The 243793-nt window shown below is 39.4% G+C and overlaps 2 protein-coding genes and 1 long non-coding RNA gene across 4 annotated transcripts; 1 reads left to right on the forward strand and 2 right to left on the reverse strand.

Annotated features, from left to right (window-relative positions):
• The first annotated feature begins 2361 nt into the window (after positions 1-2361).
• On the forward strand, positions 2362-11621 carry CALM1 (calmodulin 1). Its single transcript, XM_014869877.2, has 6 exons — positions 2362-2466; positions 5422-5452; positions 6419-6562; positions 8589-8695; positions 10140-10275; positions 10504-11621. The coding sequence occupies exons 1-6, from the start codon at positions 2464-2466 to the stop codon at positions 10530-10532; spliced, it is 450 nt and encodes a 149-aa protein (XP_014725363.1). The 5' UTR covers positions 2362-2463; the 3' UTR covers positions 10533-11621.
• Positions 11622-62771: 51150 nt separating this feature from the next.
• Positions 62772-73160, reverse strand: LOC148223401 (uncharacterized). Its single transcript, XR_015804673.1, has 3 exons — positions 73074-73160; positions 71561-71687; positions 62772-63784 (listed from the first exon to the last, which is right to left on the reverse strand). It is a non-coding gene; the product is annotated as an uncharacterized LOC148223401 (long non-coding RNA).
• Positions 73161-120538: 47378 nt separating this feature from the next.
• On the reverse strand, positions 120539-240790 carry TTC7B (tetratricopeptide repeat domain 7B). 2 transcript variants are annotated; one of them, XM_088167467.1, is made up of 22 exons: positions 240528-240790; positions 224055-224209; positions 223080-223248; positions 209933-210063; positions 208846-208967; positions 199015-199093; positions 196813-196985; positions 194076-194139; positions 189337-189474; positions 185902-185985; positions 184602-184706; positions 183217-183334; positions 182969-183026; positions 179381-179453; positions 177956-178116; positions 165063-165179; positions 160943-161040; positions 157425-157589; positions 155662-155712; positions 150574-150714; positions 147830-148032; positions 120539-121527 (listed from the first exon to the last, which is right to left on the reverse strand). In XM_088167467.1, exons 1-22 carry the CDS (start codon positions 240646-240648, stop codon positions 121306-121308), a joined length of 2748 nt encoding a protein of 915 aa, XP_088023593.1. In that variant the 5' UTR covers positions 240649-240790; the 3' UTR covers positions 120539-121305. The 2 variants fall into 2 exon arrangements, with proteins under 2 accessions (XP_088023593.1, XP_014725364.1); XM_014869878.2 differs by lacking the exons at positions 155662-155712; positions 157425-157589.
• Positions 240791-243793: the final 3003 nt, after the last annotated feature.

Genomic DNA, 243793 nt, shown 5'->3' on the forward strand with positions numbered 1-243793 from the left:
GAATGGTATTTTAGAAAATGAGCTGTGAAATATTTTCAAATACAGAATTATGCAATTTGAATAGAAACTACTGCAGAACTCAACTGTGGCACCTTACTTGATCATCCTGATTTTTTTTTTAATAAAGCAAGATAACTATATTCCAAACTATTTTAAAAGTAACTTGATTTCCAAATTTCATTTTATATATAAATGAATTATTAATATGAACCATCAAGAGTTAGGAAAAGTAGATAAAAAAGTTAAAGAAAAAAGAAATATGAATAAATGCACAACAGTTCTTTTACTCAAAGGCCCTGTTAATCTTTGGCAACATTCATTGAATGTTACTGAGTGGCTTTCTACTTCACATTCCCAAGTTTCATCACGTATGTCCAATCGCTGGAATGCTGATATAGTTTGTAAGAGAATCTACATAAATTTTAATTACTTGTCTTATAGTCTCCTCAACAGATAAATCTAATCCCTTTACTTTTTAACAAGTGAAGGTTTGGATCAATGGAGGAACATATTACATGTGCTTAAAATTAAGGTGATTGAAATAAAGCATTCACATTCTAAACTGTCACATTTAAATGTTGATAAGATTATTCTTCTGATAATACCTTTTGTTTGCAAGATAATTGTACAAATTTACTAGCCCAATATTTATGTAGTGTTTTAACAATGAGATCTTCACCTATGTAAGACCAGCACAATAAGCTGGACAATTTGTACATGAACGTTTTTCTTCACATATCCCTGTAAGTCTCAGAGAGTTCCAAGATTCACGTATCCAAGCAAACACTCTTGCAACTTACACCAATCAAACATTGTGCCATGCTTTCCAGAAAGAAATTAATCTAGGAAAGTAAGAGCCTAAAATTGCTGGTCTGGTTTGAAAATGAAAGATCGATTATTTGCATGTTCTTCCTCAGGACAAAAAAAAAATCAGCATCACTGTTTGGTAGTTAAAAAAAAACCAAAACAAAGCAAAAAGGAGATATTAAAAATAGGAGGCTGGGCATTCCACATCTAAAATGGAAGCTGTCTATAAACCTATCATTTGCAGACTAGCCAGCTGCACACTGATTTTCTGACATAATTTCATACAGTAGTTGCTATACAAATGTCAGAATGGCTTGGGAACCAAACTATGACACATTTAAATGTGCTATTTTGTTTGCTGAGAAATCCCTCACATTGCAAACAGGTAACTGTTGTACCTGCCAACCTATCACTATGTTCCAGAAAGGCAAGCAAATAAATTGTAACTTCAGTGGCAAAGCTATTGAAACTGTTAAACAAACAGACAGATTTAGTCTTTATTTCAAACGCTGTAAAGTACGTGTGATTTCTCAAAACCAGAATAGACAAATGAATTTCAAAAGATTTAGTGCTATATTGCAAGCAGATTTATCAGAATTATGACCACACTGGAAATACTGCAAGTCTCCCAATCCAGAGAGAGGCCCAAACTAAAATCTTCAACTAAAAATATCTCAAACTACAACAAATCTCAAAATCTAAGGGAACCTGTCATGAATGGAACCAAAACCCAGATTCCAAAGTGGACCCAGGTTTGTGCTTCCGTGCCTATTAAAGGAGCTACAGTGTGAATATTTTTTTGGATTATTATCAGTGTGGACAAAATCCTCAGAGCTGACAGGGAAGAAATGAACAATGTAACACTTTGACATCAGGACATGGTTTTGCTGCCGCTCAATTGCAGGCTTCTGAAGAGGCTGAAGTGACACCTCAGTTGTAGACCATCCAATTCTGGATTGAATCTCGCCGTCGCCCGGATTTTGGTGCTTGACAAAAGTCCTATGATTCATTTAAAAGGCAGCTGTGCTCGCTTCAACATTTTAGTTTTACAGTCGCTGTCACACACGCCTTCCCACCGTAAAAAGAGTCCTTTATTAAAGTTTCCCCCGTCCCCGCGCAACCATCCTCTCTCAGGTGCCGATCCGGGCTCCCCGGGGGAGCGCAGGCCCGCCCCGCCAGCAGGGATGCTGTCTAGAAAATTAAAAAAGCACCAACTTGGCCGAGATGCCCTCGCTCCGGGGGTTCCATCCTGGAGAGCGGCGGGGACCCGGCAGCGACCCGGCGGCGAGGCAGCTCCCCGCGGGCTGCACCGGCACCAGCGCTCGGCAGAGAAGAGCCACTGCCGGAACCGGGCTGCCCTCGCCCCTCTGGGGGCGCTCGGCCGCGGGGCTGCGGGAGCGGCCCCGCCGGGGGAGGGGCCGGGCCGCCGAGGGGGCAGGGCCGCCCGCCGCAGTCACCTCGCACATACCGCGCCGGGGAGGAGGGAAAAGGGCCCCGCTCCGGCGGAGGGATACAGCCCCACGTATATAGCGGGCGGCGCAGGCTCACAGCCCCAGCACTCCGTGAGCCGCGCCGGGAGGAGGCAGCAGCAGCCGCCGCCGCCGCTCGTGGTCGCGCAGTTCGTGCAGCCGCCGCCGGGCCCGCCGCCGCCGCGCCATGGTAGGGGGCTCGTTCGCTCGACCGGCCGGGTGCGGCATGGGGTGTCCGGGCTGGCGCGGGGGCTGGTGCGCAGTGCGCTCGCTGCGGAGCTGGGGACGGTCGGGTTGGTTGAGCTGGGCTCTCCCTGGGGAGAAGCGGGGCGGGAGTGGGGGAAGCCTCGCGGGGCCTCTTCCCGCCCGGGTCTCCGCGGGGTGAGTGGGTTGGTGGCTGCGGACTCTTCTTCTCCCTACTCCCTGCCGCCTTGCGCGGGATCGCCGCGGAGCTGCGGCCCTTCCTCTTCCGCCGCTTCCTTCCCCTTTGCCCGGGCCTGCCGTGTGGGCGCCCCGGCCTCGCGCCCTCCCGCCCCGCCTCGCCTTCCCTCCCCTGCGGAAAGGGCCGGGCGCGTCTCCCCGGGGCCATGGCCCCAGCGCCGGGCAGGGCGCGCTGCGGGGCGGGGCGCGGCGCGGGTTTGCGGGCGAGGATCTCGCTCGGCTCCGGCACCAGCTGCACTGCGCAGGGAGCGGGGGGGCGGCCGGGGGAGGGCACCGCGCTGCAGCTACTGCGCCCCCCCGTCCTCCCCAGTCCCCCCCCAAAAAACGCAGCCGCGGCGGCGAAGCCCATCTCTGTCTGCATTACATCATGTCTCCTCCTCTTCCTCCCGGCCCCCGCGCACCCCCCGGCCGCGGGGACCGGGGCGCTGTGCGAGTTGCTCGGTTGGAAGCGGCCCAGCTCCTGCATGGGGGGCTCGGGGCAGGAGGGGCGCAGCCTCCCCTCTCCCCGGGGGCTGCGGAGGAAGAGCTCCTGCCCCAGCCGCCCGCTGGAGCAAAGGCGATGGGGAGGAAAGCTGGCCGCGGAGCCCGGGCGCCCTCGCGGTTGTGTGATGAGGACGTGGTGTGGCCGTCGGCTGTAGAGGGAGGGAGGGGAAACGGGGACGCACTGCAGCAGTGGGTGGCTGCTGGCCGGAAAGGGCGCCTGTTGCGCCGGCGGGCTGCGAGCCTCCCGCTTCGCCGGCCGGGCGATGCCCGCCGGAACGCATCGCATCATCTGCTGGGTGCTGTGCGGCCAGCCAGCGCTGCTTGCAAGAGAGAGCAAGGGCTGGGATTTTCCCGGTTTTTCGCTTCCTAGGAGAGCGGAGAAACAGTTGCATACTGACCTCTAATCGTTTTTTGGCAATCTGGGTGTTCCTCGACTCTGTCTCTCCATCTCCTCTTCCCGTAGAAGGCTGACATCACCAGGACAGGATTTGATTACTTGGCTGGGTGGGGTGATGGCTCCAGCCCTGGCTGGGTACCTTTGTCCTGTAGCAAGGGGATAGTGGCTATGCCTGTTGCTCGGGAAGGTGAACCCCTTGGCAGTGTAGGGTCGGGTTGTGTCCTCGGCCATCACCGGGTGTGCAAAAGTTTTAGGGGTTTTGTTTCGTGGGTTTTTTGTTTTTTTTTTTGCATTTGAAATTTAGAAACGTTCATTGAGCTCCGATTAATGGGGCAATGAGCTGGTGGTGTGGGCTGGAGGTTTTTGCCAAGGTGTGGCTCTGTTTCCTGTTCTGCAGGGCAGTGAGTCTGTTATGTAAATTCCTTAGATAATCTTTAAGTGAAACCTCGAATTTTCTGGAAAATCACAAAGAGTGCAAGAAGTCGAGCTGGATTTTGAACACAAGCTTTTCGCACTTATTAAAGAAGACTGTATTTAGCTGTTAGCATTTCTACCCTTTTCTCCCTCCTCCAACACACTGCATGCGGGGAATTGTTTAATCATTACATACAGACCTTAAAACAAACCCCATACCTAATTACAGATGAGATCTGTGTATTTACCTTAACATATAGAGCAGATTTTCAAGCCTATCCTTTTCCCATATGCAAGAGCTTAACATTGTATTGCTGATTATTTCTCCATTGCATTTGTTGCAATTAGATGTTTTTTATACTTAATAATATTTTAGGACAAGAACGGCTTGCCTACCTTCTCTGACCTACAAAATTTTGTGTTCTATTAATGAAAACGATCCAATAAAATGTATTTAAAACAAACTGGTACCTCATACTCTTCAGAATCTGTGATTAGGCATGCAAAATCCTCTTTTTTTTTTCCTTTACCAGGGAAAGGCATATTTTTCTATAAAGAACTAGTTAGCTCCTTTGAGTCCAAACAGTGGAGCTTTTTGTGATGCTCTATCCAGACATAGGGAGAGGCTTCTGGAAGGATATGGCTATCACAGTTAAGCTCTAGAAAGCCCTTTTGGTTGCCCACTGAGGTGTATAGCTTTGTGTGCAGCAGTGGCCTCTTGATGTGCAGAAGGTCATAAGCAGGCATTTTAAATCTTGCCACTTAAAGTTATTTATAAAACAACCTGCATGTCAGGATGAGGCACCTTAAACTGCTTGACTGAATGGAAAATAATATGATGTGTGAAAACTTAGAGGTTTTTACCACCTCTGACAAAGAAAACTATGACCCTGAGATGTAATTTGTAATATCACAGCAGAGCCCCTTCTGTGGGTCTGGCAGAGGGCTGGAGGTGCTGAAGTGAGGTGGGGAGGGTGGGCAGGGCTGGAGCAGTGGGTGGCACGTCAGCCCACGCGTGTGCAGCACCCCCAGCTGTGCTGGGCCACTGCCCTCCTGGGAATGGCATGTGCTGTGAAACCCCAAACACATGGCATTAGGGTTTTTGTGCCTCTCTGACCAACTGCAAGGAAACCGCCCTGTGTCCTTCTCTGGACCAAACCAGATTGACCAAGTTGCAGGATGGTGTTCAGTTCTTCATGTGCAATTTCAAACTAAGTTAGCCTATATGCCTTAGGAAATAGCTGCGTGATGTAGGTGAGTGCAGTCTTCTGGTAGAGACAGAATTCCCGGGTTTGAAAGGGACTTCATGAAAGTAATGATAAATCACTTCTGAAATATAAATGAAGTTGCCTCATGGCTTGACAGAGCTAGAGGTAAACAGTATTCTAAAATGTTCTATTCTTCGTGTAGGCTGATCAGCTGACTGAAGAACAGATTGCTGGTAAGTGTTTTGATGATAATTTCTTTTTTTTTTTTTTTGCTAGCTCTTGTGACTAAAAGAAAATATATTATCTCGAGCATAGTGGAAAAAAAAATCTTTGACAATTTAAAATCTGCACTACCACTTTTGAAAAGCACTCACTTAAAAAAATCCCAAACTAAAAAGAAAACAGACAAAAATATTCTGGAAGATTACTGGTTCAATGCCTCTTAATTTAGGCTTCTTATTCCTTGGACTACAGATGATGATAATTTTTTTTTTAGATGTTCAGACTTGAGCCAAGTTCTCCTAGATCTCTTGCAAACAGAAATAATTGTGAGACTCAAGCGAACTACTTAGAGTCAAAGCAGACCTAGGTACTCTTAATAGAGTGAAGATAAACAACAAATGAAATGGCAACAAATAAACCTCAGATTGGTTTATTGCACATTGTTACAAGCCAGTGTCTTTTAAATAAATCTCCTAATAAACTGTCTGTAATTCATACTGGTTAGGAGACAGAGCATTATTTGACCTCTGGCGACCAGTTCCCCATTTGTGGCTGACATTAATTCTTATTGTCTGCTGACTTAAAAAGAAGTGGTAAATGACAGTGCTTTTGTTCCTGTAAGTCTGTTAATTGTAAAGGGAACCCAGTGGCTCCTTTCACTTATTTCAGGCAGATGCTGTTTGTGGAGCAACTGTGCCTCAGGCAAGATGCACATGCATGGAAATTAATTACAGAGTTGTAATGCAGATAAATAGGCACATGAAATAAGTTTGAATTTACTGTGAAAATTATGTGTTAGTATTTTAAGTAATTTTTTATTTATATTTGACAGTGTTAATTCTCTCAATACAGGGAGAAGTTAGATAAGAAGGTGTTTCTTAGAGTTGTACCAGGCTTTGTCAGTAGAGTGCATTTTTAGTCTGTGGTTTTCTCGTGCTGGTGATGTCTCTAAACACTGGGACTGTTTCTGCCTCTAGAATTCAAGGAAGCCTTTTCCCTATTTGACAAAGATGGTGATGGTACTATCACAACAAAAGAACTGGGAACTGTCATGAGGTCACTGGGTCAAAATCCAACAGAAGCAGAATTGCAGGATATGATCAACGAGGTAGATGCTGATGGTAAGTGTTGGGAAGATGCTATGATCATCTTTAATATGTATGACCTCCACACCTGGGCTTAAACTTCATAGGGAAGACTATGACACAGTGCTCTTAAAGCAGTTTCAAAATGCTGGATAGAGTCTAAACTCAGAAGGATGTCTAAGATACTAGCAGTGTCTGTGAGACTAAAAACAGGCAATGGGCAGAGCAAAGTTATGTTATTTGTCTTTAATATTTTATGGGTCACAGGCTTCCTATTGCTATCTGACTTGCCCTGACCTGCCTTTAACCTCTCTTTCCATCCAGCTTTTCTGTATGTTTTGTCAGCCCACTCTGGTTTTAATAGCTTTACCAATGTCTATGGTTTTGGCTAGGGCCAAAAATGTGTTAAGAGTGGAATAGTGTATTCAATGGAAGCTTAGTACAACTGGAAGAGACTTTATATAGTCTATCTAATCTATTAAATCCCTAATAGATAGAGAGGGGCTATTGGAGGCAAAGGCAGAAAACCCTTCCCATATCAAGGTTAACAGAATTACTTTAAATGAACACCAGAAAGCCTGTATTGAAACACATTGTGTTTCTGAACTCCATACAGGCTAACAGTTTTAAAAAGGAAAATTACCTACCCTCCTTAGGGATGTCAAGGCTTTAGTTTTATATGTTGATTGTGATAGTGATTTTTCTCTAAACTTTTTGTAAATGAAGAGTGGAAGTGTATTGGCAAGAGTATAAGTTATTGGATTATCAGGCCATATTAATTAAACTACTTTCTTAAAAAAAGTTTAAGTTGACCTTAATTGCTAAGTCTATGCAGAATCTGAAAAGCTTCAGTGTCTGCAGTAGTATATAGAGTTTGTGTATAGTAGCTTCTTTAGGCTGCACACCAAATGCTGCTCTGGTGGATTTTAAACGGAAGGAGACTTCAGATAAGTATGCCTGCCCAACTGTTTAAATTCGGGTTACAGCAGAATGCTTTATTATTCTTCTGCATATTCATTGGGGTTTGTTTTTTTTTCAAAACTGAGTATGAGACCTGTGTTCATATTTTACTGGTATGTAAAGCTGGCCAAGATGATAAATAGCCGTGTATGTCTCAGGCTGGAATCCCTAGGATGCAAGAATTTTCTTAAACTTTGGTTGTTGCACAATGAATTTGTATGCTTCTTTAATCAATGAGTAGATCTCAGTTGCACAGTGAACTGTTTAAAATTGTTTTGTGAACTGCTTAATGTGCCTTTCTGGCACATGAATCACAACTATATAAATCTAGTTTCTTCACCATACCACTTTTTTCCTAGCTTTGAGTAGCCTGAAATTTAAATCTTTGCTTTGAATGAAAAGCTTAATCTTAGGGGTGAGGCCTGGATGTCAACAGGGATTTTCAGTTTTGCAGTAAAATACCTGTAAGAACACATACAGCTAAACTTATCAGTAATAACAAATAATGTCATCTTTTCTCACGTCACTGAAATATGCAGATCGTTGTTGCCCCTTAGAATGGTTTGTTGCTTTTGTGGTGTGCTACTTGGGTTGATGAGGCAGTTGATTTTCAGGAAGAAAAAAAGTATGAACCGTTTAATGAAGCGTGATGTTCCCAAGTATTAGATAACCTGGGATTGTAATAGCAGCTTAATATGTGTTCTCCCTGGAAGACACAATTGAGAGATTATAAAGAAATTAAAAGGTTAATTTTGTGGGATTTATTTGAAGTAAAAATAAGTCTCGCTATTGGTTAACCTTGAAGGATCAGACTGACATTTTACTTGTAGCTTGGCTGGCAAATGGTGTGGCTTATCCTTGAAAGAAGGCAGTAGTTGATTTTGTGCTGAAACAGAGTGGCTGTTACAGCTGCTGCATGTTGTAATAGCAAAAAAAGGCAACGGTAGCAATTTATAGAGAAGAACCAGTTTATCTATAAGGACAGTTAACAGAGCATCTGACACTCTTGTCCCTGGCTGAGTCAAATGCCAGATTTTTTTTGTTTGTTGCTAATGAAGAAAAGCATGGAAGTTTAATTTTTGGAAGTTTCTTTTTTATTAAGGCAATGGCACTATCGACTTCCCTGAATTTTTAACCATGATGGCCAGAAAAATGAAGGACACAGACAGCGAGGAAGAAATCCGTGAGGCATTCCGAGTCTTTGACAAGGTATTACTAAAAGTACAGCTATTCTTCAAAAGCAGTAATGATGTCTATATTTTCCTTAGTGCTGTCTCTCTTCTTATCTAGAAGGAGAAAGAGTCCTCTAGTAGAAGCAGAGGAATTGGAAACATAGCAAAGATAGTTCTGAATACAGAACCAGGACTGTTGCAGCCTGGTTCTATTTGCTTTATACAGCAAGGTATAAACTTCAGGCTCACCTATGAGGAAAACTTACTTGTCCTTTCCTTTGAAACAGAGATTAGCAGAACTTAATGCTTGGTGGAGGGGGTGGGGGTTTTTTGAAATGTGTGAGTAGAGGAGTGGGGTTTTTCTCTACCTTGTGGTTTTGAGGAGAATGAGGAAACATTTGCATGAGTGCACAAGGTTTTATACTACCCTATGGCAGCTTTTGGAGTCAAGATGATGTCATTGGTATTTGGAGGGACACGAAGTATTGCATGTTCTCTTTTTAAAATGTCAACTTTGAGGTTGCTTTCTTGAAAACTTAAGGATTCAGTTCCCTTGACCTTGTTGAAGGATACCTAGGTATATATCAGTTTTCTAGAACAAGAATTCTCCTCTATGGGTTGTTTGAACATGACAGACGTTATAAGAGTTGTGTGGTGTAGTGGCTGGTGCAGCTGTAAAGGTAATGCATGCGTGAAAGAAGCCTTTACTACTACTTTTTACAGAAAAAAGTGTCAGTCACTAGTACTTCAGTGAAAATGTGGGGGTATTTCTGCAGACCAGATTAGTGTTTAAAGCCACTGAGGTAGGTAATCTACTGATGATGGCCATATCCTGTTCTAAGTTAGTGTATTCTTCCAGTGGATGGTATTTCTGAAGTGGCTCAGAGTGAGCTTTAGGCTTGGATGTTGCAAATGAGGACACTGACTTAGAAGTGTCGATTTCTCTTTTTAATTTTGCCATAAAACTTCTCTGAACTCCTTATGAGTAGAATATAAATGCTTTCTTTGATTTGTTCTGTATCGTCTTATCCAAACAACGTAACATAGCCAGCTGCAGTCTAGTTATGGAGGTAGTGTTAATACAGAAGAGAAAGTTAACTTCATTCTTGCTGATGGGGAAGCAGGTCTCTTTGGCCTTGCTTAGGCAGCAGAGACTAAACAAAAGCTTTTTTTGGTTTTGTTTCTATGTTTATTTTTGAAAGCTCTTTAGAAGCATTAAAAATACCTTATCACAACTACAAGTCCAGCATGCAGTTGTTATTACAGCACAGTAATTGTATGGAAGGATATGGTGTCATGCACGCCTCAAAAGGCAGTAGGACTAATACTTACTGCAGTTTGTACAGTGTGCCGGGTCTGTACCTCTGTCCCAAGTGCCACAAGGCTGCTTCAGAAGCAGTTACTGGAAACTTCGGTGTAGTTTCCAAGTTAGTCAATGTCAGCATTGTTGTTCATGGTCTTGTGCAACTCTTTTCTCATAGGATGGCAACGGCTATATCAGTGCAGCAGAACTACGCCATGTTATGACAAACTTAGGAGAAAAGCTAACAGATGAAGAAGTAGATGAAATGATCAGAGAAGCAGACATTGATGGGGATGGGCAAGTCAACTATGAAGGTAAAAAGATGCTTGTCTTGACTCAAAACCATTATTCAGACTGAGGAAAGCCTGTTGCATAGGGCATTAATTTTTAATACTTGGGACACTAGTTTGTTTGTCCACTTTTGTGGACAAAACCTTTGATGCAGTAAAAGATGCTTTTTTTTAATGCCAACTCTGTTTTAGACACTTTTGACTTGAAGTATGCTGGAGACAGTAAATCACAGTGACTTTTTATCTTTTCAGAATTCGTACAGATGATGACTGCAAAGTGAAGAGACCTCCTTTACACCTTTTTTCCTCTAGAAGAATCAAATTGAATCTTTTACTTACCTCTTGCAAAAAAAAAATGTTCATTTATTCATTCTGTTTCTGTATAGCAAAACTGAATGTCAAATTACCTTCTGTCCACAAACTGCATGTAATGGTTGGTGGTCCTGTCCCTAAAAGATAAAGTTAAACATCAGTTTTACAATATAAATAATTGTACTACCTTGAAAATAAAAAAAAAAGGAAGCACTTAGTGAACTCGAAAGTTCCATTTGCTAATGACTATTACACTGTTTGGGCTGGCCAGTTCTTCATGCATGCAGCTTGACAATTGAGCACAGTCAGACATGTGTATTAAAAGGAAAAAAAAACCTAAAGGATCCACTCTCTTGTTCAACAGTGGATTCTAGTTCAATTTGTAGTATAAATTGTCATAGCTGGTTTACTTTACAATTGGTTTATACCTCAGGATGGTATGCAGCAAAATGGTTGAAGGATGCAAAACTTAAGGAAAATGCCCTAAAGGTTGAATGGTTCTCCTGTACGTAGCAGTGTGCTCCAAAAATAGGATGATCTTAACTCTGGATGGCATGTCTGTGTTAAAATACTGGTTTAACATTGTCTGCATTGCACTATAGTGAAACGGGTGTCAGGCTGTTACCGTTCACAAAATTTTTAAAAGAAACCTTCACCAAGGGAGCATCTTTGGACTCTCATATTTTTAAAACCTTCTGTACCATGACTTGGAGCTGGCGGAGTAGCCTGTGGACTTCAGCACAACTATCAACATTGCTGTTCAAGATATTACAATTTATGTCCATTCCAAGTTGTAAATGCTAGTCTTTTTTTTCCAATAAAAGACCATTAACTTAAAGGTGGTGTTAAATGCTTTGTAAAGTTAAAATATATATATATAATTGAGATAATAAACCAAAAAAGCAGTAGGAAGGAAGTGTTTCTATGAATGACTTGCTGCTAAATTATAATGCACATGTATGCAATAAGTTATCCCCTATCTTTTCAAGATGGCAAGAACTGACCTCCTGTAACCCAAGACCTTTGCTATAAATAAATGAACTTGTGCTTGCCTTTCATATTACGACAATGTTAATTTAGTTGGTCTCAAAGTCGTGTAATGCTGACTCGTCAACTATCAGCACAGAAGTAACACCTCATTTCACTACAGTGGAGAGTTCTGAGCATGCATGTCAATACTGGGGAAACATGTATAGGTTGCTTATGTTTTTTTGACAGGTTATAAAAACTAGTTGGAGAACTTTAAACAGCATGGACTTCATAGATATCTGTGACTCTTAAACATGCCAAAAATGCATTTATCTACCCGCAGAAAGAAAACAAAAGGACATTTTACAATATCTATTTAAAAACCAAATTAAGCCTTTTTGGAGACTGGGGCTATTATGTCTTGACTTCTCAAACACTTGCATGAATTTTGTGGGGTGGAGAAGAGGACTAGGGTTAATTTAAAAACGATCTTGTTACTTCTGCTTTGCATGCACTAGCAGTGCTTAGTCATTCCAGTTCTCTGAATAAGTGTTCTCTGATCCTTCAGCTTCCCCATGAATGAGTGGCAAAGCAGTCGTGTGCACTCTTCTTTGAAAGAAGAATGCATCGTCTCTTTTCTTGTTTTTTTTTTTTTTAAGCAGAGCCTCCATATAGAAGGCTCTTATGCTTGGGAGGGAGGGACTACAACATAATTACTGACTCTAAGTTTGTTTCCAAGTGAAATGGGTTGCAAACCGTAATTGATTGATTGCATTTGGTTTTGGAGAGTATTGATACTATCTCTAGGAAGAGATGCAAGTCTCCATTCATCCTGTCTAACTGAGGTGCGTGTGTTAAGAACTTGCTTTGCTCAGTGGGGGTCTAGGGAAACCTCCAGAGGCAATTGTGAGACTACCTGCCTTCAGTGATTTTTTTATTTTTTTCTTTTCCCCTGGGGGGTGGGTGGAGTTCTGGGTGACAAGAGACCCAGACACCTTAACCAAGTGCCTAAAAGTTAGATGGGCTGAATGTAGACAATTGCTTAGGTATGTATTTGTTGCAAAGGCTGATTACCGTGGCTGTGAATGCTGTCCTAGCAAACTGGCCTCAATGATGGGAATGTCTGACTACCATTTGAAAGTAGAGTCTTGCATAACAACTGTGAACTGCTACTTTTGTAGTGCTTGAGGATGGCTGCACTGATTCTGTAGACCAGCTTTTAAAGAGAACATACTCAAGAGGTCAGGCAAAGTAGGAACAATGGTTGCAGCTCTGAACTAATTACTTCTGCCTGGGTGTGCAGAGATCTTGTCTAGTAGGCAAATGCTTCTTTACCATCTATCTGTCATTCACTCATGGTTGGTAGGGTAGTTCACCTAAGAACAGCTGCTTTTAGCTTACTCAGTGTGCTCTGTGCTTGCTAGTAGAGACCTCATCCTGCAAGAGGTTCTTGGCTTGATTAGAAATTGTCTGGCAGTGTGCAGTGTTGGTATGCCCTGTAACTGAATCTGCCTGGAGGTATCTAATTATTAACTGACTTCAGTACCACATCAACCTCGAGTAAATGTATCCTCTGTACAGGACTTAAGCTCTGTTCCCTTCTGCATAGTGAATAACTAGAAAAATGAAATGGTGTCATCAAGGTCTTTTTTAATTTTTTTTTTTTATTTTTTTTTCCTGTGAGTGTGTGTGTGTGGCTTTGGCTTTTTCCAAATGTGAAAGTGTGGGCTGGATACACTTGGTGCATGGCTTAGAAACATGGGACTGGAAAGAACTTCCTGGGTCATCAGATCCAGTCCCCTGCTATTGCAGGCAACCGTGTCATATAATCCTTTTAATAAACTGATCAAGCTTAAACACCTGCTTGTAAGTGGCTTGTTTTCATGGAAGTTCTGTAACTCATGTTGCTCTCAACTGATGCAAATAATATATGAAATATGAAGTTAATCAAAAGGTCCTCCAGCTTAGCTTTAGATTTATCATTACATTTATTTACCTGACTTTCTTGAACCTGTTATTATTTGCACAACACTCAGGAAAGTGTTGAGTCTTTACCCCCTCTTGCTATGAATAAGAGTTGGTGTGCTTGCTTGTTTTTTTTAATGGAAAAGATGGATGTCTGGCTTGTTGAAACCTGTTAGATATGTTAATTGTCAAGGCAAGAAACAATTGAGTTACTTGTATTTGATACATAAATTTAAGGCTAGAGTATACATAACCATTTTTAAAACACATCAACTTGCAGTGTAGTTTTATATTTAATACTGAAATTGTACTGCTAAACTGCTGTTAATCATATTCCTCTTCTGATCATAATGAAAAAATAAAGGGTAAGAAAATGCTTAACATAGATTATTCATTATCATGCTTATTTTATTAATAATTCAGGCATCGAAACATCTCCAGGTATGGGACATTTGTTCTGTTTGCTGGGGTGGGCTGCAGTGAGGGCTGGGGAGGGTTACTGATGCAGAACCATTTGTCACACTTTCACAGCTTCAGAAGCACAGACATTATAAAAAACTGTTCAAGAAAGGACCCTACACTTTACTGATGCCTCAGATGCACATGTGGGTGGGGGCTGATCTGTGGGCAGTGCCCAGTCCCTGTGCCCTGCCCGGGGCAGTGTGGGGTGGGGTGGGGCTGTGTCCTGGGCCCTGGATTACAGCACACGTGTGATGGGAATGCAGATTCTTGTTCCCAGATGACGACATCCTGAACTAAAACCACAGTCTTGGGGTTCAGAAATACCAGTTACACAGCTTGCTTTTCCCCTGCCATGAAACTTAACTGGAACACTTGTTTTGCTGCAATCCAGTTGGGGTTTGGGTTCTTTTTATTTCATAGTTTTGGTTTGGGTTTTTTTGGTTTGTTTGTTCATGGGGGTGGGGGGAGTTGTTTGGTTGGTTTGGGTTATGGTGTTTTATTGTTGTTTAGGTTTATTTTCAATTTACTAAGTGAAATCTGACATAGGAATGTAGTAGAACCATAACATGTTCTGATACACAGACATACAAGTGTCAAGTAAACATAGGCAGTGAAGGCTGATACCCTGGTTCTCCTGACTGACATTTAGAAAACCAAATAGTTTATTTTCAAGTAGAGTGGGTCGATCTTTAAAATCAGCAAGACAAACATATCAAGTTGTGTGGGGATTTTTTCCAACAGCATTGCAATTCCAAAATATTAATCATGTTGAGGGTTTTTTTTAAATCCAAATATAAAATTGTGAAGTAATGAATTACATGATGAATTGTGTAAAGAACTGGGGTTCCAAAGATGCTTGACATTGCTGGCTATAGAAACTTCGCATGGAGGCTCAAGTACTTAGCAGATTTTATATTTTCTAAGAACCCCTATCAGTGAGTATCCTAGTCTAGTGGTCAGAGGATATTTGAAAGAGTTGGTAATTTCTTTAATAGTAATAAATTGGGTTTTGAACTGAAGTGAACAAGTATCCCAATAAATGACAGACCTGCTGATTAGGTAGACACCAAGAAAACCTCTTACAGTCTCCTAGATGATTAGGCACAGTTGTTATCTAGCAGAAAATGAGTGTGTTGCTCTCTATCCAACTGATGACTGTGACCAGGAGCAGAGCACACTTCAGAGCATGGCACAGCCCTTTTGGCCCTCGAACTGTTAAACTCCAGGAGAAAAACCCACAAATATTTAACACAAAAAATAGTATTGTTGCACAGGGTTAAATTTCTCCCACATCCCTGTGGAGACCAGCACCATGTAGCAATGGTACAGAAACAAAGTTGAGAAGCCGGTCTCCCTGCATTACCACTAGGGAACCTGGAAAAGAGGTTGCAAGTTGTCCTTTCCAGCATCCCTGCAGGTGAAGGACAAAGCTAGGTCTGCCTGGCAGTGGGTACTACAGCCTCCTTTGTGGTGTCTTCTTGTTTCATCTTTCGTAGAAGTTTCATTGACTGGGAAATCTTGCACAGATCTCTGAAGAGCTGCTTTCGTTTCAGTTGCCTTAAAAGTCAGCATCCACAGAAATACTGAAAGAATTATTCATAGTGCAGCCTTTTCCTGACAAAAACAACTGCTAAAATAGTGAAGTACAATACGAAAACTGTTCTTATAATCTAAAAATTAATCAAAATTATTTCTGAATATTATTTATTTATAGATCTCTAAAAATTATGTATTTCAAAAACAGATTCTTCAACAAATGTCATGCTTGCCCTAAAATTTGCAGCATTTAAAATGAACACAATATTTGAATAGGAACCAACTGAATCAACTGAGAAATCGATAAAAAGGCATTAAAAAGCATTCTCCATTTTACTAGTCTGCAGTGGGAGTTGCAATCAATGTAGCAAGTATTCTGAAAAAGGATATAGTGAAAGATGTGGATGGAGGGAGAGTAAAAAGAATACCTGTGCATGGGACTGCTTTGTAGTCTTGTCCTGCCGAGTATTTGTTGTCCATAAGGCTATAAATATTAAATTGTGGGCTCCCTGGTTTTTTTGGCAGTGGTGCTGTTACTCAGTTTGTCTAGTTTTCCTGGCTCCCCATAGCTCCCCCCTGCTCCATGCTAACTTCACATTTACTTGAAAATATACAACCTGGAAAAGCTGTTAGCCTGCTGTTGTTCAGAACTTGCCAAATGTGCTCTGCTTATTCTCAGTTTTTTAAAAAAATATTTAAAAGAATAATTTCCTCCAGACATTCTGTTAGGAGACAAAATACAACCATGATTTCATAAAGGTTTTACTGACTATATTATGAATTGAAATTTTAGCCCAGAGTATTTAGCTGTCTAGGAATCTCTGTGCTATATCAACAAAATAGGTTTCTCAAGGGTTTTGACATAAAATTTGATGGATATTTCGTAATAACTAATTTGTTTCTTTAGATATTAATAAATAAAAATTCCTACACAGATATACCAGATGCCCTGATAATCAGTGTGTATGATGCTGTCCGCTTTACATAGCTGAATTAAAGACAAGTAGATTCAATCAGTAAATTAAGTCATTAAGTAAAACAGATTTTGAGTGTCAAAGATTTTTAGTGCACTATGCTACAGTTACAAAAGCATGGCTAAATTGTGAAAATAGCCTTGCTGATTTATTTTCCATCAAATTAATTTATGGAGGAAGGTAATTTCTTAAGTAGCTCAGGTTATACTTTTCTATTTTAAACATTTGCCCACATGGAAAATACTATCGGAGAAAAATGGTCTTAGGGCTACAAAACTAAGCACACAAAATTTAAAAAAACCCCAAACAATTAAGGTTATCCTTAAGACTTGAGACTGGCCTATTGCAAATGTGATTGCAAAACATCATGACACTGTCTTACCTCATTCTATACTGCCCTCAGCATCTTTCCATCAGTGTATTAAACATTTCATTGCAACTTTCCTTTTGAATGCAATATTCTGTCCATATCCCAGTCACTGCCTGCTACCCAGCTCTTGCTGCAAAGCCAGAATTACTATTTTCCTATGGCACTTAGGTGTCCGAGTGCTTCCCAAATTCTACGTTCTTTTAAGGACACAGAGTGAATTGAGGACATGTTTTATCCTCACCAAACAAAAGGAGTCGAGGTGCACTGAAGTCCAAAGCAGTATTTCTGAGAGTTCAATCTGAGACATTTTCATTTGTCAGAATGAGAATCATGCCTGATGTGTGGCACAAAGACAACCTTGTCAGTTATAGCATCTTTCAGGTCCTAAAGCCAGTCTAAGCCTCTGGGTCAGGCCATTGTTGTCCAACGTTCTTGGAAGAAGTGACTGCCTGTGGACAGCTGAGTCTGAGTGGTTGATCCCACCCCACACAGGGCTCCATGCAGAGACCAAGAGCTCTTGTTTTCCAGGGCAGTCAGAGCCTGCATTGCCTGGCAGGTCAGCTTCTTTCTTTCAGCCCCCATATCACTCGCTGTGCGTTGCCTTGTTCACGCAAAAGAAGAAAAGACATCAACTATGCAGCATTTCTTTCATTGCATCACACCCATTCGTGCCCAGAGCAGCAGGGAAGAGAACAAACTGAAGAAAATAGGGTGATTTCATGCCAGGACTACAAAATAGGGAGTTGCTGCTGGTGGTGATTGTTTGTGAAAGGAGAGTAGGGGAAGAAAAGTGGCAAATCCCCTCAATTGCAGCACTTTGTGCTTTCCTGCATAACCTTGTACTTTCATTGCTATTTCAATCCTGTAATTTATTACCACAAAAGGGAAAGCAGAACTATGCCCCCAGCACAGGAAACTCGGTTGTGTGGCATCATGGTGACACCCCAGTGAGTCATCATCTGAGCTGCTGCCGCTGGGTTCCACACAGACCTCTGTGACCTCCTGAGGTAGCAGAGGAACAGCAAGCAAAGCTCTTCTGCTTCCTCAGCCAACCCAACATGGGCAGAGAGCACCTTGCCCACAGATCTGCATAGGAGAAGTGGATTCAGGACTGTGGGAGCAGCTCAGGGCTCTGCAGAAGGCTGTGCTTTAATGGTCCTAAGCTTTTCCACCCATCCCCTGCAACCATGACCCCATATCTCCTGTTCTCTTCCTGTCTTGCCTGCTCCCTTCCTCTCCATTTTATTCTCTACCCATCAGGCCCAGCTTGTACCTCTCAGACTTTTCTACCTTTCCTTGTCCCGCAGTCCCTGCTCCTTTTTCATTTCTGTACTCATGGGCTAACCCCAATTGGGAACTCAGCCCCACCAGCCACTGGCTTGCTCTCCTCCCCAGTGGGATGGGGGAGGGAATCAGAAGAATGAAAGTGAGAAAATTCATGGGTTGAGATATAGAGAATTCGATCAGGAAAGATCATGCACATGCACAAATAAAGTAAAACAAGGAATTAATTCACTACTCCCATCAGGCAGGCAGGTGTTCAGCCATCCTAGGAAAGCAGGGCTCCATCCCACATAATGATTATTTGAGAAAACAAACACAGTAACTCCAACAACTTCCCCCCTTCCTTCTTCTTCCCCCAGACTTTATTGCTGAGCATGATCCCATATGGTATGGAATATCATAGAATGGTTTGGGTTGGAAGAGATCGAAAAGATCATTTAGTTCCAACAGTTCTTCCTCTAGACTGGGTTGTTCAATGTCCCATCCAGCCTGGCCTTGAACACTGCCAGGGATGGGGCACCCACATTTTTTCTGGGAAGTTCCCTTTGGAAAGTCGAAGTTGGCTCTCCTGGCTGCATTTCCTCACAGTCTCTGTGCTTCCCCAGCCTGCTCGCTGGTGGGGTAGGGTGAGAGGCCAAAAAAATCCTGATGTTGTGCAAGCACTGCTCAGTGATAGGTAAAACATCCTTTTTTAATCAACATTTTTTTGTGCCACAAATCCAAAACGGAGCACCATACGAGGAACTATGAAGAAAATGAACTCTACCCCAGCCCAAACCAGCACATCAGCCCATCTATTTCTCTCACTAACCAGGGATACCAATTATATATATATATATATATATATATATATATATATATATATATATATATATATATATATATATATATATATGTTCTTCCAGATCTCCATTCCCACAACTTTTGGTCCTAATTAGTTGATTTCTCACCAAACAACTTTATTCTCTATGTTGCCTAAGACAGGTGGTCACTCAGGTCAGGGCACAGATGAAAGTTTTCCTGTGCTCTGCTCAGGTCCCAGGCTTCAGGTGTGGATCTGAGCCTTGCTTGACTTGCCTGACTCGCAGCAGCAGAGAGCTGTGGTTGCAAAAAAAAAAAAAAAAAGAGACAGCGCAGGCTGCCCCAAACTTCAAGCTGGAGATGCTTAGTGGAGATATTTAGTCTAGGGTGAGGCAGCTGTTGGAAGTCTACGTGGGTCATGAGTTCTGGCTGTGAGGACTCACAGCTCTCATGTGTCACTGCTCTGCCTCACCACTTTGCTGAAACACTGCTTTTGTCTCAGAAGAGTTACTGCTTTTGTAAACATGGAGTGCACCACTCATATCTTCTGCACCACTCTCATACCTTCTTGCATTCAAGAAGAGCTTTGCTGTCCATTTCTGAGCAGAATCATACTAGATGTAAGTGTAAGCTTAAGCAGTCACTTCATCCACCACTGATATTCAGGCATCTTGAACCTCAAATGTGGCAGGTTTATAAGACACAGTCTTTGCATATGGACTGTTCCCAGCAGAGATCAATGCACTACATTTTGAACTTAGGCCAGTAATGTGGTGCAGAATAAGTGTGAGACAAGGAGGAAAATGATACCAGGGACTGACACGAAGATCCCTCCCAGCCCTCTTCTCCTACCAACTCTCCTCTCCCTTTGTCTTCCCTTCTTACTTCATCTCCATCTCTTCTTATATGTCATGACACACTTTACCTATTCTACACAGCCCACCTCATTGAACCGAACTCTGTTAATAGGCAGCTTAAGATTAGGACATCAGTTAATATTTGCTAAATTACTGCAGGAGTACCCACACAGATAAAGTACAATAAGCTCTCAATTGCAGAGGTATGCCTGCACAAAAAGTCACATAAAGTTTGATTTCACTGATATTAAATTATTGTGGTAGTTTGAAGTTTTATGAAGCAATATTTATAATCATGTCATTTTAGTACTCTGTACTTAAGCACCTTAGGCCTAATTCCATACAGTAGGTAGTTGCTATTTGGGGGAAAATAACTTCCTTCTCTGATGTGCAAAAAAAGCACAAAAAGCTTTTTCATAGCAAAGCTGTTACCACTAGTGACTATGTATAACTGAAAAGGTAGTATCTAATAAAATATATATAGCTAGGTACCTATTTCAGACTATTGCAGTACATTGCTTGCTATGAAATAATGGAATGTAATTCAGTGCTTCTCTTTTTAATAGGATAGGGAAGAATTCAGATTCTTGTTTACAATTAATGTCCATCACATACAAGCTACTTCACACTACCAGTCAAATGACGTTATTAGTTCAAGGATTAAATATGAAACTATCTGTTTGCAGATTGTTAATTACTAGAACAATACTGAACCTCACATGCAGCTTTAGTTCCTAAGATATTAGCCAGAGGTCATATAATCTACTTGCATGGCAATGTAAGTATTTTTAGTGATTTACAACACGCCAGGTATTGTCTTGACCAAATTCAAGGTTAACTTAATAAGAACAGTTAATGCAATAACAGTTGGAAACAGCATTAGGTCACACAGCTGAATTGGTGAGAAAATGGAACTATTTTTTTAGGGCTATTGCTGGCTGCACACTGTTGACTGCTAGTTTGGGAATTTATTTCATCACTTCAGTTTTACTCTATTAGATTGGCAAAGTCCTCTAACCTGCAGCTTTTCTAATGAATTTGGTTTACTTCTTGCTGAGTGAATAGGTTGCTGTTAAATATTTCAGTCTGGGATTTGACCCATTTTGCAAATTTATAACCTTCCAGCAAATTTTATCTTCATTTTGTGTTTCCAAATAAGAAAACTTCATCACTCTTTTCAGCACAAACCAGTGAAAGCACCACTCTGTGATCATTTTGTTCTGTTCCTGCACTGACAGATCAGTGCCCATGAATCTCTGGCAATTAGGCATGATTAGCTGAACAAGGCAGATTCATCATTAGCTCAGAATTTCTTTGATTCTGGTGATCTAGGTCAGACAAAGTTCTAAAAAATGAGGATTTGTGGTTTAACTTAATTTTTTATTATATCCTCTATAAAAAGAGAAGAAAATGTAAAAAGAAAAAGGTGTTACTGACATAAACAAAGGTAGAAAAGCCTGATTGATGGACTTAGGGAGGAATAAAAGATGAGTGTGTTTGGCAAAGCACTCACACAGAGGAGCTCTGCTTAGGATGATGAGAGATTTCTGCAGAGCCAGCTCTGGGAGAATCCCTGCAGAGAACAGAGGCAAGTGGGGGCAGAAATGTGTGAGGGAAGATCTAAAATAGATTAAAAATGTGAAACATGCAAATGGCCTTGGGAATGCAACCTACTACAAATGATAGCAGCCCTGCTGCAGAGGAAAAGCTGCCACAGCCTGCGTTAAGCTGAGCAAGGGTTTAGGGAACAGTGACTTGGGAGGAGTGGGATGCAATCCTTTGTGTTTCCAGTTCCAGCCATGACTAGGGATGGCTTGGCTTTCTGCCTAGTCTTCAAAGCTGACTCTGTCTCCTGTGCTGCAACCCATGTTTCTAAGCTGGGTACTATTTTTTAGGGTGTTTTCTCTATATCCAGTTATTACCCATATGCAGTTCTCATTTTTATAAATATTAGCAGACCAGAGTTTAGGACCGAAATCTTACAAGAGACTAAGCTTGAATATGAGCTAGTTGATTGAAAACTGTCAGATGAGAGCTTAAAACATATATGGAAGAGTTATGAGTGGTTTAAAAGACAGAACTATATTTTCCAGTTCCATTTTTAACCTCTAGCCCTATTTTTCTATTTCATCCCACCAGTTTTAAAACTAGTGAAACAGGGACTACAAAGAGGGTATAACAGGTCCCAAATTAACACTTAGTGGCAAAATCAAATGCAAGCACTTTCCTCATTTTGAATAGTTTAGGAAATGATCTAGAGAAAGGAATATGGTGCAGAGACATCCAGCCCAAGTTCATCGGTTCAGATGTGATTGCAAGTTGAGTTATTGCCAGCAAATATCTACTCTCAGTCTGCAGATGAGACCTTGTAATGTTCCCTTCCCTATGGTTGCCTATTTCCCTTTCCCAGGTGCTGCCATGGCAGGGGACCTACTGTCTCCCAGTCTGGTGGTACTCCAGTTGCTAAAGAGATGTGCTCTTTCAGCAGGTTGAGGACACACAGCAGTGACTTTTTACGACATTGCTCAGCAGGTCATCCTGCAAACAGAGCCCAAGGTGTTGCAGTGGTGTCCAGGGGCTTCTCCAGCAGCAAGATTTGGCCAAGTGTCCTTTGTGGAGCGGCAGGAACTCAGTGCTGTGGTGACACACGTGCTGGCCTGCTGGAGACTTGGGCTCAGGTACCTGCTGGGCACCAGTCACTCCTGGGCAGGTTTTGCAGCCTGTGCCAAGCACTCTGCTGCTCCCATCTGCACAGGCAGCTGATGAGCCCAGCCTAAACCAGCCGTGAGAGCCCTACACAATGCTCTGGCTGCTGGGAGTTACTTAAAGTCCACTCTGGCTGCTCCACAGGATTGGGCTGGAAAAAGGGATTTATTGTTATTATTGATATCATTATTCAAGCAAACAGGCTGGTGTGAGGTCCCCACTCACTGCTTTTATTGTCCTTCACAAGGAAGTCGGCCATGGAGCCGGTTCCTTCCTGCCCAGCCAAAATTTCCCTGTGTCCACAGGAGCAGAGCAGCCACAGGGCTGGATCCTGGGGCCATCTGACTGCTGCCCCCAGCCAGGCACTTGCAGTTCACTGGCCCAGGCACCCAAAAGTGCCCAGCCCAGGGAAATGTGCAGGACATTTGCATGTTGGCAGGTGGGAAGGACTGAAGGAAACGGAGAGCTCAGCAGCTCCCAGTGCTGCTGCCTGGGATATAAACACAGGGAGGAAACATCTTATGGCTGGATGCTGGCTGTACACAGCTTTGTGAATGAAACATTGGCAGCTGAACCATCAAAAACAATTGGCAAATTCAGGTTTGAACTTTATTAGTGGCCTCTCTCTTGTTAATCAAATGAAACACATCTATCTCCCTCTGATCCTCAAATACAGTGTATTTGATATTCATGTGCAGAGGGAAATTTTACACCCTTAAACCTTCCCATCCCCCAGCTGTTTATATCGTTTCAGTCACGTGGTTCCTGGTTTTTTTTTTCCTTTCTAGATCAATAGGAACATCTTTAGTACTTTTATGATTGGTCTCTATAAAAATTATCAGAAAAACAAATGCCAGAAAAGAATGGTCATTTAAATCAAGGGATAATTCTAGGAGGACAAATGTGTAGGAGGGTTCCAGGGTAAATCAACCTTGGAAATAAAAGTTTTCCTGGCATTGGAAGAGCACAGCTCTGGAGCCACCTCTCTGAGTCGCCACAGCAGAAAAAATAAAAAGGCTAATTTTTGCTCAAGCCTTACCAAATTGAGTAGACTATGTGACTTGGATTCATACACCAAAACCAAGCCTATGTATCATCTCCATTATGGCACTTGAAGAGAGGTTAAGTAGCCAGGCCTGTCTGTTATAGTGTATGTCAATAGTTTTACGGTAAAATCATTGTTTTTCCTTTGTCCAACCAGTCTCCCTTTCCTAACTGAAAAGTTGTCGCATTTTTTGGTTTGAATTTGGCTGCAGATTTTAAATATTGTGTAGCAATTACAGATCATGCTCAATATGCCCACAGCAAACTAAGCCGAAGAAGGGCTTTCAATCAAATCCATCAAATTCTGTCTGTCTTATGCAGCTCCCTAGTTTTGGGCTTTTTTTTCCCAGTTAAACCCTGAGTGTTTTGCAGTGATGCTATTGGGGAGCTGCCTGCCTGCATATAAACAGCATTGTCACATTATTTCCATATGTCCAAGTGATTAACTCAGCTTCTGCCTGTCTTCGTTTTGTCTTTTTTTAGATAACTAGCAGAGTTTCTTAAGTGCATACTCAGGTCAATGAGCTCAAGAGCTAATGCTCAAAGAGGAGGACTTACTGGGAAATGAAAAGAAGAGCTCAATAAGGATTTATGACCCTATGTCTGGTGAGGTTGAAGGCTGATCTGAGGCAATAGTGACAGGTAGGCTATTATCATATGCCAAATATTTAATTTTTTGCTGGAACAAGTTTGATAGTGACAGTTGACTTCCCCCAGGGCAAGTGGCCTCTTATGGATGCTATCTTCACTGTCAGCCTTGTTGGATGTCTTGAAGGACAAGCTGAGACCTAATTGGGAGCTGGATAGGAAAGGGCTCATGCATAGGGATGAACCCTGGGCTAGGGTAGGTGGGATAAGGAAACCTGGTGTTTCAAGTTCCAAGCTGTATCTGTTATGAGGTAATTAGAAGATTTCAATCTTCAGGGGTGCACAAACTCTGTTATCCAAACAGTCATTGCCTGAATTATTCACAACCCATTTGAAAAGATAAGGAAATTAAATAGAAGATATATGCACATAAATCATTGTGAGATCTTCCCAGTACCTGCTGTGGTCAAGAATGAAACCCAGCTTCCATTATGATTTCCTTTACTCACCCTTTGCTAACTTAGAACATAAAATGAAAAGAGAAACATCAATTTTGGAGCAAATATATTTGGGTTGGCCACTCCCCAAGATTAATATTGTGGAGGAGTTTGACTATCACCTTTATGCCTTCACCCATGAGTGTTTGGTTGTTTCTTTTCCTTTAAAATGAAAATTAACAAAGAAATTTAATACAAAGTGTTCAAGTGGACAAGTTACAGGATATGTCAAAGAGAAGTTTCTAATCACTTCGTTGTGCAACACTAGGGTTAATATAAAGTTTTATAAAATATTTTCTCTAGTTTAACTCATACCTTGCGGACTATCCAGGGACCAGGTTTTCAAAGTCAGTAATATCCCAGCTGAAAAGAGAACAGAAACTGCAGAATGGCAACTATTTTGGAAAAATATCCAGCCTCTTTTCAATGCAGTGCTATTCTGTAAATCCAGTGCCTACTTGGATGATGCTAGAGGATGCAAGGTCACAGACCAAATGAACTTAAAAAATATATCGTGCAATAATTTAATCTCCTCACAGTGAAATGCAGGTTTGTCTAACAAGTATCTTGTTGCTATTAAGAAATCGGTAAATTGAAATAAGAGAAACAATTTTAATTGGGTGCTGTAAAAGTGATCCTAGCATCAAAGAAGGCTCAGGAACTGGGGTTTGGCTCAGCTCCTAAAGACACTCCAAAAAGCTCTGTGGATGGCTTAGTAAATTCCTAGGCATCAGCAATATTTGTAGGCAACAGGACTGGTGGATTCAATGTATGTACATATTTTATGATATGGAAATACTGCAAAATCATTTTACACGACTTGATCTGCATGGCTGTGATATGATACCTTCATGGATGGCTGAGTGCATGCACCTTTTTTGACCCAGTGAAATAGTAAAGGTGTTCACTAGTGTTTGGATTAGCTCTTACAAATACTGCATCCCCTCAACTATAATTTATATTAATAGCTGATGTGAACACTGAGTAGTTGGAACTGCACTGATGAGGTCGATATTACCAGGTGCTCTGCAATCCTATGAGGTGCTGAGAGATTTCTAGTGAAGTCAGCGAGAGGGAGACTGTCAGCCTCTGGCTGGCTTGAGGCTTTGCAGAACACAAATTAGGTCCTGTCTGCTTCTCTGCACTTTAGCTAGAAATGCTCACTCTTTCGTGCTGGCTAGTTATTGCTCTGCTTTATTACAGCTTATGACAAACTAACAGAGTAATAAGAGTCAGTTTTTTTTATAATCATATTGGAGTAGTGATTTAACAGGACATCGTGTTTTCTGGGGAGATTTTACAAAGCTTGTTTTAGTAATTTAGAATGAAAACACACAAAGCAGTGCAGTCCCATTACCCAGTTAAAGATCATTGGAACAAATACACAACGTCATATGTAATAGAGTTGGACGGCTTATTTATTTGGAATAAAATACTGAAGAATTGCTCCAATTAGACTGATGTTTGTTCAGACCATCTTTGTGGGACTTGAAAAGCAATTACTGTGCTCTTCTTGCTGTTCTTTTCTGGATTTTTCTTGCCGTCCTTACTCTTGCTTAATCTCCTGGGTTGCTTGGTTCATGGCTACTGCAAGCCATGCAATTTAAGAAAAGACCTGCAACTTGGGCTGTTGTTTTTTGTACTATGCATATATATTCGAACAACAAAAAAAAAAGGTGATATTTAAAGATAGAGAGAGTCTGCTGACATCACCATAGAGGTGTTTCTGAGGACCTGGAGCCCTGTCAAATGAGGCATGGGAAACAGGATGACACACATTTTTTTCTCCACTCTTTATTCACAGAGAAAACATCAGGATTTGAGCTCACTCTGTGTCTGGAAATCTCCTGGACAAGAACATTTTGTGCAAGACCACACAGGAAAAGATGGCATGCTCTTGAATCTTAAGATAGCAGTCCACAGAGAAGCTGTCCTGCTGGGAGCCTGTGCAGTCCTCAGTGTGCAGACCTGGCTCTTGGTGCCTCTCCCACATTCTGCCTGTCTACAGCACTTGCTTCTGCTGTTGGTTTCTTGGCATGCAGCTTTACTGCAGCTGCAGTGGAGGTCCTTGCTCTGTTTCCCAGTGTGGATTTCAGATTTCAGTCCTGCAGTAAAAGCCATCCCAGGACTTTTCTGGAAGTTGCACAAACTCAGGGACTGGTAGTGTTCATCAGGAGAGGATGTGAGCCTGGGAGGTAACCCCCCAGGTGCTTCATCCCTCAGGATCTGCCCATGTAAATCATAGCAGGGTTTAGGTTTAATTTTGCTTTCTTCACATAAATTTTACTTAAGGTTTACAGCTAACTGCCTCTTTCTGCTTTGCAGCATATATAGGATGAACATAATGTGTTCCCTAAAACATCGAGTGATGTTCAGGAAGGCTGCAAAGACTCATGATCTGTTCAAATAATAACTGTAAACCTCCTGAGAGTCCTGGTAATATTTTAACCAGTCATCCTTCTTCAGGGTAGTGAAAAAACCCTGTATCACCCTATGCCTGCACACATAGCATTAGAATGATTCATCACGCTTCCCTTCTTCCTCAGAAGCTGCCTGCACAGCCGTGTGGTCCTCATTTGTCCTTTTGCAGAACTGAACTGGGCATCTTTTCAGAATTACAGAGAAAAATGTTCACACCATAATCACAAGATGAAAGGACATTTGGGTTTTTTTGCAGGCATTTGGATATATGAATTTGTTTGCTACAAGCTATTTTCAGCTTCAGTGGTGGATATAGTAGTCACAAAAGGGTTAATAACTTCTCTGCAGTTGCTAGGTAATGCTGTCTTATCATTGGGACCACTTACTAGCTAGTGACAGCCTTTCTGATGATGTAATGCTTAAATAGTCATAGTGGAGTGCATTAAATTGCATTTTTATTTTTCTTGTTTCCTTTAGAAAGCTAGGAAATGAAACATAAAATGATATTATGGCTGCATGGATAAATCAACCAAAAGCCAGAAAATACAGGAGATGAATATTAGTCCAAGGAGATATCTTCAACTCTGAGAGAGTGAACTCTTTTGTTAGTGTATTGTGGTACAGCTTCTGATGAAAAGTATTGTTTCTTCATAGTTCGTGGACCAAAGTAGATTGAAATGACAAATCCAAATGGTAGGTCACTTCAATACTAGGCATGGAAATATCAAACAGGCTTTATTACAATTAAAAAATTCTTTGTGTGCTTTATTTTTTTTCTTATTTCTGTTTAATTCAGCAATTAGAGTCACTCATAAAACAACAAGCCCTGTTGGGATTCAAATTGCTTTTGGACTCAGACCAAACTTCTCAAACCCACGTGCAGACCAAGGTGCAGCCAGAACTCATGCGGTCAGGTCAGTTCAGAGGTGCATTCTTTGGGTATCAGATCTGAAGTAATTGCTAATTTGTTTCTAGGTAACAGGAGAACACATTAAAGTGAATACAACTATTTGATAAACATTTTATTCTCATTTCTATTCATGTCGCTCAGCCAAGTGGTCCAACTCCATGTCCCTCCTTTCCCAGACTGGGAAATACTGCAGGAAGGATCTGAGTCTCAGTGGGGTTTCACACCCTTAAAATCCTCAGAGCTTGAGAGTCCTTGACCCTGGCTGTGGCAGACCCCACCTGTGCTTGCTCTCAGCCTCCTGGGACCCCTTCCTCCATTCCCTGCCCTTCTCCTGCTCCCTGTGGACCAGGCTGCTTTGGTGATGTCTTTCACAAGCCAACCAAGGCTGCTTTAAAGTGAGCACAATGCAGGCTCAGCAAGTAGTCCCAGAGCAGCATTCCAATTCTTCCACCACGTGGGCTTTTCTTTTTCTCCGTGTAAAAGAAATTGAGAGTCTGGGAATTTGGGGCAATTACAGTGTCTGACTATTTTTTCATGCAAGCAAGGCAAATCCACTTGTGGTTGCTCTTCCTGAGGCAGGACCTTACTCTAGATTAGATAACAGTCACATCATGGAGAAGCTGGTATTTACATAGCTGGCTTCAAACAACGGAGAGAGAAAGCTACAGTTAAACACCATGTTCTTTATTTCATGTCTTTGCATGATCTTTTGTGAACCTTTTGGTGACTAGGAGAAACTACATGCTCACTCAAACCTATATAAATGTGCTGAACTCAGCCCAGATACTGCTGAGAGGGGCTGTCTTAGCCAGCAACACTGGCAACCTAACATCTTTGTACTTCCCATTTGTCAAATTAAAAGGTCCTATTTCAGGCTTTCCCTTATGTATACTCCTACAGTGGACACATGAAAGGAGACCAATTGCTCCCTGACTGAGATATGTGTGGGACTCAGTGTCAGGAGAGAACAAGAAATCTGCAGGCTTCAGCACCCAGCTTTTGTACGCTGCTGACAAAACTAGCAGGAATAAAATATGCATGCTGGAAAGAAAAGGGAAATAATTGTTTCCTTACATGAGCCTTTCTCTGGGATCTAGGACATGCAGTCTTAATAATGGTGGACACTCCACAGAAAACAATACACGGGGTGAGATCATTCTTGTAGTCAGGTTCAGTACAGGCATTATTTAACAGGACTGCAGAGTACAGAGATTGTTTGCAGGGTAAGACTCTCCTATGACAGGTCATTCAAATGCTCATGGCAAGTGCAGTTACTGCTGATATGACAAAGCGGTAGCAGGAAAACAACTGACTGCAGACTGTGAACCACTTTAGATAGAAAGATTTTATTATGTTGAGTTTTAGCCCATATGTAGGTAGCTATTATAAGTAGGATGAAGTATTACCATAGCTGGGAATGGCATTATCAGTCACATTTTATTCAATTTGGTTAGATAGAAGATTTCATCCTACTCACTTGTTTGTCTCATCTCATAAAATATAATCCTCTAATACAAATACCTGGTACAAAGCACCATCCCAGCTGAAGGAGCAGAACTGTTTTGAAGTTGTCCTGTTTTGTGATTGCGTTTCTCTGCACACAGAGCAGGTGGTAGGTACATGCCTGTTGCAATGCTGAACGTATGCATGGAGGGCTGACAGACGTGTTTGTGAGGTGAAGTCTGGTGTGCTGATTTGCTCACTTCTCCATTTCTGGGTCCTCCATTAACAGTGGTGCCATGTCTGATGCATGAGATGCATTTGAGAGTGTTACAAAAACATTAAAGACTTTAACGGAAGAAGGTTTTGCTCCAACAAATCAAGACCATCAGAGATAATCCCAGATGATAATTCTCTCACCGTTTCCCACTTAAGTAATAAAATCACAGCAGAGAGTGAAACAGGATGGTGAGTTGCACTACATTACTACTGAAACTGAACTATCATATTGATATTCTTTGCAAATACTTTTCAGCTTAAGGATCAGTGCTCTCTGCAGTCATCAGTTACACCAATGTACACTTACAACTATGCTCTCTGAACTTCCTCCCTGCGATGCCAACAATTCTTGCTGCCCTGCCTTCCAGAGAAATAACACAGCATGCCAAAAGTCCTCCCATCCTCTTCCAAACATAAACCTTGGCAAAAAGTGTGGCCCAGAATTATTTGACTGGTCTGTAGTGAGTCTAATTGCGGATAACTACAGCCACCTGAATCAATACCTGGGGTAGTTCTGGTCGCACTGCTCACAGTGAGCAATGTTTCCTCTTCAGTTTCCTTTGGCTGGGAAAAGGCAGAACATTGTCCTCATTCACTGACTTTGTTGCAGCAGGTGCAGACTTTGCTTTAGCTAACATGAGAAAAAAACAACTCAAAACCAAATAGTGGAATAAACATATATTTCCAGTCTCAATTTTTCTAAGTGTATCGGAGCTTAGATCATTGTCCAAAATGTTTCCCAACACTCTGTGGCTTCTGCATGGATCCACAAATCTTCCCTCTTCTTGCAGTCATTTTCTTCAACTTTGGTTTATTCTGCAAGTGACAAGATTTTAACTAACATAAAGCCTTCTCCAAAGTTTCTTTTTGTCCCTACTTGCACCTTGCCAGGTCAATGAATTCTAGCAACAACATCTGGCTTCTGTGTTCAGCTACTGCCAGTTTCCAACCTGTGCTGTGACTGAAATAGCTGTCCAGTTTTACCTCCCAGGCAGTCCTTAAAGGGCGCCCAGTACCCCTGTGGGGCATATGCCCCTACACACACACATGTGAATCAGAGACACCGTGGTTCTGGGCAGAAAGGGGAGACTGAGGGCCCTGTGGGGAGCTCTGCTCCTTCCCCTTACACCATCCAGCCCTAATCCTAGTCTGAGAATGTCTGTTTTGTCCTCCATCCAAACCCTCTCATTGTAGCTTTGTCTGCAGGATTGGGCTCCTGACAAATTATTTCCATTCTGTGCATATGCTGGGTCATTCTCATCAAATGGCTGCAGAGGTTTGTTCACGCCTGTCCCCTCCTCAATAAATCTGCAATTTGGGAAGTAGATTTCATTTTGCTGATTTTTTTCTGACTATTTATTATGCTGGATTTCTAAGGCACTTACACTTGGCTCGGTGACTCCTCAAAAAGGGAATGGTGCCTATTGTAGTTAACCCTGTACAATGTCTAATGAATAATTAAATAGCATGTTGTCTGCAGTTCAGCTTTGTCAGTTTGGTCAGTCGATTGCTGGTTTGCTGCTTCTATCAAACAAAAACCTTGCTGTGAAGCTTGTTTAAAATTCAGCATTTGCTAATTAGCATTGTTTCGAATGTAATTCTAAGTGCCACTTCTTCAGGCAATTCAAGAGAGCAATGTAGAACTTCAGTGTCTCTATGGAGACCATCTATAATTTCAAAGACAGAAACAACAGTTTAATGCCTTGTAACACTTAAAAACAAATCAATGGTAGCTCTTCCCAAAATGCCCCCAAAATACCAATAAAGAAAGGATGGGGCCCTGCTAATATACAAAGCCAATTTGTTGAAGATCACTGAATTGTCATAGAGCTGATTCAGTGAAACTGGTTGAGAGCTAAGTTAAAGCACCAGGATTAGTCTCAGGGGTGTAAATTAAATACTGAATAAATATTTAAAATGCATAAGATCAAATTGTTAGGCACATGTGCCAGCTGTAGGAAGGTAAAACCATTTTGCTAGATTTATGTATAGAAACACCAAGAAATGAATTCAGCAGCCCTGCTAACCATCTGGCTCACAGGACCATAAGCCACGACTGATCTTGATTCCCAAGGCAGAAGTGAAGAGGGTTAGATCACCCACACCGGGCATCTTGCCTCCAGCAATGCCTTGCATCCAATACCTCAGAGAAAAGCAGCATTGGGAGGAAACAGAGGCAGGGGCTCCTGTGAATAACCACTGACCACGCAGGAAGGCTCTCCTGGATAAGCAATGCAAGATTTGTGTACAAAGCTGTGCTTCCTGCTGTACAGAATGTGGTGAAAACCCAGGGCTGAAACTGGGGGTGCTGCAGCATGCCAGGGAGCAGAGCTGGCTGCCTGCAGCAGGGCACCGGGATAAATGCAGCTCCTGGGGCTCCTCAGGCTTGCAGAGAGGTCATGGATTCCTTGGAAACTCTCAAATCACCGACAGAGAACAGTGCTGGTATGATGTGGGAAAAATATGCAGAGCAAAAGCCATGTTCCCTACAACTGAGGAGCAAAATAAAGGTGAAAGCAGGGCAGGAGAAAAGGTGCCAGCAGCTGTGGAAGAGCCCTGTTCCAATTCAGAGCTGTGCTTTGCACTGGGCAGCTTCAGGGAGCTTCCTCATCTGATGGCACGTCAGGAGAGCAAGAAGAGTGGGAAAGGGAAACTAGGAAAGGAGGAAGAGACAGGAGAGAGCCTGGGTGGGGAGCAAAGCCCTTCTCAAATTTGGTGGAGACACCAGGAATGAGGAGGGATAAGCCTCATCCCACAATCGATGGGAAAACACAGAACCTTGAAAGGCCCAGCTCTGTATCAGGCAGACTTTGAGCAAAAATACTTTGTGCCCTGAATTTCACAGGTCAAAAGGAATACGGTGAGTACAAATCTCACCATGCACCTTGTGAGAAGACATAGGAATAAAGGCATGATACTCTGCCTGAAGAGAGCCAGCAAAAGTTAAAGAAAACATCTAAAGCTGAGCTCTTTATTGCTTAAAGGTCCATACCTTTTTCAAGGTTTCCTTGAAAACTTCTGCACTCCTGGTGTGAAATATCCTAAAATAAATAATGCTGTCTTCTCCAATGGTGCATTATAATCAGAGTAGGAGTTTTTAAAAAATCAAGCGGAAATGTGTGGTGTAATTTCTAGCTGAGCTGATCAGAGATCCGTTTTCTTACATCCTTAGAGGTATTTTAATATAGTAGGATTTCTTATTGTACCTTGTTAGATCACAGGAAAGATTTACTACTCATAAAAGGAGCACATTTTACCATATTCATTGTCTTATTTTTGTTGCCCCTTTGGCAATAATGTTCATTAGTGTCTGTAAAAATAGACATTTAATGAGATGTTTACTTCATTTAGTCAAAGTCTAATACTTTTTCCTGGAGTACAGTATCTGCTTAGTCTTTTTTTTTTTTCATTAGATACAAGCTAACTAGATAACTTTATATTAACAATGAACAGGGATTTTGTTCTTTAATACAAATAATTCTATTTTTTTTTGCTTATTATTCACTCACTGTTCCAGCTGATGCCATCTAAATGCACTTCATGTTTCATATGCAGCAGTGTTTTTCTAGAGGAAACAAATGATTTTTGCACACCAGCTCTAGTTTTTAGGTAGCTTATGGGATTTCTTGTCTTGCAACATCTTCATTTGGTGCACTAAGGTATAAGCAGCTATAGGATGAAAGGAATGTTCTGGTAAGAGCAGATTTCACATGACCTGCTTGGCATATAGAATCACAGAATCATAGACTGGCTTAGGCTTCAAGAGACCTAAAAATCATCTCTGCTGTGGGCAGGAAGACCTTTCACTAGATCAAGTTGTTCAAGAGCCCCATCCAGCCTGGCTCACTCCACTGCTGTCTGTGCCATCTTGATGCTCAGCTCTCATTTTTGTTTTTTTTTTCACCTTTATCTTTATGCTGTCCCAATGCACACTCTTGCTATATGTGACTACTTATCAGAGCCTTCAGCATTCATGTTAAAATATTTTCCTCTTGGAAGCTGCTGCCTCACCCTGAGATCCTGCCCCCTCCAGGTGGTGGGAGCTGGTCCAGCCTCAGGGCTGTGCACACTGCAGCTGTCCAGTGTCTGCATGAGCACACAGAGGGTGCAGTTCTGAAGTCAAATGTCTGCTCCAGCAAAGGTTAAACCACTGGTCCACGCAGCAAACCACAGGTTTGAGTCTTGCATCACAGCTGTGAGCTGAAGAAGGTGAATAGCTGGAAGCCCCATATTCACAAAGCAATCAGTGTATCAAGGCATGTCAAACCAAACAGCAGGAGAGTTGGATCAGCCAGTTGTATTTTGCCCAGAGTCTTACCCCCAAATACCATTCTTTTTAATCAGCCAGCATTTAGCCTGAAATTGTGTCTCATCAACACAGCCATATTTCTGTTGAACTTTTTTCTTTTCTGGTGGATCAGCATTACTTGACTAAGAAAAAACAAATCAAATAAACGCCCCATTAAAAATGTTATCTCCTTTCACCCCCAGCTCCAGTGAGAGAATGTTTCATGGATCCACACAGCTGGAATCAGCTGGACTTTGCACCACTAAGGCATCCTGCCTGGAGCCAAAGAGGCCCCGTTTCTCTAATCAGATGTTTAACCATTTTGAAAACAAAAAAGTTAGGCTCCCTCCTCATTCCACTTTCTTTCTGTTTGCTGTCATAAATAGACACATGACTTATCTCAAGAGTCAGGGTGATGCCTTCTGACCTGCTGGATTGCACTTCAGATTTCTGCTTCAGACCTCTCTTTTAGTATCATGTCTCTTCCACTTCAGACTAGGTCAGCTATTATTGTGTTAAGAATATTAGAAGTGTTTTTAAAACTAGTAAATTAAAACCTACCATTTCTTATGTGTCACTTCTTCCTTTCCAATGACATTGTTTGGGCAATATATCATAAAAATACCTCACTGTAGTGATATATGGCACTAATATATCACGTGAGCACTATCTTTTTGGTGATATATTAGAACAATGCATCATTAAAACATCATTGATGTAGATATAAATTACTCAGCTACTGACTGGCTAGCAGCAATATGTATATTATATATATGTATATAATATACATATGGGAATTAGATGAATTTAATGTATTAAAACAAAACTGCATGGATTTTAATCTAAAATAATAATGTCCAAATGCTGTTAAGAATGGTGTTAGATCATATATTAATAGCTATAATGAGAGACACCACAAGACATTTCAATTAAAAAAGACAAGTGCTGTTTTAATGAAGTGATGGAAGCTGCCCTTCTGCCACACACATTGTTTTCCTGTTTCACAATGGGCCAGAAAGGAAAGTAAAAGTCGGAATGAAAAGATATAGGGCAATAGTCCAAAGGCATCACTGCTTCCCACAGCTTTGATGGAAAATAGGAAAAACAAGAAAAGCAAATTAAAACATTTAAATAGAGAAAAGCAGCACATTTCTTTTAGGATTTGCTGACGGCTTTGGGTCTTTCTCATATGCCTGACTTTGAAGATTAAACAGGGTCTCTGATCTTTACTGAAGGTGGATCATGGGTGTGGGCACCAATAAAAAGAATGAAAGGGAAACATGATGTATGTGATTCATTAGTGGCTGGCAAATTATGTGATTTTGTCCTGAAGTACTTGTTGAATTCCCAGTCTTTCTCTAGAGTGATTTCCTTTGCCCAAATGAAAATATGGGGTCACATCTGTTGAGGGAAAACTGTATTGACAAAGCCCTTTCCAGACTATTTCCACTTATGCCAGAACATGATGAACCTGCTGTTTCTCGATGTTGTTTGTTCTTCCTGGCCCCTCATCTTTTAAGAGTATTCAGGAAATAGGGGGTTAGGAAAAGGCCATTGCATTATTCTGTAGAAGTCCTTTTTGCTTCCAAGTGCAAGATAAAGCAGAAACTGTGTTACAAACCTCTGCCTGCTCTGGTTCCATTGGGGGATGTTTTTGGTTTCGTAGGAATTCTCAATGACCTGAAAGTTAACTTTTTCTTTAATCATCTGCTTTTCATTTTACAGGGTAAGGCTATTCTACATGGTTAGTAATTTCATTTTATAACCCACCTTTGAACCATAGAAAAATTAACTAATATTTCAGAAGCTTATTACAGCAAAGCATAACAACTCCTTCATCCAAACTCAAGTTGTCCAAGCTGGAATTGCAGTTAGTAAGCTCCCTCAGTATCTTCCTAGAATTTAAACCATATTTACCTTCCAGAACTTCCAACAGTCCTTCACATTTGTTAACCATTTTTAGTCAGTCTCATTTCTTGTACTGCCACATTACTAGTATAGCCAAATTTTCACTGCCCACTCTCATAGCACAATAGATGCATCTCAGTAATATAAAATATCATAAATTCATAGAATAATTTGGGTTGGAAAGAACTTCTAAGATCATCAAGTCCAACCATTAACTGAATTCTACCAAATCCACCATTAAACCATGTTCCTAAGTGTCATGTCTAGTTGTCTTTTAAATAACTCCAGGGATGGTAACACCATCATTTCTCTGGGCAGACTGTTCCAATGCTTGATAGCCCTTCTGGTGAGGAAATGATGTGGACAGGATTTGGAAAGGATAATCCAACTCCAGAGTAATCTCTATGGTGCACATGTACCATGATATGCAGAATGAGAAAGCTAATATTAGTCTAATATTAATACAAATATTAGATTGAAATCTTGATACGTCGTGGTTCAGTGTTGAAACCGCAATTTATTCAGCTGAGTTAACAGAAGGAGAGAGACAGAGCAGTGAGGAGCAGCAGGTTCAGCACCACGAGGAAACCACTTGGAAGCATTTTTTAATGGTGGGGGAGGAAGAGAGTGTGTTTCCAATGCCTGAGGCATCATTTTCCACACAAAGACCTTTCCCAGTGTACAGCCTTGAGTACATCCTGTACTCCACCAAGGCACTCCACACTGCCAGCACTGGGTCATCATATGCCCTCTAACTTCCAATAATTAATTTCCCTTTCCATGGGAAGACTATGTTACATCAGTGAATATCATTGACACAGTGAGGTGGTAGCAAATATCCTGGTTCTTCTGTTAATAATGCAATACAGGACCCAGAAAATAAAGTGCCTTGTGGTTTAAAGGTGTGGGAACATGATGTGGATGTAAAAAATTGGTAGTACAAACTCATTTGTTCTTTTGCAGTTTGGGCCATATTTTTTCTGTGGCTTTCAGCAAATCCCTCAGGTTTTCTGTGCCCAGTCTGTAAAATCAGGCTTGCAGTCTTTTGTCATGTTCCACATAAGGGACCATTAAAGATTGATTCATTCGTGTTTGAAAATTGCTGTGAAGATGAAAACTGCAGTATAAATTCTGCCTATTGTTCCAGTGGCCTCCTGATTTCAAAGGCTGCCCTCATTAAAGTGGTAGACTGATTTAAGTGGAAGTCAAGACACAGTGTGACTGATGCAGGAGTCAGACAGAACATGTTCAACCAGCAGCAGCCTGAGAGGAAATGATACAGAGAGATGATACATAAAGCTTTTCAATACTATAAAGTCGCACATAAAACAAATCTCATTACTGCCTTTTGCACTCTCTGGCCACTGTTCCTACAACTCTATTGGGCTCTGGCAGTAGTGAGAAACATATTAATGAAACAGAACAGTATCTGGAAAGGACATTGTGTCAGGTTGTATGATGAGATACACAGACATCCTTTGGAGTTTACCAAGAGTGAGACAGCAATATGCACGCTCAGAATAAAGCCCTTGCCTTTGCAAGCAGACAGCAAAACATCAGAGGGGCAAAGAGGTGGGAAGACAAACTCACACTGTGACACACAGTGGCTCTGTCAGAGTGCAGAAAGGAGCTGGTGAACGCTTCATCAGTGCCTTTCATAAAACCTGTCAAGGTAAGAAAAGAAGTGAATATCAAAGCAATGGATACCAGCGTGCTTGCCTTGATAAGAGCCAGAGCACAAACCCATGACTCCACCCCACAAGGGCACAGTTGCTTGCTGCTGCAGACAGGAAAAGGTCTAGAGACTTTCATTCAGATTTTCTGTCTAAGAAACGAAGCAGCAAAATTAACAGGGTTAATTAATAACCTTAGAAATCCATCATTAATTAAAAACCAGTACTGGCTCATTGAAGTCCAAGAATATTGACACTCACAGTGTGGATGATGATGCTTGAGACAGAGCCCTAATCACCTAATTGAACATGCTGTTGACGTGTGCAGCCTCTGTGGCACAGGACTGGGCCCAGATTGGGAATGCCTCCCCCTGGTGTGTTTGCCCCTGCTGCCTGTAAGGGATCTGGAAGCCACGGGGAAAACTGGGGCAGCCTAATAGCAGGAGCTGCACTTGGGAGCTGACCAAAACCCAGAGATATCTGTAAAAAGAACCCTATACATAAAACAAAAGATACTCTAACTTGTGTTACAGTGTCATTACCATCACATCTCGCCTTTCTGGCTGTGTCTGTACAGGTGACCCATGGTGGCAGGACCCACAGTGCCAAACACCTGTGATGGGAGCCTGGCCCCACAGGTCAGGGCAGAACTAAGCCTGGTCCAGCAGCCTGGGTCTCTCAAACCCAGAGACCTGGAATAAGATGGAAACAGCATACAAACATGTGGAAAAATGCCATCCAAACGGTGAGAAATTGCAAATGATTCCGTAGGTTATCTGACTCAGCAGTTTCCTGCTGAGTGCAGGCTGCCATGCGGTGACACAAAGTATGGGAACAGCTTTCCCAGCATACAAGGAAAACAAAGGCTTTCTGGTGTACATGGGTGCAAAGCAGCCCAGGACAGTCCTGTAAGCTACCAAGATGCCACTATGCTTCCTGCAGCAGCCCTTTCCCTCCACACGTTTCAAGGACCAACAATAATTTATTAAAACATTGCCCTTCTACCCTGCCTTCCAGTCATGGCATTTTATAAGTGTTGCCAAACAAAGCTTCTCAATCCCTCTGGAAGGTGATTGTTATCCATAATTTATGTCTGGATAAGCAAAGTCCTAGGGAGATGAAAGGCTGGTTCCTCCCTGCCTTGTCTAAATGGGCAAGGGAAGAGGCAGGGGTTATAAAACCTCCCCTTTCCTCTTGCATGGCCTTTCCTACCACAGCTGTCCCACGAGGAAAAAGTCTGGGAGTTCTGGTGCATCTGTCTGTTGTGGTGACACAAGGGAACTTTCCCAGAGGGATGGGATTTTGTGTTTCACCACACCCATGCCAGGAGAAAAGGGACCACTCACTAGGACAGAGAAAACGGCCCATGCCACCTGGCAGATGATTTGCTTGGCACCAGCAGGGAATTTTTTTGTGGGTGAGAATTTGCACCCAGAACTTTCAGGGCTGACTTTGCCCCTGCCAGCAAGATGGTATGACTTGGGGGTGGCTGAAATGAGCAGTCTGTAAGTGAGCGGGCCAAGCTTTTCATCATCTGAAAAAGGGAGATGATCAGGGTTGAGACATTGCTCATAACGAAGCTGTCTTATTAGATTGCTAGCTCCAACTTTGGACCCAGATGTTGTAGCATATAAAAACTGACATAAATTTATGATAGAAAAGTTGCCTTTGGGCTCTCTAGTGTCCATCATGAAGAGTGCACACAGGCATTTAATGTTTCCTCTGGGCATCCAGCATAAACACTGCTTTTATGTAACATACATACACACATGCACATATGCACAGGAGGATTTGGGAATAGTTTCTCTGAATGCTGAGTGGAAAAATTAGTCTACCTGAATGCCATGTTGAATTTCATTGTACTCATATCACCACACATCTGGCACAGCTGTGGCTCTCTCTGGCAGACTGACAGCCTGTGCCTCCCACAACAGCTACATGGAAAAGGCCTTCTGTTTGTAATGCTGCTTTCTGCAGCCCTCTCCCTCCCCTCAGAGTCTTTAGATCATATAATCCATTGTTTCAATTGCTCCTTTTTCATCTACTGGATAAATTATTAGGAAGACCAACTTTGCCTTCCCCTGATCACAGCCTCTTCCATATAGTGAAGATAGAGATTTAGACAAGACACTCATCTCAAAAAGCATCTAGGAAAGCATTCATACTATTTTAAAAACTACCTGCCCAACACTGTAGTAACAATTGCCACAAAAAATCCCAAACTATAGACAAAGTAAACAAATACAACATCACTGAGAATCAGAAGAAAGCAAGAGTAGTGCTTGTTATTCTGCAACCACTTCAAAATTCAAAACAAACCAACTAAAATTGCTTTCCTAATTCTCTTTTTATCCTTTTTCCTAGGCCTTTTCCATAAGGTACCTAGTGGAAATAAAAGCAATAGTTTTATTTAGATAAATCCATAGCATTGAAAAGAGTCTGATCTCTTTTCCCTAGATGCTCAAAGACTGCACCGGTCTATATGGTGCTTGAAAACCATGTGGGAAGGAGATCATTCTCTCTTAAATTCAATAGGCTTTTAGAATCACATTTATTCACTTCTACAGAGTTTTTCCATATGGGATTTCAGAGCCTTTTATACAAGAAGGTGCCCCCTTTTCTCCTCTTCTCTCCTTCCTTTGTGCTTGTTCTTTCATCAGCACAAAGCTGAAGTGAACAATAGTACACACTCAGCTTTACATCCGCAACATCCAGGACTCTGAAGAACAAAGAAACAAATACCTGAGCGAGGGCCTAAAGATAGCAAATTCAGTGTGATGGGTAACTTTAGCTACAATCGAAAGTTCTGCAGGTGGAAGAAGGTTCATTTTTGGAGCCAAAGAAGATGAGTACTGGAAACTGGTTCTGATATGGGCTGGCTATAAAATCCCAACTGAGTCACTCTGCCTCTCCAAGCTGCATTTTCTACAGTTGCAAAATGGGGGTTTGGCCCAGAAACCTGGGTAGTGGTTTTATAAGGCATTATAAAGGACTGCAAGGAATATAAACAAATAACTATTTTTTCATGTGGGAAGGCAGGAGCAAAGACAGAAGGGAGAAAAGCAAATACACTGAGTGGGAGTGTGGGGACAGCAGTTGGGACAATTTATTAATTTGGTTTCCATCTCATTCTCATAAACAACCTACAGCTGAGTGAATTGCTTGTTGATCACTCTCTGCCTGCTGAGTGTTTCCCTGCCCTAGGTTCTTGGTCCTGCTCCATGCTGCCCCTTGTTGCCCTGCCTGCACCCAGCATCTCCACCCTGTCAGAGCTTCAACCCTGTCCCACCTCCAGGTGCTGAGCCCAACCAGCTCCCCTGCTTTGGTCCATGGGGACAGATGGGGTGACTGTGACTCTGCTCCCTTGTGTTGCTGCATCATCCTGTTTCCCTTGGTCTGGAAACTGGGCTGGGGAAGCACGTGTCCTACCCCAACTTGTTACAGAAGGAGAAAGAAAACTCTTTTTCTCTCCCCAACTCAGATGTCACGCAGAGACATTAGTGCAAAGCAGATGCCACTCCTGGGACCTGCAGAGCAGGGAGGGGGAATGGGGCAGGTCAAAGTCCCAGGTGATGTTGTATGGAAAACAAGATCTTGCATTTGTCCTTTTCTCACTGAATCTCTGGTAAATCATGTCCTTGCCTGCTGCTATAATCACTGATTACATGCCGTTTGCCTGTTGCATTAAAGCTGCTTTCTTAATTAATATCATTTTAAAGGGCGGGCTTGGCACGAAAGACACAATCTGTTTTGAACTCCAGTAAACACATTTTGTATGTGATCATCCTAAGCACTCCTGCAGCCTTTCTTCGGTGAGCAGGCAGAAAGCACCACGAGTTTTAACTGTGTTTTAACCACCTGATGCTGGTCAAAGCTTTGATTTATCAGGTTTAAGGCTGGGTGGAGGAGGGGAGGCAGAGTGCTCTGCCACGCTCCCCAGTACCACTGAAACTGTTAATCAGCCTGCTCTGCAGTCTGCTGCAGAGTTTGCTTTATTAAAGCTCCCTGCTGCCTGCACACGTTCACTGGCACAGACGTCGAGAGACAAGCAAACACTTACCCAAGTGCAGAGTACTCGCTGCTGCATTGCAGGCTTTGCTGGCATAAAGTGATGGGGGTAGGTAATCGCAGGTGGAGCCTTGTGTCCTCCCTCAGCCCGCCTGCATCTGCAATCTCCTGGATTCTGTAACAGGGGATGCAAGGAGAGCTGCCAGCAAAAGATGCTTTTTAGAGTTCTTTCTCCAATTCCTGAATATCTGCATAGCTCCATTGCTTATACTGGTCTCAAATGTAGTATATACTGCTTAATGTGGTTTTTGTTCACAGTTACTCTAAAAACCTAAAAATTAATTTCCTTTGAGGTACTTGAAGGGGTAAGCATAATTTTATTTATTATTGTTATAAACTAAATTTGCCTCTGCCTAGAGGCCATCTCTAAGGCTGGAGATGCTCTTGTGCTGTTGAAGTATTCAAATTAAATTCAGCCTCTTTCAAGGACCTGGCAGCCTGAGTATTAGAGGCTTTTTAGTTTCCCTATAGGTTGTCTCATATATAAGGTTGAGCAGGATTAAGTCACTTTTGGAGGAAATTGTAGGTGATTAATTCAGTTAATTTCCTTTGTCCCCTCCCTAGTTATGCTCTTTCCTTTTCTTTATTTCTTTTGTGACAGCACAGAAATACTTGATTATTTCTTGAGGTTTAATTCCAAATAGCTGTTCTGTTTTGTAATATCTGTAACCACATTGGATTTGTTGTTTTTAACAGACAATTTTTTCTGGAAGAAAGCTCTATTTGCTTAAGAATTGTTAGGCATTGCATTTCTAATCTCTAAAATATGCATGTGGAAATTTGACTACAATAATTGTGTTCTTTGTGAGCAGCTGATTCAGGATTTCTTAGTTCCCCTTGTATTTCTCAGGTATGTATCTCAGCTGCTCTTCTTTTTTTTTTTTTGTGAAACAAGGATCAGATTTCTTCTCCTTACATGTTTCCTGGTGATACAGTACTGCAGTCTCTGCCTTACTCAGCTTATGTCTAATTGCAGAGTATTTAGCAAAAGAATTCAAGTGCAAGTTTTAGATCTGGAGTTAACCATCTATTATACTTGGCTTTGTTAGAAGATGTTGTCTGAACAGCAAAGATAGTCTAATAAAAATTCATCTTCAGGCCTATTTGAAGGTGGGTTTGCATCAGTCTGAATCAAGAACTTGTAGCTTGGTAGAATTTAGGGAAAAGGAAATTTTCTTTCCACTGAAAAGCCAGGATATATCAGTGTAAGTGTGACATCTGTTGCAGCACTGCTTACTGACTGACAGTCTTCTGGGACAAGCTGGCCAGAAGGACTGGATATTGTGAGAATTAAAGCTTGGTGTTCATATGGCAGCTTAATTGCTGAGTGCACACGTTCTGAAGGAAAAACATGATTTACCTAAAAAGATCTACTGGGGCTGGAGTTCTGGAGCTGTTGAAAAAATCTCTTGACTCCCACAGGAGCTGGTGGGAGTCCCGGCTTCCAGGTGCTTCCAAAAGCAAAGTCTCATTGTCAAGATGAAGGTTATGACACAAGAAGCCAGATATGATTTCATTATTTTTTTAACCTTCCACATCAGAATTTTCATACCAATAAAACAAGGATGATATTTAACTACCTTTAAGGAATGGTAAGAGTTAACATAATATAATCTCCCTGCAAGGAAGACATTGGTAAGTGATATAGTTGTTATGCTGTTACTGACCATTTTTGAGCAATTTTTTCTTATTGTTCAGTTCCTACTTTAATTTGCTTCTTCCAGTGACCCTTTCAGTGTTAATCCACCACACAGAAGCGTTGCAGTTTTAATTAAAAAGGAAATCTCTATCTCACTAAGCTTAGTCTGCCATCTGATCATGCAGTATGGTTTACAGACAGTATTATCTGTCTAATTTACATGATAAAACCATGACTTAAGCAAGGCAGAACACATTGGCAACCCTCAGCAAATAATGCTGCTCTGACCAAAACCAGCCCCGTTTTAAACGAAACTCGACTGTAAGAATGGAGATGTGTGTCTCACATGGTGCTGCACACAAGGAGGGTTACAGGAGCACAGAGAGCTCAGTGGGATACCTCTTGAAAATAAAATCTGTAGACTGAATTTGGAGCAACTCCTGAAAATATATACTCCATCTTGACAACAAGATAGGAATCTGAAGCAGGATTTACTGGATTAAAATTTTTGGCTTTTGGTATAATGAAGGCTAGTGGTGCCTACTGACCTTTAAAACCTGTAATCTTAAATACAGGCAGTTGCAACTTCATTAATCAAATTGTATGGTAAGCTGCAAAGCTATGAACTGTCCTGAGGGCCTGCAGGCAAATACTCACACTGGGCTGGGTAGAATCCCCAGATCCCATTCCAGCAGGTCATGGGATCAGCAGAATTCCACAACTGGGCAAAAATCTCCTCTTAGTTGTTCTTACATTCGGATGGAGGTAAAGGAGCTGTCCCAGAGCAGTAAAACCAGCCTTGCTCCTCAGCCTTGATTGCACTGGCACATCAAGGTAACAACATAATCTGGGAGTCACTGAGTGAAAACAGAACCATATAAAACTATTTTTTGCATTATTGTCAGATTTTAAAAACATTTTGGGAGGAAAGCAGTGGGGGAAGGGAGAGAGAAACTGGATCTTGTATTTCTTATTAGCAGAGAAAGGAGGGAGGTATGAGATCTGTGTTACTCTGTAAGCTCTTTACCTCAGAGGAAGGTGAACCCCACCTGGCAGAAATTAAATGTTAATGCATCAAATTATGTCCAAAAGTACATAAAGCTCAAGGGACAGCTTATGATACCCTTTGAAAACAAGATCTAATTTAATTCATTTGCATATCCTGATACCCAATACTGCAAATTGGCATTGGTGAGTTAATGCACTGCTACCATTAGGCTCCCTTGAGCTTATTGGAAAATCGTAGTCAACAAACTGCAGGTGCTGAATTGAAGTGTTTGGTCAGGGAAAACCAGATCAAACTACATTGTCTTAATTGTGACCCATTTTGGGATGCAGAAGGGTGGCAGCAACCCTTGGTGGAAAGAAACAGTAAATTGATTTTGCTGAGAACCTCATCAATCACTGGTCACGGTGACCCATGGATCATTAATCTCATTAAAAACTTCAGCCTCGTGGCAAAAGTAATAGCAGACACACTCCAGGCATGCAAATTAGATATGCTTTCACAAATGGGTGTGGGTCTGGCTGGTGTCCCTGAGGAGAACTCCATTTCTAAATTGGGCAATTTTCACTGACTCTGGCTGAACTTCAGCCATTTACTGTGTGTCAGATACCATCTTTAAGACCTGTGAAAACTGAGGGAAGGTATGTGGTCTGTTAGTGAGTCATGTTTATGTATTCAGTTCTGGGAAGGAAGAGCTGAACAGTGGGCATGGGACATCCTCTCTTAATGCTGTGATCTTCTTGACAACTAATCTCTCTGCTGCCTGAGCTCTTTAGGTAACATGATTCAAAAAGTCTGGGAAACTGTCCTGGTTCTGGCCCAGATCAGGGGGAGGGTATGGCCAAGACACTCTGTTATTTGATACCATCTTATGTCATGGGCTGGGGAGAAGGGATTTCTGAGAAGGGGTGTGGCTTCCAGTTGGGAACAAATGTGGCATATGGAGAAGTTGGGGTGGGGTGCCACTGGCTGTGGTCATATCAGGTTTGGCTCAGTGAGCACTTTGCATGTAAACCACCCTCTTTTTTTGCACACTTTAAAAATGAATATTGTTGCTCTTAGTGTTCATTTTCTTATCTCATTGCTGTTTCCAGTAAATTGTTCTTATTTCAACCCATGATTTTTCAATTTTTCACATAATTTTCACTTAATCTCCGGAGCAGGAAGTGGGAGGGAAAATGTGTGAGCAAGTGATTGCCATCTCGTTTGGGTGAGTCTTGAGAGAGGCCGTGACAGCAACACATCGACAGTACACAGGCAACACTGTTTTTCTGTGTGTCTGTGAATCCAAGGAGTTTGCATTTCTCAGAGGATGATATATGTCAAGGAGTATAGTCAGTTGGTCATGTTAGTCCTTTTAAATACAGCAGAGCCCATTGTACCACCAAGATGCAGGTTTTGCTGTCATCTGTAGAATTGTAAGAGCATGTGTGCAGTTGCAAGAACTGCTAACGTGCACAGTGCAACTGCAAAACTTGTACTTGTTCCTCTCAACTTGTGAACACAATCCATGACTCTGAGCACATCCGTGCAGTCCATTTGTAGTCAGATGGTATTTGGCCCTGGTCTCCAAGCATATTGGCCCAGCTGAAGCAAGCTAAATAGTCATCTCTGTTTAGAAAGTTAAGTGCATTTGAGAGGGGTGTTCTCAGGGATTTGCACACTACAGACACTACCTACACAGACCAGGACATGTTGACTCCTTCCTCCCAAGAATGCTCTCCAGTGCCCCTAGACTTACGTGCATAAATCTCACACAACTGTGCTTTCCATCCTCCCAGTTGGCCCAAAAACCTGGGGAGTTCTATATCAGTCCTCTTATTATTTGACTGCTTGGGATTTTTACCGAACCTTGTGAATAAAAAATCTAAAAGCGTTTTGGGTGCAAAGAGCATTTCAGTGCCATATTCAGCACTTGCAGGACCTCCACACACCACATAACTAAGGCTAGTTCATGCTGTGGGTTTGGCCTGCAGCAGTTAGTACTTTGACTTCAAATTCATCAAAACAAAGGCTGTGCATGTAGAGAGCTGTGATGCCAGTGATTATGCTGGATGGAGCAGCTTGGCAGACATGCCTCCATCTATCATGAACTACACCAGCTCGGGGCTGATGTGCCATAACAGCAAGCTCCATGCTGCACTCTCACCCAGGACTTGAGCATCTTGCCAGGTCTGAGAGGTCTGGGACCTTAACAAGCCTTGCAACAGATGACTCTCTGAAGTCACCCCTTCCATCTTCACTGCCATGCTCAGGAGAAGCAGAAGGGTCCCAGGCATGAAGCTATGCTTCTGCATTACCTGTAGCTCTAGTAGGTGTCTTGTTTGAGTTATACTTATGGAAGAGATGAGAGCAGTAGGATGTGCTTAGGTACAACTGCACTTAGGAAAGATACTCCATGTGATTCAGCCATTCTCCAGCAGAGGTGGGCGGCTCAGGGGTCAGGACAAGAGACTCACCCTGTGCTTTGGGTACTACCAACATGTACACACACACACAAAAGCAGCTTTTTCCAACAGCAGCCTCCTGCCCTTGTTTGCCAACAATGACATCCAGGCCCTGCAAGCACTTCCATATAACAACTTGCTATGTCACAGCTTGGCTGACAGTTAAGAGCCAGGAATGTAATTGGGGCAACAAACACCATCTGGCCAAGACTGGCTCTAACAGGCATCTGTGTGTAGCCATCCAGAGTCCTAGTTTGAGCTGGCTTTATCAGCACTCCAGTGCATGAGGTTTTCTGTGGTGGGACTGACATTGTATATTGAGGAAGCAATGGCAGCAGACATGGTCAGAGCAGAAGCAAGCAGTGTGTTTTCGTAGCAGCCTCTGCACTTCTTTATTTGGCTTGGTCACTTTATGAGGAGGATGCTGGTGTGGTCATCTGCCATGCCTGGGGCAAGTGCATTCTGACATCAGTGTTGGGAGAGTGAGGAGATGCTCACCTCCAGTTGCAGACAGCAGTGGAGGCTGGTAAGATGCCAGGTTTGTTCCCAGAGCACTGCAGTGTGGTCATGGTTTGTGTGTTCCTGAGGGACACAGGCCATGCTGTACAGGCTGCTAGGGAACCAGGGCTTGCTCCAGGTGTGAGCTACAAAGACAGTGTAAACAGGGTTTTTGTCTCCTTCATAGCAGCTTCACAGGACGTACTGGTGTGTTTGAACACAGTACACAAACCCAAGGCTCAGCCGTGAGTGCAGGGGAGCATACCATACTTCTTAGACTGTTGAGTTAAATGTGCAATGCCTAATGTTAATATTAACCTATACACTGAATGGTTTGGAAAGTACCTGTTTGTACCGAGTTCTCCCAACTGAAACATTTCAACTGCAGAGTTCTCAGCACAGAATTCATTATTCTGAGACTTGCTTTCCCAGTTAGTTGGAAAAGAGCCTGATTGTTTTCACCTTTTCAGTCATATTTTAGCTCCTGTAATAGCTTTACCTGAGATAGATTGATGAGCAGGAATTTCTTTTAAAATGCTATGATTATGGACAGATTACACATTCTCTGTGAATGAAACTTCTCACGTAATTGGGTGTGAATTGAGGGAGAGCCTTTTTAAACTTCATTAGTAATGCAGCTGGTTGTCTCTTCTGACTGACACAATGTATATCTGTCATACAAGAGTATATTACTGAGCCGTGCACTTTATTAAATGTGAATATATAAACATGAACTTAGCCCAAACCGAACGTCCTGAGTTCTACTTAACACCTCAGTCACGTAATTTTGACTGTTCCAGATTCCCATCTCAATGCCTTCCTGATTAAAGAGCAGATAATGGGACCCCAAACTACTGCCAGCAACCTGGACAGAAACTGCATAGCTCACAGATACAGCATGACCGATCCTGTGGTCAGACTGATGCTTTCACCTCAATATTGTTGGTTTCATTTATAGCTTGCAGAATATCTGCCCTGCTTTCACAGATAATAGACCACGGAGCTAAAGAGCTTAGGGAAAATATATTTCGTGAGAATAGATGGAGAACGTTTAGGTTGTTTTGTTTAGAGAAAAGTTGACTGAGGAAGAAAGAACTGTTTTCAAATTTATAAAAGGCACTGCAGAGAGGGAGGGATAACCTGTTTGTTATATATGCTGTGAACAAAACAAGAAGCAAGGTTCTTGAACTGCAGTAAGGTAGAAAGAGGCGAAATCTTTTTGTCAAAAAAGATGTAAGGGGTGGAAACCACTTATGAGGAGGGCATGGAGCTTCCACCATCTCCCCAGATGCTTGTTGGGATGCCATCGGCAAGGGCTGGGCAGGCTGAGAGTCTCAGCAGGCTGAGACAGGCGGGGTCAGACAGGGGAAGAGACTCAGCACCCCTGAGCAGATCTTGGGTCACCATGAGCAACAGCAGAGGCTCACTCCTTCCAGCTCCTCCATTTATGCGGTTGCATAAATATTTGCCACAGGTACAACTCCTTCAAATTTGTTTTCAAAGCACAATCATGAAATTGCAGAGCTGAGAGCAGAGGGCAGGTAATGTAGTTCTTAGTTTTCCCACTAGACCACAAATACCCCCATTCTCCTGACACATGATATTAAGCCAGGCTGAAAAAGACTTTCCACCTCAGGATGGTCTAACACAGAGGTGTTAGCAGCAGCAGCCCCAAGTCCTAGGGGACCAGAGGACACCTTAATTAGGAGGTGTGGCTTTTTCTGCGGAGAAGTGATCTGGCAGTCTAGAAAAGTATTCTAAGTGTCCTCCCACGGATGCCATCGTGAGCAATAAATGGTCTTTGTGCCCCAGGTTTGTAAGCGGGTCATATTTTTACGATGTCAAGCATGCTGCTGTCTTTTTTGCAATAAAGCTCACCTAATCAAAACAAGTCAGAGCTTATCTAATCCCCTAGCCAGAGATATTTCTGTGGTGGCTACAGAGCCAGGTTTCCTAGCAACCTAAAAGGCATTAGACAGGGCTTTGTCGACATTTATCTGTTACACACAAAACCCCCCGTTTGAATAATATTATGGGTGTAACATCAACTGACAAAAGCCAGGAAATTCAGAGCTGGGGCTGATTTTCTATCCTTGCCTCTCATCAGGCTGAAAAACAAAAGGCACAGTCATGTGAGTGATGAGCAGAGCAAACCAACCTTTATATTTCCTGGCTTTCTCCCAGAGGAGATGCCATTCAAATGAGGTGCTTGGTATTAATTTCCTCTGTTTAAGACAGGTTTAATGCTCACATTAGGTAGCATGTTGGCAGTGCTGTCAGTTTCTCCATGGGCTACCTGTTTTCTTTGGAGGGGCCAACTGGAGTGAGGAAAGATATCCCAGCCCCTCTGTAACCTTTGGTTTCTCCATGGTGAAACCCGTTTTCAGAGCTGTGCTTTCACAGGTGAAGGCTGCAAGCCTGCTCTATGCCACCATGGCATCCTCAGGAGATCACTGTTAGCCCAGGGTGGAGCCCGTGAGGATACACAGGTTAAAGGCACTCCGTCTTCTTGCCAGTCCCCAAATCTAGATACAGGAAGATGATTTTTACAGGTTTCAAGGGATTCTTGAGATCTATCTTGTTATCAAGCATGTTGAAAACAAAAGGTCAGGGGGAAAAAGTATTTCGTGTAGGTGGGTTTTTTTTCACAGACCAAAAATATACTGAGGACTGATGAATGGTCTGAAAAGTGATATTTCAGTAAAAGTTTTTTAATTCGTTTGTAGCAATAGCAATGTTTGAAATCTTAAAACTTGAAGTTTGTGGAGGATACTGATGGAGGAAGGGATGGAAGAGCTGCCATTGCTGCTCATTGTCACTTCAAATCTTTGGGGGAAGAGTCTTCTGGAAGTGAATGGGAACTGATCACCTCTCTACAGACTTCTTGAGTCATCTCACAGAATTTAACAGAAAATAATTCTTTGGCTTCAAATTGATATAATGTGGCTTAAAAGTGCTTGAAGATAAAAGATGGGTAGATTTTCATACGTGTATTTGCACTGCTTTAGTAGTTCCATCTCTGGGGTTTTCACAAAAAGATAACAGCATTCTACATTTGCTTGAGGCCTGACTGAAGAGTTTATCTCCATGTAAATTTTCCAGCCCAGTTGTGAAACCTCTGAAATGGATGGTAAAGAAAGTTTTGATGAAACTTAACTATAGTTGGGTACTTTGTTGCTGTAAGGAAAAGTCCCCCAGTCTCTATCAGTGGGTGAGCAGCCAGGCTTTCCTCCCTCCATTCTTCACTGTAATCTTCATTACCATAAGAGCTGGTGTTTTGCTCCCCACACATGGATGCCAGACTGTTTGAACTGCAGGAGGCTGCTGGGATAAAGGCATGTGTACAGGTCTCTCTGCTGACCACAGCCAGCATTTCTTTAGCAAGCATAGCATGAACATGAACGTTATGTACACCACAATGCAGAGGAATTACGATGCACACTAACACTTCCAAGCCTTTGAAAGAAACAGAAGCAGAAGGAGGTTCTTGCACTTTCTGCCACATCATCTTTACTGTCCATCCATTTGTTCCCCATTTAGCCTCCCCACTGGCAAAGTCTCTATTATGTGCTGAAAGACCAGACAATGGGAGCCCACTATGCCTGGGAATGCACGCATTGTTCCATGGGCTCCCTATAGAAATCCCTGTGTTCGCATGACCCGTTTTCCAAAGTTTGGATTTTTTCTTTCCTGAAGGGGGAGGGTAAGGGGAAAAGGGAGGATGTCTCACAGCTCTGGGCATATTAGTGGTATGTTCATGCCCATTTACTGAGATGGATAAAATAGCCATAAATTTTTCCCAAAGTGATTATTTGTAATGCATGCATGAACTCACTTAACAAGCTTAAAATATTTAGTGAACACTGAAATGAATGGAGAGTGTGGGAGGGGGGACAAAACTAGCAGAGATAATTGAATACACTTAGCAGTCATAGCAGCTTTACATAGCTGTATCATATTCTCTATGGATAACACAGCTGGGACAATATGGTTAGAGTTTTAAAATATCTAGGGATTTCTGTCTTAAGATAGTTATCAATAATAGCAAACTTAAACAATAAATATTTTTGGCTTTCTTAAATTGTATGCCTCTTTATTTAATGCATGGTAAAATACACTGAAATAGAGAACATTTTCCCCTTGGCATTTCTTCAGGACTCAGGTAAGTAGGAAGGGTCTCTGAGTGGGGCTGTCCAGGAACTACTCTGTTGTGGGGAAACCACAGGCTGCCAAAGACAGGGAGATGAAAACACAGAAGACAGAAGTCCCTCACACTTGACAGTGTTTGAAATGCCAATGAGAACAAAGAAATGTGTTGCTATAACACAGGTTCATATTACCTGTGAAACAGGTAAGGTCCTTCAGCACTGGAGAAGGTCTTGCCAGATTAAATCATGTTTCCAGCTTCATTTCAACTGAGCCAAAATGTGCACCCTTGCCCTTGCTCTGACTAGGACTAGGACCTCAAACCCACAGACTGCAGCAACACATCCATTTTAGCTCACACCTAATTAACTGCTTAATTAGAGCAGCACTGGGGAAACTCTGCTCTTTGTTTTCCCTTTCTCTCTGGTGCCTGATGCCACTTGTAGCAGCACAAAGCTCTTTGAGTGGCTGAGCCTTCCTGGTCATGCATGGCAGGTTCAGGGTGAAGGTCTCCTCTGCTGGGCTTTTCCTCTCTCTTCTGAGATAATTGACCTTGATGTGTCACCAGGAAGCTCCTCCCCAGGTCACTCACTGGCACTGCAGCCAGTACCTCAGCTAGAGCTGGAGACAAATGCACGGCTGTTTAATTTGGAAGAGCAGTATGAAGGTCACTGAGGAAGGTAATGCAGTCCTGTTGATTGAACATGTGGATAAGGGCACCACAAAAACATAATCTACTTTGTTGGGAATGCGATAAACCAGGGTTATGTATGCAGTTGGCAAGCAGTATTTCTGAGTGTTACTCCATCAGATAATCCAGGCAGCAGAGCACTTTTATATCCTTCTGGTCCCCTAATATGGCTTGAATCTAAGGATTAGGTAATTTTCATATTTTTAGTGTTTTCTAAAACAGTATTATTTCTTTCCTACTTGTTTCCTGATTTTTACGTACAAAATTCTTGGTTTTTTAACCAAGTAAAGGTGGTCTAAGAGGAAGATTTCTGATATTCCATGGGAAAACCCCTCCTTTTCCATCCAGAGTGAGATGCTCAGAAACCCCAGAAGATTCCCTGGGGTTTGCAGACAGACTCAGCAGCTGTGCTGCATGTGAATATGTAGCTGGGGTGTTCCTCATGTGACATTCATCACACACATGGAGCCCAGGGGGTGTGTGGCTGTGCAGTACACTTGCTGTATACATCTTTCCAGCCCAGGTATCACAGCATATACAGGGAGTTTGGGTCTTGTAAAACAACCCTGCACAACGTTTGCACACCCTTGTCTGCACCAGGCAGGTTGTGAGTGGGAAGGAAGGAGGTGACTGTGTTGTTAAGGTATGATGGCAGGCAAATGATCCAGAGGAAGCTTTGGCAGAAGACAGCCCTATCTTCTAGATCTTGGGATCAGGGTCCTGAATCAGAGCTGTGAGAGGGTTTGTGTGATTCAGCTGCTAGGCAGAGGGACACCTTTCTGACCAGGGAATATCACATCTGTACATATATTTGCTATCAGGTGTTTAGCAGCAGGTCAGACATAGAGACAGCTTAAAATAAGCATAAAACCAGAACTGTGAGGTTAACATCCAGGGACAGCTACTTAAGGTATAGTTAAGACTATAGCTTGAGTTCTACAAGAAGATGTGGACATATATTTATTAATAAAATTAGGCTGGAAATTAAAAGGATTCTAGCCATGAGAAGAGTGAGATTCCAAAATAGCTTTCCAATGAGAGTAGAAGGGTTCAGAAGCAGTCAAACAAGTCTGAGATTGAGATTTACATGATACAGTTGCTGAAATATTGAGGGATGTGGGCCAAAGACTCAAAGGTATATTTCTACCCTATCTTCCCTGCTTGCTTTCATTTTAACTCTCTGTGTTACACTACATTCTCCTTCTCTTTTTTCCTGTTCCTTTTCTACTTGGATGACAGGCTGGAAAATCCTCTCTGTGCATTTTTTCTGTTTCTGTTACATCCATTTGGTAGAACAAAGCAAAGGCAAATCCCATTCTAGTACATCTCAGTAGGTTTATTGAAGTCTGCAGGCAGAGCCAGGGTAGGGCTGACCCTTGGGCCACAGGAGCAGGGGCTGTAGGAGACTGTGATGCCCTGGTGACACAGCAGAGTCCTTGCCCTCCTGGTGCACGGCTGGTTCTCCTTGCTCTGTACCACAGACACACTCATACCTTGGTAGGACATTCACTTTCAGAGCACTTGATTTCTTCTTGGGAAAGCTGATGACACAGTATCTACCCAAGAACTCTGTTGAGGGCTTAGATTCATTCAGGGTATGACTGCCACGTTTCTGTGGAGCAGAAAGGTCCAAAATACAAGTGCAGCTGTACTGAACATACTGTAAACAGAATATTCTGTTTAACTGGAATGGAGAGGCTGACCAGATAGCACTTGTTGGGGAGAAGAAGGAGATACCCTCAGGACCCAGTGCCAGGAGCTGCAGGGCAGCTGCACCTTGACCTGCAGTTGGCACTTACTGTGAGTGCCCATCATTTTTGAAATCCGATCCTCCCATGCTTGGCAGGGCTGGTCTCAGGCAAAACAACAGTGTCAGGATTCCTGCACCATACCACTGGCTCTGTCACAGTATGCCAATCAATCCTGCACCCACCTCTACATTCTGAAATGGAGCTTGCAGAGAGCAATTTGTTTTAACATTTAATAAATATGAAGAAAGGCTCTTGGACAAGGATATAATGCTTCCTGGCGCTGGCTGCTTCATCTGCACTTATGCCCACTTGTAGTGGCTGTATTTTGCAGCTTACAAAAGAGTTGCTTGCCTTTTACTACATTTTTTTCTGAAAAACTTGAGCATATCTTGCAAGAGGTTTGGCCAGTTAATACAAAAGTAATTTAGATGCTAGTCAGACCAAGTCACTTTTTCCTTCTATCACGCTATTGCAGCAGATGTTTGGGTCTTGGGCAGTCATCTGAGAAGTTGCCACAGCTCTGTTAGTTGGCATCAGCACCTTCATTTCATAGAAATAAAACCGTTGTTTTTCACTGTTTGGGCTGTAATTTGACAAGCACCTCAGCTATGTATCAGCTAGTTGCCATGGTCATGCTCTTCCTTACATCCCTGGCCATGGGCCCTGTCTCCTTCCTCAAACAGCTCCAACACTAACCAGCTCCAGTGCCCTGGCACTTCACCATGCCTGACTGGCAGAGGATATTCACCTTCAATTTTAGTAGGAAAAAAGGGAATGTCCAAATTCACAGGACCTGGCCAGAGAACACCCAAGCCTGAGGATTCTGGAGTTAGATGGGCTCAGGCTGATGAAGAACCAGCATCCAGGTGTTGCTCACAATTTATGGGGAACAGTTTTAAGGCATCCAGTGGCTTAATTTACCGTGTGTGTGATCCTGCTGTAGCTTTTCTTAATTGCCACAACAATGAATTTAACTTTTTTTTAATGTGAAACCTGGTCATTAGAGATGATATGCCACTACAAACATACCCTTCTAAGTACAGTATTAACAGCTGAGTGAAGGGGACTATTAGAACTATTACAGTTTTCTTCTCTTGCTTAGTGTTCTGTGGGTTTTCCCTTGTTTCAAGAATAAGTTAATACTAATTAAGATGAAAGCAGAATACAAAGTGGAAGCTTCCAAAGTGTCTGTCACTTGCATTAGTGCAAGTTAAAACATCTCACAAACAGCAAACACAGGGCCTTTCTTTTCTTCCTGTAGATTTTTAATTTCACAACCAGCCTGTGGAACAAGATGTATGCTGTCATCCTGCTCACTCTGATGCAGCCCATGCTCAGGTAATCCCACAGGACCTAACAACAGGTTGGTCTCCTACACTGGCAGCTGTTTCACCATCAGGTGCCCAGGGGAAGGGCTGCCAGCTAGAAGTACCTCTAACACAGGCAAGAGGATGTGACCAGGTGTCCTTTTGGCACCACAAACCCTCTGAGTGGCTAGGCAATATTCAGAGCCTTTAAATTTTTTGTATTTTTTTGTGTTTTTTTTTTCCTTTGGAAGTTTCTGGTGAGATTTAATATTTTAAAAAAGCATTTTATTTACAGCTAATGACCTCAGAATCTTGTTTGTGTAATTGTAATAAAAATAAAAAACACCCAAGCCATTTTCCCAACCCCAATCTCCCTGTATTCTGTGGCCATAGACCTTCCTGCTGACTCCTTGGGGATGTTCTTGCAGCATGGCCTGTCGTTGTTTGGGCAGTTTTTGCTGCTTTTTTCCTCACACAGACACACATCTAACTCGTATTGGTTTTGACCAAAGAATCCCTCTGCTCAACCCATGTTGTTATTTTTATCTCATGGTTTGGATTGAAAGGGACTTTAAAGGTCATCTAGGTCCAACCCCTCTGCAATGGGTAGGGACACCTTCCACTAGACCAGGCTGCTCAGAGCCCCATCCAACCTGGCCTTGAACACTTCAGGGATGTGGCATCCACAGCTTCTCTGGGCAACCTTTTCAAGTGTTTCACTGCCCTCACTGTAAAGAATTTCCTCCTAAAATCTAATCTAAACCTCTCATTTTTTATTTTAAAACCATTTCCCCTTGTCCTATCATGACATGCATTTGTAAAAAAAGTCTCCAACTTTCTTGCAGGCCTCCTTTAGGTACAGTTTATTAGGTGTTTCACTCTACAAAGGGTCTTAACTGAGCCTGAAAGACATTTTCCTGGTGCTTTAATCAGAACGATTTTGAGTTAAACAGATCAATGCCTTCCAGTATTATTAGTTTTCTTGCAGCAATGGGTAAAGTATCAGATCTTAGAGAAACACTTATCAGCAGTAATGTACTTCTTATAAAAATCTGAGCCTATAAATAATGAAGTTCTTCCCTTTCTGGATCATCCTTGATTATCATAAATCCAGAGGGATAGTTGCAATGTGCAGGACGTATCCATGTACATAACAAAATTATGCATGGTGCCAAAACATTCCCTGTAGTTGGAGGGATCATTTAATAAAAAAAGAAGAAATTGTCCAGCATGGTGAAAATCATCTGCATAAAATGAATCATGATTGAACAAACTGCCTTAGGAGCAGAAGGAGCTCAAAGAGTCAGCAGAGCCCATGTTCTGGGTGCTAAGTGATACTACCTACTGATCTGGCAGAAATGTGGGCATTTATAGCTCTCATATGTGGAAAGGCATGTCAGCTGAAGAGAAAAAACAGCTGGTATTCTATCAGGTTAACCACAGGATCTGTAATCTGTAATAGCCTGACTTTTTGGTGAAGGGCTTTATTTAGTGATTAAATATTATGAGACAGAAGAGTGTGGGGAAGAATTCAGCCAGTAGAATTCAGTGTGGTAGCTCAGTGAACTACAAGATGTATTTTTCTGCAGACCTCATTGCTGCTCCATCCTGTCATCACATTAATGGATGCTCTGCCTCCACATGCTTCCCCTCACTTCACTGACCATTGCTCACATGGCAGCAGTGTGTGCTGCCTTTTAACCAGCCTCTGGACTTCCTGCATAAAGTTACTGTTTTAGTTTGAATAATGTGTGTTCAGAATGAGCCATGGATCTGTAGAAGGTTTCCTGTGCTCTCCTGTTTATTCCTTATTGTTTCACAAGTACATTTTCATTAGAAAGGCCTGTAGCAGAGATTGCCTTCCCACTCTTTCCTGTTTACATGATACTGCTTATCCGTGAAGGGCAGAATAGTCTTTTTCCTCTCTGCATTCCCAGTATAAGACATTTATAAATGCATGGAGGCCACTTCAGTCTAATTTTATAGTGTCTCTGTAGGAGGAAATGTGGAGGTAAAGCAGTCCATTGGGGCCTAAGAACATTGGGATCAATTTTTCACCTAATATACAGCTAAATTGGGTAATTCAGTTCATTTCCCTTTTTATCCTAGGTGTCTTTTGAAACTGGGGATAATGACATTTAGATAGGTAGGATCACAGCAGGCCAGAGCTGACTGCTGCACAGTGGGCATCACCAACACAGCTCTTAGCTCACTACCACTGATAACAAGACAGGAGATTTCAGCCCTAGCTTTCACACTGGTGCTTTTTGAGATGCCCACAAGGCTGAAGCCTGTGCCTGCTGGCTGTGCTGGCTGTGTGCAGGTCTGTGCCACAGGCACTGGTGCAGCTGTGGCCAGGCTTGCCCATGTGCTGTGCTTGTTTCTGTGGTGCTGTGGGCAGCCTGCAGAGCATCTTAGCCCAGAGCATCTCCATGCTCTTGTGAGAGAAACAAGAGCCACTTGTTAAAACTTCCTATGATGTCTTTTATCCCTTTCTCAAAAGAGAGAGGAATGTTTTGAAGAGGTAGAGCTGCTGCAGTCACTTGTCTGTGACACAGATAGCCTGGTATTTTGTATGGTAGGGACATCCACCAGGCATCTAGGAGGACAAAGCAAGAAGAAATACAAGAAGGGCAACAGTAGTAATCTACCTCCAAGAAAATCTCACCCCTAATCCCCCATGGTGAAATATTGCATGGAACACGATTTATATTTGAGTTTGTGCTTATTATGTATTTTAATCCATTAAAGTGCCTATTCTTCCCTTGAATCGGAACTTTGATTCTATTCTCCACATTGATAACAGTCTGTGACAACGAGTTTCCCTAATTATTCATTGTGGGGAAAAATATTCTTTGAATTACCAAACATTCCATTTGGTGAATATCCTCTAAATCTCTGCTAAGAATATTCTCTGTTCTGTATCAGCTCTACAGGACTTCAGAAGGATACCATATGCTATATGAATATTGCTGTGGTTTATTTTCCTTTGGAGGCCTAGTGTTGAAATTACATACAGTAATTTTTTTAAAAAACAAGTAATAAATTTTCTATCATGATCATTGCTTTCTCAAACTAGAAGAAAAAATAAACTTTTTTACTTAAAATCAGAGACTCTCCTTTTATTTTCCCTGAGTTCCAGCCAAAGTTCTCTTGAGCAAGTTTATCAGCTCATCTTTTGACACATGTGGACTGCATGAAAAATCTGAATTTTTCCTCTGGTGAAGCTGCTTGGCTCCTTTTTCAGCTAACTTATGTTTGCTACAGGCATATACAAATGCATATGAAGAAATTTCTATTCCTTCTGATGAGGTTGGTGCCATGCTTTGGCAATTAACTAGCCCTGAAGAGTCAAATGATGAAAGTAACTAGGTTTGATTGATTCACATAGTTTTATATTCCTACATTTTGAAATTTTTCAGAGGCTGAAGATATAGTTGAATGTACTATTAGGTTTTTACCTGTTTGATTTTATATCTTGCTTTAACTGTTGACTTCCTCAGTGTTATATTTAGTCCCTGGTTCAAGTACATGACTACATACTATAGCACTGAATCAGTTCCTTAAGGAGAAGACACATTTCCTGATCTAGAATTAAGTCAGTGTGACTAGAAGTCCTTGAATATATAGTGCATTTAGACTTCATCTGAGTTTGCTTCTTACAAATATTCCTTTCCCTTACAGCTTGTTCACTCACATGGGCTGGATATTTTCAGTACCTGCTTGGAAAACAGGGTGACTTAGATGGGCTGGAGCAGATTTAAGGCTGAGATTCAAGAGCTTTGCAGTGCATTTGCCTAGTGAAGACAAGGAGCTAAAGAGCAGAGACTAATTTATTCAGCAGTGATTATAATAACATTTTATTCTCTGCTCATAGTTAACCAATTCATTCAGAAACCACGGAAGCAGGAATTTCTGATGTGAAAACCGTTGGGTCTCTTAGGTGTGTTATGTGCAAACAGCAGGGCAGGAATGAGGAAAAACTGACACTTGTGTGAGAGTTTCAGGTACTGACTGCCACATACACTTCAAACTTAAATAACCATATTTTTTCTGCTTCAGAGGCTGACTTTGGATGTCCTTGAAGTCTGATATTATGCATTCTGGCAGGCAAGTAGAGAAATGAACCAGATGCAGCAATTTAGTCATATAGGGAGGTTTCTAGTAAATTTTGCACAACGGGGTAGTGACAGTGTACTTAGTAAAGCTGCATGCCTTTTTAAAAATAGTGCTATTGATTTTCTTAGTGTGTGTATCAAATGTTAGCACATTCATTAGAACAGCAGCCTTCCAAACACTGCTGTAGAACAACCAGCAGGCCCAGAGTCAATATCCATCTGAATACTGGCTCGCTTTCAAAGGGCGACTTAAAATTAGGGCATTGACTTTTCATGTTGCAGGGGAAAGATTTTAAAGAGAGCATTTATCAAATAGAGTTAGGCAAGATTTAACAAACACAGCTAGGCTGCAGGTCCTATTCGAGCAGGCAAAGATGTGTGCATGAAACCACGTACAGCCCTAGCAAAAAAGCATAACACATGTTTATACATACATACATACATACATATATATATTATCATTTAGGGTATTCGTCTACTATAGTTACATGAGGAAAAAAATGTGGAAGATACTTATCTAAGGAAACTTTCAGTTCTAAACTCCTGTGTGAGTATATTGAAATAACACTGAGTAGAAACAAAATGTATTACAGTGATAGAATAAATACTGTGTCTGTGTCCTTATAATGTAACTTCTTGTACAGTGCTGTGAACAAAGCAGCACATTAGTAAAAATATAACCCTTGCTGGCAGTAGCTTTACAGGAACAAAATATTGTTCATTGTATCTGTTGAAAAAGAGCTAACATAACATAGTAAAATCAACATTTTTTTCTCTCTCCTTGTAGGGATGAGAGATGAAGGAAGAGGAGTAAAGGTCGTCTACTTCACATAAATTTACTTTGAATTTGGGATTTACCTGTTCTTAGTGTTTGCCTTTTGTACCTGTTCATTAAATCATCCAGACTTTCATGTTCCCTGAGGAAAAGCCCTATGGAATATGTTTGGTACTTGTTGTGCCCATATGTATTCTCAGTTTGATTCTGTATTCTTAAACCCATGAGGATGAACATGTCTCTGGAGAACAAATGGTCTCTTTATCAGGTCACTACTTGTTCCATCCACTAAACTGTAGGCTTATCTTATTTCTGTGGGGTTTATTTGGTTGGTGTGTTAGTGGGCTGGTTGGGGTTTTTGAGTTTTCTTGTAACCCATTTCACAACACTGCTCCACTGTCAACTACCTACCTGTGCTGACGTGGGTGGGGAGAAGAGGAGGTAAAGATCACATTGCTTCAGCTACCAGCAAAAACTGCCCCTTGGAAATAAAGCCAAAGCCACCTCCTGAAGTATCCTACTTCTCTTTCTCACTTAGAGAGGGGTACAAAAGCTTCAAAGTATCTACCTTAAGCACCTTAGTCAGGTGAAAGAGAAAAGGCTTGTACACTTACAGGTTGTTATATACAGATTTTTGTTGTGCTGATTGACCCTTCAGAATGTCCACTACTGCTGTGACTGCAGAGGGATACTTTGCTGAGGTTCCTGATGCACTGGTGATACCACAGTGGTGGCTCCCAGCAGTCCCAGGGCATTGTGTCTGAGCCAGGACTGCTGCTACAGATACTGAATTCAGTGAAATCTTCACAAAATCACAGGTTCATCTCTTCCTGCTTCCTAGCCACATGCTGCAGACATTGAACTGCATTTTCCTTCTGGTCTATATTTTCCTTACTTTCTCTTTTTGTAATGCAGAGTGTCAGTCTAAGAGGATGATTTCATTTGTTTTATTGTTTACAGATCTTGTTAATTTTTAACCTATTTGCCCCAGAGAGTCGTTCAGTGAGGTCCGGGTTTTGCAGCTTCTCAAGTCTCAGCTGTCAGGCACTGAAAAGTGCTTTTGTGGTATTATTGTGTGGCAAGCTGTTGGAGTAAACAAACATTTTGGAGATACTCTGTGTTTCTAATGGAAACAAAAGGTTTCTGTCTCTGTATTATTTTCTCCATTCAGCTGTCTTGTAGCTGGTACTGGATGCCTCTTTCCAGTGTGTATCTCATTTTGAACCAGATTCAAGTGTTCTTAATGATGAGACTTCTATTGTTTTATTTCTTTCATGTTGAAGGCATTATTCCTGAAAATGAATTTTACTCTTTGCTCAAGATGCATATCCCAAATATTTTTATTTCCTGCTCCAGAAAAAAAAGGCCATGGCTTTGGGCAGTCAGTCTGTGTAAAGGACAGTTTTGGCAGTTTTATTGTTCCCTACAGAATATGACCTCTCTGAAGTCTCTGAATTCCAGAATCTCCTCCTACAGTTGTGTTCTAGAGTCTAAGGAGTCACCCAGAAGTCCTTATCATTATGATGTATTGCATTTATCTTGTCTTCTTTGATGAATGCTAAGCAATAATGTTAAACCTTTCTTCCCTTCCCAGCAGGAGAGATTTTCATCTAGAGTTTAGTGTCTTCAAAATAAATCTGAAATAAAGTCATCCACAGAATGAGTGAATGGAGCATTGAGGAGCAAATATGGGGCCCAGTGGGGGTTTGAATCTTCCTTGTCATTATATCACCAAAAAGAATTATTGTAACCAGTGAAATTAATTCAAGACTTCTTTTCAACTTAAACCACCAGTTCAGAGTGGTGATTCATCTTTTAAATTCATCTTTTAGAGCAATAATTCACAGGTGACAGCAAATTCAGGATGAATTTAAAATTCTGGTTTGAGAAACTTGACCACTGTAGCAGAAAAGCTGAGTTCCAAATGGTGAAGTGCCCAAAATATGGGCTCCTCTCTCTGCCTGATTTTATTAATAAGATTGATATTCATTACCATGGATGTGCAATATATTAAACTAGACTTATTTGGGTAACTTTTCTCCTCCTTTACCTTCTTCTCTTTTTGAGCACCTTGTGGCTAACTGTGGCCAGTCTGGGATCTGCCATGAGCATTGCAGAGCTCTGAGAAGCACAGTGTAGGCACTGTGTGGAAATTAACCAGATTACCAAGCTCAGATGATGTATAAATGTTATCTTTTTATGTCCTTAAAAAAAAAAAATCCTTTAAAAAGCAACCAGATCCTTTTGGAAGATGAGAAACAAAAAATGTAACATTAGTTAATCTCATGAAAATTTCCCCTTCCTGTGGGTAAAACACAAACCCCTAAAACTGCATTCTAGAAGGAAAATGTGATAATATGAGATCATATGAGAAAATTCTTTTTGGAAACATTTGCACCAAAGTCCCTCAGAGGATTTCCTTGCTGCTTTGGTAGCTGGACACTTCCAGTGTGGAAGGAGGGAAAAATCTGGTTTTGCCCACGCCAGCTCCAGCCAGCCTGAGCCTATACCCAGAGCTAAACCTGGGCCCATTTTTAGGCTGGGTGTAAGATGTCCCCAGCTGGCACAGCTGTGCTGAGGGCCACAGTTCACTCTCTGCCTTCTGTAGGGTTGAACACATCAGGAAGGGGGAAGTGAGCCCCATGCACCTCTCAGGGATGAATGGGACATGGAGCTGAAGTGGAAAGGATGATAGAAAACTGCTTGGAAATCAAGAGGAGTTCTGAATTTTATGAACTTGATTTGTGAAATTACTCCCAGATTTTATTTTTTGTTCAAAAATGGGCTCCTTCCTGACAAGAAAATTATCTGTTTGAACTTTAAATTACTTTGTCATCAAATTAAAAATTAGATTTCTGGATTTAAAAATTTCATTTTAATTAAGTATTGCAGCCCTTTGGAATTTAAAGAAAGTGAAACTCTCTGAAGACAAACGGCAGACACAATATTTGAAATTTGATGACAATTTTTCTTGGATTTTATCCAATTATATTAAGAGGTCTTTGAGTTACAAAGCATTAAAAAGCACTACTGAGGCCAGAGACATGCTAGTGAAATATTGTTTCTGTCATGTGGAGCTCTGTACAGAATTGTGTGGGCTTAAATAAATGTATCTTGATAGTTTACCTTAAAACTCTCTGTCCTTTTCCTCAGTTCAGCTGAATCCTATGAAATAGATACGCAGCTTGAAGAAGTTCTTCACACCCCCACAAACGCTAAAAATGGCCCTGATACAACATGTATTTATGTAACAAAATCATCTGCATTAATATCTTCCTTTCCTTTCTGCAAGAAGCACAGGAGGGACCCAGGCTGGCACATTTTCATGCAGCCCCTTCTTGCATTTGGGGCAGCAGAGATGAGCTGTGTTTTCCCTTAAAAAAAAAAGGCCACAGAATAAACAGGAATTTGATGTGGCTATTAATAGGGTCGGCTGCAGCCCAAGCTTTTGGGTACTCTCCCCTCAAATATTCAGAATCCTGTTATGGATCAAAACTATGAAGTAACAAGAGTTTTGGTCACTGTTGTTATCCCCATCTTTCAAAATAAAGAGGGTATTAAAACCAGTATATTTCCTCCACTTTTCTGAAAAGGTAACAGACTGGCTGATGGGATCAAGTGCGATGTGTTGAGCTGTTAACTTCTTATTCACATCTGACAGAAAGAAGAGAGAAATGGCCCCACCTGGCAGCTGTTTGCTGCCCCATCTGTCACCATCACGGCCAGGTGGCTGTCTGCTCTCCAGATCACAGCTGAACCTCGGGCACCTGGGCAGGTGTGCAGCTTGAGGAGAGGGCTCGGATCTGTGGAAACAAAGCCAGGGGTTCTGTGTTGGCCTCCCAGGGCTGGCTGCCTGCCTGGGATGAAGGGAAGGAAGCCCTGCACTGTAGCTACAGCTGCTGCCAATAGGGTCAGAGAAAGTCTTGGTAACCCTGCTATGTTTAGCATCACCAAAATACCTGGGAAAATCAACAGCCAACAAGCCTCCTCATTTTCCATATGGAGACTTCTCCAGCTCTGCTGTTCCCATCTGGATACTGAGAGCTGAAAGTGTCAAAGCCCTTCCTCAGGCCACAGCTCACCAGGATGGCTCCCAGCAGCAAGCTGCCTCCTTGGAGGGGAGTGCTACTCCCACGGGGCTGTCCTGAACAATGACCTCCTAAGTCTGCTAAACCAGCGCTCACCACCCCAACCTCCTGCCTATCGTGGAAATGAATCCTGAGCAGCAGTGAAAGTCAAACCAATATTCTCAGCAGCAGCTGTAAACCGGATAAGCTCTCTGTCCTCCTTTCTCTCCCCCTGCCCCATCCCTCCCTTTGGTGTTAAAATGAAGGCAGAGACATGCTGAGAGAAGTAGTGCAGTGCTCTGTTTGCAGGATAATATGCAGACCACATGTATGTATTAAACACTGTACGGAGTTATAATTGAGCCAGGAGCATTTAAATGCAAGCCAAGGGGAATTTGCAATTCTGTGTGGGCAGATTTCAATTGTAAGGTTGGCAGCTCTGGTATCCTGTTCTCTAATACCATGAGATGAGAAAAAACAGGCTTTTCTTTCAGAGCAGTTGATTATTGAATCCTCACCAGCTGTTCACCCTAATCCAAGCTTTCTGTGCTCATTCCTTGTAAAAGAGGCATCCCTCATCTGTCCCTCCATCCGTCCATCTCCCCATTCTCATTTTCATGGGTCTTTTGTAAACTTTCAGAAAGGTGGTTAGCAGTTATCAGGCATCTAAAGCAACATAACCAACAGTACAGGCAAGGGTTATAAGTATTAACAAGAGAAGAGAGCACCCCCATAGCCATATATTGAAACTCAAATTAAATTTCACATCCATTGCAAGATGGAAAAAACAAATTTTTTAACAGTGACAACTGACTCTGTGCCCAGCAAACCGTGTGGGATCAGAGCTGGAGTGAGTCCTGAGCTGACATAGAGTGTGAGCTGTCCCTGCTGCCCCACTGCCAGCCCAGGGACCTGCAACCAGGCATATGGCAGCAGTAAAAGAAAAACTACTTTTTTTTTCTTTTTCATAATAAAGGGGGAGGAAGGGGTAGGATAAGAAGTGGGTTCCTTCTGGGTACTTCTCACCCAGCCTGCAATGTTATGTAAGGTTGGTACAGCTAATGCCTGCTTCACCATCAGCCTGGCTGCTTCATCCCCACTACACAATTATTTCATCAGTCTCTCCTACTAGACATCATAGTGCTATTGTGATTAGTCACATTTATTAGGAGAGCAGCTAAAATAAAATTAGCAAGAACAGGGGCCCAGTTGCACAAGGGACTGGGTGAACACAGGTCCAAGTAGTCTCTGCCCCAGAAAGATTCTAATCCCCTGAGGGAGGAGGTCTAGGGACAAGGGGGTGACACACAGGACCCAAAAGAGGGGTGTGAAAACTGCAGGAAAAATGCTGTTTCCATGAAGAGCTTTGGCAGGGGAGGGTGAGTCTAAGTCAGAATGAGTCAACTAGGAATAAAAGGCAGCAGGAGAAAGGACATTGTAGGGGAAAGTAGGGTGGAGGGAAAAGTAATACAGTAAGTGACAAGTTGAAGAACAGAGGTTGATGATGGGGAAAAAGACAAGTTTATACAAAAAGGCAACCAGCACAGCAAATCCTCCCTGTCTGCCTGTCCCCTGCCCATTTTTTCTGCTGCTGCTGCTGCTGCTACACATTTTTGCCCTGTGCCCAGTATTTCCCTGTCTGAAGGATGCCTCCTTCCCTGCTCACCGTGTCCTCCTGGGCTCAGAGGATTACCCCCCGCTCTGTGTATGGGCAGCCTTGAACATCCTTTCTGGAAATCTTGGCTGAATCACAGAGACTGTGTGTAATGCCAGACCCATGCAAACTGAAAAGCTGCATTAGCACCACAGATTGTATGTACAGATTTGGAAAATAGAGATACAGAATGTTCTGGGGCATGGTGGGGAAAGTGGACTGGATGACCTGAGAGAGGACAGACAGACAGGCATGTACAATTGCATTTCTGTATGTTATGGGCATAGGGATGGAAAAATGAGCTCTTGAACTGACTACTGGACTTTCGGGAGCTGGAGATGCCAAATGGTGTATGTCATTTATCTATCCATTTAAATCCGTGTATCAGGACAATTTATACATAAAACTTCATAAAGAATTGGCTTGGCAACTCATTAGATAACAGACCTTAATATAAAAGGAGGTCTGAATGTCGTTCTTGGATGAGTAGAGAGAGGAATAATAAAGTGCATATTTTTCCTTTGCAAATGGCATTGATGATACTTCAAGTGGGTTCCTGGATAATGCTCGAGTGTCCATATTTTCAACAGAACATTGAAAAAATGATGAAGTTTCAGAAAAGAGTTCAAAAAAGATTTTGAGAAAATAGGATTATAATTTGATATAATACTTCCCATTAAAAAACTTGGAATACTTAATCTGTTATGCTTATCAAAAAGAAAATTGAGAAGTGTCCTGATTATGGTGTGTGTAACTTCACAGTGAGAAAATTCCAGGTACTAAAGAACCCTTTAATTTAGTGGAGAAAAGCATAATAAGAAACAATAACTGTAAGATGAAGCTGATCAGAAAAATTTAAAAGAAAAACTAAAAATAATTATCTTTTTAACAGAAGGAATTATTTCTGAATCAAATTTTAGTTGACCTCTCTGTCAGATGACAAATAAAGTCCTTTCATAAAGGTTCAGTCAAACACAATATTTCTGATTTGCTGCAGATGATATTGGGTGAGAGTTGATGGTTTGTGTTATAATTTGGTGGTGTTTTGTTGCCTAGAATTCCATGAACAGCTTATGTATCCACCAGAGCTAAAAGCTTTGTATTCCACCCATTTTATCTGATTACATGCTTTGTTATCAGTTCATAGATAGAAAGCTGATGGATCTCTACACATTTGCAGAGCAGTTAGCCCAAATCCAGGAGATCCTTCCTTTCACATGGTGAATAACTATAATTAGAATTTAAAGTGCTTGCAGCCTCAGTTTCAGTCAAGACTAACCTCCAAGGGTGTTCTCTTGAGCTGACAACATCAGGAAGGCAGATACAAAGGTTATTTTAGTAGAGGGAAAAGTGGACAGAAGAGAAGTGTTTATTTGTCGAAGTGGAATATTCCTTAAATCTGCCACTCAGGAGGTACCTAAAATTGACACACAGTTCTTGGCAAGTACTGTCAGAGAGTGGCTGATGTAGTGCTGGGAACCACTTGGTGTAGAGTAGATGCTGTCTGGGCCCTTCTGGATTAACCAAGTATTACATGAAGTCTACAATCAGGACGGAATTCAGTAAGTCAGTTGCTTCAAGTCATATGGTCCCAAAACATCTGCTGCTGGGCAGTGCAGGTAAGCACCAGCAGGAGCTCTAATCCAAACCCTGCAAACGTGTTTGTTTGGCCCACCATGTCTCCCCACTGCTGAGGGTGCTCCCTGAAAAGTCTGATAAGAGAGCTGGTTGGCATGAACCTTGATGTCAACAACAAATAAGGGCAAATATGTCCCAAATTTAGAGCCAGCAAGTGTAATAGACACAATACTTCATAAGAGTGCTGAAAATGAGCCACAGTTGCCAGGCTGCTTGTCTTACTTCTACCACTCCATGAGTACTGTCAAAAAACTGGGAAAGAACATCCCAGTCAAACAAAAGCCTGGTACAAAGCCTGCCCAAATGTGAATCAATGCAGAGCCCTCAAGTGCCCATCGCCTAGTCCCACTTTTGGCAAATTTACCCCATGATGAATCAGGACTAAAGTTGTCACATCTCACAAGCCTGTCTTTCTGAGCACAGCCTGCTTGCTCCTTTCTCACGCCTTCAAAAGCAGAGCTGGCCCATTTTGTACACAGCTGCCACAGTTTGATTTGCTTTGTGTTTACGCCTTAAGCTTTGCCTCTCTGTTTCCATGTCCACAGCCCCAGTCTATTTTATGTCATCCTATCTGCAATGCCTGGAAGACAAACATCCCCTTCGGTCATGCGTGAGGGCACCAGGGCTGCAGGGACACAGAAGAATCACACTGCATTTCTCTGACTGGCTCTGGGTGGTGGTGTGGGGTGATGGAGCGTCCTTGTGCTTGCCAGTCTGGCTATTCCCATCCAGCACCCCGTCAGGTGCAGCTGGGCCATGGATCCCAGGGTACCAAACTCTGGCAGCTCTTGCGCTGCCTCCTGTCCATCATCCGGGGAAGGTGCTGATGCAGCATGGCAGAGGACAGACAGCCTGACAGACACAGAGTGGCACCTGGCCCTGGCACCCTGCAGCTCACAGATCTGTCCACAGGCATCACAGGTTTGGATGGCAGCCTGGAGCTGTGGTGCACACTCTGTGGTAGCGTGGGTGTAATTCAGGAGCAGCAGTTCTGAGGTGGGTGATGCAGCACTGGTGCGGAGTGACGGGATGGGGGCTGTGCTTTGGTTCCAGAGAGGGAGGGAGGGAGCTCTAAGGTAACCACAGAAACATGGTATCCTTGGATATTAGCAATCCTGACCTACTTCTGGGTATTCACTCACTGCTGTTGACAAAAGAGGAGTAAGACGGAGGGCTTAAAGCTCTGAGGGAAAAAAAAGGATCTTTCCATAATTTTCTAGGATCAAGACTGTTCATGATAATATTCAGCTAATTAAAATCTCTAAGTTTTATTCCCTTGCACAACATACTTTTTTTATTCCTGCTTTATACACTATAGAAAGCATTTTAATAATGTATTACTGAAATATAATCGACTGAGATGTATTGTTATGTATAGGGTATAGATGAGACTGACTGATGGGCGTGCCATTATGCATGTATAACCTAGTTGTCAGTGGTGTTAATCTGGCTCTGCATTTGATTTAGATCAGTGTGAAACCCTTTTCCACAGTTGCAGGGCTACTGGTGATCCTGATGCAGCTCTCCACTTATATCAGTAAAATCACACTGTTGTAACTGCAGGACAAAACAGGCCTTGGACTTCAGTGAGATATGGAAAATTTATACCAGTAAGTAAGGAGCAACCCAGTCTGTCTATTTTATACCAGATTAAGTACCTATTTCAGACCAAAAAACAAATGACAAGGAAAACAACTGTGGGATTCGCACATTCCTAAACTATCAAGGGGAGGGCATTTTTGATAAACAAAACCAGTTGGGAAGACAAGAGTGCTGTCTGGTGTTGAGCTCTAGGTATCCATTGCAAAGCATGGAAAATACATAGTTTGGGCTTCAGCTGAACCCCATTGAAGCTTTCATTTCAGTGGACCATGGACCACTGTCTTGCAAAAATCTGTACCTAGTGTGCTAATAAAGACTGAAATTGAGGTTTAAGGCCATAACTTTAGCTTCTACTCTTTTTTATTTTTACAGCTCTGTGGCAAAAAAAAACAAATCAGGGCTTGTCAAGGTGTTTTTAATATTTTTCTCAGCTGCAATTCCTTCCTGCATATACAATCTCAAACATTTAGACTATGCTGGCAAAATGAACCAAAAAGAGTCTGAAAGAACATGGTAGCAAAAGTGGAGCTTTCCAACATGACTTTTTATTAACTGCTAAATGAAAACCAGATTAGGTAGTGATGCTAACATAATGATGCCTGAATTCTGTTCCATTATTGGGTATATGCAGAGCTGCCTTCTCTACAAATTGAAATGTTCAGGTATTTATATATCTTCTGCAAAAGTTGCATCTCGACAGCATGGTACTGACTAAAGACATGGCTTGAAGAAATCCCATGTAGCCCTTCCTCTACACCAGGCCTTGTTCAAGTCCTGTTGTTCTTTCTCAGAGCTGTAAATTATGTGCTCAGATTCTCCAATTCCCACTTTATTGGTGGAAAACTTGTATTAGATGGAGGTTAAATAATCTACTGAATGCCTCTCAGTGATTATTTTAGCAGGATTGAGTGGAAATTCATTAATTCCCAGTCTGTAGGTGCAAGGCCAAACCCTTGCCTTTGTAGGCATTGATCCAAATATTTTCATTATTTCTTTCATCTGTTCAAGAAGGAATCATAGCTAGTTTCTGCTGATAATTCAGGCATTGTCTCATGTAGAATAGCTTTGATCAGACTTAGACTGTCTGGACTGAAATCTTGGCTCCACTGAGGTCAGAAAGAGTCTCACCATTGACATCAATGAGTTATGATAAATGGTACTAAATCTCTGCCAGTTGCTCTGGCTGGTAGCCTTGTCCATTCTACATGGTAAAGCCTCACACACAGAGCACCATCTGACAGTAAACATTGAGTGAACTTTTGGTGGGAACAATAGCAAATTTGGAGAATGCACTGTACCCTGCCTGTGCCTGTGCCTGTCTCCCTTTATCCCCCACTGTCAGCATGTACATCCTGGGAAGGGTGTTAAACAGGCGAATATGAAGGGGGAAGGAATGTGTTGGTGAGCTCTGGATAATGCTGAGCAAAATGTGCAGTTTTGCAGTGCTGTCTAATGCCTATGTCCTCAGGGAAGCAGACTTTCTTATTTGAAAAGGGCTTGTGCAGCAGGTTCATGAAAGATTTTTCAGAAAAAGCCTGTCTCAACAACCTATTAGTAACACAGCCTTATGAAAGACTCAGGTACATTTCTAAAGAGGGCAGCTTAATTTATTGTGCTTAGACTGTGGGATCTGAAACTTTATTTTTTGAAAGGAGACTTTTTTTTCCCTGCTGTACTCCAACTTTGGTGCTTTTCAATTAAAAATACATGACACAGGTTGACTTTTTGGTCAGATTTCTGAATCAGCCCCTGCACCATACTGTAGTGTCTCTGCTAGTAGGGTCTTATTCATTGAATAGTATTTCCCACAAGCCTGCAAATTTCCTTATTCATTTAGATAGCTACTTAGTCTTTCTTTACTCCAAAGTTGAACTTAAAGGAAATGTAATTTCCATAACAAGTCACTCAGAGCCTACTGTGTGTCAAATGGAAAAACCTGCCATATTTTATACTTTCTAGCTGACAAGTAGAAAGAAATATGTTGAAAGGGACATACCCGGTTATAAAGGGGGACTGACAGTGTTTTAATCTTTTATTTTAATTTAGAAAAATGTCCTTACAACAAACTTGGATTTTTAAACATAAAATATTCTGAAATATTAGATTGTGCTATCTAGACTTCATTCTCAACAACAGGCAGGATCACAAGGCAAATGGTTTGTAGGAAGAAGCTCCAAAAAAGATGCTAATAAGGCTCTAAATAAGTTTCTAAATAACCTCTAAAACTAATAAGAAATCAATGATGGAGTGGAAACCCAGGAGACTTGTTCTTGCATACCATACATGAGCAATTCCATTGACCTAAGTAAAACACTGTAATACTACATCCTCTAATTCTTACTCATCTTCTTGAAGCTGAAGATGTGCTTTGCTGTATGGGATTCGCAGTGGAAAATGGCCTGAAAGACTGAGCTGTAGGTGGAGTCTGAACTTACAGTGACCATCAAATACCCAAAGCTGTAAGGAACATTTGGGCAGCAGTAAAGCCTTATAAGCTATGAAATGCACAACAGAGGTCATGACCACCTAAGGATATTAAATATCCAATGCAGTTTTATCAGTCTAGAAATTGGGTTTGGTGTACAGGTCACATTTCGAAGTGGTAATAATCTACTTACCTAATAATCCACCTCCACTGCTATATTCTGTCCCAAACCACATCATGACATTCTCATCATTGACAAAAAAGCTCCTGCTCTTCAGCATAGAAATTACACTCTCACAGTGGGCAGATATACCAGTGTCCTGCAGACAACGTGACAAAGAAATATTTGTGGTGAACAGAAACATGTAAATACAACCTTTTCTTTGAAGAAGGTATGGTCTTCTGGGGCTTGACCCCATCCATGGCCCCCCAGGGGCTGGAAGTTCTGAGATCAAGCAGCACCAAGGACTGACAAGTTTGTTGGTGGCCTGCGTTGGCAGCAGCCATTTCTTCCTGGTGTCTCCATGGGAAAAAAAGCCCTATATTTGCAGCTTTTTGCCAGTGACAGGATTAGTGGGAACACTGGGTATCCCACAGAGAAAAATCCAAGAATAACATTAATAATGTAATCCTTACGAGTCCCAGTGCCTGCCAGTCTTTCAGAAGCAGTGGAAAGGACACGATACGTCCTGCAGCTAACACAGCAACTTCAAAGTGCATGGCAGCGTAACCACAGTGCCACTAAGTGATAGAAATACTTCTCTTAGCACTCCATGCTAGGCTCCCTGTTGATATGAGTTGTTCATGAGAGATCCAGGCTAAACTTATCCATAGAGAGAAGGAACACAAACGGTTAGGATGTTTTAGATAGAAGGTATATGAGCTCTATAAGCTCCCAGTTACTAATTATCCCATATTTCTTGAAGGTACCATTTTCTTTTCTGAGCCAATCTCTGTATTTTAACTTACACATTTGCCCACCAGGGAAATTTGTAAGTTAATTTACTTTTTTAAATACAAACTTAAATGGGAATGATGAGGTTTATTCTCACCAGCATGATGCAAAATTTTGTAGGATCTTTTGTGCCATATTCCCACCTGCACTACACAAGGACAGTACACATATTAGCACAGAGCCCAGCATGACATGTCACCACACTGAGAAGTGCACACCATGAAGGGAGAAGAGCACTGTGCCTGCATAATGCCCCTTAGCAGGGACAGCCATCAGTAAAAGGGCCTTAGAGCCAAACACAGACCTCAGGCAGGACATAATTAAAAGAAAAAGATGTTATAGAACTGCCTGCAACAGGATCAAAGTCATAGTGGAAATCCTGTAGTCAGAGGATCTGGCTACACATGGCTCCATGCTGGCCTGGGGAGACTTCTTCCCTCAGAGCAGCTCAGCAAAGCAGAGGCTGTTTCTGCCATTTATTACAGTGCTCAATGACAACACTACAGAAATGCATTATGCAAGCAGGATGACTAAGAATGCTGGCTGTGCCAGGCAGCTATAGAGATTTGGAGTGTCCATGATTGCTCTTCTGTAGCAAGATACAGGTTTGTGTTGCCTAGAAATGGAAACCACCTCAAAGGACTGGCTGGGTAGAATGAGCCAGTAAGTGGCTGGTGATCATTGGGTGTTGCCTCCTCTTGTTAAAATTCCCTAGTTTCTAAATACCATGTTTGTGAAGAAGGTAGCTTACCTTTTCCTTCAGTATGTCCTTATACAATGACAAGTGCAGTACATCTGGCATAGGACTACCTGATTATTTCTAAAAGGAAAGGCAAAGGGTTAGCATTCAAAAAGACCATTACTGCACTGTTGATCTCAGCAGAGGAGTGAATTTGAATAGGAAAGGAGCATTACTACAGCAACACATAATGTAAGCTTCCAGATGCTCCAAGAAGCTGCATTTTCTTTATCCTGAAACAGATTTTGTGGAAAGTTAGTCGTGAGGACTCTACGTCTGCTTTACCTGCTGGTGACAGAGAACAGCAACTGGAAGCATTTGCAGATTATTACATCTTGCAAGCCTGGTTTTGCACAGCTTAGGACTCTATATACTTTTTTGCACAGACTACTCTACACTATTGATTAAAACACTAACTTGGATGCTCAAAATGCTCCTGGCCAGCTATGAAGCTGGGTGACCTTGGATATGTTACTTTACCACTATATATTACTAAAAGACATCTTTCCCTTATAAGGTTTTCTTTGAATAAGAATATGAAAGATTGCAAACTACTCAGTGTGGTACAGCAGACAATATACATTTAAGATAGATATTTTGTATTGATAGAGCATGGGTCTTAGATGAATTTGGTTTGCTTAATCATACAAACACTGAAGTAATCAGGGAGCTGATTAAAAGTGTTCTGCATAACTTTGTTGAGAATCCAGAAAGTTGTCCTAACTATAGCTGTTTTGGAGAGGATCTTGACAGAAAAGGACCTTGCAGTTCAGAACCAGACACTTTCTGTACGGCAGCCAGATCTCATAGTGTCTATTCCTTTTCTGCTTTTATGTGTTTCTGCATTTCTGGTTCCTTCCCTGCCAGGATTTTTTAAAGTGACTACGCAACTTGGAAGCTTCAATTTCTAGAGAGCTCTGAGGTTCCCCCTCAGTGCCCAGATATTCCTGTCACAGGCTGGAGGTACAGGAGAGCAGGAGGCGCAGACCCAAAAACAGGCTCAGAGTTCATTTTGTCCTTCGAGCTGCAGATGTGCAAGGCAGGAACTCTGCAAGGCTGCTCCACATTTTTGTGTGTTGCTCCTTGTATGCTTCCATCTGGGAGAAGCTCTTGTGAGCTTGGGAGTATGTATATATATATTTATATATGTATAGGGTGCTAGAATACAAAAAAATATACATTCTGCATTTTTTGCAATCCTGTAACATGTTAGAGACAGACTGACAGCAGTCAGAACAATTAATCCTGATAAACATGCTCAATTCATCCCTGGGTACTGGAGGTCTTAAGCCAGTGACCAATAAGCCACAAGCCAGCCTGATGAACTGGGTGGTTTGACTTATGAATAGAACAATATAGGCAGAAATGGTAGATAAGTAATGAGATCTCCCTTGATTTTGGGAATAAAGATTTTCACTCTCCAGCAGAGCTGGTGCTAGCCAGTACCCTTCTTCTGGGATTTGCCCCATTCAAAGCTCAGTTCCCTCAGGGCGAGCCGTAGGAATATGTATTGAAAGGCTATGGAAAAATCTGCTATTAGTGGAGGTTTCTTCTATGCTTAACATTAAGCCTAGACTAAAAACCTGGGAAGAAATTGCCCTTTAAAATGCTTTAAATCTTGTCTAGTAGAATCATGGATATTTTTGTCATTCATATCAGAATGTAATTTATCTTCTCTGTCCTTTCAGGATTAAATTCTACTTCTGGCATTACAGTTAATGCCACTGTCTGTCCTTCAGAAAATGTGGGGCATTGCCCTGTGTTCAACTGCTCATTCTTGCTGTGCTGTGCTCTTTCCACCCCGAGAAACTAAAGCACAAAGCCTGACTGCATAACTGCTTGCTGCAGGGAAGGACAACTACTCATGGCATGGAATGGGAGTAGGAGTGGGAAAATATAAAAGGGAATTGAATCAGTGATAAACACACAGGCTCAGGCTCCAGGTCCTTTCCCATCCCATGTGTACACCCTGGCACTGAGCTACCAGGGCAGGAGCAGTCTGCAGCATGCCTTGTCCTGCCAGGGCCTCTCTCAGATACGTCAGCTTCTAATGGCTTTGGCCACCTCCCCAGCACTGGGACAGCTGATGCTACTGTACCTCACATGGTAAAGAAACCAACAGACAGAAGTCTAATGAGACACATATTCTCAGATGAAGTCTCCATCTAGTCCTGTATTTTACTGTGGTTGATTGGTTTTGTATTGAATTCTTGTTCTGTAGGAAGAGTCTTTTCTGGAAATTAAGTAAATGGACAAAGACCTCCCTTTGGCTACTGCTATTGCAATGTGAGAAGTCTCACAGCACTCTCACGTCCTCACAGCACTGCCCTTGGACTATGTTTCATACAAATCCAGATTTAAGGCTCATGTAATCAGGCCTATATAATCTTGTCTCCAGATAATGAAACAAGTGAAAAACAGATAATATGTATAATGATAAATTCAAGATAGAAATATAGGATAAAAGCACAAATATAAATGTTTCCTCTTTTTATTCCCGCCCCCCCCCCCCCCGCTTTTATACCAAGCTGTGTTGAGATCGGTCTTCTTTTAAATATTTTTAGAAATATTGAAATAACTGATGCATTGTAATACCAGCAGAGGCCTCACCACGATACCCTTAGGCATTGCTCTGCTATTTCAGGCTCTGAAACAGTGCAGTTTGATAGAGTGAGAAGATCAGAAAGCTTTGTCTTTGTGCTAACTTGATGTCTGAGTCCTCTAGGATATGCTCAAATGCCCTGGGACTTTTGCTTAGTTCTTTTGAGCATTATTCCAGTGCTATAAGAGAAGCAGAGACCATGAGCTGGGACCATGCTTCATCTCCAGAGGCAAAGAACCTTTAGGGTAATCATTTCATTGCCTAGGGATTTGGGGGAAGCTTAAGGCATCATTGTGCCTTAGGATTTCAAGCTATAGCAGGGACCAGAAAAGCTACTGGCATACATCAGAGTAGCTTCCACAGCCTAAATCAGCCCACAGCCTCCAGAGCAGCATATGCTACATCATATTTTCTGCTCTTAGTGCTTTTCCTTTCATCACTGCCATCTTTTCTAAGGTATCAGTATTGGAGGCACAGCAGGGATTGTTCTTGTCTCTTACTTACGCAGCTCTGGTCCACATGCGCCTTTAGAAATGTACACCACAACCAGACTTAGGGCAAAATCTGCCCCTGTTCAGCTGGATTTCCAATTATTTCCAAATTAATGATACAAACTCACTATAGAAAAAATCTAGAGAGATTTCATACTTCAAAATGAATAACTATTTACAGCAATAGCCGAACAATTGTTACACTGTGCCGGTGGCTGCATATCTGTTGCTATCTTTAGGTACTTCAACCAATATTAAATAAATAATATTAATAATATTATGTAATTATTATTTATTATATTATATTATTATAATTATTTCTATAATAATATTAAATAAAAACATATAACAAATAGGTAATGAATATAATAAAAAAATTCTCAACATTGTCATTCCTATTTTAAATTAATTCCCATAAATTCTGTTCATTCCCATCATCAATGAATATTCAAGAAAAGGGTTCATGGCCAAAAACGTTCACAAAAATAGCTTGCTCAAATTAAGTGATGCAGCATATTCATAGAAGTGAATTTCCTATTCATAACTGTCAAAATCACATCAGAAACCTTTCTTTAATAATTTTTTCTAGTCTAACAGGATAGAAAGACCTTCCACAGGACCTCTGTGTCCTACTAAAGCCCTTGAGCTTTCTATATGGAGGAGCAAGGTTCCCATCTAACCATTTTCTCTTTGAAATTCTGCTTGATGCTGCGGCATATCTACAAAACCTAAGGTTTTTTTCATAGTATAATCCTCTGTGTTCTTCCCAAATGTTTGTCATCAAAGCCCCCTTGTTGAGCAAAATTCTTTAAGTAGCTGAAGCCATTGCCCAAAGCAGTGGCTAAGGGGAAAACATGACTATTTGATTTCTGTGAGCCAGTGTACTCACTGTACACAGAAAAACTCAAATTAATGGTTACCTCTGGCAGAAATCCAGGACCATGCAGGAGTTGCTTGTGCAAGAAAACTGAGAAAACTGATCTTTTATTAAAATGTACTATGATGGTGGATTTGTGGAATTCTTTTGTAACCAAACAGGGATCTGTAAAACTCAGTTTCCATGGACAACACACAACAAAAAGGCATGATAGCTCTTGTCAAAAAACACAGGTAGGTGTTAAAAAGCTGATATTTAGCTGATACATTTAAAAAAAAAAAAAGAAAAGAAAAGATGAAAAATGATGACGGGAAATATGTCAACACATGAGAGGCTGAAGTGGAAGGTCAGTAGCCATGGCTGTGGAGTTTGTCTGGAGGGGCCCTGTGGGCTGAGTTACTGCCTGGGCTGAAACAGCAAATGGAGGAAGGAGAAAAAGCTTTTTCTGGTCTAGTTAAAAAAAACTTGCTGAGTCTGGACCTGCCTGCAGAATGGTGTGGCACCCTGGCATGGTGCAGGGCACTGGGAGCCACAACAGCTGCTACACAAATGCCCAATACCTGCTTGAGGTAAGCCTAATAAAAATATTTGATTATGAGTAATAAATTATTCTCTATATAATCACATATTTCTGGGTCAGTCGTAAGGAAAAGGCTACTGAACCTGCGCCAGATCAATGTATAGACACTTAAAATGGATTTAAATTTTTAGCTTTTCTTCTTCTCCAAAACCATCTCCCAGAGATCACTTACAAAGCTGGAGAAGAAGGAAAGAAATTACTCCCTATGAATGGTTTAGTTATGATAACAGCCTGCTTGAATGGACTGGAGACAATACAAGTTAAAATGAATTTTAATGTTCGTAATATGTCTGATTTGCTCTACCTCAAGAAACCTCTGAGGTCAGCAAGTTATTTATATCCAGATGCTGAAACACTCCAAGATTAACTCTGTGTCTCAAGTATATTAAAAATGCAGATTTGTGGTGTGAATTACTTTATTTTTTGGCTGAAGAGAAATAACATGTGAGCAGGAACAATTTTCAGAAGAAAACAGTTTGGATTTTGCAAGGTGTCACGCAAGTCTCATCTCAAAAATGACACTGGGTGTTGCAAGCCATCAGTTCAGAGGCATAAAACAACTAAACACAGAAAACAAACTGAGGCAAATTCAAAACTTTCCTGTCCAGCCAGAAAAAGATTTCACCAAAATGAAGGCATTTATGTCTGAAAAATTCTTCAGCAAGTCTGCTCAGGGGGGAGCTGCTCTGGGACTTCTGTCTGGAGGGTAAGTGGAAGAGCCCTAAAGGTTTACCTGCAAGATACTACCAATATCAGGTGTATCTGATATTGGTAACATCTTGGTAATACTAAATACTTGGTATTTGTAGTACCAAGATACTACCAATCTTGGTATTAACATTTCATTGCTTTCCCAAAGGATCATGCTGAATGTAACAATTAACCCAACTCTAACCAGCATTTCTCTCCTAATGGATGAAAGGGGTGAAGAATAGCCTGTCAGAGTGTTTGTTTTCTTCATTGTTGACAACATACACCCCCAATGGGTGTTGGGAGAAGGGAAAGGAATCCCTTAATGGAAAGCTGGGAACATTTACAGACAGTTGAAATTTTTGAATGGAGCTAAAAGTACAGTTTTCCTGCCTTTTTCCTATAAATAAATCACCAGAAATAGATTCAAGTGCTGGTGCAACTGTGCAGTCTGTTTTTCTACCTCTCAGCAGGATAACCTGCTGAGGACATGGAGAACTATCACCATCCTGTGTTTTGTTTTGAAGTAGAGAATCTCAATGGATTGCTCAGAAAGCAAGTTTAGACTGAGTAAACTGACATGAGTTCATATTTTGGTCTCAAAGATCAAATTCAAATATTGAGAATTCACTTGACAGTATGCAAAATTCCAGACTGAAAAGCTCCAGAAGTTGCTGCCATCGATTGTTCCTGCCCAGCTCCATAGCGAGGCTTTACTTTCTTAGGATGTTCTCAGCTCTTTCTGAAAATCAGACATTGTTGATCTGCTACTAATTTTGTTTGTGTTCCTCCAAACGCTGGCTCAGGTTCTGCCTACCCAAAGCAGCCAGTATTTGTTGAGAGTCAAATGAGGATGAAGCCTTGTTTCTTGACTTTGATACAGTGCTGTAGGGAAGGACTGACAGATAAATAAAATTTAATGATTCAGCTTACTCAAGTATCTCTACAGAGAAGCTGCCATGCTCTTGACAACACATCAGTGTGGTGTTATGCTCTTGAAGGAAGGCATGCTAGATGAAAAATGCTCTTCATTTTTCTGCTTGAATCTATGCAGCTTTCATGGGGATTTTTCTTTAGCTCACTGCAGTTCTTGGTCACATTCTGTGTCAGCAAAAGGAGACAAGGTTTGTCTTTGTTACTGCTGAATACAGATGACTTTCCTTTGGCCTGGGTCCTGGTTATCAGGGCTCTGCAGCAGAGGAGAGGAAGCAGAAAGGGAGTGAAACTTCAGTATTGCCAGTTTTGCTTGTTTGTGCCTAGAACACAGCACAGACTGAAGCCATTGCAGCAGGTCACTGTGCCAGTCCAGCTGTCACTAGGGGTTGCCACACGAGATGTGGATGTTGGAACACTGTAATGCCACAGCGATGGCTCTTGCTAAAGCAATCAGTGGTTGCTTTAAGTCATCTTTAGTCAATTCTGCAAGTGGGGCCTTATTTGATAGTGTATTGTTTCCCTTGTTGGACCTGCACAATCCCCTTTACAGCAAATCCCTTTTGCAACAGTTCCCCCCTTTAAATATGGATTCTTTTCACTGTGACATCTGAAAGGATACAGTTACTTGAAAGTGGGGTGACAGCTTGATGCCTTACAGTGAAACCTATTTAGGAGTCTGTGCTCTTGCACTAGACCAACAAAATCAAGTAGATTTCTGACACTTTTCCATTGGTCTGTATTGTTCTAACTACTGTTCTATGTGATCAATGCTTCTCATTATTGCACGGAGGAAGATAGAAAGCCTGTTTATAGAAGCAAAGACTTCTAACAGATATAACTGATTATTTTTTATCTTAGACAAATGTGGACTTTAATTGCGATGTGAATGATTACCCTTAATCCCTCAACGCCCAAAGGTGTGAGCAGGCAAGTATAATCTGCAAGTGCTCTAGTGTCTTTTGCCTTGACTAGAAAAAGAAGGATTGACACCTGACCTCTGGTTATTAAATGGCCCTTGGGAGTCATCACTGATAGCCAAATAAATGTGGTTTCCTACAAAGAGCATAAGGCAAAAAGCCTGACCACAGTACACAAAGAGAGAGATCTGAATAGCAGGGAAATTTGTTCTGACTGTGACATCAAACAAGAACCCGGGTTGGAATATGTGATTTTTGAGAAGAATCTGGAAATAATTAGAGATAGTAAATGTGTTTGATTAAGAGATTCCCAGTGATTACCTGATATGTTTTTAACATCATGTAGCCAACATCAGTACTAATCTGACTGCAACCTGGATGGAATTTCATCATCTATTCTGGTCAGGAGACAAGTTTAAATAGCTCTAATAATCTTATTGGCCTTTAGAATGTTGGGATTCCTTCTAAGTGTGATTTCCGTGATGAGCCTTGTGTAAGTCATCACAGGCAAATGAGTGCCTAATTGCATGCCAGGGTTCTTCTGCCTGAGAAGCAGCAGCAGCTACTACCAGACAATAACCTGCCTTTAAATATTCTATTTTGGCTTTTTTGTTCTCTCATGAAAATAATTGAAATATGATGCACTGGGGTAGAAATCAGGAAATAGGCACTATTCACTGAAGTAGTTATAGTTTGGCTGTTGTTAAGATGTGATAAACAGTTAACTGTATTAAACTTTTTTCTAGTGCTCAGAATTGGATCTATAATTTGAAATTTCAGGGTTTTTTTTTCAAAAAAAGATGCAAGCAATCCTCAGGTTAAGGAAAAAATCTCAATAGACTGGTATAGATTTGGTATTTACATCACAGATACCTTGGTGAAATATGATTGTTAGTGGTTCTTGTTTAGCTTTCATTGTATTTTACATCTAAAACAAAAGGTGCAAAAATCTCAATGAAAGAGTTACTCAGACTCTGTGCATCCTGAACTTCCCTATTTAGGAAAAACATGAAATGGACTTAAATATAAAATGAAAAAGAGTCCTCCCAAGAGCACTCTATTTTCCATTTCCAAAAAATTGGAAATATATCTGTAAAGTGTCAATGGTAGGGTATGATTAGGACTCACTGAAGCCGAAATCTGATTTGTGAGACTAAATCTTCTCTGACAGCAAGACAAAGATAAAACATTTAAAACTTGGGTTTCTTAAAATTACTAAAAGTCAGTTCTTAGTTTTCTGCCCAGCTTGACAAAGAAGTTGAAAGTGAATTTGGTTGCCAAAGGATAGTTTATAAGATGTCTGTTTTCAGAAATGGCTGAAGTATCTTTGATCAGCAAATCACTTTCTGATTCTTGAGGCTTCTGCTGTATCCAGTTTTCTAAGATGATGACCTTTTCATATATAATGGCAAAAACGTCCTTGAAGTTCTTGGGAATTAAATACTGGTGAATTTTTCTAAGACAAAGGTTTAGCTTTCATAATTATAGAGGGGGAAAATGGGGAAAAAAAAGGCTGAATGTTGAAGAAGAAATATTGGTATTATTTGTTGAATTTCATGATTTTGAGGTGAATTATGAGCCCAATTCATGGTTAGTTCCTCTCTCCCTCTTTTAAGTTAACTTTTTTCGCCATCTTAAATATGTTATCACAGTGGTATTTCCACCATTCTGATTGGCCCAGCCTTGGCTGGTGGTGGGTCCATCCTGGAGTTTGCTGGCATTGCCTCTGTTGGATGTGGGGGAAGCTGCAGCACCTTCTCACAGAAGCCATCCCTGTAGCTCTGCCTGCTACCCAAACCTGGCCATGCAAACCCAATAAAAATATAGCAAGAGGAATTGAATGTTGATCATTTTGACAAGAAAATTATTGTGATGATTTTGGTGCTCTTTGCTCTATTGTAAACCACACTTTTGCACTTTTTTCTAAGGAATATGGTAATAGTTGGGGACAATATGGCTTAAGTTTTGGTGGGAAGTTAACAATTCTGGCATCACTGAAATTTAACACAAGAGTGCCATTACACCAATCTCTTCATCAACCACCAGTAAGTTTTGATTTTGCTATTATAGGATGCATTAGGCAAGCTGACAAACTTAGATATCAGCTGGATTTCCTACCTAAAAGAAGGTTGAGACAGGTAGGTGTCTGTCTTTTATTCACGTTGTCTATCTTTTTAATCCACATCCAACTGAAGTCAGTATGACATGGCTGACACTGAATTTAAATATAATTAATTCTTTATGTGATTTGTCATACAAGTAGGGGGGAGAGACACTGGTAATGTCTCCACTCAGAAGAAGGAAAGCATTGTGAAACCCCCAATTTTATACACCAGAGAATTCACACAGGAAAAAGCAACTATGAATTTCCTGCAATCAGAGCCGCTTTTCTCAGAATTTGTGCCTATTAGGCAGGACTTACATCAACCATAAGTCACAAATTCCTAGGAAATTGTTTCCTTAGTTTCTGTGTTCTAGAATTCTTCCTAGTTTTGAGTAGTAAAGCAAAGATCACAGTATTGTTCTCCTCTAACTAAGGAGTTGTTCCAGATAATGTTTGCAAAGTTGTGTTGGAGGAGAGAGTAATTGCTGGTGTAAATAGAGCATGATGTTCCATTGGCAAGAACCCCCAGGGAGATGAGAGCCTGGTCTGCAGGGGTGTCAGGACCATGCTGAAAGACCTTGCCAAAGAGAGATGGGAGACTATGGAGAAGGAGAGGCAAGAAATTGAGGTAGTCACTTTAATGAAATAAGGAATAAATATAGAGGCCCCAGGAAAGAAACAAAATATTCTGCCCAGTGACAGAGTTAATGAAATCCTTTCAATCCGTGTTCTGCAGCTGAATTCCCTCATACCAAATTTTCCAGTACAACCTAATAACTAACATTTTTTCCAGCAGCTGAGAATTCACAACATCTCTTTCCTGGGTGGATTCACTGTGTTTGAGTACTGGCTGAGCTTCAGTTTCAGCATTCCTCTGTGGGAAAACTAACAAGATTTAGAAGGGGATTGATAGGAACAGGTAGTGCACTGGTGTTGGTTTTCTTTGAGCAGTTAATTTATATTGAGCCACTGGATGGCTTGGACATTTTTCTGCAGACCACGATTTACATTATGTAGGCTTTCTCTACAATGGTGCCTAAAGTAGCTGTGAGAATGCATTTTCTTAATTCACCACTCATTTTGCCCACTAATACCAGATCATACATGCAGAGATGTAATCACACAAGAAAGAAATGTCTAAATTTTAAAAGATTTATTTATACCTACTCACACTGAGTTTCAAACTTATGCAGTAATCATCAGACTCTCAAGGCTACAGCTGTGGGTTGGTATAATAGAGAGTAGATGAGCTTTTATAAATTGTTTACCCAGATTTTAGACCTGTGCATGTGCTTCATAGCAAATATAAGGTTTTAAATTTCCATTACTGTTGTTAGATGTTAATCAGAAATAAGAGGAGGAAGTAAAAAATAACTTCAGTAAACCTACATACTGTTTAAAATGCATTATCATAGCATCACACAATCATAGAATCATTTGGGTTGGAAAGGACCTTAAAGATCATCTAGTTCCAATTCCCCTGCCATGGGCAAGAATAGCTTCCACTAGACCGGGCTGCCCAGGGCCCCATCCCAACTGGCCTTGAACACTTCAGGGATGGGCATCCACAACTTCTCTGGGAAACCTGTTCCAGGGCCTTACCACTCTTATAAAGAATTTCCTTCTAAAATCCAATGTAAATCCCCCCTCCTTAGTTTAAAATCATTCCTCCTTGTCCTAGCACTCTCTGCCTGTGTAAAGAGTCCCTCTCCAGCTTTCTTATAGATCCCTTTTAAGTGCTGGAATGTCCTCTAAGGACTCCACGGAGCTTTCTCTTCTGCAGGCTGAGGAAGCCTTCTGATCATCTTTGTGGCCTTCCTCTGGACTCACTTCAATAAGTCCACACCCTTCTTATCTTGGGGACCCCAGGGCTGGATGCAGCACTCCTGTGGGTTCTTACAAAAGCAGAGTAGAGGAGCAGAATCTCCTCCCTTGGTGAGGCTGGTCAGTTTGCTTCAGATGCAGTCCAGGACATGGGTGACTTTCTCAAGTGGAAATGCACATTACTGGGCTCTGTGCAGCTTCTCCTCCCCCAGGACCCCCAAAATCTTTTGTGCAGGACTGCTCTCAATGAGTTCATCTCCCAGTCTGTGCTCATGTCTGGGATTTCTCTGACCAGGTGCATCTTGCACTTAGAATATCCTGAGGTTCTTGTGGGCCCAGGATTATCTGAGAATTATCCAGGTCCTCCTGGATGGCATGCCATCCTCCTGTTGTGTGAGCCATACTGCTCAGCTTCATGTCATCTGCAGACTTGTTAAGGGTGTGCCCAATCTCACTGTCTATGATATTGATAAAGATATTAGAGCATCAGTCTCCAGACAAAGCCCAGAGAGGCACCACTCATCATCAGCCTCCATTTGGACATAGAGCCATTGACCACAACTCTATCTGCATCCATCCCACCAATTCCTTATCCACTGAATACTCCACCCTTCAAATCCATATCTTTCCAACTAGGAGATAAGAATGTCATGTGGGAACATTTTAAAGACCTTACAGAAGTCAGGACTGATGACATGGGTCAGTCTTCCCTTATTGACTATTGAAGTCCCTCCATAAAAGGCCACCAGACTCGTCAGGTATGGCTTACCCTTAAATTAGCTAGTCTTACCTGACAGAGTTGCAAGAAAGAAACCAATTCTTTCAGAGGAAGTCTGGTCTTGATCAGCTTGGGAATGTGGGGTCAAAAGCTTGGCATGTTTTCATATTCTCTTGAAGTTTTTTCAGGTACCGTTCCCCATACCATAAAGTCCCTTGAGGTGGGTCAGGGTGAAGGTAGGAGGCAGCAGGACAGCTGCTTGTGGTCACTCACTCCAGCCCCTCCATTCCCAGCAGCCTCCAGAGGCAGCTGCCACGCTTTCCACCAGCCCCACGCTGGGACAGGCCTGGGGCATCTGTCCCTGGGGCATCTGTGCCTGGGGCATCAGCAGGTGCTGGAGCCCACCAGAGAGGTCATGGCAGTGGCTGGAAGCAGGACAGCTGTGGGAGGCTGGGGGGTGCTGCTAGCACATGGTACACGCTGCTCCTGATCCCGGGTCACCCACAGCCTGGCAGCATCTCACAGAGGTTCAGTGCAATGCCTTGTAGGAAATGCTGCTTCCCACTCAAGGTTGCCATGGTGATGGGGAAACAGGCATCGTTTCAGGCTCTTGGCAGCAGTGTCTGAAGGGAGCGGCCAATGCGTGGGTGAATGTCAGCCCTGCTCCACACACTCTCACTATAATCGTGTATCTGTGTATATATATATATGTGTGTGTGTGTGTATAAATACATATATACACTCTTTTTTTTTTGCTAGAAAGCCTTTACAGAACCTGCTTGAGGAAGTAAGTTAACGATTGATATGAACCAGAAAATCAAGAAGGCAGCTTATGTCGGGGAAATCCTAATTTTGGAAAAAAACACCCACTCCAACATTCACCATTCAATACAAGGCAGCATTTAGTTCTTTCCACTGCTGCCAGCTGTGCAACAAGCATGGAAGAATCCCGATGCCCAGTACCACAGTAGCAGCGGGAAGGCAGCCCCAGGCTGAAAGGGTCCCCATGGAGCTCCTCAGCCATGTGCAGGAAGACCCTCTGCTAACAAGAGGAGCTCTTTAGGTGAAGTGCAGGACACCTTGGCAAAACAGTGATCCCACAGCCCTTGTGCTTAGCCTTGCAATGCTCACAGGACCAGGGAGCTTTCAGCTGTCAAAAGGAGACACATCTCACCACAGTGAGGTCAAAGCACTAACAGTGACTTTCTCCAACATATTGGCTACAGACAACTGCATATAAACTATTCATGTTTGTGACCCATGCATCCCTTCAATTTGCTTTTGAAAAATCATATAGTGAGACCTTGTAGTTTTTCTTGTTAATTCTTTTCCTGAAAGATCTCTATATATCTCTCTCTTTATATATATATATATCTATGTATATATAGCAGTCACATATACAAGTGACCCTGAAATAGCAAAGCAAGTTGTGCTTCAGCAGGAAGGAGACCCTGGAGTAACAGCTGGTCTGCAGTGTAGGGATATTTTCCCTTTTGTAATGCTGTGCTGTTCAGCTTTGCTGTAGACTGGATTACTGTAAGGATTTCTCTGATCCAGAATACAGTGAATTGTGAATTCTAAGATGGTTTATTTTGCCTTTGTTCAGGTGATAAATTGGAGATGTGAATAATTTTCCATTTATTCCAGCATAAATCAAGAGCATCCTGTTGAACCTGCCAGAGTTTTATTGATATAAAGCTCTCCAGACTTTCTGGTCCCAAAATCAATACCACCCCTTGCAATTTCTATTTGATAACATTCACCTTTGACGTAGGTAATAATTTTTTGTCATTTAATATGTCTCAGTAGACCAGTTCCAAGTAAACTAACATAGGATTATGGACTACTTGTAGGTTTAAAAGCCACTAAAATCACACCTTAATGTAGGAAATAAAATAGTTGGTGTTATGACAACAGTAATCAAGACCACAAAAGCGAGATACATTTAAGCTTAATAAAAAAGAAACTGTAAACACTGTAAATTTTTTTCCCCTGATGTTTGTGGTCTTTACAAATGTAATTTTCTTACAACACCTTGGAGATACATTGTCAGTACTGTAGGTTTCTACCTAGTAGAAATCTGCAGCTTTTTCAGTTTCTGGAAGAAGAAATCAGAAACACAAAAGAGAATTCCTCAACTGGAATTTAGCCAAAATTTCAGCAAAGTCGGTTGGCAGAATAAGCGAAGAATTTAGTAAATTAAGAAAAAAAGGCAATTAAAGAAAAAAAAATTACTTTGGCCTAACTCACTGCATTATGCTCCTCAGATGTTGCTGATATCTCTGAACAGTAGGAGATACTGTGTTCACCGAATCCCCTTTAGAGCAAATTGAATTTGGGTCACTCAGACCCCACTGGTTTGTCCTTATATTTGGACATCCTTGGTTTCACCCTATCATGGATATTTTGTTAGTGTTATAATTGTCAGAGTCACTTCCTTGGGAGTGTCTGAAATACCATGCAAATATGTCAGTTCATATTTAAATTACTACTAAAATTCATTTTGTGTGCCCTTGTGATCATTTGCACTAGTCATCATTTATTTTCTTCCAACTATCTGAGGAGCATTTGTCACTTCACTCTCTGCCCTGTTTCTACGTAGGATCAGGTGAGGATTTGGCTTCTAAAGAAGAATTGCCAAGAAATAGGACAATGTGTGTCCCCTTTCATGCTCTGCCCCATTTTCCCAAGGGGCATTAGTGCTGCCTCTGAAGTGATGTTTGTCTGGTAAACTTGAGCAGTGAACCTCAGCATGCACAGCACTGCCTTTCTAGCAGTGCACCACCCCAAATGCTTGGATTGTTTGACAGGTATGTCTGTGATGCCAGGTTCCCTGTGCCATATATCCCCCTTGCTAGGGAAGGATGCCATGGATGTGTGTGCAGAGTGAGCCCTTGCTTGCTTGAACAACACAGTTAAAAAGCCTTCAGGGCTTCTTGCAGAAGAGGCAGAGAGGGGAACAGAACAGAGAAAGAGCTGAGGTCTGGGCAGGGATGACTGGAGATCCGAGGGATTTACAGGGCTGGAAGTTGATACCTTCTAAATTACTTGACTGACAGAGAGTTAAGGGAACAAGGGGTCTAGGCAAAGCATTCAGAAGACAAATCCTGCCCAAAATGTAGTCACTCAGAACTGGCATAACTGTAATGATTTTGGAGGCAGTCATTACTTGGGTCTGAATTATGACTTTTAAATTTTTTAACCATTGACTGTTATTTACCTGGGGCAAAATATGCTTCTCTCTCATTGTGCTGAGTTCCCATTGCAGAGCCTGACCAAATTTAACATTATACTTTGCTCCTTTTTTCTTAGAGTTTGCTCTCACCTTATGTACAGAAAGATCTAAATTTACTACAACTTTATCACCTGCTTCAGAAAGAAACACTTCATTTTTCTCACTGAATTTGCAAGTTAGGTAGCAGTGAACTCCAAACAGCCAGGGCAAGCTGAGCACACTTGAGACTCGTGAAGTCAGAATGTCAGTGCATCTAATAATTTAAAAATATCGTTCTGTTAGTTACTGTTCCCTGCAGAGTTTTAACTTTAGTTTAATGCTGTGGAGCACATAAACTAAACTCCTTCATAAATTCACTTTGCCTCTTTCTTTTCTAGGTTCCCAATTTTGCTTTGATACAGGTTTTTTTATTATAAAATATGTACCATAGGGAGGATGGGAATATTTTAATAATTCAGATCTTATTAAGAATCTTTAAGTTGCCAACCAAATTAACATTTCCATGCTTGAAGAATTGTTCATTGCCACTCACACTGCTGGTAACACTAAGAGGGCAGCTCACTGTGTCCCAAAGCCTTGTTGTCTCAGCAAACTGTCCCGGACCTGCAAAGGTGATCCAAGGCACACAGGTCAAGAGGAGCCTGGGTGGCATCAAACTTCAGGCTGTCCCCAGTTTCCATCTAGATGGACAATGATCAAATCTGGTTTTGTGGCTTTTTTAATGTCTGGAGTATTGTCAGCTCGAACAACAACTGCATGGTAACAAATGAGAACAAGGATGAAGAAGTGAGCAGTCTAGTTTTGTGGTTTAGGCATAACAAAAACAGATTAGAGCAAGCAGGCAAGCAATATATATAGCTAATTTTGTTAAGGTCACTATAAAACATATGCAAACCTGTGTCCTGTGGAATTTATGATCTAAAAGCATTCAAAGTAAATTGGATGTTTAAATCTAGTGATTGTGATCTAAAGTATTTAAAGGACAATATATGACACCTCTATGTGAAGAAATATATATATTCCATTTTAATAGTCTGATATCTTATGGTTTGACAGGCAAAAATATTTTGGTAATTTTACAATCACAATATCCCATTAAACTAATACAATGACTTCATTCACTGTTTTTCTTGTTGCTCTTCAAACTGGTTTATGTTCTTGCTGCAACTGGAAAACTACTTTCCCACAAATGTATACCTCAGTCACTCACCTAACTCAGTATCCAAACAGTCTGGTTTATCAGGGTGAGCCAGCTCTGGCACATTCATGACCATTTATCCACTATTGAACTGTCACACTGAAAGTTCACTAATATTTTGTGCTGCACTGCCGTTTTCAATAGCCGTGAAGTGATTCCCATGACAGGCTGTCATTTCTGTCTTCTCACATGTTATTAGTTTCCCATGTCATTAAACACAAACAAAAAATGTTTGCTTTTTAAAAATATTCAAGTTGGTGTTCTCTTTGAGCCACAAGCAGAAGCAAAATCACTGGATATCTTGAAAGCATAAATTTCAAATCAGTGAACTGTTCCAGAAGGACTATCACATTGCTGTGTATTGTACAGCATATCAGAAAGGCAACACCTTGAACAAGACACAGATATCAATTAAAAGCTGCTTCATTGCAGGATAAGACCCTGGTGAGGCATCCCTCAGTTAAAAGACAGCATGGCAGTCTCCTTGGGTCACACATTGGCTCTCTACAAATGCACACTTTAGTCTTATGAAAAGTCAGCCAATGACTTTTCTCCTGGAGTTTTTACCATGTTTTCAGTGTGTATTTAACTTTGCAGAGCAACATGAAGCTTTAGATATTACTTCTGAACCTGAAGAATTGAAGGCAAGCTGCCAATAGTGTGAAAGAGGAGGGGGCTAATTAAAAAAGATTCCTCATTGAAGGAAGGGTCCCCTACTCAGCTTCAGAAGACAAAGGCCATCTGAACTGGCAATATTTTGGCTTGCCTCTGCTCAGTCATGCAGTTTAGCTCTCCTCTTACTCACACAGTATCTCTAGGACAGACAAAGCAGATATGGGTAAAAACAGTTATAAATGCAAAGTGTTTACTGGAGATTTGGTTTGAATTTAATATATTCTCCTGTCTCTCTCAAGTTGCCTTTCTCATTTCCCATGCCTCTCTCTTTGAAGAATTGTCCCAGATAAAAATTCCCTCTTGGCATCTATATTCTGTGGGGCAGTGCAGGATCTCATCACCTTTCTGTCTCTCCCTTCCACTCTGACAGCAGCAGCCTCTGGTAGAGAAAGATATGGTATCTGCAACTCCCATTGTTAGTGGCATTATTAAGTATAAACTCTTTTCCACAGTATGGATACCATAGAAGCAAGGAAGGAAAGAGGGAATGTGGATTCTGCTGTTGCAGGTGTAGGAAATGCTGCTGCAACAGGAGATTATTCACATTTGAGCAGCATCTTCAAATTCAGTAGGATTCTGACAGCCTCCTTGTAGAAAGAAATGCTGAACCTTTTCTGGGTATTAATTATTCACCACCACAGAACGATTTAAAACACATGTGAATTCTCTTAGCAAGCAATCCCTAGTAAATACATATGCTGTGAAATCCTAAGTTGGTTGTGTTGATGGCAATATCTTTAGAGATTTCAGGGAGCTAGAATCTAACATGGACTATTCAGTTTAGTCAAGATACCTTGGGCATCAGCATCTCCAATAAATTAATTATCATACTCATATAGGACTTTTCATGTGTCTTAATTCCTCTGTATAAGTACTCATCACTACTGCATGCAAATGTGATGTAGATCTTACATAAAACCAGTTTAATGGAGCTATTCTTGATTTACAATGGCATCAGTTAAATCAGAACTGAATCTTTCAAATATGTCTCTGCAGAGTACTTTGAGCCTTAATCAGAGAGTTGTAAAAGAACCACAAACAAAGATGTTTCTTACAGGAAGTTGAACAGATTTACTGAACTGTGCAATGTAAACAAAAACACCTTACAACTGGGGCATGCTCCCTCAGACTCACTCCAGGCCTGGGTACAGAACAAGGTGAGATAAGTAACATGAATGGAAGGTCTTATTTACTCTTCTGACTTGTTGCAATAGACAGAATTACTAGAGAGTGTGTTGAGTGACAGTAGTCTTAAAAGGACTGTCTTGAGAATATTTTAACCCTGATAAAATGGTGATTAATGTTTCAGAGCTGTAACAACACTGCAGAAAGGCCACTCCTTGGGAATCAGTCCAACAGAATGAGAATAAGCTACAGAACACAGGAGGAAAAGGACCTGCAGAATGAAGGGACAAGACCTAGTGAGAAATACTAACTATTAATATATGAGGACTAGTCCCCTGTACCTCATGTCAAACCATGCTTCCCCCACAGGCCAGCCAGGATGTGCAACGGCTGGATGCTCCTCTTTGTCCTTTACTTTGCTCTATGGCTGCCCTGGCATTCTGTGCAGGACCAAAGGTGAACTGATCTCTGTAAGAAGAAATGAAATAGGTAGGGACTGCATAAAATGAGTCCAAATCTCCACCAGTTGAAGCAAACCTCTTCACCCCAAGCCCTCAGCACAGCAGTGTGTTTGTAATTCACCAGCTGACCTGTTCATGGCCACCTGAGCTGCCAGTTCCTTGGCTCAGCACCCCTGCTGCCACTTATGCTGTGAAGGAATATCAATCTCTCCTGAAGTGTGTGAGAGCTTTTAACCTGCAGTTTGCACAATTACAAATGAAAATCCAAGGGTAAAGGCAGGGGGGGATGTGAGAACAGGGCTGGAAGAAAGAAGGACAATGTTTAAATCCTTAGCAGCCGTGCTTTGACCTTGCCCTCCATGACTGTAGTGTACAGAGTTTGTAGGGCCTCACACTGGAGGACTCTGCTGTCTTTGGGATGTGATACTTAAATAGTGAGTGCACTCACACATGCACAGAGAGCTGACTGCTTGTACCTGCTAAGCTTCTGATTTTGCATGTTCACAGCTACAAAATCAACAGGTCTCATGTCTTAGACAATTTGAGAGTGGTTTTATTTTGTTTCCTGACTACCCTCCTTACCCTCCTTCAAGTTTTACTTGAAGAAAGCTTTTTCCTCCATTATAATTGCCTAGCCTAAACTGTAAGAGTAATTTTCTGTGTGTTTTGCTGTCCACAAAGATGTTCCAGAACAAATGGTCTCCAAATCTTGAATACATCTAAGTACCACGTAATTAATCTACCATTTGTCTGTGGGTAGGGAGATTACCTTCAACGTGCTTTGGACTTTTAGTAGGAAAGTGGAAATTAAATGTCTATCCAACAGTCTGGTTCTCAGGGGTTTTTTAATTCTTTTTTCTTTAATGATGTTTTCTTACTTCATCTATTGACATTATTTATAAGAGTGACAAGAAAATTTCGTAGCCATCGAATTTTGGACTATTGATTTTAAAAAGCCCAAACAACCCTGCATAACAGTAGCCTAAAACCTGCTAGCAAAATGCATATCTGTGTCTCCCTCAATGAAACTGAGAGAGGGATTCTAACAGCCTAGTTAAGCTATTGGAACAGATGCTGCATTGGGAGACCTGAAGCTGTGGACAACTTCTGTCAGTCATTTCTGCTATGAAAACATCAGTCAGTCCACAAGTACAGAAACATTAGCATGCTTCAGCTGACAAGCTGTCAGTGCACTACTTTCAGACAATGCCATCACTTTTTGCTTTTTGAGCTTCCAGTTGGTCTTGACTGCACAGTTATGTATAAAAGTAATATCTATATATTAGTACATACATGTTTCTCATAAAATCACTGGAAATGTACTATCTCTCTTCTGCATCTTTGCTCTGAGGGTTCCTGGTGCATAGAAGTTTGTCTTTCTCCAGCAAGCTCAAATGAGTTCTTTTATCTTAAAATATCTGCTGGTGTGGCTAATGACTAAGAAACAAGAGCAGGCAACTCTTCTGAAAGATAGCAAATGACAGAAAGGGACTGTGTGGCAACAGGGCAGGGCAGCAAGACACTTGTGAGTTTCCCTTGCTCATCTCTGGGGCATGTGTCAGCTCTTCCCTGCAGTGAACAGGGCTTGTTCACAGTGAATCTCCGGGCTTGAGCAGTAACCAGAGCATTACAGACCTTGACAGTGTTAGCAAACCTGTCTTGTGGTGCTCCCAGGTCACCCCAGCAGTGGGTGTTGCACAGCCTGTTGGGTCACTTCGTGAGGCTGCTTCTGCTGCATGAGACAGAGGGTTTCTCCTTTAAGTTAAGTTTCTGCAAGTACCAGTGGATCTGCCTCTTGGCTGATGCTGTGTCTTTTGGGGGCTTTGCAAAATGGATTATCAAAATTACATTCGTGGCCATGTTTCAAACAACAAACCACTCTCTTTATGAAGGTAGAGATGGGTGATTCTTAGCAAATAAATATTTACAATATTATAATATAATTTGACAAGTTACTACATGTGGATAAATGCAGTACATGCTATCCTTACCTGTGACCGAAGTATGAGGCCAAAAGGAAGAATTTAGAAAATATCTGCTAGCAAACAGGATGGGCTAAGGCAGACTACCAGAAAAAAGCCCAGAAGATGTAGAAAAGGAACTGTTCAAAAAGGTTTTGGAGCTTCTTATTTCCACAAGCTGAGCAGATAAGTTGATGTAGGCATCCGCAAGCTGAAAAAACACAGGTTTGGGGATATTTTTCCAACTCATGGTGTTCTACTAACCTGGAATTGCAAATTATAAATCCTTGAGAACAAGCCCTATATGAAGCTGTTCCAGGTGACTGATAGCAGAATAGTTACCCAGGACCCCAGTCTGAAGAAGCTATGCAGTACAGCACATTGGAGTAATCTGATTATCAAATAACCACATAGATCAATGAGGCCATGGAGGATGAACCTCTTCATGTTCAGATGAGGATACTGTAGCAATGCAGTGTTGAGAGACATGGCAGCTCTGACCATGCTTCATAAAAAGCTGTTGATAATAGATCTGGACTAGATGAAAACAATTACTAAAGTGATGAGTCAAGTGGAGTTTAAAGGGGTTATGACTGGGTCATAACACGATTATGATAATGAAATATCAGGTGTGTTTTCAGTAGCATCTTTCATTGCAAGAATAACATCTCTTTAAATATATTGCTCTGAATAGGAAATTACAGTGACTTTTTCTGGAAGGAGAAGTGGTTTGGTGTGCCAAGTTCAGAGCATTGAGGCATTACCCATAAGCTGATAACTATGTGCAGGTACCTAAGAATTAATGTGCACTACCTTACCATATACCTGTGAAGTGTGCTCTTGGATTGAGCTGTTATTTACAAGTCTGATACCCTTGTGTCTGCCCTTAAAAGGGCAAAATATCTTTTTGCCATAGGAATGTATCTTTAACATATAGCCATTGGGATTGAGTGAGGATGATAAAATACACAGCTAAAATAAATAGCTGAGACAGATTAATAAATAGTAGATAGTAAAACTTCCATGCTAGGAATAGTATCACCTACCTGGCAATCTCCAAATCCCAAAGGAGTCATAAGAGGACATCCCATTTTTGATTCTCAGAAAAACCCCAGCTGATACACAAAATAGACCTGCCATGTATGCTATATATTATTTCCAAGTATATCAGTCAATCTGGTTAGATTTCTATCTAGTTGATTCTTTGTGCAAAATCTTTCCTATGAAATATCTTCTGATGAGTTTAGGTCACCTCTTTGTTAGCATGTGCTGAGTGTATTTCTCCAGGTAATATTGCTAGTCAACCAGTGATGGCTGCCTGGATAGCTGAAGTTGAAAGTGTTTGTTAAAAATGGTCAATCAAACAATAGCAATTCAGTGCCTGCACAGAATGAATATGTAAGAACTGCCATTTCAGTGTGCCTATTTGGATGTTTAAAAGAACTAATACTTATTCTACTTACTGGAATTTCACAACTCCCTGAAATAAATCTGCCAGTAAACTGTGCTTTGTGTCATTCAGTGGAAAGCAAATGGAAAGTGCCTTTGTGTGTGTCCAGCAGGCCCATGTTGGGAGTTGCACAGAAGTGATTATTCCTCCTTGATTTTTTTGTAAGTGTGACTTATCAACTCTTCTGTGAATGAGGTATGGAATGAGAGAACCTTGCTGACATGTTTCGGAGGAACAGAGGAAGTTGAAAATTACCAAAAAAGATTATATTTTCAGCCCTTCTAAGCTAACGTCCTATTTTTGACAAACACATGTATCAGGCAGTTTGTATAGAGGTGAAGAGGGCAGGAAGACTCTGTAAGAAAACAGGAGTTTAATTCTAATCTGGATTTGCAGTAGTAAGTTATTTAATAAAAAAATTATGTGAACAGTCGTCCTACCTTTGCATTTTGGACACAACTGAGTATTTTCTTTATACTTAATATCAAATATAAATAAGTATTTTAAAATGTGTGTGCGTGTGTGTGTGTGTGTGTGTGTGTGTGTGTGAAAGTGTATTTGTGTGTGTATAATATGAACTTTAATATGGATTTTACATTTCAAATTCTGAGAGGTGTCTCCAGGATGCTTGTGGAATGCTGCACCTTGGACTTTATTGGAAGCAGGTGGCCTTGGAAGGTAGAGGGAAAAATGACTGACAGCCTGTGGGAACAGTTTTATCCATTCCTGTCTAAGCTAAACAGGGGAGACCTTCACTGAGCAGTGAGCTTTTAAAAGCTAATCAAAAAGTCCTTCCAATTGCAAATCACAAATGAAAATTGACACTAATGCTGCATATTCAGAAATCTGGCATTTGAGAGAGACTTCTGTTGCTGTTTTCAAATGAAAGAGGTCACTCCTTTACTCATTTGTTTGGTGTTTGTCATAATAACTGTAATTATGAGGCACTACTGTGATAATTTAATGTAATTTAGCACATAATTAGTGAACAAAAATACTACACAATAATTCTTCCATGGAGCCATGGTGCTAATAAATAGTGGCATTCAGTGACATCTTTCCTGTCATTTTTCCTCATCAGGCTTATGTAGCCTATAGTATTTTACTTGTCTTGCGCTTTTTTTTAAAGAGTATAAGTATCATGGTAGAATTACTGAAATGAGAGCTGCAAAAATTGCTCTGCCCTTTGGCAAAGAACACTAACTTATTCATTATCCAGTGAGTACAGCTTTAAAAAGAGTGTCCTCTGAAAGCTTCATTGTCCTTTCCACGCTCCGATGATGCTCAATAATGTCATCACTGCTGATTCCAGGGAAAAATACTTCTATCAGTGGGAGGGGAGCAGTAATTTCAATAGGTTTTTCTGGTGCAAACTCTTTTCAGTTGATCTCTAACACAGGAGACAATCTCTGATGTTTTCTCTTCATGTAGAAGAGGAAAGGCTGGAACTGTGGTGTGTTGGGACCAGTCTGCATGCACACCGGAGAAAACACAGACGATGCAGTTGACACATGTCACAATCACGAAGCTGAAGTAAAAGAACTAAAAAACTCCCTTTCAAAACTTTCCCTCCTAAATATTAATGTGACTGTGGAAGCACTATTTTGTTTACCTCTCACATCTAGTATCTGAAGTGACGAGTTTTCCAGTCCAACAGCTTAACTTAAATCAGATTTGAAAATATAAGGACTTCCTTAAACTCATGTTTAGCCTTAAAGAAGGTTTATGGGAATCTTACCAGCATGTATAGATAGATTCCTGATATAAGAAAATGAAGAATCTTTTCTTGACAGTTCAAGAGGCAGTGGGCACAAATGGAAATGCATAAGATGTCCATAGCCAGATGTTGACTGCATTAATAAAGAAAGGGGACAGCCCCATATTTGCCTCCACCCTGTGATCTTATTAACATGCTTGAAGGCTGGAAGGGTGTGAGTAGTCCCCCCTTTCCACAAATCTTTTCTCATCAGCTGTATTCAAAACCTTTCATTCTAAATCTGAGCCCTTATGGTTCTGCCCTTTCTATATCAGCCTATTATATAGGGATGTGGTTAATCCCCAAGCCCTTGACCTTTAGTGATTTGTACTGCTGTCAAGACACATTATACAGCTTTCCAAACTGCTCTGCACTACAGAAGAAAATGTCCACAGTAGGGTTCTTTTGTTTAAACCACCAGGCAACAGGCATCAGCTTTATCATGCAAACATTTTCTTACTTTTCTTCAAGGGAAACAAGCCTCCCCTGCCATCCCTTCCCCACAAGAGTTTCAGTACGAAAAACAGAGCTGAGAAGCTCGAGTAGGTGCAGGGGAGCTGCTTGCAATTTATAAACCAATGAAGATTATGTTATTCCTGCTGGGACAGAAGCTGAGAGGAAAATGTGAGCTTAGTATTAATACCTAGGAAGGTGATGGATTGATTTTTCAAAGAAAAAACTTAATTTTTGAAGTGGCTTTGTAGAAAAAAAAAGGGTTGCTGGGTTTTAGGAGCAACTGTATGATACTCAGGGACCTCAACTCTACTCTTCATGGATTTTGGTGGATAACTCACCTATGAATGAAAAGTTGTAGGAATTAGAGGGTGCTGTCCCATTAGCCACAAAGAGAGAAGATGCAGCATGCATGCAGTCTCCCGTTCTCAAGGTTCCTTTATTCAAAGATTCAATCTTAGCATAGCAGGGACAATTTCTTCTCCCTGCCAGTTCAATTCTTGGGGCTTTTTTGAGGGCTTTGGCACAGTCTTAGCCGGACAAATGGGAGTTTTGAAGTGGACTGAAAATAGCAACTAATTTCACAACCAACAGTGGTGCCTTTCAGCCACCAGCCTAAGCCATATTTTGATATGGAGTTAGAACATGAAAAGGGATCTTTGTGTCATACTTGTTATTTCTCTTAAAACTCCATCTCAATAGCCTTTGCATAAATTCATAGATATCATGGAGTAGCATCTACTCTCAGCTGTGGTGCTTCAACCTGGCAAGGGGACGATGGGATCCAGAGGCACACTGACAAGGGGAACTGGGGTGATGATACACAAAAAAGCAGCTCTTTGCACAGAGAATCAAATAGCCTCTGGCTCACTGTTTTACAACAGAGACGGCTGGGGTAGAGCTGACGGATTTAATATGGTCACAGGTGTTTTGGAGAAAGTGAGTGGGAAATGATTATTCACTAGCCCTTGCAACACAAGTTAGCTAATGATGTTACCTCTTGGCCAATATAAAACAAACAACATGAAGTCTGTTTCCCCCACACAAGAGTCCCAACATTAAAACTATGAGATGCATTGCTATAAACAGCAGTGGAGGGCAAAAGTTCAGAACGTAATAAGACAACTTCAGGAAGGGTAGATCTGTCAGGACCTATCAGATATCAAACCCCAGCAGCAGCCTGAAGCTCGAAAAGTTCCCAACCTGCTCCCCACTGAAGACTGGAGGTTGCTGCTGTAAAGGGATCGTTCTGTCCACACCTCATTTTGCTCTTTCCTGAGCATCCTCTCCTGACAGCTGCTGGAGCCTGTACAGGATAGATTGTAGATAGATCCATAGACTATAGACCCTATCTACAGTTATGTGTTCATTTGCCACCCAGGATGTTAAGTGTGTCTATAGGTGTTACAGTCCTGATAGCTGGACAGAAATTCATGGCAGCAACAGCGTGAAGTCTGAAGCCAAACATGCATGTGATTCATATTTTGCCACTAAAACAAAGAACCCGCTGTGTTTTCTGCACAATATCACAGCTAAACCACGTGGGTCACATTTCACAGTGATTTCTCTCTACACTGTTGTGTTTTGTAACAATATTGCAAGAATTTCCAACCAGTGTAAGGACAGTTTTCTTGCATTCCCTTTTGCTGCTGGCCTATCCACCCACGCTTCCCTTCCCTGGCTGTTGATACAGTTGAGACCTCTTTCAGCAGTTCTCTCAGTCCCTGGCTTCCCCAGCTCCATTCATGCCAAGCTGATACGGGTTTTAGAAAGGAGAGATCTGCTTGGCAAAGGGAAAGGTAGGGCAAAGGGGCAGAGACAGCTGGAGAACTCGTCAGGCTATTCACCCACTCAGCTCCAGCCACATTCCCTCCTCGTGCCTCACGCCTGTGTTTCCAGGCTCATTTGTAATCCATTGCAATAGCTCTCAGTCTTTCCTGTGCTTTGAATTTGCAAATCAGCCTGCCTGTCTAGAGCCATATCAAATGTTTTCAGCCAGCTCCTCTCCTTCACCCCTGTCAGCCTCTCTGGCTCGATGAGCAGGCTCAGGAGTGGGGCAGGGCAAGCCGTGACCTGCTGTGAATCAGCTCCATCCGAGGGGACCAGGGGCACTGTCTCCAGCAAAGCTTGCCATGGCAATTTAAGACTTCACCATCTGCAGCTCCCTCCTTTTTGAGACTTGCTATTTCATAGTGGAACAGAGTAAGCAGCTGCTCCCACCTTAAGTGACTCGCTCCTCATTCCGCTCACCAGCCTAAGCCAGCACTGAAAGCTGGGACAGCGGTCACACTGTCACAGGGCCACTCTTGTCCCTGCCACAGAACAAGTGCTTGGTCTGCCACGAGGTCTCCCTTTTGTTTTCTGTGTTCATCAGGAAACTACACATATGCAGATGTGGTCTTTGCTGAGAAATAAGTGACTTTTTTGGTTTTGCTTTTCACTATAATTAACTCAACAGAGTCAAGAAAAGTTTGTTTTGCTTAGGGAACTACAATAGGCAATGTCAATTCTAGAAATAGCTGTTGGCTGCAACTTAATTAATTTTTTTCATTCCCCTCTCCTCTGGAATATGTAGAGTAAGGTAAAGCAGCACATTTTGTAACTGAATCTCAATTTTACTAAATTTTTTCTGTGAGCAGGAATCCTGAAAAAGCCCTTTAAATAAAGAAGTATTTTGCTGAGATGCTTTCAAATATTCTTTTAATTAGCAGCAGTATTTTATTTAGAAGTTTTCCTTACTGTTTTGTAGACTCAAACAAAACATTCTGGGTCACTTTTCTGCTTCTTTGAATTGATAAAAGATATTCCTCCGCATTTTTGATAGCATAAAATGTCTGTATTATTTGAGTGTGGTTGACCTGAATTCCCAACATAGATTCAATTCCACTAATTTTTTTTAATGTGAAAGAATCAAAACATCAGTTATTAGCACTTCTCACAGTGCATCTTGCTTGTTTATTTCACAGTAGAAACAATATTTTCCTTTGCTTCATTACATCCTATTTTATACAGACTTCCTGTGTTGCCCTGACAATTCCTCTGCCTCCTCCTGGCTGTCCTCACCTCTCCAGGCCTTTCTATTGTATCCTTCTCCTCTATATAGGTCACTACTGCACTTCCCTGAAGCCTCCCCTTGTCGTTTCTGAAATGAGATGCTTCATTAGCCACTCTCCAGTCTTCTGGCATTACTGACTCCTGCAGTCAGCTTGCAGACACCTCTGCTAGTGGCTGTCTTCCCCTTCTTGCTACTTGCCCTACAGAAATAGTGCCAAACACATTCATGAGCCAGAAACTCTGGGGAATGCCCATTAGTGTGTGATGGGTTTCTCTTGGGTGTGCTTCACACTCTGGATCCTATGGAACCTCATTACCTTTATTTTCTATTTAGATGCTCGTTATAGCTAATATTGGAGGAGGACAGATACAAGGTTTTAACATATTTTAAAAATTCCCTACATTGCTGTATTTGGGGGTAGAGGGAAGAGATTTGCAAACGAGAAGCAACTCTATGCTTCCAGCTCAAATGGCTCTTATTTTGCCCTAAGAAAAAGCAAACTAAATGAAGAGAAAGAGAATTATGTACATGAGTCTGTGTGGCTCCCTGTCCCCTCCAGCAGGAGCACTGAGAACAAACAAGGCACCATGGCTGTGTTCTGCTGGGAAGAGGCAAGACAAAGGTAGGACACAGGGAGAACAAAGCATGCATGTTCCAGAGCTCTGCACACAATCACCAACAAATAAGCCTGGCAGCATCTCCACTGTCTGTAGGAGTGTGCTCCATACAGCTAATCCCTGTGTCCTGAGTTGCCATCTGGAATATGCCACAAGCAGGTCTGTGCAGCAGAGGTGTTGCAAGCCTGTGAGGAGCCAGGCAGTGCACCCAGGGCCTGCCAGCAGCCACGGGCTGTTCTTGCTCAGTCACACTTGTAGCCTAACACACAAAATGTACCCAGTGAAGGGCAATTGCCCTTCGGGAGAGGTCTCCTGCAGATAAAAGCCTGACTTGTATCAGCATTATTTCCCTCACAAAGTGTGGGAGTGGGACGGCCCCCAGAATACTGCTTGAGGCACCATTGGCACCATGTGCCTGGGAGCCTTTCAGAGAGCAGGAGAAATAGCAACAAGGAGCAAAACATGCTGAAATCCAGTGAGAGGATGCTTGGTCCCCACTGTGCTAGGAATGAAGGCCAGGCAAAGGTCATGTGGTCCTCTTACCCACCCCACAGTGCACATTGCTCCCCATCACAGACAGTCACTGTCAACTGCTCATTTCAGACAGCAACATCCCTGTCACCCTAGGTGCTGGCCCAGGGCCTCTGGCAGAGCCCCAGCAGCTCATCTGAGAGCCCCATGGCATTCCCCCACCTCTGTGGAATGGGGGTCCATGCCCCCCATCCAAGCATCAGGGGGCCCACATTTCTCTTCCGCTCTTCAGCAGCCACAAGGCCGGGGGCAGGGGTCATTGTGCAGGCTCTTTACAGCTATTGCTGTTTCTGCTTCTGCTGGGTAACATGGGATTTGTCTCTCCTGTCCTTTCCTAGCTTCATCAGCATCCTAATTGTGCTCAGCTCTCTTTTATGGCAGGCATGTGTAGGCATGTGCGAATTTCCTGACTCCTGGAAAAGCTCTCTATTGGAAAAGACAAAAAATGGCTCCAAAAGTGCAGCCAAGCCCTGAAGGCTGTAACTATGCAGGACTATTTTTCTCCCATTTTTAGGCTCTTTACTGGGCTGTCAGAGCAGCAACAGCTCCTGGCATTGGGGGTGCTTTCCACCCAGTGATCTCAAAGTTGTCTGCTGAGAGTCATAGACTCTCACTAATCACACTCCAGGGACACCGGGAAGGAAGAAGAGAGACGTGACATGATCTCCTGCCTTGCTCCTGTCTCTCCCAACAGCTGCAATTTCTCACCACCTTGAGACTAGAGCCCTTGTGTCACACAAGCAAAAGAAAATCATCCATTAATCCTCCTTCTGTTTTCCCCCCAGGAGCTGCTGTGTTTGCTCAGGCAGGGATGCATTTGCTCAAAGGCAAGTGCTGCCTATTGGCAGAGAACACCCTCTCTCTGCCCCTCCCTGGAGGGCTCTCCCCACGGGCTTGCAGCAACAGCCTCCTGCTTGATGTCCATCAGTGCTAAACTGGCAGATGGGTCACCCGCTGCTCCAGAACCAAAGCACCAACCCCCTTTGTTGACATTAACCTCAATTGTGAAAGGTGCAACTTCTGTTTGTAAAGAAAAAGAGAGAAAAGGCAAAGGTTTGGGTCATGTGTTTCCCCGCCTCTCCCTCCAGTGGCTTTGATCCATTTTGGGCTTTGGTCCAAAAGCTCATTAAGAGAAAAGTACAGCCAAGTATTACTCTGAAAGAGAAGAAAAAATGGCTCATCCATCAGGAGAAAGACAAACAGTGTCAGATATGGGTTGCTAATTTGCTCTCCCTAGGGGGATCTGCTTATTTTTAACCAAAGAGTGTTTTTCCACAGAGGAATGCTGACTCAGCCTGACCCTTTCTTGCCCTGGGCTTCTCCCTTTCCTGGCAAGATCCCAGTGCAGACATCCCCTTGCCTGTTGATCTCTGAAGTGCCGTATGAGCATTGCTTGGGAAAGAAACCAATACATGGATGGCATCTAGGAGTCTTCTGCAACACCTGAAATGTGACAAATGGATGCATCCTGTAACAGCAGCACAGTGACAAAGAAGGAAACTCAAGAGAGAAAATAGTCTGAACCTTAATTCTATTATTCTATCAGTCTGGAGAAAAGGATGCTGAGGGGAAACCTTATTGTTCTCTACAACTGAAAGGAGGTTGTGGCCAGGTGGGGGTCGGTCTCTTCTCTCAAGAAAAGATAGGATAAGAGGAGATGGCCTCAAGTTGTGCCAGGGGAAGTTTACATTGGATATGAGGACAAACTTCTTCCCAGAAAGGGTTGTCAAACAGTGGAACAGGCTGCCCAGGAAAGTGGTAGAGTTGCCATCCCTGGAGGTTTTTAAAAGAGATGTAGGTGTGGCACTTAGGTACATGATTTATTGGTGGACTTGGTAGTGTTAGGTTAACTGTTGGACTCAATGACTTAAGGATCTTTTCCAACTGAAATGGTTCTGTGATTCTGTAAGACCCAAGTAGAGAAAACTAAGGCATGTTTTTTAAAAAAACATTTTTCAAGACAAAACTAGTTACATCACTGATACTACCCCAATACTCAGGGCAAGGACTGTAGAGAAAGCTAGATAAAGATGCAAATGTTGCATGAGAACAAGAAAATGGTTACTTTTGTGTAAAAGTCACCCAAAAGCCTTTTGAGCAGAAATTACTGAAAATGTTGATTTGCAGTGTTGCTAGGAGCACTAGGAATATGACAGAAAAGTAGAGGAAAGGTGATGTATTAATATTTAAAATATATAAATGAGATGTCCTTTCATGACTTTTTGGTCCAGGCAAAGTAATGGAAGAGCTGAATGGAATTATTTATTAAAAATTAAGGAAGAAGGGGTTAATAAATGCCAAACATTGTCAAAATAACTGGAGTCCCTTTCTTTGCTGAGATAATGTTTGGTGCTTAAAGGTAAAAATACTTGTGTATTTAAATTTAGTTTTAAGCCAGGGATTTTCTTGGAGAAAACACAATGCTTTGATTAAAAAACCCAAAATGATACATAATTCAAAGTGGAGCATGTTCAGTGGGTTGGAAAGTGACTCAGAGATCCTGTGTAATCATAACTAGGGAACTGTTGTTCTGGCAGGCCTGTTTCCAGCTGGGTCATCTGCAGGAGAAGGAATCTTGCCTCACTCCTGCATTAATTGATGCACGTCCTCTCTGTGTGTGTGTGTGTATCTCTTCTTCTGGTGGGTTTGCCTCTGTCTACAGGAGCTGTTCCTTGATCCCACATCTTTAATGGCTTCTATCAGTAGTCTGAAGGGCATCAACGTGACCCCTGTGCTGATCACATCTGCAGGCAATGTAAAAATTGGAATGTGGTGAAGAAGGAGGATATTTGCTTACTGATACAGTGCATCTAAGAGTGTTTGGCAGGATGAGCACAACAGGAAACCTCTGCTTGGGGAATGCACTGGAAGCCCTGGCCCACTGTGGGAGCTTTGCCTCTGCTTAAATCAAGCTTTGTCTCACAGGTGCTCCCATCAGGAACACTCCACTGTAGGGCTCCTCAGTCTGGCAGGTGAGAACACAGGAACAGCAAAAGCAGGGAGGGTCAATCTCAAATTCAGCCTGGAAATAAAGTTCAGGTTTTTCACAGTCAGGGAAACCTCTCCTTGCCATGACTTGCCAAAGGCTGTGGTCACTGGGCACACAACATCATGATAGGTGTTTTGCCAAAGGCTGTGTCCATGCTCATTTGGAGTTGATTTGAGGAAGGCCTCTGGTCTCTAGTGGTAGTTTTCATGTCATTTTCATCTGAGAACTCCATATATTTTTGCCACTGAAAATGTAGATCCCTCAGAAATGTTATTTGTGTAGATTGTAATATAGTTGTTACTGAAGTTGCTTTATTGAAGTTGACCTGTTCAGTCATCTTTTCTATATATTAGAAGATAGTGTGCATGGGAACAGTAGGTCAGCTATCACAGGCTAACCCTGGCAGTCCTGCTTAGCTCATCTAAAAACTAGTACTTGTACCAACTCATTCTCCAGAGAAAGATATATCCTCTAGCACAGCATTAGTCAGCAATCTCCTGTGCTTCAGCAGTTGCTATTTTTAAGTCATTGGAAGGAGGGCTGCTTTAAGAAATACCATTTGAATCATAGGAAAATTGAACAGGGGTCAAGTCTCACTGTCCTGAGTAGGAAGTTGCACTCCCACTTCCTTCCTTCCTCTTTCCAGAAGAATTCAGTAATCATCTCCTCCAGTCTTTCTGTCACTGAGCTGCCCTGGGGACTGAAACCTGCCTCAGCTCCCTTGGGAACCTGTGAAACACTCCCTAAAACGGCCTCTTCCAAACCCCACTAGCTGCATCTTTTGGTGAAGCTACAGGGTACCACTAAGATTTTTTGTGAAATCTTTGATACTCAGCCTCATCCCATCCCTTACTCTGTGGTGGCTCCTGGAGAGGTGAGAAATAAAGTGCCCCCAGCTGTGGGAGGCTGGGCTGAGAGGTGATGTGGAGCTGTCCACACCTGTGCCCTGCCATTAGCACCTCTTCCTACTGGGCCACCACGCCTGAGCAATGGCCACTTGGCCACCTTTAACTATTATTGGGTTTGCTGCAAGTTAAGTGCTTACTGCTTAATAAATTGATGCATAACGCAGGGAATTACGTTTTAATTCCATTTTGCAAATGGGGAAAGTTTAGGCCTGTTCCTGTAAGCGACACCACTGAGGGTTATGGCAAAGAAATGTGCTAATTCTAGGTTATCAAGGAGAAAAAGGCTGAGGATCCCTTCACCCTAGCACAGCTGGATGTGTGCATGCTCCATAAACAGCCTCTCTTCAGCACACAGAGGAAAGAAACTCCATGGTGTTAACACGGGGTGGGAGGTGGTGCTGGCTTGGGAGCTGCAGGGAGGATGTGACTCCACAAGTGTCACCAGAGTGAGGCCAGGAGCTGTGCCAAGGCAGTTTGCAGTGGTGATTGCCACCGAGCCAACAGAGAGAGGGTTTGGAGCTTGGATGTTGTGTCTGGCTAAGGAGAGACCCTGAAGGAGGAGAAAGGGCTTAGCTGCCATGGTAACAACAAAGCCACTGCTGGACCTGCACTACCCGGTCAAGGTGGGGTGGAAGATAGGAGGTGGAGCTTTCTGGTTGATTTAGAGGACATCTGCACACCCCACTTTGTAAATGTGTGTCTTCATTGCCTTGAATGTGGCAGTGCCCCTGACAGAGTTTTTTGGTTATCAGGCTCAACTCCTTGTATGTTACCCTTCATACAAGGTTCCCAAAGCTGCCTGCAGTCCTTGACTAAACTGGTGAACCGGTGCCTTCCAGAAGTATGTAGATAATGAGGAATGAGTTTCATATGATTTTTATATATCTATAGCTATATATCTATATCAAAACATATATATATATAAATTTTAAAACTTTTATTTTTTACACACTGAAACACCACTAGTTCTCTAATCTGATGTGGGAAGGCAACAAAACTGGATTTTCCTTCTTGTGTTTGCAGGACACATTTACCCAAGGCTAGCAGGGAGCTTTGATAACAGTAGCTGCAGATCTTCATTCTTACTTAGTTATAGGTGACTTTGTGCCTCCTGTCCTGCTGAGCCCCACATGTGGTGAGCTGACAGCACTGATGCTCCAGCCTCTCAGGAACAGCATGGACAACAGACAGCTGTGGGAAATGGGGTAGTTCTGGGAAAATGCTGGCAGCCCCTTGCTGTGCCCATGGCAGCAGTAAATCCTCTCATTGTGGCTGCTCCCAACAGTTTGCCTGCACAGAGGCACCAGTGCCCAGGTGTCATCACAGTGAAGCAACTCATCCCACTGCAACAGAGGCAGTGTGGGTTTGTTTAGTTGTGCTGTTTGCTGGTTTCATTTTTATTTTCACTGTGACAGCTTTTACATGGAGAAGTCAACTCTCCTCCTAGCTAAACCTGTCTATTATTCTATTGCATTGCAAAAGAAAAGTAGAAACACTATTATTGTCTGCAAATGTCTACATGTGTGGTGAATGTATTATTAGGAGAGGAGGCTCTAAATTCTTATTTTGAAGGAAAATTAAAATTATTATCAACCATATCTCTTTTGCATTCTGAAGGATTGGGTGTGGCCCAGGTTTTGGGCAAAAAATCCAGGGAACACTTTTTCATTTCTATTTGGTCTGATCTGCCAGGTGGTCTCAGAGCAATGGGCACACAGAGCTGCCACTGAGCATCGCTGAGTTTGGGCAATGGCTACTCTGCCTCTGGCAGCTGGGTGTCTCTGCAAGGGGAATACAAAAAGTTTGTCATTCTCTAAGTTGTCTACATGTGATAGGATCTTCCATAATCAGTAAGCAATTAGCAAGCTAGTATCTAGAAAAGGTGTAAAAAACAGAATTCTCAGACCAGGTTTTACTGTAGTTTTAATCATAAATATCCCTTCTTGCTGCTGTTGTGCCCAATTTTGTCTAAGCAGGATTAGTTTGTGACCAGAGGGCAGCTCATCTGCGAGCCAGGTAATCTTTTGAAATGCATTTCTGAGGAGACCTCATTATTTTGCCAAATGACACTGAGATGGCCTAACACACCTGTAGTTTCAGGGCAGCCTTGAGCAGCCAGGCAGTGCTGTCAGTCAGCAGATGATTTTCCTAACAGTGTCTTGAGCAGGGCACCGTGGACAGCAGGGAGGAAGAAGAGGGACTGAATTTGTGGATGCAGGGGGAAATGGGGCAGGATTGGTGCCAGGATGTGTTGCTCCATTGTTGTAAATCCTTGGCCACCGGGGTGTCCTGGGTTTGTAGACTTTATTAGGATGATCTGACATGATTCAGAAGACTTCTCAAAAAACAGAGAAGTGTTTCTGATTTCCTCTTATCGTTTCTCTGAGCCATTCATTGTTTTCACCACTATGGAGAAAGTTAATCAGAAGCATGGAGCAGAAATGACCACAGTGTGTAATGAGTGGTGGGGCCTCACTACAAAACTGCTCACCATAAGAAGCAGGAGGTGTTTCTGCAGAGAAGCCTGGAGCCAATGGTCCAGGCCAGGCATCTGAACCATGACAGCAAAGGGCAAGGCACGCTGCTTGTTGATGCCTTCAGTTGACCCAAAGCCCTGGTGGCACAGAAAAGACCCCTGCAGTAGCTAGGACTGGGGAAGGAATGCTGTGGAGTGAGCCTCCTGAAAGGACATTGATGTTTCTGTACCCTAGAATGGCTTGGACACCATCAAGTCAATGAAAGGCACCATGACTGTACTCCAGCATGAAGGGGAATCAGTGATGGGGCTGCTCATGCTCCAGTATATCTCAAAGCACTGTATTTGTGAGTGCCTGAACAGAGATTGTATGGTGGCTTTCTCCTTGTAAAGGACACAATGTTTGTCTAAAACTTATGTCCAAATTCAGCCCAGAGTGGATTCTTCCAGAATATAGCTTTTGGCCAGACTACCCTGAATTGGACAACAGCATCTGGAAAAGCTTCTGTGTCCCTTGACTGGCTAGAGAAAAAAACTATGCTTGATCTTGGCAAATATCCCAGCTGTCTTCAAGGCACAGAATGCTTCTCTCCTTTTTGACCTCTTTGCTGTTGGATTTTACTTCAGCCAGAGTTTATTGCAACAAACTGAAAGCAGCTGGCAGCTGAGTTCAACACATGCAGGAATAAGGTGGCTGATTCCTTTTCCAGAAAGGCACAGAAGTGAGGCTTTCTCCAGGCAAGCACAGCCCACAAAAGGTATGAAGCAGAGCAGATTTCATTAGCTTCAGCTCACAGAGACTGCCCTTCCTAGGAGGAAAAACATCATTCTGCACCACAGAAATCTGCATTTTCTCTGTAGGTCAGAGACCTGTCTGCCACGGACCCAGGCAGGCTGATGTAGGAACTTTAAATAGCAACAGGCCATCTCATTTACTCTTTCAGAGAACTCAGTTCCTCCAGTTTGAAACACTGGAGTTAGTCATCATTACCTTATTAGCCCACTCCTCCATGACGTAGCATGTGAGTACATTTTTAACTACCATTGTAGTGCTTCGTGGCATTTATTCCAGTGAAAGACAAAGCAGCAACATCGGTTCCAAAGGGAAGTGCAAGTGTGGGTAGAAAATGCCTCCTCTATCCATGTGTGGCAAAGCCAGCTGCTTGCTCTGAAGCTGGCCCTTGGCTTGGGCAGAGGGAGGTGAATCCTCCAGTTCATCTGTGGGGCACAGGAAGGGCAGATCCAGCCCCTTTGCAGACAGACACGAGCAGGGTGCCCATTTTCCAGCACAGCTCTGCCAGTGCTGGAGACAGATGGGTCAAGAGACTCTGCAGTGGACTCTGTACTGCTGAGATTTGCCCAGTTTCTCACCACCTCCTGCCTGTGTCCTGAGAAGTGTGAAAATCTGATTTCCTGACTGTTTCCTAGCTGGCTCCCAGCCCGAGGGGGTGAATCACAGTACCACTGTCCTGAAGCCAGGCTTGCCCTCAGCTAATCACTCGTTGCCAACACAAAGTGAGTGAAGCAGGACGGCTCCTCCAATCCACCTCCTAAATCCTTCAGGCTCTGGGCTGGTGTAGTCCCTGCCCTACTGCTGACCTGGTCAGGAAACCTGCAGAGAACAATCCAAAGATCCTGGATGCTCCAAATTAGGCAGGATTAGGCAGGATTTTCACTGCATGCTACAGAGTGTTGACTCACACAAGTTGCATACCTACACCTAAATTGAAGAACCTTCTTCACATCAAAAAGACCACCCATTTTATCTAAATTCACCCATTCTATCTGGCCTCCCCTTCATCACCCCCAGCCACTTCTTGCTCCTGGATCTGTGTATCCACTTAGATACAAAGGCTTTCAGTTGTGTGGGGCTTTTTAAATTAAAGTTAAATTTGAATTTGAGAAAGAACAAAATGAGCTCCAAGTACCAGAATGTGATAGCTCTGGAATATTATGCAGCATTAATCTCAGCAGTGAGTGGGAGCAAGACACTGAGGGATGCACAGCCTGAGAAAACCAGGGAGGCTCAGTAAGTAGCAGGAGCAGATAAAAGCAGACAGCTTGGAAGATTTTTTTGGAAGAGAAATATCAGTGTAAAGAAGGCAGACAGGAGAGAGACAACCCAGGCCACTTCCAGGGCAGACCTTTCAGTGACTGCCAGCAGTTCTGTGCTTCTGGATGTGGAATTGTTTTATGAGTTCCTCTAATCTCCAGGCTCTTGGAAAACTATTGTCTAGTGCCTGATCTAACAGGAAGTACAACTGCTCAAAACAGGGAGCACATCCAAGAAGGAAAACGAAAAGCAAAAAATTAAATTCAGAGGTTAGCTTTTCCTATTTTTAGATTTTCTGCAAGTTATCTGGAATGCATGCAACGTATTTTGGAAGATTTAGGAAGCAGAGTGTGTTGCCAGTTCTTGCAGTAGAAAAACCCAAATGTTACTGCATCTCTTGTGACAGATGATGAGCTGCAAAAGATACTTAAACAGGCAGGGTTGTTAAGGGAGGTGGTTTTAGACGGCTGCATTAAAGATTTGTCAAGTAAAAGCTCCCGAATGTTAAAGAGAGACACAGAGAGCAGGACAGAGACCCAACACATGTGGTTCTGCAGATGGGGTCACAGGTTGTGTAGCTCTCAGAAATTATTGAATTGGGCCACAGCTGTACAGTTTTGCATTTCCAAATTCTCACATAAGAGGCAGGTTACACTGTATGCTTTGCAAAGATCCCCACAGATCTGGTGGAGATTTGGCAGCAGGAGTCTGGCCACTGATGGTTTGCCCATGTTACAGGAGCCAGGTAAAAACACTGCCCAGGACCAGCTCCTTTCCTGACCCCATGAAGCGCCACTCTGTTCTCTGGCCTCAACCATCAAAGAGCTGCAGTCTGAACTCCTCAGAGAGCAATTCTGAAGCTTTCACTGAGCTTCCACCTTCACTTGAGGTGTGGCATCCTTGAAAGAAAACAGTGATTTAACCCCAGCTTGTGGCTGTCTTGAGTCCCTTTTCTCTCACTTATTGCACAGATACGAAGAACTCAGTTTTGCTTTCCTGTGAGCCACTGTGACTTGCTGACTCCCACTGGGTTGCTCATGATGAACACACAAAACTCCCTCACCAAACACAGCTATTCCTGGTGCACACAGGCTCCCTCTTCCTCACAGATCCATTTACTGCCAAGGGCTTGTAAACTCCCCAGCACATCAGGAACCAGGCTGAGGTGCCTTTCCCTCCTGCCATCTCTGGGAACATCAGGATCCTAGAGGTAAAGGCATTCCAGGAAATCATAACCAAGAGATTTTTGTTGGATTCATCCAAGAGGTTATTATCTGCAATACTCAGGTACTAATTCCTGATGAGACCATATATATATAACACATTTTGTTGATCACAAAAACAAGTATTTTCCTGGCCATGGCACTGGCAGCCAAAATGTGATCAAAATTCAGCAAGCTCCCTCCTCTCCCTGGCAGTGAGCATTCCCACCGAGCCAGTGGAGACAATGCTCCACAGAGCCTGAGCAATGAATTCTGCAAAGGAAGATGCAAACCTGTAGGAAGGACTCTTTTCCTTGAAAGGTCTGCAGAGCTTGTTGCTCAGAGGACCTCACTGCATTATTTCAGCAAGGAAAAGGCGGTGCTGCCCCACAATGGACAAAAGGGATGCAATACCCCGAGGTCTCTCCCAGCAGCAGACTCCCAACTTCAAGAGAGGGCAGGCTGAAAAGGAGGGAGCTACATCTCTAATCCTGCCTGTACTCTCCTGAAACAACTCCATTGTGTGCATAAGGGCTACTGCTGATCAGCTGTGGGGCCAGGAGTTGCTCAGCATTTCACACTCTCCTTCCTTCCTTCCTCCCTCCCTTCCTCCCTCCCTGGTGTGGATGCTCCTGTATACTCTTGTTAGTCCCTTAGCTGATCTCAGCCAGCAAGGGGTCCAAGCCCATATCCCAGGTGGATGCTAATTTATTCAGGAGGGCTTGCTCCTTTGGCAGATGTTCTGCATTTCATTACTTTGGATACTCAGCTGTCAGCAGAGAGGGCAGCATGCTGTTGAGGGTCTCCTGTAATGACAGCCATTGCAGAAAACTGTTTGAAATGCTGGGCAGGGATGATAATGCACCTCAGCACATGCTGTGCCAGTGGGAAGCTCCCTCCTTGCAGGCCTATGGAATCTCACTCCATTTATTAGGCAGGCTGATTGCTCAGATCTCCACTCAGAGACACTTTTCACTACCAAGATAGATGCAGAGTTTACAGTGTGCCAGGTGTGGCATATCTGCACCCTACAAGGCTAATGAAATTTAGGATTTTTTTTCCCTAGAAGATGGCGTAATTCACTTCTTGGATGTTCCTTGTTCAGTGATTCCAGGTAATCCTCTACCCACAGGCAGTGAGCACATGGGGATATTAGCCTGGATACTGTGCATTAGCTGTCTCAGGTAGCTGTCCATGGGTGTTCAAATGTGGTCAAAGGTGATCAAAGGGAGTTGTTAGTGTCTTCCATCTTATCCTATAAAGCTTCTAGTTAGAGCCATGAAAACTAAATACTGAGCATATAAAGGCCTAAGTGCTCTGCTAATAGCAGTGAAACAGGACTTTGTGTGTGTGCAAGGAATAGCTGATATAGTTGAGGTACCATAGTCGTAATTTAAAAAATTTCCTCAGGCTTCCTGGCTTGTGTTTCACCATGTGGTGGAGGTCTGTGATGTTGGAGTAAACAGTGTAAGCAACCTGGAGCATGAATATTGCCAGTATACAAATCTGATGCTGGTGGCATCTCATGGGTGAAGACTTTCTCTGTCCTGCTCCTCTCAGGAGCTCTGGTCATAGTGCCATGCAATGTAATAACTAGAATCTTTGTGGTGGTGTTCAAGGCTGCTCCAGACTTCAACACATCTGAAACTATCAGAAGACAGTTACTGGAACCATCATAACATGGCCTTCACAGAGTCTGCCAGTGTTGCTGGGGCTTTCAGGTAAGACCTGGGCAATAGCTGAGCTGTTTATTCCCACCTGAGATTATATTCATTCATGGCTATTTAATTCCTCAGGTCTAGTTGGTGGATGGGCTTTGCTGTGTCACACTGGTTTCTTCTGTAGGATACTATTTATTGTGCTTCTATGGATTCAGCCTAAGATATCAAACTTATATTTCCAAGGCAGCAGTCAGCCAGCAGCCCAGCCATGCCAACCAACGAGGACATAGATGTGTCTTGTAGAACATTACTCAAGGATAAGTGTATGTACAGAGTGACACCCAGAAAGGTCTTTCACAACAGCAGGGTCAGCTCACATTAAGCAGCATTCCCAGTGCAGTGCCTTGCTGCAGGAATTGGGACAGCTTTGTTACACACCACTTTGCAGCTCTGGTCATAGAGAAAGTGCCCAACCTCCAGCCATTGCAGCAGTAAAAGCACTGTAAGAGCTTTGTTGCTAAGGGATGGCCTCAGCATAGTTTTGGCTGCAAAAGCTGCATGTCTCTCTGACACAGCAGAGCAGTGACAGGCACAAGATGTCACCAGTTGTGGCTACCAGTGGGTTGCAGCCCTTCACCAGCTTGTCTGCCTCTGGCTGTGGAGCAGTGAGCTGGTGGTGAGTGAGGTGGCTCAGCCTGGCAGGTACCTCCCTTTGGGGGCACAAGGGAGGCCTCAGCCAAGCATTTGCTGCTATTTCCACACTCAGGTTATGGGTGAGAGTTGCTATTGTTCACATCCAAACATCAACTTATGAAACTTCTCAAGTCAGTCAGCCTCTGCATTTGTTTCATACAAACTGAAATTCAGTGCCACTTCCACTCCCTGCCCAAGGTTTAGGGCTTAGTTAACAAAGTTTCATCTCTCCTGGATGGAGATCTGCAGGCATCAGTGGCACCCAGCTGAATCCACCAGGAAAACCCAGCAAATATAGGTGACTATTTATGAGTGCAACCTGTACTCCCAGGGGGTTATCAGGCTTGAAGCACTAAAAATCACTGAGCATCTCCTGATCAGTAGGGGAGTTTGTGTATCCTATAAACCAAGCACCACATGCAGCTGGAGATGCTCATGTTTGGTCTGTTAGGAGCACAGAGGAACACTCTGTTCCTGCCCTGAAAGCTTCAGCACTATTTTGCTGCAGTCCCCTCAGGCTTGGTGTGCAAATGTGCCCAGGTCATGCCAGCTAAGCTACAACAGCCCAGAAGTTACAGCCTCCACACAGCTGATAAGATAGTTCAGGTCTTGTCTCATCTGGGCTGTTTGGACTTAGAGCTCCCTCAGCACAAAGACAGGCACTCACTCAGCAGGGTAAGGAGGGGAGTTGGGGAGAAAACACTCTTCTGCTGAAGCTGTCCTGCAAAGAGGAAGAAGGGTTACCAAAAGCTACATGGCATATGGAGTAAGGCCCTTGCCAGAGCCTAATGAGTGAAGCTGGGCAAGCCCAGGGTTTCTGACTTGCATAATATATAGGCTTTTTTCTTTTTCTAAGTCAGTCTCTAAGATAAAGCTCAAACACTCACAGCCACTGGTACCACAGTAAAATTTCTGCAAACTACTTAATGTGAATTTTACCAAATGAGAAAAACTGGATATTTTAGGTCCCCCCCAGTATAACTGACGCTGGCTTAAGCAAAGCTTATTGCAGAACCAGGCTGAACCTGAATACTGCAGCTCTGGCCATAGTGCCATACTATGTAATTTTTCCTGCCTCTCTTCTTGCAAGCTATTTATACCACCCCTGCTTCATGTAGGCTGCAGCTGTCGCTGTGCCTGAGCGTCTCAGGCCGAGTGAGCAGCTCTCGGGAGGATGCTTTCTTCTAGGAATCAGGACACAAAGCCGCTGGAGCGTATTGTGCAGCACGTCCCAGGGAAACGGGAAATTGAGGGCAGAGAGCAGGATGGAGGCAGCTCTTGTCAGTGATCCACGGTGGGCTTTGCACAGAAAGGAGGCTGAAGCATCAGAACATGAGAACATCAGTATCAGCATACTGGGAAGTAAAATGTAGCTAAGGCTGAATTTCCAGTATCACAGAATATCACTCCCAGTGAAAATCCTATTTAGAAATGTCTGTGAAGGCTGGATGCTGACAGAGCTGTCTCACAGGCACAGCCAGACTGATGGGACAGTCCTGCCTTCGTGTGCCAGAGCCCTGTGCTAACTGGTCTAATTTGGGCCTACAAAAACTGCAACCCACTATACACAGCACTGAATGTTTGGTGGTGATAATGGCCAAGAATTACAACTTTAGTCCATTTTGGGGCCAGGAAAGGAAATAGTTGTGCAATAGCATCACTTCCATTCAAATCCTCTACAGAGAGAGAATCAAGGTCTGATAAGTATACTAGATAAGAAACACAGGGTGAGGCTGATATGCTCTGAGGTATGCTGGCCATGAGAGTTGTTTTGAGTCTTCTCAGTTGTGACCTATATGTTCTGAGCCTCCTTTCCTCTGGCCCTTCTGGCAAGGCTGGGAGCTATGAGTCTTGGCTACTGTTAGATACCAATTTACAAATCCTCATAGTGCATTTGTACGCTACAGTGGGCAAAGTCCACATTATTTCTGAACAAGAAACATCCACATTAGCGTGTAGTATATTTTTATCATCCAGATTATTAGCATCACAGTTATAATGAATGCATTTTAACTTTCCTGAGCATCTCCATTATCACCCAGTCTCTATTTTTCAAACTGTAATGTAACAAGAGACATCATTAGCATAATACATCAAGCTACTACTCACAGCAAAGGCATCTCTACTGGGAACAGAAACCTCCCATGCTCTTTCCTATTGTGTTTCTTAGGGCAAGTGATGTTCTGTGGCCAGGATGTGAAAACTACTTTCCATGGGGGTGAGACCCAGCTGGGAACTGCCACCCTACTTCAGCCTTTGTTTTGATGAAAGAAGGGAGGGAAACAACAGGGCAGGTTCTCAACAGGCATAATCCAACCCACCTAACTGCTATCTATTTCTGAAATGGGCTCACATTGCCTCCCCACTTCCACTGCCTCCTCTGCAGTGAAAAAACAAACCCAAATGTAAAGGTCACGAGCATGGTGGGCTGGTCTGGCTCACCCTGTAGCCTCACACTAACCAGACAACAGGAGCAAAGCAAACACAGGAGGATTTTAGTTTAAGAGCGTGTAGGTCCTGTGTCAATGAAGGCACTTGCTGGGTCCTTTGGCCACAGGACCTGCCCTGAAGGTTGCAGGGTTCTTGTTCCAGCTCAGAGGAGTTAGTTATCCTAAAAGATTGCAGTATTAAAAAGAAGAAAGACAAAAACCCATTTTTGAAGGGACCCTTAGAAAAATAATTTTTCAGTCTGAAGATTGCTGTTTTACTCCCAACAAAGAGATATTTTTGCACGACAGTCAAGAGGAAAGCAACTTGGCATGTTTTATGGCCTCTGTTGCCCCCTCCAGTCCTACATTAGTAGATGGTGCTGTTTGGAAAACAACAATCTTAGGAAAGCCTGCACTAATAGTAACAATGTCCCAGGCTCGTCATTTGATACACATCTGACATGCTCTGGAAGTGAAAACTGGGGCCAGAATTTCCTTTTCTGGCACAACCAGCTATCTGTCAAAAAAACCAAAGCCTGTTTAGAGAGGACAGCTGTACAGGAGATACAAGTGAACTTTTACAGGAACTTCCTCTCAAAACCCTGTGGCATGACTCTCTGTAACTGTGAGCATGTCCATGCATGTGTGTAATAAAAGCATCCACTTCAAGATTGGTAAGCAGGTCCATTTTTCTCTTTGGGAGCCATCCCAGGGGCCCATGTGCTGATCAGATGTTTATTCCTGAGCCGCACCCAGCAGAGGGACTTCCAGCTTTACTGTCCTCACAGAGGAGGGGGCTCAGCTACAGAAACAAACAGGAAAGCACTAACCCTGCATGCTTTTCAAGCCATGTCACTGTGGTAATAACGAAGAAGTGACCTTATTTAACTGTTTATCAATTAATTTTTTCAAGCCAGATAGACAGTGCACCTTCAGTAATTTCATACTGAAGAGCATCACATCCTTGGGGAGGCAATTCTAGAGGCAGAGATGCAGCCAAGAGCCAGTCATGCTATTCTCAGTGAGGATAGGGGAGCAGGCTGCAGAGATTTATTTATACCTGGATGAAGCAGACAAGGGTCATCTCTCCTACAGAGATCCCTGCCTCATGTAAGGACACAAAGGAAAAGAATTCAGGACAGCAATGACACATTTAATCAATCCCTTAATGTCTAAAATAGGTTTTTACACTCAGTCCCTGAAAGGAAGTTTTCTAAGTGGAGGCATATTTAGAAAGGCCAAAGTTCTCTCCCTCCTGCCTTCAGGAGCTTTGCTGTGTGCTCCTGCAGTGCTTTAGGGACACATCCAAAGGAGCACACCTGGCAGCTGCTGCACTCTGGGAATGTCCAAAGCACTGCCAGGGCGGTGGTGCCTGGTGCTTGTCTGTCCCATGACTGGGCAGGGAACAGGAGCCAGACAGTGCATCTTTACAAAGGACTTCGAAATTCATAGGTAGTTTTCTCTCTTTGAAATAGTAACTGAAGAGACAACACATCAGGGCTAAAAAGGCGCTTCAAACTGAGAACTGGAAAGGCCGGGTGACCAACGTTGTGACAAACCAGCACATCAGTACCACATGTCCCTGCAATGGGGAAGAGTTAATCTGACCAACATTCACCCCATACACATTCCTCTTTCCAAAAAAGCTTTCTGATTTTCTTTAGGTTTAACTTCACTGTCCCATTTCTTTGGGCCTGCTTGCTGGCTTTGCAAGTCTGAGAGACTCCCAGCAAATTTCCCACAGTTAGCAATGACAGCCACACAGGACAAAAGCTGAACATTATTTGTCTCTCCTGTTGTCTGTGAGTAGAATCCTTACCAGCTAGTCTTTGTGATAATGTGGATGCATATGGAAGTGTAACACACTCCAGTACAGCCCATCAGTGAGATCAGAAAAGGTAGTTTGGAAATGATGAGGTTAAATAGATGAAAATGCTGAAGTGTACTTGCTCAAAGCATATTTTAGCATATAAGCTTTTTAACTTGATGCTAGAGGAGAGAAAATATGATTGTGAGAAAAATACCATTACAACTGACAACTGAACAAACAAAGAATTAGCAAGGTAAATCTGGAACTGCAATATATCCAAGTTTCTGCTAGCATTCCAGAGTAGAACAGTCTACTCAGGAAAAAACAGATTTTCAAGGAAAATTAGAGCAATTTTAAAAATAGCTTTGATGTTTAAAATGCATATAATTAATGACAAAAGTTTTCAAAGATACAGTTGGATTAGTTCTGCTTGGATAGTTTCTCTTGTTCCTAAGATTCTCTATCAATCATGAAAGCAAAAGTAGAAATTAAATAAGTCGCGGAGTAAAAATGGTTATCTGCACCAAAATTAGAGATGAACTTTTACCAGTTTCTTGAATGATAAATTTTCTTATTGCAGGCACTGCAGAGTCAGATCTTTTATCAAGTGCAACAGAGATTGCTGCTACACTTTAGCGTATGCTTAGTAAACCAAATGTTAATCATTTTGAGTAGCACCAGCACACTGCAGAATAAGGGGAGTCTCCTCTGAAACCCACTATTGCTGTTTTTAAGACTGGAATTTAAGAGAAGTGCATGTAATCCCTGTTGAAAGGCTGGGGACCTCAGGCTTGTGCAACCTCTCCCTACATTGATACAAGTGTTTGACAATGCACTTTAATAACCATATTACTTTACTTGGCACCCACCCAAAGGTTAGTAAAACCTTGAGACAAGGAAGCAAGGGGTTGGCATGGTTTCCAGCCCTGACTTACCTCACTGATCATTTGAACAGCTCTTATTCCTGCCACAGGCTGGAGGAGCAAGAGCACACACAGATTGTGTGCCCATATGGAGATTTTGCCAGCCACAAAGTCCAGGAGCAGCCTTCATGAAGATGACACCAACCTACTGGCACCAAGGGAACTCTTCCCCAGGACTGGATGTACATATGCATGTTGTTTCCTTCACTCTAGTGAAAGCTATGGTGGTCTGAGAGCAGATTGCAAAAGACAGAGCTCTCTGTTTAGCAACTAAAACAGATACAAAAATATATTGGCCTTCTTACTCAATTTTTAAAAAAGAGAAAAGAGTGCAGCTGTAAAACCTAGGAAATTGTTGTTTTAACTTGAAAAGTATGTTTAAACAAGCAATGCTGTTTAATTCATATGCTGCAAGGATTTCCACTTCTGCCTGAAAATTCCTAAATGTACGGCCTTACAGAGATAATCCATTTTTAAAAATAGGTAGCTGAGGCTATTCCCAAGAGGTAGAAGCTTGTGGATTTACAGTGAAACTGATTCCAGTGCAAGAAAAAGGAAACAGATATTCAGGTTCACCTGATATGCACAACACTAGTGACAACTTCTCCACTAATAAAAGACATGACACAATTAGACTAACCTTTCCACATTGGGAGTTTATCAAAAGAGGCCAGGACTTCAAATGGAATAAGGATCAAAACTGAATTCTGTTACAGAATTCTCCTATTCTCTACTTTTGTCTGAAGCTCTGTTGAGAAAGACCACCTGCCTCAGATCTAGGTGCAAATTGCCTTGATAGAAGCAAGATTGCCTTGCTTTGATAGTATAGTAAAAGGTGAGTCAATACTGTGAAGGAGCACTCCTGTGACAGGTATGACCAGTTAACTAATGGAACTGGGACAGAAAAAGTGCTCAGGAGGAACTGAATTAAACAAATAAAGGTTTTGCACTATATTTTGGTATCATGTAATGGGTGCCAAAAGACAGCAGGGCCAGAACACAAATTATGAACTGGGACTAGAAAAGAGAACAGTTGGCAAATAGAAAAGAGGAAAAGAAAGCCAAGGACAGTAGGAAGAAAAAATGCCAAACAGGGATTTTATATGGGGAAACAAAACTGATGTTTTCCGCAGTGAGCAAGATGACACAATTTCTACTGCCTTTAAAATAGATTTGAAAACACTACCTATTACAGGGTTTTGGTCCACTTTACAGAGAACATATGGTCCAAATACCAAGCAGATACAGTTTCAAAGTAGCCTCAGCCTAACAGGCATTTGAAATGCCAGAGGGAAAACTGAAGAGCTCCCCAGGTTTAAGTCTTCTGCCATTTGAAGATGCTCACTGGGGCCCCACACTGCCACAGTGAGGATCCTCCACGTGTTTGAAGCACGTAAACTCTGGTGAGGGACAAAGAGCAACATTTGCTGTTATTTTCCTGAATCATCTGCAATCCTGTGCTAAGCACTTTAAAATCACTTCTTGTGGCAAATCGGCCAAGTATCAAGGAGCACCCAGTCTAATGGGGAACCTGGAACTCTTCCCAGGCTCCAAATGTTCCCAACGCTGTAAATGAGCGGACACTACTACTCCAGCTCTCACCCCCTGAGTAGTCACTGCAACAGTGACTCTTCTCCACACATCCCAGAGAATCTCTGGCAAGCATCTGTCTAACTAAACCAGACTTTCAAGGGACACAAAGGGTAGGAGATGTTGAGAAAGAACTATGAAGACAGTAAAAAAAATTGAAGAATATTGTATAAATATTTAACATGCTTTTTCCAAAGCACTACCAGGGTGTATGTAAATGTCCATGCATTATGTAGAGGCAGTGTAATCTGGCTTCATCAAGAGCTGGAGTGGAAGGAATAAAAAAGGAGTTGTGAAGATTTAAGGAAACCTGAAATCTAAGATAACAGTACCATTGGCAAAGAGTATAGCAGCCTCTTTTTTCTAGGCTGGCCTCAGAAGATTTAATTTTGGTGTTGTTCATTTTCAAGGCCAGACAGCCACCCCATAAAAATGTGTTCATAAGCCATCTATTTCCCCCAGATTCTTAATTAGGACACAGGAAAGGTTCCATTTAAAAATCATTTTATTATTAACATAATCTTCCCATTTAGCCAAGTGTGGGTTCATGTATAAGGAATGTCGGTAAATATTCCATTTGAGGCTTCTTTTTACATATTTCCATTGATAAATAAACTCTGAATTCACATAAAAAAGTTAAACTTAAATAACTAATATAATTTTTGTAACAGGCATACATTGGTAAAATATAAATATTCTTGTACTCAGCCTTTGCTCTAGATAACAGTTAGCCACACATCACAGTTATTAACAACTAAAAACAAGAACTCAACTGATTTTCTGGCCTGGACTAAAATAGAGGTGGAAACAGAAAATTCACATTTTGACTTTGGGCCAAAAGAGGTTGAGAGGCAGGAAGAGAACAGTTTTATTAACAGCCTTGTTAAAAATAGTCTGCTCTGCCACTTAACTTATTCTACAATTGGTAGTTGATTCCATGATAATTTTATGTAACACTCAAGTTTCACTAACAAAATATGGCACATCATCCATGAATATAATGATGTTTTAAAACTACCAGGGCAAAACTGCAGGCGATATGAGTGATTTGGCTCTGGCTCACCACTCTGTCCTCTCAGTCTGACATGAACATATGGTGGCACCTCCCTGCTTTGGCAACTTTCCCACAAAAGAGTGGAGTTTGTTACCTGTAGCTCTAAAGTTTCTCAAACTAACCAGTTACCAGGCAGTCTCATACACTGGGTTTGCTCACCCACAAGTCAAGACTAAAAATCTGTTGATGGAGATGCCCTCTCACAGGACTCTGGGAATGATGGTAAAAGGGACCACAGGACTGCTGGCTTCCAGCTCCAGTGCCGTCAGGAAGCATTCGGTCGCGGCGTCATCATTGCCTTGAGCCTGCAGCACCTCTCCCAGGCTGTTCCAGACCTCGTGAGCTGTGGAGTTCACTTGGACAGCATCTCTGAGAATCTTCTCTGCCAAGCTATAGCGCCCAAGCTGATGAAGTATCAGAGCCTGCAAGAAAACAAAGGGAAAATGGCTGAGATTGGCCAGTAGGGCTTTCCTGAAGCTCAAACAAGGTCACTGCAGTGATATAAGAGTAGGCAGCTCTTGGGCTCAATGTGTTAGACTACGGAATTTTTATTTGTTTTTTAATTTAAGAAAAGAAATTACCTGATGCAGGACTGGAGCAAGCTACTCCACACCAACAAAGTCAAGTGGCTTTGGACAGGAAACAAAGACTAAATAACAAAAACTCCACCTATTTGTCAAGAAGCAGGAAGTTCCTGGGCTTTTGAGCAAGCTCCTGTTATCTGAAATCCTAAGGTGTGTACCCTTACATTTTCACATCCTCCCTGTGCATCTCAGCACCCAGTTCCTGCATTATAACACCTGAGACCATACACATCACCAGCAGCACTCAGGGACTGCTGTAACAAGACTGAGTTCACCTCAATGGGCAACAACTACAGCTTGATTTCATCTGTGGAACAGGAGCAGGGACTTCTGGGACTATTACTGGGACTATTGCCCCAGTAATGCACAAAGGACCAGCAGGCACAGAACTTCCATGAGCACCCTTGTAACAGATCCTCTATCTTCCTCTGTGAGATGGGATCCAATTCAACACTATACGATCCAGAGCACGTCCAAACCCACTAGGATATGGGCTGAATGAGGCCATGGAAATCTCCATCCATCACATTCAGCTATGTTACTGTGCCAGAAAAGTCATGGAATGACCCAGTAAGAGAGCTTTATTTTGGGATTATAATAATCCTTACGATATTATGCATTTTTACATTGTGATTCTGTACTGCAAAAGACATATGGACCACAAATCTTTGTTTTGCAGAGGCGTCCCAGTTACATGCTTACAGAGGCCTTGTGACTTCTGCCCTCCCAGCCCCCACTCCTTGAACCACAATTTCTTTTATCTCTCTGTACATCTGTCCCTCAAATCCTTATTAACCTAAGCACTGATGATTAGAAAGTACTGACATTCTATGCAGCCCCTGAATTATCCACCATACATTTCTGGAATTGTGCCCACCTGGCTGACTTTCAGCTTGGGAAGGCTGTTAACTCCATCTTACAGAACAACTGAGCACACCCTGCTCTGTAGAACAATATAAAGAGTGCTGTACAGTACTGGCAAGTGAATAAATAAATGCAATGCAGGCTAATTTCTATCAGCCTGGCAGATGTTCTCACACAAAGGTGCTAGAGGGTTTTTCTGGGTTTGGACTTTTTTTTGAGCTGTCAATTGAGTCAGCATTTTCAGAGCAAGTGAACAGTACTTCCAATACAAAAAGTGGGTAACTCTCACGGTCAGTGCTTTTTTTCTCTGTAATGAAGTGATTGTCAGTGACCGGTAGGTATCAGACGTGAAACTACTAAAAAAAATGAAGCAAAGAGATGAAATACACAAAGCTGGTGTCACTGCAATGCACCTAATCTTAATAAAATTTATAATAATCTTAATAAAATTCTTATTTTTCAAGGTAAGAGTCTCTATTTTCATAAGCCTTGCTTTTGTGGGATGCAGATATGTATATTTTATACTAATTAAACACGTGAATTATTTAAATATTGCTAATTCTTTTTTTCTTAAATATGCCAGACCATTTTCCCTGCTTGCTAAGGATACAAGCTGTTCTTTTCAACACCAAAGAAAAACTAAATTTTGTAGATATAAGGCTGTTCATAGGAAGAGACACACATTACGTCACATCTGCCCTATTCAGTATGGCAAAAAGGATAGCTGAGATTTTCTAGGTGATAGAACTAGAGCAAATACTGGCAGTTTGCCTGCTGTTATACTTTCCTAAGCTTACAAGCATTAGTGTTGAAATTAGCATTAGCAGTAGTAGTGAAGAAAACCACTCTTGTGTGGATAATGAGGTTACATCCTGTCCCCTCATGTTTTGGGGACACAGCTTTCTCGAGGGAGTGCTTCCTGAAAGTCAGTCTTTCACTGGTGCCTCAGACTGGGATGGTATGAAGATTCCTGCCTCAGGAGTAGGTGGTAGCCCTAAGGGACAACAAGCTTTGCTTCCAAAGAGCCAATAGAAAATCAGACTTGTTTCACACAGAGCACTAAAAGGACAGTGACATTTCATCACTGTAGCTGTGGGCTGAACTCAAGTGATCTAAAGAAACAATGCAAAATACCCTCTGATTCATTAACTCTCTCAGAATGATGGTCAGATGTCATGCATTCTAAGTGTGCAGTTTGTAAATCCCCTTCTCAGATGACTTTGTTAAAATTCTGAGGCACAAAACATTTCAAATTGTTTCCAGCCCTTGCCTGACTTTGCTCTATTAAGCATTACACACCACAGGCAGAAGGAGCAGACATGTCTATCACACAGCAATATCCTTTGGTGACCTCACACCAACACTCATCCAAGAAAACTAACTTCAGTTTACCAGCTGTCAGCATATGCTTGCTTTCTGTATTAACTCTTCAGGAAAAAAAAACCTAAACCACTAAAACCAACGACAACAACAAAACCCACCCAACTAACTCCCTTTCCAAACCAACACTCCTCTCAGACTTCCCAGAAATCAATACAAATTATCCCAGTCCTTCACTGTGTATATTCTTCTGCTATCAAATTGGAAACAAAATCTTGACGCTACCAGTTCTGTCCTTCACCTAATTAGCAGCAGACATAAAGACAACATTTATCTGCAGAATAATGTTAAGTCTCTTGTTTTATGGCTGGAGATGAGCCTGAACAATGCATCAGCTCTGCAGAAACACAGAGGGGTAACTGACATATGGTTCACACCTTAAGACTTGCCATGTTACCTTAAAACCTAAGCCGAATCCCTTTTCTGTATATTCTCCCTATAAAGCTTTAAAAAGATAAAATATTAGAGAGATTTTGGAACCTGAATCAATTAGAAAAAGTGCTATGTAATAATTTGTGTAAATAACAAGAAGTGTCAGTAGAAAAACATCCATTCGACAAAATAGAATAAAACCAGAAAGTTCCAAAGGAATTACAGAAATCTAAGGCAACCTATTTGTTCTTCGTACATTTTAGAATGCTGCAGTACTTGACAGAGGTGTTTAAGCCAGTTGTTGGCATCTATAGGAGAAAGCAGGATCTTTCCTGCTATTGCATTTCTTTCACATGAAAGAACAATAAATGTATGACATTTGCTCCTAACACAGTTATAAAAGCCTCTAATGTGTGCAGATTTCTTCATTTCGCAGCTTGGTACAAATGTTGCTTATTTATGTTTGGTTTGCTGAGAATTTTGGAGTTCCTTTGAGGTTGAATTTTTTTTTCCTGTCAAATCACTGATCTCCCCTAACTGTGTTAAGGCTTTCACTTTCTCTCTGGTTAGGATGTCTATGTTGTAAATTCTCCAGGCACACCTTAGTCTTTTTTTAGCCAGTCCTACGTTGTAGGGGTTGATTTTGTAACTCAAAACACTCCAAGAGAGAACTCTAATGAGAAATGGCACAGACAGAAAGTGAAGAGAATCTCTGAAGAAACAGAGAGACTTTTTTTGTGCCATCATCACAACCAATGAAACCAGTGCTTCATGTCTCCAGTCCACTGATATTTATATCAGTCACTTTGAATAATCAACAATACTCAAAGATCTGTGGAGTTCAGATGCTCTCTGCTCAAGGAAAGGTCAACAACTCTGCCCAGCCAGAGCTCGGAGTAAAAGGGATTTTGTAATTCCGAGAGCCTCCAGGGGCTCTCCAAGGGGCTTTCTAAGAGAGCAAGGCTGTAACACTGTGTGCTGCCTTGGACAGGGAGGTACTGCTGTCACTACAGACAGGTTCTACACAAACTTCACATCCTAACAGAACAAAACTCTCTAGGAATTAATCAAAATTAGGAGTAAAGTGCTTCCAACTTTTGTCACAGGTTATTTTCAAGATCTTGCCAATTCTTTCCTCACCCAACCTGGAGTCACAAAGTCTCCCTCTTGTTGGGCAATGATTTTACATGTGTTTCCTCCCTCAGTCATTCCCTTTACACTTCATTTTACATTGCCCCACATACAAAACTGCTATTCTTTGCTTATTTCACCCAAACATCTCTCCAAGGACTGTTTTTACAATGCTCAGTCAAACAGGGCCCATTTGTTCATTAGAAAAATGTAAGCATCTTTTAAAAGGAAAACGTTCAAATGACTTCGGATTTCCAAATGGAGCATTACAGTCTTCAAATAAAATTTCCAGTTAGAAAATGCACTATCATTTATTAATAAAATATCATGACTCAGAACCTGAACAACATGTAATAAGCAATTCTATAAAGCCATAATTGCTTAAATAAGCATGTAGTGTAATCTTCACTGCAAAGATATATTTTTTCTGCAGACAGGTTTTCTCTCTTTGCAAATTAACCTGTCATAACGATTAACCAAGCAGTCAATGCAAAACACATATCTAGACAAATAAACATAGGACTAAGATTCTGTAAATATCTAATTTTTCATTTTGAAAAACAGCTATTTAAAAAATTATTAACACCAGACATTTAGAGCAGTCAAGTAAGGTTACTTTTTTATTTGCTTCTAGGCAAATGAGAAGCTAACATTAAATTTTTTTTCTGTTCAACTACCTTTGAAAAAATTACAGTCATTATTATTGCTCATCATATGCCTCATCAAACCAGAGCTTTACCATAAAGTGCTAAACTATATTTGGATTAACTGGAAAAAAAAAGGGGGTTAGAAAGGTAACACTACAAAGATCACCGTGATTTTTTCAGTATAACTGAAAATTTTGTCTCGAGAGAGCTGGAGGTCTCCTAAGGTTTAACTGTCTGACTACTTCTCCAACATGCCTGAAAATAAACAGTTCTTAATCTCAACAGAAGTGTCACTTGAGATTTTTACCTTTATTCACTTGATATCAAGAGGAATGTCTTCATTTTCTCTAAGCAAAATATAGACTAGAAGTGGGAGATGTTCTCAAAAACATTGAAATTTATTTAAAAGTGAAAAAAAAGGGGAACTGTGACCGTAAGTCCATTTGCACTCTTGCCTTTTTCAGAGAGGGTGCTGAACTCTCTCTGCAGAGAAGGAACCTGGGAAATGGGAGATATGAACAGAACAGGAACAAGAAATGTGGCTGACTTAACACACAAAAAAAGTGCCAGAGATTCTCACTATGTTTAAGAAATGCAGTCTGTTGACCGGCAGAAGTCTCAACTATGGAGATTTGAGTAGTACCCAGATATGATATTCATATTAATTTCTTCCTGGCAAGTAATGACTTGTTTGTTAAAAAGCTTCTCTATTTGTATGATAAAGATCTTCTGTAGCTAAAAAATAGCCACAGAGGTAAAAGTTTGCCTTGCAAAAGCAACAGTATAAGAAAACATTATAAGAATATGAAATTTAAAAATGGACTGATTTTGTTTTTAATGATAAGAGCAGGGAGAGAGAAGAACAGTGGCCTCTTTTGCTGATGACCTGCTGAAGCCCAATAAGCTAACAGCTGATAACCTATAAGCAGACAGAGCTATTCAGCTGTGGAAAAAAAAGATTTTTAAAAGCTACAAAAGATTTACAGAACCCACTACTTTCAACTTCACAATAATTTTCCCAGTTCACCATCTTACTGTTTTTAGGTGGGTCCTAGCCTAAGAGATAATCAACTTTAAGCTGTGATATCAGAAGGACATGCTAGAAACATCCCCCATATCTAAAAACTTAAAAATCAGGCATTATGACCATAAATAGTTACAAAATTCAGAGTGCAATGTATGCATTGCAAATCCATATGCAGTGTAATTTTAGCATCACAAAACTGCCCCTTGTTACATGGTGCTTTTTCAGCCTATTTTGCAAGTGTTAAGGTGGCTGCTATTTTTAAACAGATCTATCAAACTTGAAGGTTTACCAGAGACTTGACAGTGCTATGCTATAATAATGAAACAGAAGTGTTAGTGAGGCAAAATGAGAAGAATTTGCCATGAAAAATGGAAAAATAAGTAAAATTCTACAGCTGATACTTTGCAACCTCTGTGATAAAAATATGCATTTTAAATGTAGTCTATAATCAATTTTTTACACTTACACAGAGTGAAACAGAACATTATTTATATACTGTGCTCTCCTATTTTAGCTGATGACTTTGTGATGAAACATGTCCATCTAGTCAAAGTATGACTTTGCATAAGAAATCATTTATAAACTCCTTTCAAAGGCACATGCATGTTGAGTCATTGTGCGTAACTATTTTCTGCAAGTACGAAAAGATTGTGACATAGCACATCACTTAGAAATAAGCCATTCCACCAGAAAAATGATGAATAAACATAGGTCTGTATCTGCAGACACAGGTTGCATTTTAATGCAGGGATTTTGAAGGGTGGCCACATTATAAGGTTTAAAACCAACTGGATTGACCACACTACACTTTACAAGCAAAGGTGATAATAAATACATTTTATTTTTAATTGGAAAAGAAACTGCAACAGGTATATAATTTGTTTTCCGAAACGCAGAATAAAAGCCACTTATTTTCTCTAACAAGGTAATTATTTTGAAAAATAAAAGTGTATTTCTTCAAATATGGGCTAAATAAAACTTCCTAGCAGCTCAGTATGGATTTTCTTTTTTAAATGAGAACAACCAGCTAATAATACTACATTTGATCACTCCCTAAACCAAACAAAGCAGCCGATGAACAAATACCAACCTGTGCCTTGAGCCCACACTTTTGTTCCAGCCTATCCCAGCCCATCCTGTGCCATGTCCCTCTCTGCCTCGCCCCCTCCTCGCCTTCCTCCATGCCCAGCGCACCCTCCCTGTGCTCTGGGGCCCTGCTGGAGCCCCAGTTTGTTATTTCTCTGCCCTTCCCCCAGTGCTAACATACCTCCTAAGGTATCCAATTGCTTCCCCTGCTGCAAAACACTTGTTGCTAGGAGAAAACCCACTGCTTGGCAACAGATTTTTAAAACAACTACTTTGGCTTTGTTCTCACTGAACTTCGTATCACCAGCATGAAATAACCAACCCGTGTGGTCGGGAGTGCATCTGTGTACGCATAGCTCCCTTGGAAATGACTGACCCCTTCCCACAAGGACGTGCTTGCCTTTTAGTTCCTTACTGCTCACAGCCCAGAATGCAGAAAGGTTCAAAATTTGAAGGTTGTTTTTAAAAACTGCTGACTGTAGCCTTCCACTGAGATGGAAGCCCTTGGGGGACTTCTTTTCCTGTTAAGACAACATATTCTTGCAATAATCTGCTGTAATTTTGATTTATACATTACGTGAACGTCCTACAAGCTTTTAAAAATTTTTAAATAAAATTTTAAAAACCTACCAGGCTACATTGCAAGAACTAATTTGACTATAGCAAGCACACTGAAAACAATAAAACACCTTTTGATAAAGTGAAGCAGCTAGTGACTTCTGAGCTTATTTAACTTTTTATCTCCAACTGAAAATTACATGGGGGTCTTATTTTACATGCTGTGGCTACCAACACAGTAACCCCACAGTGTTCTCCCTTTAGAAGTCAGATGGCTACAGCTCTGCCAAGTACTACATCACCACTGGCATCAGGGAATAATTAAGTATAGCCTTAGTCCTCAGATTATGGCCAGTCCTAAACTTGGAATACTTGTCATCTTGTGCAAATGTTTTACATTTCGTCCCAGGTGTGACACCATGAGGTGACACTGAATTGCATGTAGGGCTCTGGATCACCTCCCTCCATCTGGAAGCTTGGCACCACTGCATCTTCCCTTCCCTCCCTCCCAGCACTGAAGCTACATCATCTTCTCACCTTTCCCACCAGAAATTAGGATTTCCCAGATGTATAAAATACCTGTGATGAAAATGAGTGTAGGAAATCACAGCTTCTCCAATTTCTATAACTTGGTATGTTCTTGTCTTTTGTCTCACCCCTTCCCCTATGCAGACACTTCATAGATATAAACACATCACAGTGCATTCCCTACAGAAATCCTGCCACTTTATCAGCCTAATCTGTAGCTGCATTTCAGCACTGCCTGGGTTCAAAGCAAGGCCAAGTTTACCACTGTGCTCCATACAGAGACTCCAAACACTGTTTGTTATTGATGCCATTATTTTTCCAGTATTGATGTCAAAGGGTCAGAAGTATAGCAAACTGTATTTCTGTAATTCAAAACCTAGGAGTAACATAGAAGTTTCAATATCCAAAAGAGGGGAAAGAAAAAAACAACAAATCCTCCAAAAATGATACAAGTATAAACAGAAAACCTCAGACCAAGTTTTTTGAACTGAGGAGCCTCAAAGTCAGCCCACTGAGTCAATATTCAATTATTTGAGCAAAATAATTGGATTTTTCACAATAACTGAGGATACCAGAAATTCAGGGTCCTTAATACACTACCTAAAACTAGGTTCCAATCTAGAACACCTGAAGGTTCCTGGTGTTGAAAGCTTGTGCTCCCATGCAAAACTATTAAAATGTCAAGAAATTAATGTTTTTCTGTCCATCAGTCAATTAAAGATAGAATTAAAGAATAAATAATTAGAAATACCAAGCAGTGACTTTTAAAGAAACTGTTTTTCATTAATGACAGTTCTTCTTTACAATCACATTGAACATACTAGTTGTATGTGGCTTCTGGAAATAGTAATTAGAAAAATTGATCAAATGTTTTAATGAAGAAATCTATCTGAAGTCAGGGGAATAGTTTCTGTATCAAAGGAAAACCAGAGCTGCAGATCCAGTACTAGGCTCTGTGAATAAAATTTATAATTAATAGAACTGTCAGAGTTCAAATTGAGCTTTGGAGATCTTTAACTAAATTGCCACTGTATTGAAAGCCAGCACTTGTAGTCTATGCTTGTACACACTCAGTACTACAGAAACTAGCACTTACTTTTCTGAAGTCTGAACTTTTGAGACCATGGAAAAGGAATCAGAAGTGAATGATATTCTTCTGAAGTACCTTTTTGCATTTATGCATGTGCATTTCTCTCAAATATTCTGAAAAATGCTGTATTAAATATTCAAAGTCAGAACTGCAGTATTAGATAAAAGATGACCAATCTTTTCATTACTAAAATAAAACAGAAACTCATAGATTAAAGCACATTATTCACTTTTTTATTCCTTTTGCCCTTAGCCAAAGAGATTTCTGCATATAAAAATATGTACATACATATGTTATAACTATGACTAATGTCACTGTTTCAAAAGTGTTATGACACCACAGCAGCACTTACTACACTGGCACTGCAGTAACCTCTAAGATAAAGAGGTTATTTTCAATACAGCATTAATAAATATATATTTTTATAGCATGCCCAGGAAACAGACCACTTCCTCCCCTGCAAAGCAGATGTGAACTGCCATCTGCTGCTGGGGCTCAGCACACTGCTCTGGAAGGGCCATCCCCATGGCACTGTGCAAACCCTCCCGGCAGAGAGGGAATGCAGCCCCTCTCTCTCTGCGTTCTGAAAGGCAAGGCAGAAGCTGTAGGTAGCTGTTAACCTGCCAGTCTGCCAGGACAGCTGCCAGCAGATTCTTCTTTAAGGGACAGCTATTTTCAGTGTGAAGGGAGGGCCCACACCCTCCCATCTGTGCACCATCAGGCACAGGTCAGAAGAGCCAGAGCCTAACCATTGGCTAAGAAAGGGCTCCTAGCACTTTTAGAAAAATAAAACAAACACTTCCCTACATACTGACTTACCTTGCACAAAATTGGAAGAAGTTGAACATACTGAGAACTACAGAAAAAAGCTTCTGACAAGAAAAGAGAGAAGCCCAAACAGAAGTATTCTGGGGAAAAATTATTAAAGAGCTAAGAATAACATTAGTGTACCTCAACAAATCAGCTTTTGCTAGTACTGATCTGGAAGCAAACAGATTAATATAACTGAAGCATCATCTAAGTTTTATAATTAAATTCCATATAAGCCTATCACATTTTCTCTCAAATGTTTTTTTTGTGGATTAATTGTTAATTGTTAATTTTTTAATCTAAAACTTGCAAAAGTAAGGTATTTTCCATTTAATCAAAATCAGAAGAGTCCTCTTAGGTCACTCATTTCTATCCCCTGTTGTTACAGACAAACTTATGACAAGGTTTCTTGCTCCACAGTGTTTCGCCTATAAGTGCTAAGAATCCTCTTCATACTATCTTCTCAAATTTTTCCCTAGCTAGTTTGTTTTCATTTGCTTCAGTGTCAATGTCACTTAGCCTTCTTTGGATTATGCATACTCTTCTCATGTTTACAAGGATCATATATTATTATTATTAAAGTTTCCTACTCCTCCCAGGAAATGCTGGTGCATTTCCAATGCCACACTGCCGTGCAGCCACCTCGGCACTGACCGGGTGTAAGGCACGGCCGGGTTTGCCATCATTACTCGGGATTACAGGAGAATGACAGCCCCAGCCTGTGAGGAACCGAAGTGAAACCTCTGCCTTAGTGCACACCGAGGCTTCACTTGCCCTGTTGACCAGCCCCAGCTTCACTGGGCATGGCAGCCTCTGTTCTGGGTATATAAAGCAACCAGTGGAGCACAAACACCACCATTCCATAAGGGAAGGAGAATCTGTAGGCTTACAAAACAAAAGGTGACATTACACTCTTGACAAGATGATGCTGATAATGGGGACAAGATGATGTCTCATGTTGTGCCTGGCCAACACATGCACAATGGAGATGCAGCTCTGATCAAGTACTACCCCAGCTCTTTGTCTTCCCCAGTCATTTCCATACTCAGTCTTGCTCTTGCATTTCTGAAAATTATTTTATTTCTTTCACTGAAGGGTTTCCAAGTCTCACTTTTAATCAAACTTTCCCTTTGTTAAACAACTCTTCACACTGAGTAGGGGTACTGCATGAACCATTCTAAAATTTTCTGTTAACAAATCCAGTAACATTTAGTAAAGCCTGTTATTTCATCAACCAGTTCTTCCAGAATTCTGCTCCACTCCTCCATACTCTTCCACCAGCAAGTACTTGCCATCATTTCCATACTTTCATTTCCACTGCTAATTTGACCTTTCCCATCCATGATGCATGAATGTCACATATTTGCCATGATGAATATCACATTTCTGTTGAAGATTGAGGCAAAATATGACTTGCATTTATGGACTTTTTGTAAGTGGATATCCATCACTGCTCTGATTGACACTGCATGTTAAGTCATATTCTGCAGTTGGTTCATGGCTCCAGAAATACATTTTTCAAACTGTATAATAAATTAGTGCACAAGGTTGGAATCTGCAGAGAAAATGTAATTCCAAATGCTGTTTCTCCCTCAGTCCTCTCCTTTGGTTTACTATTGTCAGCTGACAGGCTGGAATAAACTGGAGCCCTGCTTCCCCGAGTGTAAGAGCCTTGTCCATTTGAGTCACTTTTCTAGTTCACTGGAGCACAGTTGGCAGGAAGAACAAGAATGACAGAAAAAGTACTCCCCCACAAAGCTAGGATTTGATCAGAGTGAGCAAACTGGGATGTTAATGCTCTCTGAGTTAAGAGCTGAAATGCAGAGTAGCAGCTTCCACTTTTCAAGGAAGGGATTTTCATGGCATAAGAACTACAGCAACACCATGGGTCTGGTGGGGAAGGTGAGAATTCTGGAACTTAAGTGAGCTGCTGAGTCTGAGATGAGATACAAACATTTCCTGCCAGCTATTGTTAAACATCCATGGATTTATCTTCACAAAAATACTCAGATATAAATCTTATATTAAATCAAATGTAATCCACATGGCAGAAAGGCCACACCTACTCATATCACATCCCTAAATTTTTGAGGCTTAGGCTTTGATTCTTCAGCAAATGAGGTGAGTTTGGATGGCCAAGCTAAAGCTACCTCATTTATTTTCCAGAGATCACCAGCTGTTCATACTATCATATCACAATTTTAAAGGGAATTAAGTCTGATATGTCAATTACTCTAATAGATCTGACAGCATTTCATACTGTTTTATACTTTATATCAGAACCAGCTATTTCTGGCAACTGTAACCTACCAACTTGTGGCTAGGCATTCAATTAATATGACAAAGTATCATCAAAGCCTGCATTTGTGTCATAGCATTTCATAGCCCTCTGGTAAATCTTTGGGTCCATGACTCTCACAGTACCACCTGTTTCAATGCCAGTGTGGCTATCACTTTTTCAAATGGCCATAAATTAAAAACCAGACAGAATCCCAAAGAAGTTATTGTCAGCTGTCAGGACAAGCTGTAACAAGGACCATGGAAAAACGGTAATTGAAATGACTTTGCAGCTGATAGAGGTTGACCGGCTCATCTTTTGAACATTTGTAAACACATAACAATATCTGCCTTAATTTATTACTTGCATCCATTTAGAAAATAAGGGGGTTGTTTTTAAATGACAGATATACTTCCAAAACTGTATCTTTATTTTAAAATACTTATTTTAAGGTAAAAAAAAGCCACTTATCATCAGGGACATTTTAATTCCGAAGGCAGGACAAAATAATTTCTCTTAATAGGTCAGGTCACTTCTGATAGATGGCAAGTATTCTTAGGTGGCAAGTATTCTTCCAAAGTGCTACCTAACACCACCTTTGTCCATGAAGATTTAGAGTTTTGAAACCATATTCACACTGTATGTTGTACAGAGGAAATTTTGAATCCACATGATTTTTTCTACAGCCCTTTAGAGACAAGGTCTTTATATCACTCACAATTCACTATTTCATCTAAACATATAATGTTATGCAGAAATACAGCTAACTAAGGCAATGTAGCACAATACATCATGTTATGTTCTGGAATAATTTTGAACAGTCAACTTTTAACAGCACTGACGGCAGTGAAGCCTGGTTTGGTTTTCTAATGACTGTGTCTTACATCGCTGCCGCGGAGGATTTACAAACGCTCACTCTTGTGCGTTTGCTGATACCTAATAAAAATCTGGAATCATGAAAAAGCCTTGGTATATTTTTGTAATATTTGCACAAGCCTTTCTTTTTTTTTTTAATCATTCCCTCTTCTGCCTAAATGAAACAAAAGTATTAAAGAATGATTTTGTATGCCTGATTTCCTAAGGATATTGGTCTTAAGTAGTAAGTTCAATGTGTGAGATGTAAACAGCGTATTAGTAGTGGCTGGGGAAGAGTGAACACTTTGAGTTGCAACAAATCATTTCACCAGCATCACTGATTAAAGACTAATTAATTACAACTCAGAAAAAAATTGGAACTCACATGTTAATTTCAGATATATCCATAAAAGAAGCATTTGTAAACTCACTCACAAAGTTTAGTTCCTGGAATAACACGGAAGCATTTTAAAACTTTGGCATTTTTCGTCAAAATATTTAGAAAAAAAATTAGAAAGAATCAAATGTCTGCATCCTAATGGGCCTACTAAAGCACACTATATTGCTCAAGTGGTTTTGGGTAGTGTCTTTCCTTGCAGGGCTTAGCTTTCAACAGTGTGAACAATGTTCATGTTTTCATATTTCTGCCAAGTAAGTGCTTTGCTAATGAATTGCTTTGCTTTGTTCATCTGAGCAGTACTAAAAGAGTGAAGATTTCTTACAGGTCAAATGCTTTATATATAGATACGTGGTTCTTGAATATGAGCACTCCATTTTAACTCAGAGTTTTTCTAATTTTTCTTTTTCCTTCAATTCGATACCAGCTCTTAAGAAAAAAAAGCTGTTCCTAAAATCCACTTCAAATCTAATTTAAGGGCTATTTCTTGAAAGCCAGCTTCCTTGAAGCATCACACCAGCATCTACCACAACACAGGATTTCTCAGATTAGTGTGAAGAAGCCACACATGTATAAATTACACATCAGAGATTATCAGAAAGAAGCTGCAATGCAGTGTGATGCAGAAAGTTTTCTCAAGCTCCCAAGACTCCAACAAGTGCGTCTTAACACAAAGCTACATTCAGCCTCAGCACCTGGGCAGTAATATATACTTACAACCATTGTGACACACTTCAAGGTATTAAGCAGCCCTCTTTTGTTTACCTCCCACTAATCACAGAACAGGAGCAAAGAGTTATGGTTTGCCATTTCTCACCAAACTGATCTTCCCCAGAGGGTATTATCCCTCTTCAGGGAAAAGCTGGCCTGAGAAGTCTTACTCAAAATGGTATTTATTGCATATAATGGTGATTACATAAGTACACAAACAACATAAGAGTGAAAGAAGATTTATGACAGTAGTTCTCCAAAACTGACTCTGGTTACACACAAATAAACATTCCAGAGTTACATTTGTGCTCACCAATTCAAGTTAGGGACTATTATAGTCTTCAATTTCCCCAACAACATAAAACAAGACTTAATTATTTTTTGTTCAAACCCAGGTACTATTCTCATTTGTAGGCAGATGCACCAAAGCATAGACCTGAACAGAACACCTATGAAAAACTAACCACTCACTGTATAATGAAAGCACCAATCCTTTTACCTTTAGATTTCTATATCCATGAACTTCATATTTACTTCCAGTTTGAAGTTAGCTTTTCTTGAATTCTATCTTATTACCACGTAAAAATGTAAGATAAGAAAAAAAATATAGAAGTAGTTTATCACCCATAAAGGTATGTTACTAAAAAACAGTGTAATGTTTAACTGAGCTCTCAAACCCAGAACAAAAAGTAATCACAGAAACGGCTTACTGATGCCTCAGGTACTTCTGAACCGGTCTGCTATCCAAACAGATGTCTCCTGCATCAAGCCTCTCAGCTGAAATGACTTGAGAAATAATATATTCATTGAAAAAATCCAAGGCAACATTGACAAATCTTCCATAAAGGAAGGGAACTGGGAGAAAGAGAGATGTAGGTAAGTGAAGTGATATATTATTTAAGAGTATTGGAAGTGAATGATACAAGGACCTCATTTTACATGGCTGAGCTGAATGCTATCAAGGAGCTGCCACAGATCCCTTCACTTAAACTGCATGCAAAGGCAAGAACTATCAAATATATAATTTTCACTGATAAATGACTGAACTGATTTAATAATCTACATTTTAATAGGAGGTCCATCAGTAACAGTACTAAATTTAAATACCATAAGGGAAAGTCCTCTTAAAGTCTGCCAATCATTTGCAAGTCAAAACCCACAAAAGACACTCCATAGGGTCCTTTCAGCAGGCAGTGGGAATACTGATACTGCTGTCCTAACAAAATTGACATTGGAGATGCCTATGGGGAAAATTATTTCCTTCACAGTGCAAAGGCACTGGAAAGAATAATCACAGGAATTAAATATGAGTCCCATGAATGTGACGCTCAGAATGAGAAATCAGGAGGCTTGTACTGTATTTAAAGCCAGATATGTCACAGCACTTACACTTCAGTTTCCCCATTTCTTATGGGGAATACATGCTTCAGGGACAAATATATTTGAAACTTAATATATTGAGCACTCAAAATTATTATGAAAAAAATACTTTAACCTTTTTAAAATATCTAAATTTTTTATTTAGAAAAAGAGTAAAAAAGATTGATTGTCTTACTCTCTGACATACCAACTCTTAGTTGCCATAACACTTGCAGATGCTCAGCTTAGCTAGTTACTTTTTATTCTTCCAAATTTCCTCAGATGCTTAAATATTCATGCCTAAAAATATAATAACTGTAATTAATTTTTTGGGTTTTTTTTCAAATGCCAAGAATTGTTTGCAAAGTTAGTGTTTTAACAAAACATACAGACTAGAGTCATGATTAACTGGTGAAACTAAAGAGCTCTTACCTCTTGGCTCTCTATAAAGTCCCAAAGTCCACACATATTAGTATCAAAATTTAAAAGGTGCAGATCAACATCATACTGCTGACTGAAAAAGAGATGAAAGCCCAGAACAGCTTTCTGTTTTCAAGTTTATCATTACTTAGTCTCATTCATGATGTATTTTTCCACCCATCTCAGCTTAACCAGGTTGTTTACAGTGATAGAAATAGCATTAAAAGCAATAACAACTCTAAATCTGCAGTCAGTTTTAGTCAGAGAAGACACTGGCCTCTTCCAGTTAGATGAAGCACACAAAGTGGCCAGAGAGCATGTCTCCTCTCCCCTACCGAGAAATCAAGAGATGACAGCTTTCTGAATAGTATCACCACATAATTTTCTTCATGCTATTTGTTGCTACTTTTTGAAGAGAATATACTGTAATAGGAATAATAGTGGAAAAATAACCATCACACCTTCAAAATAAACATAGTTTTCAGAGATGCACAAAACCCACTTCAGATTTTCCCACAAATTAAAGTTCACTGAAACAACTGCTTTCTCTGTTATTAATTTGTTCATCTAGATTAAAAAAATAACTTGACATAAAAAATAGCCCATCATTAATCTTAAAGGCCAATTCTCTAACTCCATCTAACACAAGTTTTCTACCAGAAAACAGAGTCTATTTTTAAAGAAATCTTATATTGGAGAAAAATATATTATGTTATTCACACACAGTAAGTTGGTTGAATTCTTCCAAAGTGCAAGGTGCAACTCATCTTTAAACAGTAGACTCATGAATGGGGGAATTACTGCTAAGTATAAAACTGGCTAACAGAGAAGCAAAGCTTCAGCAAATGGAAAAGAGGTCTTCAAATAAAATTTTAAAAGAGATGAGATGAAGAGGGAGAGAGAAACATAAGACTAGTCCAGACTAGGGATTTGCAGAAAAAAACTCTGAACCAGAGTAGACAACTTATCTGGGGAATACAGCTGTTTGACACAACCCTGCAAGAGCAGGCATTAAAATTATTTCCTGGGGGACAGTTGCTTCCAGATCTCTAGTTTTGCATTAAGGTAGGCTACTTTCTGCTTGATGAGGATAAGATAAAATACAGTTCTTAAGAACAAGTTGTTTATATTTCGTAGTCAGAAAAAAAAGAATTATAATTGATTAGGTAACTTCTGGTCCTCTCAAAAGCAGTCTGTTTTCTCAGGAAATAGCTTCTGCCAAAGTAAGTAAAGCTCCCCATGACAAATATAAAGCAAAAATCAAAAGATCATTTAACCAGTGCATAGAAATGCACCTGAAAACTGTATGAGATTTATAGCAAAAATACATGCACTGATAACTCCTGCACCATTTTATAATAATAGGTTATTCTAAGAGACTGAGAAAGAGTCAGGGCTCAGACACTTGGTGATGATGCTGCAAGTTTTTCACACGTATTTACTCACCACCTCAACTAAGCCACGTGGAATGGTTTATCTCATTCAGATCGCTTAACATTTAATTATATTTCACCAATTTGCAAAGCACAAGAAAAAAAAAAAAAAGATCTGTAGATGATTGCAGGCTTCAAATGTCCTGTAGTTAAAGAGTTCTCACCTACAGAATTCTACAACAGAACCTTTCTCAGGAGAAGGGGAAAAAAACCTCTCTTGTTCATTTAAAGCTGAGGATGGCTACACTCTCAAAGCTTTTTTCACATGATTTATATTTATCCCTCTCCCAATCCTTAAAAATATTTCTTTACTAATTATATGAAATTCAATTGTAAGTGATTAGATGGTAGATGTTACCTACAAGAAAAGCATGCCAGGTGCTACATAGCTTTTATTGCTGTGTAAGTTCTCAGCCCCAGCTATACTTTAATAAATTCAATGAGCACAAAAATGGCCAGGGAAGCAAAATAATCATAATTAGCTCAGTGCATACTTCAGCAGAACGACCTAATTTAAAAAGTGTTTTGCAAAGCAATTCTCATATTGAAAGGCAATTACACAGAGCAAAATAAATATAAAACTTTAGAGATCCATGAAAAAAAGCACCAGCAAATATCCATGAAAAGGGATGTACGAGACTACAGAGGATAGCAGGGAAGAGCACATTTTCAATTTTTTCCATGCCTTCTCTCTTTTCCTTTTTGTTCTTTTTTTGAAAATAAGAAGAACTTAAATATCAAGAACAACTATTAGCACTTTACTTATCCGAGGCCTCCTGGCCATTTCCTGAATTACTAAGACTGCTGACATTTTACTTCTGTTAAATTAGTCATCCTTGTTAATATTTTTTGATTAGTATAACTCTGTATGCTTTACATTCTATTTTAGGCAGCCAGTTACCCAGAAAAGGCACAGAGGAAAAGCGATGTCAACAAAACCCAACTGTCAATGACTTTAATGTAGTCGGCCCATTTGAGGGTAAAAAACATAAGACGGAAAGACTCTGGAAAGACTTTTAATAGGAATTACCCTTTCTAGAATCTACCAAAAAAAGCCTGAAAAAGGAAATTTTGCTGTGATCAGATGCTTTTACAATCTTGATGGCTCTTCATCATCTCTACTTAGTACTACGAAAGCGATACTTCCCATGTAAACAATGGTAAAGAGTAATAAATATTTTGTTTTCTTTAAAAATATTAGACACATCTCTGTCTACAGAAGTCTCAGTGCAGATCATTAAGGTATACTTGAACCTTTAAGACAATCATCACAAGAGACAGAAGCCCAAAAACCTTATTTCTGGAGATCCCAACTGAGGCTATTCAGTTACACTGTTTTGCTACTGACACTTCTGTATGCAAAGACATTAAGATGTTACCAAAATATGAAGGCAGATTTGTAGGACAGAATATATGTATAGATACATACATGTGTATATTTTATCTGCACATAGTTGAGTGATGTCAGTTGAGAAAGGTAGTAATCTCTTGCACCTTCCTTCCATGACTGCTACAGGTAATTTACCATGGAAACAAGAGAAGAAAGAACAAAATCTGGGCTTTATAGATTTTTATCACTGGCAAAAATAAAGTAAGTCTTGAATAACAGGAAAATGTAACAAGACTTTGTCCACAGACAAGTGTTCCCATCTCCTAACACAAATCCTTACCTCATCTACAAAGCTTGCCTTGCTTGCATTCTTAGAATTGCAGGATGACAGAAGTGGGAAGGGAACTTAAGATTCTCTACAGCCAAACTTGAAGCAGAGTTACCTACAGTGGGTTGTCATGGGCTGTCAGATTCTGAGATCTCCAAGGATGTGAGACCCCCACAGACTCTTGGCAAGTGGATGCTTCTTACATGTGCATCTAAAATACTGTTACCATTGCACAAATGCTACCTCATCATGCTCCCGTTCCTGTCAATTACTTGAAACAGTGTAGGGCAGGCAATCCTGCCTCAAATGCTTTGTTATGATGTCTAGAAAACCAAAGCCCTATTCCAGACCAGGCCTTTGTGATCCTTGGATTTTTCCCTTAATATGAAACTATATTTGGTTGCTACTTCCCAAATTATAATATTTGATCCATAGTTGCTCTATATGAAGTGCATCACTAATAGCTCAGTTTTGATAACAAAACCCAATTCAAAGACTTAATCCTATAAAATGTGAATCAAAGCCTGAGATGAACAATACTTGTATTTCAAAAACTGAAAACAAAGATTCTTAAATCTTCCAAGCAAAGAGAAGGAACTTTGAAGTAAATACTGCATGTTGTAGACAGACCTGCTTCAACAGTGAATTGCCATGAATTATCCAATGGGTGAAATTTTATCAGTTCCACACAATACAATAAAAACAGTGGAATGATTCGTGACCTGCCAAATAAAGAGCAGTAACTCTAGCCAAAGCATCCCTTCCTTCTGCCAGCATCTGCCACTAATTAATTTTCCACTTTTTTAAATGGGAACAAACAGAAGTGATAAAATGGTTTCTGGCAAGCTGTGCCTGAATAGATAAACTGTGGAAAAATCTATCACGCAGATAACATGAAAACAGAAATTTAAAGCTGAGATTGCAAGCAAAAAATCCTTATGCTAAAAAACCCCCAACAATCAAAAAACCCCAAAAAACCCCAAATAAACACTCCCCCAAAGTTAAAAAAATACCCACCCCAGCTTTCTGAGTCTTTAAGTGTTTGGGTTGTTGGTTGTTGGGTTGTTGGCTTTAAAATTAACTTTCCTGGGATTTCTATTTGAAAGAGTTTGTATTCAGAAAGCTGCCTTAACCATTGCTAGTAGATTGTGAACAAATAGTACACCTCAACAGCTTACTTTCTCCATATGAGTCCAGTTCCATTCAATGCAGCCACTGTGCATGCTGCACAACATCAGATTGCCTTTTGCATCTTCAGCTACTCAGATTGTCTAAACCAAACAACCATTTAAGTAAGATGCAGAATTCCTCTTGTAATGGCTGACAGCTGAGGACAGCACCAATGAGTTCAAGAGACCTTAGAGAGTTTGCTCTCACAGGGTGAGAAGCATCCAAGAATGGAGGTATTTTCTTGTTGAAAGGCCTGCTCCTGTCACAGCTGCTTTAAGCCATTTGGAGTAAATACAGAGTAATGTGAAAAGAAAGTCTATTATGAAGCAGGACTTGTAATACCCATCAGCCTCATAATTCCACTTACAGAACAACAGTTCTCAGGGAATCAACGTCTTGCCTGAGTAAATGGGAGCTCACTGCTTCAAGCTATAAATAAAATTAGTGCTGCAAATTCCTACAGTAATTTTCTCTTTCCAAAAGGGCAACTAGGTTTTAATTTAAACTCAAATTTGTAGCATTTGTTGTCAAATCCTGAACATACATAGATCTGCTTTAAAAGAGTATTGTGAAATTCAGATAAAGCATTTAGGAATTAAGAAATTCTACTAATCTTTCTCCAAGTCAGTATGAAGTTGTTAACTGCTGTATTTCATCCCAACAACATTAAAAATAAAATAAGGTAACTTTGAATCAAACAGGGAAAAAAATCTTCCCTAATTTTTCACCTCGATTTCCACTGTATTATACTTCAAGTGCTAATGACCATGCAAGTTGATTTTATGCCATTTTTTACTGCACCAAGCATTGATGGTTTTCTCTTGTAAGGCTGAAAGGGGAAATAATATTTTCATGACAGAAAAGAATTTAGTCTTTGAGTGCCTCACAGCAGATGAAGTATTTAATATGTATCAAAATGGTCCTTGAGTCACTTGAACTCAATGGCTTCCAGGTTTAAATACAAGCAGAATGGTCATTGTTTTTTCAGGGTACAGAATGCAATCACTTGAAATATTTAGATGTTTAGATGCGGTCAAATCACAGCAAAATGCCTTCTGTAAGGAGCAGTGAGTTTTCAGACAAATACGTATTTTTCTTTCTCTGCTTTTTGTGTAATGGTCTTGAAGTTTCTGAAGGGCAAACCCACAACATTTTACTAACAAATCTAACAAAATCAATGACCTTTATTTGTCCATTCTTCTTCAACCACCCTATGCATACAGAAGCACTTAGAGAGTGAGTCAAATGACGACTGAGATTTGGCATCAGTATTTAGCTCTGTGTTAATCAGTTACAACTCAAACCACCCATGAGAACCAGCACAATGTGCTTAGGACAAACCCATGTGGCCTAAACCAACAATTTTACCATGCAGGGACCTGAGGATGAAAATCAAATTAATTACTGAATGTTCTCCAGATGAGAACGCTGAATTACTGAAAGAAAAAAGTTAGTTGGGTGACTGTGTTTAGAGTTTCTCTACCTTAACTCCCATGACCCCTTCAAACAGGGTCTGAATTCATGTTTTAAAGTCTTCTCTGTTTTTTCTTTATTTCAGTCAACTCAACATCTGTGACAGGCTCATAAGCACACATGGCCCACACTTCTTTCTGGCAGTGTCTTTGGGTTGAAAAAAATATACGAAGTCAGTATAGTACAGTAAGAAATAAAAACCAGTGATTTTATAACTGAGAGATAATGCATACATAGTTAATCTAGGCCGTAAGAGATTTGTTTTAGCTGTGCATAATTATAAAAAATTAGCAGGTATCTAACAGTGGGAAAGTAACTCCCTAAGATATTGCCTTTTGAAAACTAATTTCTACATGAGTAAATTATTTAAGTAATTTCTCCCTTTCTGTTTTAGTTTTCTTCTCTTAGAACCTGAGTTACTAATAGCATTAACTGGCAAGTGCTATGATAAATTACTTGATATTCAGAAAATACTACAGTCTTCTGGGATGGTAACAGCATACAAATGCTGGATACCTATTTCCTCTCAAAGCTACATTTAAGTAGGAAATTTTAAGTCTGAGAGAGAATACATAGATTAGTTTCCTGGACAATGGATTGAAATATTCATTGCCATTTCAGGCATTTCTGAATGATGGCCTGTTTCAGGACTTTTCAGACGTCAGCAGTAAGGGCTACTTTCCACAACAGCACTCTGACTGCAGAAGATAAAAGAATGTTTATTCGTTTTTTCACAGAGGAGGAAAACAATGACAAAAGCAGGAAGGCATCAGTAATGTAGAAATCTGGAGGTGGTGATAAAGGGTAGGGAAAATGGAGAAAGTTGTATAAATAAATCCATTCTGGCAAAATCAGGCAGGTGATAACCATAGGTATACGGCACTGAAGTATAAAGCATCTTTTTAAAATCAAGTAATTGAAGAAAATTTTAAATTTCATTAGGTGTGAGAAAAAATATTTGAAATACAGAACAGAAACCAAAGCATTTCAAACATTTAGAACACAAGTTCAAGTTGTTTTTTCTGCGTACACTATACAAACCTTAAAAAGAAGAAAGGACACTGCATTTGTTCAAAAGAATTGCTGCTGCATTCTGTAAAGTACACCTAATTAATACTGACATGTTATTGCTTCCCTCTTGACATCTTGTGAAAAGTCAGAGCTAGCCAAATAGCAAGCTGGCATAACCTCTGCCTTGAAGAAAATTTGAGTTAGTGACAAACAGCAAAAAATAGCACCTGAGAACAAGGCAGATCTTAAAATGAATATTGCTCCACAAAATAAAGTGAACAAATGTATGGATTAAAACATTAACTGTACAGAGAATAATAATTTAGTTCCACAAGGAACTGTAGAGAATTTAAACAGCATTTCTCTTTGAAAAAAACTAGTTTTGTTGTTTGCCTGATTTAATTAATAAGCCCCCCAACATCTTAGAAGGGGCAGAAATAGCAGTGAACAGGAACACGAAAACAGCCAGCTCTCTGTGGGAATAGCTCCCATCTTAGGTAATGCAACAGTGTGATCCAAGCAGCTCCATTTCCCAAGTTTAGCTGAGCAGAATACAGCTGAACCATTTTTCATTTACTCCTGGTTCAAGTCCCCAACATTTGGTGTTATGTCGTCTTAGGCATTTCATTAGTAAGGTAAAAACTTTCCCTCAAACCCTCACATTTATGATTATCATTTTGTTGGCAAACAGATCTCTTTCATCACTCTTAACTGCTCCAATTGTCAAGACTTTCTGGCATCAAGACCTCCCAGTTTTCATTTTAGTAAGTCTATTGAAACAGAAGTAAATATGTGAAGACCTTAGAGATAGCAGCAAAAATAGTAAGAAAATGTTTATTTAAAAAATTGCAATTTTGCAAAAAATTATGCCAGACAATAAAAAGTAATTTCATTCAGATTACACCAGACTTCTGCAGAGTCTTCATGGTCACACTAACAGAACGTGGAGTCTGCATGAGTGACAAATGCAAGAGTCTTCTCACAGAAACTCCAAAGCACAGCACTTGCTATAACTCAGGAAGAAGTACAACACTTCTGAAGCCACAAAACTAATCTTTCTGGTCTTTACTCACAAATTTCCTCAGTAATTTAAATTAACAAGGTTGTTTCTGTGTAGAAACAGTAGATCATGTTCAGGAATCGGTACTTAGGGCAAAAATATTGTATGAAATGTTATATGAGAAACAGTAAATTTTTCAAACTTTAGCTTTTCATCCTTCTTACCAGAGTAATGTAACATCATTAAAAGTATGGATTAAAGAAGGAGAAAACTCCTATTCCCAATATGCTATTGTTGTTCATACAAATTGAAACAAACATTTTATTTAGCTTATTAATTTTTTTCCTCTTGGAACTACAAAGACTCCCTCAAATCAAAGATTTGGATTTCCAAACTATTAGCATCAGGAAATTTTATTGTGTGTCAGAGAAGTCACTCATTGTAAAATTTTAATAAAAACAAACAAAAGTCCTTCAAAACTGACTTCAGCTTCAACTATTTGAATTCATTTCACTTGGAGAAGCAGGCCTGGATACAGACACTACATGCTAGAACTAATGCCAGCCTTAAATTTGACTTGATTTTTGTTGCATTTTATACATAAAGTTACTATGATCTATACTCAATATTTGCCCCTCAAAAAGAAATTCACCAAAATTTATTAGATAAATATAGTCTCTAAGGCAACTTTTATGAGGAAACAGTTGCCTTTGATATTACTTTCTAAGCATTTCTAGAAAGTAATACCAAATATTTTTAAAATATCAAAATAATCACAGAAAATAAGAGTTTTTTGCACAGAACTTTCATTCATAAATCAACTGTCAGCTTAGAATTGTGAATACAAATATTAGAAGTTAATGTTTCAGCTGTTGTCATAGAGGCTGGTACCTCCACATTCTGTTGCTATAGCTCCCCTGCCACTGAGATCATATCTCTTTATAATAAATAGGTAAATATACACAAAGTGTTGGGATGTACATCTATACACACAGGCAAGAGTAAACATGGCAAGTTTCCTCATTAAAATACTTTTCACAATAATCAAAAGGTCAAGAAGGATACAGAATCTTGTACTTTCTCCTACAATTACATAGACACGTATTTTTATAGCATACGTCTTGAATATTTGTATTTAAGCACCATAAATCTCTCAGAATCTATTCAAAACAACATCCTAGTGCAGAAAAGGTGAACAGTAGAAAAAGCTCTTACAAACAAAATTTTAAATTATAAGAATCCTGAAAAAGGACTGTCCAGTCCAATGAAATGAGCAATTACCTTCAAGTTAGCACTCAAAGAGAAAATCTCATAAAAAGGAGACCTGGATTGGAAGCCCGTAATTTTTATCTCACATGCCTCTTAGACGGATAATTTCTCAGTCGTTCTGAAGAACACTGTGCCTTTACAGACTATTTATTCAATGGAGCACTCAGAGGAGGGGCAAAATGACACCCAGCAAAATATGAGCTTTCATTTTCACTGAGTTGCACTGCTTTAGATTGACTGCCTGCTTCTTCAGGAAAGGGAACCTTTTGGCATTTGTCAGCAAGCTCAAATATCCTGAAATGCTGAAAAGGCGAAACAAAAAACTTTCCATGTGTTGCCTTCCTATCTGATCTTTTGTCTCATATGTTTCCCTCAGGGATGCACAAGAAATTTCTCTGAATAATTCATAAGTACCTAGGCAGAAACCAACTTCTACCTCTGAACAAAAAGATTGGATAAGAAGCTGATTTCAGCTACTATATTCTGCTCTATCTGGAAGAAAACTGGATTAAAAGAAAATAATGTTCCTAACACAGTAAACACACAATATATACATGTATGTATCGATGAAGTATATAAAAAACCATACTTTAATAATAGGGAAGGCACCTTTGTACTTAAAGCTACACATTCATTTGAGGGCAGGACTGATTCTCTACCTTTCAAAAACCCAAGAAATCACATAGCACAAAGGTACTCAATGAACATGCAGAATGCAGAAAACAGCTGTATTTTGCACTGGTGTGGCCTCGAGTCCTGTGTGCAGTTTTGGGCACCACAATGTAAGAAGGATATAAAGGTACTGGAAGGCATCCAAAGGAGGGCCATGAGGATGGTGAAGGGCCCTGAGGGGAAGCCAGGTGAGGAGTGGCTGAGGTCTCTTGGTCTGTTCAGCCTGGAGGAGACTGAGGGGAGACCTCACTGCAGTCACAGCTTCCTGTGAGAGGAAGAGGAGGGGCAGACACTGATCTCTTCTCTCTTGTGACCAGTGACAGGGCTCAGGGAATGGACTAAAGTTTTGTCAGGAGAGATTTAGGTTGGATATCAGGAAAACCTAGAGGTGGCTGGGCATTGGAACAGCTTCGCCAGGGAAATGGTCACAGCACCAGCCTGAGAGAGTTCAAGAAGTGTTTGGACAATGCTCTCAGGCACAGGGTGTGAGTCTTGGGGTGTCTTTTGCAGGGCCAGGAGTTGAACTCGATCATCCTTGTAGGTCTCTTCCAACTTAGAATACTCTATGATTTTATGAATTTAACTTTTACTTCAGAATACCAAAATGACTGATCTTTAGTGTACAGTATACAACTACAGTATCCAACTCTTCTCTTGGCCACCAGCATTTCCCAATGGCATGAATGTTAGACAGATGCAAATTGCTTCTTCTTCTACAGTTTCTATGAGGATTGAAATAGTTTTATGGGCTGCAAATCCTTTTTATGTCCCAATACACAAAAGACAATAAATACCAGGAAAGACTGTTTCCAAAGCATTTTGTAATAAAAACATAATTCCCAAACTCACAATTATCAGATTGCCTACACCAAGTCAAGACTTCACAGTACAGTATCACCAGTTGAGATGACACTGCTTATGAACATGGGCTCAAGACTTACCAGCCTCTGCATGCTTTTCACATGGGTAGGACTAATGGATAAGGCCTCTTCATACCAGCGTTTGGCTTCATCAAGATTTCCACGAAGTTCAGCCACCTGACCCCTCATGTAGAGAACATAATGTGACATTGGAAAGAGATTCGCTGCTTCCTGGGTACACGCTGTGGCCTCAGCAGGCTTCCCAATTCCTATGTAGACTTCAGCTGTGGAAGGAATGTCAGGACCAATTAATGATTCTTCCTTCATTATGCCATGACTAGATGTTGTCACATGTGCTGTATTTGTAAGTAGTTTCACTTTAGATAAAGACTATTTTCCTAAAAAAAATTTGCATCTTAAAAGAGAATTATTACCTAAATTATTTTATATTAATTATTCTTTCAGGAAAGTTACTTTTCTAAGTGTATCAGGAGTTACAACTTCTAAAAGGCTGTTTGAAACCACAGAATACTTTTTCTAGTTTGTTATTTTTTCTTAAGTCTTGGATTTTTTAATTTTAGTTTTATTTTTAAGATGTGAGCTTGTGAGTATTCTAGGACTGTTTAAATCACTTGAGTAGCCTGACACACTCTTATATAAATCAAATTGAATATAGGGGGAAAAATTTTCATTCAGTGAGTAATTAACAACTAACAATAGAAGTATTTGCCTTCAGTAGCTCTTATGACACTCTTACATTCTTCAGTACTTTTATTTCACTACCTTGCTGGTTCATCCTAATCTCTTGCTGAAGGATGGGAGAAGAGAGAAATAAAGAGATACTAAATGCAAGAAAAGGATGTTAAGGTTCTGGGTTGGGTGATCTTTTCCTTTGCCTTGGTACAGACCAAATAAAAACAAGCTTTAAAGTAATTGTATGACTGCATTCTCTTGTGTCACACTGTACAAGAGGTTTATAGATTAAGGTTTAAATCAAGCTGCTGCATCAAAACAGCAAAGTTTTGATCTGTCACTGCTCAAGACATGCTTCTCACTGTACTGTACAGGCCACCCATCTTTGGGATTAAAGGCTTTTAGATCAGAAACTCCCACTATAGCAGTGGATTTGGGATTATGCCTAAAACATTGAATCAGACTGATACCTGAGTGCCTTTAAAGGAGTTGCTTATGAAAAGATTGCATTCAACAGCTTTACCTCTGTGTTCTTCCCATGTCAGAATATTTTAAAGGTATTTTTAAGAGTAAAAAGTGGCCTGAGTAGCAGATTGTAGCAGCAGACCACCAGTGTGCATGGAAATCTGACTAAGTTGTGAACTAATAAGGAATCAGTAAAGTGTGCCCAGACTCTTTTGTGGGCAAAACAGTAGCAGTCACTTGCATGAATTGAATAACCAGCAACAGCAAATGACCCACAAAAGTATTTTAAAAAAACAAAAAAAACCCCACCAAACAGAAAATAAGTCGTGGAACAAGCTGCCACAGAAGGCTGAGAAATTATCAGCATTGTAGATGCTAAAAGTTACTGCAGATGGTCATCTGTGACAGTTCATAAATATTTAAAGTCAATGATGCCACAATGCAGAGCAAGTAACTACACTGCACCCTGTTGGACCTTGCCCTGTGCTAATCTGTGTTGCTTTTGAATAGCCCAAATGAGATCACTATTATTAATCACTGTAATTGCTTTCTTTCCAATCTTCTGGGCTTTTCCTCTAAACCACTAAACCATTTATAACTGGGAGCTATGATCCTGCAATGACTTTCACACCATAAAAATGCAGATGTCAACAGGTAAATTAAAATGCTATATAAATGCTAAATAAAGCACTGTTTTGTTGAAAACTTGAAATAAAAAAAATTATGTCACTGAAAAATGCTCTGAAAGCAGAACAAAGCATAACAATTGCTGGCTGATTTCTAAATTACATCTTTCTGATTCAGCTATCAATAAAAGCAATTGCATGTTATACATTTTTAACAGTATAAAAATACAGTGGATCGTCATTTTCTGGTTAAAATTTTATGCAACAGCCACTTGTGATATTGTAGTTAGCTTGAGGCTTGAAGCATTGTAACAATACTAAATCCACTCAAGACGACCCCACATGTAGACAAACAACCCTGACTCTTTTACATTAATGAAACCAGAAGGAAAATAACAGAATTCAGGCTCATTATCACAGCTGCAAGGGACAGGTTGCTCGATAGTACTACTGTTTCTTTCTCTGCATATGCAGAGTTATTTATTTTCTATTACAAAATTTTGTAGATACAGGAACTCTATACAAAAATCTTACAAACATCTTTTTCCATTCAACAGAACCAGTGACCTGGGATTAGCTCAGTTAGTTGGAGCGTGGTGCTAATAATGCCAAGATCACAGGTTCCATCCCCTCATGGATCATTCACTTAAGAGTTGCATTTCATGATCCTTGTGAGTGCCTTCCAAATCAGAATCTTCTGTGATTCTTCAAGGATACCTAGATTTCCAAGCAGGAAGATACTCTAGGTACTTCAGAAACTAAATTCTTCAGGGATAAGGGAGAGCGTGCTGCATTTGTTCTACAGAAGACATGACTCCACTGGTAACAGCTACATACTAAAACTACTGCCTTATCTTTCATAAATGATCTTACAGAGCAACTCCGTGTGCTTTTAATTTCTTGGCTTGTTTCGATGCCACACACATGGATAAAATATGATCTGATAAGTGGTAACAGATTCTAAATGAAACAGATTTTGGTAAATCATTAGGCTAGCAATAAAGGAGAAGCATAGAAAAATAAATTTTACTCTCACAATACCTGCATGAAGCCATATTTGAGCCAGAGTCATCCAAGGATGCAGGGGACCTTGTTTAGGGGCACTGCTTTGCAGAGAAGAAGCAACCTCAGACAATGCTTGCTCCACTCTGGAAGCTGCTATTGATGTAGCATGGACTGAACCTGTTGAAGTAATAAAAATAATTTACCAGCACAGATATAATGAAGGCCATATACATTGCATAAAACATTTAATTGCAATCCTTTTCATAAGAGGCTTTACCTCAAACTCAATATTTAATTTATATTTACCGTTTTGGAGAAATTTTTTAAAATGCCAGATTAATTTTCTTAGGAAAGCTTTCATATTGGTCTGAAAGTCTATATAAAAAACACACTAAACTTTGGTAACTGTACCTGACTTTTTTTTGGGGTTGCTGCTATGAATACTCTCTATTAAACTTGACACCTCTTTTCTGGCAATGTGCAATCCAAAAAAGGTTTGTGATGGTATCATAGACTGTAGTCTTCAGGTTGCTGCATTCACATCGATGTTAGTATTAGTTATGTCTTTCCACAGAGTGCAATTAGAGGATTATTTTACGACTAATAACAGAACAAAAAAAGAGAACTAAAATACACAGAGCGATCAAGACATACACTATCACAAATACACGGTTAAACTGCACTGAATGTAAAACTTGCCTAGTCAAGAAGGCTGAGTTAAAGTACATTGTGGCAAAAAAAGTCCACCAAGTTTTTTGCATAAAAAACATTCCCAGAGCATACTAAGGATAATTCTCATAAAATGTATCATTTCCAAGTCAGATCAGAATCTCATTGACAAATAATACCCTTTTCAAAGTACTGGAATTTAAAAAGCTTCTATGACTAGAGAATATCTAACAGCAACTGTACTTTGGATAGTCTAAAGCATACTGCCAGCATATTTAGTCATGACTTTTTTTTAAATCAAGACCATGAATATTTTAAACTACACTCCTTCTTGTCATCTAAGCCTCAGCATATCTCTAGTTGTTTTATAATTCCAAATTACAAAATCACATACTGATTAGGACTGATTAAAAAATAAAGGCAGTAAAATATTCCATACTGGAACAGATGAGAAATTGTCTAATTCCATCACCATATCCATAATGATCAGCAATGGCAGATACTCCAAAAGAATCCTGTACAAGTTGAACTGCACCCCAAAAACTTGTCCTCATCATTACAAGTTAAGAAATAAACAAAATCTTCACTCTCAATATTGCAGGTTTTCTAAGAATTTTAATGAGAGGAGATCTGTCACATGAAATATACATTTTTAAGTGTGACAAGATAAATCAGCAAAGCAGAAAGCACCAGAAATTCCTAGTACACAGATCAGTAGGAAAAGGAAGTTAGTCTGAAAGTATGCATCATAGTTCACTTAATTGAAAGAAACAAAGGAAAAGCAGCACAGGATATAATCAGCATTTCATGCCATTATGAACAAGGAATTGCCCTGAAGATCTGAAACAGTGTCTGGAAGCAGAGTTTGCTTTCCTTTTTACTGGATGATGAAACAACCCAAAGTCCAGCCTGCACAGCTGAATATTCACTATAGTTTTGTGTCTCTTATTTTAAAGCTTAAATTCTGAAGAAATTTAAAAGGGAAGTCTAAGCAAGAAGCACATGGAATGTATTAAAAGAAAGATACTATCAAGTGTACTAATAAAGTGTACTAAAGTAAGCACTAGTCATGAGTAACCCTCTCCTTGTCTAGCAGCCATTTCTGCAAAGCACATGACTGCATCCTGGCACTTGTTACCCTTTCAGAGACTAATAGTGAAAGTGGCTTCTTTCCAGAAAAATTTGTAAAGAAAAGTGCAATTCACTGCCATAAAGGAGATCATCTAACCCCTTCCTTCACAAAAACAAGTATGCAATTTAGTATTAAACAGGGCCTATATTTTCTATTATTTAAAGCAAGGATTCTGGCTGCTAGCCAGGCCACAAGTAATTTCATATAGAAAGTCTGCTGTTAGATTTTAAGACTCTAGCACTTAATCATAAAGCACATATGATAATATATTATTAAAACTTTTTTTACAAATGTTTATGTATAAAAAAGAACTATACTGTGATAAGATTCTTATGAGTTTCTGTTTCATCTGTATTAAAATTAAACAGAGTGAATACTGAGCACTTCCTACTCTGGACTTCATAGAGAGTGACATAAAAACAAGGAAAAAAATTTAATAGTATTTCTAAAATTTTTCTTTGAAGTGGTATTATTCAAATTGTTTACATTTCCTGTTTAGGAAAAAAGTATCTCTTAACATATTGCAGTAATTGGTTCTCTGCAAAAAACACACATAGACAAAGCAATGGCCAAATAGGCATCTTTCAGGGACATTGCACCCATGCTAATACTCTAACCCATAAACCCCTAAATACTTCTTTACTACTGCCACAAGTAGCTGTCATCTGACTAATTTCTGGCTCTTTCTGTTAAAACACATTTAATAAACTTTTCACTTCATAAACGAAACATTATTTAAAGATCTTGCATATTAAACAGTTTTTTCCTACCTTCCTTCAAATTTTAGTCAAGTATTTTTATATTAGAATTAACTTATCTGTACTCTTGTCCTAAGAGGTTCAGATCTTTATTATTCATATAACAATTCTGAAACATGCAGTAATTTCAACTACAACTAGTAAAGATACAAAGCAGCTTGTAAGAAACTGAGGGTATGGAGTAGGTCTGAGTGTCCTTGAGGCTTTATAGATCCTATGTAGCCAGTTTATTTGGAGCTCCCTGTTGGTTTTGTCACCAGCTCTGTTCTCTGGTCTCGGTCCTATCTGCATTTGGCTTTCTTTGGTCTGAGGTCAGGACCCACAGCCAAACACAAAGATATCCTCACTTTCACTTAAAATTCACTGTGTTCCTTCAAATGCTCAGATGGAGTTGCAGCAATTTCTCATTTAAAATTTCACTGTATCTTTCATGCACAAAAATACCTTTGCTCTTCCAGACAACTTCTATACCTGCTGTTATAGCATGACACTTAAGACTCAAGAAAAAATTCCCTCCAAATACCACAAGCAGCAAAGAGTATTTATTTTGAAATGGAAATCATGAGGCCTGGAAAATTAATATATCACCAAAATAGATACTGGCTACTCACTTTCGTTTGTTGAGCTTTGCTCTGAAGCTTGTTTACACTAAAAAGGACAAGCGTGAAACAGGGTCTGTCTTTGCAAGACCTAGAATTCACTACTTAAATTGATTAACATCTGGAATCACAATCACATTGCACATTGCAAAGTGCAACAGAAGGTCTTAACCATGACAAAATGTTCCTAAACCAAAAAGGTATAACCTCCCACTCAAGTTGCCTATAATGGCACTTGCCCAGAATCTAGTTTCTACTCATCATAGTAACATCCTATCTGCAACAACCATGTTGCAGATTTAATGTTTCAATTCAATCTCAAATAGAAAACCTGCCAAGAGCCTTGAACAAAGACAATTTACCCAAGAAGTTAAGTTCGTCTCACAGAAACCATTTCTTTCCAAGTCACACATACAGTTAAACTTTTGTGAATAAAGAATTCAGTTTATTCTCTTCAGGCTTTTCTTAAATGTTACAGGAGAGTCCACATGAACTCATCCATTAATACCATTTGTAAGTACCATACACCCTATGTAAATGAGCGTGTTATGACTTCCTCAGTTCTTTCCTTGGTAATTTCCACATAAATTCTTCACAATGCAGTGTAATGGACATAAACTAATACGTTGTCTCTATCAGGACCTAGATGGCATGACAGCTTTGAGAAAAACAAAATCACTTTGCTATGTACATTGCTTTCCCTTCTGAAAATGAGTAATGGAATGGACTGTCATCCTTCATGGAACATGGTCATATCAACTCACAAAACCACTATGTCAGGATTTCTTTTTATATCATAAAAGAGAATGCCACTCAGTAGTTTTACATTCATCCCATTTTAAACATTTCAATATTTACATAAAGAAAAAATTATTTAACTGCAATGCTCATGCAGGAGAAAAGAGGAAAACCTCCATGACTCAACTTTACATGCACACAAAGAGCTGGAAGTAAGAACATTAGTAGTGTGACACACAGGGAACTCTTAGAAAAGCAATTACATAATACAAAGAGGCAGCATCTTCTGCAGGACTAATACATCCCTGGAAGTGAGGCTTTTGATAAGACAGATTGGCAGATTTAATCAAAATTCACAATTCTTTTCATTTAAAATTAATTAAGAGTCTGAGATAATCTTTCACAATCAAATTACCAAGCTATCTTATCTTTTACTACAAAGTTGTGCATGGAGATGATAGTAGTCAGGTAAGGATAGCATAACTCATAAAGCATCCTCTTAGCTCTTTTTCAAAGATTTTCTGTGCTTAGTCACTGTCAAATATGTTGGTTTATGTATCTTCTTAATTTTCTCTCCTTCACCAAATTGATCTCCTATACTACCCCGAAAAAATCTATGGCAAGGTAATCAATGAAAAACAAAAACAATCGAATTTATGAACACAGCCTTATAAGGTAACTGGTTAGAGAAAAAAATATTATTTAATGTCCTGATTAAAACAGCAGTGATTTTTATTGATCTATATTCTTAATTCTTTCTTATTTAGCTTGCTTTCGTAATTTCATTATTTCAAAGTGTATTCTTCATTTATTTTACAAGCAAAACTTGTACCACAAAAGAAAGTAATAGCTTATTATGAGTCATGACAGTAGGTGCAATATTGTACTCTGGATCAGTGTACTTCTTTAGGAACAGCAGTGGTATAATACAGTGTACTGGCAGATGGCCATTGTGTTACACAAGAACTGCCTAATATATCTTTATTTGCAGTCCTCTAGAAATGAATACTGCCTCTTTAATTATTAAATGCAAGTGTTAGTTGAGTGCATTCAGGTCTTGTAAGATTACAGCCCTTAGGGTGACTGAATGGGCAAAGAGCATCAGCCTTGCTTTACACACTATCAAGCTTCAACTACTGATGGACAAAACATGTACGGCTTGTGGGAAGGGAAAAGGTGATTTTAGTCCTTCAGGAATTAATAGAACTACACAGTGAATACTACTTACAAACTGAAAAAAGGGAGTAAACCCCATGAAAGTAAGCATCTGATGGATTGCCTTTGGATAGATCAAAGCACGAATTAAAATCGGAAGTAAGAAGAAAAAAAGATGTTATATAGATACATAAAAGCCGGAAATTCCAAGAAAGCCAAAGGATTTCTGATAACCTTCAAACTGTAAATCAGGTTTACTGGATTTCAAAAGATAAAAAAATTAAATAAGATGCTACACCTCTAAAATCACATTCCTGTTCAACAGAAATTGGAAGTCAAGTCAATAATACAAAATGTCCTTGGCTTCTTTCACTAGAAAAGAAAAAAATAATTGAGCAAGATATAGAATATGAGATTTTTCAGCCCCTGAAATTATATTAACATACTACAGGCATTTAGGGAAACTGCTCCTCACTCAGACAGCTTTAACTTTCATTAATTATTGACACCATACAAAGGACTCCAATATATTTTTTCTTCTTTTTCATAGTTCCGCTACTTCTCATGCATATGGTAGAAGCTCCTTTCTCTGAGGATACAATAGCTTGGAAATGGAAAACTTGGGCTTCCCATAATGGAATCTGTGCTTTGGCTTCATCATCCTTTCAGTTTGCCTCCATTCTTGAGTAGGTTCTTGCTAACTTAGAGCTTTGTAAAGAACAAGAACAAGTAATTTAATGTTAACTGGGATGTACTGTTCATAGTATAGGTCTGAAGAAGTTCAACTCAAATGACACCCAAACCTGTAATAGCAGCCAATCAGCTATTCAAACACTTCAAGAAAGTCAGACTTCAGCTTCTGTAGGACACAGTTTTCCTGGCACTTCCAGTTACATATGAGCTAGTGTTTTCAAAACCCTGGCCTTATGTCAGCTATTTAACAAGTGAACTTTGCTAATACACAAAGATTTATTTTCTACGTTTGGCTTGGAATTAATATATTCGACATGAAATCAGTCTAAAGACTAGGGGTAAAAATTAATTTCTTAAGATCAGATTATAGTAAATTCAGTGACAAAAACAGTGCTATGTATAAAGGTACAAGTGGAGGACAATTTAAGAAAAGTTAAAAGGAAATGGCTGAAAAACTATGTTGATTTTACCCTGTCACTTGCACTACTCCAGCAGCATTAGTGTACATTTTGTATTCAAACAGCATGGAGAGTGATCTTACAGCTGGTTTAAACTGGCATCATTTCAGGTAACAGAAAGGCTCTAGAAACAGCAGAATGCTGATTTTCACTGCTTTTATGCCTCCTCCAAATCATTCCAATATGCCCTAGCTGCATCATGATACACACTGATATTTAGGCAATGGGTTCCTTCACATGAATTTTCAGGGAATGTTTTCAATGTAATTAGTTAAAGGCTTTCTGAAATTAAGTTATTAAAAATTGTCCAGATAAAAGAAGATTCTGTGGCAGGAACAGTCTTGTTAGGCAAAAGATGCCAGCACTGGAAATAATTTACATCAGTAAATGCTACAAAGCAGCTTTGACTGATAATCTCTTTCACTGGACACCTATAATTCTCTGTAACACTCATGAGAACAGAGTATTAAATATAGCTGTAGCTTTACATCTTTTGGGATGAATAAAGCAGTCTTCTCTGATGAAACTCTTCAAATCCATGCAGTATTTAATGAAAAGCAGCTGAAAGGCCAGATTTCACTGACACTGTTGAAACATAATCTATTCAACCATGGTTTATCAGCTATGAAGATTATCAGAAAAATACAGCACAAACACGCTCATCAGGAATAGAAAGCCAATTTACAGTGAGTAGGTGAACAGGGCTCAGGAACTTGGTCACAGTATGGAGAGGCTGCATGGGGCCAGACAAAGGTATCTGGCTTAGGATGAGGATGAGGAAGATGAGAAGATACAAACAGTTGGAGAGGAGACTCTGTTCTTGAGAGAGAAGATGAGGAAGTATCAGAGGCTAAAAAGCGAAACAAAGAGAATGGTAAGGGGGTGTCGGGGGGGGACAGGAAAGAAAAAAGATTCACAGGGTTTAATGGACTCATGGATGCCCAAAACACAAAGCATTTGTTCCACTATTCAGTGAGATTGAAATGGCTCCTACATAAAATAAATACCACTTCTGAAAACAACAACAAAAAATACCCCTTTATGTGCTCTCCTTCCGTACTAAATTAGATTTTTAAAGCAAATAATTTTTTCCCCTATGTTCCAATGCATAAACCAAGAAAATATATTTAAGGGAAAATAGAGGCCAAAATCTAAAATTCAGGTAATACTGTTTCTTCCTATGATAAACTCTGTGGACTGCAACCAAACTGAACAGAAAGTTTTTTTAAAAAATGATCACAATTTATCTTAACGAAATAGCCAATGCATCTGTAGAGATTTGCATATTTTTGTCTGTCTTTGGATATGAAATATCTGTCACCCTGTGAGATTGACTGATTCATCAAAGCTCCTTTTTTTCCCCCCTACATTTATTTCCTTCATCAATATATACAAATATGACTGCATCCCATTCGTGGCAAGATAACTGAAAGAGAGACAAAGTAAATTTGACATACTCTTGATCAGGACATTAGTATCAACAGTCCAGCCTTGTAAGTGATCCACAATACACTCATTTGATACTTCAAAGGCCTACACAAATTTAAACTTGAATGACTTAATCATTATAGGATTGGTAAGAGCTCCATATATATAAAGTACGTGTTCAATCCTTTTTTTTAAAGGTCAGCTTCTGCTCAATTAATACATTTTAAAAGAAGAAGAATTTACACCCATTGCACGTGGATTTTTTTTAAAGGATTTTACATAAACTTCAAATTTGAATTTTAGCTCTCATTTCTTGGTACTTAGATGACTGAATTCGGACTAGACAGGCAAAGTGGATCATTATCATAGATGGCAAGCAAAGTTATGAAGGGGGAAATTTCCAAATGTTCACATGTATCCAGACATAAAAATGTATTGACAAAACAGCATTTCATGAGGCAGTTTAAGGAGGAGGGGAGCAAACATTTCCATCCTGAGAGGATTTTCAGCTTTCTTGCATTTTCACATTTGTTTACTTATTTGCCAAATTCCTTCTGCATTTCTAAACACTGTGGATTTCAGGTGAGCCCTTTCAGCCCTACAAAGGTCTGACATCTTGACCATCTATTCTTTCTATCATCTACCTGTTGAGAATAATATTTTATTGACAGTCTGCTTAAGCTTTCTCAAACACTACGACAAGCTTGACTGCTTTAATTTTTGTAGCACCATAATCTTTTAAATCCTGCAAAATGTTTACATAATATTCTGATGAAGAATTCTGGACAAATAGTGAATGTGGAGCTTTTTTATATATATAATTACATAGATTCAGTAGATAACAAAGTTCTACGCTTTGCCAGAAATTGTGTACTGGTATTGCAACAAGGTTTCTTCTGCTAAAATTAACATTTAACAATTAAAAAAACCCCACCAACAAACAAAATCAACTCCAACTCCCAATTAAAAAAAAGAAAACATAAAATTAAACATCTACCCACAGATCCTCCACAATTACCTTTTACAAGATAAATAATCAAAAATGGATCCCAAATTTTTAATTTGCCATCTTGACAATAAAGTTCTGACAATACAGCTGAGATTCAGAAAAAAAAATACAATTTGGACCCGCTAGAAAAATCAGAATGCAGAGATCCTATTTGGATCAGGATATTGGCTCCAGGATTTGAATCTGGGGCAAGCTTCTTGAAAAGCTCACTGTTTTGAATGAGGGTTCATCTTTACTTAAAAGCATTGAGGAATATGCAGTCTTTAAAGTGCACCAATTCACTGTGCTCTCAAGTGTGGCAGATATAAAATAGGACACCCTGAAGGTATAAATCAAGAGCTGTATGTCTCCACTGGAAAAGAAAGAAACAACAAACCACCACTAACCACAAAAAACCTTTCACAACACCCATCTCCAACAACAACATTTTTGAAGGCATTAAAATTTATCTATAGCAGGTCCATCTATACATATATATAGATAAAACCTATAAAATGTAGTTATGTTCTTAAAAATCAAACAATCAGCTAGACTAGAATATAGAATGATCACCACAACATGATATAACGTTATCTTACCCCTTTTAATTATACGAATACAAGAAGACAGACGATTCCATGTTAATTACGCCATATCATATTGCTGTGCTTTGAAATCAAGTGACCTGATCTTTGCAATCAAAACTGCTTGCACTACAACAAGCACTGAACACTACTTTAAATTCAAAATTGAGTGGATTCAATTCAATCAAATTTTAACTTTCTGAAGTTAAATAGCTAGATTGGATTTTTCTCCACTGCAATATTAGACATATAGTACACATTTCAATGCGTCTTAACTTATGGGTCAAGTGTACTCGAATTCATAGGCTGGCAAATTTTCCCATAAGCTGTTTGTGTCAAATAGTGATTGAGCAGAAATACACCCTTGAAAAGTCCCAGGAAAAGCATTCTGTTACTTTAAAACCCAAAAAAAAGAAAACTCTCAATATTTAGAACACAAGTAGGATACAGTAGAAGTTTTTTGAATCAGTAGCATCATGATAATTCCTTCTGCAATCTTTGCAGAATTCATGGCTCATGTGCTTTTTTGATTGCTTAACTTCTAAGGTATATTAGTTTGCATTGGGATAAGTGAATATATTAATACAGGCAAATTACATATTGTCAGTATTTACTGACATGTAACAATTTTAGCTTTTATGCAGCATATCCGTGCACCACAATTTTTTACATGTATATAAAAATATCACAGTATGTATGATTTACAACAAATAAATTTTGCTTATAATGTCAAAGTATGTCCACAGTAAATCTAGCCACCTATGTAACTATATTTTATATATATTTGAGATTTTAATTAATTAAAAACAATGTCTTCTATTTTTTTGAGATTAAAAGTTCTCTGAACTTTTTTTTATTTATCTTTTAAACAAAAATGTGCAAATACCGAACAAACAAAAAAGCACAGGACTTTGGCAAGTAGGCTGGTCCAGCATACTAATTTTTAGCCCTTGCATAAGGAAATACTACTAAACTCAGCAAGATCCATACCACAAATATTTTAATTTACAGAGAACATGGTCAGGAAGTACTTCATAAATTAAAAAGAAGAAAAAAAAATCTTATATCCCAATCTCTATTTCCACTTACATGACAATAATGAAAATATAACATCATTTGGCAAAATCAAAAAAATAAGTAATGCAAAATCTAGCTATGGCCAGATCATTTAACCTATTTTATTGTTCATATGCAGTTGCTTACCTGTTTCAGGATCACTGAAATCTGGTAATGTAATTGTATTAAGCTGTCGTCTATCAGCAATAGCTCTGTCTAACAAGCTGCTCCCACGTCCAGAATCACTGTAATGAAGTACAGAAATTGTAAGCTATTAAAATACAGAATTATATACTGATACACAAGTTGCATGCTGCCCTACTCCCACAAAGGTTCTTGCTATAAAAGTTGCTGCTATGACCAAATTTAGTACCAAGCACCACTAACCACTCACAGTGCATTAAACCAGTTGCATTAAAACAGAATTAAGCTGAACAAAATTAAATCCTTATTTACTTCAGCAATTCTGTTTTCATAATTAATACAACCAAAAAGGGCATCATGGCTTTTAATTTAATTCATAACTAACACCTCTACAGAAAGAATCTATTGTACCTTGAACATTTATATGATATGGGGTACAGGTTTCACAAAAATCTAAGAAGGCAGGTGTAAGGTTGAAAATCCACACTTTCTCCAGACTGAATAGAAACACTAAAGCCAGGACAACTAATTTTAGGTAAAGACATTATAAAAAGGCTGTTTTGGTTTTGAGTTTTGCTTTTTTATTTTAATACATTCACATATACATATTAACTGCCTAATGTTGAACTTGATTCTAACAGCATAGCAGAAACATTTTGAACACTTCTAACATCTCAGGAGCCTAAGCAGTAGCAGTGATTTTTACTAATTGCACCTGTGGGCAAATGCACTTTACTTCTACTTCAGCAGTAAATCAGTATCTGCCCCTCAAGTTTCTTGCTGATATGCTTGCTGGAAAATTAACTGCTCCTAGAATTAATATTAAAGATTCAGCAGAAGAACAGGGACTGAAGAACTGTTTTTTCTCCTAAGATGAGGCAAGCATTGAGACACATTGTCAGCAAAGTGTAAGGAAGCACATATGGGCATTCCTTCTTTAACATTCTATGGTTAATACAGTAACTTCATTTTTAGGATTGTTAAGTCTGGTACTATTCATTATCAATAAATATTTTCTTTAAAAACTCATTAAAAAACCAAACCACCCCACAAATATAAGAGTAATTAAGCTTTAAAGCAGTTGAACTGTTAGCCCAACTTAGCCGAGTGCAATTTTTTGTCTGATTCTCTCTGAAAATAAAGAACTGCAGGAAATTCCTATTTTAAAGTAAAGCCTGAGAAACTGTAATCTAAACTGCAAGTCTGAAATTCAGCACATCTCTCCATTTGCCTTAATTTTACAACCACGTCCTTCTGAATTTGGATTGAACAAAGGCCAAGAAGTCTCCTGACAGTTCTTAATAGCTGCAAAAGTCAGCAAAACAACATTCCCTCTTTTTTAGAGCTGTTACTAAAACGGTAGAATTAAAATTTTGCATTACCCTGACATTACTGCATTATTTCCTTACAGAACGACAATATTACAGAAATCCACAGGAAACAGAAGGGACCTTTCTGGGCCATGCACTATCAGCTATAGTTGTTACATCACTTGGGGTACATTTTCTGTGGTAATTACTTCCTCAATCCACATGAAACCACATGCCAAACGTTGCTGACAAGTAGAACCAGACCTACCGTCAATATCTTCTAAGCACAGCACTGGCACTGTGGTTTGTTCCTTTTTCAAATGCAAACCATAAAGTCGAAAAGAATTCAACTATTTTCTAATGCATTTTAAGCAGTAGGCTAAAGACAAACATTTAAACTTTCCAAGCCTTGCACCACAAAATAATTTTAAAATTTGTATTAATCATCTCATGAGAAAAAAGTTTGTATGCCAAGACAAAAGTTCCTTATCGGCTGAAGAAAGGTAATTCATAGTATTGCATTTGGCCCTTTTTAAGGTATATAGGTATTTGTGATTTATTTTTATTATTAAAAGATTATTGAGGACACTGAACCCATGTTCCCACAAAATCTGATTCATTAAAGAAGAATTATTTAATATAAATCACAGCTCATCAAAAAAGTAAATTCTTATCTCATTGGGAAAATGATACAACAAATTAGTTTTCAGTCTAAATCATAATAGAAAAATATATTTGAAATAAGCATAAAAGTCTTTGAAAAACAACATAATAAAAAGGTTTAAAATTATTAAAAGACCTTTATTACTGGCTTTAAGAAATCTTTTTAAAAAGGCTTCAATTATTTCCAGTGGGAGACATAATTTTCAAATGGTGCTTTGCAACAAAATGAAGTCTGTGTTAAAACTACAAAGGTTGAAAAATCATCATTCTCCAGTACAAGAGTGCAGCTGGGTGAATAGAATTTCCCAGTCACATTTCAGGTCTCAGTGATAAGTTATTCCTAGATAAGAGCTGGATGGATCTGGACTACCATGATACAATATATAGGTACTCAGTCCTTACATTTCACAGACCAGCCAAAGAAAAACTACAACTCGGTGTCCTTATTCACTGCTTGATGGAACTCTGAATGTGTGATTTGGGAAACCTGCATCCTTCCATCATGACCCTTATCCACAGTTCCTGTTCATTCCATTCTTAATTTGATCTTAATGCACTACCATAACTTCAAGAAAAGACTTAGATATCAAGATAAAAAAATCAGTATTAAACAAAAATCAAATTAAAAGTAGTCCTCACTAATTTTTCCACTTAGATGCTCTTGAAGGAGAACTGTGCCAAGGAAAGTTATCAACCACTGCTGTTTGAAGCTGACACAGCCAAGAGTAACTTCTCACAGTCACTGCTGATGTCTGAAGGAGGCATTAACGTGTGTTTAACATGGTACAGTAGCTCTTAGCACAAGAACAAGAACAACAACACAGTAATGACAAGCTATGATTAGAGCCCTGACATGTGTAAAGGACATAACAGCAGAGATGGAAGGTGAAAAGCTGTGTTGGAGTACATGCAAAGCCAGTCTGAAATTAGGCTTGCACAGAAACTGTAGCTATTCTGCAAAGTGCAGCATTCTGATACTAAACTCTTAACCCTGCCTGCCCACACACACAACCAGCTAACTAAAATAAAACACCACCCACTTAGGTTAGCAGAGAATTTTCTCCCTGGCCCCTACTCCTTTGAATTGAAAATATTCAGCCCAAACCTATCTGGTTGCCAGCATACTTGCTTTCTGTAACCTGAGTGATGCTCCCTGCTCCACAATGCAGTGTCAGGGTCTGTCAATATGCTGTGACTGACTCAGGTGCCTTCCCAAGCTTTTCCTGCCACACCCTCCAAACTTTGCTGCTCTGAATGCTCACTAGCTCTCTAAGCAGAGAAGCAGTTTTCCCTCTTCTGCCATTAGGCCAACTCTTTCAATCTTCTTAAAGTGATGCATGAGTTTACATGACTGGAATCTAAGTACAGCAAAAACCGAATGTCCGTCATACTGCTACACAGGTATCTGATGCCACTTGGTACAAAGCTCTTCTGCTGTAGCCTGTCTTCTCCAGGAGCTGTCAACCCTTCAAATAACCAAATAGCAGGAAATCCTGCTTGTCTCTTTCTCCAGGTATTTGATAAACATGTTGAATACTACCAACATAGATTTCTACATAGTAGCCTTCTCATTTGTCTGACATATATCTAAATATATATGGCAAAGGACCTTCAAAAAAGCATTTTGGAAAACCAAGCAAGACTGTAACAACTTAAATTTATGTATTTATTAATGCCTTCAAAGAATCCAAATAGGTTCATAAGCAAGACCTCCCTTTAAAAAAACAGCCATGCTGCTATGGTTCTAACAAATGTCTTGTCCTCCTTCACATTATTTAGTGGAAGCCCTTGAACTACGTTCTCACTACAGCAATCTCTCCTCTAGCCAATATAAAAGACTAAAACCCTGATCAGGAAACAAAACAAGACCATACCAGTACACTGAGAACTCATTTGAGTCACCCAATCTGTGTAACCAGTCTTCATCATTGCAGAATTTAGTAGCTTTGGCATTCCTTACTTCACAGAACCCGGTGCAGTTCCACATGACCATCAACTGGCGTCTTTGAACATCAGTCTCCAGATTTCCAGAGGATTAGTTTGTTTATACGAAATACCAAAACAAGTAAGTGCAGGACTGCTGACCTAATACTGCCCTGAAAAGCTATTGAGCAAGGCAGTGAGCAGCCCAGCACTCTACAGCATCTTACCTTGGGTTAGTTAGATTGTAGCAGGATTTCCAAATCTGGAGCATGTGTTTACAGGTAAGGAGTGCTTCATCTGGGCCTCTGCACAAGGACTCCAATTTGACTTTTGTAAACAGTAATCTAGTGAAAACGAAAGAGAAGTTAAAAGAGATTCCAATTCAAAAACCACATTTTTAAAAACAGCATCACACCAAACTGGAGAAAATATAACTTCAATTACTGTAGTAATAATTTAAGTTTAATTAAGTAATTGCAATAAACATCTAATGCCATCAAAGTAACAGTGCTTTTTACAAGACGTCTTTTTCAACTGCAGAGAAGTAATAGTTGACAGAATTTTTTTTAATTAAACAAAAAAGTTATAAGACAATGTAGCTTATTGAAATTAGCAGTACCACAGGATACTACAGAAATGTAAAGAATATAAATACAATGTGACAATAAAGGAGCTAGTCCATTAATAGGCACGTTTATAGTAGTCACAGCACCTAGGAACAGATGATACACTAGAAAAACACTAATTTAAAAGCATTTTTTAACTAAAATCACAGATTAAAGAGCACAAAGCAGAAGGAGAGCATGCATATAAAACTGTTAGCCTACTTTCTGTTTTAAAACCCAGGTGTACTTCGGCATTTTATTCCACTGCAACCTTCATCATACTAAGTGAAAAATTTATATGATTGCTCATATGGTTTGCGTGGGAAGACTGAGAAGGGTGTAGAGGGGGGGTATGTGTGAAAGCTCAGAAGTTTCTTATCCCAAACACAAACTTGTAGGCTGCTAATAGTAACTGAAAAGTGCAGAGAGTCTTCTCAAGAATAAGAAATTATATCGAGTGACAGTAGTTAAATTTTCGGCATTGCACTGAACATCCTCGGCAAAAACTACTCAGCGTGTAAATATAAAAATGAATCACATAACCTTAAGTGCACAACACACATTGTGGGACTGAGGAAGAAACAAAAGGCAGTTCACTGTGTTAGTTTAAGAAAATGAGCACCTGCTAGGCACATAAGGTCATATGAAGTCTCACTTGATATCTTGTAAGAATGTAGAGCAGAGTAATCACTCTGTAATGTAGAGCAGTTATACTAGTTTAGCTTTCTTCCTATCAGTAAATTGGATTTGAGTATGCAGGGTACTATATGGATAATTTAAACTTTTATTTCATTTGGTAGAGATGTCTTCTCTAGATACTTGTGTAACAGTGACTATATCACTGAAAGAAAAACATGTCCAGGTCTGGCTGTAATTTTACTGAAGAGAGAAGGAAATGAAGGATGGTGAAAATTAAGCTGTATATTTTACAAACATCATTAATTATCTGTTTGACAGTCAGAAGTTTAAACTACTGGCACATGGTGCCAGAGTAACCTTGACATGGTAGAACAGCACTCTATTAAGAATGGAAGTACTAAGGAAAAGACAATATTCAAAAAAGAAATGAAGAGTAGAACAGTGTATGTCAGAGACGTGGAATAAATACAACAGATAAGAACAGAAATCTGGTTGGGTCAAATCCCTTGTGGAAGGGAAGTAAGTGAAACAGGTTCTTTCAAGACAGACTAACAGGCCATTTGTTCCAGCACCAGTGTTTTCTATGGATGCAGATCTTTAACATCGCTAAAAATAAAGTGAATTGGATCATTTTAGGAGACTAATTACCCAGGCGCAGAATGAAGAACAAATCAAACTCTTAAGTGGAAAGACTTAGTTATTCTTGGAGCTAATAGCTGATAAATTTATGAAATAGCTACTGAAGCAGCAAATTATTTCATTACTTGAAGACTGTTCTCACTAACTAATGAGGACATTACAAAACAGCTGCTCATAACCTAATCCATATATTACTGGATTTTTATTTAAATGAAGAATGAAAAATTCCAAACTGGTCTTTGAATGTCAGTGACAAATAACTTGATAGAGAAGGTTAGAAAGATATCCAAGATGCAGCAGAAGCCTGGTGTTTAACACAAGGACGCTCAAACATTTAAGGATCCGTGTCTCAAGTTGAATGGGTAAAACTCCACGTGTGACAAGCAAATCATTGATAAGACTGTGCAAGTAAGACATCAAAATGTGCAGAGATCCTATCAAGAACAGCAGGGGACAGGCAGGGACAAAAGAACAACACAAAAACCTGCATCTTATGTACATCAGTAAAAAGCAAAACTAAACTACATCTGAACAGATTATGATACACTAAAATTATAGTCTTTTAAAGCTTTTTTGTATCAAAGTAGGAAAAAAGAGAAAATACAGTTACTAAACAGGGATGAAAATTAAGAATATTGAGGATTGAAGCCCCAGCCTTCACCAATAATCTACACCTATGTTGTCTGAGATATGGAGACTATGACAAATGGAGAATAGGAACACTTTAAGAATGACTAAAGTTAAGGCAGTCAAAAATGATCCGTTTCTCAGAATTATAGAAACAGTGACACATAGGATTGTCCTTTCTAAAGTAAAAATTTGAAAGAAAATATTACTTCTAGAATGACTGGGGAACAGCATCTATATTGCCAATGTTTTTGCAGGAGGGAAGGAGCATTAGATAACACCATCAATGAACAAAAGGGTAATTGTTCAAGTTTAATAAAGAGATTTTACCAAACAACCTGTGTAACCATTATTCCAAACCAGAGCTGCCTAACAGCTGGGCTCATCAAGGTAAGACAGCTGTGAAGAGGCCAGATGCAATGCAGGAACTACTCATTGGAACAGGAGAAAGACACAGTGGCATTGTACAATATCCCAGTGAGGCCGCACTTTGAATGCTATATGTAATTCTCATTGTAACAGCTAAAAAAACCCCACACACTTGAGGAATTTCAAATGGGAGCTGCTGGAGAGAAAGGCTGTAAGGGTGATCCATTGATTGGAAACTACAGAGTACAAAAAATACTTCATTTAGTCAGTGTAGCAGAAAAAAATGCCAAGAAGAGGTACAAATTCTTTCTATAAATACCGATGAGACAAGCAGCAGGAAGGGAAAAGAACAATTTATCTAGAGGAAATAGTTTCCACAAAAACAAGTATACCTAGACTATTGAAACACTAAGGGTGGGAATTAGATCTCCTAATTTATAATTAGGTCGTAGAAAAGACTGCTTCCTCACAGTTTGTTTTGGACAGGCCACAGAAGAGGTGGAGCAAATAACCTAACCTCTTAAAATACAATTGATATATTCATGAAAAGTATTACAGATAGGACAGCTATAATAATGGGGCCTTGTGCCGTCCACGGTTCTTGCTACTGCTTTATTTCCTAATCAGTGCAAACTAATCTATTAATCCATGATCTGAAGCTTTCTCTACCAGCCAGTGTAATTTGTAGCAAAGAATTTAGGAATCTCCAAAATACAATCGTTGTCCTAATTCTCATGCAGCCTGTTTCACTTTTTAAAAATGCTTCAACCACCAATTTTCTTCCATAGCAACTCTCTTATAATGTCAGGAGGTCAAGAGGAGTTAATTTGTCCAATACTGGCTTAAGATAGTGAAGGTATTTCTAACCTGTTGAATGAAGCAAAAATTTGAAGTATGGAAGATTGAGCTCTGCTATGTGACAAGTAACACTACTGATAACAATATAGTAACAATACTGAGAACTCCTAGTTCTTTCAGTGAACAGGTATTGCTCACCTCAACCATCACTTTAAAACCAGCTGTTTTGCTTTTGGGATCAAGTCAGCAATTTCCACAAGTTTCTGTGCACCATAAGAGCACAATGGTTTGGATCAGCCACAGCTGGATATCTGTATTTCATACACTACTGCATGGATGAGACCTGCCTTACATTCTTTCTGTGATCCTTTCTTCAAATCTAGCTACATGACACACCATGACCCTTACCCCACACCTGCGTGCTACAGCACTGTCTCTCAATGCAGCAGTAATCAGGAACCCCCCTAAAGTCCCTCAGACTAAGGAACATCCTACAGGAAACTTACAGTTCCACTAGACTTCTTCTGAAGGGTCTATATCCCTATATCCTGATCAAAACTGATCAGAATGCTCTACTTTGAGTTAGTGTTGGAAGCAAACTTCATTATTATTCTCTTATTATACAAATAATCTACATTGTTCAGGGGCTTGAAGAAAATAAGGAAGAGCTATACATAACACTTAAAAGTATGTGCATTGAAAATTATAGTGTAAAGCACCTAAAGCCTTGCTGAGAAAGCTAAGAACCACCCTAGGAAAATAAAATTTAAAAGGATGCATCAAATCTGCTTTCTTAGAATGCAGGATTAAAAATGCTACTACTTTGGTTTATGTTAAAACCACTTGGAGTAAACTTACTAATTTTTAAGAGAACCTTTTAAAATAATTTAAGCGTTTGCCAAGAGTAACTTCAGCTAACAGTATTTTTTACATGACAATCAATTATTAAAAATGTTAAGAAATAATTAATATACTGGGAGTCCTATAAATATGGGTACAAGCAACAAACAAGCCACACAAAGTATCACACAACAGTCTGATCTCCCAGAAAACCACAACAATTTTTACAATAGCTTAACTAGAATAATAAACTTTATATATAATGTATTCTAATATACAGCCTGTTACTTATGAGAGCATAAAAGAAAGATGACAAATACCAGTTCTGTGTGGAGTTATATAATAATTCATTTTTCACTTTTTCACAACTTCAAATGCTCAAATACTAGAAGAATTCAAAAGAAGTTATCCTGGTTTTAAAACCAAGCACTATTAAAAAAGCAAAGAAAATTCCCCAAAAAACAAACCCCCACAAAAACTATCAAACAACACCCCCACCCTCAAAAAAAACCCTCACCAAGTCTAATCATAAGACTTGTAAAACCTTAGACTAACTAGTGATGCCTTTGATGATAATTCTGCCTTTAAAAAACTGTGGTTTTTTGTATAAAAGGTTGATGCACAATGTAACGCTAAAGATACTGAACTCTGAAAATAAACTCTTTTTTAACAGACAATGTAGACTTCATTTCAGATTATCTGAATTTAAGGGAAAAAATAAATGTGTTGATGTAGCACTTACATTCAATGTGCATACTTCATACAGTTTGATGTCATTTCTGTAACAAACTGTGATAGTGTCAACTGCTAGTGCAAATTAAATCAGGTTAACTATGAGACCCCACAGAATAACTGAAATGGGAAATCAGTACATAGAATGCACAAAATTAAGGTGGAACAAATAATATTCAAAACTGATTATTTGCAAAAATCTAAACTTATTGACCTTTCCAGATAATGTGTCAGCAAGTCTCTCCTTGCACTCAACAATTACATGCATAGGAAAACTTCTGATGATTGACAGGAAATATAAGAAATAAGGAAGTAGGCAGGAAGCCAAACCTTAGCATGGTCAGTTTTCTCTATGTCAGTATGTGCTGTGAGCAAGTGCCCTTGTAAAAGTCTTGTACTTATTAATAAATAAATAGTTTAGAAGAAAAAGGCTAAAATTAGAAGAAAATCCTGACGTTCCCAGTATTTATCTCATTCACAATCCAGATTTTGACAATAGTTCACCGTCTGCAAGTTGATAGGTTCTTTTAGAAGGAGAAGGTAGGGCTGACTGCCTTAAAATGCTTCACTTCAGAATTTCAATTGACTCCAACAGGACACTAATTTACATGTAATTTACCCCCCTAGTGAAAAGATCCTTATAAAACACAGTAGGAAACTTTGTCTAGAAACTGCTCAGGAGCATGGCTTAATAGCTGTCAGGCCAAATTTCTTTTTTAAAATGAAACATATAGCTATTGGAACAAATACAGCCTTTGCAATCTCTATGTGGAAACACATCATAAAAATAACTAACCAAGAGGCAAATAAGAATGCAAGCAAACAGGTGGTTGAATCAAAGTCCCCAGTGAAGCAATTATGCTCAAAATAATTAACATAACCCTTTCTAAGAGATGCGATGCAGGTGCTTCTCTGTATAATGATGTATAAATGTTTTTGAAATGTTATTTGTGCAGTTCTGGCTCACATGTGATGAAAACTCTTTACAGTGCAAGGAATAACTGAAAATCTGGAGAACATGCCCTTATTGCCAGCAAATACTGTGATGTTCTTATCAGAAAGGACATTGGGAGGTGGTCTTATTACAGATACTACCATCAAGAGAATGAAGCCACCAGGATTGCAGAGATAAAAATCAATGGCTGGAAAGAAACCAATAAGAGATCAATTCAGATTAAAAACAAAAATGCAGTCTTTATGAAGAGTACAACTCCAACACTGAAACAAGCTACCACATGCCACAATGGATTCTCCAGGTTTTGATGCATTCTTATAAAGACTGAAGATCCCTGGAAGGTACACTTTAGCTAAACCTATATTAATATAAAAATTAAAGTAAATTTAGGAACTTCTAATATATAGACAGTGAGGGGGTTTAAGACTTGATCATCCTGGCTTCAAACTATTAATTCAAGCATCCAGTTTTGACAGCTGTCCCTCTAACACTTGCTGTAGAAAGCTTACAGCTAGCTTTATATTACCCAACCCCTAAACTCCTGCCTCATCACCAAAATATAAAATGACATAATTGTAAAAATTTAGCCTACAGGGAGAATGACAACATGAAACTGGACAGACTATGAAAGACATACGGTTTTATAAAGGATGCATTTACTCATTCAGTGATCTTAGATGCAACCATGATAATCAAAGTACAGAAGGAAACTTATAGAGGTGTCTGCTGCAATTGCAAAGTGAGCTGCTGCACAGTCAGTCTACTCCATTTTGAGTATTAAAGGAAAGTTCTGTTTTCAGAACAGACATAAATATGAAGAGTTCATTATAAAACATGAAAAATCATCATTTTTAAGTACCTTGAAATCACTAAATGCCCAACACTGGCAACAGGTGTTCAAGCAAACAAATCTAGATTTTGTAATAACTCCAGAAAAGCATTTAACTTAACAAAAAATAAATGCCCTCAACTGTTTCTCAATCAATCACCAAACCTTCTCCAACATCGGCCACACAGATGCTAAGTACTGGGAATCCCATATACACACAGAAACGTGGATGAGTAAAAATAGGCTGTTCAGATTGCTATTTGAAGCATGACTCTCAATATAGGAAAAGAAGCAACAAAACCAGCCCTCAAGCCCCAAAATAACACAATTTTGTTAAAATCATGAATAGGAATATTTGGTATTCATTGGATAGCATTCCTTGAACCCTATTATACCCCATATATTTGTTCCCAAAGCAGTCAGACCTGTGATTTTTGGTGCAGTGTATGTATACTGTATTCCATATTATGAACTCAACGTCCTTAAGAAAATGTAGATCTCTAAACTCTAATGAAGATAGTTTCTGACTAAAGCCAGAACAAATTAGTTACACTTGAAAACTTTTTGTTTGCCAGCCTTGAATTCCCTGCAGCAGCCAGTTCATGACCCAAACTGGGACTCTTTCAATCAAGTTTCAAAGAATCTACAGCCTAGCAAACATAATTCAGGGGTAAGACCCTGAGGCCAATGACCAATTTGTTATATAAAGTAATATGTACCCATCAACAATGCTCCTTTAATGGACCATTCAGTAAAAGCATGTAACAATAACCAAAGGGGAAGAGGGATGGGGGAGTGAGGTAGAAGAGCCCAGAGAATAAAAAGAAAAAACACAAGCAAATGATACTTTACAGAAAAATCATTCCTGAGAACTAATTCATTTAACTCCCAATATAAACAGGATCAAACTGGAACGGATCTGAAAATTCATGTTGTCAAATATTGACAAGAATGCACATAAACCTGAAAGACATGATTTTGGCAAGCACAGCACATCACTACTTCTTGTCCAATCTTATATTATCATCCTTTCCTCAAATAATTCCTAGTGCTCTATTTATCAAGGAAAAAACTCCACAAAAGCTCAAGTTTTACCAGCACCACACACTGCAGTGCAACTGCAACTGACTTTGGAAAAGCAGAATAGGGTAGTCTGTTTTCTTCAGTTGATAAATATCTTCCTGTCCCACAAAACACCAGTGTATATGTATAATCCTACACTGCCTGTACCAACCAGTTCTTTTTTTATGCCCACCTGGACATCTCCAAGAAGGAACCAAGTTTGTTACTCACCGAACTAAGAGGAATGTTAAAAGGCCCTGTCATTCTGGGAAATCTAATGTAGCTCAAATGAGCCCCTGAGGGTCAGGAAGGAAAAGATTTAATAGTTTTCACAGGAATGACATATTGGCCTGATACTTCTGCGAAATATTCTTGGAAGAAAAAAAAATTTCCATCACACTTCAAGAAATGTAAATGTTTAATCTGTGAACTAAGTCTTCAGTTGTCTTCAAACCTGTTACCATATGCCTTTCCTTTTTGAGTGTACTTAACATTAAAATAACATGCTTGCACTCCTCAAATAACCCATCTGCTGTTCCCTACTTCTGCTACTTTAAAATCTTGTCAGCTGCTATCCATTGCAGTTCCAATTTTCAGCACAAAATTAGCAATTTACTATTTATTTTGCCTAATTACACAAATTGTAGGCATTATATTCGTCATTAAGTGCCCCAGCATTTGAAATAATAAGGGAACCCCAAAGAGTTAAGATTAAGAAAACAATATCCTAAGTATTTCGCTAAGAAACCTGACTCTGTCTCCCTTGACTGAGAATCTACTTTTGACTAATCATGAATTAAAAACAGACAGAAGTGTTGTTCCAAGATTTCACATAATTCAATATACCACTAAGATATAAATTCCTTGTAACAAAAAGATGAGAAAAACAGGGAATACTGTAAATAAAGCTGCTCAGGTAACTGCACATGTACTATATATATCATACAAGAAATACAAGCCTGATATGAACCAATGCAATGCAAACACCATTATCTTACATCACCCTGAACACACCCTCAGATTGTAATGCACACCTCTGGGACTGCTTACACATTCAGAGTGGGAAATCACAAAATTAATTGAAATAAAATTCAAGGAAAACCCAAGTAACTGAGACCTGAAGCCCTGCTCATAGCTAAGTACTTTAGCAATTTAGCATATACTGTGGCTCCTTCCTGCCTAGTCTCGCATTCAGGGAAGCACATCCTTGCTTCTGTTTCAGGAGTAGAAAGGGATCATCTTGCTCAGCTTCTCACATAGATTGATGGTTAGGACTCTGAGCTGCATCATTTGTGGGTTAAAATCCTGTCAAGCTGGAGAAGAACTGAACTTCACCTTTCTACTACTGGGACAAGCTCTCTAACGAAAGGAGAAAACCCTTAACTGTCAATGAATTCAAACACAGTAGCACCTGATTGGGATTGCCTATTCAGGTTTATTAGTGCTAGCACCTTATTCCCACCCATCTCAGTTCATAATCTTTTCAGTATCTTAACCTGTTCAATAATCTTTTGTCTAGAGATCTTTTTGTCCCTAGATTAAAGCATGCTCAGATTGCAGGATGCCTCAAAGATTAGCCAGCATTAAGAAGGACACTGATTGTATTCACACAGCTGATTTCTTTACAAGTAGAGTGCTATAACCTAGCAATTTAAGCCTACAAAAAAGCTTGAAAAAATAGTGCTATAAATATTTAGCAAATAACTTTCTTTTTATTCTCTGAAAAAACATTACTACTTATGTATTTTACTTTTACATGTTTCTTAGATTTTTGCCAATAGTTTTCCCAATATCTATTCAGATATCAGAGCAAACTGCATATTTATGCTGCCAATATAACGAATACAGAAGGAATGATCAACTCTACTCAAAGAAAAAGCTATACCTTGTTGCTAACAGCCATGAGGGTTTGCTCATTCCTTCCATTCCTTTAGATAATGATGGGACAGAATTCTTTGGCTTTGAGGAATTTCTTTCTACTTATTGACCTAAGATGCCCAGGGCAAAATCATGATCTGATTGGCCAACTCTCTAATTTTATAGTGCAGGAAGGCTAATATTAATCCCAGATCCAAAGGTATGCTTGCTGTACACTTCAAGTATTGAACATGAACTCCAGGAATGCCCCAGGTTTTCAAATGTCAAAAACTGACAGACAACATATTTATTAATTGATTACAACAGAAGAGTGCTGAAAAGTAGCCACTTCTCTGCATGATTCATGATGTGTCCTCTGAGTTCCTTGCAACGTCTGGCATTTTACAAAGATGCAGTATCACACTTGTGAAAATGTAGATTCTTTTAAAAGAAAAGGACATACAGCTGTGAAGAGAGCAAGAACAGCACTCAGTGCAGCAATGCAATTACAGCATATAGAGGTATGCAGATAGGAATAATCTGCACGAGAAATGAAAGAAATAAGGAATAAATCAAAAGCACTATGCTTTAATATTTCCAATACAGAGATATATTACTCTGCAAAGACATCAGAGTATCAATTTGCATAAAGCTGGGGTAAGGGATTCCGACAGAAACACAGAGAATACCAAGAGAACTCTTTTAGTATTTCGTTACTGGACTGCAGACATAATTAAAAGATAAAGCATAAAGACATCTGAAGTGTTTACAAAATCCAGTAAAGCACCACAGGTAAATATGTTTCATGAAATGAAATATGAAATGTTTCAGTCTATCTTAAATTTAGCAAGCTGTAGAGGAACACAAGAGGATCTCTTTCCAATCTACTAGGAAATACCATGAGATTATATTGTTTATAGAAGTTGCCAAATAAGAACATGGAATCAGCAATACACTAAGCAGTTGTGTTTTGTATTTATATATATGCACGTACACGTTGTCATCCACTTCAAGAGCACCACTTATAGTTTTCAAAAGCTGATAAAGCCTTGCAAAAATAACTCTGTTACATGATAGAATCAATCCAAATTTATATTATTGGTCAGATGTGCCTGTCTGGTTGTCAGTATCAATTGCAGAGAGCAGACAAGAAATCTCAATCATATTTTCGACTTCTCTGGGAAATTGACAGCACTAAAAACGAGACTCAAAAGGATTTCTAGAGATACATTAAACGTTTCACCTTGGATTCTTCAGCATTTGTTGCTGCATCTGATGGTGATTCCTACTGCCAAGATTTACCTCTGAAATTCCCTGATTTGTACCAGTACACTGTAACACAGTACACTGTATCACCACAGAGTCTGTATTATACAACAGGACCAACAATTTGGAGCCACCTTTATGACCTGTATGATTAATATATGTACAAACATTAATACAAAGATCAGTACTGTAACCAACAACTCAGACATGTTTAACCAAAGTTGCAGTATAAACTACTCTGGAAAAGCCATGAACCATATTTGAAAAACCAATAAATACCTTTTGAATGCTCACAAAAGTATTTTAAAACATTTTACTGCATGAACCATTGTTCTCTCATTACAACTGTGAATAATATAATAGGGAGTTCTCCTATAACAATAGGGAGTTCTAAAACTACAGTTTCAGTAATACTTGTGGACCAATACTACTCTGAGACACACAGCAGTTGCAGCTATGTTATTTACATTGCCACTAAGTGGCAGAAGATGAAACGAGAACGGACAGAAGATGACAGTCAAAGTGCTTTGAACATATTTGTCTTTAACAATAATAGGATATAAAATTAGGAAGCTGATGCTTCAATTGCCTCTCAAACCTTCGCTTACTGACAAGTCTCTCTGTCCTGAGGAAAGCACAAAGAGATTTGAAAGAGAAACTGCTACATTGTTCTGAAATTGTGAAACATGTATAGAAGCCCCTGATAAGAACTGAGACAAGGCACAGGTGTGTAGATAAACTAGGAAGTGAGATACAGCAAAAGGCAACAAAAGCCATTGCACAGAACTGGCTGCAAGCCACAGAAGTTCTGACCAGAGGTGATATCAACAGAGGTCCTGGTCAGATTGGTGAGAAAAAAGGCAACAATACCTTATAGAGACAGTCAAATGGAGACATGAAATGTCAAGGAACAGGAAGGAAGACCACTATAGTTTCTATTTTCAAATGAATAATACTTCAAAAAATCATGTTTTTCTGGTAGGCTGATATAATAAAAAATTTATGATATAGGTCAGTCATTTAGAAGTTAAGAATGAGGTAATTCTAAAACTTGTCCAAATAAGCATGTAGGATAGGTGTAAATTATGGATTACAACCTTAGTGACAGCTGGTAAAGCATGAAAGTGGAAGACTGGAAGTTAATGGAAGCTGTCCCTGAGATATTGTACTATAAAGAATATTATTAGATTTCCATAAAAAAATGAACTTTAAAAAACCAACCAATCAACCAACAAAAACCAAAACAAAACAAAAAAACCCACCCCATCAACAAAACCACTTACAAAAGTACAAAATCCAAATGTATATTAGGATGTACTTAACATGAAAAATAAGCAGAAAGAATGATATCTTTCTTAAATAAGAGAACATTCAGCAAACATGCTTCTTTCCTGATTACTTATTTAGTTGTCCTTCAGCCAAAATCGGGTAACTGTTATTATGTAAACAATTGAGGAGATTATCTATTTTATGATGTATCTACATCATAAATCTACAAGATAGATTCCATATAATATCCATAGAGTTCTCTGTAGGATGGGATAAATCTATCCTAGCTAATAGTGAAGTCCTATTTATCCTTCTTGCAATATTCCATAAAAATAGAAGACACAAACATACTACAAAGCATGCAACAGGGAGAATTTATCTACATGGATGGTGTAGAAAGAAACAAAGTAAGATCAACTATCCAGCTCTAACCTCCCTTCCAAAACAAATCCTTTATCACTGTTTAACAAGCCTTTCATAAGCAGACTTGCAATAAATGGGTGGGAAAGAAGACTGCTGGAAAAAAAAATAGAACCATCTTCAAATTTATCCGCTCTTGAAATGAATGAGATGAGAATCTGGGGAAAATAAATACAAGAGAAAGCATAGAAAGGAAATATGACATTCACTCACATAAAATTTTCTGGATATTCACTCAAGGCCATATCAATGATATTCAAAGCATCATGATAGTGTTTCTGGGCTGATAGCAAGAGTGCAAGGAGATGAAGAGAGTTGGCATCATCTCCTTGTAGTTGCAGAGCCTGACGAACATAACCCAAAGCTTCTGGTATCTGATTTTAAAAAATAAAAAAAAGGCAGAAAAAGAAAGCACCACTATTAGAAGTATTGCCTTTTACTTGATTGACATCCATAAAATTTTCAAAATGCTCACCTAGGTAACATGTAGAAATCTATACACTCCTGTAAGACACTACTCAGAAGTTTAAAATGGACCTGATGCTGTACAGTAAACACTGAAAATTAAATAATATATTAACCCTGGAAAGGAAGATTCATGTTTTTATAAAACAGTTACCTTCAGCCCCTTAAAATACTCTCTTTCTAGTCCTGGCTGTATTTCTATATGATTTTGAAAATATTTTAATTGCAATGCTTAACTGAAATGTGCAGTTAGACAGCAACAGTAACTTTTCTTTATGTAGAATTTTATTATCTCCTCAGCTGCCTGTGTTTTTGTTCAAAGTAAGTACAGTAAGTATTAAAACCAAGAAATTTAATTAGGCAACACAAGAATTTTGGAATTCAGAACATACAGAATCATAGCCTCCTCCTCAAAAATATTTTGTGCTAGTAAAGTGACAATTCATTCCACTTAACATGACATAGTCCAAGTTCTGTGCTACTCATTATCAATGAAAAGTAGTCACTAGAGAATGTAAACAACTGTGCTCAGGGCTACTTTGTGAAATAAACATGACATAGGAAGAGGCTTACCATGATATACAGAAAGCAGTTCCACATTATCCAAATTCATGTGATGTATGGTAGAATGCCTTAAATGCAACAGCTGTACAAGCTGGACTAAGCTCTGATCTCTTATATAGCAATAAAATATTTTCCATTTCCTTAAATACTATTTTATAATTTTGTCCACAATGACCAAGCCTCACACAGGTATTCAGGATGGGCACAGATATTACCAGGTACTCAAGATTTAAGCACTGCAAAGACCACTAAAGACTAGATTCAAGAGCTCTCCTCTCCAGGATCTGAGCACAGATTATACATAATAGGTAAAAACACCTTCAAAACTGATTTTTTTCTCTCTGTCTAGCAACATAAATGCTGAAGCAAGTGGAATTACTTTTGTCTTATTTCTCATCCTAGAGCTGGAAATATTGGCAGAACCCAGGAGAACTGCATAAGACTGAAGATGTTTGGAGAGAGTATTTCAGGGTTTTTTCCATATATATGAATATATGCACAAGGAAAACCAGGTTTTTATTGAAGAAATCTTCATCTCTATTCATCAACAGATAAAAATAGTAATCTTCGTATGACAGCATGATGTTGCACTTTTAAAACATAACCAACCTGTCTGGATATGGCAAGCTGCAGTGCCAAGTAAAATGCTGCCAAATGATCCATTGGAGACAAACTGTGAGCCCTTAAAAACAAAGAAACAAAACAGAAAGTGAATTTTCCCCCTGTTCAGACAGGCTAGACATACCCATAAATGCATATATATTCATGTATTCATACTGAGATCTCTTCACTACATATATACTCATATTTTGATATAAGTGGTGCTCAGTTCAGCAACTTCTCTTATGCTTCTCACTCATCTTTGATTTAAAGGAAGCACCTTGGGACATGAAAAGTCATTTTTAATAGAAAATAATTATGTGACTTCTGCTTAAATCTTAAAAAATAAATCTTTAATATAAAATGATTCTTCAAATAAATTATACTCCTGAACAAACACTAGATGTCATTACTTCGAATATTTATAAGAAAAATTCATTAAATGAAGTTTTCTTACAGAAAAAAGGGGGAAAAAATTTAAACATCAATTCCCCAGAACAGCACTTCTTTAAAGAGATGAATTATATCAACTTTTTTCCACCTTTTAAAAAAATTATGTTTGTTTTCTTCTTTTAAATATTTTGGTCAAATGCACCCTCTGAGTCTTAGTCATCTTATATCCTATGGAAATTGTTCTTGTAAAAGACATTACTATTTCCCCCCATAATACAATCTTTCTTCTGCAACATAAGAGCTTTTTAGCAGGGGGATGTTTGAGCATAAGAACGAAAAAAAAATATGGCTGTACCTCGAAATGATGTGTAGTAAGTATTGGGCAGGAAGCCTGGAACTATTTTTTAATTTACATTTGTTGCACTCTTTTAAAGAAGTCTCACTTAGAATGTGAGTGCAATGTGCAATAATCATCTTTGGAACATCTAGTGAGTTGCTTCCGTTGGGAGGAAGCATCAAAATTGACCTTTAAACCACTAAAACCTCAGAGAACCTTCTGCTTCTGACGTGTGCATTTCTGTCTTCTCAAGCCCAAACAGCTGGACAGGTCCATTAGCTTAGTAACTACTCCCAACATGCTTCAAATAAGTTTTAAGTTATTAAAGGACAGCTCCATATTTTGTTAACTTCATTGGAGACTAGATGAACAGGTAAAGCCTAGCAGGGTCCAGGACCAGTCCTTTTTTAAATTTAAATTCACAAATTAAGCAATACTAAACAAGAACAAGAGATTTTTACTTCGAGACTACTTCTTCAGTCATCCAAGTTTCAGACAGTAAAAGAACAAAGTTGTTACTATCTATCTACCATTTGGTGTGTTCTGTGAAACTTCCGTTCACACCAACCACAAGAAAAGCACTGAAAGTCTTCCAAAATTAAAAAAAAAAAGTTAGTGAAACAAACACCTCCTCACTACTGCGTGGAGAGAGTAACAAGCACCTTCTTGAACGGCCACCATCACAAATTGGTAAGCCTTGAAATCTGGTTCAGGCAAGGGTCTAAAATGTAACTATTTCTTCAGGACCTCTATTTCTTCAGGAATTGGCCCTCTACGTAGGTGATTTTAAAAATCCACAGAAAAATTATTAAAAAAAAAAGGCACAGGAAAATACCAAGTCTAGTACAGGTTGCTTGCTTTATAAACTGGTAGAAGACACGGAATTCAACTTCCATCTCCAGGAAAAATTTTATTTTTCAGATGTGGTAAGAGAAAGTAGGCATAATTGATATAACTGCATGAAGGACAACTTAAGATGCAACCCAGAAACAGAATTTCAACAGAGACTGAGAAAGGGTAATCTCACAGTGGTAAGAAGCTGAATGTTGACCTGATCTGGCAATGTGCTTTTACCACCAGAAAGCCAACCACGTGTTAGGCTGCATCAAAAAAAGTTTGACCACAGGGCAAGGGAGATGATTCTCCCCTTCTACTCCACACTCATGAGACCCCACCTGGAGTGTTGTGTGCAGGTGTGGGGTCCCCAGCACAGGGAGGACGTGGACCTGTCAGACTAAGTCCAGAGGGGGGGCCACAAAAATGACCAGAGGGCTAAAGAGACAAGCTGAGAGAGTTGAGATTGTTCAGCCTGGAGAACAGAAGGCTCAGGAAGTTGTTACAGCACCTTCCAGTACCTAAAGGGATCCTACAGGAGAGTGGGAAAGGAGGGTTGTACAAAGGTATGTATGGATAGGAAAAGGGGTAGCATCTTCAAACTGGAAGAGTAGGTTTAGATCAGGTAGTCGGAAGAAATTCTTTACTATGAGGGTGGTGAGGCACTGGAACGTGTCCAGAGTTATGGATGCCCCATCCCCAGCAGTGTTCAAGGCCAGACTGAAGGGGGCTTTGAGCCATCCAAAAAAATTGACTCTCAGAATTTTGAGAATCACTGTTCTGAACTGGAGAATAGGGTCAGCAGAAACTGAACTGGATTGGGTTAGCTTTGCACTATGGTCCATTTCATCCCTTGCTGTTCCAAAGAACCCTTAAAAGAAAGCAATTCACTATTAGGGTCTCAAAAGTAGTGAATGCATAGAATTGGTGAAAAATGGTTAGCAACAGTGATGATTAAGTCAATAGTGGTAGGAGGGATGGGTGAGGAACTAAGGTATAAACCAGGAGGTAGAAAGTTCCGTTTCAACGTAGAGAAAATGCTGAAGTAGTAAAAAACCTAATTAAAGCCACTAAGGAACAGAAGAGCAAAGACATGTTAAAACATTTTTCATACAGAAGAATTGGTAAGACAAGACAGAAAAAAGAAGGACCAACACATACCAGGCTCACTCTAAAGTCACCTACAAAACACATTTTGAACCCTATCTGCTCAGATACAAAATCACTATCAAAAAGCCAGGACTTAATTTTCACATTAATGCACAAATCTGTTTGCCTACATTTAGGCTTATCTTACCAAAGAAGGGTTTTCAAGGGTATACAAACATAAAAGACATATTTTGATGCTGCAGCACTTCTGCCAGTTTTGTCATCAAGATTTGTTTCTTCTATAATTAGGGTAGAAATGTTCTCATTCGTCAGTTTATTGTCCTTTCATTTGCAGAGTCCATGAGAATGAACTGCTGTCATCCCCAATGGCACTGCTTCCAACGCACTTGGAAGATGGCATTTGCACTGCCATTGCCTACACTGTTACATTTACAGTAATGTACATGTCCAGAATTTTCATTTTCCCCTGGCTTCCTACCTCAAAACCTGCACTTCACTCCTCAGCCCCAGCAGCACGACCTCAATTATTGCTCGACTTCTACAGAGATAATTGCAAAGGCCTCCTATACAGTCTGATCAGTGGACAGCTCTTAGAAACACTATCTCATTGAATCACTACTTGAAACCTTACCTTGTGTGGATTTTCATTCTAGGTAAGAATACTTGAGCATGTATTTTATACTGGAGAGCAATACAGGTATCTATCTTTAAATAAAGGGAAATCCTTAAAAATCAATTCAGGTAATTCTGGCAGAAAATGATGGCAATAAATGCTAAAGAAATACATTCTGTTCTCATGACAGGAGATTCCCAGAGGTGAAGTTGTCATTACACTATCTTTTACGAGTCTCTCTTTTTAGTACATAATAAAAGCTTTGGACTACATATAGCAGAACAAAATGGAAAGATCAACACCCACTCACCTCTGAAATGCAAGAAGAGCTTTTCTCTGCAAGACCTCTTGCATCCCTCGCAAAGATGCTAAAAAGGATATATTTAATCAGTGATACAAACTATGATGAGATTTTATTCCACACACTAATTGAAGAAGTTTTAATTCATTACTGAAAAAATGGTTGCACACAGAAGCTTTCATGTCTACTATTCTGCCAGGTATCCTTTTTTAGGCAGCATGGGAATTTCCAAATGGGAATGTTTATTCCTATCTTACCATCAGTAGCCTGCAGACTGTAAGTCAATCCCAGTGCCAAGTAGCCTTTTGCTTTGAACTCTGATGTTTTGTCCCCGAGATCAACAACTGCTTTGGCAAATCTTTCAGCTTCTTCCAACTGAAAATATTACAAAACGTCCATGTAAGTCTAAAGCTAGCTAAATCTACCATTATAATGGCAAGAATGCTCAGAATGTATATTATGCACCTGTTAAAATCTCAGCCATGATTGCTTTGAAGGACTAATTAATTTTTCATTAGACTTAGTTTTCTTGCTAAATACTGAGTAAAAAACCACAGATCTTAAGCTGAAACACCTATTCCTATGATTGAGAGAAATCTGGTACAAAGCATACTTACTGAGCTTTTGTATTCTATTTTTCTTATTCTTTTTTTAATAAAAGAAGTATTTCTGGTCCATATATGCCATCTACTTTATAAATAGAATTCTTGACCCATGAACCATTTATTTAGGAAAATCAATCACAAGAACTATGGCTCTAACCCTGTAAAAAAACAGTATATCCATGTAGAACTCTGCTTTGAATGCTGCATTGCTGAATGGATGCAAACTCATAAACAGAGAAACACATAAAAATCAAGGTTTACCTGCCATGCTAGCACACTACTTAATAATCTAGAAAGAAAAAAAAGTCCATTTGAATCCATTCCAGTAACTATAAATGCTAAGTACAGTAAGCTACTCCACACGGACTCAGCCCATAGGGAACAATTTACAGAACTAGGATATACCTTAATTAAAGCTGTATTTTGTCAGCCTCAACAAGTCATGTTTGTGCTACTACACCACTTTCAATTTCTATATGTGATCTTTTCCTTCTCTTTCCTTCTTTTTTAAATATACTCATTCTACTAAAATATACACAAGTATCTTGAAAACAACATCATGATCTTTGATCACTTTAATGTTTTTTGTAGATACGCCCATTTCAAGTTTATCTAAAATACTCAACTGTCCCTGTTACAAATTCATAAACCACAGCTGCCTGCAAACATGGTACCACCAGAAGAGTCTCTTGATTATAAGAGATTTTCTTCATTATCTTCCAGAAAGTTATTTTCCTCTTGCAGAAAACAACAGAAGTCTAAGTTGCATTTATGATCTGTCTTCCAATGTTTCAATTTCCATATATTTTAAGCTATGTCTTAGACCAGTGTCAGAATATGCTACCTTGATATACATAACTACTGTCAAGTATTTCAAACTAGCCATTCAAACAGGGATGTACATGTGCACATACGTATCTGCACTGTGTTTTTAGATATGTCCAAGTGCATGCAGTCACTGTGCAAAAGTATTTGCTACATCTCTAAATCAAGATTTTAGTACAGCTCTTGCTGAGAAGACAGAAGGCAAAGCTTACCCAGTGCAGAGATCCCATGCAGAGCTTTGCAGCAAGGAGTGGAATAGTTGCATCATCTGGTTTCAAACGTATACATTCCTTCAAGACTTTAACAGCTCGAGCAGACTGTTTAAAACATTTCCCATTTAAATTACTAAAAACATAAATAAGTCGCACAGATAGAAGATTCCAATTTCCACCATTTACTTTATTTTTCCTTTGTGAAAGAGACCTTAATACAGATTTTATTGACAATTGGTCAAAGCTCCTCAAGCCAGTGAACGACAAGACTTTAGGCACTGCTATTGTTATTTAACTGCTACGAAGTTTCATTAAGTAGCCCCAGAGAAACATCTGCTAAGAATGTAATTCCAATGGTACGTGATTCAGAAAACAGTTTTGAGATGCATTTAAAACTTTACTAGGCCTGTAAACTCACAGCATTTGAGACAGGCAAATTAAAGAGAAGGAACAGGACAGGGTTTTCTAAACAAGCAGTGTTTTGGTGCTCTTTAGGAGTTAAAACAGCACACGGGATTAGGTCTGATATAAGATATAATGGCACTGGTCCTCTTTTTTTTTTAACTAATTTGCCTCCATCCAATCAGAGTTTGGAAGATAAGTCAAAGTAAGTAGAGTTAGAAGAAGAACCAAGTCTCTTCAGAATCCATGTGCTGCTAAAATATTTTCTAAGGAAAATACATTCCTCCATTCTGAAAATAAGCAAAATATCCCCATTGAGAATGATCTTTTAGAAAATTAGTTGTTTGCATTACATAATTAATGTATTTTCTGTAATAAGGTAGTGAAAAGCAGAAAACTGAAAACAGAGGATTGCATCTAAAAGCTTAAGTTCCTAGTTTATATAACTTTTTTTTTAAAATCCATTAGTTGCACAGAAAACACAATCTCAAAGGCAGAAATATTAAAGAAAATAAAGTCAGAAATTTGCAAGGGGAAAAAAAAGGAACAGTATCACGAATCAGCATTAATTTGTACCTAAGTATAAAATAAATTAAGTCATCAAAAGCACACTCAAGTTTAACAGGATAATAGGATCTGGTATAATTCGCTGCTTGTATTTTATCAGCTTATTTTAATATTATTGGCAAGATAGTTGTTATCATCACCTAAGTTAGAAACTATTCAAATAACAACATTCTTTGTACAGCACCAGGAATAAATTCAGGACTACAGCATACTTAGTTGACGCAAGGATTAGAATTCTTTTAAAAAACACTACAGATGGAAATTATGGAAGTGCTAAACATGTTATTAAATGCCATCAATACAAGAATTATATGAAAAAATGTAGACTTACTTTTCCTGCTGCCATTAAGGACAATGCAAACTGATACCAGAGATGGAACTCTTCAAATGCAAACTTCATGGCTCTTTCTAAGCACTACATGGGGAGTGAAATCATTATTTGAGGTCATGTTCATCAATTATTGAGAATATATAATGGTATTAACATTTTTTTAGAGACTCTTATCTAACATGCATGTAAATAAAAAAATTAAATTATTCAAACACATGAAAATAGCTGCCAGATTCTATATGGAAAATAATTTAACAGAAAACTGATTTCCCATTTACTATGTTTATTTAAATACTCCTGCTGGTACTGTCTTAGGTAGTCTGAAAGAAGAATGATGACTATGAGCTTACTGAACATACTATCTGTAAAAAGTAGGTGATAAGTCTTAAGTGAAAATGAAAATTGTACACCCTCTCTTCCTAAGTTGTAAATACTTAATAAGCAGCAGTACCACAAGCACTTACAAGTACCATTTAAAAGGAGGGGTGGTATATAAAGATTCACCCTGAAGTATCATTTCTATTTGTAACAGCTTTAACTTCACACTCCATATTCTGCTGAGATTTTAAGTGAACTAACTGAATGGCAAAAGGAAATTCATTATTAATACTGAGATTAAATAATGAAATTAGCATTATACACTAATTTCGAATGTTTCATATCTGCTGTTGTCAATAAGAATGATTTCATTTTGCTAATATTAATTTTAACTAATCAGGCCAGTTCTATATAGTAGAAAGGTGAAATACTTATCTGGAATAAACTGATTTAGGAATTAATTTTCTAGTTTGCAGAGTCCAATTACATGAAGCAGCTTTCTGCTCTGACAGCTACAGTGTATAATGCCAAACCATAAAAACATGAATGAGTTTTCCCATACAAACTCAGCCTTAACATTACAGAAAGCACAACCAGGTGTGAACTGTGTTTCCACACTACACCAGAATCTGAAGCAAAGAACACTGAAGAGGAAACAAAACAGAAGTGCATTATCTGCTACATGTAACTAATGGATGCTACAATTTAACCTACTACACAATGTCTAGTATCAAGTGGTTTCCAATATAGGACCAATTTAGGACTATTACCCAATAGAATTTTTATTATATTACTGTAAAGAAATTATTTTTTTGCTGTATGACATGATTTTAGAAATACTTTCTAATATTGTTCTTAAAGGTTCATCATCAGATTGCATGTGAAGTAAGTTAATTAAATGATTGCTACAAAAAACAAGACAGAATTTATTTTCCCATCGGAGTTTTCATAAGTGGAAACAAAAAGAGCACAGAAAGAAACAAGTAAGTTATGTGTAATAGCTTCTATTATTTTAAATACTTCACAAAGGTGCAAACATAAGGCTCACTGTACTGTAAAAAATGTAAAATCTCTTTTCTAGGCCTTGCTCAATTAAAACTTAATTCCCAATTCTAACTGCAGAAAATTAGGTTTGAGAAATTGATACTTCAGGACTTTACAATTTTGCAATTATGAGGGCACAGGAAACCACAGTAGATTATCCTAAAAGGCTTGAATTTCACAATACTAATAATATATCTACCATCCCTTTTGCTTAACTTCAAGTTCTATTTATTTGGCCTGCTCAGTAAGAAAAGTAACAAGTCATGTGGTTTTTTTCTTTTCTTTGTAAGATGACAGAACTGGCCGTCAGTGCATGTGGGGGTAAGGGACGAATGCATGGATGTGTGTGTGACCTATGCAACAACACAAACACCTCTTACACTGGGTTCTTCTGAACAAAGTCACAATAAGGAATTTCAAAGACCTAATAAGAAATACATAACAAGCAATAGTCACCAGGCAGGCTGGAAGTTAAGATAAGGTTCAGGGTAATGGCAATTGACTTAACTACACATTCAGCACACTCCCTCTCTGATGGAAAATCCCATTGCTGATATTGCCTTGTAAATAATCACAAATCATATATGAACACATTACTGAATTTGGCTGTTCATCACTATGGTCTCCTGAAGAGTATATGCTCGAAGTTAGATAATTGAAAGACGAAATTATGAAATTAGGAAAATTTCCAGTCTGGAAGACATCTCTTCTAGTAGAACACTTACAAGCTCAATATCATGCATCCTACAAAGCTTAAAAACTAACTTGATTACAACCAGAGTACTTTTGTTTAGGAAAGAATTGACAGTATAAAGTTGCTTCATCTAGTTGAAGCTACCCTAAGAAATTGAAAGCCCATTATATACAAACTCAATAAAAACATGAGCCCTTTTCAGTTAAGAACGTGACTTGGCACTAGAACAGTTTAACAAGGAGGAGACAGATTTTTGATCATTAAATATTCTTACATAACAACCAACTACTTCTGTAAGTTATCAACTATAGCTAAACCAGAAGGCAGCAATAAGATATTGGTGGGTGAATACCATTTCCACATTTAGAATAATTTCCCAATTTCTGATTTAATCTAAAACAGCTCCACTAGAGCAATCAAAATTAGCTCAAAGAGAATGAAGATCTAAAAAATTAAATGCCTATTATATAACTGAACAGAATATTTTAACATTTCTGAATATGTGTTTATTATAATACTTCAAATCATAAAAGTTACAGACTATCAGCAGCAGGATTTGAGGGCAGATATCTTCTACTCACTAAAATATAGGAGCTTCTTAAAGTCTATGTTTTACACTGTGCTTTGGATGACAAGGATAAGAGGAAATTAGATGTTCTAATAATTTCCTGATAAGATCCTGCTGCAGCTGTGTATCTAGAATATCTGTATGCTAAAATAAGTATTGTTTATTAAAACAGGTCTTCATAAGATGACTTTTTTCATATTCAGAAAGATACTTCATGTACATATGACAAACATTTTAATTATTCTAAATGAAAGTATTTTTCAAAGACAGTGGAATTCTTTTTATCAAGAAGAACATTTCAAAAGAATATACATACAATTTTGCTGGAATAATACTACAGAGATGCTAGACTAAAAGATCCTAGATTAAAAAAAAAGCAAAACAAACAAACAACAAAAACCAACCACCCCACCACCCCCGCCAAAAAAAAAACCAAACCTAAAAAAACCCCTATGTTTCTATACCCAGAATAGCTTTTTTTTTTTTTTTTGCCATTCCTTCTTGATCTCTCCATTTAATGTGTACCCTTTTAAGCAGATCCATGCATCCTCATCTAAAACACATGTGAATTTCTGTGGTATTAAACGTTTACCACACCTTCCATGCAACTTTTCTTGTTTGGCCACTTCAAGTCACTTGTATAAAGTTAGAGAGTAAACATTTTGGGGTGGAAACTATCTCCTATATTTATAGAGCGGTCAGAATGACAGTGTCCTGTATTTGTTTCAGCCCTTTCTCACTACCACAATTAACACGATTAACAGAAAACGGCAACAATGACACAGATGAATATTCATTACTACCAACAAACCTCTGAAAGCATTTCATATTGGCCTCTTCTTCCCAAGGCTATTGTAAGTAAATCGTAGACTACAGATGCACTTTGCAAACTGATGATGCGATCGTTCTTGTGTTCTGGTATTCTGCTCAGTACAGCATCACGGTTAGCCTGGAACACACCACAAAGAAAGAAACCAAGGCAACCATTATAATTCAAGCCATATTTTCACTCAAGTAACTACCATTCTACTCAACAGCAGAGTCAGTAGTTCCTATAAGGGATACAAAGAGATCTGATACTAATTTACAGATAGAAAGAATTACCAACTTTATATATTAGTGGCAAGATCGATGTTTCTACATGGACTTATTTTTAATTACTAAATTCAAATTCCATTATCTAACTAATATATTTCAAATTATTGAAGAGTTCTCAGAAAAAAAAGAAGGTATATTTTCAATATAATGGATATTCATCTACTAAAATTTATTTTTATTTTTTGTGCGCTAGTAAAACATATTAAAAGGATCTTCAAATCCTCTATTCTAGCATTTGTAAAATAAGGCAATCAACTTCTTTTCTCTTCACAACATCATGACAATATCACTTGTGACTGGTAACATGCCCAGGATAACCCACAAACTCCTTCAGGAGTTACTACTGAGAAGTGAAAGCTGATTCTGTTTCTGGGTACAGCTTTAGAATCAGGCCATGGTTGCAGTAAGGGCTTGTACTTTCAAACCTGTTTTGTGAAAGGCACATTGCAAAAAGTAAAGTGTTCCTTTTGGGAAGGAAGAAAGCTGAGCTAGAAATGGATTAAATTAATTGACCGTGTTCACAGAGAAATCATGTTCAAGAGCAAAGAACAAAATTCAAGTCTCAGAGTAGTTAGCACCTCACCCAGTGCTTCTCCCAGTTTACCATCAAGCCTCTGAAAACACATTATCTTGCCATCCTATCTATTTCTAGCTTTCTCGATGTTTAATATTCTAAATGGTACAAATGCTAGTATATTTGGTACTCTGCAATCAGAAGTCAAAGATAGTTCTCTCTCCTCATCCCCCTCCTTATTTTTAATTTCACAGGGAAAGGCCCCCTTAGTACATTTACTTAAAAACACTGAATTTTAATAGGCAGCTTATTTCCCCCTCTTTCAGATGCAAAAAATGACACATAATAAGCGATATTTTTTTCTCCACTTTAACAGGGTAACATTTTAAGCTCTGAACAAAACAAATACATCTTTAATATCAGAATAATTAAATATTGAAAATTTTTCAAATATATACATGGAGTGTGAAATGCACAAGACATCTCAGGAATTATTAAATGAATTATCCACACCTTGGTTTGAAACAACCCCACACATACACACACACCCCCAGACAGATATTTTGCTTTCTTTTGATCAAGAAGTCTTTGACTTTTACTTTTTACACTGCATAAATATTTAGTCAACTTCAAGAACTTCCTTTTAACTCTACCTCTAATCACTATTTGACTCAGCTCCTTGGAAATTTTGAACAAGCTGTGCACCAGCATTTCTTGTGAAACAGTGGTTGACCATGCCAAAGCACAAGGATATCTCATAATTATTACAGGTATCTTGTGTATTTGAACAATCATTTTCTTGATAATTATAAAACAGAAAGTATGTAGGAACTTAAGTGCTCAGTACTTCAGAACTGCCATAGTCTCAGACACTCTAAGGTGACAGTTAAACTGCAATGTGTCATCTGGTCACACTTACTCACTTGAAGCCTGGAACACACTTGAGCAGTGTAGCTCAGTGCAGCCTCAGCAGAAGAAAGGATATGCTCAGCCATTTTTCCACTGGTTAAGAATCTCACACAAAGCTGAGCCCAGGGAGCTGGTGATCAGTGACACAAAGTCTAGCAGGAGGCCACTAACTAGTGGTGTGTCCCAGAGATTGATACTAGGCCTGATCCTGTTCATGACCTGGGTGCACCCCAAGCATGTTTGCTGAGCTGATATGCCAAAGGGCTGTGCTGCCATCCAGAGGGACCTCAGCAGGCTGGAGGAACGAGCTGAGAGGAACCTCAGCAAAACCTCCAGCAAAGCCCTGCACCTGGAAGGGAATAAACCCAGGCACCATACATGCTGGGGGCACCCCAGTTTAAAGGAAGCTTGACAGAAAAGCACCTGAGGGTCCTGGTGGACACCCAAGGTGAGCAGGAGCCAGCAAAGTGCCCCATCTGGAAACAAAGGGTATTGATAGCCCAGGCTGTATTAGCAGGAGAGTTGCCAGCAGCTCGAGGGCAGTGATCCTTCCCCTCTGTTCAGCACTGGTGAGGCCACACCTGCAGTACTGGGTCCAGTTCTGGACTCTCCAGTACAAGAGACATGGAGCTACTGGAGAGAGTCCAACAAATGCCCACCAGGATGTATTAGACACCAGAGTATCTCTTTCATGAGGAAAGGCTGAGAGAGCTGACTCTTCAGCCTGGAAAAAACAATGCTCAGGAAGGGAGTCTTATCAATGTTAGAAATATCTAAAGGGAGGATACAAGGAAGTGGGAGCCAGGCTCTTTCCAGTGGTGTCCAGTGACAGGACTAGAGGCAATGGGCATGAACTGAAACACTGAAGGTGCCCTCTAAGGATCAGGAACCTTTTTTTTGCTGCAAGAGTTAATGAGCAGTGGGACAGGCTGCCCAAGGAGGCTGTGGAATCTCTCCTTGGAAGCACACAGAAGACACCTGGACAGAGATGTAGCCTACTCCAGATGGCCCTGTGTGAGCATGGGTGCCACACAAACTGACCTCCAGAAGTCCCTTCCAAGCATAATCGTTCTGTCATTCTGTTACCACAACCCAGCTGACATGCAGCAACACATACATGCAGTGTAACATGAGGATGTCAGATCATAGAACCACACAGGATGGTTTAGGTTGGAAGGGACCTTTCAAAGATCATCCTGTCATGGGTGGGGACACTTTCCACCAGACCAGATTGCTCAGAGCCCTTTCCAACCTGGCCTTGATTGGGGTGTTTTCTTCTAATTCACAGACAATGAAAGCAAGGGATCATAGTACTTTAATAACACAATAACATATTAAAACACTAACTGTTACTCAGTCTTCTCTAAGTGTTATTTCTTTCCCAAATACTGGTTTCAGAATCATAAATCACATACAACTTCACAACTACTCCAGCTAGAAAGTTAACACACACTGAAGCTGAAATAGCAGGTCTCAACTCTCAGACAGGTAAGTTTATAATCATGAATATTTTTATGCTCAATCTTGCCCTTCCCCCCCCCCAAAACTAATTTGAACAATTGACTTAGCCAAAGTAAATTAATCCTGTCAAAGATTTTATACTCCCCCGAAACAAACTCTTTTGCCTGAAATAATCTGCAATAATTACTGTGAAAAAAAAAAAAATTGAAAGCTTGCTAAAGGTATATGCTCTGCGGTGACAGCATTTGATATAATTAGGCAGATCTAATTCACAAAGGAAAAGCTGTAAGTAACCTGAAATGACACTTAACAAGGCAGTACTTTTAATTTGTTTTTTGGCTTCTTAATGATGATATTAAGGAACATGCAAACACAGCAATCAGTAGTCAGATCTTGCAGAACTGGGACTTCTTTCATTTCACACCAAGACCATAGTTCACATGAGAATTCTCTACATCTTCACTGCTGCTCAGGCACATTACAGAGACACAGGCAGCATCTCTCAGTGGTAAGCATACAGTGCAGCAAAATCGCCATATGTTATGTGGAAATGCTTGCTCAGACGATTTTTCTGTATTATAAGATTCAGAATCTAGACAGAATTTCTAGATTCTATCATGAATATTGCAAGGCAGATCACTAGGAATGAGGAAAGCAGTTAGCACTGCAATGTAAATATCTGCCACTTTAAAACAGTTAAAATAAGACAATGTTCACTAAAATGTTCTGATCCTATTTTGACTGTAGCAAAACAGAAATTATGCCAAAACATGCAAGCATCTGAATCACCTGTAGAACTTAAAAGACTACATCTCATTGATATGCAGTGAGACAAACTGCAGGATGCCTGAGACTGTAGAAGTTTCATCCCTCCAGTTAAAAAAAATAGTGAAAGCTCCGGCATTTCATTTTATCTGAGAACATAAAACTGACACGGTATGAGAATGTCAGTACATCGTAGTTGATTGATGACTAGCAGAAAATATGGAAGGCTGATAAAGGGCACAAGCAGACCATTGAAAGGAATAATTTATTGAGGAAATGGAGACATTTTTAAAAAATAATCCAGTAGCAAAGACAGAATGTCAGTATCATCAAAAATCATTTACAAATGTGAGTAACTGAAGTTTAATGCACAATGGAAAGTACTTTTTGGCGATGTTTATTATGCTCTTCTAGTAGTTTTTTATTTGCTTTTTACAACAAAAATAACTTAGATTTAGTGTCTGTCTGAATAGCAACCAACTGGTGGTTCATACTGGTAAGTGATGCCAAATGAAGGACTTGGCTTATTTACCTGCCTATGGCTGGAAGAAGGTTAGGTACAGCCAGTCCAAGGGAGAAAAGCTCCTTAACACTTGCAGACCTCATCTTGCTGGCTCAGAGGAACAAAAATTTGAGTTTCAGAAATAACTGCCTGCTTTCCTAACAGAAAATGAAGGACAAGACAAAGGTATGGGGAAAAAAAATCCTATTTTAATTTCAAAAAAAAGAAAAAAGGGGGAAGAAAAACAAAACAAGGAAGGCACACACATACAGCAAATGCACATTCACTCTATTTTACCTACCATAGATTCACTAATAAGCAGCAACAGTAAGGCTTCTTCTGTATTTTCTTGAGGACAGAAGATGCTGTTAACAATGAGAATTTAATTACTTAAGCAGAACACATTGCTTTTATGAGTTGTTCACACACATATTTATTAAAAGCACTGTAAAAACTGGAAAATGTCCAAAAAAGAAAACAGAAAGTAACTTGCATAGAAAAATCAATTGGTTAAAATGCATTTCTTTGCAATGCTCTATATTTGCATTTCAGAAAAGTTGGCTGAACACAATAAAAGAACAGAACTACCACAGCTGTCAGAGCTGAACTCAAATATCCCAAAATTGAACATAATTTGACAACTGTAAACACTAAACCCATAGTTTAACTAGCCTATTTCACTGTCTGAGCTGAATCTACATCACTAATTCAAGTGCTGGCAAGAGGAAACTCTCACACAAGAACAGGAGAACTTTTGTATTTTAGGCAATATATAGAGAAATACTTCTATCAGTCTTTCATGAGATATGCTTGAAAATTTTTTGATGATGCATTCAATAGCTATGAATATTTTTAAATAGATCCATGACAATCTCCACCCATTTGCCATAACCACTCTTAGTTCCAAATAGTAGAATTATTTGCTTGTAATGAACTGCATTTCCTTCTAACTTAATGCTGAAGGGTTGCACAGGGTTGCATAGTTTCCAGACTTTACAGCTTTCTCTGAATACTGGATGCTTTCTGAACACTTCTATGCTGGTGGAGAGACAACAGGTTACTGGCAGGAATTCATTTATCCATTCTCATACACACAAAAAAATCCACCAAATCCATGACTATGTTTTATCTCTTCAGATTTCTTCCTCGAAACTATTTCTGAATTAGCATAAGTACTATTTCCTATTAATTCCATTAGTTCCACAATTACCTATTTAAATGTAGAAAATAATCTGTTGTTGTTAATAATCAATTCCTATGGTCACAAGGGTGTTTAAACTACAATACATTATAGACAAGAAACAAAACTTGTCTGACATTAAAATATATTTCCAGGCTGTTTTAAAGCACTAGAAAATATAAGCAGTAATTAAATGCCTGAAAGAAAATAGAAACTAAAAGACATCTGAATTCCAGGCAGTTTGAAAGCAACATTGTGAACGTATTGTGGTAATATACAACAGCTAAGACCCCAGGGCAGCTGTTCTGTTGTTGTATTTTTATTTTTTAATCAATGCAACTGCTTAGCAGATTTTTAAGAGTATTCTAAATCTTAGAATACATTTTTATTATTACATAACAAAGAAATTTCAAAACACAGTTAGTCATGAATAAGAACCACCCACGATAAGGAATGAGGAGTGATGAGGAAGCATCAGAGTGCTCCTTATTTAACAATCCACTCCTTTATGCAGAATTTAACAACTTGGAAGAAGATTTAACCTGACCAACTGACAATGGCACCCAGAAAGCAGAATAATGACTGGAAAGAGCTGCTGGAGAAATTACTTTCTCAGAGAAAGAAGGGATGCTGCCCCCAAGAGAAATACTAAAAAGTCACTTATCAAAACAAAAGCAAACATGATTTCCTCTTGCAATTTCAAACATATTTTTGTAGATATGTTGATGCTTGTCTCAAACAAGATCTCTGCAGAAATTCGTGAGAAATTTCTTTGACCGGTCTAAGCAAAAAGCTCAGTTAAGTTTCTCCTGATAGTTGCAGGCACATGAATAAAGTAATTTCAGTGTAACAGGGCAAAAAAGGCAACTGAAAGCATGAAATGGCTATCAACCAAAGGCAAACCATGAAAGTTATGCTGAGTTAAAGAACCGGTTAAAGAAAATTGAAGAGGCAATAACACAGAGATCTAAAAAATCATAAATGCTATTAGCCAAATTACACCCATAATCCTCATAAGAACACAATGCAGTTATCTAATGTAAGGCAACATATTTAGAATAAAAAAGTGCGTTGCAAACTCAGAGTTGGTGGTCAGAAGAATGCCTAGGAAGAAATTTCCTAGATATCATTGTCTTTGACACTTGCTTTCAGCCACTGCTGGAGATGAGATACTTGGCTGGACATATTTTATGTAGTATGGTATTAACTGGTCTGACATGATGAAAGGACTTAATTATATGCTCTGGTGAAATTGTGGAACTCCTCACCTGCACGTGCCAAGGACAAGAAAACTAAACAAAGCCCCACTTGTGCAGGAAGCATGTTGCTACATAGGATGAGTTGAGAATGGAGAACATAAGTTTGAAAAATTGAGCCTGAGAAATCTGCTACAACTATTCTGGATGCAGGAAGGAGAATTTCTAAAAGTCTTTGAAGATAAAGTAGCCATTCTACTTAATAATAGCAAAGGCACCATAATTATGTGGGCTTGCTGCTGTGTAAAAGATTCATTAATGGAACTCTGCAACAAATACAGCTAAACAGCTCAGATGGTGTCATATTGCAGGCATTTATGTTACAATATAAAGATACTGTGAACACTAAAACAAAACATCCCTCTATTATGTAAGTAGGGCTACTTCTATAATCAAGATATTAACTTCTAAGAAAAATTTCAAATTCAAGGAAATAGTTATCTATATTTAATACTAACCCTAATGGTAATTAGTTTGGAAAAAAAGAGTTACATTTTCAAGAAGCAAAAAACATACCATAGCTACTCTAGAATTCACCATGAGATAATAACTGGGTAACAACTCTAATTATAGAAATAAAAGAAGTATAAAGTCAGCCATACTTTTCTCCAGTGTATACCCGTGGTCTTCTACTGAGTGCATAATTCTTAGTATTTGAACCTTTTCGAAGTGGATCATCAAGGGGTGATTGGTGAGGAGGATCTTCCAGTGGATTCCAGTAACTCTGTTCACACATACCTCGTAACAAAATTTCTGCAAGTTGCCTTGCTATCGTCTGTAAAAGCAAAAGATAAATATTTTCCCTAGAAAAGCAGGATACAAACTCTTAAAAATGCTCAATTTTTTTTCTTATGAAGACTACTTATATAGAATGTATTTTTTTATTCTACAACATCCAAAAAAACCAGGCACAATGCTATTTAAAAGGTAAAAGTACAATTCTCTAAACACAAAGAAAAATAACAGCAATAACAAACAATTTTTCAATTTTATCAGTTAAATCCAGATACTTCTGAAGTATAAACAACCCAGCTGCTGCTCCTAAGACAATCAATAACCTAAGATGCTCAATAACCTCTACTGCCTCTCTAGACCTAGAGCAGCTGTTTGCATGGGAGAGACCACAGTGGAGCAGTTGTACAAACTGCAGCCTGCAAAGAGAACCATGGTGAAAAACAGGGTGATATTCCCTGAAGGAACTGCAGCCCAATGGAGGGACTCCATGCTGAAGCAGGAGAAAAGTGTGAGGAGTAAGGAGCAGCAGAGAGGAACTCACCACAACCCTCCACCCCTCATGCACCACTCAGGGAATGGGAGGGTAGGGAGAGGAGGTAGAAGAGTCAGAAGTCAAAGACTGAAGTTGAACCTGAGAAAAGGGGGTGGAAGGAAGGTGTTTCAGTTTGTTTCTCACCATCCCACTCTCTTTTAAGTGACAGTAAATTAACTTAATTTCCCCCAAGAAGAGCCTGTTCTGCCTGTGATGGTAAGTGGTAAGCAAACTCCCTGCCTTTATCCCAGACCTGTCTCAGACCTTTTCTAGCTTATTTCCTCCCCATGTGTTAAGGAAGGGGAGTTTGAGGGCAGCTGGGTGAGCATCTGGCAGCCAGACAAGGTCAACCCACCACAGACAGTTATGGCTGAACGGGGCTTCTGACAACTCCTACTTGGAAGTGCTGGTGTTAGCTACTGTTAAAGCACAGCAAGAGTGAAACAAGGTTGAAAATCAGCACAAAAAGGTTTATTTTGACCAACTATTATAGTCACCAAATATTTAACTCTAGAAATACTTACATAAATATTATTCAATTAAATAATACTAATTTAAAGCTTTTAAGCCATCCTATAATCCATAACTATCAGGTTAATCTCCTCATTAAGGTTTCACACACACACATAGACCCTGCATGACTACGTATCACAATGATGAAAACACAAAGATTTTCTACCAGGGCAGTAGAAAGAAGGCAAGATCTAAACTTGCATCAGAATTGGCATCAGTATTTCCCAGCAATGTTTCCCAGAAACAGATGTGCAGTGTTTAAGGCACAGAAAGCACCACATGATCTGCATCTTCTACCTTAACTCCTATACCATAAGAAGCCCTTCATCTTTTCTATTAAAATTTGCAATATTATCCCTCTCCACTGAAAGTCTATTATTAACTAATTGCAATATATTTACTAGAAATCAGTTATGGAATGAATTAAGAAATCACTTATCTTCCTTATTACAGTTTGGAAGTTATAAAGGCCCAGTATTAGGAAGCAAATCTAGGATATTTTTGAAAATAATTACATGACAGTAAAAGATATAAGCCTCTAATTTTATTATATAAAAAATTCAATCTTCTGACAACATAAGTAACAAGTCTTCATTATTTTGCTTTTATGGTTTTCCTTTAAGAGGCTTTATAACTTGATAGCCTTCAAATTAATAGAAACCACACAAAAACCATGCACTCTGTTCTCACCCCCACTACCTTACAAAAACAGGAAACTACATTGACTCATAAATAGGGCAATTATATTTAAGGTTGACAGTATGATCAATTGGAGACCAGTCAGGTTCTAACTATAAGCACAAACAAGAAAAAGGAATAGGAGGGAGACTGTGTACCAAACACTCCTCACTTTAATCATTCACTTAAGTCAGGAAATGTAACACTTATAAACTGTTGGATAACAGGTCTTTAACAATATGTTACATATTCAACTATTTGTCTCTAACTCATCCACTATATTTATGCTTTCCTTGCCTACTGAAATTCAGATGCTACAATAGGGAAGTGATTTAATGTAACTTACCATTCGCAGGTTTTGTGTAGTTCTTGTTTCAACAGCTCTTAGTAACTCTCTAAATCTACCAACTCCTCTTGTCAAGTTCCTGTATATAAACATAGAATTTGACAGTATTCCAACTTGGATGAAGTAACACCTTAAAATATTACTCAATAAAGTTGTTAAAATTCATGCTACTTTTCCTTTCATAGCCTCACTGCCTTTCTGTGAGATAGATATTTAGAGATAGAGATATATATTCATCTGGGAATCTCACCACTGATTACTATAACAACATTCCCTGACAGTTTATTGAAAAAAGAAACATTTTAATGATCATTAGATATTTCAAGGGAAAGCAAGGAAAAAGGTAAGAAGCAACCACCTCAAAAAGAAAAAAGACAAAACAAGTTGTTCTCATTGTTACAGTAGTTTCAGTTTTCAATTACATTAGGCTTCAAGTATAAACTTTGAAAAAAAAATCCATTTCAGCTGCCTCTTGACACCTTAAAACAGGGAGATTAAAAACGAGTAAATCTTGTAACCCTGAAAGCAATACAAAATATAAAATTTGGAGCTCCTTTTCAGAAGGGAAAGAGCACAAACACATTAAGGCCCACTGTGTGGCCAGAGGGCTGGAGCATCAGGGTTCTGTTCTTGACTCTGACTGGCTTTTCATTTGGCTTCTGCAACCCAACTATTCCCATCTATACTTCTTTCACATCTGCTGCCTAAACAGCTTTTGCAGAGATTCAAAGTGAACTGGAGAAGGACTGGGTTAGCTTTTTGAACTCAACTGATAGGACACATCCATTTCACTATTTCAAGTTTAGCTACAAAACAAAATTATTTGATCAAAAGTGTATTTTGTGTTAAATCATATTGCTGTTACATCGTATGTTGTCTCTAAGGTGTGATGTTATGTGCAAGTTGCATAGCATTTACCTGAGACAGAGCCAAAAGAGACAAGAAATATTGCATATTGTGTAAGCTTTCTGTAGGTTAAAGCACTATTGCACCGCACTATAAATCAGATGTTAAAACTGCCTTCCTTAGTCTGCTGTCTTTATTTAAAAATATGTTAAAATACTGACTTTTGAACTACAACGCTGTACAAATTCAAAAAAAGCCAGCATTTTTATACAGATACTTTCCTTCAATTCAGTTGCAGAATATCTGAAACTAGTGTTTGATGTAAGAGATCTTGCTATTGGACTGTTGAACTCCTATCACTTTACCTAGAGACCTAGTAATTTATTTTACTCTTCAGATTACATGACAGCACTCATCTCTGTTCTGTTTCACATAATAAAGGATTATCAGGATTTTTCAGAAACTTTCGTTTCCACACATCTTTCATTAGCACAGACATCATCTTTCATCAGAACAAGTTCACCTTCTAATATACTTTTATATAAAAGCTCATTTTAAAAGAAGTAGCATTTCCAAGTAACAAAACCAATATGAATAGTTGAAAGTTACATCAAAGAATGCCATTAGTTGGCTAAAAAGAAATAATCACCAATCAGACAAAAAATAAAAATTGTTTGTAAAAAGCCCACTTGCTGCAGTAGAGCTTGACCACAGAGTGACCAGCTAGTACATACTAAAGAAAATAATCTTGTGCAAAAATCTGCATGGAAACAACTGAATGAAAAATCATATTAATTTATACATTTCAAACAGCCTCAATAGCTGATGACTATCACACCAACTTCATACACTAAGGAAGGACAGAAAGTCATTAGTTCAGATTTCAAGAAAACCTCAAAACTCATTTGAAGCTGGATACATTCAGCACCAAATATACATTCAAGCCAATATACATATCATTTAGTAATACCACATTCCAAATATTTTAGAGAACCAAAACCAGTCCACTGGAATCCCAGCTTTAAGTCTTCTGGTCTAAGTGGGTATTTCTCATGAATGGAGTTCTCTCTCAAAGACTGTATTGCAAAGTCACAAATGTGTCCTTATAACAAGATCTAAAAAAAATAAATAAATACCAAAACAACAACAACAAAAAAAACCCCACAAACCCAACCAAAAAAAATCAAACTTGACAAAAAACCGAAATGCTCCCTGCAAAACTGTTGAAAAAGAGCAAGAACTTGTCAGCTTGAAACTTTATTTTCCCAGTGCAGATGAAACACATACTATGTAGTAGAACTTCAAATCACAATAACTTCATTAAATTTTAGGAATTGGGATTTTTTCCATCCGAAGTTTATCTTTTGATGCGTTACAAGAACAATAACAAAACACTTTATGAAAATGCATGCAACTTTCACAAGCTCTTGAACATTTCATGACAGGTTGCTTTTACTTGCCCATTACACTTTTGAAAGCATCTGCAAGGGATTGAAACTTGTGACTGAAGTTCTACTGAATCATGGAAAAAGCAGTAAGATTGAACAAGTTAAAATACAGAATTAGCTTTTGCTTCATAAAGCATTTAACAGCAATCCACTGCACACGGCAACACAAACACAAAAGAGAATTGTCAAGCATTTTCTACATGAAATTTACTAAAAACAGACCTCAAAACTACAATCTAAATCACCCTAAAATTCAGTTAAATGCTTTTAGAGACAAGAAATGAAGCAAAATATACCATGAATAATATGGTAGATGTCCACACCACACTGCTTTTAGCAAAGTACATTTCCTGTATTTGTTAACAGTTGGTAACATTGAGAAGAGAGGTGGCTATTCTGGCACAAGGTTTTCCTTCCCAGCCTGGGACACACACAGCTTTTACCTGCTTTCCACTAGCATGTGCTTTCATGTCAGCAGCTCTCACTGCTGACTGAACGCTAGAGCAAAAGGGCACATGAACTTAGACAGCAATGTCCCACAGTGTCTGTAAAGGACTTTGAGATCCCTTCCTCTCACAGGGCAAGGAATTTTAAGGTGCATTAACACTCATTTGGAACTGACAGGTTTTCAGTGATTTCAGACAAGACAAAGACAGCCCACAGATGGACACTGACAGTTACATACATGTGTGTTTATATGACTGCCTCCTGTCAGAACATGCTCAAATCAACTCCTTTGAATTGTATCTTCCTCATTTTGAAACACACACAAAAAGCAGAAAAGAATGAAAGAAACTGCTCAACAAGAAGCAGTCTATGTTTGAATGATATTAGAATAAAAACCTCAAAACACTACTCCTTGTAACAAAATTAGTGAGATCTAATCATGATAAATTTAAAACAGGCTAAAAAATTAATGTTTTAAAATTAACCTTAGAAAGGTTGATAACATTAATTTACTCTGTACTTAAAGCATCTTCTGGTAATATCTTCTCAGCATCTTTTGGTAATATCTTCTCCATTAGTGAGAAGGGCTTCATATGTCAGGCATTTCCTTTATGTTTCTCAATCAAAATCCCCACATATTTAGTCTACTGTTGCCTTTTAATGATTAAAATTTAATTAGAATAAATTTTTGCATACTGAGCTATACCAAACCTCACCTCCTCTGCAATTTGGTGGCTAAATTTTCAATATTTCTCCCATTTAAGCGAAAAGCACATCCAGAACCATGCTGGTGAATAGGCCGAGCTACTTATACTACCCTATTACTTCATTGCTGAGACTTACTATATCAATTTAAAAAATATTCATCTTTTAAAAGGAGAGAAACCAATAAGAATGAAATCTACAGGGCTGGACCAAAGTGATGAAACAGAAGTTGTTTTTGGAATTGAGCTACTTCCATCTTCTCTTATGCTTTTTCTCTCTTTCTGTCTATATTTATAAACAGATAAAGAAATGCAATGTTCGTAAACTCATAGGTACACTGCAAGTTTTAAAGTTTGGGGTTTTTCTCCCAAAAATTCAAATATGATAGGAAAGAAAAGAAGTTTTTTAAAGGTAAGGAGTAAGGGCAAGTGAAACTCTTATTATGCATGCCAATCAGAACAGTGACACTTCAGTAACTTCGGCATAACTGACATGTTTACAAGAAAATATAACTATTAAAATCCATACACTCTAACTAATTACTTTTAGCCAATTAAGAGTCATTTACACAGTATTAAGACCGGAAACAATTTCACATTAGAAGAAGTTACTACATAAACAAAAAGCAAGAAATGTGACAAATCAAGAGATTAATTCTTCAGCAGTAACAGAACATCCTAATACCAAGGTATGCCACTTGCCATATAGCTTTATATACCCCTACAAATACGAAATTACAAAAACATTTCAAAGGACTGCAATTCTATGGCTTGCTTCCATAACTTTATTAAAGGTCTGACAAAATGGACAAGACTACATACTCTGCACAATGGATGGCACTTTGGATGGTTGTGACTAATGTCTGTGTCTGTTTTCCATCAGGTTTAAGAGGGTGGAGAAGTATAACTTAATCCACAATTAGAAAAAACATCCTGGTAAGCATTTGGATATCTGTCTACGAGAGGCAACATAGTTGCAACTTCAGACAGATCTGCTTTTGCTCTCTTCCTTTCACACTTACACTTTCAGTACACTCACAATACTACATAATTTTCACAAAACGTTAACTAATACTGGGCATTATTTTCTGAATAAAATGTAGAAAATCCCTAATTTGCTGCCAGAATCTATTTTTTTTCTTTTAAAGTCTACTTTAAAAAATTATCAGGGAATACTTCTGATTTTATCCGTTATTACCACATGCAGAAAGAGAAATCCCACATATCTCAAATTTGCAACAGAAGATCCTGTTTGCTTGATGTTTGAAAGTTCTTAACAGATGTTTGAGCTTATAAATAAAACATCTTCAGTGTGCCATCAGAGCTACACAAGTCTAACTATTTGAAAGAGCCCAATCAAGCAGCAATTCTGGCATTCATGCATTTAAAATGAAAACACTTGCTGCCTAGACTGCAGTTCCACTGGTAGTTAGTCCACCTCATGGTTCACGACCTGAAAAGGAAGATCTCATCCTTCCCCATACCCCCATTCTCATCTCTTAGTCTTTGTTCCTTTTTTCCACCATTCTTCCTTCTTGGTATCTTCCTACTGTCAATTGCATGGGCCTCTCTTTTCTGACAGCCACACCAGTCATTATCATACCTTCCAGTGAATCAATTCTTCTCATCAGAATGACAGAAAACTATGATTTCTTTGACAACAAAACAACTCCACAAAACAACCAAAAAAGCACCTGAACCAGCAAAAGGCAAAGAAGGAAAATGCACACTAGGAGGGTAAGGAGGAGGGTAGATCTGGGGAAAATGACAATAGTAACTCCTCTGTACAGTGGAAAAACAAGAGCATTAAGTACAGCACTAAAAAAAAACATTTTGAAGGGAGCAGGGGAAGCTTATGAAATATTAACTCCCCTATTTGAGGATCCAAGACCATTTTGTTTGCCAGTCACCACAACTCAACATAAAACCAAAACCTTCAATCTGATGCTTGCAAATAAAATCAACAGCCACTGTCAGCAAGACATGTAGTACATGGGCTAAAAGATGCTAAGTATCTTCATGGAAAAAGAAAGCTGGAGTCAGAATTCCAACTACATATTATTAAGAGTATCAGTCTTGAACATCAACTCAGATACTAGCATTACTCTTTCACTATTCTTTGTATAACTAGTCATTACAAAAGTTGATAAGATTTTGAATAAAAGCGATTCCTTCATGTTTATATCCACCTTAGTCTTCCATGTAGCACTGACAGGTCTCCTATCTGTAACTTCAAAATGAAATCTTATTTTAAACTCTTGAAGTTAAGACACAATTCTGAGCAATACACATACAGTAAGGTTTGAAAGAGAAAACATTCATTATGGATGATTTTATCTTGAATATCTGAGGGAATAATAATTCCCTCTCATGTTCAAATAAAGTTTTTTCAATGAAAACTAACAGGTTTGGAACAGTATTGGAAACAAGGATGAGGAAAGCATCGGATATAACAGACAATAAAGTATCCTTTGAAAACTTATTTTTCCTAGAAATCACAGGGAAATGATTTTTGTTCCTATCTTGACTATATTCTTGCCTTAGCTTCCTAACAACACAAAAATGAAAGCAGGTATATAGAGAACAAAGCTGTGTTGAAAATGGCAACAGAAGTGATTTTGTTTGCTTTCCAGAATACAGCAGTGATATTTTACACAAAAGAAACGTGATACTTTGTAGGATTTCAATGTTTTCATCTTACTTTCTATTCTTTACTTAAACACCAACTTGTTTTAGACTGATGTAGGATGTGCAACAGGATCTCAAGAGGTGCAGAGTGATGGGTATCTAGCACTACATTCTAATACAGTAGAGAACTGATCTTAGAGGATCTTCATGTGCATTTATGTCAAGCATTTACATAAATCCTTCTCTCATGGATTTCATCACTGCAAAATCCCTAGCTGTGACCACTGTATGGATATACATGTGGAACAGAAGCACCTACAGACTGCTTCCCATCCACTGTTCCTCTGCTACCAGAAAGAGAGCAATATTCTTATGCTATTTCTGTTATATGCTATTGTGAAAAGAGAAAAACAGAAAAAAGAAATTCTACACAGATAAGTCCCATACTCTAAGGAGAGCTTTTGTTGCGCTTGTCAAACATTTAAAGTCAATATAAATCAATTATCTCAATTACATGAAAAAAATTAGAAAAATTGGTTGAATTTTTTTTTTTTATTATTCCTTTTTTTTTTCTGGGCTGATTTTCCATGTAGAAGAAGCCACTCTAAAAGAAAGAACTTGCTAGAGGAGACTAGGAATGTCTCACTTCACTGTGACTGTGCCAGCACAGCTAATGGCCCCATGAGGAGTACAGATCATCTCTGGGATCCTCAGGTTTTGTCTGAGTATGTGAACCATGATGGAGACTAGACCAAACTGCAGTCTGGATCCTGAGCAATATCCTTGGAAGGGGTGTTAAAAAAAGGAGAAGCCAAAAAATAGCTCTGAAAACTAGTTAAGTCTGGTTTTCACAGGATGGCCTCCTGATTTTAGACTTCAACCAGAATGCCATTTTGCTTCAAGAGCATACATTTCCAGTATATTTGTGAACATTACTACCTCAAAAATAAAACCCGTAAATCAGACAGAATTAACTTGTAAATCTCACAACACAGCAAATACTAGAAGAAATACTGGGTACCTAAACAGCTGTCCTTTCTCAGGGGCATTCTTTCAAAATATCTATGTTAAATACCAATGTCAAAGTTCCTGTGCTCACAGCTTTTCTTGGAAAAACATCAAGACTTTGAACTCCTTCAATATGAAATTACAAAGCAATTACTATACAAGTTATGTAATCAGCCTGAAGGCATGTAGAGTTACATATTTCAGAACATTTTTTAAGAAAACACAAACCCTACTTTAAGTTTTAGAACAACTTCCTCAACTTCTTTGTTACACATTTCCAAGCTGAAATGTTTCTCGTCTCCCAAGTGAAAAATGGGTATGTAGTTTGTTTCTTTAATAAAATTCTGTATGCTTCAGAAGAAACCATTAATTTCAGTTTTGTGTCTTATTAGCACTAAAGTAACACTTTTCTGGTTCAGACTATTTCCACTTTTTTTTTTTAAGCTAATTGCATTTCCATGTATTTTCAAAATACCACCACTTAGCAGAAAGGCCAAGTTAAGTTTCAAGCACTTCCTAGTTTTTTATACAAGATAATGCATACCCGAAATATAATCACTTAATCCTCTACAAAATCTTGATTACTTGACTTAAAAGAAAATCTCTGTACAGTTAACAAATGAAAGGGAAATTTGAAGTAGATCGACCAACTTTATGGGTAGGCAGCAATACTCCCTATGTTACTGTTGAAATTATGATCTTCCAGCTCATATAAAAGTTATCTTATTCTCTTTTCTGGTTTGAACCTGACACATACATACAGAAATGATTTTAGATTACACTCAAACTTGAAGTATGTTGTAAAGCTTACTGAGAAGATCTCAAATCTACTTTCTATAAACCTAACATCAGGAGGGATGACACATTTAAAAATGAAATAAAACATCCTTAAAATAGATTTATTAAAAAGCAGGCTATAATTTATCCCTATTAGAAAAAGTATATATTTGAAGATCTCTTCAGTTCTGGTAAACCCAAGTTAAAAAATGAAAAAAACTAAAAAGCAGCTCCTAAAAGCAGCCACATAACAAGCAGCCTGGAACAATGACCATACTAGGAAATACTGAAAGAACTCTGAATTAAGAAAGGAAACTAAAGGAGGCAACAGCAGGAATATGTAAAATTATAACTATCACAGAGCTATTTTTACTAACACCTTGCTTCATATCATACCACAAAAAAAGTATCACTGGCCAACGGAACCAGAAGAAGAAATTCAAAATTATATATATAATATGTAATTAGCTTATAAACTGCAAGTGATCACTGTACTAAAGACTGAAAAAAAAAATATAAAAACGCTTGTGTAGGAGTTAACAAGATCACCAACAATTTCACTGTGAAGAATTAAAATGTACATGGAATAAAATCACCTTTCAAAGCTCACACCAGACCAGCTGATATGGCCTAGGAAAAACACTCCTGTCTGGATATTCCTTAACAATCCACTGCACGATTTTTTTTGTGCAGCTGCTTTTTGTTTTCTTCATTAATTGCAATCTGCTATGTCTACTGCTGGTTGCTTTTACACAAAACATGTCAGATTAAATGCACCATTTCCATCCCTGGCCTTCAATCAAAAGTCTTCAAAATGTGGAATTCTTAGCTTATTCTTAACCATGATGGCCACTGGGACTTTTTCAGTAACTGTATTTTATTTATTTTTTGTGCAGACATGAAAACAGAGCTCTTATTTTTAGCTCTGGTAAATGAAAAAAATTAGCTTTCAGAACATTCCATTCCTCCTGCATTAAATTATAAAAACAGAACTAAAGTGTAACTCTCAGATCATATTATTGCACCACTACTTCAATACTTTAAGAAAGAGATTTCAAAAGTGTAGTGATCATTTCCAGGTTGAAATTCCTGAACAGCTTAAAACTCAGATTGCCTTTTGTACCCTACCTTTAGTACATTAAAATCTCGAACTCTTTACAGACACTGCATGATTTCCTTCATCTCTAGTTTATATATTTGAAAGAATAAGAAATATTTTTGGTACAAAACAGTAGTCCTATCAAGAGTTCCAGTATTTCAATAAAATCACATTTTCCTAATGAAATAAGAAGCTCCAGAAACAAGTTTTTAAACTACGTGATTTCAACAAACGTCAGAAATGTACTTAAAACCCATTTGTGCCGAGTTTTAAAGATCTTAAAAATGGAGAGTTGTATTCTTTTTCTTGTTCTGTGTGGTAATTGAATTTATTTTTAGGCTTTTAAGCAAAGCCTTATTAAAATAAATTATAAAGGAAGTCCCATGCAGAATCTAAAGGGATCTGCAGAGCAGGTACAATAAAGACTGTATACTTGTATACATACTGTTGATCTTCATGCACATTTATCCTGCAGCATAATGTTAAAATAAGTGATAACTGAAGAGATTTGGAAAAAAATTACAAAATCAAAATTATAAAAATCAAGCGTTTCAATATGTTGACAATCACTTTTTAACAGTGATAATAAAGTAAATTTCAAATTGTTAAAGCTTAAAGTACTTTAAGTTCTTACATTTAGTAAGCAAAACTACAAAATGCTTTCTGCTTACTATGCTTTGAGTAAACAATTTTCCAATATGTAAATAAATACAATATGGGCAGCTTTACTATGTTAATCAAAATGTTACTACTTTATTAATAAAGAGACCTCACAGTTACAGAATCCACAATTGCTAAAAATGATGCCCACTTAAATCACAAATACAAAACTAAACTAAAAAGCAAACACGATAAAAGAAGACTCAAATCTTACCCATTCTTGAAATATAAAACATGTGCTCTTTGAAGTCCTGTTTCCAGGAAAAATCCAAGCTCTTGTTCATGTGCAGTGGGCCCTGGCTTAGGGCTTCTGTTTTGTATGTTGGCATTAATTACCTAAGAGAACAAAAGAAAATAGGGAAAAAACTGTATTAAGGAAAAAACAAACAAAGAAACAAAAATAAACCTTAAAATCAAGGTTTGTGTACTTTTACATGGAAGCCAATATGTAATGTTGGAGAAATCTTTGCCATTTGTAGGTGGTGGCTAGTAGATCATTTCTAGCTTTACCTCCATTACCACCCAAATATAAACCTTTTTGCTTTTGGCTATACCCTTAGAAATAATTTATTTATCAAGAAGAAATACTGCTAAGCAAAATTTTATAATAGTTTTTCCAAAATTTTTGTGAAGAATGGTATACAAAAGTGAAGAATATGAAAAAGCGTATTTGCAACCTTATTCAGTAGCAGGAGATAATGGTATTCAAAAATCTAAAACTCCTGTTAGGATAGAAAAGACTACTGAAGAGAGCAGTAAGAAGATTAAGAGCTATCTCCAGAGTGATTTCCAAAAAACAATTTAGTAATAATTGTATAACATCAGCATTAAAAATGCTGTCAAAATGTAATCAGCTTTCAGTGCACAGTCTACCAGCCACTACAAGACAACAATAAAACAGCAAAAACCCTCATAAAAACCTCTATGTGTTTTAACAACAGTGTGAATTATTTTTCCCCCATCACATCACTTCTCTTTCCCCTTTCTTCTGTTTTTCATGACCCTAACTGTGTCTTAGAAGTCCTTCAAAGACAGCTGTCAAGTGACAGGCCTGAGGCTTGCAAGCAATGGGTCTGAAAAAGAGGATCAGATGGATATTGCCAGCTCACTTCACTCTAACAGCATTCACAAGCCAAAGAACAGAGCCCCAAGTGTATTGCATTTTGCTCAAATGCACCTCAAAGTCTAAATAAAAAGCAATAGTGTGTAACTCCTAGAAATTAACAGTAACACAAATTTCTTTTAAAAAGGCATTTATATCAATCTTTAAATCTTCAGTTTAGAAAATCACCCCCACTTACCCTTTCTATCTCCTGAAGGTACAGGAGAGCAATATCCCCAGCCTTCTCATAGCACGTAACAATTTCTTGCTCACGGTCCACATGGACATTGCTCACTGAGGAAGATATTGGCAGCTTCTCAAGACAGAGACCTTGGGAGGCAAAAAAAAATTCAAAGAAAGCATTAAAAACTAATGTCATATAATATCAAGAGCTAAAACATAGTCCAGGTTAAGCCCCTTTGTCAGGAGAAGAAACAAAGGAAATGAAAGTATGGTCCCCTAAAACAGACATTAATAAATACATACATAGAAATTACTCCCCCTTAATAATTATAAATCCAGAAGGAGGTTTTTTTTAAGAAATTTTGATGTAAAAGACATTATGACAATCTGCCATAAAAAACATATAGTGTCTTTCTATACCAGTTTCACATTACTATGTCTTCACTTTTCCAGAATGATCATAGAAACCAAGGTACACTGACGAAAGGCACTCAAGGTAATATTAACCTAGTCACTGTGCAAGACAAAAGCATCTATAAAAACAAATACTTTTAAAATAAACAATGTGTTAGGAAGTGTAATTTTTGCATTTAAATTTAGAAGAGGTAGTTGACTCTCATCAAGACCACATAAGACTTTTCTGCTCAGGACTTATCCAACAAATACATTAAGTGGTGCTTTGAAGCAAAAAAAAAATCATCACTTGTCTCAAATAAAAATCCAACAACTCTTACTAATCAATACTAACTCCTACACAAGTCACTTCTATTACAGTTATTTTCAAGATAATTAGAGTGCTGGAAAGGACTTCAAGAATATAAATCCATTTATCTGATGTAGGAATCAACCAACCCCTGATGTCTTAAAAGCTTCTGACAATAGGGATGCCCTGGCCTTCATATAGAAATTTCTATAGAGCTCAACTATTCTCACAAAAAATATTTTCTCCTAGTTCTTAGATCTCCCTCTCTAGATTAATTACTTTGATTCATCCTCACAGAGAGGTTATCCTGTCCTTCACAAAACTCTGCCTGTTAGAGCATGGTGCCAATAATGCCAAGGGCATGGGCTTGATCTCCCTACGTGCCATTCATGTACAAGCTGGACTCCATGATCCTTCTAGGCCCCTTCCACCTCAGAATATTCTTTGATTCATCTAGAGAGAGAGACATGCTCGCAACAAAAACATCAATTCTCATCAATTTCTCTTCCCATGCTTCGTTGACAACTAATCATTTTTATCTCCTATGGACACTCTCCAACTGGTTACCTCCACCTTGACTCACTGTGCTAATACAGGATACATGGCTTCACTCAGAGACCTCAACAGCACTGAGCAGAGAAGATTAAAGACTTCTTGGTTATCATGAGGGGTACTTAAAAAAAAAGTATTAAAAATCAGCTAACTTTGGTGCCTTCCCTTACATATTAGTAAAAATTATCTTCCATTTATGACCTGCAACAGGACCACCAGCTCATATGCTTCGAGGCATTATTTATTCTTATTTAATCTTATATTTATTTGAATAATTAATTGCATTTGAGGTAGCACTTTCCACACATTAAGAGATTTATTTCGGGTCATTCTTCCAGCTTGTCAGCAGTAAATGCTAGTCCTAAAGTGCCTTCAACTGCTCCCACATTAGTATAATGCACAATTTAAATGACTGTATTCTCTATTCATCATTGAAAGTTTTGAGAATCCATTCTGGAGAAACTAAAACCAAAAAACAACAACAAAACACATAGTTATATATCGGGCATACGTCTGTAGAATGTCAAGTAGTACAAATACAGTTTGGAGAACAGTTTATCAAAGGATTTCCATCAAACAACACTGTATGGTCTGTATAGTATGTTTCATTACAGTTACAAAAAAACCTCAAAAAACAACTTGGGAAGACACAGATACATAACCTAGAGTTTATTTATTGATAAACTCAGAACTGTGAAATATCTGTGGCCTCCAGATTATTTCAGAATATCTATTAAATTTCAATCCCTGTAAAAGTGTAGTTTATATATATTCAAAAAATCAAGCCAGATTTCTGGCTTGAGAGGATGCCTTAAGTCTGTATCACGGTTTGTTGGTCACCTTTACCCTCCAATGCACCCTTTTACCAGTGCAAACAACAGGAATTTTACAGCTTTATGTGCTACACATCCAGTTAACACAAAATCCAGTACTAAGACTCCTGCTCATGACAAAGCTAAATGCAATATACTTTAAAAAAAACCAACTATGTATTCCTAAAGCACAGCAGACACACAATTTGTCTGTCTCTTAAAAACACGCTAAACCTGAGTACAATAGGCCCTGGGTGTTTCTGACATGTCAGAGTTTTCACCTAGCATACCTCTAAATGTTAACTATATTTGTGAATAGTCTAGAGTAACCAACTAATCTGCTTTTTTTTCAATTTTTCAATCAACTCACAAACATCCAAGAAATATTTTAGTCCAAATAAGTAATAGACCCCAAAGCAGCAAGGCTTAACTACAGAAAAAAGTCATGTCTCTTTGTACTACAGTAGGTTTGAAGAGACCCTCTCAAAAGAAGATCTAAATGTAAGGTTGTTACTGGATAGAAAGTTTGCAGTGTCCTACACAAATACCTTCAAACTCAGAGGTGACTAAAGAATACAATAAATGCATTGCAATAAATACATCGAATGACTGGAAGCACCAGGTAATTTGTGTGTGGATCACTCCTCCTCATTCCTTCTCTCCCATACTAGGAACAGCCAATGCCTCCGAGAAACCATCTCCTACATGAAGCATATTATATTTATAGATCTGACTCAGATTTATTCTTTCTATTTTTACAGTTTATGGCAATAACTATAATATTTAAATCTGAAAAACTCACTATAAGGACATTTTCTTATTTTAGCTGAGAATTTTCATTATGATATCAAAACACTTCAGTGTTCAGCCAGAAATTTTAAGTAATGCAGCAGGGACATACTAAATTTTTAGTGTTCTTTGATGAAGTACAGAATACTACTTCTGAGAGAAAAACTACTATGTAACTAGTATTCACTTTTTTTTCTGGTATGTTTACTAAAAGCAGGAAATTATATATATTTTAAGCATGTGATGCTTTGGAGAAGGAAGTTTATTTGGACATCTGTTCTGAAATGACCACTTAAAAGAATGGTTTGCATGTTGTATTTGCTTTGATGACACAAGTAAAAATTGCAATTTAATGCTGTATTTAAAATGAAAACATATCAACTGGAGGATAAATCTTTAATAAATTATGCTTTTCATAATTATGATTTCATTAAAACAAGTCACTCCAGACTACTTATATAATTTTTTCTTAAACACAGATGAAATGTAATAATAATGTATAAAAGTACTACTTAATTTTAAATAGATATATACACAGCAACAACAATTACAAGGTATACTGCCCACTTCCTCATAAGAATACTGAGCGATGATAAGAATTTAATTAAAATAGGGATCATCATATTAGACCCTCAAAAACAAGAACAAGCAAATGGTAACATATAGAATAGAGAAACACACGAAATTCAAAAAAACACATATTACCCTAAATTATCTGCTGAAGGCCTGTCATAGAATCAGACAAGTTCTCCCCTTTGTGATTCTTCCCACACCTGCCAGGCAGGAATCTGCCACTCTCCCCCAAAAGGGTAGGCATTTCTTTAACTGTTTATACACTGCTTAGAGATATTTGGAAATAAAGTACAGGTTGTTGCTATAAAATGTTGCTGCATTTGTTGCAAAGGCCATAGTTATTGCTTTATTTAACTTTCAATTATTTCATTTTATTCTGCATTGAAGAGTATCATGACAACTGGTATGACAAGTTGACTTTGATATTTAAGGCTTTTAAGTTTAAGCCCTTCCAGTTAAAATCATCTTCAGATAAAAGCTTCCAACAAACTGGGTCAGTTTTAATTTGGGAAGACACTTATACATATCTAGTCCTGATATCAAGCAAGACGACTCCTGAGGGAAAAGAAAGTGAGAAGCAGTGAAACAAATACGAGTCCATACTAATTAAGTTTACATGTTTTGCAAGGTAACTCTAAAATTGTTTGTCTAAAGAGCAGAAGAACAAGAAACAGCATTTGGACAGCAAAAGAATATTCCTGACATTTAAATGATTTGGTAGCTTGCAAAGGTTTTCCTTAAATTTTCAAAAAGTTACCCATATTTTGTAAAATGTTCAGAAAGCAAACATTAAACAGTTTTACCAGTTGGAATAAGTGACAGTCTTGTGTCTATAGTCTCAAATCAGTGGCCAAGGTTACCCCAAGTAAACACGTTTTACAAATAGAAGACCAGGCTGCCTCACCACCACGTTTGCAGAAACTGACCACTACCCAAAAAAGAAGATGCCTCAGCAAGAACGAGATATAAACTATTTTTAAGAAGTCCTCACATAAGTAATTCAACACTCATTTAATTGGTTAAAACCAATTAAAAGTTACTCTAAGGTTGAAAGGGAATCCACAGCACAGTTCAGATCTTTACCAGGTACTCTTCCCACACAGACCACTATTGAGATCATCCAAAAAAACCCCAACAAAACCACAAGAGTAAGGCCTATCACACTTACAGCATCGTGTCTCTGATCATTATCCATGATCCCAGCCAGCACCTTGTCTGTATAAATTGTAGAGATCACAAATAATAATGGGCCCCATTGTTTATCTACTGTTTCCAGTAGACAAATCAAAGGACAAAGGAAAAACAACAAACTAGTTTTATACATAAGTCAATAAACACACTATTTCAAGAGAGAGAGTTGCATTAATACATAAAGATTTCTGGGTTTGCTTCCTGTTTTCTTTACATAGTCATTTAAAACCCAAGTGTATTTGAGTATACAGCACTTTGTCTTCCCTATGTGATATGCAAATGTTGATATATGACATGGTAAGTGTTCTAAATGCTGTACACAAAAAGCCCCCTTTCACCTCCTTCTAAAGAAACGTCATGTTTAGCATATTGTTATTACTATCAAGAAACTCCCACAGTTTATTTCTGAACTTAGAACATACACTGCTAATCCCACTGAAGAGAAGGACTAATTAAGTCCTCAATCAAAGATTTTTCTTTCTTGCAAAGAATTTTTTTAGAAAGCAAAGCATGGGAGTGTTTTTGTCTTCAATTCACTACTGATATTTGCAAAGTAATTATTATAAAGGAAAAGAGAAATAAAGAATAAAGACTAAGCAGATATATTCATAATAAACTATCTTTTACAGTTACTCCAGATACACTGTATAGATTGCCTATTGGTTTAGACAATTTAGGGAAACAAAAATAATTTCTTGATTTTTAAATTACCTTTTACTGCCCATCCCATTATGCCAAGACTCAAGGAAAGAAGTCTCCAACAACTGTCAGAATGCAAGGTCTTCTATTTTATGGCTAGTTTCATATATGTGCCTTTCCAGAAAAGGCACCAGGAAAACGGCCAATATCCCCTCTTAGCACACCAGATTTTAAGGGAAGCTCTTCTGGCTACCCACTCTTTTAAACACAGACTACTTACAGAGAACTAAATTCCATTCTAGACTAAACCCAGAATAACACGAGCACAACTTTTCGGGCAGAACAGAGCATTGTATCACACGTACTTAAACTGCAAAGTCATTTCATTACTACAGCTTTTCTGATGCCATAGTTAGGCTAGTGCTTTTAAGTGTCTTGAAGTTTCTCAAAGTTAAAAAGGGAGAAAACCCAGAAATAATCACCTCTTTTTCTGAATTGAATAGCTACTTACTATTCCAAGCAGTCAATAAAATCACAACAATATTATGGGATTTCTTTTAACGTTATCTGAGACACAATGTTTGTTGAGAAAGAATTGGTCACACTTTCCCTCTAAATGTAATGCATTCCAATCTTTGTATTTTCTTAAGAAAGACTTTTATAATATCTTTTAAATAGAAGAGATTGGTATTTTTCCACACACACATTTGTTTCTTAATTACCACGTGCCAGCCAATTCTTGCTACAGTATAGCCCTTTAACAGTCCAGCAACTTGTGGCAGGCCGAAAAAGTTCAAACTAAAGAAGAAAACTGGAAAAAGGACTGGTTATTGTTGCACATCCTGGAGTGAGTGAACACATCTCTGCTGAATGCTCCCCCAAAGTAGGAATGCTGCACACCAGTACACGGAATGGGCATCAAGGAAGTTATTTGCTCAGAGGAAAGGAAATTATTTAACTATGGAATTTAGACTGTTCTGCTGTAAAATATCAGGATTGCTCCTACAAGGACTGCTAATGAAAAAAGACAAAGCTCCACTGTGATACCCATTCTTCCTGTGGCATGAGAACAGAAGACCAGAATCACTACTTTTAAATTGGAGCCCAACACTTTTATTCTTGTTTCATTCTGCCAAAGGAAGGATTCTGAAGAAATTCTAAAGATTGGAAGAAACTAAGAATAAGACACCACCAAATTGCTCACGTCCTAAAGAATTCTATTTTAATAAGAAACACAGTATTCTCATTCGGAGTTTAGCTTTGAAATAAGAGAGCTAAAAGCAGTACTAAGGAAAGTAGGACAAATGCCTGGGTTCCTCCCAGTTCCTGCTCCAGCAGGGCAGATGTCATAAATGTAGTCTGGGGAAAGGAAAGTTTTAATGGAGAAAATTTGAACTCCCTAAGGCACAGGCCTCCTAACCATGGCCTGCAAAATGCCACTGACAGTCTGCAACACTTGCACAGCAAGACAGGGGCGGGGGTGGGGGGGAGACCTGAGTTCTTGACCCATTGCCTAATGAGTCTAGAGATCCCCAGCACAATTACCAAACCAGCTTTCATTTAGCATTCTTCCATGAAGAGTTGCTTGGTGTCTGTTGACACAGGCTAGCAGTGCACAAGATCCCATTACAATTGCATATGATTAAAGTCAAGTGCAGCATCTTTTCCTAACTACAAAGTAGCAATCCACATGCACCTGACACTGCCACTGAAACTAATGAGTATTTCCATGTTTCTGTAAACAGAACTAATTAATAGCCAATCATTTAACTTGGTAAATGCAACATTAAATTTGAATATGGGTCAGCAGCACTAAAGACAGCCTCACCTTTCTCAACATGCATCATCTAAATGTAAGCATAGTTATTCAAATAAAGATATAGGCAATAAGGATGTAAAATGACCTGCAACAATAAGGCTAAAATTCTGTAATGTCACAATCTAACTTCTAGTACAACCCTCACACACTTAACAAGAATTCATTACTGTAATGCAACACAGTCATGTTGACAGATACCTTAAGTAGTCTATGAATCTACTCACTGTGTTAATCATAAACACATTTTCTTTACTAAAATCAAGTTTACAAAATTGCAGACTTTAAGAAATGTCAGACCTGTAAATTGCTATGTTCCTCTTATAAGCATTTTTAGAAAGGGTCACTAATTTGTAATGCCAAATGTTATAAATTCATTTTTTCAATTATGTCTTTTGATTCAGGCAGCAGTATCAGTATTACATTACACAAAATTTCAATAAGCTTATTTCCTAGTTAAATACTTACTATTTCAAAGTTCCTGACAAGTTGCTCCTCCCCAAAATAACACCTCAATATCCCACTGTGCATGCATTTCATCTCTGCTTCCATAAGCAAACAAAATTGCTTAGAAACATAGGAGATACCGCCTGCACAGTATTTGAATAATGCCTATGCATGCTTTCCCGTATATTACCTCATTCATATACTGCTGAAAACTTGCAGAAACCTAATTGTTCTGTTCCCAGAGGCCACAACCCAAGGGGATTATTAGCTTCAGACAATATTAAAATGGATTATGAATACATGATTCTGTACGGCAACAGCACATAATTTTTTTTTCTGATTGGAAGAAAGAAGAGAAGGAAGTAAGAAAAGTTGGAGCTAGTAACACAAGCTTAACCTGAAAAGAAAAAGACATACATACTCTTTACTTCTTCATGGATTCATAACTTGTCTTATTTCAATTCTTCATGAGTTAAAGATCCTCCTCAATCTCAGAACTGAGCACTTCCAATTAAACTGATCTAGTGAAGAAAGTAAACAAATAGACCCTAAAGAGACAAACTTAACCTTTTGAACAAGGGAACCCTCTCTACCTATCAGAAAGTAGTTCTTCCTATGAGGATACTTAAATACCAAGTATTTAATACATCCAGAAATGTGCAGAACACTTCCATATTTTACTCTGAGCCAAGACTTGTCACCACTATCTCAAGACTTTCTTTCCTTCCTCCTCCCCGTGCCCAGCCTCATTTCTTAGCTTTGCTCAATCCACATAAGACATCTCTAATAACTGTTATTGATATGCAAGTTACATTTGTGGCAGAAGAAAAAAAAGAATCTGCTTTTTTCTGTTCTGCTCCTTAAAATTTCATATTAAAGGTATGACAGGCTCCTGTGACCAACAGGCAACAGCTTCAGTGAGCCAGCTCCAGCAATTTCATACATCTGCTCTCAGGCTAACACACTGCCACAACAGTCATGCAAACCTGCCTGTCTCCTCAGCAATGTCATTCTTTTACGCCTATTTTTCTCTCCCTCATCACACCCTCTTGAAACAAGCTGGCAACTCCAACCATAGGCATTTTGCTACAGAAAATCATTTTATTGGATGCTTCTCCTCTGCTTATGTGTCAAATGAATTTACAAGCAGATGGGGGAAAAGCTAACCAACAGACCCAAATAAGTATTCTCATGTTTTTGCAAATACTAAGTGTTCCATTGATTTGAAAAGCTCCATCTTCTCAATTTATGTTTTATTCTATATTTTACTGTATGTCTTCAAATAAGTATTTGAATTTTAAAAAATTATGCATTTAATACAAAAACTAGGATTTTATTAACACTCTATCCCACACAACACCTTCTACATACCCATACAGAATCATTACTCAGAAGGCACAGCATCAAAATTAGCTCTTCCTTAAAGAAAACACTCAGTGTAATCAGAACTGCATTCAATGGTCATACACACAAAAACATCAGTGTAAGGTCAAAAAGGTATGTTAGACTATGAAGTTAACTACATAGAAGAAAATCATCTTCTTCTACAACTCTGTTTTTAACATGTGAATTGAGAAAAAGTGAAGACAGGAAAATATTGGAATTATTACCAAGTTTCTGAGGCTTTACCTCATGCATTCCCACGGCTAGTCTGCTCCCTTTTGTTTTAATGGACACAGCAGTAGATACCTTTTCATCAGATCTTCCTACATCTCTTCTTCAAGCCAGGATAAAGCACAAGACAGAGCTACTAGAAGTTATTTTTGTTGCCAGAAGTCAGGTAAAAATTAAAACCAAACAACTTCTCCATGAGCTATTCAGTCTGATAAAATACAGCCATGCCTTTATCACCACACTAACAGATTTGCACACTTTCCCTAGGAGGAGTAACAGAAAGGAACCACTTTCCAGCATTTCTTGGGCACTAAGTGCCTATGATTCACCTCACATCAGAGGCTGGCAAAGAGTCACATGTAATGAAAATAGAAAATATTCCAAAAGGTAAGTTGATAGGATTTTCTTAACATTTTGTTGAAATTTTGTAATGTTGCATTTTGACAAATCTAGCGAGAAACTTTCTTTGGAAGAGCTGAAGTAGCATTCCACTAACTAGATATTTCCAATAAAATAATAACAATCATTTAATCTTCCTTGCTGGGTTTGAGAGTCTTTGAATATTTGGCTTGATTTACTATCATTTCATATTATGCCTCTTCTCATATATAGTCTTCTAAATATGCTGTCCTCAACTAAATCTGTAAGCAAAAAGAATGAAAAGCATTATTTTAAAGATATGTATATAAGCATTTAACTTATTTATGTAATAAAAATGTGAGGACACTCTTCATGAGTGTACCACAGGCAGTAGATGGCTTAGTTCTCTGGTTTTCTCTTCCATGTTCCAATTCCATTTTTTCTCCCCACCATTGTCACTACTGCTGTTCCTCTTTCCCTTCTTTTTAGCTGTCAGTAGATAAAACTCCACCAAAATTTAGCTTGAAGCTAACCCTGAATCCATTTTTTTTTGTTGCATCCATACACACACACAGACCCTTCCTTTGCTGTGAAGAACAGAGAGACATACTTTGTATGTTCCATGTGCAGGAGTAAGATGAGCCATCTAGAAAGCAGGTCATTTCCAAGGGCGTGTTGTGAGCTGTGGAACTGTCTATGGTTACAGTGCAACATGCTCATATAGGTACCCTGTAACAACTGTAGAAGAAGAAACATGTCAACTCATGCATCCCTCTCAATCTGTCACCTCTGAGGTTACAGAATCAAGCTTTTCACAGAGAAAAGCTAAGTACATGGCGGTGGTCCCACCTCAAATAATGAAAAAATATTAAGGCAATAAAAAACTACCACTTGTTATCTGCTCTCTGCCTTTCTCAGTGGTATGAACATCAGTATTTGACCACTACACAATAGAATACAAGACTGCAAATCCACTGGAACTGGACTGAAATGGGGAAATTTCAGCAGGTATCTTTCCCTGCCTCTGCATGGTCCCTCACTGCTTAATAACGTGGTGCTATAACTGCCAAAGAAACAAAATCTAAATACTCTGAAGAGTTTTATCTTTATATAATTCAGTTATCCCTGAACATACAAGCAGAAATAAAAATCCCAGTGAAGCACAAAATCTCTGTAAGAATAACTTGTATTTAGTTGGGTAATACTTACAAACCTCAGTCACCTCTGAAGAGACTCTGAATTCAGACTGTAAAGTTTACAGTCACTCTTAAAAGGGGAAAGAAAAACATCGACCAGAAATGGGGAAGAGAGTGAGAATTAAATGTACACTGCTGGGTAGAAACATATGCTATTTAGTTGTCAGCTACTCTAAGCCTGTCCAGACTTTGAATACTAAATTTAAGACTGCTCTGTGATTACCACTTCATTCTAGGACACACAGAAGACTATATTCTTGCAATCCTCTACCATGAGAAGAAAGAAAATTTATATTTTTTAATCTTCTGAGATAGTTGGAGTTGCTCAGCCTGGAGAAGGCTCTAGGCAGACCCTAAATCATCTTCCAGTACCTAAATGGGCCTTCAAGAAAGCTAGAGAGGGACATTTTACAGGAGCATGTAGGGATAGGACAAGGGATAAAGGCTTTAAATAGAAAGGGGGCAGGTTTAGAATAGCTATCAGGAAGAAATTGTCTACTGTGAGGGCACAGTCTGAGACTGTCCAGAGCAGCTGTGGATGCCCCATCCCTGGGAAGGTTCGCAGCCAGGTTGGATGGGGCTTTCAGCAACCAGGTCTAGTGGAAGGAAGGCTTCCCTGTCCATAGCAGGGCACTTGGAATGAGATGATCTTTAAGGTCCCTTCCAACCCAAACCACCTTAAAATGTCATTCAAACTGTAAACACAATAGCAAAAAAAGATGTGCCTGAACATGAACAAAACAACAAAAAAACCCCAGTAGTTTGCTCAGGTAAACTGGTAGCCAGTGACCCAATAGAATTGACAAAAGTAATGAAGTCCCATCAAGACAAACCAGGCCTCATATGACAGATTTCAATGTTTTAAGAATAAGATTTGAAATCAAAAGAAAAAAATCCACACATCTCGACAGAAAATATGCTGGGTTTCTGTTCTCGGTTTTTGGTTTTTTTTAAATTCTGAACCTACAAAACATTCCAGAATAGAAAAGGTATCTGTTTTTCTCTTTTCTAATACATTATGTGTTTGAATAAAGTAAAATTCATAATACTAATTTTATGTGCAAAATTTATGCAACTGTGGTTTTAACTGTTTCATATCCTTATGAGGCCAAATGAAACAGAGCCAGAAGAGTTGAGCTCTGGGAAAAGATGCAATTAAATTCCTTGGAGATAACAGCAAATTTAGGTTCTTAAAGTTGATCAAGTCCATGGAAAGAACATGACAAATTCAACAGACATCCTCATAGATTTAAAAAATAAAACAAAATGAACGGCCAAATTCCACAAACCTGAGTGGAAGTGTACCCAAAGCAGACACTGCTCTAAAGCCCATAGAGATACTGTTGGAGAAAACTGAGCAGATATACATCATATACAAGAATTCCCACTATACTCCCACTTCCCACTTTAATCTAAATAGTGACCAGATTTATGAAGCATCCTTTTGTCTCTACTACCAGTTAGTTCCCTTATTTCCTTGACATCTCTATAGGACATGATTCATGCTTGTCTAATGTTTACTGGAGGACTGTGTTGGTGGAAAACAGTCACTCTCTTCCAAGACTAATATTAGAAACAATCCTTGATCAATTGTCAGTCAAAGCTATAGAACCCTCTCACAATTTTTTTTGCTGCCTTTGACACTCCTCTTGCTATAACGAAAAGTATATATGCAATCAAATCCATGCTTAAACACAGCAGACCAAGGCAAACACTTCAATCAGTAAATTCTAATAAACTCCTGGCATACAAACTGCCATTTTCCCAACACACTGACCAGCCCTAAGTCTATAACAGTTTTCTAAACTGAAGTGGCACTGCCACCTTAAGACACAAGGCCAGCATTACAATTTTCACTATACTAGAGTAGTAAAGAAAATGGTTTTTAATTACCTTCACTTTCTGAATTTTTAAAAAAACTATATTCATTTTAGAAAAATTCAAAAATTAAAGTGCACAAGTGATGTATTGCTTTAAGTCAGTTATCATGTTATTAATACTCTTCTCAACTGAGTGGCAATTTAGCTATGCAACCTATCTTAGGCTGAGCATTTTAACATTCAGTAAAAGGCATCACTGTAAATGAAAGTTCTCCATTCTGCCCACAGCCACCACAAAACTGCACTGCATTTTGTAGCCCTTAACTTTCAGCAACAGTGATAATATTTTAGTAGCTAGCCACAGTTACTGTGACATTTATATATGAAAGGACTTTTAAATACACACACTCAAAAATTTGATCAGGTAACAGCACAGTTAGAATATTAATTGAGGTAAAACTCTTGTCAACCTATCATAAATTTGGAATAATTTGACAGACCCAAACCATCCTCTTATTTTATCTACAAATATGACACTTCACTATTGTGTAGATGACATTCAAACTAAAAAATTCTTCATCTTTGGTCCAGATGTAAATTAACTTTTAAAAAATTATTTCCACATTAGGATACTGGAAAGGGCAACCTTACCTTTTGTAGAATATGCTTCAGCAATCATCCGGAGCCGATAGGGCGGCACTGCAGTCAGCTGTAAGTCATCAACACCAACTCTGGCATATGTGTTCAGAGCTTCTTTGTAATCACCTTCCACATAGTTTAATTTGGCCATTATTAGGTTAGCTTCTTGTAGGAATTCTGACTAGAAGGAAGAGAAATAAGAAAGGGTTTTCCCTGAGAAAATACACCTAATTCTTTCTCATAATTATTAGGTATTAGGTTTCCTGTCACTCCCAGAATATTTCTTCTAACAGCACAACAAATGAACAAAATCCCATCTTGTGTAATATTTGAGAAGCTTGAAGCAGTGGGGAATTCACTAAATCTCATTTCAGCAAGCTACTGAAAAACATTACTAGTTATTTTAGATATTCACATGTGTATTTACATGTGTACCAGAAATACCTCTCAGTTGGAAACCAGCTTTGCCAGGTGATAAAACTATTTAAAGGTAGCCTATCATCACAATTCCTCCAATGACTTCTTCTTCTAACACCACAAGCACAGTTGAAAATAACATAGCATCAAAACTTAATGATATATGTTCCACAGCCTACACATTTAATTCACACCATTTCAAAGTATCAAGGCAGAATAAATGTCTTGAAGGAAAGAACTAATGGAGGAATGAAGAGAGGAAAAAAAGAGACATTAATACTTCCAGAAGCCACCAGAAACAAAATATTACAGATGACTGTAAAATAAGCTCCTTTTGATCTCTGAAAAGATGGACATTGAGTACAGAAGTCATAAGCTGATGTAGTAGCTACAACAATAGTTAAGTGAAAGAAGGACCAGAATGGTTATGAACATTAGGAGGTTTTGACAGAAAATGCTCTCTTGTATTAATCTCCCTTTCAGAATCTGCAAATATAATTTAAGGAACCCTTCCTCAATGCTTCAGTCAATTTCAACTTTTCTAATTCTTGCTCATGCCGACTTACATACCTTGAGATTTCCCCTATCCAGTGCTGCCGTGAGATGTTTCCTGACCTCAGTCAGCTTTGGCAGGGGGCCCCGAGGACTACTACTGTGTTTAAGAGTATTTTCCTTCAAAAATTGTTCTAGTTTGGACTCCCCAAGAAGAAGTTCTGCCATGTCATCTGTAAAAATAACAAACACAGGAAGTATTAGAAATAATTTTATTTCACTAACATTGCCTTAATTTTAAACACTAACCAAAGCAAACACAACATTAAGTATTCAGGTTTATCACGTGTCATGTGATATTTTCTTTTGCTTTCAATTTATCTTTTCCCTGCCTGATTCACTGTAGAATCAAGTCTCCTGTGTTCTAAGACAAAAAGAATTAAAACATTAACCTCAAGACAGTATTCTCCCCTTCCTCGTCAAAAAGCAGCACTTGATTCCAAAGCTTTATGTAGCTCTCTGAACAGGACAACAGACACTTCTGACACTCACTTCACCAAAAAAAACTGGTTTCAAATATGAATACTGATATTGGATTAATTTATTTATTTGAAGTTACATGTCCCTCATGTCTGTGATTACCATCTATATCTTCTCTGTAGCTCTCCCTTAGACCTTCTCAAGGCTCCATTCATCCCAAGTCTTCAGTATGACAGTCCATTTCTCATCCTTCAACCCACTTCTTACAGCTTAACACCACTTCTCACACCTGAAGGTACAATGTAATACAGGCTGCCCAGAAAAGCTGCACCCAGCACACTTCTGAAATTCAAGAAACTGGTAATGTTCTACTTCACCCTTAGCTGGGACCACTAATCTTTCACTGAAATGTGTTGCGTTCTTCCTCTAGTCAGAAGAGTGCTCTAAATATCATCACCTTTCTGGGAATTGAAAAAACCAAGTCATGTCTGGCAAACAGAACAGAACTAGAACAGAACTAGAATGAGAAGGTTCTACAGTAAATAAGAAATATTTTGGTAATGAACGAGAAACCCATTGTTAGCTGCAGCAGGGAATAAGTGAGCCTGTGAGGACTGAGCACATTTATAACTTAATATGGCTTACAGAGTCTTTTCTGTGTTTAGAAAACAAACAAGGACAACACATTATATCAGAGTACAGCAAAATGTGGCAGTACATGTTGTTAGCATAAGCACCTGGAGGGACCAGCACCCAGCTTTGAAATCCCTTGCCCACGGCCTCCATTGCTCCTGCCTTGTAGCAGCAACAGCCACCAGCCCCAACAGCCACTGTCAGCTGAATTCCCCTAGGAAAGGGCCCAAGCCAAAAATCCCAGACTGCTCCCCATCCCAGCCACACAGGCTTGTTTGAAGCAATTTACACTAGTTTTGCCATTCTTTCAAAGTCTGTTCAGCAAAAATGAAAAATAAAGGATATTTCAAAGTATTAAATGAAGAAAAAGAAATAAAACACATACTTCAACGTTAGGGAAGGCATAGGATTATACACAGTTTTGAGCATTTCCACAGATTACAAAACCCCTCCAGACGACATTGCACAACATTTCTAGAAATCTTTAGCTTGTTATCTACTCAATGTTTCCCTTGTTGCAATTTTTGACCATTGATTCCGACCACTGTCTCCATCCATACAGTCAGTCACTTCTCATCAAAAGCTCTTTGTTGGTTTGTCCCTGATAAACTCATGTCAACTGATCCAAATCACCTCCTTATCCTACCAGGACATTCCTAATCTTCTCAGGGCCTAAGGTTAGGCTAATCAACCTCCAGTCCCTGGACCTTCCTTACAAGTGGCCATATGTACCTCTTTCTAGTCACCAAGAATTACCCTCCATCACAAGGACCTTCAAAGAAATGAGTGTCCATGCAATGGCCTTGGCCAGCTCTTTCACACTGACATAACCCATCAGGCTATCAGTGGCTTGCATTCCCCTTTGCACAACACAGTAGGGCATAATGCTTCATTTCATGAGACTTTTCCATCAAATAGAGTTTTTTCCATCAATATCAACATATTTTATGCAAGCTCTGATACATATACTACAAAGCACAAACGGTAGAGACAATTGTGTGGTAAGTAAATGTTCCAAAAAAGCCCAATGCTACAATGTTTGGAGGTTTTTTTAATTTTTAAAGATACTCAGTATCTATTTTGTTGCAGTCTGTTTTCTGCATGGTCTTTCTTTTTCCTTCAAACAGAAATCATAGCATAATTGGTAAAAATCAACAGTTTGTGTAGCTTCAGCTTCAAGCCGCGAACTAAACAAGAAATTAAAGTGACCAAATCTAAATATGGTATTTCAGCCCAAATCTCGTTTGTAACAGACTTATTCCAAATCCCACATTTCATTACCATAGCCACAGTACTATTACAAACAAATAGCAAAATCAGATATTATGAACCAACATTACCCCGCTCAAAGATAGCTTTAGCAGAACACTCTGGAGGACTGCACTTTCTGCAATTATTCCAACTCTCTGGAAATCAAAGAGTTTAAACCTCATGCACAGAAAAGACACCTGATTTTGTACACCAATTCAAGGCAAGTTAGCTTGGTTCAAGGAGTTTAACAGGGGCTGTGTGAAAGGCTCTCAGAGATCAGAGGCTCCAAACTTACAAAACTGAACCAGTTCACTAAAGTTAATTGCCTTTGAAAGACTCAGTCACTGGGGGGTCCTTTCAGGACAGGCATTTTACTTATAATATTCAGAAGACTCCAGAGTCTGTTCTGATTAAACAATTTTTGTTTATGAGCCTCTTTAAAAAGGAGATTAACAAATAGGAGTAGACCTTGAAAACAATACTTTAGGTCAGAATGGTAATGTCCTACTTAGGAGAAGAACAATGAAGATTAATTTTGTTAATTGTATTTTTAAAGCTAAGTGGCAACTTTAAAAAAGGGTGAAAATATGTCAAGCTGATTACTTTATGTTTTAAGAGATTTGCAAGTGGATACTTCTTCTCTGATCTGTACTCATCAAAACCAAAGTATTTCATTTAACAAGTAACATTTCTTTCCTTTTATTCAGTTTAGAGTTTCACTGAGCAAGCTCCATTTGCAAAGAAGGTTGAGGAAATAAGATTGTCAAACATAGCATGGAATCTCAATGACACTCTAAAACAAGTGTTTTGGTTCAGGAGCTGAAATACCACCAAGGCTGTTTACAATGAAAAGAGTGAGATCTATCATTGACATTCTTTAACACTTCAAATAGCAGAACTTCAGAAGAGCCAAAGAAGAAAGTATCACATGGATCTTTCCCTCCCATATGCAACCCTTCAAGTAGGTCCTAAAACTTATTCTGGTCCACACTGTTGTAACAAGCATTTCTTTAATTAAGTTAAATACAGTAGATCTATCTCTATGGAGAAAGAGGTAACAACAACTGTACTGTTGAGGTAAGAACATCGATACAACAGCACCAGCTGCCAGATACGTTTTGTTTATATAAACTGCAAATATGTCAAGGAAGCATGTGAAACAACTGGTTTGGATTCTTACAACACACGAGGCAAAGAACAGGTCAGGCATCAAATAAAAAGAAAATAAACCTCTCACTGCCAAGTACAAAAATGCATACCTTGAGGCATGAGGATTTGTAAAACAAAGTGCTGAAATAATTTCTATTACTAATGGGGAAAAGTAACCAAACAACAGCGCTGACACATGCAAGAGCAAAGTGTAGCCATATCAGCTGCACCACAGAAAGAGGAAGACCAGCTTTAGAAGACCCAATTCTCACCCATTATTGGGCCACAGTAGAACAAGACAGGGACAGACACAGATCTAGCACTCTGCAGAAAGCTTGTAAGATAATTCCTCTCTTATACACAGCAGAATTTCTCACACTGGGGAAAGGAAGAGGAAAGAAACAAGAAGCCACCTCTAGAAAATTTAATTTATCTTCTCTCTCCCTTCCCTCTCTCATCCTACCCCCTTCACCCTAAGATAAGTTTTACCTCTCTGATAATGACTTGAAAACTTTAGAAATTTGATGCTTCTAAAGAGAGGACACAAGCAAGAACAAAGCCTTAATTCTGAAACTATCCAGGCACCTTAAGATGAGAATCACAGTAGACTATAGGACCCAGGTATTCTGTTCCCATCCTTAATGCAAGTCAGAGAAGATAATGATCCACACAGCAGCTAGAAAGAATCACAGTGCAGTGACATGTATTGCCCATACTTTCCTTCAAAGGAAAGGTGGGAGAGGAGAAAACAGCAACTGCAATTTACACACAGATTTGACCAAGCAGCAAAACAAAAGCTGCTTTTGTAGGTCGTTCATATACAGCACAGCCCACCCTTTCCCTGTGCCACTGCTGTAGATCATGAGACACAGCACACAGCACCGAGAGAGAGAGAGAGAGAGAGAGAGAGAGAGGCAGTTACTGTCAGACTGGCTTTCATCACAGAAGTGCTGCACTGGTGCAGCTGCTGATGACAACACTTGAAAACAACAGGTCACAGACTGCAAACCATAAAAGCCACTGCAAAGCAGAGTTTTCTTACTTACTGAGTCACTCATCTGCTAGGTCAGTCAATCAGGGCCAGATATTGGCAGCAAACTTTTAAATCAAATTATTACTCAGCGAGTACTTTATTAACAAAGCATTGGTTTTATGTATGTCAACCATTCTGTGCCAGTAACAACGACATTCAATGGTACTTGTAACAAAATTCCAATTACATAGACGTTTCTGAAGGAAACCCTTTATGAAGCCATAGCTCTAGCAGAGTTTTCCATTAGTTACAGTTATCCCTTAAGACATCCTGAAAAATATTAAGAACTGTTTGAGAAGAAATTGTTTTTCTTTTTCTTCCAGCACAGAATGAGTGATCTAGACAATATTCTTCTCTTAGACATTTAACAGAAACAGAATTAAACTGTGTAAAGTTGATAACATGAAGTTTAGTGTTCCTTCAACCAGTCTCAATGGATGTTTCAGAAAAAAAAATGTTCAAAAACAGTTTCAGTACCATGAAAACCAGTATCCCACTTTTAGAAAATTGACACAGTTATGGTACAACATAAAATTCTTGATTAAAGGAAAGATTCCCTCTTATTCATCTATTTCTCTGCTGAAGAATCCATCACCAACAATTACCTAGCAGATTTAGGAGATATTTGATGACTTACATCACAACTGCATTGCAGAACCATTTTGGACAAGAACAGCCTAACTTGCCCATCTGTTTCTGCAACATCACAGTATCACTGAAACAATCCACCTGACTAACAGGATGTCCCCTGCTTATAATCAAAGACAGCTCTGGGCACCTTGGAATCCCAAGACAAACTCAAGGATGCTTTAGGTGAAAGGCACATTTCTCTTAGCACTCAAAGCAAAAAGAAAAAAACATAGACACTTAATGTAAGCTGCTTTCTTTCAGCTTAGAGAAAGCTCAGACATTTGTTGAGAAGTGCCTTGTGTAGACATGGTGATCCCTCTTTGCACTATGGATCAATATGAATCATCTTCAAAATAAGAATACAAGCTAGCATAAATAGGGGTTAGGAAAAAGCACACAATGACGTGTCTTTGTAAAACAGTCTCTAAAAATATCTTAATGAAAGCCGCTTTGCTACTTTATTTTTAATATCTGCTTTTCGAAGTAAGTTCTTCATCTGAAGCAGTTACAGAAAAACAGAATTAAAATAGAGAATTAGTCTTTTTTTATCCTTGGTCAAGAATGATGAAGATTACTTATAACACTAATATTTACTTAGGTTAAAACAATGGTCTATCTTGAACCATCTGCTGAATCACACACTAAAATGGAAAATAGTCATCTTTCTGATGAATGCTACCACAACCTCCAGGCAGTTGTTGAAGAACCCAGGGTTGTTAGCAGGCTATGTGAGAGGAATATCTAGCTCTAAATTCCTTTCTAAAAGTAAGGGTAAGGAAAGGGAAAAAGAGAAGAATGCCAACATTGCATATAGCTACAAAAAAAAAAGCATAGCTGAATATAGATTAGGAGCTCACTCTTGCCTTCAGAATTCACTCCAAGAAGTGATTTTTAAAGTTTATTCAACTCCAGAGTACACCAAGATGCATTCACAGTGAATGATGACATGGTCTCAATAGAACTAAGGAACCTGCTTGTTACCTGTTGTTCTGTGGAGCACCAAAGAAGTGTTTTGGTAAAGTATTACTTTTCCTGTGGTGATTCAGATAAAAACCAAAGCAAAACACCGAAGTTTGTCTGGATCATGACTACTATATATGTGGTTTCTCAAGTGTTCCTAGTATTAATGCAGAAAAAAATTTAAGGGTCTGATAATCACTTTTTTCAGAAGAAAATACTTGGAAACAAGGGAAACACACCTCTTGGATAACAACAGCTATCACAACTATGGCAACAACTGTCAACAACCCGCTCCAGTTATCAAGTCTCCATGCACCAGATGTTTCTCTGCAATTAAACATCCATATCATGCTGCTGTGGTACACTGGCAAGAATACACATCCTGTGCTAACAACAATAGTTATATGTTATTTATGGAGCCTCCCTCAACAGCTCAACATCCACAGCAAGAAAGAGTATAGAGAAAAGCATTCTTTCTTCTTATATGCCCCATGGCATAGATTAAAAGAAACATTTTTAGTATTTCACTTCCCTTTCCTCTGAATTACACAGTTGCAAGAAAAAAGTGCATAATTAGGATAAAATCTCCTACCACAATGATTTAAGCAAAGAGGCTCAACCTCAGACTCAGGCCATGGGGATTTGAATTTAAATAGGTTGTATTTAGGAATAGGAAATACAGAGCAAAATACCTAGAGAATCTGATTGGTCAAACAAACTTTAATCTTTCCTTGTAAGCAAGCAGATAAATCTAGAAGCATATCACATGATGCATCATTTCACCCACTCTTCACCAAAATCTAAAATATTCCAGGTAACTTATTTTAGAAAAGCATAACTGTCCAAATGCATTGAAGTCTAAAGATCATGGTTATCATTAGTCTCAAATGAAGGCACTGCATGAGGTGAGATTAATTAGACGAAGCATGGAGTTGAAAGAATAGAAGACACTGCTGCTTCAACTGCTCTGTCCTGGAGTTCAGAAAGAAAAAAAATTAAAAACTCAAGTCTTAACCCAGGACTATTAGGAAAAAAAAAATATCATGGCAAGAAAGGGACAAGGGGTAAAGAGGACAAGTATGAGACTTCCAGGATCCCGAGGGACCATACATTGATGTGCAGAATTCCAGGAAGTTGAAATTTGCTTTGTTAACTCCCTTGTGGTGCTTCAAGCCTTCCCAGAGGGAAACTTGGGACTGAGAAAAGAAACTATTCCTACTCAATCCCTAAAAGTCCTAGTCTCTCTAAAGATAAAACTGAAGGCTCAGAGTAAAAAAAAAAAAACAAAAACAAAAACAAAAAAAAAAAAAAAAAAAAAAAAAAAAAAAAAAAAAAAAAAAAAAAAAAAAAAAAAACAAGAAGGATCCCAAAGGGGTCAATTGAGCTCTGTTCCAGAGGAGGATCTGGAAATCCTTAATTTAGAACTGATTTCATATTCATCTGGCAGAAAAAGCATGAAACACATGGTTTTTACCCAGGAACACGTTGACTATGCCCTTAAAGCAGACATTTGTTTTGTTCACAATGTATCAGTAAGAGCATTGGCTTGAAGAGGAATATCAGTACAAGTCTCCAAGTACTCATTCAACTTTGTGCTCAGCACTTAGTAAATCTGGAGCAGGAGCTACGTAAATTAAAATAAATGCTAAAACTATTCTTAGATTTCTACAAGGTTTACATTAAAAACAAGAAAAATAATATACATATATACAGATGTCTCTTATGATTCCATCACTGACTACTTAGTAACAAGAATTCACAGCATCAAAGGATGGATGAGGTTGGAAGGGACCTCTGGAGATCATCTAGTCCAAAACCCCTGATCCAAGCAAGATCAACTAGAGCAGATTGCCCAGCATCTTGTCCAGCCAGGTCTCTGGAGACAGCAGAAAAGTATCCAGAGAATATGTGCAGCCCAACAAGCACTGCTGGTAGAAAGTGTCACACAGATGTCACACACGTAAAACCAGAAGCAGAAAATACAGAGTCAGCTATTAAAAGAAATTTAATTTTACTAACACCTTTAATTATATACAGTCATTCATTTCTCTGCCTCTTAAGTACACAGTGGGCATGGCTACTTTTTACTGTGCAGCTATATTGTATCTACACAATTTTCCTGCATGACAGCTAGAACTTGCTTTGAAGGAAAATACTACAGGCTTTCCAATCTATTTTCGCATAGGCAAATTTACTTTCAAAGTACCACTACCACTGAAATTTATTTCATGATGACACATATTCAGAATAGAAAACTGTTTCCAACTATTTTTTTATATTCAAGCTCACCAAATTTTGTGAAATGTTAAGGCCATAAGAACAGTAGATAATCAAGCCAGGGCAGTCACAATGTATCATCTAGAATATTGATAGGCTTACAATTGAATAAAACTTGCCTCATTCAGTCAAATGCAATGTAAAACCAAGAAATAAGAATGTGTATCATACCCAAGACTGGGAAACACAGCTGTGGGAAACAGGACCACCATCATCTTTGACTGTTTAACTGGAAGCAGTTCCATCAACCACACTGAGGAAGAACGATCAAAATTTAGCTTCTTCCCATCTATGTTTTGTTTAAGTTATAAAGATCAAAGAATGACTAAGAGAACAGGAAAAGCATATGTTCTGATAGCTAGGAATTTGTTCCAATCTTGCTTCTTGCCATGATTTATTTCTCAAAGGACAAAACAGTTTTCCTGTTGCTACTAACAACAACAAAATAATAGAGACTATTAGACGGAAGGCAAAACCCAAGCCATGCCATAAAGACAGTGGCTCTTGTCCATTCTTTACCAAACATTTATATTGCAGCACAGTGCAAATTTGAGAGATGATGACAATGGAATCCACAAAAAGATAAAGAAAATGACTGACAAAAAACGAAATCACTAATTAATTGCCAGGTCAGAAGAGGGACATTTTTCACTGTTGGATGACGCAAAGCTCAGATGAAAGCACAGAGATGAGCCTCTGTTCTCCAAAAGGCAAAATCTCGCAGTTCTCTACCACTTCAAATTGTCTCCTAGCTTTCCAGGTTCACCTGGGGAGCCTCAAGTAAATTGTTGAAAGATAGTACCCTACATCTGTCAGTTTAAGAAACAATTGCCTCAGGTACATAACTACCAGTGTTAAGATAGAAAGCACCTTTTGGCAACTCGGTTGGTTGGAGTTTTGGTGGGGTTCATTTTTTGTGGTTTTTTTGTTTGTTTGTTTGTTTTGTTTTTATTCTACCAGCTGTTCTAAAAACAACAGGTCCCTTAGTCTGCCTTTCCTTAAGCCCAGCTCTAATGCACTCCCATTAAAGCCTTGATTAATGCACACCATTTTATTCCCATTAAGCTACAGAGACTGCAAATAAATAGTAAAAAGAAAAACAGAAGTGTAGCTGCACGCTGGGCCCACGCAAATCTGAGTTTGAGATAAGGCACACTTAAAAGATGAGCTACAACTTGCTCATATAATTAATTGCAGAAAAATATGGGAGGGCCTGTAAGCTGCTGGTGTTTTCATATCTTGGTTGCCTTTGCAGAAGTTTTATGTAGATAAACCAAGTTATTGGTCTCAAGCGGGCTGCATTCAAAATTCTAGAAATAAAAGGGATTTCCCACCCATTTTTTATTAAAAAAGCACAGTTTACAACTCTAGATAATATGAGATTATAGTAAAGGATTTCAGCTTATGTATACAAATTCTGAGTGAAATCATACCAATTACACACACAGGTCATCAGTGGGGTGGGAACTTGCAGAAACTCATGCAACACCTCCTGAAGTAACTCCTGAGCAACTGATAACATTACTAAAAACTGCCACTATGCATTCTGCCACACATTTGCTAACACCAGAGAAATGCCCAGATTCAGCATTTCCCTCCACAGCCTGGAGCAGAGATCAAATGCTCTCCAATTTTTAAAGGTCTGGCTACCCCACCTCACACTATCAGCCAGACATCTTTACCTCATCTAATTTATCTCAGTATTCTGCTACTTTGTTTTTTACAAAATTATTACCTTCAGTCACTCATTACCATTGCAAATTAAACAGCATTCAGTGCAGAGAAAACTGTGAAGAACTGAACCATTAAATTCTAGGATTTTATTCTTAAAAAGACTGATTTGTGGGGAGGAGGAATGGTCCAGATTTGGTATGGAAGGAGAATGGCTCATATTTAGTACAGTTAAGGACCTTCTACCCTCTTCTATACTACCATACAAATCAGACCTAAACAGGACTGGTATCAATGATCCTGAGTTTATGCTAATGAATTATTTTCCTATAGAAAAGTTAATCCTAACCTTTAACCCTTAAAGTTAGTTTAAAGGAACTGAGAGCACTTATAATACAGATATATACCAGTATCCATTCACAGATAAATCTGGCTACCATTTCTTGTAACTTTTAAACAAGGCAAAAGTGCAATCAACCCAACATTACTACAGGAGACATGCAATTTCTAAAATAATTACATTCATAATATATAGAAATATCCTTATAAATTAAGCAGTTATAAGCCTCAAATATCCAAAATACTTAGCTCATTCCACTAAGACCAGCTACATGCTTCCTCACAGTTCCCCTCACCTTTGCCCTCCACTGGCTGCTGCTACTGTTGGTTTTCTATCCCTTGTTACACTACTCAGACTCCTGTGGGAGGCAAACGAGCTTGGCAAGCCAGCAGACACAGCAGGCCCCAGAACAAGAAGCACAGAGTTTTCTGCTGGCCAAGCACAGTAATTCCCACCTCTGGTGTTCATCAACACAAGGGAGTGGCTGCATAGAGAATTAGCAGCTTGATTAAAAGCAGGAAGAAAAAACTACATAATAGCATCGAGGCATTAGACCAGCTTGGTTACTTGTGAAATCACACACTAGCATCTTCTATTCCAGATGAACATGCAGTGTGAGTACAAGCAGACGATCCACATCATCACTTACACTGTTGTAACACCCCTGGCTATCTGAAGAAACAAAGCTGTCAGTCAAAAATAAGACAACACATCTAAGTACTGTCACCATCTTTGCTTTTCATTCAGAAAAATGTCTGTACTTAGTAAGCTTGTTCTACAAATGTGACAGTGAATGCAATAGGAGGAAAACAAAGAGGATAACAAATGAAGAGAGTCCTCCACTTCTTTTGTGGACATGCAAAAAGGCATGTCACATGGTCTGCAAACTTCTCTGGCAGAGATGTCCCATTTCAATCTCTTAGGAAAGCTTTGCATATGCAAATCACACTACCAACTGTATGTATAAAAAAAAAAATTTGGTAAACACCTTCTAAGTAGGGTATGAGTCCTAAGAGGTTTAGAAATCTCTTGTTTACTCTGAGGATAAGCTTTAACCATACATCTCAGGTCTTGTATTTCACAAGGCTGCAAAACAGATGAAAACTGATAAGATGTTTCCATTTTTAGGTCCTACTTATATTAAGATAAGGGAGCAGCACAGAAGTGACAAATAAAATTAGACATGTAAAATAATTCATAACCCTTTGGGTTTGCTACTCTGCTCCTAACTCCTCTCTGTTCCATTACTCTGCCAGGCCAAATGTGAGGATAGGTCTAATAGGAGACTATAGAAATAAGGTGTTGAGAGGAAAGGCAGTCAGAGATCCCAGAAATGGGATCAAACAGAAATGGGAAAGCAAAAGTAGTAAGAAATTCACTAGGTAAAAAAACCATTGTTTTACAATATTGGTGTATTTCCATGAGCAACTTGATACCTGTAGGTAATGTTCTATTTTCATGGCAATGTCACAATGCTCTTGGTAGCATATGAACTTCCTGGGCATGCATTCTCTCTCCACAGTAATGCAGTATTTCACACTGGCTAAAGTTTCTACAGAACTACATCATTCTACCTCATTTAAACTATAAAAATTCGCCCCCTCAGTGCTTTTCCAGACAGAGCTATACATCTCACTGAACTTGAGCAAGGTCACATTCCAATTATAGCAACAATGAATGGCCGGAAACACCCATGGAAATTCATGGATCTTTTATTTTATCCATTCAGCTGGCTTCTGAACGAACCTAAGGTTTCCTCATTTTGTTTCCAAAGGAAGGAAAGAAAACACAACAACACTGATGTCCTGAAAATGCCCTGAGCAGATACAACCTTCATACTGAAGTCCATTGTAGACACTTCCTATGAGACTCTATTGTTCCATCAAAAATATATGATGGCCTTGCAATCAGTTTTGCAATGTGAGCTTCCAATTGTGTTTCTCAGTTCTAGGAGCACTTTAAAATACATTCAGATTAGTTTCAGATATTCAGCATTTAGTATTTTAACCTCTTCCAATATTCTGTGAGCAAGCAATTATGTACTCAAAGCATCCACTAACTGTCATGACCATGCTTCACCATCATGCTGTTCATTTGAAATGTTAGACAAAATTCAACCAGCAATGAAAATTTCTTCAGTTCATTTTCTTCAAAGGAACCTTTTAAAGTTAGTTAACTGAATTGGGAACACTCACAAAGTTTAATTAGTGAAAAGTGTTCTAAGATTTTATTTCTAATAACTTGGGGTTTTTCTCAGTTCCATTCAAGAGGTGATACTCAGGATGTGAACACGGAACACTTGAGGAGGCACTGAACAGGCTACAGACTATCCAAGGACCGCATTTTTGTGACCTTCAAGGCTGCACATGATTTCTTTGCCAGCTGCTACAGTTGTTGAAAATCCTGCTGTACTAGTTATAACCGGTGCAAGGTGCTGGCAGCAGAGGGGCTGCAGGAGTAGCTCCAGTGGGAAAAAGCCAGGCAGGGGCTGCCCTGCCCCAGGCACAGCTGGTTCCAACAGTACCACAGCCAGACACAGCCAAGCCCCTCAGCACAAATGACAACACCTCTGGGAAAGTGAATTTAAGAAAGGGCACAAAATGCCACAGAACAAAATAAAAGAGAACAAAAGGAGTGAGAAACAGCAAAAAAACCCACAACATCAAGGTCAGAGAAGGAGAGGGACAGACGTGCTCCATGGTGCCAGAAAAGGGACTCAAGGGACTTGCCAGGGAGAGCCCAAGCCAGGTGGATATGCCCTGAAGGAACTGTACCACATGGAGAACCTGTTCCAAAGCAGGACTGCTGTCAGTGGGGAGCTTACGCCAGAGCAGAGGAAAAACGTGAGAAGGAAGGAGCAGCAGAAACAAATTATCTTGCACCATGACTCCTTTGCCCCTCACCACATGGGGAGGGGCACAGGAGTGAAGTTCAGCCTAGGAAAGGGGAGAGAAAAAGTGTTACTTTCATGTCTGTCTTTCTGTCTTAGTATCTCACCATATTTTAACTAGCAACAAATTAAATTCAGTTACTCCAAATCATGCCTGCTTTGCCCAGAACAGTAACTAGTAAATTATCTCCCTATCTTTATTTGAAGCTTCCATTTTATCCTACCTTTTGCTCTGGCCCCTGTAAGGAAGGGGAGAAGTTAAGCAGCTGGGTCGGCATGTGGTGTTAGCCAAGGCTAACTCAGCACCCCGCACATAACAGTTTTAACCCAATCTTTTAGCAGAGTGCTGATGAAGCAAGAGCTCAAACCAAGATTTGTGTTACATGGCATGAATCTCATTACTGCTGCTGAGTCCTGGCTCTGAAGTAGAGAAATATGATACAAACAGGCTAAGTGGCTAACAAAATCTGAGTCAGGTTAAAGACCCTTTTTTCATCCATCTATCTATTCATCCACTGTGAAAAGCAATGCAAATCACAGGTTTGACACAGAAAATACATTTTTCGTGATCCAAATTGTGACTATCACATACAGAATAGCAAAAGCAGTTACCAATTCATCCATATTTCCCTTCTCTTTTTTTCTTAAAGCTCAGAAAGCCTTTCAAATGCAATCCATCAGACACAAAAATTTGTTCTAGTGTCATTTTTATGCATCCAAAATCCTACCTAAACTGTCATTTATATTTGATCCACTGCCAAGTTTTATACACAGACTTCTGTTAGGGAGTAGATAGAATCCATCAGCAGAACTAAACAGAATAAACAATACAATAATCAAGTCCACTCAAAATACTGCACCTCTCAAGTGCTGCATTTCATCAGAAGTACATACTACTGCCTTGTGTATCCACACAGACCTTCATCCTGGGAGCTGTCATTGCTGTTTCTTCTTTCACCTTATTTAGGCTGCAAGCTTCCGGAGATGGGAATTTGCTAATGCAAAACAGCCCAAATAATAACTTGGACCATTAAACTTTTTATCGAGTTGTCTAATCCCCAAATCCAAAAAAGAGCTGTAACTGAGTCCTAGTAAAATAAGTCTATTCTTTTGCAATAGTGCAAAAGATTGATGAAATTACAAGCGAGCTTCCCCAAAGGATTAATTCCCATCTGTGTTCAAAGAGCAATAAACACTGTTCTTAGCAATGTTGATATCCTCTGTTAAAATGCTGCAGCATTCAAGAGTTGAAGTCAATTTCCTATACACCAATACATGGTCAGAATGAATATGCTCTTCCCCTTCCCTCTTCCCCATGCTTTTAAATCATTCCTATGAAATATTATTACATATTCAGCCAAAAACCAGATTTTTGCTATCCACTCCCAAGTCAAAACTGAACATCAATCAGCACAGAAGGATGCAGTAAAGTTCAGGGCACTGAACTTTCAAGTTAATTGCTTCAGATTAAGTAACAACAGGGATACGCAGCAGAGTGCCTTTCAGTTCACATCTCTCTTCATGGGTGGAACAGAGGCACTGCCTCTCCTTGGTAGTCTCACTAGCTGATAACCTTGGCCTGCAACCTGTTAGGTACATCTGGATCTGGAACACAACCTTCCAGTTTTCAACACTTTCAATAGCAGGTGAAGGCATTTCATTAAATAAATTACTTGCCTCCTGTGTTACTCCAGTACAGAAGAAGAGACCCATATGATCATCTAATTTCCTATTTATGTTCTCAGACCAGACTTGGAAGTCATGCACATTGACTTAATCGTTCATGTGCTGTCAAAAAGAGATAAAATCTGCATATGATACTTTCCCATGTTTTAAAGATCAGAAAATGCTTCAATAATTTGTATTTTGATTGGTACAGAATCTAGAAGATGCCTTCACAGGAAAACCACTGAAGTGTAAAGTTATGCAGATTGCATAATCTTCTCTGATATGCTTCAGCTAGGTAAAATGTACACAGGTTAGAGAAATTTAATTCAAACTGCCAATATCTCATGCATAGCCCTCCTTGCCTGTCTGAAATACCTAAATACATCTTGAAACTATGAGGATCGTGCTTCCCAACTGGATAGCAAAAACATATTTGCCTTTGCTTGAAGTGATGTCTAACTAGCTCATAGTCTATCACTCAATGATGCATGTCCTGAAACTAAACATACCTTCCATCTTTTCACTCATGTTTATTTTTAGTTAGCATAATACCAGTGTCAGGAACACCACTCAGCTGTTCTTAAGGCCAACACATATAAATGTTATCTACTACCCTTTTATTCTTAAAATCTTTTCTCTTCTTTGAGCCAGGCTTCTCCTCTTTTAGTTGTATTTCTATAGAGCTGAATCATGCAGTTTTCTTCCCCATGTGAACATGCAAAGTTATCACTGGTTTCACAACAAACTTCCAGTGATGTCAGTGTTATGCCTCATCCTGCCTGTTAAACTTATCACCTCTGAATTCTCCCCAAGTTCTGTCTTCACAGACTTGACTGCTCTCTGAAAATACCTCCAGGTCCACCTCAAGCTGATGAGTGAGTCCAGAGAGGCACACACTATCTTCATATTTTTTCCTCACACAAAATTAAGGCATCCATGGCAAGTAGAATTTTCCAGTATCTCCCTCGTTCATTACATACTTCCATGCCTCAGAATGAAGCGTTGTTTTTCACCTCCTTCAGTTAAACATATGGAAGTTTGTGACATAAGAACTAAGACAACAAACAAAATAGTTACGGTTAATACAATAAAAGAAATGAAGCTGCACTATATTGCTGAGATTTGCTATTAAGAGAAAGGACGGAAGCCTTCATACGACACACTGTGCACAGACCCCCTAGCAGTCACAGAAGGCAGAAGGACATTTCGGGCTTTATGCTCACTGTCAGCATGTGCGCTCGTGATAAACACACCAGCTCCGGGGCGCGAACGCGCAGGGCCGCGCTGCCGGCCGGAGCGCGGCCCCCCCGGCTCGGCGGGGGCTCCACGGGCGGGCGAGCGCCCCGGCCCCGCGCCCGCGGGCGATGAGCGCGGCGCCTCCGGCCGGCGCCGGGCCCGGGGCGGCTCCCGCCCCCCTCCGCGCCGCTCCCGCCCGGCCGGGCCGCCCCGACCCGCTGCCCGCCCCTCCCGCCGGCGGCCCCGCCGCCTCCCCGGGCTCCGCAGGCCCCTCTCGCCGGCCCGCCCGGCTGCACCTGCCGGGCCCCCGCCGCCGCCCGCCCCGCGCCGCACCGTTCGCGATGAGCTTGGCCGAGAGCTGCTTGACGAGCTCGGGAATCCGCTCCCACTGGCACTCCGAGCGGCACCGCTCGATCTCCGTCTCCAGCCGCGAGCCCGCCTTCCTGGTGGCCATGGTCGGGCCGAGGGGCCCCGGCGGGGGAAGGGGCCGGGGCGGCGGGCAGGGGGAGGCGGGGACGGGCGGCGGCGGCGGCCCCGGGAGCGGCGGAACTCGAGAGCCGCGGCCGCGCCGCGCTGGCGGCCCCGGGAGCGCCGGGAGCAGCGCCCCCTGGCGGTGCGCGGGGCGGGGCGGGGCCAGCGGCGGGGCCGGCCGGGCCTGGCGGGGAGCGCGGCCCGGGCTGAGGGGCCGCTCCGGCCGCCGGACAGCGCGGCCCGGGCAGCCGCGGGAGGGGCAGGCAGGGAGAGCAGCGGGGACAGCGGGGGAGGAAGAGAACGAGTCTTCTAATGCGGCCGCCGCGCCGCTGGAGGTGCCGCTGGTAGCGGGCCGCTAGCGCGGGCAGGAGCTGCCCCCGCGGAGCCCGCTCACGCGTGCGGTGGGGATTCTGTTCCTCCGCAGGCGAGTTCCCTCGGAAAAAGAAAGGGAAAGAAAGGTACAGAGATTACGCCCTATGTTTTGAGAAAATAAATGCATTTCCAATATTTGGCTAGAATGAAAACACTAGCTGAAACAAGTCCCATGGTACTGTGTATCTTTATCAAACACTACATCACACATACGTGAGACACCATTTCCACAAACTTATACACACTTTGGAAAGCTGAAGCCATGACTGATTTTCACTGAAAAAGTAGCAAAAGGACATAGTTGGGGGAAAAAAAATCTCACAAATTGCTACTTACTTTTCACAAAATAAGGATACAGCCCATTGACACAAAGAACAGGTTTTGCAGATACATGGTGTAGCTACATACAACATGAATTCAAATGATTCAAGTGTCTCGCTCCACATCCTTGAATCATAGTGCAGACTTGTACAATTAATTCTTTTCATCCACAGAAATGAGAAGTCTGGATGCAATTTTTGCTTTTACATGCATTGCACTCCTCTGGATCTAGCACATGTTAGTCTTCAGAAATTTCAAGTCAGAAGTCAAATTTGGGCAAAAGTAAAACTACTGGCTGTTCTATAAATAGATGTGTTAAATGTAAACATGACATTGCCTGTGGGCACTGGGAGAGTTGTTCACTTATCAGAATTTCTAAACAATTGTCTGGTTCGTGTGTGTTCACATATACTAGACACAGGGGCTTTCTGAAGTTTTGCTTGGTTTTGATCCCCAGCTGAAACATGAGAAGCAGCATGCATTTTTTCAAAGATCTTCAGTTTCCATTGAATCACTAATTGACCAGGAGCATACCCAGGCTTATACAACTGAAAGCTTATTAGTGTGTTCCCCAGCTACATCCTCAATGTAATAAATCCACTTCCAACAAATCTTGTTTTGCTTCCATCATCCTTAGGCCATCACAGCTATTGCAACTCTATGATAGGCATGAAATGTCTTGTTCAGTGTTTCAAGCAATTTACTTTTAATTCCCACTATTATTAAAAGTATAACAACACAAAATTCAGATATTGCAATTTGCCTTTAAGTCAAGTTGCTTTTATAGCACCTTCAGGTTGCAGCCCCATTTCAAACAAACAAACAAACAAACAAACAAAATATTCTTCAGATTTTAAAAGTGAAATTAAATGGTAGAAGAACATAACAGTGTTTAGAAAATACAAAGGAGTACTGCTGGATTGGAGAGAGGATTTAATAATGTAACAAAATCAAAAGGAGAAATAACTAATATGGCATTTTTTGCATACATGATTTTTCAGAAGATCCAGAGAACATCAAACTGATTATACATGTTTTTTTTACTCGGGAGAAATGTTAAAAATTAGGGGGAAAAGAATGATAATTCGTAATGTTTGATATTAAAACTACTAGTTCTTTTACAGATAAGACTATGAAAACTAAAATTTCAACTTTCTAGAACAGCTAATTTGCCTATGGAGATTATTCATATTGATTCACAACAATTCTAACACATTTTGTTAGCACTGATCACATAATTTCACTAAAAGCTACCAGCAATAGTATTAAAATATTTACATTACAGCTCATCAGGCTTATTATCTCAACAGCTCCTATTTATGAAGTGAGACATCTATGCAAAAGGAATTAGCACATTTTGAAATGCTTAGGAAATCTGCTTTAACATTAATGAAACTTCCATACAGCCAAGACTGCTCTGAGAAGATTCCATTGCAGATAACCCATAATGGAATACACTAATGGATTTGGAATGAATAGCATAAAAGTGATAGAAAAAAGAAGCATGATCCTGCATATTTTGTCAAACGTCCCTTATTTTTTTCAACCTTAAACAAAGTCTTGTTTTCTGTAAATGGCCTCTTTATTACACTGTTGGGGCAGACCAAAGTATGCATGTACTTGGCTAAAAATAGTCTGCTTGTAAGGTGAGGCTGCTAGCTAGCAAATATAGAGAGATGCCTGGTTTGTGAAAATGAGGGAAACTCAAAATGCAAGAAAAGTAACAAAGGTCAGTCATTCTCCGTTATGCCATGTCTTCCACTCCAGTCCCCCCAAACACAGGGGGAAGAGAAGAAGTGGATTCAGTGCAATTTCATGAGCTTGGTGTGAAGAAACATATCAAGAGGGCCTTTTCACTACACAGCTACACACTCTGGTGATTTGACCCTGGGTGGATGCCAGGTACTCCCCAAAGCCACAGGATCATTCCCCTCCATGAGTGGACAGGTAGAGAAAATGTAACAGAAGGCTCAGGAGTTAAGGGCAGGCAGAGGTCATTCACTGATTACTGTCACAGGCAAAACAGGTTCAATTTGCAGATATTAACTGAATTTATTACCAACCAAAATCAGAGCAAGATAAGAAATAAACCAAATCATAAAAACACCTTCCCCCCACCCCTCCCTCTTTCCTGGCCTCTACCTCCTAGCCCCTAGCAGCACAGGCACACAGGGAACAGGGCTTACAGTCAGTTCATCACCTGTTGTTTCTGCCACTGCTCAGGGAGAGGAGTCCTTCCCCTGTTCCAGTGTGGGGTCCTTCCCATGAGACACAGTTCTCCATGATCTTCTCTAGCATGTCCTTCCCATAAGCTACAGTTCTGCAGGAACTGCTGCAGCATGGGTCCCTTTACATAGGATCCAGTCCTTTGGGAACAGGCTACTCCAGTGCGAGTCCCCCATGGGGACACAAGTCAAACCCTCCCCACCATGGGC

The sequence above is a fragment of the Sturnus vulgaris genome, chromosome 6 (genome assembly GCF_052056855.1).
Source record: "Sturnus vulgaris isolate bStuVul1 chromosome 6, bStuVul1.hap1, whole genome shotgun sequence".
Taxonomy (NCBI): Eukaryota; Metazoa; Chordata; class Aves; order Passeriformes; family Sturnidae; genus Sturnus; species Sturnus vulgaris.

Coding starts and splice junctions, on each gene's coding strand:
- TTC7B (XM_088167467.1), bottom strand. CDS start 240,648: ATGGCCACCAGGAAGGCGGGCTCGCGGCTGGAGACGGAGATCGAGCGG. Junction 208,968..209,932: donor ACCTTCAGGAGATAGAAAGG/GTAAGTGGGGGT, acceptor TTGTTCTCTTAG/GTAATTAATGCCAACATACA. Junction 189,475..194,075: donor TGCTTATTAGTGAATCTATG/GTAGGTAAAATA, acceptor GGTGTGTTCCAG/GCTAACCGTGATGCTGTACT.
- CALM1 (XM_014869877.2), top strand. Junction 6,563..8,588: donor CAACGAGGTAGATGCTGATG/GTAAGTGTTGGG, acceptor TTTTTTATTAAG/GCAATGGCACTATCGACTTC. Junction 10,276..10,503: donor TGGGCAAGTCAACTATGAAG/GTAAAAAGATGC, acceptor TTATCTTTTCAG/AATTCGTACAGATGATGACT.